Consider the following 288,358-nt stretch of genomic DNA (forward strand, 5'->3'; position numbering starts at 1 on the left):
TGTTGCATTATCTCAGAGGCACATCGGGATATGGATTTTGGTACAAACAGGAGGATGAGGTGAAGCTATGTGACTTCACGGATGCAGATTGGGCAGGGAGCCCAACGGACAGAAAGAGCACATCTGGAGGGATCTTTAGTATCGGGTCGACAGCAATTTCTTGGTACAGCAGGAAGCAGAGATCCGTGGCACTCAGTTTAGCAGAGGCCGAGTATATGGCAGCAAGTTTAGCTGCATGCGAGGCTATATGGATGAGGAAGATCCTGGTCGGGTTGTTCGGTTCTCACTTGGAGCTTACAGTGATTTATTGTGACAACCAGAGTTGCATCAAAATCTCGGCTAATCCAGTATTTCATGATAGATCCAAGAACATTGACATCAGATACCATCATATCAGAGATTGTGTGCAGCGGAGAGTCATGTTACTTTCATATATTCCAACGGAGGATCAGGATGCTCATATCTTGACGAAGGCGCTGACCAGGAGCAAATTCGAATACCACCGAGGCAAGATAGGGGTTGCAAATAATCCATATCTTGTTGAGAGGGAGTGTTGAGAATGCAACAAGATGACGGAACTTAGTGGAAAGGAGTCGCCTTCACTAAGTGGGCCCACAAGCTATTTTTGGCGCAAAGTCTATTTTTAGACTATGTCTATTTTTAGACATGTGGATCATGGTCTATGAGTTGCAGGATGCTATTTGTGGATGATTGGTCATGTTGGTAAAAATAGATGTACTTCTATTTTTAGGCATATGGGCGAAGTCTATTTTTAGACTGCCAAGCTAAAAATAGAAAAGTCGAATATTATTAGCTCTTAATAATATTTGGACTATAAACATTATCTTATCCTCTTGGAGCACTTCAGTTCGAGCTACGGATGTGGCACATGCAGCTGTCAGAAGGAAATACGCTTTTCTTATGAGTCAGTTGAGCTATTGCATGGTGGACTTCAGTTAGAACTCAAGTGATTGAGTTTGGTGGAGTTGATGGAGTTGTGTTCAGTTTGACTTGGTTGAACTAGTTGTATTTAGTTTAACTGCAAATACACTAGTGATGAGTGATGTGAATTAATTATTAATTAATTCACTAATTATTAACTCATAAAGCAACTAAAGAATACATCAGTTAACTCAGTGCATGGATAGTTCATTGGAGACAGGTGTTAGAGGTGAGTGAAAGGGCAAGACAGCTGTCAGTTGTGACTATAGTTGTGCATGAGATTTGTACATGCATTGATGGAGATTGCCAATGAGGATTGTGCAGTACAAACCAAGTAAAAACGAGCTTGGAAATTAATTATACTCACTTTGGATTGCGCAGTGGTGGCAGGCAAACAGTGGAGGAGATTTGAGGCATCAGATCTGAGCTAGTTTGTGTGTAACAGGTGGAGATAGTAATGAGTACTTGCGAGGAGTATTGTACTATGTATTGTTACATGTTCTCTATCATTATAATATACAGATAGTGTAGGGTTTTCAGCTGTAAGCTTTCCTCGGGTTACATATTATGTTAATGTGCGCATGCGATTGATGTTTCATTGTTTTTAATTCCGCAAAATTGATGATCAACGTAGAGGATGTTATGTATTATGCATGCATTCCGCAATAGTGTATAATCAGGATAATATCTGTGAATAAGTGTCATATTATTCAAAATTTCTACAGATAGTTGTTCTTGCTTCAAGTTGATTAGATAGTTTGAAAACAGAAAAAGATCCACAAAAAGGGCTACCAAGCATGCCTTGATCTCCTTTCTCCCTCCTTGGGACCATGAATTGAGACCAAGGCACTCTTGTTGCCACAAAAACATTGTTTTTGCTTTCCAATGCAATTGCTAGTGTTAGATTTCGAGTTGGAGAAGTTGATATCAGTTGTGTTTACATGCTTAGATCTGTTCTTGCTCAGTTTCCATAGCTTTCTTGCATAACTTCCTGTCCATAAAGTTTTGTTCAGCACTTTTCTGGTTTTTAGGTCAGAATTAGGTCAAAAATAGGTAAAACTCTATTTTCTTAGTTTTTGCTTGGGTCAGTTTTGAAAAGAAGTGTGCAGAACACCTATAAGACACTCCAGCCTATCCTTCCTCCATCATACAACCTGCTCCAGTCCCTCTCTCAAGATTTCCTTCACTCATTCGCCATACTTTCCCAAACTGCCCTAATTTCTACATTTTTGTGCAAAATTGCTTCCTTGACCTTTGAACAAATCCAACCATCTCCTTCACTCTTGATCTTCATTTACAAGGTCCTAGACCCCTTAACATCTCTATCCATCCTTCATTTCCACTTTCCCACCGTTTTTCCACCTTCAACCCTCTAAAAACCACTTTCGGCCTCTTCCTGTAGAACTTCCTGTAGATCCCCTGCAGCCTCCTGTAGAAGTTCATGCGAGCGATTTTTCGAAGTCTGATCGCAGTGGAAATCTCTAGAAGGGTACCAGGGACTCCTTAGGTCCTCTCCACACCTTCCCAACCTCTTGCAAATGCCCACTCCATTTCCTTTTGCCATTAAACCTCTGCATAATCACAAATAGTTAAAACACAAGCATAATAATTCTGCATAAAATCACTCAAAAGTACAAAAAGATGATTTTTCCATATTTTCCTTCAGAAGTAGCTTGAATACATGCATTTCACCTTTTCAATAGTTAATGGCATCCATTTCAGTAATTTCCATCTCTTTTCTTGCACTGGTAGGGTTAGTGGGTGAAACTAGGGTTTGCTAGGGTTTGTGTTTCCTTTCAACTTTCATCTTCTTTCTCCAAGTAGACTAGCTTCTCTTGAGTTAGCCTTCTTCCATCACAGTTAAAAGCTTCTTCTGAGAACTCATAGAAGTTGGCTTAAGCTCCTAGCGAACTTGTGTCAGTTGATCAAGTGACAGCCTGCAGTAAGAGCTAGTACTTGTGCATATAGCACTGTCACTTCCAAGTTTGTTACGAACTATCGGGTTGATAAAAGTAAAGTAGGGAGTCACGGGAGTTGCAGCATCATTGCTGCAATACTAGAGCTCACCAACCCTCTTCCTAAATATTTCCCTATTCCACATTTTTAAGGAAGTTTTTGGCGAAATGGTCGTATTCATGGCATAATTTCCACTTGAAGGGCAACTGGTCGTAGTCAACTTGTTGGATGAAGGACCAGTTGTGTAGATTTAATTGCATTGCTTCCAGTAATCTCTTCTCCAAGTCAAACTCTACATAAATTCGGGTAAATGCATACATCAATGCCTTTTGTTTTTCTTTATTAATATATCTTCCTAGCACAACCTCAATGAATTTGAAGGTCCCATCATTCCAATAATGGAGGGGGAGGTGGGACAACTTCACCTAGATAAGAATTATTGAAGGTATATCATTTTCCATATTAAAATTGGGGTTCCATAGATCCAAATACATGCCCTAGGCAACCATGAAAGAAGGGACGCTTTTGAATACGAGGTCTCGATCCTCTTTATTTTCAAAGAGGAAAGAGAAGAACCCTCAAACACAGAAGGAAGGGGAAACCTACCCTTTAATGAGTGGCTTCTGGTTACGATCCACCCACTGATTTAAAGTTCTTTGGGATGGCCAGATCCCCATGAACTAGTCAATAAGACCCTTTTCTACTAGGAGCAAGGCCATACTGTTGGAACGTTTAGTGCAAACCTAAATTTTGGGGACTGAATCCATTTTTTTGATGAAATAAGAGAGCTTGGTTTTGTGGGTGCGTTTGGAATGCTTAATCCAGTGATAGAAGAGGAAGCACCCCACATGTGCAACTATTAGGATGACTTACACAAACTCAAAAATCGCATTTACAACAAATCACAAAATTCTCTCCACTATATTAATATTCGATTTTCATATCCTATATGCGTTTTAATTAAATCAACCCATATATATTATGTGGTAAAAAATAATCATCATTAAATACAATGTGAAATTACTTCACATCTACCATATCTCTTAGATAATAACATTGTCATACAGTGATCTCCTTAAATTCTACAAAACAATATGAAAAAATTCCATATGATTATGATATAGTAACATCACTATATACCTCCCAATACAACGACATACACCACATAGTAAAATTTACACAACTTACCTCACATTTAAGCACATTTATCATATAATTAAATTGATGGATAAAAGCATTAAAAAACTACCGACACAAAAGAAAATTGGAATCTCATTCCTATCGCTTTAATAGTGGAAGGCTAATTTTTGTGTGTGGTCTAATCATTTTTGGCAGGTTTAATAAATTATTGTACCTCGATTCCTGGACACCAGCACAATCAAGCGTTTTTTGAACTTATAATAAATAAAAATGGGTGGGAGATGTATCTATTCTCACATTATTTGGTCTGAATAATTGTTTGCTGATTGGTGGAGGATAAAGTACATAGCGAATATGTAACCAAAAAACGAACAAACTCTGAACGTCGCATCACAACACATTCAAGGAATGATATCTTAATCCACATGGTCCCCATTAAATATAATATATAATAACTTTTAACTACAGTTTAGAGGATGGTAATAAGCAATGGCATAAAGTCTTTGCTTTTATATATAAAATTAAAAAATCCTTACATTTTACATTAAAATAAGCCATAATCCATTACCATGTCAAAAATTCAAGTAGGTTAATGCTATATTAAAATGAACAATGATCCCATGTCCCATTCAACAATTACAAATATATAAAACTATAATAAAAATTGATTATATATTATTTTATATATAACGTTTGTTTGGTTTAAAAAAAAAAATTATAACAATGAATGCAAACAGGGCATATATATATATATTTATCTATTTATATATAAAAATTGTTAAATCAGGAAGTTTTTGGTATTATAAATCGATAGGTTGTGTTTGGTAAAATTATGATATTAAATTAGTATTATTTATTTATTTTAAATTTAATTTCAATGGTGATAAAGTTTTTTATAGTTTTGTAGTTAATCAAGAATAAGGAGATTCACTATCTGTTGTTATTTATAAATGTGGGTTGACTTGTCACTATCATGGAAACCTACATTATTTGAAATGATTTGTTAGTATTTTATAAGTTGGTGGACTTTCACTCTTACAAGATATCTTTAAGTCTACAAGTCAAGAAAAATAAGCTTATAGCTGAGCTAAGGTAATTTTAGGTCTTAATCTAGGACCAAAAGACATTTTCAATCTAGATTGTATATGTAAGGAAGCCAATATCTCTTTAGTTATCATGGAAGCTACTTTTAATGAAGTCATGTACTTTTTAGTAATATATAATCTTAGTCCAATACATAAAGCCATACACTATCTCTAATTGAAATTATATATATATATACATATATATTATTATAATTTATTTTTTATAGGCTTAGTTTAATCCTTCTGCATTTTAGTTTTTTTGAGATGGTATAATTTTTTAATATTTAAAATGCATTTTTAAATGCATAAATGAATTCAAATCTTTAAAAACCTCTAAAATATTTAACTTACACAAATTTCACACTCAAATTTGTGGGTTCAATAAATCCTTGCAAAATTTCAAACAAACTTGATCAAAAAATTTACTTAAAAAAGACCCAAACCTAAAATTTTACATTACAATTTTTTCAAAACACTAAATAATTATGATTTATCTAACAACATAGTTAATGAAACCAAAATAAATTATTGAGCTAGAGACGCTCTACAACGTAGTATAGGGAAGTTGTTGTAGTTGTTCTAAATGAGTAGAAATATTTAAATAACCACTCAATATGGAAGATATGCTATATTATCCATAAAATAAATCATTAAATCAAATAATAATAATAATAATAATATAGATATAATTAAAAATAATAATAATAAATGGATTTAATTCAATTTGTTATATTATAACTTTGTTTTTATTGATAAGATATCATAATATGCATACCACATTAAAATAAATTTAAATAATAATGATTATTTTAGAACATATAATTGATAAACATATAAAAACTTCATAAATTTAATTAACACACATCCAATTAACTATATAAATTAAAATAATAATTCATATTCATAATCAATATATTTCAAAATTTCATATTTAAATTTAATTAATATGCATATAAAAATTTAATATTCACATTTTTTTTTCAAAATTATTTATTAATCTATTTGTGTATCATCAATATCACATTAAAAAATTAAATTAAAAAACTATAAAACATCTCAAATTAAATTAAAATATGTTAAATAAAATTACCACGTATACATGTAACTATATATATTATTAGAGTTTTTTTTAAACAGAACGAGTATTTTTATATTCAAAATATGGATTTACATGGCCATGACCATTTTTACAATATCACAACAAAACTTGTGTCAAATTGAACATCTATTCCCAAATCCCAGTACATCCATAATATAACATATTCCCTCTACATGCCTTAAAAACTATAATAAAACACTAAAATTTCCCATAAACCCGAAAAAAAAAGACCCATTATCAAAACATATCGACAGTGCATGAATAAATATTATCTAAAGTTGGACTTCCCCACTTCCTTGTTATCCTCCTTTCCTCGGTTGTTAGGCCCTGCTCCTACATCCCCTTCTCCACTTTTTTGTAGTTGAGTTACAACCTCCTCAGGCAACCCTGCAATAATTTCTTTCACCTCACTGAATATGTTATTGTTGATCAACTCTGAGTTGGAGGTCAGCAGGTCGATCTCCATTTTCACTATCTTCCTCTCCAGCAATACCTCCACACTTTCAAACTTCGCATTGATGCACTCAACATTTGTTGCACAATCCCTTTCCAGTAATTCGACATGGGGATGATGAGATCTAGCCTACTCATGTGTAATTTAAACAAAAACTATGTGACCCTCTTCCAATGGGCCAAGTCCTCCTCATGGGATTGCTTATCCAGTGCCTTCTTCGATTCCATGGCAGTATCCTTCCAAACCACACTACTATCTAACCTACGCTCCAAACTTGCTACGACATATGATGCAGGAGGAGTATGCATGTCCTTAAATACACCAAATCCTTCTTGATTTTCATTCTCCTCAACTAATGTCATGATTTCCTGGAGATATTCAATCCGCAGACCCATTAAATATGCATTTTGTCCAATGGATCTACCAAAACACCCTTGTGGCCAATTCACCAGATAATGAGACGTTGTCCATTGCTTCACCTGCAATTCACCAGAGAAATACACAGTCCTTTTTCCTCCATGAGATGACATTTTCTTTTTTTTTGTCCATTGGCTTGGTTAATTTCCTATATATGCCTTGTGAGGTGATGGCCTTGTGATCTAGGAGGATGCCATGCATTGATAGCTCACAGTACTCTGTCCATCTGTCCTAGTTTCCAATTATGTTAACTTGCATCATCTCTTCATCAATAGATACGAGGAGGGCATTAAATTCTCCACTGGTCAACATTCTCTTATGGGATGGGTTGGTGGCCTATGTCCCTCCCACCAAGCTCACACCTGCCTTCGCCCAAATCCATGCCACGATTCGATAGCTCGTTGACGGCCTTTTCGAGGTTCTGGAGGATATGATAAAGTTCAAATTGTTCAAATTTTTCTAGACGATATTCTATTCTTGCAACAATAGTAGACTTTGTGTCATGCTTATGAGCATTGGAAGATGAGAACATTCTTATAACTAATAGGGAGTCCCCTACCACTTTAATTTTCTTTACTCCGAGGGATATTGCTAAGTCTAATCCTTTCCACAAGGCTAGCAGTTTCGCTTTATTGTTAGTTGCCACTCCTAGTCCCCATGCATAACTTATCTCAACTTGTTCATAAGGACAACAAAGTACCCCTCTCGCTCATCCCATCCCTATGTATTATTAGAATTTTAATAGAATAAAAAATAAGATTATATATATACATATGTGTGTGTGTGTGAAATTTATAAATATTATTATTAAGAACCAACATAGATCCATATTAATTTTAGATTTACCAAATATTGAGAGGAATCAAATTTATGGAGGAGCAAACCTTTCTTCAAAATTTCCAATCAAAAAAAGGTTTACATCTTGAGAAAATTAATCTTGAGGAGCAAACTTTTCCTCAAATTTTCCACTCATAAAAAGGTTTGCATCTTGAGAAATTTAATCCCTATATGTTGGTAAATCCAAAGTTGAGATGAATCTATAGTGATATACTATATATTTAAAAAAAAACCATTTCTTTATATATACCCTAAACAATAAGATCAATTGGGGTTATCTCAGGTGGTTGGGTAGAATGATTGTTATCTTCCCCACATAGGATTTCTTGCGAGTGACATGACGATGGGAAATATTGTTGTAATGGCTATGCCCTCAGGCCGAGAGGCAGAGGATGATTTCCCTTAAAAAATATACACTAAAAAATATCATTAATATAATTTTGATATTTTTATGTTACTATGATAATCTCATAATGTGCTTGCAAAGATCTTGTATTACCCTTCAAGGCTAAGCCATAACCTTCACATATAAATTCCCTACTATTTAAAACAATGGTAAAGTATTTTTATCCTTGTCATTCATTCATATATATCTATATATATCTATATATATCTATATATATATATATATATATATATATATATATATATATAATTGAGGTTATTTTGGGTGGTTGGGCCAAATGGTTGTCATCTTTCCAACCAACCAAAATAACAACCATTAGGCCCAACCACCAAAAATAACCCCAATTCGCTAATATATATATGTGTGTGTGTGTGGGTGTGAATTATGGTTATTTTGGCGGGTTGGGCTAAATGATTGTTATTTTCCCAACTCAGGTTCAAATCCCCACTAGTAACATGATGAACTATAATTCCTTGTTAATTATTATTGTAATGACTTTGTGCCTATGAATATTACCTTGTAAACTCTTAAGTGAGTATGCATGTGGGCTAGCTTGGTACCAACAACCTCACTCTAGCCCTCGAGCTGAGAGGGAGGAGGTTGATTTCTTTCCTCAGAAAAAAAATATATTAATTATTTTATTTAATAATTTTAATTGAATAATATACATAATACTTTTTATTTATATATTTTTTGTAAATCAAAGTGGTATTGCCTCAAAAATAAGATTACAACATAACTATCATCAAAGTTCAAAACATTAAAGTCCTTAATATGCCACAATGGAAACTAGATTTTTTGACTGGTAATCTATAAGCAGAAATACCAAAATTAATATCTCTAGTTCGAATCTCAACAAACATTGTCTGATGTTGCGCTACAGAGAAAAACAAAACAACAATAGAAATAAATAACATAAAGTCAACTATCAATAGAAGTTACGGGAGCAGGATCCTGAGTGCTGGTACTAGTGGCTGGAGCAGAAGACTTGAGCTCACATTGAAGGTGTCTTTCCAGATGCACCAAATGAGCATCCAAACTAGCTTAGCAAGTATAATGATATCGTTGCACATGACTAATCTCATTCAGGGATGAGATGGTTTCATTCTAGTCTTCATGCTTCTCCTTCAAGACACGTCCCATTTTTTTTCATATGCCAACGAAGGGTGATGGAATTCAAATATTGCTTTTGTCTTACCCTGATGTGTCTATGGTCAAGAACCTAGTTGGACACCTCTTCCAAAATCTCTAGATTAGAATATGCTTGACAATCATTTGAGGTCCAGATTTCCAGCTAATGAATTTCTCCTAGTTGTCTTGCGAAGTGGCAGAATGGAATATTGCAATTGCTGCCTAGGCTTGGGCTTGGGCATGTAGCCAGCTTTGTGGACCTCGACCATCACTGCCCTTGCCACCTCTGCCCTATGGTTGCACATGCAATTCCTGGGCATTATGAATCAAAGGATACAGAGACAAACAAAATTGATGGTAACCCCCAAAGCAGACAAGATAGCGGGCAAAGAGGACAAGGCTAAGGCGAAGCCACACTCCTACCATAGGAAAATACACTACAGGGCTAGAGGGAACTCGACAGGGAAATTCACCTTCGCACCATAAGAGCCCAAGGAATAGGACATAGAAAAATTTTAGGGGGGATTCAAACATCAGCCAAGCACCATGTAAAAACAAACAAGATAGAACAAAAAATAGGGATAGATAGGAGGAGCAATGCCCAAATAGGGTAGTTCGAGGATGTTTGAGCATATGAGGAGGTAGGCATTGCACACAAATAAGAATTACCAATTGAATTCCCCTCTTGAGCTAGATTGAATTGTTGAAAGACATCGTCTGAATGTGTTGGAATCAACATCACAGTCCAAATCATAGTCCAAGGCCTTCAACGAGCCACTATAATTCCACATAGCTAAGAGAGTTTTGGTTTTCTTATAGACTCAGATCACCACTCTTACTTCCCTGGAAGCCAACAATTCAATTACATAGAAAAACCATAAAGCCCATAACTGCTCAACAATAAAATCACTGAGAACTACCCAACTAACTTGAGGTTGGAGTGCACGCAATCTCTATAGTAGAGGGTGGTGACTAGGCTAGGCCACTTGTGCTTTGGAGCCACAGGCTGATGATCCCAAAGCAACAAAAAACAATATGTCATGTCATTGTTTCACAAAGTTACCCCTTGACTCTGAGCTGGGCCTAACTGAATACCAAAACAAAGATCCCACCAGTGAAGGGAAGAATAACCAGGGCCAGCATATATATTCACCTTCCATAGAACAATACTTAGAGCAAACAAGCATATGGAGAATGTTCATAATAAAGGTCGAAGTTAATACTGCATATATTCACATGAGACGGGAAGGCAACGCCACACCCTATTAAATGCTTAAGGAAGTGGGAGGGTGGTGGACACCCTCAACATTCTTTTCTACCTGACACGTCGTGTCACCCCAATTGGAAAAAAATTATTTAAATATAAATTCAAATAAATTTATAATTTTTTTTATTTAAACATTAATTACAAAAATTAATAAATAAATTAATAAATTTTTATGATATTTATTTTGAATAAAAAAATAAATTATAATTAAATATTGTTTTTTAATATTATATATGATTTAGAGAATAGGGATTTTATCCAAGCTTAAAATCCAATTCATAAGAGTTTTAGTTATGATTAAGTTAGGGGAGATTAGATTCGGAGACGAAACCATAAAATTTAATTTGCAATTATTTTTAAAATATTTTTATCAATAACTTATATAATATTATATTTTATTTAATATACAATATTTTTTTCAACATTATATATATATATATATATATATATATATAGATATTTATGAAAATTGATATAATGTGTTAAATTATTTTTGAAAATTATAAAGTTTAAATATCTGACTCACATATTTTTTGAAATTATATATATATATATATATATTTATTTTAAGCTTCGGCGGGACCCTCTCATTCTACAACCTCTCATTTAGAGCAAACAAGCATATGGAGAATGTTCATAATAAAGGTCGAAGTTAATACTGCATATATTCACATGAGACGGGAAGGCAACGCCACACCCTATTAAATGCTTAAGGAAGTGGGAGGGTGGTGGACACCCTCAACATTCTTTTCTACCTGACACGTCACCCCAATTGGAAAAAAATTATTTAAATATAAATTCAAATAAATTTATAATTTTTTTTATTTAAACATTAATTACAAAAATTAATAAATAAATTAATAAATTTTTATGATATTTATTTTGAATAAAAAAATAAATTATAATTAAATATTGTTTTTTAATATTATATATGATTTAGAGAATAGGGATTTTATCCAAGCTTAAAATCCAATTCATAAGAGTTTTAGTTATGATTAAGTTAGGGGAGATTAGATTCGGAGACGAAACCATAAAATTTAATTTGTAATTATTTTTAAAATATTTTTATCAATAACTTATATAATATTATATTTTATTTAATATACAATATTTTTTTCAACATTATATATATATATATATATATATATATATATATATATATATATATATATATATAGATATTTATGAAAATTGATATAATGTGTTAAATTATTTTTGAAAATTATAAAGTTTAAATATCTGACTCACATATTTTTTGAAATTATATATATATATATATATATTTATTTTAAGCTTCGGCGGGACCCTCTCATTCTACAACCTCTCATTTAGAGCAAACAAGCATATGGAGAATGTTCATAATAAAGGTCGAAGTTAATACTGCATATATTCACATGAGACGGGAAGGCAACGCCACACCCTATTAAATGCTTAAGGAAGTGGGAGGGTGGTGGACACCCTCAACATTCTTTTCTACCTGACACGTCACCCCAATTGGAAAAAAATTATTTAAATATAAATTCAAATAAATTTATAATTTTTTTTATTTAAACATTAATTACAAAAATTAATAAATAAATTAATAAATTTTTATGATATTTATTTTGAATAAAAAAATAAATTATAATTAAATATTGTTTTTTAATATTATATATGATTTAGAGAATAGGGATTTTATCCAAGCTTAAAATCCAATTCATAAGAGTTTTAGTTATGATTAAGTTAGGGGAGATTAGATTCGGAGACGAAACCATAAAATTTAATTTGTAATTATTTTTAAAATATTTTTATCAATAACTTATATAATATTATATTTTATTTAATATACAATATTTTTTTCAACATTATATATATATATATATATATATATATATATATAGATATTTATGAAAATTGATATAATGTGTTAAATTATTTTTGAAAATTATAAAGTTTAAATATCTGACTCACATATTTTTTGAAATTATATATATATATATATATATATATATATATATATATATTTATTTTAAGCTTCGGCCGGACCCTCTCATTCTACAACCTCTCATTTAGAGCAAACAAGCATATGGAGAATGTTCATAATAAAGGTCGAAGTTAATACTGCATATATTCACATGAGACGGGAAGGCAACGCCACACCCTATTAAATGCTTAAGGAAGTGGGAGGGTGGTGGACACCCTCAACATTCTTTTCTACCTGACACGTCACCCCAATTGGAAAAAAATTATTTAAATATAAATTCAAATAAATTTATAATTTTTTTTATTTAAACATTAATTACAAAAATTAATAAATAAATTAATAAATTTTTATGATATTTATTTTGAATAAAAAAATAAATTATAATTAAATATTGTTTTTTAATATTATATATGATTTAGAGAATAGGGATTTTATCCAAGCTTAAAATCCAATTCATAAGAGTTTTAGTTATGATTAAGTTAGGGGAGATTAGATTCGGAGACGAAACCATAAAATTTAATTTGTAATTATTTTTAAAATATTTTTATCAATAACTTATATAATATTATATTTTATTTAATATACAATATTTTTTTCAACATTATATATATATATATATAGATATTTATGAAAATTGATATAATGTGTTAAATTATTTTTGAAAATTATAAAGTTTAAATATCTGACTCACATATTTTTTGAAATTATATATATATATTTATTTTAAGCTTCGGCGGGACCCTCTCATTCTACAACCTCTCATTTTTACAACCTCTGCAGGATTCGAACTTGGCTGGGCGGGGTGAAAGCCATCCGCCCCAACCATTACAACATGCACGTCATGTGCTTTTTTGAAATTATATTAAGTCGTATTGAAAATTAATTAAAATGCATAGTATATTTTTTTTGTTTATTTAGAGAATATTTTATTTTTATTTTAAAAGGATACGTGACAACTCCAAATTGAGGATGGACATATCTACACGTCGCCTTTACACTGACCTGTAATTAATTAAAATGCATAGTATATTTTTTTTGTTTTTTTTTGTTTATTTAGAGAATATTTTATTTTTATTTTAAAAGGATACGTGACAACTCCAAATTGAGGATGGACATATCTACACATCGCCTTTACACTGACCTGTAAAATGAACCTCTCGACTAAAAATTTAAAAGCTATTTTTCTAAAATATTAAAAAATAAATTAATAACTTAATACAAACATATTTTATAACAATGAAAATTCACTTTTTATAAATTATTAATAAAATATTAATTTAGATTATGATAGATTATTAATAAAATATTCATTTAGATTATGATAGATTATTAATAAAGTATTTATTTAGATGATTAATAAGTTATCACATGTTGGGTGGTTTTCTTTTGAATACTTTGTTGCAGTGGTAGTCAATGTGGTTGAGAAGGACATTTCTACATATTACATTTTCACTAAACTCAATTTTGAAAATGTTTTTCTTCCAAATTTATTTAATATAAACTTGTAATTTTTTTATTAAACAAAAGAGTAGAATTTTTAGTATATTATATTATATTAATATAAAACGGTAGTTAATAATAAATAAAGTTGATAATGTAATCACATAATCTAAGTAATGTATCTAATTTATTTAATTAGATTTAATCACTTTATTGTATTAATGATGCACGGCTCTTAAAAATTCATATTTTTTAAGAGAAAAATCTGTTTTTATTTTATTTATATATATTATTGTTATTATTTTTAATTCATATATTTTGACAAATACTCTGTTTTTATTATTATTATTTATTTATTTATTATTATTATTTTAAGAGAAAAATCTGTTTTTATTATTATTTATATTTATTATTGTTATTATTTTTAATTCATATATTTTGGCAAATAATCTGTTTTTATTATTATTTTTATTTATTTATTATTATTTTTATTTTTATTTGATATACAAATTTTAACTCTTCCTTTTTAACATATTTCAGATATTTATAAAAATACTTCATAGCCTACTTTCTTTTCATTACTTTTTATACCGTTACCCTCACAATTTATGCCCCACTCTTACTTTTTACTATTTCCTGGTTTTCATACAGCGGAATGTTGATTCTTAAATTACTTGTCTATTAAAATTATGTATATATCACTTCTGGTTTTCACATAGCAGAATGTTCGTTCATAATTTTACTCCTCTCAAAATTATGTATATGCTACTGTGGTATTCATATAGCAGAATGTTTGTTCTTAATTTACTTTTATTTCTTAAATTATGTATATACTACTGTGGATTTCTTTTAGCAAAAAACAGGGGCTGGTATTCTCGTAAACTATTTTTAGTCTCAATACCTATCATTCCATTTTCTTTGATTTAATACCGTACTCGAACCTGCACCGCAAGACAGTATCATTGCCATCCTAAGTTTCAGTTAAGTATCTCTCAGTTCTGTCGCTATTATATTCATTTTTTTTCTTCCTGTTTTACTGCGCCTTCAAAGTCAATATTCACCGACGCGTCGTGTCAGACGTGCTCTTTAACTGTAGTCCACTTCTCCTTACTAATTCGACGTCACAAGATCGAGACTCGGAACTTGGAAGCACTAAATTTAGCTACTTACCGCGGAGTCCCACTTCTTGACCAGATAGTGAAGGTCAAAAGAAAATTGGCGTTTTAACCTTATTAAAGGCTCTGTAAATTTTGGCGTTTATGCGACAAATCACCGTAATTTCTTCGCAGTACTTGCATTCCATGACGTTAGCCGTTGCATATTTTGAGGTCGGGATTGCATTGCACAGAATTAAGTGTGATGTCCGAAGATCGATTGTACTGTAATAATGCTGAGCTGTAGACGTTGCAGTCGAGATATACACGTTGTATATATTATTGCCTTCCTTTTTGGCATATTTTAATCTTTCTCAAAAGAGGAATCCAGTTTCCATTTCTGTGTACATTAAATATTCTTTTTCTTTTCAAGGTTGAGTTTAAAGATTAAACTTTCCTGTAATCGGTGCAGGTTTGGCACCGATTTTAGCGTTTCTGAGCTTGAAGATTCATATTTCTGCTGGATATATACAGACGGGCAGGTATTTGTGGAATCAAGTTCTGTACCTTTTTTTTTATTGCATCTGTTTGGAGTGTTTTGGATCCCTGTGTTGTTGAAATTCAAGTAGCTTACAGTAGTACTCTGACACCTATGGTTGAGTTAACCTAGGGAGTTAACTGTATGATTTGCTGTGTGAAGGCTTTTATGTTGAAGTGAATTACATCCTTATTTATCCGATTGTGTTCAGAAAAGTGTCTTAACAAGGGAAAATTTTAAGTTTTTTGTTGCAAATTGTAGAAGCCATGGCGGATCTTCGTAATACTCAAAATGTTAACTTTAAAGACTTGCCAACATTTTACAAAATCTTCTATTATACTGAAAATGTTAGCTTCAAATATTTCACAGAATTTTTGTAACATCTTGTACAAAGCTGAAATTGCTGTTTTGAGGATTTGGACACAATTTTCCAGAATACTCATTCTATCACAATCCAACCAAAGTTAAGTAATCTGCACAGTAATAAAAATAAGATCTCACAGATTCATTAACCCTCTGACATGCTCAATGCCCTAATTAAGATCCAGTAGTCAATGTAATGTTGAAAGAAATCCTCAAGTCCGAATATGCCACTTTTATTCGAGTAATCGACAATGCATCGCAAAGAGTATAATTGCAAGGAATCGCCATTGTCCTCTTTGCGATGCAACTAGAGTCAAACCGGGAGCCTGCGTATTGAATCACCAACCGAATTAATCAAGTTCCAAGCCGCCGAGATGAGAGCTTAGCATGATCATGTTCAAACCAAGAAATGTAATTTTTGTGAAAAAAATGTCAAGGAATAGAAGCAGTAAATCCATCTTCACAAAATTTCGCTTGTTAATGGTTCTGAATGCTCCTTACTTTAGAGTGAATCACTTGAGTAGCGTTGTATAGATTCTGGAATGAGCAGACGCTCGGAAAGAAGGCCAAATTTGCAATATTACCTTGTTTTGAGTACCACTATAAGGGCCATTAAAATGCATGTAAACCGTATTTGTTTTTCCTGTTTATAAAAGGTACTTATTTTATTTTAAATCATTTTCCCAGTGCGGATATACTTTTTCAGATATCTTTGGATCAATGTACGTTTGAGATAATTATTCACCACTATCTTGATGACGTGTATAAGAAGTAGAAAATGAGGTCTGGATAAAGAGTTAGAGAATTTTACAAGTGAGATGAGTTTCTTTTGAGGTTAGTATTCCCCAACCTATGGAAAAAGGCTTTTCAAAGATACCAAGGCTATGGGAAAACATGTGGAAATTGAAAGTGAGCAAGAATCAGCAGGAAAGGATTGCTTTGGTGTCCTTCCCTATATGTTGTATGTACTATGGATACAGGTAAAGGAGGAGGATTGCAAGAGGGATGTGGATTTATTTGATAAAAGGAAATTGACAGTAAGCAACGATGAGCAGGAGCAGGAATGAATTGCACTGTTGTCCTTCACTAGCATTTTGTGCGGGTACAGCTAAGGATAAGAATTTTGGAAGAGGGATCTGCATGCATTTGAGACTATATTTGGTAACTGATTTATCATTTTTCTGAATTGTTTTTTCAAGACTCTAAAACTTCCATTACGTGGTCATATCTTTTCCTTACCTTCTTGCATCACAAACCCATAAAGAAGGCCAAATTTTCAATATTACCTTGTTTTGAATACCACTATAAGGGCCATTAAAATGCATGTTAACCGTATTTGTTTTTCCTGTTTATAGAAGGTACTTATTTTATTTTAAATCATTTTCCCAGTGCGGATATACTTTTTCAGATATCTTTGGATCAATGTACGTTTGAGATAATTATTCACCACTATCTTGATGACGTGTATAAGAAGTAGAAACTGAGGTCTGGGTAAAGAGTTAGAGAATTTTACAAGTGAGATGAGTTTCTTATGAGGTTAGTATTCCAAGGCCATGGGAAAACATGTGGAAATTGAAAGTGAGCAAGAATCAGCAGGAAAGGATTGCTTTGGTGTCCTTCCCTATATGTTGTATGTACTATGGATACAGGTAAAGGAGGAGGATTGCAAGAGGGATGTGGATTTATTTGATAAAAGGAAATTGACAGTAAGCAACGATGAGCAGGAGCAGGAATGAATTGCACTGGTGTCCTTCACTAGCATTTTGTGCGGGTACAGCTAAGGATAAGAATTTTGGAAGAGGGATCTGCATGCATTTGAGACTATATTTGGTAACTGATTTATCATTTTTCTGAATTGTTTTTTCAAGACTCTAAAACTTCCATTACGTGGTCATATCTTTTCCTTACCTTTTTGCATCACAAACCCATAAAGCAGCAGAAGATCCATCTGGAATCACTAAATTAACCAGAGTAAATCTCTCACAAGTTCCTATTTTGAAACAGCCAAAATTTACATCAATACGAATCTAATTATGCTCTGTTGTGCTCGGGCAAAATTTTAAGCTTCAAATTATTGAAAAAGAATCAAGAATGTGAACGATGCAGGATATCATATTTCAGAGAAAAAACTGTTAAAATATTTCTAAGTCTCATACACAGCAAACGGATCTGACAACTTTGAGTTTTGACCATGGTCCAAGTTAGCTCTGTCACTTAAATTAGCAGCAGAACCTGGAGTTTACAGCTAATAGGTACAAAATGAATATTTGAGAGATCTCTAAAAACTCCTGTCAATATAAACGGTCAAGTTCCGTTGTCTTACATAATAGAAATCCTTATGCTGTTACCGGTTATATGTAATGGTCTCAAGAGACTTTGTTCTTTTCCTGTTTGGAAAGTTTTCAGAGGATTAGTTTGAGATGGAGGTTACACTTGCGCAAACAATTATCTATCTATAACTGTAGGGTGAAATTCACTCTTATTGTGTGAGTTTAAGAAACAAATTTAAGGCAGAAGAAAATTTCTATTTGACCATTTAATTTTGTGAGACAATTGATCCATAAATTTAAGGACCTGTTGTTTCTCATTACCATGTTGGAGATTTTGTTTAGAAATAATATATGTCCACAGATTTCCAAAATGATTAAGTGCATCTATGTATATTTTGAACTACTGCATCTTCATGGAGTCACTCTGAGCACCACAATTATCTGAAATGGTTTGTTATCACGACTAGGATTTTTGATGTTCTTTCCTTCATGACAGGTTTTAAATTTTTGGTCACTGGTAATCGAACGTCCATGCCATGGGTGGGTCACGAAAGTGGTTCAAGGCACTGGTTGGTTTTAAAAAATCAACAAAAGCACCTCTATCAGAAGAACAAGATTATGTGAGTTAAGATTGCATTTTCTTCTTAAAGTCCAGTAAGATTTTGAAAGTAATCCTTGAGTGCAAAATAGGTGACATTACTTGAAATTTGGTTTATATGGTACGGCCTGGTGCAAACGTATTGCGTTAAATTTTTTAATTGCCTTCATTTCTCTTTGATGAAAGTAATTCATGGTATTTCTCTCCATATAAATCCTTGATTCGAGTCTTCTAATATGTCCAAATAAGAGGTTGATTGAAGTTTATACTAACTAGCACCTTTTAAAGCCCTAAATCTTTCCATGTTATACTTCTCTTTATAGGGAAACTGTTAATTGTGTAGCAAAACTGAGAATTTGTAGCCAATACAGCATACTGTGCAACATCACAGCCTTTTAAAATTTTTCTCTGGAAAAAATATTAATATGCTGGTAAAAGATGGATCCAAAATCACATCTTTAATGGAACTACAGGAGGCTTAGCCTCAACCATTTGAACTTCTGACCGCTGCACCAATGCTGTTACATGTACTAAGAAAGAGCCAAAATGCAAAGGCAGCTAGCCTTATACATCCTATACAAAATCAGTTGATGAAAATAACACAAAAGACATATAGAGAGGTTATCTGTGAAAGTTCCCATCCTTTTCAGGTCTGTGGTCTTCCTTCCCTCCACCAATATCTGTTCGGAATTTTCCTTGCTCACCCCCCACTATTTGCCAACCTCCTCTTGTCAAGCCAAATACTTTGGCTTTTATCTCAGATGTTTTACTGGTCTCCTGCCAATTTGCAATGTTGAAGACTTGTACTAGGCTGAAGGACAGTAAATGCTCAGTATACAGGGACACTGTACGTTAAGTTCTGGAGATATCATGTCTTTGGTAGATTATGTTCAACTATTATATGAATGGAATATGAATAACATGAACTTCATGGTTGAAATTGAACTTTTGAAGGAGAAAGTATTACTGTGATGCAGAAGTAGCAAAATCTGCACATCAAAAGGAGGAAAAGAAAGAAATGCATTCAGATAAGTTTATAAGAAGTCATTTCTGTAAATAACTGGAAATAAATAGAGTTAAGATTCTGCAGATATCAAGTGCGCAAAATGGTCTGACAAATAGGGTTGAATCTGCAGGGATACACAAATTATATAATAAAGCACGCTAGAAAAAGTATGTAAGATATAAAAAGGGAGTTTAGTTGATTCAAGCCATGTGAAGATTATTTTAGATCTTCAAGCAAGCAAATATTAAGATCTTTAAATATAGTTAATGGAAGATGGTACAAGTAGACACATAAAAAGCGTTGCAACTTTCAAGTTAAGCAGGTCCTCAATTTATTTCAAGTTATATAGAGTAAAATTATTATACTTTCATAATATCTGAATCTACTATGGTTCAAATTTCTCAAGCATCTTTTCAAGGAATAATGAAAAATGCAGTGTTCGACTATCTTACTCTTGGGGCTCAATGTGTCAAATTTTGAAGGAAGAACAAAAAATCATCTTGCTAGTGCAACAATAGAATGAAACACTGCACTACCATGCAATTAGCCCAACCACCACTAGAAGAAAGGATTGAGGGAGTGTAGTCACCGCTTGGTTGTTGAGCAATGTTATCGGAACCGAACCGGTCATTGAACAGGAAAACCTTGTCGACCGGGAACTCGTCGGAACTGGACCGGAACCGGAACCGGAAAAAAACAAGAAAAAAAACCGGTTTACCAAAAACATATAAATATTCATATTTTAAAGAAAAAACACATATATTCATGTGTGTTAAAATTGGCAACTAGGGCAAAACTCCATGTGAGTCATCTTATTCATGGCTGATAAGATGTTTATTAGATTCCTCTCGTCGAGAAGTGTAGGATTGATATAAAGATCATCCGATTCCGATAAATATTCATGGAGATATGAATTTATTTTGATTATGGAATTATTATCAAGCTGACCTACAACTCATGTAAGCTCAAAAGCCCAACAGTCGCATCTATTCAAACATCAACAGTTGTGTATAAATACAAGAGGACTTTTCCTCATTTGCACTCACTCATCTCATCACATCTCTCTATCTCTACTGCGCAGAAAAGACTCTCTTCTCTACTGCGTAGAAAAGGGTCTCTCCCTCACACATGTGAAGTCGGAAGCTGCTGAAATTGAAGCTGCAACTGCAGAAGTAAAGTTTGACCTGCGTGGACTAGAAGATCTTCTCATCTGAACTGCGGGGAGGTTTATCTAAACCTCCTCTGAAAGCCGCAAATTTTGGTGGTGGAATCAAGTCAATCCGACAGACGGTTTGCAAGATATCGACTGCCCTAGTTTGAAGGAAGCTGCTGAAATTGAAGCTGCAACTGCAGAAGTAAAGTTTGACCTGCGTGGACTAGAAGATCTCCTCATCTGAATTGCGCAGTAGGTTCATCTGAACCTCCTCTGGAAGCCGCAACTTTTGGTGGTGGAATCAAGCTGATCTGACGGTCGGTTTGTGAGATATCGTCTGCCCTAGTTTGATGATGAAGCCGCTAATGCTGATGCTGCTGATCTAGGGTTTGTTACTGCTGATATAAATCAGATTTATTGTACCATTTCTCTCAGCTGAATTATTGAAGATAAAAGAAGATTTGTTCAAAGGGTTTCCCCACACATTGTGGGGTTTGTCCCTGGCTAGCCGCCACATCTTGTGTCTCTTGTCTTGGCTTGTTTTCTATCGATCGTTTAATGTTCTATCTGCACTTTACTTTATGTACATGTGATTGCTAATCTGTGGAATATAATAAGAAAAAGAAGTAAATTGTTATAAGCATAGAACATACCATAACTTAACAATGTGCATCCATATGAATCCAAGCCATTTATATACAAATATGCAAAAATTCTCATTTATATAGCAAGTAATAGTGCATATAACCAAAATAGCACTTAGTGCAAAACATCGTTGAACCAAAAATGTCACAAACATCAAGAAGCAGGGTCTAAAAGGCCTTGATAGTCCAAAATAACATGATAGATCATAGTATTATACTACAACCTACAATACTACAAGCTACAACTACAGAAAATCAATGATCAAATCATCAATCATCATCAAAATCATCATCTGATTCCTGATCATCCTCCTCATCCTCATTTGAAGAATGAGTAGCATCCAAGTCTGCAATGGGATTATGGCTTGATTCCCCTGGCCCTGACGCTGCTAATGGTGCTTCTGATATATCTGCCTTTGCATCTTGTGGAGGTGGGTCCAAGTCCAACCAAGAAAGGTCTTCATTGTTAAATGATAGTGCTTGACTCTCCACAACCCATTCTGATGTTGGATCAAAGTCAGCTAAGACAATGTTGCTTGATTCAAGGGTTTTATTCAGCGATTGGTTGCGCCTCAACCTAAGGTTGTATTGAACAAAAACCATGTCATTCAACCGCTTTTGCTCCAAACGGTTCCTCTTCTTAGTGTGTATACGCTCAAACACACTCCAATTCCGCTCACACCTTGAAGCACTACATGTCTTGCTCAAAATTCGAATTGCAATTTTTTGCAATTGAGGGCATTCACTACCAAATTGTTGCCACCAATAGGCTGCAAAAAGGGTGGAAGGAAAAAAAGTATTAGCAAATGAATTTGAAAGTAAATTATTAATATAAGAATTTGCAAATTTTGACAGTTCTTACCTGGGGGACTCTTTGTTCTATTTCTTATAGCCATAGAAATTCCAAATGTACCAATACTCTCACTGAAATTCAAGAGCTTGTTATGAATTTGATCTTGAGTCTTGGAATCTGGGACCATGCGCTCAATGAATTTATAAAATCTCCCTAAAACCTCCCCATCAGCCTCAAATTTGTAGTGTAATGGTACCTTCAAAATTCAGAACACAAAAACATATTCATCAATTCAACAAAACTAAAAGTTAAAAGTTAAAACTTATAACTTATAAGCAATGAGCATTGAAATCCAAAATTACATACCTTGGATTTAAGTAATAGCCGACTGCATGTAAAGGTCTATGGAGTTGTTTGTTCCATCTTTCATCAATGATTATCCATAGAGGAATGTACTTTTGTCTTTTATCCCCATATGCTGCCTTTATTTGTTCCTTGGCCTGATCCATGGCCTCATAAACAAACCCCATGGTAGGTTTATCGCTATCCACCATTCGCAAAACTCTGACAAGACGCTCATTAAATAGCACAATCTCCTCTGCCTTTGACCCAAAATCTTTTGTCAACTACTTCGTCAACCATCTGTTTCTCTTCAACCTTTTTGCTCCACTAAGATGAATTCCATTCATCACATGAAAACATCTTCCTCAAGTTCGATTTTTGTTGAACAAGAGATTGCAACGAAGGAAGTTGGTTGCAAATCGTATGATGGCTAATCGAACAAGCTCTTTACCCCCTGTGTGCTTTCTCATAAGGTTCAAAACCCATGAGTGGTTGTCGATGTACCTAGCTATGGATTTTGCATCTTCCACACACTTCTTCACCGCCAATATCCTCATTTTGAAAAGTGGCCCCCTGATATCAGAAAGATAGGGCCTTTGAAGCCTTCTCCACATGAAGCTATAACATCAATCATGGGTTGATAATATGCAAAATTAGTAGCATTAAAAGATATGTTTGCATCATACCACCATCTAGCAATGTATTGACATGCAACCTCCTTCTCTATCTTCTTCCATTTAGCATCAAGGGTTGATTGAGAACTAGGGGTGGTGCTGAGCACAAAGGAGGAGTCAATCCTTTTATGGGCTGCTGTCAAACTTAAGGAGATTTCTTCTTGAGAAGAAGTTTGCTGAAAGAGAAAAGGTTTTTGGGAAGAAGACAACTCCTCAGTCTTTTGAAGAAGCTGTGTTCCTTGCATAGAAAGAGAAGAATCACGCACAAGATTCTTCTAAAGGAAGAGGTGGATGAAGAGGAGGAAGGAAGAATTTTAGAGGCAGGGGGGAGGACATTTCCAAGGAGAAAGTTCTGATTTTCATTGCATACGATGCAATAGAGATGGACATGATGCTTCCACATGTAAGTTGCCTTGGGACAGAATTGAGCAGAAAAAAATGAAGAAAAGGGTAAAACACCTAGTAAAAGGAAAGGAGAAGCACCCGAGTCCGCTCGTTATGTTGTGGCACATTACAACATTGGAGTAACTAAAGACTTATTCAATGCTTCACTCGCTTCATGGAAAGATGCTTGTTTGCTTGATTCAGGAGCAACATGCCACATGAATTTCAGAAGAGAGCTCTTTGAAAAATTCACTGATAATGTTGATGGAGCAGTCTACTTTGCATACAAGTCAAAACTCAAGCTATCGGGGCTTCGCACCATTAGGCTCAAACCCCCTGGACTTCCAGACTTTCTTCTACGTGATGTTCTATATCTCTCGAAGTTGAGGAGAAACTTGTGTCCACATCCGCCATCAAGGACACTCCATTCATATATTTGATGGTAAGGTTGATGTCAGGAAAGCACTAGATCACTCACTTGTCATGACTGGGATAGAAGAAGAAAGACTACTGAAGCTGCAAGGAACCTCTGCTCGTGCACAAAACTTTTTATATAGTTCTCACTATGATGAAGGTACACTTCCATCAAGTCTTTTATGGCATGCGAGATCTGGACACTTGAACTATGACAACCTTCGTTTGTTGAAGAAAAATGGTGTTACTGGTTTGCCTACAATTCTTAAGAAACTTAAGCAATGTGATGCTTGTATCTTAGGAAAGCACAACAAACAATGTTTTCATGATTCTCATTCCAGAGTACATAGAAAACTTGAACTCATTAATTTTGATTTATGTGGCCCAATGGCCGTTCCTTCTGCAAATGGTAATAAATATATGATGGCATTTATTGATGACTACACCAAAATGTGCTGGGTTTATATATTGAAGAACAAATCTAAAGCTTTTGAAACATTCAAGAACTTTCATGCATGGATTGAAAATGATGCACAATCTCATATTGGCTCTATTTGTATTGATAATGGAAAAGAATATACTTCAAAAGAATTTGAAAACTATCTTCGCCAGCATGGGATCAAACATCAAACAACTGTGCCTTATAATCCCCAACAGAACGGAGTAGGTGAAAGAATGAACGTGACAATCTTAAATATGGTGCATTCAGTGATGTTTTCAAGAATGTTAAGCTGATGTTTTGGGTTGATGCAGTTCTATATGATGTGTATATAAAGAATAGGTGTCCATCTCATGCTATTAAAAACAAGTCTCCCCATAAAATGTGGTATAGTCACATTCCTTCGGTGAGGCATCTTAGGGCTTTTGGTTCCACCTATTATGCCTTGATACCTAAGGAATAAAGAAACAAACTCGGTGCAAGGAGTCACAAATGTATCTTCTTGGGGTACTCAAATACCTCCAAAGCATACTGTCTCTATGATGAAGTGAATAAGAAGTTTATAATATCTAGAGATGTGATATTTCTTGAGTCTTCCAAGACTGACAATGTTGTTGAGCGACAACTTGATCGCTTGGATAGATTTGGAGTCTAGACATACAAAGTTTTTTCAAGAGTTTGATAATGAGATTCCACATCTTGAAGGGGTGATCCCTATTTGGATCAATCTGTGGAATCTTCTTCTGAAGCACTCTCTCCCCCACATGAAGTGTGAAAATTCCAAAACTCGAAATCTCTACTGTAGTAAACCGATGTTACTTCTCCTACTTGTTAAACCATGCAAGTTATTTACGGTGTTCTACTGTAAATATCGAAGTAAATACAACTGCTGCCTTCACTTAATTAAATTATATGCAAAAACAAGAAACTGAACAGGAAAGAGATACAACACATATCTACACAGTTATTTTTGGACAAATGTCCCCATAAAACCCAATGCGGGAAAACCAATGCAGCAACTGAGGGTTTATTATTAAGCAACAATAATTTCTGAGTATAATTCGTTGGATGCCCAATTGGCTATCTAATACAGAGAAATATTGGATAAAACAAGTAGTGAGATGCTCTCACCCTGTCACTGGAAGAATATGACCTTGATCTCGCTGGAAAGAGACTCTGCATCCCTTCTGCATCAGCCTCTGTGCAGACGTGAGTCAACCCTACACAGTCTCTACGTCAACTCTATGCAGTCTCTGCGTCACCTCTACTGGGGATTGTGCTCCTCTTCCTTCTGATCTTCTACTACCCATAAACTTCGATTTCCAGCCTCCCGATCTCACACCCCGATTCCGGACTTCTGAAACTTGAATTCCTCAGCAAGAAATTCGATTTCCCTCTAGGCTCTACGCTACCACTACGTTAGCACTGCGTAGGCCAACGTAAGCCTCTCTCTGGACATCATTTTGTCCTCTCTACCTTGTACTCTCTGGCCTAGGAAAAGACTCCTCACCAGATACTATCCCTGCCCCTCTTTGCAAAAGATCATTATCGAAAATCTCTCTCGACAACTACTCTGCTTCAAAAAATCGAACTTCTAATCTCTCCTCTATGTGTGCTCCAAGTGCCCCTCAAGCCTCTTCTTATATCTTTCTGTTGGACAACCAATGACCCAGATTAACTTCTAATCAATGGCTTATATCATTTTGGCTTGATCCTCGTCTTCTTCTAGAAGTTACACCCATAGTTTAGATTAATACCCATTAATTATTTTAATCTCCAAAGTTTAGACTTAGGGTCCCATTAAAAATAATTATTTATTTTAATTAAACTGTCTCTGGGTGGAATTTCCCAATACGATTTATGGGTATTGGAGAATGCATGTGTCTAAGCCTCCCTACAAAGTTTGAGACTTAAAGCACATCCGATGCTACCAAAAATCAACACTCCCTCTTAGCGAGGAATGTGCTCTAGTAATGCAACCTGTTGAAGCATCACTCTAACTCTAAAACATCTCCCCCTGCGCTGCTGATGTCTGACATTGTTGCCCACCAACTACTATGTAAATGTTGCATCTGTACTGCTGCTGACCCTGCCACTGTTAACAATGCATCTATACTACAACTTCCTCTCAATTCTGCATCTGTACTGCTGCTGACCCTGCCACTGTTAACACTGCATCTATACTACAACTTCCTCTCAATTCTGCATCCGTACTACAACTCCCTCTCAATTCTGCGTTCGTGCTGCTGCTGGCACTGCCACTGCCAACTACATCTGCACTGCAAGCTTCTCTAACTGTTGCTGCTACTGCATCAACAACGGAAAAGTATCCCAAATTACTGAACTGGTGTTCAGTATGATGTATCTCATTGCTGGAGTCTGACTGCTGTTAGTCTCTATGCCGACCCTTTGAAGCCTTTGCGCTGCTGCTGACCTCTCCTCTGTGCCATCTGCACTGCTTCCAATTTTGCTCTGCACTGCTCAGTCTCTGGTGCTACTAGCCTCTACAACTGTCACTTCGACACTCCTTTGCACCAATTGACACTGGTCCATCCTGCTACTTCTGATCTAGGCTCCCGTAGCAAGGAATTGATCTGAGAGGTGGGCTCCTCAAGGATCCTTCCCATCTATAGCTCTTTCGAACTACAACTCTAAATCAGCCCACCTCCCTCCTGGAGGTATCTCGGCTGTCATGGCAAACTCATCCTCCTCGATCTTCACGGCTGCAACCTTCGGATCATGCTTCTCATCTTTGTCCTTCTTCCTGAGAGGACACTGTGTTGCGTAGTGTCCGAATTCATCACACTTGAAGCATTTGATCTTTGAAAAATATTTCTTCTTCCTTTGTTGCTCCTGCTGCCCCTTGGATGCGAGGGATGCATTCTCTTTCTCCTCCTTGGACTTCAACCCACAACTGTTGCCTCCGTCAAGTTTGCACTTGACCAAGTCCCTCCTCAACTCCTCTTGCTTAAGAGATGGCCACATCTCATCCCAGTTTGGCAAAGTCACCCTGCCCAGGATACTCTGGACAAAGATTTGCCACTCCTTAGATACTGAATTTATGGCTAGTATTACCATCTCGGAACCTTGAGGTGTTGACCCCATAGCTGCCAATTCATCTCGGGTCTCTTGAAGCTTTGCAAGGAACGGATCAATGCGTTCCCCCTTCTTCATCTGCATAGATCTCATCTTCTGCTCCAAGTATATCTTCCGTTGCTCGGAAGATCCTTGATACAGCGTCAACAATGCATCCCACATCTCCTTGGCAGTGTTTCTGCCAGCGATATGATAGAATATATGATCCTTGACTGCGTCGAGGATCATTCTTTTTGTCTTCGCTCCCTTGTACTTCTTGAGTTGATTTGGATCTATGGGCTCAGCTACCATGCTGTCGACGTAGACTTTCAGAAAGTGCTCATCTAGAAGGCATGACATCCTTGCCTTCCAGATCACATAGTTGGATGCCCCATCCAACCTGTCCTGATCTCTCAATCCACTGACTGCCATCTCTGCCAAATAAAAAAAGTCGAATAGCCTCCTCTCTCCTCTGCGCTGTTGCTGGGCTAGCCTACGCACTCCCTGCTGGAGTCAATAGATCTGTTGCCCCTTGCTGCTGCTCAGTTGATGAGAATTCAGACTCGTTGGCTGGAATTCCTCTGAGGAAGAATACCCTCAATCGCGTCTCTCTCTTCCCTCTGACGTCTTTCTGCCTAGCAATTGCCTGCAAAAAACCGCGTCCCACTGGAAAATCCCTCTTCGCTGAAGCTTCTGCTGCGCTGCTCCCTTTGCTGCTGACAGATTTCGATTTGGAAATCTTACCTCTCTGTCAACTCACTCAAAGAGAGATTTACCACGAAAATCTAGCCCTCCTGGCCTGAACTACGCAAACCCTTTGGGGATTCAAATTGCTGCCTCTACAGGAATTTTGAATTCCTTCCTTCCTTCAACGTTGGGTCTTCCAGCTCTGCTCTTCTTGCTTCAATTGCAGCTTTGATACCATATGAAAATTCCGAAACCCGGAATCCCTACTACAGTAAACTGATGTTACTTCTCCTACTTGTTAACCCATGCAAGTTATTTACGGTGTTCTACTGTAAATATTGAAGTAAATACAATTGTAGCCTTCACTTAATGAAATTATATGCGGAAACAAGAAACTGAACAGGAAAGAGATACAACACACATCTACACAGTTATTTTTGGACAAATGTCCCCGGAAAAACCCAATGCGGGAAAACCAGTGGAGCAGCTGAGGTTTTATTATTAAACAATAGTAATTTCTGAGTACATTTCGTTGGATGCCCAACTGGCTATCCGATACAGAGAAATACTGGACAAAACAAGTAGTGAGATGCTCTCACCTTATCACTGGAAGAATCTGACCCTGATCTCGCTGGAAAGAGGCTCTGTGTCAGCCTCTGCGTAGAACTGCGTCAACCCTACGCAGTCTTTGCGTCACCTCTGCTGGGGATTGCACCGCTCTTCCTTTTGATCCTCTACTGCCCAAAAACTTCAATTTCCAGCCTCCCAGTCTCACACCCCGACTCCCAGCTTCTGAAACTCGATTTTCTCAGCAGGAAATTCAATCTCCCTCTAGGATTTGCACTGCCACTGTGTCAGCACTGCGTGGGCCAGCCTCAGCCTCTCTTTGGACGTCGTTCTGTCTTCTTTGCCTTGTACTCTCTGACCAAGGAAAAGACTCCTCACCAGATACTATCCCTGCTCCTCTCTGCAAAAGATCACATCGAAAATCTCTCCAGCAGTTGCTTTGCTTCAAAAAATCGAACTTTTGATCTCTCCTCTGTCTGTGCTCCAAGTGCCCCTCAATCCTCTTCTTATATCTTTTTGTTGGGCAACCAACGACCTAGATTAACTTCTAATCAATGGCTTGTATCATTTTGGCTTGATCCTCGTCTTCTTCTAGAAGTTACACCCACAGTTTAGATTAATACCCATTAATTATTTTAATTTCTTAAGTTTAGACTTAGGGTCCCATTAAAAATAATTAATTATTTTAATAAAACTGTCTCCTGGTGGAATTTCCCAAAACGATTTTTGGGTATTGGAGAATGCATGTGTCTAAGCCTTCCTGCAAATTTTGAGACTTAGAGCACATCCGATTCTACCAGAAATCAACATGAAGCTCCAACCACTAATCAAGATGACACTTTGAGTGATGTGATTGATAGAATTGGGAGGCTAAATCTTGATTCAACCCCATCTCAGTCAATTGAGAAACCTGGGCCATCTCAGAAAGGTCCTCCAAAATGGCTGACAAAGACACTTGAAAGTGTTTGTCTTGATGAGGTTGGAAAGACAGGAACAAGAAGCTCAACCAAACAAATTGGAGGTGATGTAGACGATCCTGATTCACCTGTTGATATGGATGTTTCTTATGATTATTGACTAAATTTGTCTACAAATTTCGAACTAAATTCTTTCAAAGAAGACGGTTCTCATCATGAATGGAAAGAAGTGATGCAGAAAGAATATGATGCTTTGATAAAGAATGGCACCTGGAAGCTAGTTGATCCTCCATTGGGAACCAAACCAATAGGTTGCAAGTGGGTCTTTAAGAACAAGAATAAGGCAGATGGCTCACTTCACAAGCACAAAGCCAGGCTTGTGGCAAAAGGTTTTGCACAAAAGGAAGGGTTCGATTATAAGAAGACCTTTTCCCCCACAACAAAATGGGCTACCATTCAGACACTCTTTGCCTTGGCAACTCAGAACGATCGGAAAGTCCATCAAATGGATGTAAAAAATGCTTTCTTGAATGAAGATCTAAAATAGAATCTTTTATGTCCCAACCAAAAGGATTTGTTGTGAAGGGTTAGGAACACAAAGTTTGCAAGCTTGTAAAATCCTTGTGTGGCCTCAATCAAGCACTGTAATCCTAGTATGTGAAATTGACTGAGCATCTTCAGAAACTCAATTTCAAACATTGTGATCTTGGTGATGCAACTTTGTTTTTCAAGAAAGTTGGCAAAACAGTTGCATACCTTGTGGTGTATGTAGATGATCTTCTGATGACAAAGAACAATGAGAACTACATTGCATCCATAAAGAAAGAACTAAGGAAAGGTTTTGAAATGACAGATTTGGGCTATGTTCACTACTATCTTGGTATTGAAGTAACCCAACAATTGAAGTTTATATTCATCTCTCAGAAGAAATACATTGTGTTAGTGTCAGTCAGTTCTTCCTGTCACCAGTGATCAAATATGCTTTTACCAAGTTTTGTTAGGAGTCTCAAAGTCAAATTTTATCATGTCACTAGGTTTTCAGAATAAAATTTGGTCACTGGTTAGTGTGTCTAGGGTTATTTCCACTCTCTCAAGAATTTCACATGCTGGTCACTTTCATCACTCAGCTAAGTGTATCATCATTAAGAGACTATCATCATCATGTCAGTCATCACCATCATGATTTCATTCAGTTGAGTGTCTCCATTAGGTCATTAGGGTTTCAAGGTCACTAAAACTGTCATTACATGCATAAAATCCAGCAAATGAGGAGTGGTACAAGTCTCTTCAATGAATTTTGATTTCAAATGTAATTTTGTGTTTTTATATGTAATAAGTACTTCATAGTTCCAAAGGCTGTAGTTTAGAGTTCCAAAAAGACCCAATGTCTCAAGAAAGCCAATAAAGTTACCAAGTTTCAAATTTCAAAGGTCATAAAGTGTCAAGGTTCCAAATTCAAGTTTAAAAGGGTAAGATGAGTTGTTTTTAACTCATTTGCACTCTTAAAATTTCAAGCATCTCTCAGTCATCATCGTGCAGGAGAAAACTTTGTGAAAATTGAGGGTTTTGTTGCATTTTGAGAGAAATGCGACCTTTCTGTGGAGAAATGCGACCCTTTTAGGAGAAATGCGACCTTTCTGTAGAGAAGTGCGACCCTTCTGGAGACAGCTTGGGAGAATGAGTTTTTGGAAGACTTCCCATGGGTCATTTTCAAAAGTTCAAGATGTTCTAGAAACTAGACAGACAAGGCTAGTTTACCGTTCTTTCATATTTCAATTTTGACTTCAAGAAGGCACCTAAAAATGGCCTCAAACTTGGCGCGACCCTTCTGGTTCTGGCGCAACCCTTCTGGAGACACCTTGGGAGAATGAGTTTTTGGAGGCCTTCCCATGGGTCATTTTCAAAAATTCAAGATGTTCTGGAAACTAGACAGACAAGGCTAGTTTACCGTTCTTTTAGGTTTCAATTTTGACTTCAGGAAGATACCTAAAATTGGCCTCAAACTTGGCTCTATGCTTCTGCAATTTTCTGAGATTTTAATTAAAATTTTCACTGTGTAATTTTTCAAAGTTTCTAGTTTGACTTTTGTAAAAGTCAAAAGTTGAAAGTGGATGAATGTAAATGGTCAAATGTAAATGTAAATGGGTTACTATATGGGTAAATAGGTGTCTTATCCTCCATTTAATGCTTTGGATAAATATCTTGTGATAGTTAGATAAAATAGGAAATGGTTGAGTAACCTCCCTAGTATGTAGCAGTGATCAGATAGGTGCATGTATTTGATTTTCTTTATTGGCAATTCGACCTCCTAAGGAGGATTTCGACTTCAAAGCCTATATGAGGCCTTTTGTAATAATTTTCAAGGGTTGGATGCAGTGGAGTTAAGCCTTGAAAGCTAGTTTAATTGAAAATTTGGCAAGAACTATAGACAGAGTTTGCAACTATTATAGTGGGATTCCTGTGGTATGTGTTTTAGCATTGTTTTTCCTTCTGTGATCATAAGTTTGAATGTATTGTATCTTTAATTTCCATTTCCATGTTTCATGTGCTTGTTTCTTAAGATAATAAACAAAATTCATTCATGTAATGCTCTGTTTTGGAGAAGCTTTCACATTATTGTTCATTTTTCTTCTGATATAAACGAATTCATGAGACTCATGCTTGTTTAGAGGCCCTACTTGTCTCCCATATACACAATGACAACCCTACAGTGCTAAAGTGTGTGCCTACCTTCCCCATTACATCTCTGCAAATCTGATTCTCAAAGCCTAGACCTAGCTCCCTAGACCTAAGCCATCATCCATGAAACAATCAAAATCAATCAAACCCTGATCTAAACATATCTAGCCTAAAATCCTTTATATCTCAGTCATCTTTTCACTGTAATTCCATAGTGAGAGCCCTCTCTGGTTTGGTAGGGCAAGCTACCAAACTAAAATCTTGGTCTGTGGTTACCTCCGTCAATTCCTCTTAGCCTGGGACATTGTGGGGGATAACATTTTGGCGCCGTTGCCGGGGAAACGAGAGATCATATCTTCCCTGGGAAAGAATGACAAAGATCAGATCTGATTGCTGATGGTGAACAGTGATCAGACACATATGAAGGCTGAACCATTCACCTGGCGACTCCCATTTGATCCGAAGACTCCACTGGTAGCAGGATCCAGAAATCGAAATGAGTTCTCAATCCAGAAGGTATGCTCCTATGCATCGAGATCATGTTCCAGGCTTTCCAAATCATATGCCTCAGGTAGATTGGCAAACATACTTGCCAAAATTCAGAGATGGAAAAGGTGATGATGCTACACTTCATTTAATAAGATTTCATATGCATGTGCGTAAGCTGAGGATTAATTTTCATGAAGATTGTTTAATGAAGATGTTCATGGTCACATTAGAAGAAAGAGCACGGTTTTGGTATGAAAGCTTGCCTCTTTCTTGTATCTATTCTCTCAAGGATTTTCACTCAGTATTTTTTGAGAAGTATAGAGAAGCCTATCCTTCTTTGCTTTTGATTGAGGATTGCTGTGATAATTTTGAAAATTTTATTTAAGAGCTGGAAAGTGCTTATGGCGATGAAGAGTTTATGGATGATGATCTCTTGGATGCTTTGAATGAAAACCCTTTCCACCACCATGTTAAGATCATGGATTCTACCTTGGATGACAGTGAAATTGAGCAGAATTCTCCAATAGATGACAGTGATCTTCTATCATCTAAATAGGTGATAATTTGCAGCAGTCATGCCTTTCTTTTAGTGCATGAGATACATATGATAATGGCCATTCAGCTAACCTCCACTCCTTGATGAAGATTCTTCTTAATTGGTTTGCGTTAAGATTCCTGACAGTCATCATTCATCCATTGAGTTCGAAATTAATGAGCAGCAGGTTTGTTTCCTAGAACTTAATGATCAACCTGTTCAGCAGATTTTAAATCAGCAAGGAAAAGAAGAAATAGATAGTCAAATGCTTTATGTTTCTTCTGAGGAACTAATGGATAAAAGGCAGATTTTAGATCCTTTTAATCAATCTTATTCTCAAGAGCACGAGAATGCAGCCCAAGACGATGGAATTAAAAGGGTATGTGATATAGAATTACATCTTGTTGTGCCAGTTGTGGAAGAATATTTTGAAAGTAATCTTTTCCAAATAATTGATGAATCTGTTGCTCTAGAAACTTTCAATCCAGATTTACATGAAGAGACATTCATACATGTAGCTTCAGATTTTGAGGATGTTAGATTTCAAATTGACCATCATGAGTTACAGGAAAGCAGTGAAAAAGAACAAGTTGTTTTAGAGCCTCTTGTAGATGATGATTTTCCTCCAAGATTAGAAAATGAAGAGTCTGTTGAAGAAGAGCAGTTTGTCCCGGATCCTATGGATGTGTACATTTTTGCTATTGATACTATGGCTGCCTCAAACATAGATTTTCAAGAACAAATTTCCCTTTCTCTTGATGCGAATGAAAAACTTGATGAACATATTTTCTTCTTTCTTCCTGACAAAAATTTTGCATTGAAAAATGAGGGGTGTTCTTGTATTTCTGCTAACTTTCAAGACATGGTAATGTTCCCGATTATTGAAGACCCTATTGCAAATTTGTTGCAGCCATCTAGAGAGATGAATTTGATTGTATTTATGGATCATGTACACATGTTCAGTGCACACTTGGAGTGACCTTTCTTTTGTTTTTTTTGCTTGCTCATGGAAAGTGTGAGCAGGATTCAAGTAAGTAGCCATTTGCTGGATTAGTTACATTGGAGGGATCATTACACATGATTGTTTATATCTATCTTCAGCAGGTGGGCGGTTGATATCCCGATGGTCTGCTGCCATAAGTAAGTTCAGTGAGTTTGTTTTGTTTATTGTTTGTCAAAGTTAGTTAGTCAGTCATTTTTCAATTTGAGTTTAGTCTTTGCAGTGACTCCATTGCCCAATGAACAAGGCTACTAGGTCTACGGTGTTCTTGACACCTCCAAGGCGCTGCCATCCCTAGTTGGAGCCAATTTTAGTGTCAGACAATTCTTCCTATCACCAATGATCAAATATGCTTTTACCAAGTTTTGTTAGGAGTCTCAAAGTCAAATTTTATCATGTCACTAGGTTTTCAGAATAAAATTTGGTCAATGGTTAGTGTGTCTAGGGTGATTTTCACTTTCTCAAGAATTTCACATGCCGGTCACTTTCATCACTCAGCTAAGTGTATCATCATTAAGAGACTATCATCATCATGTCAGTCATCACCATCATGATTTCATTTAGTTGAGTGTCTCCATTAGGTCATAGGGGTCCAAGGTCACTAAAACTCTCATTTCATGCATAAAATTCGGCAAATGAGGAGTGGTACAAGTCTCTTAATGAATTTTGATTTCAAATGTAATTTTATGTTTTTATATGTAATAAGTACTTCAAAGTTCCAAAGACTGCATTTCAGAGTTCCAAAAAGACCCAATGTCTCAAGAAAGCCAATAAAGTTACCAAGTTTCAAATTTCAAAGGTTATAAAGTGTCAAGGTTCCAAATTCAAGTTTAAAAGGGTAAGATGAGTTGTTTTTAACTCATTTGCACTCTTAAAATTTCAAACATCTCCCAGTCATAATCGTGTAGGAGAAAACTCTGTGAAAATTGAGGGTTTTGTTGGATTTTGAGAGAAATGTGATCTTCTTGTGGAGAAATGCGACCTTTCTGTAGAGAAGTGCTGCCCTTCTGGTTCTGGTGCGACCCTTCTGGAGACACCTTGGGAGAATGAGTTTTTGGAGGCCTTCCCATGGGTCATTTTCAAAAATTCAAGATGTTCTGGAAACTAGATAGACAAGGATAGTTTACCGTTCTTTTAGATTTCAATTTTGACTTCAGGAAGGCACCTAAAAATGGCCTCAAACTTGGCGTGACCCTTCTGGAAACACCTTGGGAGAATGAGTTTTTGGAGGCCCTCCCATGGGTCATTTAAAAAAATTCAAGATGTTCTGGATACTAGACAGACAAGGCTAGTTTATTGTTCTTTCAGATTTCAATTTTGACTTCAGGAAGACACCTAAAATGGCCTCAAACTTGGCGCTACACTTTTGCAATTTTCTGAGATTTTAATTAAAATTTTCATTGTGTAATTTTTCAGAGTTTCTAGTTTGACTTTTGTAAAAGTCAAAAGGTGAAAGTGGATGAATGTAAATGGTCAAATGTAAATGTAAATGGGTTACTATATGGGTAAATAGGTGTCTTATCCTCCATTTAATGCTTTGGATAAATATCTTGTGATAGTTAGATAAAAGAGGAAATGGTTGAGTAACCTCCCTAGTATGTAGCAATGATCAGATAGGTGCATGTATTTGACTTTCTTTGCTGGCAATTCGACCTCCTAGGGAGGATTTCAACTTCAGAGCCTATATGAGGCCTTTTGTAATCATTTTCAAGGGTTGGATGCAGTGGAATTAAGCCTTGAATGCTAGTGTAATTGAAAATTTGGCAAGAACTAATAGACAAAGTTTGTAGCTATTATAGTGGGATTCCTGTGGTATGTGTTTTAGCAGTGTTTTTCCTTTTGTGATCATAAGTTTGAATGTATTGTATCTTTCATTTCCATTTCCATGTTTCATGTGCTTGTTTCCTAAGATAATAAACATAATTCATTCATGTAATGCTCTGTTTTGGAGAAGCTTTCACATTATTGTTCATTTTTCTTCTGATATAAACGAATTCATGAGACTCATGCTCGTTTAGAAACCCTACCTATCTCCCATATACACAATGACAACCATAAAGTGCTAAAGTGTGTGCCTACCTTGCCCCATTACATCTCTGCAAATTTGATTCTCAAAGCCTAGACCTAGCTCCCTAGACCTAAGCCATCATCCAACAAACAATCAAAATCAAATCAAACCCTGATCTAAACATATCTAGCCTAAAATACTTTATATCTCAGTCATCTTTTGACTGTAATTTCATAGAGAGAGCCCTCTTTGGTTTGGTAGGGCTAGTTACCAAACTAAAAGCTTGGTCTGTGGTTACCTCCGTCGATTCCTCTCAGCCTGGGACATTGTGGGGGATAACACATTGGAGATATGTTGAACAGGTTTGGCATGGCTGAGTGCAATCCTTTGATTACTCCAATGGAACAAAACTTAAAGCTCACAACCATTGAAGGAAAAGAATTTGAGGATGCAACAAAGTACAAACAACTAATAGGAAGTCTCAATTACCTGACTACTACTACACCAGACATTTCATTTGCTGTTGGAATCCTCTTTAGGTTTATGCAAAAGCCCTGTGAGGGTCATTGGTCTGCTGCAAGAAGAGTTCTAAAGTACTTGAAGGGAACTCAAGACTTTGGACTCAAGTATACATAGGTGGGTGACTTTAGCTTGATTGGATACTCTGATTCAAATTTCGATGGAGATAAAGAAATTGGGGTATCTACTTCAGGTTATGTTATGAGTCTTGGATCAGGAGCTGTCTCCTGGAGGTCACACAAACAATCAGTTCCAACAGATTCCACAACTGAGGCAGAATATGTCGCAGTAGCTTAAGCGACAAAAGAAATTGTGTGGCTCAGGAAAATTCTAGAAGATTTACAGGAGAAACAAGTACATTCAACTCCTCTTTTGATTGACAACAATTCTGCAATAAAGTTGGCCACGAATCCAAAGTTCCATGTTCGAACAAAGCACATCAATACAATATACCATCTAATTCGACATCATGTTGAGGCCAAAACAATCCACCTATAATATTGTTCCACAAATGAGCAGATTGTAGATATCTTCACCAAAGTGCTTGGAAGGGAAAAGTTAGAAAGATTTAGAATGATGTTTGGACTCACCAACATCCCTTCAGATTAAGGGGGGGAGTGTTGACACCTAATCTTTGGGATTAGGAAATCCTATGTAAATATTGTAAACAGAGAAATAAAGGAATTGGGAAGACGAAGAGACATTAGGAGATGAAACCCAATAGTCTCCCTCTCCTTGTATATATTCATATCCTCTTTTAATGTAAAACTACAATTCATTCTTGGAGTTACTCCTGGCTTGACACAAAGAAATGATGAGTGGCCCCTCTATCCACCAACCTGTGAAAATTCGAGAATCCTCACACGAATCAACTACTGCAGCAACTAATTAAACTTCTATCTCTTAATTACTGAAACAAATTATTTATTGTTTCCCACAGTAAATATCGAAGATAATACAACTGTAGCCTTCACTTAATTAATTAATTTGCCCAAAACAAGAACAGAACAATAGAGAAAAAATCCACATAAGTGACACAATATTTTTTGGACAAATGTCCCTGGAAAAACCCAATGCGGGAAAACCGATGCAACAACTTTGAGGGTTTTTATTATTATGTAGTAGTTTCTGAATACAACTCTGGATGCCCTTCTGGAATCCAGTTACAAAGAAAATAAACTAAAAGAAAAACTTAGTGAGATTACCTCACTCTACCGAGCAATTTCGGTTGTTCCGGCAGCTGAACCAATTGTCCCTGATTATCTCTGCACTGGCCTTGCATAGGCCCTGCGTCAGCCTCAATAGGCTTTGCGTCAGCCCACCTAGGAAACGTCTGCCCTCTAGAGCAGTTTCCAGCACTCATGGCTCAGAAATCTTAGCTCCTCGGCATATTTCAAATTTCTGCACTGGAAGACTATGCTGCTTTTGCATGAGCCCTTCTGGCTCTGCGTTAGCTCTGCGTGGGCCCTTCTGGCTCTACGTTAGTTCTGCATGGGCCCTTTTGGCCTAGTGTCAACCCCTGTTGGGTCGACGCTGCTTCCTCCTAGTGTCTCTCTGCCTCTCTGCTGCTGATCTTGGGTCCTAGAGAAGACACTCTAACCCAACTATCCCTGCTCCTCACTGTAAAAGCTCACTATCGAAATTCTCCCGGCAAATCCTCTCCTCTGCTTTAGAAAAATGAACTTCTGAACTCTTTGTGTATCTTCCAAGTGACCCTCAAGCCTCCTTAAATGATCTCCTCGTTGACATTCAATGACCTAGATTAGAAGCTAATCAATGGCTAAGATCATTTTTGCTTGATCCTCATCTTCTTTTAAAAATTTACACCCACAGTTAGATTAATACCCATTAATTATTTTAATTTCCTAAGTATAGACTTAGGTTCCCATTAAAAATAATTAATTATTTTATTAAAACTGTATCCAGGTGGAATTTCCCAAAACGGTTTCTTAGTTCTTTGGAATACATGTGCTCAAGCCTTCTTGCAAAATTTGAGGCTTAGAGCACATCCAATGCTAGCAGAAATCAACACTTCCTCTTAGCAAGGAATGTGTTCAAGTAATGCCCCTCCCAGAAACATCAACCTGACTTCATAACATCGTCCTCTGCGCTACCGATGTCTAACACGCTGTCCACCAACTACTGCATTGTTGCTGCAACTATACTACTGCTGACATTGGCACTGTCAACACTACATCTGTACTACAATTCCCTCTCAAGTGCTGCATCTGTACTGCTGCTAGCACTGCCACTGCTAACACTTCATCTGCACTGCAACTGAAAAACATCCCAAAATCTGAACAAGTGTTCAGCATAGATGCATCTCGATGTTGAAGATCTGACTGTTGCTAGTCCCACATTATCCCTCTGAAGCCATTGCGCTGCTGCTGCTACTGCACTGTGCCTCCCTGCACTACTGCAACTCTGCACTACGCTGCTCAGACTTCGTGTTCTAGCCACTGCAACTGTCTCTTCGACACTCCTCGACACCATCCAACACTAGTCCATCCTACTACCTCTGATCTGGGCTCCCGTAGAAAGGAATTGATCCAAGAGGTGGGCTCCTCAAGGATCCTACCCATCTGTAGCTCTTTCGAACTACAGCTCCAAATCAGCCCACCTCCCTCTTGGAGGTATCTCGACTGTCATGGCGAACTCCTCCTCTTCGATCTTCGCGGGCGCAACCTTCGGATCGTGTTTCTCATCTTTGTCCTTCTTCCTGAGAGGACACTGTGTAGCGTAGTGACCCATTTCACCACACCTGAAACACTTGATCTTTGAGATGTCCTTCTTATGTCTCCACTTCTCTTGCTGTCCCTTGAATGCAAGGGCTACATTCTCCTCCTCCTCCTTGGGCTTCGACCCACTGCTGCTGCTTCCGTCAAGTTTAACCTTGACTAAGTCTCTCCTCAACTCCTCTTGTTTTAGAGCTGCCCACATCTCATCCCAATTCGGCAAAGCTGCTCTGCCCAGGATACTCTGGACAAAGACTTGCCACTCATCTGAGACAGAATTGAGGGCCAGTCTAACCAACTCTGAATCTTGAGGTGTATGCCCCACAACAGACAATTCATCACGGGTCTCCTGAAGCTTCGTGAGGAATGGATCCACACGCTCCCCCTTTTGCATCTGAGCAGATCTCAGCTTCTGTTCAAGGTACATCTTCCGCTGCTTGGAAGATCCCTAATATAATGTAGACAATGTGTCCCACATCTCCTTAGCAGTCCCTCTGCTAGCGATGTGATAGACTTTGTCGAGGATCATTCTTTTTGCCTTCGCCATCTCAATCTTGTATTTCTTCAACGGATCTGCATTTGCAGGGACAACCACTGCATCGTCAACGTATGTCTTGAGGGCATGCTCATCTAGAAGGAACGACATTCTTGCCTTCCAGATGACGTAGTTGGATGCCCCATCCAACCTGTCCTGATCCCTCAAGCCACTAGTTGCCATTTCTGCCACAAGAATTGTCGAATGACCTCCTCTCTCCTCTGCGCAACACTAGACTGGCCTACGCACTCCCTGCTAGAGCTTGTAGATCTGCCTCTCTTCATTGTTGCTCAGCAAGTGAGAATTCAGACTCCTTGGCTGGAAGTCCTCTGAGAAGAAATTCCCTCAACCGTGCTCCTTCCTTCTCCTTTGACGTCTTTCTGCCCAGCAAAACGACATGCAGAAAAGGCCGTGTCCCACCAACTCTCCTCACGCTGAGGCTTTTGCGCTGCTCCCTCTGCTTCGACAAAAACTCGATCTGGAAGCCCTTCTCTCCGTCAACTCACTCAGAGAGAGACTGCCTCGAAATTTCAGCCCTTCGACTAGAACTGCGGAAAGCCTCTGGGGTTTCGAACTGTTGCCTCCTGCAGCTTTTTCGAACTCCCTTTTCTGGTCAACGTAGGGTCTTTGGTACTATTCTTTATTGCTTCACCTGCAATGCTATAATACCATGTAAAAATTCGAGAATCCTCACTCGAATCAACCACTGCAGCAACTGATTAAACTTCTCCTATCTGTTAATCACTGAAACAAGTTATTTACTGTTTCCTACAGCAGATATCGAAGCTAATACAACTACAACCTTCACTTAATTAATTAATTTGCCCAAAAGAAAAATAGAACAACAGAGAAAAAATCCACACAAGTGACACAGTGTTTTTTGGACAAATGTCCCCAGAAAAACCCAATGCAGGAAAATTGGTGCAGTAGCTTCGAGGGTTTTTATTATTATGTAGTAGTTTCTGAATACAACTCTCTATTCCCTTTTGACAATCCAGTTACAGAGAAAATAAACTGGCAGAAAAACTTAGTGAGATTACCTCACTATACATAGCAATTCTGGCTGTTCCGGCAGCTTAACCAATTGTCCCCAGCTATCTCTGCGCTGGCCTTGTGTAGGCCCTGCGTCAGCCTCAACAGGCTCTGTGTCAGCCCAACTAGGAAACATCTGCCCTCTGGAGTAGTTTCCAGCCCTCCTGGCTTAGAAATCTCAGCTCCCCGACAGATTTCGAATTTCTGCACTGGAAGACTGCGCTGCTTCTGCGTGAGCCCTTCTGGCTTTGCGTCAACTCTGTGTGGGCCCTTCTGGCCCAACGTCAACCCCTCCTAGGTATGCGCTGCCTCCTCTTGGTGTTTCTTTGCCTCTCTGCTACTGATCCTAGGTCCTGGAGAAGATACTCCAACCCAACTATCCCTGCCCCTCACTGCAAAAGCTCACTATCGAAATTCTCCCCACAGCTCCTCTGCTCTGCTTCAGAAAATCGAACTTTTGAACCTAAGTTGCACCGAAACAGATACGGGAACGGATACAGATACGGGGTTTGAAATGGATATGACAAATTTTCAATATATCAGGATACGATACTGCAAGGAAACGGCGTGCATATATATATATATATATATATATATTACCATTCATCTTTTAGAATCTAGAATCTATATCTAAAAATGCATAGTCATAGTCATCGTCATGAATTCAACATAAACAAATCATCATCATCAATTCAGCATAAACATTGTCATCATCATTAGTGATTATTATAACATTCAACATATTATCATCATCATTAATAATGTAATCAGAAATGCTACAACCTTTGTACTTTCGGCTCCAACTCCTTCAAAGAACGTGTCATGCACGGCAGATGATATCTATCTTCCTTGCATGACAGTTAAAGGGCCCATGGGATCATTGGCATATTCCATCAAGACCTATTTGAACATTTCAATCTTCTCAATGTCAGCTTGGTCTCATGACTATATGCAGGCACAAGATTGGCTAGAGAAGATTTGTTATATTGGAGGGATTTATGAAATCAAGAGCAAAATCAATGACAATTAACAAAACCTTAACCAAAATGAAAATTAATCAATCAAATAGATCTCTTTACGAAGACATTCACCAAACCCTTTTATTTGCATTTTTGAAAATCTATTTTTTTCTTAGTTAAGAATCCTTTGATAAATATATGGAGTGTCGTTGTTTCTAAAGATTTAGAAAAGACTTTATGACACTCTGTTTATATGTGAGTTTATTTGCAAATCTGATTTCTTCATTTTTATTATTTATTTATGGCTATACAAATTTTCAAGCTTTTTAACATTTTAAGGGTGGATTCTGATCACAATTTTCGTGGATCCATTTCTGGAAATCCAGAAACGGATCCAAAAAAATTTAAATCCCTTGGAAACGTATCCAATTCCAAATCTAAAGTCTTCGATTTTTTGAAACGGCACAAAAACGTTTTTACAGCGTTTCGGACAAGAATCGTATCCGTTTATGTATCAGAAACGGGGATCCGCGTTTCCTGAAAAATCTTCAGGAGTTTCTGGTAACTTAGTTTTGAACTCTCTGTGTGTCTTACAAGTGACCCTCAAGCCTCCTTAAATAGTCTTCTTGTTGACATTCAACGACTCAGATTAGAAGCTAATCAATGGCTAAGATCATTTCTGCTTGATCCTCGTCTTTATCTAGAAGCTACACCCACAGTTAGATTAATACCCATTAATTATTTTAATTTCCTAAGTTTAGACTTAAGGTCCTATTAAAATAACTAATTATTTTAATAAAACTGCCTTCGGGTGGAATTTCCCAAAACGCTTTATGGGTTCTTTGGAATACATGTGCCCAAGCCTTCCTGCAAAATTTGAGGCTTAGAGCACATCCGATGCTACCAAAAATCAACACAACCAACTATCCCACAAATATGGGGGAGAAGAACTAGTGAGAGCAAAGATAATAATATATTCAGATTGATTTCAAACATTACTTTCATGCCTGGAGTATCTTGATTTCTTTTGAGGACGATGATCTTCTTCATGATCACTTGGAGCTCTCTTCTTCTTCTTTCATCTCTTCCATTGCGATCATTCCTTCGGTCATCAATCATCAAACTTGTTATTGTTGCTTCTAGTGTTGTAGCGTGGACCTTTGTTCTTCTCAGGGTAATCTCGAGCATAATGACCTTTCTTGTTGTTGAGAAATCTAAAGGCAATGATTAGAGTGATTTCTCTTTCTTTGATAACTGCTTGTGATGTCTTTTTACTTATCTTACTTATTAGCTTCACTTATTATTATTATGTTTGTGTATCATCAAACAACTATAAAAAACAAGAAGAACAAGAACACATAATATAGGCTGCAAGCCAGGGCCAAAACATCTCCACTTGAGAGGAAAACTCACAAATCTCTTCTCTTTCTTATAGATTCTTCAATTGACGAATTCCAAGACCTTTGGACCAAGGCCAGTATCCTCCAAGACCAAGTCCAACCTTTCCGGATGATGTGCTTTCCTTGTCTAAGTAAAACCCAGTAAAATCTCTTCTAGTAGCACAACTTTGACCTCTAGTTGCAAAATTTCAGCCTCCACTGCAGATCTGAAATTTTTGGCCCTCTTGCAGTTCTTGTTGCCACACGTGTGAGCTTCTTTTAGCTTGCTAGGACCTCCTTAGACATTCACTTGGCTTTTTCTAACTTTTGGAGCTTGATGATGGCTTCTTGTGACCTTCACTTGACCTTCTTGCCTTATTTTCTTCAAGATCGAACTTGTACAGGAAAACACTAGATCTGCTGCAAAAACCCTAGCCTTCCTTTGCACGTGTGAGAGAAAATTAGCCTAAAAACAAGTTTTCTTTGTGCTCTTCCTTCTTCGCTGCCTTCTTCCTCTTCTTCCTTCGCTTGAATGAGTGAGAGATGAATGTGCTCCAAGGAGGTCGAGTTTCCTCCTTTATATAGGCTTCTCAAAGGTGGACGTGGCTCCTCAAATTAGGCCAACTTGCCAGCTTCCAGGCCAACTTGATCTTGGAAGGTATTTTGACACTTTTAAGGACGAAAATAATTTTCTTTACAAGTTACAATGTGCTCGAATGACGCTTTTAACTTCTTGACCTAGGACAAACCTTAGAAGCACTCAATGGGTGCTTGACCTATAAAATAAAAGACCTTGAGCATGAAAACTATGCTCCAAAAATAATAATAATAATTCTTTCATTTTACAATTTACAAGAATCAAAAGTACATTTCATATTTATGAAGACTGAACCTAGTTACACATTTTTCAACACTTGTGACAATTGTGACATTCAATGTGAGATGATTCTCTATCATTCGTTTGCTTTGAGCTTCAAGGAGGAGGCTTCCTTGAATTTTATGGACCTTCTTTTCCTTTCTTCTTCTTGTTTTGAGTGACGAATGCAATAGGCTCTCCTTCTTCATGCTTTTGAATCTTGCCTCTTGATATCATCCTTGATTTTTCTTGAGTGAGCATTCCAACAATCTCATCAAATGACAGGAAGGTATTGTTGTTGCTTATGGAAATAATGAAGGTTTCCCAAATGGAACAGAAAACTCTAAGGGTTACAATCACCAATTACCTATTAGGCACAGTGTCCCCAACTCTTTGCAATTGATCTCTAAGACAAGATATCCTCATAATGTAGGATTACGCAAATTCTCCTTTATTCATCTTCATATCTTTGAGTTGATCTTTCAAGGAGAGGATTTCATTCAAATTGTCGACTTCATACATGCCAACTATCATATCATATATGTCCTTAAACTTCCTCAAATTTCCATCATATGCAAGTAAATTATCTTGTAAACCATCAACGATAATTTGCTTTGCTTTTAACTCACCTTTCTTATGCTTGTTCTTGGGAGCAGCGAAAGCATTCTCCAAAGGCTTAGGTACTTCTTGAAGGAATTCCAAAACATCGTTGTTATCAACTATGATCTCCAACCTGATTTTCCATGCAGCAAAGTTAGATGAGTCACCCAACTTCTCATGTTCCTTGAAGAAAGAGGAAGACATCTTGACTTGATTAGATAGGCTCCTTCAACTTTCCAAAGATGATTGCTTCAATTCTTGTCTCCTTTTGGGCTTGTCCTTCACCTTAGCTCTGATACCATGTTAAATTTCAGATTGCTCTATGCTATTTCAATTACTTTAGCCCAATTCAATTCTTCAATTAGCAATCTTTCATCAATAATTAATATTTCCAATCATCAACAATAATTGAAGATAAAACAATAAATGCAATGACAAAGGAGACAATCAACACATCAACAAGAGACACCAGATTTTCGATCAATGACTAGGGAAAAACCCACTACGGGGAAAACCCTTTGTAATTATTCTTCTATTAGATTGTCATAAAATGTTCAGTAGAGAGTACAATGAGCCCAATACAAAATCATCTAGCAAAATTAACCCAACAACATTCAGAAATATGTTCCCAGCATCAATCTAGATCAGAGACAACTTTTCCTGTCTGCAGTCAACTGTGGCCAACTGCGTTCAAATGTCAATTTGCAATCCTAGAGCCCTACCACATGGAGGAAGAGTTGTGCATGCAGTTGTGAGCTTCTTGCCTGCGATTATAGTGAAAATTTTCCTTTGTCAAGCTTGTGATTGGAAACCAAAACCCTAACACGTGTGAGCTTTAGACGCTACAATCTAGGACCTGCACGAACCAATTTCCTCGACCCAGCCTCAGACCTATGCAAACCAATCAATGAAGAAGAGAAGAAGAAGATGCTTGGTGATGTCCAAATGAGCTTGAGGTCACTTGTATTTGGCGACTTCCAAGGGTGTCCATTTTCCTGTTAGGGTCGACTTGTCATTTTGTGCACATTTGGGGTTTTCTTCAAAAATACACTTTCCCTTGTCCAAATTGAGCGCTTCAATAGTCAAGTTTGGTCCTCTCGAAAAGAAGAATCTTGTCCCATGGTTGGAATTTCTCACTGAGCTGCCAAATTAACAAAATTTACATCTTTCAAAAGTTGCAATGGGACTTTGACTCAAAATAAATTTTCTTTGACTCAAGCATTTATAAATATGCTTTACAATGATAAATATCGTTACATCAAGTGACCAAAAATACATTATTAAGAACCGCCATAGTTACAAATTCAACACATTCGAGTGTAATCATCAATAAAATTCATCATATATTTATTTCCATTAGAAGGAGGAATATGCAGAGGGGCACATAAATTAGAATGTATAAATCCAAGTTTTCTACATACTCTGGAAGTGGAATAATGAAAAGGTTGTTTGCTATGCTTTCCAAGTATACAAGCATCACATTTCTTCAATTTCCTAGGAATAGTCGGAAAACCAAAAACACTATTCTTTTTCGATAAGTGAAGGTTTTCGTAATTAATATATCAAATCTAACATGCCATAGAAGACTAGATGGCAATGTACCTTCATCATGATGAGAAATGTATGCATAATTTTGTGTATGAGCAAATGTTCCTTTCAGCTTCAACAATCTTTCATCCTCCACTCTAGTCATGACAACCATGTTGTCAGATGCTTTTCCTTATTTCTACTTTGCCATAAAAAATATGAAAAAAGTTGCCTTGTTGGCGAATGTGAACAAGGGAGAACATATTTCTTTGCAGTTTTGGAAGGTAAAGTACATCATGTAGAAGAAAATATGGAAATGCAGGTAGTTTAATCTTTGATGGGGCAAGGGCCCGAGGGCTTCAGACTTGTTTTATCTACAAAATACATTGTTCCATCTACATTGTCATTGAAGTTTTCAAAGAAGACTCTCAGGAAGGTCATATGGCATGTTGCACATGTATCAAGAAACCATGTATCTTTCCAAGATGCAAATGGAAGTTAGAAACAAATCTTCAGTTACTCCATTATTGCAATGAGCAACAATATAATGAGCAGCTTTAGGTGCTTTACCTTTAGTTGGATTTGGTGTTTTACCTGTGTATTATTTCTGGTTTTGATTGCCTTTGATTCTCCCCCAAGGGATTCTGCATGTTGATGCATCATGTCTATCTCTGCTGCAACGAATCTGGGGAAGATTAGGTCTTTCTCCTTGATGGTGTTTACCCCCTACCTCTGAAATTCTTTCTTCCACATCCTCTTATGTTGCAACTTCCTTTAGGAGAATCATGTGATTGGTTCTTCCCTTTCTAAGCAAGGCACATTGCTTATTCAGGGCACTGAGTTGCTGTCTTCGTCTTCCCGAAAGATTTCTCTCATTCTACAAACTTCTCCACTAGAGAGTCAAAAGTAATGGACTTGAGTTGTTCACTAGCTTGTAGGGATTCAAGATAATTATAGTATGTAGGGTAGAGGGCCTTGACGAAGGTTGTGAGAGAAATGTCCATTTTAACTTTGATGGCATCTACATCATGCATGATGGCTCTAATTTCAGAGGCTAGAGCTAGGGGCTTGTCATCTTTCAACTCAAGTTTGAAGAATTTGACCATCAGTTGGAAAAGCTCTAATTCAGAGTGAGAGTCATACAAATATTTCAACTTCATTAGTGCACCATTAAAATTTGTAATGGAAGCTAAATGATGACTCATCTCTTCACTTACAGAAGCAACAGTCAGGGCATATGCTTTGTTGTTCTTGTTCTCCCAAAAGTCAGGGCATATACTTTCTTGTTCTTGTTCTCCCAAATGGATATTTCCTTACTTGATGTGGTCTTGGTAGGTGTGTTGTCCTCTTCCCCTTCACAGATGACTTTCCACAAGTCATTAAAAATTAGGGTGTTCCTGATCTTTTTGGACCACTCTCAGTTATTGTCCTTGCTATTCATCACTATGCTGACGATGGCAATGAGAGAGTGCATCTTCATTAGTAATATCCCCTTGTAATCTCAAAGTGGTTCATAGAAGTGATGTAATTCTTACAACTTACTAAAAACATCAATGATCACAAAGACAATGACTTTCAACATTGTTTCCAAGAAAATATCAACAAATTTAACAAAATGATATTTAACATATATGCAGGAACAAATAGCAACAAAAATGTCGCAACTATCCTTTGGAGAAGGTGTCTTGGGTCCTCGTTTCCACTAATAGAAGAAAAAATATTTCTCTATAAGAAACACCCACAAGCCTAGGCTAGATGAATTGTGTTATTAGGCTTGTTATTGCTCAAACTAGCAAGGGTCCTAGGAGGGGATCCTATAGAGCAACTACTAGGTCAAGGGGCAACAATGGAGTGATAGCCCATTTTCACCCCAGCTAAGGCTTCCTACTGTTTAGGGACTTTCACCAATGGGAGGAGACCCGGTATAAGAGGAATCACATTGCTGAATAGATCAATGACCAAATAAGGAGTGATTCCTTAAGGCTATTCACAAGAGAGGCTTAGACAAATGGCTTACTTGCTTAAGAAGCAAGGTGATAGGCTCTCTAGGAAGGGCTAAGGGGATTCTCGAGTTTAGGTTTAAGGAATATGCTTTGACAAGAAGGTTCCTAGACTCAAGGATCCCAATGAAGGAATGGTTTCCAAGTAGTCCTTGTGGAATTTGAGTTGTAGATTTGTGGGACCACAAAGAAGCCAAGTGGACCCAAGCCAAGTCAAGGGTATGGAGTTGATCACCAATTGAGGGGCTTGACCTACTTGGGGAGGAGATTAGGATCAAGGGGGTAATTTTATTTGAGATTTGAATGCAATGATCCCAATGAGGACACTAACCCAAAATCAACCTAGGGCAAGAGTTGGTCTTGTGGCTAGGGCTTGCTATATCTCAGGATTCCGTTGTCGGAATTGGTTGAAATTTGGAGGACCTCTAGAGATAACCCCAGCGCAATAGTGGACCAAAATTCAAGGGTTTTGAATGGCTAGAATGAATTTCGCTTGATTCCCTAGGCGACCCTCTAGCGTTAGGCCTAGAATTTGGAAAAGTGAAGAGAGGTGAATTTGACCACCAGAGGGATACGAGGATCAGTTCCTTATTGCTTGGGCTTAATGGAGTCAAGTTACACAGATCGAAATTTTCGTGAGCTAAGGAGCCCAAATTGATCTTTGCTAGCCTCTCCAAGGGCAACAACTAGGTCAATAGGGATTTATACTTCAAATTTGCGAAAGAGACAAAGTTTTGAGGTCTTCAACCCAAGAGGTGATCCAGACTTATGCAGGAACGCAACAACATATAGATATAAACAAAAACACAGAGATGCAACAGAAATAAAACTTCATTTCATTAATATCAAAGAACTTAAATATGCTTACATACAAAATGGAAATAAACTAACTCGGGCGATGTTAGCTTATATCTGAGAAGAGATGTGGCAGCTGCATGCCTCTGAACTGTGTTACAATGAGGCTCAAGGGCCTTTTTATTATTGAACAACAAAGGAAAACCCTAAACAACCAAAACCCTAACCCTAGGAGATGAAACACCAAGAGTTTGTGGACTCAGTTGGGGTTAGTTGGACAACCAACTTCCTAGTCGTAACTTGGTCATATGATCTTCGTTTGGTGCGTACAATACCTCGTTGGAAAAATCTCTCCGAGTAATACAATATTTGTTGCGAACCTCAAAAAAACGTCGTTTTAAGGGGTCAAAACAGATCTCGAAGTTCATGACTCAAAAAACTGCTAAAAATACTAAATGTTGCTATAATCAAGGAAACAGACGAAACTTATTGAAGGTCTAGGTGGAATAGGCGGGTGGCCACCAATATCCACTTGGATCTATCCTCCACCCTTACGAAGCAATGGTCCCCATTGCGTGTATAGCCCCCATGAGGTGGGGAAATTTCTGTTGAATCTGGTCCCTGGTGAACCACTTGCCCTTGTGAAGGAGTTGGCCTACTTTGACAACTTCATATAGCTGGATCCTCTGCTGGCGAGTGTTCTTGATCTGTGTGTTCGTGATCCTGTCAGTTGTGGCTTGCTCGATGCAGCATGGTTGAGCTATGTTGGTGTTAGTTGCTCAACAATGTCGGATGTGTCCAACAATGGAGGAAAGTATGGTCGCAGCCGGTCCACATTGAATACTAGGTGCAAACAAAGGAATGGTGGAATGCTGAGCTCGAAGGCATTGCCCCCTGTAGCCTTGGTGATGGTGTACAACCCATATCGGTGTGGGCGAAGCTTGCAATGGGGCCTAGTGAAGCGCTCCTTCTGCAAATGTAACCAAACTTTGTCGCCCACCTGGAACTTGTGTGGCCTTTGATGCTGATCATGATGTTGCTTGTACTTAATATTGGCTCTGTCCAATATGTCATGGACCTGCTGGCAAATGTGTTGAATGCGCTCAATGAAGCTGTTAGCCCGATCAACTTCAGATTGGACATGAGCCGAATCTGCTTGAGTAGCTGCAAATGGTATGGCCACTTCGATGGGACATAGTGGCTGGAATCCCAACCCCACTTGAAAGGGGCTGTGGCCAGTTGAGCTATGGAGAGCTCTGTTGTAGCTGTGCTAGACATAAGGGAGGCTTTCATTCCATGTGCGTGGATGATTCGAGTTGTACATGCGCAAAATATGCACGATCATCTTGTTGATGGCTCTGTTTGGCCATTAGTTTGGGGGTGGAAGGCCGTGGATTGAGTGAGCTTGGTATCCAACATCGACCAGAGGCTTGACCCTATCTGATAGCGATTTGCCTAATTTCATCGTTCTCCAGAACAGAGTGTTAGTAGATCAGTCCGTTGGGTAGCAGCGCGCTCGGGGTCAGATCGATGCAGTGTTTGACCTGACAGCGTAGGGGTACCCTTGTGGGTGAGGTGAAGATGTTCTTGTACTCTCCCACGACCTTGTCCATCTGTTGCTGCCGTGCGGAGGAGCCCTATCTGGAGGCTGTGGATGTGGCCACAGTCTTCTTCCTTCCCTGAGGGCGAATCATAAGGAAGACAAATTTCCCAGTTTGGGAAATGATCTTACTGCATTGCTTCGCAAAGATCAAAAAGATGGTAGTAGGAGGTGCTACCTCCGGTATCTTGTATAACTTATTGCCTAAAGAATAATGACATCGCGAAGCCTCGACTCATACACATCATGACGCTTCCACAAGTATTGTTGGCTTAATAATACATCACAAACTTCAAGAGGAGCAACATCATACAATACCTCATATGTGAAGGGCTTGATGCTGTAGGGAAGGCGACACTATTGACTGACGCAGAGATCTCGCCCTTGGTGAAGCCACCCGATGGTGTACGACTGCGGGTGTGGTGTGGTCGGTAGGCCCAACTGCTTCACGACCTCTGCTGAAATGAGGTTCTTTTGGCTTCTACTGTCTACAATGAACTGTAGCGGAGAATCCTTCACCCACATTTGTGAGTGGAAGAACTGCTCCCCCTCCTTTGGATCTTCGAGCCCAATCTTTTGGATCTTAGTGGTGGCAATGCTGGCACTAGGCTCTGCATCAATAATTTGCTTCCCTTTGTCATTCCCCTTGTCGGTTTCTGACTTAGAGTCAGAACATTCATCTGATTCGGAAGCCTTAAGCTTAGCCACTAGTGACTGCTTGGCTCGACACTCACTTGTGTTGTGAGTGGGGCTCTTATGGAATTCACACCATTTCCCTGTGTCTTTCTTTGTTTTCGTGGTGTTGTTCTTTGCTTGCGGCTTCGGTGGGTTGTCTTGGGACACCCCGCCTTGGATTTGTCCTTTGTTCTTCGATTTGTGGGTGCCTTTCCCTTGCTTCGGATTCGCAGATCCAAAGTCTCGCTTTTTTTTGTTTAAATTTCTGCTCAATCTTGACAGCATATCGATAGGCGGTGCCAAGCGAGGAGATGCCCAGGAACTCCATCTTGTCCTGGATGTACTTGTGTAAACAAACATGACACTTGCGTACCAAATGCCACTTAGAATCCTTGATACGCATCTTCGTGCGAAGGGTATGAAAAATATTTGTGAACTCTGCCACATCTTGGTCCCTTCCCTGCCGTGGCATGGTCCAATTTATGTATTTATCTTCATAGCTCCCGAAAGGGTAATATTGTTCCTCGATGGCATCTCGAAAAGAATTCCAAGTGGGTGCGGCTGAAAACAGCGGGGATTCCCTCTCATCCTTTTGTTCACAGTAGGTTTCCCACCAATCCTTGACATGGGGGGTAGCTTTGAGGAGTGCAAAAGTAATCTTTTCCCAATTGGAAAAATCATGAACTGAAAAATATCCTTCCAACAGATTTAACCATCTATCTACAATGTCTGCATCTATCTGCCCTTCAAATATGAAAATGTCAAAGTTAACTTGTACCTTAAAAGGAGTGGCGCCTCTAGAGTGGTTGTTGGATGAAGATGCGTCCCCTGTGGGTAGCTACCGAAAGATATTGGCAAAGTTATCCATCATCGCATTCTTCTGTAACTCGAGGGCTTCCTCAAGCAATATTTTGAAAGGATCTCTTCCTCTCATCTTTCTTTTCTTCCGCCATGGGAGGCTGTTAGGGTTTGCAAGGCTGGTCTTGCAAAGGTTTAACCAGTTCGAGCCCTAACTCCTTATACTCTGACCTCATTGGGGACATGTAAAGAAAAACAAAGAAAGATCAGACCGCTTTGATACCACTGATCCGGTCTTATGCAGGAACGAAACAACGTACAGATATAAACATCAACATAGAGATGCAACAAAAATAAAACTTCATTTCATTAGTATCAAAGAATTGAAATATGCTTACATACAGAATGGAAATAAACTAGCTCGGGCGATGGTAGCTTATCTCTGAGAAGAGATGTGGCGGCTCCTTGCCTCTGAACCATGTTACAATGAGGCTCAAGGGCTTTTTTATTATCGAGCAACAAAGGAAAACCCTAAACAACCCAAACCCTAACCCCAGGAGATGAAGCACCAAGCGTTTTTGGGCCTTGTTGGGGTTAGTTGGGTAGCGAACTTCTCGGGGTCGTAATTTGGTCATATGATTTTCGTTTGGTGCGTACGATACCTCGTTGGAAAGATCTCTCCAAGTACTACATGATTTATTGTAGGCCCTTGCCTATGGCTATGGGCCTACTGCGAACCTTAAGAAAACGCCGTTTAGGGGGTCAAAACAACTCCGGAATTTCAGGACCCGAAAAATTGCTAAAAATAGTAAATGTTGCTATAATCAAGGAAACAGACGAAATCGACTGAAGGTCTTGGTGGAATAGTCGGGTGGCCACTAATATCCACCTGGATCAAGAGGTGCCTCTAGGAACATTCACCCACTCCCTTTAAGGTCAACGCATGCATTTTATCACTTATTCAAGGTCCAAAATAATTTTGCATTACATGAGAGAGAGAGAGAGTATATCCATTCATCAATTTCGCATTAGAATGAAGCTCCAAAGACAATAGCGAAAATCCAGACATCATAGTGCATCAAGAAGCTCCAATAAATAATCCCAACAAAAAGTGCGAAAATCTCTCAAGAGATACTAATCCAATCCAAGTGATGATGAGAGAAATGAATCACCTCTCATCTATTAATACCATCTCTAATGAGTTTGATTTTCCTAATTGGCATAATTAAGCCCCAAATAATAAAATATTGTGCAATACTAACATCCCTTGGTGACAAGCCCACCAAGATAACTCAATAACATAAAAATAAGCCTCTCAAGAGGGCATAATGATCAATAAAATGAGTCGTTGGGCCTTTGAGGAGGCCTAATGAAGTCCAAAGTGTGCCATGGTGAGAAAATGGACTCCAAACATAGTGGACAAGGGGTTGGCCCCTTGTTTTCCAAGCAAGTCATTGTGGTGCTCCCAAGTGGGTGTGGTGGCACAAGGACATCCTCATGGATCTCCAAGTAGATCGAAAATGCTTGTAATCTACAAAGGCTAGGATGATGACATAATCCCTCCCTTTGTCTCCTGTAGTGAGACACATCCTTATTTAGACAAGTCACAAGGGGTTGGCCCCTTGTTTTCCAAACAAGTCATTGTGGTGCTCCCAAGTGGGTGTGGTGGCACAAGGACATCCTCATGGGTCTCCAAGTAGATCGAAAATGCTTGTAATCTGCAAAGGCTAGGATGATGACATAATCCCTCCCTTTGTCTCATGCAGTGAGACACATCTTTATCTAGACCCTAGGACATCTACCAAGTGTATGGCGCAAGTGTGGAGCCGATTGGGCATGGTGAACCAGGCGCATGACCCTAATCCAAAAGGTGGAATACGAGCAATCAATGAGTGGTGTTGGGGAGCCATGAAGTACTCTCTACTATGGTGGAGGCCCATGGCTCTTAACGTTCACCCTACGAGTGTTAATGTGGGGATCCTGTATAGGGAGACCAAGCCCCAAATGGAGACCCACCTGTAGTGTTGCATAAGATACAATGTGTCCCCTTGCCCTCTAATACAACAAATCATTAGAATAATCAATTAAAAGAGCTTACAAGTCATGGAATCAATGGGGCACTTCATGGTGGCATGCCCTTCCATAGCGGGCTTTGGCATGTACAAGTGTCTCCAAACTCAATAAGGGGGTTAATCAAGGACTCTATTCAGTGATTTCAACCTTTAAAGGGGGTGACATGTCCATGATACATCCATTAGGTGGCAGGTGGCAAATGATATAGTGATGGAACATAGTGGGGGTTAGGGAAATGATCCAAGCCACATGCCATGGTACAAGGGTAGCTATAATAAAGGAAGCCCACACCTGGGAATATGAGTGTAGGAGGGAGTGAATCGTGGTTCATGAGTTATCCCGTCCTTTGTTTTTCTCCACCCTTCTTCATATGCCTTTTGCCTTTGATTGATTTTTCTTCATCACCGCTCGGGGCTCCATGGGATGAGAGCTTGATGTGTATGATATAGCAATGGAAACCCCTTTTGAAGTGGGGCAAATCATTGCCCACCAGGGGTTTGGGACGATATCATGGGTTCCTTAATGTGGAGGGGGCTCATCTAAGGCCCATAGGAACCAAGGTTATGGCCATCAATAAGGGGTAGAGCTCATGTTTTGCTTTTGCCCACGTGCAAAAATTGTATGTCCCGACCATCTTTTGCATTTTGTGGTACATTTCCTGTTGAGAGGCCTAATTATGCTTTTTCTTTTCTTTTTAGTTGCATCAACCTCCGAGGCATTGTTCTAGGGCTGACCCAAGGTGTGGACAAGGGGAGGGGGAGGCTAACCCTAAGTTGATCTAGTGGACACATGTGGACCTGAATGGGAAAAGAGATGAATGGGGCTAAAATGAGTGGAGGGGAGTGATGTATATGGTGTCGGGAAGCGAGACCACACAACTAGAATAAGGATTTCCCATGTAGTGCCAACCCTAAAGCTAACGACCAATAAAGGAGATCCCATGGGACTAGAATACAAGGCTAACCACCAAATCGGGTAGAGGAGACAAGAGCGCAAACCTAGCTCACTCTTTCCACCAATCGCCCCCCCCAATCCATGCCCAAAAGTCTCCATGATAAATAAGGACAATTAACTATACCATTGAAAAGCCATACCTTCAGGGTTAGGAGGCCCACCTTCAAACAAACGATCATAACAGATGGGCGAGAGACCACATGGCCGACTCAGGTGGTGGAGATAATGGCACATCGAGTTATCTGGTGGCTGCAAGGGGCTACTGGCTTCTGACTGAGGACCATCTAGGAGAATTTTTTTCCTATGCATACTACCCACAGGTGGTGGGTAACATCTGGCTCCAACTGGGACATGAGGTCTTAGAATATTGCACGAACGTACTCAAACGGTAGGTCATAAGAACACCAACAATCTCTTTGGACTGCAAACCTGTTACTTGCACATATCAAAGACCAAGCAAGCATACTACCCACAGGTGGTGGGTAACATCTGGCTCCAACTGGGACATGAGGTCTTAGAAGATTGCACGAACGTACTCAAACGATAGGTCATAAGAACACAAACAATCTCTTTGGACTGCAAACCTGTTACTTGCACATATCAAAGACCAAGCAAACAAGGCAACATGCTTTTGTGGTGTCTTATGATCACCCATGCTTAATATTAGGCCATAAAATCAACCAAAAAAACAAAATTTATGCAATTTTAATCTAAATGCAACTAATCTATCATGAAAATATCATATGATGATAGTAGCTATGCAAAAATGAGTATGCAATGCATCCTACCTAATGCAATGCAATGTTTTTAGTAAGTTGTAAAATGTAGCTAGGTTCGGTCTTCATAAGGACATGTAATTGTGGCTTTTGTAAATGATGTAATGAAGAAAATGAAATTATTATTGTAAGGCTTGCTTCATGGGTTTCATGAGCAAGTCATTTTATTTTGGATGGCTCCCATTGAGAGCCTTAGGATTTGTCAAAGAGTCAATGTCATGTCAAATGTAATCTAGTAAAATAGCCCTCCAACGACTAGCACATAGTCCTCTTCCTATGTCGGCCTCAAGATGAATAAAGGAACTCATGTCGGCTCACTCAAGAAGACACACCTATTCGAAGTATCATGTCGACTTATTAATATGCACCAACAACTATAAATAGCAACCTCAGCCCAGTCCACAAAGATAAAATTTCGGTCATATCTCTATGAAGTTTTCAGTGGCAACAAAAGTTCAAATTTCACATATCTATGAGAATTCGCAAGAACAAAAGTTCGGATTATCCTCTGCATTCGGATGGGCAGTCACAGTATATAGTTCGGATGATAGTGCAGAAGAAAGTTCGAGGAAGGTACAACAATGAAGAAGTGAGGAGTTGATCTCAGTCAACAGAATTTAGATCTCTCTCTCTCTGTATTTCGGATGGGCAGTGACACATGAGATAACAGTTTGGAATAACAAAGTGTTGAAGGGAAATCGGATCCCTCTAAAGAGGCAACAAAGCTTGGATCACAGTGACAATAATCTATGAAGTGGATATAATCACAATATAGATGTTACCTTACAGTACCTCTGTCTCGGTGTTATATCAAGTGCAGTAAGGTATTTTTGATGACATGATAGTTCGTTGTCATGAGAAGAGATGATCTCAGTTTATGCTATGAAGAAGGTCGAAGTGGAAGAGAAGACGAGAAGATGGAAAAAGGACGTGTGTCTTGGTCTTGGTATTTGTCAATTGGAATCTCTATAAGAAGAATTTATGTGGGTTTTCCTCTCAAAGAGAGAGGTTTTGGCCCTGGCTCATAGCCTACATGCCGTCTCTCTTGTCTATTTATGTTTATGCATTGGTTACTGTTTGATGAAGAAGAACACTAATAATCTAACATGAAGAAGATCCTAATCTAAACAAGTAAAAAACATTCACAAACAATCACTAATGGAAGAGAAATCACCTAATGCTAATGCCCTAGATTTCTCAACAAAACATGAGGTCATAAGAACACCAACAATCGCTTGGGACCGCAGACCCGTTACTTGCACATATCAAAGACCAAGCACACAGGGCAACATGTTTTTGCGGTGTCTTATGATCACCCATACTTAGTATTAGGCCATAAAATCAACAAAAAACAAAATTTATGCATTTTAATCTAAATGTAGCTAATCTATCATGAAAATATCATATGATGATAGTAGCTATGCAAAAATTAGTATGCAATGCATCCTACCCTACCATGCACATTACATTATGCAAATGTTAAGTGTAATAATATAGCCAATGTAAAAAACACATTATTAAATTAATATAAAAACATTTTCCCTTATGAAACATCATGATGCAAGGGACCCAAATATCAATTTTCCCATTGCAAGATTTGCTTGATGAATGGTAAGGGTGGGGGGCGGGAACATTTGAGGACCATGCATCAAGGGTCATGGACGAGGAGGGAAGATAAGAATCCAACTCGTGTAACCTTTCTTGCAACGAGCATATGGAAAACTCAAGAACCAAGCTCATAAATTTCCAATGAATAGCAAGCTTGGGCATATCCTCCTCATGGCATGAAGGATAGAAGGATCATGCACATCCATAATCACATCATCTTGATTATCGAGGAAGGAACAAGGTGGACCACAATCATCATATCTCGGGAAGAACCATAACCCCCTTTTAGGCATTGGGAAGGCTCCTCAATTTCATGGCTCCCAAGAGATTCATCAAGAGGGGAATCAAACTCCTCATGATCATTGGGTTGAGAGTCATCATCTTGAAACATATAAAATAGGCCTCTCCAATGATCCATTTATCGACATGCAATTTTTTATAAGATTCTAGATTTGGAGTCGCCAGGGTGAACTTGAAATGCCTTGAGAGATGCTTGCTTCACCCTACAAGCATTGATTTTGAAGTTTAATGAAGAACTAGGGCTTTGTTCTTCGAATGGAGTCGCCATGAATGATATATCAATATTGTCATATGAGGAACCAGACAGGCGTCTCGTGTCCCCAACAATGACACCAAAAATGTTACTGCTCAAACTAACATGGGTCTTAGGAGGGGATACTATAGAGCAACTACTAGGCCAAGAGGCAACAATGGAGCAATAGCCCACTGTCACCTCAACTAAGGCTCCCTGATCTTTACGGACTTTCACCGATGGGAGGAGACCTAATATAAGAGGAATCACAATGATGAATAAATCAATGATCGGATCATAGTTTTCAAAACCGGTCGGTCTGAACCAGAAACAGGTCAAACTGACCGGTTCATTAGCCTTGGCCATCAAACCGGTTGAAAAACTCGGTTTTCTGAGAGGCACTCCATTTTTTTGGTTTGTCTGGCCACAAATCGGTTGGTTTATGAAGGAATCGATTGGTTTTCCTATAAACTAGCCGGTTTATTGCCAGACCAGCTACGAACCCCATATAATGCAATTTTGTGAGTTTTGATGTGTTTTGAGGGAAATTTGGGGTTGTTTCCCTCCAAAACAACCCCTCTAGGAAAAGCATGCCACCCCTCTCATTTGCCTCACACATATCAACCCTAGCAACACTAGCTATCAATGGTAATGTTAAATTCTTAAAGTAAAAGTGACAATTTCCTTTATTTTTCATTTTCATATTTTTATTTAAGTTTTTAACATTACCATGAAATGAATTTAGATGTTTGAGAGTGGTTTCGACCTCATTGGATTTCATATGGAGAAACTAGAATTTTAGAGTTCACTCAAAATTCAATAGACTTAATGGTTTTCAAGATTTCATGGTTTGGAGGTTTGCAATGTTTCCATTTGATTTTATCATGCATGAGGGTATGAGATTGGCATTTGTTCAAGAGCATGAAGCCCTTTAAGAACCTTGATGTTGGTGGCATTGATTTTTGAACTTTGTTGATGTTGGTGGTACTGATTGTTGAAGTCCTCTACCATGGCCTTAACAAGAATGTACCCTTCACTCCAATGAAAATAATTGATTAGGGATGCTAAGCTTTATCTACCACATTATAAGGCCGAGGAGATGAACCCTTCACTCAAACAAAAATCACTAGTTAGGCATGTTAAATTTTTTTTATTTCTATCATATTATAAGGTTTAGCAATCCAAGTCTGAAGACTTTGAGCGAGATGATGTTTATGTATTTCTTGCGGATGATCCCATTTTTAGTAGTGCTGAATCAATGATGAGTTTCATGAGTGATCATGTTTATCAATGATTTGTAGTTTTTATGTCTATTTCTGCTGCTACTACTACCACTACTGCTAAGGTTGCAAAGGAGTTTTAGGAGTCCTTAAACACTCCACCAAATTATTTATGTAGTTTATGTTGATGATCCCTCGTCTAGTAGTGGTGATGAGTTTGATCATGATGAGTAGTGATCATGTTGATCACTGATATGTATACTTTTAGTAGGCCAATGACCTCATAGCTTATAACATTGTTTTTGGACCATAGAGGCCATTTAGAGCCTCATTAATTATGTATTTTGTTGCTGATATGTATTACACTCTGTGCCAATTTGAGATATTCACCTTTACCTGGTATATAAATGAGAAAAATTTGCATATTTTATCTCTATTGGTTTGGAATCATGGTTTTAAATCTTAAAAATAGTTGTTGTTGTTGTTTTTTTTTTTATTCAATAAAAATTAATTATTTCATGTATTTTTTTAAAGACCGTTTCATTGAGATCTGACTAGTCCCAGTTTGACCGGTTCCGTTTGAAACTCAGTTTGATAGGTGGATTGGTCCGGTCACCAGTTTCAGTTTTTAAAACTATGGATCGGATAAGGAGTGATTCTTAAAGCCTATTCAGAAGAGAGGCTTAGACAAATAGCTTACTTTCTTAAGAAGCAAGGTGATAGGCTCTCTAGGAAGGGCTAAGGGGATTCTTGAGTTTAGTTTTAAGGAATATGCTTTGAAAAGAAGGTTCCTAGATTCGAGGATCCCAATGAAGGAATGGCTTCCAAGTAATCCTTGTGGAATTTAAGATGTAGATTTGTGGGACCACAAAGAAGCCAAGTGGACCCAAGCCAGGTCAAGGGTATGGAGTTGATCACCAATTGAGGGGATTGACCTACTTGGGGAGGAGAATAGGATCAAAGGGGTAATTTTCCTTGAGATTTGAATGTAATGATCCCAATGAGGACACTAACCCAAAATCAACCTAGGGCAAGGGTTGGTCTTGTGGCTAGGGCCTGCTATATCTCGGGATTCCATCGTTGGAATTGGTTGAAATTTGGAGGACCTATAGAGATAACCCTAGCGCAGTAGTGGACCAAAATTCAAGGGTTTTGAATGGCTTGAATGAATTTTGCATGATTCCGTCGGTGACCCTCTAGGGTTAGGCCTAGAATTTTGAAAAGTGAAAAGAGGTGAATTTGACCACCAAAGGGATATGGGGATCAGTGCCTTATTGCTTGGGCTTAATGGAGTCAAGATACATATAGATCGAGAATTTTCATGAGCTAGGGAGCCCAAATTGATCTTTGCTAGCCTTTCCAAGGGAAACAACTAGGTCAATAGGGATTTATACTTCAAATTTGCGAAAGAGACAGTTTTGAGGTCTTCAACCCAAGAGGTGATTCGAACTTATGCAGGAACGCAATAACATATAGATATAAATAAAAACACATAGATGCAACAGAAATAAAACTTCATTTCATTAATATCAAAGAACTTCATTTCATTAATATCAAAGAACTGAAAGATGCTTACATACAGAATGGAAATAAAATAGCTCAGTTGATGGTGGCTTATCTCGAGGAAGAGATGTGGCAGCTACATGCCTCTGAACTATGTTACAATGGGGCTCAAGGGCCTTCTTATTATTGAACAACAAAGGAAAACCCTAAACAACTAAAACCCTAACCCCAGGAGATGAAATGCTAAGATTTTGTGGGCTCTGTTGGGGTCAGTTGGGTAGCTAACTTCCCCACTCCTTTTAAGATCAACGCATGCATTTAATCACTTATTCAAGGTCCAAAAAGAATTTCGCATCACATTTCACCCATACAAGAATAATCATAACAAGAAACTGCATTTGATAAGTAAGATAACATGAATAACATCCAAATTTCGACTTACATGTGAGAGAGAGAGTATATCCATTCATCAATTTCGCATTAGAAAGAAGCTCTGAAGACAATAGTGAAAATCCAAACATTAGTGCATCAAGAAAGCTCCAAAAAGTAATCCTCGCAAAAAGTGCGAAAATCTCTCAAGAGATACTAATCCAATCCAAGTGATGATGAGAGAAATGAATCACCTCTCATCTATTTATACCTTCTCTAATGAGTTTGATTTACCTAATTGGCATAATTAAGCCCCAAATAATAAAATAATGTGCAATACTAACATCCCTTGGTGACAATCCCACCAAGGTAGCTCAATAACATAAAAATGAGCTTCTCAAAATGTTATAATGATCAATAAAATGAGTCGTTGGGCTTTGAGCAGGCCTAATGAAGTCCAAAGTGTGCCATGGTGAGAAAATGGACTCCAGACATAGTGGACAAGGGGTGGCCCCTTGTTTTCCAAGCAAGTTACTGTGGTGCTCCCAAGTGGGTGTGGGGGCACAAGGACATCCTCATGGGTCTCCAAGTGGATAGAAAATGCTTGTAAACCATCTGCAAAGGCTAGGATGATGACATAAGCTCTCCCTTTGTCTCCTGCAATGAGACACATCCTCATCTGGACCCTGGAACATCTGCCAAGTGCATGGTGCAAGTGTGGAGCCGATTGGGCATGGTGAACCAGGTGCATCATCTTCATCAAAAAAGTGGAACACGAGCAATCAATGAGCGATGCTGAGGAGCCATGAAGTACTCTCTGCTATGGTGGAGGCATATGGCTCTCAATGCTCACCCTACGAGTGCCAATGTGGCCCTCTAGAGGGCTAGGACCCCATATAGGGAGACCAAGCTCCAAATGGAGACCCACCTGTAATCCTGCATAAGATACAATGCATCCCCTTCCCTCCAATACAACAAATCATTAGAATAATCAAGTAAAAGAGCTTACAAGTCATGGAATCAATGGAGCACTTCATGGTGGCATGCCATTCCATAGCGGGCTTTGGCATGTACAAGTGTCTCCAAACTCAATAAGAGGGTTAATCAAGGACCCTATTAGGTGGTTTCAAGTTTCAACCTTTAAAGGGGATGATATGTCCATGGTACATCCATCAGGTGGCAAGTGAAAAATGATATAGTGATGGAACAGAGTGGGGGTCAGGGGAATGATCCAAGCCACATGCCATGGTACAAGGGTAGCTATAATCAGGGAAGCCCACAACTGGGAATATGAGTGTAGGAGGGGGCAAATTGTAGTTCATGAGTTGCCCTGGCCTTTGTTTTTTTCCACCCTTCTTCATATGACTTTTGCCTTCTATTGATTTTTCTTCATAACTGGTCGAGGCTCCAGGGGATGACAGCATGATGTGTAAGATATAGCAGTGGATACCCACTTTTGAAGTGGGGCAACTCATTGCCTACCAGGGGTTTGGGACTATCATGGGTTCCTTAATGTGGAGGGGGCTCATCTAAGGCCCATAGGAACTAGGGTGATGGTCATCAATAAAGGGGTAGAGCTCATGTTTGGCTTTTGGTCACGTGCTAAATTTGTATGTCTCGGCCATTTTTTTGCATTTTGTGGTACATTTCCTGTTGAGAGTGGCCAAATTATGCTTTTCTTTTCTCTGTAGCTGCATCAACCTCTGGGGCATCGTTCAAGTGTTAAAAATATGCAACTACGGTCAAATTCCACTTTGGACAACTCACTTGATGGAGATGATGATTGCATTGAATTCCTCTTTTCGAGAGGACCAAAATTGACCTAAAGATCACTCAAATCAGATAAGGGAAAGTGTACTTATGAAGAAAATCCCACATGTGCATATTTGATAAGGTCGGCCTTAAAGCAAAGTGGACAACCATGAACGGCTATACATACAAGTGCCCTCTACCTCATTTAGACACAATGATGAGACACTCTTCTGTCTTGATTTTGGCTTGCACAGGTCTGAGGCTCGTTTGCGGAAGATCAATTTCGCTCTGAGGTGAAATTGCCAGGTCCGAAGGTCACATTTCAGATCTAGGGTTTTGGGCCACAGTTGCAGGCACAACATAGAAGGATATCGACTACAATTGCTCTCTCAGAGGCTCATGCATGTGACTGGAGCCTTCCAGTCGCATGGACAACTCACTGTGCATGCGACTGGGAGTTAGGGTTTCTGCAGTCCAGATCTGACCCCAGTCGCTCGCTTGCCAAGCTTAAGGGAGCGACTGGGCAGCCATAGTCGCTCGCATATCTCCTCCTCTGTGCGACTAGGATCTAAAAGATGAAATCTCAGTCTTCCAAAGATTTCGCTCAGTGATTGCAGGATTCGATAGTTGACTGCAGATAGTGACAGTTCATTACAGACTTCAGAATCAGATTTTTGAGTATATACATTGTTGGGTTCATTTCATGGATGTTGTAGTTGTTTTGTTGGTTAGTTGCATAGATGAAGATATGGATCATTGTACTCTCTTTTGCTGAATCATTTGATGACAATCTACTAAGAAGAATAATTTGAAAGGGTTTTCCCCATAGTGGGTTTTTCCCTAGTCTGTGACCAATCCTGGTGTCTTTATGTGTGAATGCTTTTCTTCTATTGTTCCTTTAAGTGGACGACTAAAAATTGTTGGAAAATGTAACTTGTTTTGGTCTTCATAATTGTCATTGTACTCATGTCATTATGTATATCTTAGGTAACAAGAAAAAGAAGAAAGAAAAAATATTATTTTCAAGAATAGGTTTCAATGTTTCATGCTTCGTTTGATTGATCAACTAGGTTAAGCATGTTCTTCATGCTTCTAGGGTTTGTCATGTCATAAGAATAATTGTCACGAGTCAAGAGAGTCAATATTATTTGTATAAGACCCATTTGGGCAAATTGTAACATGTAAAAGAATTTCTTTGAGTCTAAGAAAGTCAAGAAGACCTCCAAGACCAAGTTGGCCCAAGCCAAGAACAAGTCGGCCTAGAAAAGGCCTATTTGACCACATGTGAAGGGTATATAAAGGAGATGAAATCGATTCATTTGGAGACACTTCTTTAGTTTGATCTCTATAAGAAGAAGGAAGGAAATCAGCAAATAGGACAAGGAAGAAAGTCAAAGTCAAGGAGAAAAGAAGGCAAGATTAGAAAGAAGAAAATATGCCCTAGAAGATCTTACACGTGCGAAAATTTAAGAATTACAGGAGGCTGAAATTGTAGACCCTATTACAGGACCAAAATTCTGTTGCAGGGAGGCCGAAACTTCTGTTGTAGGTGTCAAAGTCTAAGGTTTGACTATCTTTGAAAGAGTTTGACTACATTGACTTGAGGAGAGTTTTGTCTTGTTGAAAAATCTTGGAAAAAGGGCTGACTTGGTGCTTGGAAATTTGACTTTGGTCTTTGGGTCTTGGTTTTCTCATTTGATATGATTCTATAAGAAGAGAAGAGATTCTTTTGGGTTGTCCCCTGGCTGGAGCCTACTTCTTGTGTCTATTGTCTTTATTAATTGTTTAATGAAAGAATCTAATAAAGAATGATAAGAAGCTAACTAAAGTTCACAAGCAATTATTAAGGAAAAGGAGAATTGTTTAAATAATTGCCCTACTAGATTCTCAAACATGGTATCAGAGCTAAGGTGAAGAGAAGGCAGCTTGGAGATCATCTTGTTGGCATAAGACAAGGTTGCTTGTCAAAAGTAATCATTTTCTAAGGACACAAGGAAGGGCATCATCATCTTAAGAAGGATGAAGCTCTCAGTGAAGGCTCTTTGTTTTTGAAGGAACATCATGAAGGAAGTTTGCTCTATATTCAAAGACTATTGATCTCTCTTTCTCTTGGAAGGCTCGTTGGAAGACATCTTTGTAGGAAGCATCTTACAAAGCCAAGGAAAACATGGAAGCATCAAGGATATTGGGTGCATAATCTACTATTTGAAGTAGCTTGAAGACACTATTGTTGAAGGCATTCTAGAAGTCATCACTTGAAGGACATCTTTGAAGTCTCTTGAAGATTCTTGAAGGCATCATCAAGAACGACACTTGTTTGACAAAATAAGTACCATATTGTTCTCCATGTCTCAATATACAAATCAAATGACTTTGTTTTGCAAGGAAGGAAACAAACTCATTGTATTAACAAATTTTCTAGCATGGAAGAAGACGATTGATTTGATACTCACAAAAAATGAAGTCGTGGAATATGTTCTTGGTGAAATTAGTCAACCAGACAAATAGAAGACTCAAGGATTAGCAAGATATAAGAAGGGAGAGGTGAGGGCACAAAGGATTCTTATTGAATCCATAAAGAATCATCTCATTCCCTTTGTTGCTGATTTGAGTTCATCTAAAGCTATCTATGATTGGTTGGTTAAATGGTACTCTATAAGTACATTAGGATAGAAAATATCCTTGAGGAATCAACTATAAAGAATAAGGATTTCAAAGGATGAAGATATGTCCTCATATATTATGAGGATCTCACAATTAAGGGACTAGTTGCAAGTACTTGGGGAAGGCTGTTAGTTTTTGTAGCATCGAAGGTGTTCTAGTCTCGAAGCTTTGTGGACAGGCTAAAACACAGGTGTTCTCCATAACCAAGAAATCGTTTCTGGATATTCCACCTAGAAGTGTCTCAACCAATGTTGCACGAAGCGGGGACGAAGTGGGGATGTTTTTTGGAAACGGGGACGCGGAAGCGTCATTTTCCAAAAATTTAGGAAGCGAAGCGTCTGCGATATATATATATATATATATATATATATATATATATATATTTATATTTTTTTGCATTTATACTCAAAACAAACATCCCAAATACCAAATTAGTTGTAGAAGACATGAAAACATGCATATTTTTGCATAAATCAAGATAGATATAACATCCATTGTACATTAATGATTAATTATTCGAGCATCAACCATTTAGATGCATCAACCATCTAGAATCTAGATTCTTCTCCTCTTGTCTAGCCTTTTCCTCTACCTCGATTGTCTAGGGATATTAGTCAACATTGCCCAATTTTGATCAAACTACCTAATTCAAGACTTAAAATATGGTAGAAAAAGCTTAACATGCTTGATCGATGATTTTGACTTGATTGAAAGGTAATTTTTTGCTAAGGGTGTGCCACGCGACAAAGGAGTTCAACAATTAACACCACCAACACTAGGGTACATATAGGGCTTGGTGCTCTTGATTAAATGCTAATCGCATACCTTCATACTTGATATAATCTAATGAAATGCCACAATCCCATTGATCCTGAATTCGTGAAAACTGTTAAGTCTGCTGAATTTTGAATAGGATATGAAATTCTATTTTCTCCATATGAAGTCCAATGAGGCTGGAACCACTCTCAAACATCCTGAGTCATTTCATGGTAATGTTAAAAATTTAAGTAAAAGACTGAAAATGAAAAATAAAGGAGAATGTCACTTTTACTTTAAGAATTTAACATTACCATGAGGGAGCATCTACTATATTTATATTTTTTTTGCCTTCATTCCTCACCCTAACCCAAGGTGGATCCACCCCCAACAAGCAAACTCACCTAAAATTAAAAAAAAAAATTGAAAAAAAAACGATTTTCTAAACAGCGCGAAGCTTTTTCGGAATCGTACGGAAGCGCCAGACTTCCGACGCCCAAAGCACCGTACGAAGCGCGCTTCGGAGGCCTGGAAGCGACGCTTCCGTACCATGCTTCTGAATTTCCAGGAAGCGGCAAAAAATTCGGAAGCGGTGCTTCCGAATTTCGGAAACGCGCTTTCGACCAAGCTTCCTAGGCGCTTCCGTACGGGACGCGCTTCGGGGCTTGGAACCAGGGGGGGCGCTTCGTGCAACATTGGTCTCAACTAGATTATTAGCCTATTTTTTAATATTTCCTAAGTCTAAACTTAGGAAAAGGCATTAATTAATCATTATTAATTGAGAAAGGTGTGAATCATCTAGAAACTCACACGGATCGATCCAGAAATGATATTAGCGATCGATTATGTTTTAATCTTGGTCGTTGGAGTCCCAACTAGAGATTATAAGAGGAGGTTGGTGGGTAGATGGAGAACACACACTTGAAATCAATTTCCTTGGGCAGTTTGATCCTCCAGAGAGCAGCAACGATTGCTGGAAGAGTTCGAGCCAAAGAAAGAAGTAGAGATAAAGAGGTTCAGGGATAGTGAGTTTGGATGAAGAGATTCCAGTTCCAGAGAGTAGCTTGCAGAGAGGCAGAAATAGCCACAGAGAGGTTGATGTAGGGGTTGCGCAAAAGTCTCTAGAGGCAATTTGATTTTGCTGGAGAGAAGTTGAGTTTCAATTCCAGAGGCCAGAAAGATTTTCCAGAGTGTTAGAGAGAGTTTCTTAGTAAGTAGCAGACAGGACGGCTTGAGGAGCAACTGTTTCATGCAGAGCGTGGAAGGGATTGCGCTAGGGTGACGCAGGCCTGCGCAGAAGTTGTTTGGATGACTCACTTGGAGCTTGTAGCCAGAGCCTGGATTGCTTGTGGGGTGAGGAAAATTCCTCACTATATTTTTTGCCAATATTTTTCTCTGTAGGATTGCCAGATTTAGGCATCGAGTTGTACTCAAAATTTCTCACTATTGCTTAATAATAAAAACCCTCAGTTGCAAAATTCCAGTTTATCTTCCGCAAAATTTAATTTGGTGAAATTTGCAATTGTGAATTATTTGTTGTTTGTGTGGGCAAATAAAATGTTAATTAATTTATAGTTAGAAGAATAATTTCTAGTTGTTGCAATAGTTGAAATTTTCACATGGTATCAGAGAAAGGTTGATCGGATCAGTAGCTCACAAACATAGAGGGAGAAATTCACTATTCGGAGAGAGCAACAACACAATTTCTCTAGGGTTTGTGCAGAGCCTAGCTAGGTAGTGCGAGTGGCAGAGCAAAAGTTCGATTTCCAGTTGTTGAGTGGCAAGAAAAGTTCAAATTGCTCAATGGAAAACTACAATAGGAAGAGGTAGAACTGGAAAGAAGTTTCAGAGAGTAGTGCAGCAAAATCATTGAATAGATTTGAGCGGAAGTGGAAGAGAAAAGTGCACACACAGAGGGAGGAATTTCCATACTTTTCTAGAGGGTTTCCAGTTCCAGTTTTCTGGAGGAGATCCATAATTTTCCAGTTGCAGAAGGCAGTGCGAATTTGCTAGAAGCAGCCAGTTCGATTTGCTGGGGTTTTAGTTCGTGTGCCAATTTTCTGCAGGACATTCAGAAAGGCTGAGCGAGTAGTCCTAGAAAGTAGCTGAAGGCAGAGCGAAGTAGATAGAGAAATTCTGCACATTCCACGAGAGTGTGAGTTTCAAAATAGATAGATGAGCAGGAAAATAGGAGGAGATTCTAGGTTTTTTTTCCAGTTTTTGAGTTTTGCAGCCTTGCAAAGATGGCCATACAAGATTTCCAGAGGAGGCCGTGCGAGTTAGCTAGAATGCATATCTAGGTAGCAGATTGACTTCTAGTTGCCAGAGATAGGTGCCGAAGGAAGTATGAGTTATCCAGTGCGAGTAGCAAAGTGAAGGGTCCCAATCAGGGACTAGACTTGAAAGGAGATAGTTGGGCACCAGATCTAGGAGGAGTATGAGACTCTAGTTTGAAATATGGGTAGGGTCCATTGAGGTGTCTTCCTCATGGATCATTACCTTACCACAAAGGCCCACAGTATTCATTAGTAGGATGGATTAGTTTCAGTGATGCAGGCAGATTCCAGAGTGACAGTTGTAGACTAGTTGCAGTCAGGTGCTGAGGAGCGCAGATGCAGTGTTGACAACAGAGCAGGTGGTTCAGTGCAAAGTCAACAACAACGCAGATTCTTCAGTGGACAATGCATAAGATAGTAGCAGTGAGATGCTCAGGAGACAGATGCAGCACAAAGAGAGTTGATTTAGTATTTCAGATGCTTCTTAGTTGCAGTAGTTGTAGTTGCAGCAACAACAAATGAGAGGGAGTTGCAGTGTAGATGCGAAGTTGGTAGCCGTATAGCAGTGTCAGCAGCAACACAAATGCAACATCAAAGTTGCATAGTGATTGGTGGGAAGTGGTAGGTAGTCACAGTGGCTAGACATACACAATGTGATAGAGGGTGATACAGAGACATGGTGTTGTAGCAGTAGTGTAGCACTAGAACACCTTCCTCGCTAAGAGGGAGTGTTAGTTTTTGTAGCATCAGAGGTGTTCTAGTCTCAAACTTTGTGTAGAGTCTAAAACGCAAGAGTTCTCCATAACCCATAAATCGTTTCTAGAAATTCCACCTAGAAGTGTCTCAATTAGATTACTATTTTTATATATTTCCTAAGTCTAAACTTAGCAAAAGGGGTTAATTTAATTAATCAGTATTGAGTCCCAACTAGAGATTATAAGAGGAGGTTGATGGGTAGATGGAGAACACACACTTGAGATTGATTTCCTTGGGCAGTTCGATCCTCAGAGAGTAGCAACAGTTGCCTGAAGAGTTCGAGGCAAAGAAGGAAGCAAAGACAGAGAGGGGCAGGGACAGTGAGTACGGAGGAAGAGATTCCAGTTCCAGAGATTAACTTGTAGAGAGGCAGAAATATCCATGGAGAGGCTGATGTATGGGCTGCGCAGAAGTCTCTAGAGGCAATTCGATTTTGCTGGGGAGAAGCTGAGTTTTAGTTCCAAAGGTCGGAAAGATTTTCTAGAGTGTTGGAGAGACAATTTCTCAATCAGCAACAAATAGGAAAGCTTAACGAGCAGCTGTTTCAGGAAGAGCGTGAAAGGGATTGCGCTAGGGTGACGTAGGCATACGCAGAAACTGTTTGGACAACTCACTTGGAGTTGGCAGTGAGAGCCAGATTGCTTGTGGGGTGGTGAAAATTCCTCACTAGATTTTTTCTAGTATTTTTCTCTGTAGGATTGCCAGATTTCGGCATCTAGTTTTCCTTAGAACTTCTCACTGCTGCTTAATAATAAAAACCCTCAACTGTTGCACTGGTTTTCCCAAGTTAGGTTTTTCTAAGGACTTCTGTCCAAAAATAACTGTCAAGTTTTTGTGTATTCGTTGTTTGTGTGGGAAAATAAGCTGTTAATTAATTTACAGTTAGAACAACAATTTCCAGTTGTTGCAATAGTTGAAATTTTCACAAGTCATTTTCGATTCAGAAATGACTACTTTTGTACTAGATTCTTTGCCACCTGAATGGAGTAGTTTTGCAACTAGTGTCTAATCAAGAAAAGGTACTACTCCCTTTGATGAACTTTGGGCTCAATGTATCTTGGAAGAAACAAGGATAAAGGCAAAGGATGACACCAAATCAAATGAAAAGTCTCAAGCCTTTGTTGTAAAATACAAGAAGAAGAAAGGGAAGTTTGGGAAGTCCAAAGGAAAACAAGATATGTCTAAAATACAATGCTATGGGTGCAATGCATATGGACATTTTAAAAGGGATTGTCCAAATAATCCCCGAAACAAGAAAAACAACAAAATGAAGGAAAGAAGTCAGGCTCATATAGTTGAAGAAAAGGAAGAACATGAGAAGAAGAAACTGAAAGGAGAAGATCCCAAGGATCTATACTATTCAAGGAAGCTCCATCTCTATTAGGTTCATTTGTAGTTTATCTTTCTTTTAGTAGAAAGTAACAGCTAAAGTAGCATGCATCATCGCATTCACTAGAAGAGTCTTTATTTTTATGGAGAATGGCATCATAGAAGGAAGCATACGATGGTAGAAGATTTAGAGTCTACATGATCAATTTGCCTTAGATGAAGTCATCTAGCTAGCAAGAATGAGTAGAATGGGATCATCTTGCACATCATAGTTCATCCAAGCACTTTCTAACACAATGTTTGAGGAACTCATCTTGCAAGAAGGATCACTAGAATCCTCCAATAAGAACCATTGTTTAAGGAAGGTTCTTGGAAGAAGCATTATGGCACGATAAGTATATTCCACTTAGTGTGGAATAAATAGTCTTGAAGGATGAAGGGATGCAAATGGTCAAGTTGTAATATGAAAGGCATAATTGAAGTCTTTCTCCTCTTGAAGAAGGAATCTTATCTTCGACAAGGATAGAAGCAAGCTCATTCAAAGGTCAGAACAACTAGATGGTTATATGGAAGAAAAGGTATGCATGTTGTTAGTAACTTTTCTCTAGAAGGTAGAATTCATGTCTACAAAAATCTTGCAGAAAGAGTTGGTCATAAACACAAGCATGAGAAGTCTTCCATGTGGTTACTCGATGCTTAAGAAGTTGGTATGATTTGGAATGGCTAAAGATCAAGACTCTTCCACAAGAAAGCATGATTTAGAAATGATAATATTGATCAACATAACATATGGTCTCTTGACAAAAGAAAGAGAATTGATAATGATAACTCCAAGGAAGAAAATATTGCAATTTGCTCCATGGACACATTGATCAAAAGCATGGAGAAGGATTCTTGTTCAATATGAAGTTAGACCATGTAGAAAGATGTTGATCTCAAAGGAAACAAGAAAGCAGAGTTTGATGTTATGACAAGAGGCCATCATGTTGAGGTATGTAGAATATTGATGTTGGCTATTTGGTTAATGCATGGTTTTTCTACCCGGAAGGATATTGTAGAAATACATAATGGCAGTTCAGGCAAGTGTATCTACAACTATTTGTTTTTGAACTCAATTCAATAAATACATGGATTGAGTGGATGGATTTAGTAATCCTTGGAGGATCATGAGGTCAAGATGTCTACATCATCTTGGGATTGAAAGGTAGCAGTACAAAAAGGTAACTTGATTTTTATGTTTCGATGACAATGAAGATGACTTTCATGATTATAAGGAGAAATGACTAGCTTTATTTTGATTGGCACAATATAATGCCTTTGTTGATGATGATAAGAAGAAAGTGATATGAAAGGTTGATGGCCCGAATCTTGTCATAGATTTGGCTCCATATGATGAGATGCAAAAGGAAGGAGGATCCATGCAGCTATTTGAAGATCTCCATGAATAACTAATAGTTGATGTATTGATGAAGACACACTAAAGAGATAACTTCCCAAATTGAAAGGAAGTTAGGAATCTCCTCTATGCTTAAGAGGGAGTAAGAAGTCTCCTTAGATGTTGAAGAAGGAGCAAAGGATCTATTCCCTAATCAAGAGGGAATGAGGATCTCCTCTCTGGTTGAGAGGGAGTGATGTTAGACATCATATTCTCCATGTGTCATGCACTAGACCAGGACTAATAGTCGTAAGTCTTAGTGAAGGCACTAGGAAGGAGAATGGAGGATTGGATAAGCATCTGAGATTGATACTCCTTGAGGATATAAAATCCAAGATAGGAAGTAGACTGACACTCTTTGAGGATTGGACAGGTATCCAAGACAAGAGTGGTCGAAGAGGACCAATGTTCTTTGAGGATAGGTAATCCAAGATAAGAATAATTCCTAAAAGGACATACCTAGTGAACATTCGGATGGGGTATGTGCTTGAAAGGTAGTTTGTGTCTCACGTAAAGCTTCTCAGCATCATGCTCTAAAATAAAATGAGCTTGTCAGTTAAAGGCCTTACTATGATGACAACCCTGGTTATGATGTTGATGCTTAAAAGATGGCCTATCAATCTGATTCGTCTTATGAGAGGTTAGAACTCTTCAGTTTGAGAATATCCTTGTACCTATTGTACAATTATGAATACCTCCCTAGTTAAGAGGGAGTTTTGGAAAATGTAACGAGTTTCGGTCTTCATAATTGCAATTGTACTCATGCCATTATGTATATCTTCTATAACAAGCAAAAGAAGAAAGAAAACTTATTATTTTCAAGCTTGGGTTTCATGGTTCTTTCGATTGGTCAACTAGGTTAAGCATGTTCTTCATGCTTCTAGGGTTTTTCATGTCATAAGAATAATTGTCATGAGTCAAGAGAGTCAATATTATTTGTATATGACCCATTTGGGTAAATTGTAACATGTAAAATTTTTTATTTCAGTCTAAGAAAGTCAAGAAGACCTTCAAGACCAAGTTGGCCCAAGTCAAGAACAAGTCGGCCTAGAAAAGGCCTATTCGACCACATGTGAAGGGTATATAAAGGAGATGAATTTGATTCATTTGGAGACACTTCTTTAGTTTGATCTCTACAAGAAGAAGGAAACCATCGAATAGGACAAGGAAGAAAGTCAAAAGTCGAGGAGAAAAGAAGGCAAGGTTAAAACGAAGAAAATCTTTCTTAGAAGATCTCACATGTGCGGAAATTTCAGGATTGCAAGAGGCCACAATGTTAGACCCTATTACAAGACTGAAATTCTATTGCACGAAGCCGAAACTTTTGTTGCAGGGGACAAAGTCTAAGGTTTGACTATCTTTAAAAGAGTTTGACTACATTGACTTGAGGAGACTTTTGTCTTATTGAAAAGCTTGGAAGAAAGGCTGACTTGGTGCTTGGAGGAAGTCTGACTTTAGTCTTTAGGTCTGGGTTTTCTCATTTGATCTTATTTTATAAGAAGAGAAGATATTCTTTTGGGTTTTCTCCTTGGAGGGGTTTTGCCCTGGCTTGGAGCCTACTTCTTGCGTTTATTGTTTATGCTCTTCATAATTGTTTGATGAAAGAATCTAATAAAGAACAATAAGAAGCTAATTAAAGTTCACAAGCAATTATTAAGGAAAAGGAGAATTGTTTAAATAGATGCCGTACTAGATTCTCCAACGAAAATTAATCCCCGACCATTGGATATTTGAGTGTAGATTTTAACTACATAGCTCAAAGTTTCCCTGGTTAGAGGCAAGCTGATTCTAGGGTTACGACAAAATACACTATTATGCAGAGAAGATATTAGGTCGTAAGAGGCACCTGTACATAGAAGTCTGCAAGGAGGCGTTAGATTTGCAGGAGTAAGGGTTTCCTACAAGTGAAATAGATGGGGTATTGAGTGTTAGGCAAAGAAACAATTGATGGTAGCCAAGACAAGAAATGCTCAACCCAAAAGTGAAGTTTTGACGAGTAGAGATGGCATAATTGATGGGTAGAGGAACATTCCAAACATTGAGTGGATGGCTGAAAGGAGTTATAGAAAACCAACCTCACTGTGATACCATGTCAAAGGTAATTGCCAAGTGTGAATTTCATTAATGAGCGATCAAACTTATACAAAGAAATGACCCTTCGTTTCATTACCCAAGGATCGTTTCATCTTCCTAATTATTCATGTATAATTTTATTCTAGGAAAAAAATCCCAAAGGATTATGTCCAACATTAAGCAAAGGTAGGATTTCTAGAACATAAAAAAATGAATAGCCCATATCCATGATAAACCCTTCACAACCTATCCTTTCCAAAAGAGGGGGACAATTCACTTCATTTTTTTCAAGACTTGAACCATTAGTTTTTTCAATAAAATCTTCCAAATTAAACCCTTCATAATGTCCAAGTCTACCAATTTTTTTCACTGTCATAGTCAGTATCATAAATGGGATCCGCTTCATAGTAAAATCAACTTGTGTCCCACTTGTGGTATTCAATGTGGAAAGGTCATCAATGTTTCCAACATCAAGGCCATCACGTTCTTCATGGAATGCAGGAAAACTTATTCATCTATCTTCAAAGTCAACCCTTTCAAAATTATCAAAGGATGGATCATAAAACTCAAAATTTTGAAAGGGGGTATAACTCATGAAGCCATCATCTTTATGTATATTTGGAAACTTACACTCCGTTAGTTCTCATCAAAATGATTTTTATTAATGGATCGCTAAGGTTGTTCTAAATGATAGGTAAACCATGGATCCTTCTAATTAAAAAAAATAAAAATTAGTCAATTAATTAAACTAAAATAATTAATAATAACCAAAATTAACATTTGATTAATATATATATATATATATATATTTAGATTCTTAGGTTAAATAAAAATAAGAAGAAAAAAATAGAAATAAAATTAATTTTAATAAAATAAAATAAAACTAATTAAAAAAAATAAAAAAATAAAAACTTCATTACATTATATAAAAATAAACTTACAATTAATAAACTAGGTAAAACAATTGGAATAATTAAAGCTAAATAATCTGAATTAAATAATTAATAAACTAAACTAAAATTATTATAATAATAAAATAATAATAATAATAATAAATAAAAATAATAATAAAAATAAAAAGAATTCATATATATATATATATATATATATATATATATAAGGGTCGGCTTCTTTATAAAAATTTAGGGATCTAGGTTTATTTATACTCAGGTCGAAAGCCTTTTCTCTCAAAGAACTATCATTCATATTCTATCAAATTTAGTCCTGATGATGGACCCCCTTTGGGGTTTGAAACGTCGACAGAATGAACACAATACTGTGGATAATCCGGATCATGCTACTCCAAAAAACTACCACAGAAGCTTAAAATCTAACACAACTCTTCCCTTTCCAAATTATTAAAGGATGCATCAAAAAGTTCAAAATTTCATAAAGGGGTATAAGTTACCGAGTCATTATTTTCATGTGGGGTGGAAGTAAAGATTTGGTTGTTCTTATCATTGACATTTTTTTCTAACTTCATCTTCAAATTCCTTGCTGGATTCATGAAGTATTTATTGTTCCTCTTCATCCATGTATCTTCGTCATGAAGTGATTCTTCTTTAATATTCTCATTAAATGATTTATCTTCTTTTATTTTCAATGGGATTGTAAGGTGATTCCCGTTCTTCAAAAATATCATAAGAAGATACTTCATCTAGGTTCCCTTCATACTCTTGATTTTCAACGTTAGACAAAGTAAATATTTCCTCAATCTCATGATCCTCAATGATTTCAATAAATTCATCCCCTTCATCTTCTTGTGAGGCCACCACATATTCTTTAAAGGCATTTGCATCAACTGGAAGGGGAGGACCTTGTAATATTCCTACTAGGAAATTAACAGTGAATAATAGAACTATGAACAAGGAACAACAACGCAAGACTAAAAACCTAAGCACATAAATCAATACACCAATAAAATAGGGTAAGATAACTGTGCCATTTTATTAATTATGAGAATATGAGTACATAGGAATGGGTAGGAACAATGGAATTTGGGCTTGCCAAGCAAGTTGTGTTAGTGTCTATGAGCCACTAGTGATCAAATGTACTCTTTCCATGTGGTTGATAGGGTCTTAGGTCAAATTGTTATATTTTCAAATAAAATTTGACATCTTTTTGTTGTCAAATGATCAGTGGTTCTTGTCTAGGTTAGTGCTACTTTGTTAATTTTAGGATAACAATGGTATGTTATATGCTTAGAGCAATTTTACTTCAATTTTCTTTATTGGCCCAATATCGTATTCAGTATAGCAATCACATCAACATTATAGTAAAATGCATATAGAACATAAACAATAACAGTAGAAGACAAGCCAACACAAGAGGACACAAGATATGGCACCAGCCAAGGACAAACCCCAATGTGGGGAAACCCTTGATCAATTGTTCTTATAATTCTTCAAAAGTTTAGCAGAGAGAGTACAATTTACAATATTCACTTGCCCAAACTGTTCAGTCAAAACAACGGAAATAGAAAGCCCTAACCAGAAAGTCAATGTTGGTCAACAAGGCTGAAATTGACCTCCAAAACAGCTCGGTCAACCTTGATCAACTTGGCTTCCAACAACAAGATAATGCAGCCCAAAACAGTTTGAAAATAACCAGTCAAATCTGGTCAACAATAGTCAATGCAACAACCTAAATTAGGGCAATCAACGCAAGGGTCAAACTGCCTTGGTTTTTGTGCCCAGAACAACGGCCTGCCCAAATAGAAGTCTCCCTCACAAAACCGAAGTCAACAGGATCAACGCTGGTCATAGTTAGCCTCCTAAAATTTCAGTCAAATCTGGTCAACGCAACAACTAGAAAAGACAGTCTTCCTTTCGCACGTGTGGAGAGAGAGAGGCCCAGAAATCTGTACCCAATCAATATGAGAGAGAGAAAGATGAATGAGATGAGATGCCAAAATGAGGAGGCACCTTGTATTTATATGCAACATTGAATGCTGGATGATGCTAATTTGATCGCTAGTCGACCTTGACAATTTGTCCATAATCAAAATAAATTCATAACTTCATTTGTACATGTCAGAATGGGATGATATTTAGATCAATCCTACACCTTTCGGAAAGAGAAATCCAAGAAAAATATCAACTGCCTCATAAGAGTTGTCCAAGGTGATATTTGGCCCTAGTTGCCAAATTTAACACTCCCTCTCAACTAGGGAGAACATCACCTGCCAAACTGTCTGACAATCGGTACCATCCTTGTCATTGCACTGTTTTGCTCTACTGAACCATGAAGAAAGAAGAAATGATCAAGATATCATACCATTCTCCATTGACCCGAAATCAGTCTCCAACAACAAAGAGTGTGTCATACCACTCTTAACTGACCCGTAGTCAGTTTCCATTAATCCCAGATCAATATCAACATCCTAGCATAGGGAGTATGGTAGTACACGATGTGTCCATCAGTAGTACTATGGCCTCTATCCTCCTTTCCCTACTCATTGGCCAGATGAGAGGTACTTTCCATGAGTCTCCGACTGCATGGGTAGGATGTGCTGGCAGGAGAAGGTGAACCACTCATCCTGCTCATATGCCATAGGAGAAGGTGAACCACTCAACCTATGCACATGTCATCATGGAGTATCACAGGGGAAGGTGAACCACTTACCCTGTACATTGCGCACCACTAGGGGAAGGTGAACCACTCACCCTATGGCCGCTCATCGCTCCAAGAAGTACCCCAAACCCCCTGGAGCTCCCAGAGCTCAACATCCATCTCATATGGGACCCTCATAAGAGGGTCTCTCCATGACTCCAAGTCATTCATGAAAGGTTAAGAATTTGACCTTCCCCAAGGGCTTCGTAAGAATATCGGTGACCTGATCATTAGTCCCAATGTGTTTGAGCCGTATTGCTTCTCGTTGTACCATATCTCAGATAAAGTGGTACCTCATATCAATATGCTTGGAGCGGTCATGAAACACGAGATTCTCAGAAAGACGAATCCGACTCTGGTTGTCATAGAGGATCACGATGGTATCCAACACATGTCCAAACAGCTCACTAAAGAGCTTCCTCAACCAAACAACTTCACTGGAGGCCAAACTAGCAGCAATATATTTAGCCTTAGCGGTGCTCAAGGCAACCAACTTCTGCTTCCTGCTTATCCAGGATATCGAAGCAAAACCTAGAAAGAAGCAACATCCAAATGTTCTTTTACGATCCACCACACTGCCAGCCCAGTCTGCATCAGAGTAACCATGGAGCCTCACATTCCCGACAGTGTATCTCAATCCATAAGTGATTGTGCCCCGAAGATATCTCAAGAGATTCTTGGCAGCAATCCAATGTATGTGATGAGGCTCGACCATAAACTGACTCAATGTATTCACTGCAAAACATATGTTCGGACGGGAGTTCACCAAGAACATCAGGGCCCCCACGAGTTGACGATACTCAGAAGGATTTCCCAAATCGGGCCCAGCAACACTTCCGCATAACTTCTTGAAGTTAAGTTCCATCAGAGTAGTCACGGACTTGCAGTGCACCATCCCAAATCTTTCAAGTATCTTCACAATATATCTTCTTTGAGAAAGGAAAATCTCACTTAGCTTTTGCTAGATCTCCAACCCTAGGAAGTAATGCATCATTCCTAGGTCCTTCATCTCAAATTCGGAAGCCAATTCCCTCTTACATTGATGAATAAGAGGGTTTTCACCTGTCAGAAAGAGATCATCCACATAGAGCACCAAGATGAGAGGTCTATCATTCTCAACCTTAAAGTAAACATTTGGATAAGTTTCACTTCTTGTAAATCCCAACTTCATTAGATAACTATCGATCCTCTCATACCAAGCTCGGGGTGCTTGCTTCAACGCATAGAGTGCTTCAACGCATAGAGGGCTTGCTTCAACCCATAGAGGGCTTTCTTCAACCTGCATACATGTGTTTGACGATCTTGAACTTCAAACCCCTTAGGTTGTTCTACATAGACTTCCTCCTTAAGTGAACCATGCAAGAAGGCAGTCTTGACATCCATCTGGTGTAGATTCCATCCTTGCGAGGCAGCAAGGGCAATAATCGAACGGATGGTGGTGTAGCGAGCACGGTGCAAATATCTCATCATAATCTACACCTTCCTTTTGAGAGAATCCTCGAGCAAAGAATCTGGCCTTGAACTTTTCAGCACTTCCATCAACTCCATGCTTGATTTTGTAGAGCCATTTCTAGGTGACAATGGATTTGTCCTTGGGTCTAGGAACCACATCCCAGACATCATTCTTCATAATCGACTCATACTCTTCGTTCATTGCATCCTTCCAAACTTGGTGTTTGAAAGCTTCCTCGATGTGCAGGGCTCAGAGTGAACAATGGTGCTCATTGCAGTTAAGTACCCTTGGTACCTATTTGGCTTCTTGCTTTCACGAAATGTCCCCCTCAGTGCAACATGTCTCTCGGCATCTTCGAGAGTCTCCCTAAGCCATGAGGGTCTCCTTTTTGAGAAGGAGGGCTCATGAGAGGGTGGATCAATGGGATCCATTGGTTTTTCAGCATCGGGCATCGACTCATCCTGCGGTTCTCCCTGCTTTCCTGAATTTGCTTCTTTGTCCTTCCTTGGAAGAGGAAGGTTACTAATCTTCCCAAGGGCAACATCCTTATCGAAGGTGACATCATGACTTATCTTCACTTCTCTTTGACCAGACACATAGATTCTATATGCCTTCCCATAAATGTTCCTTTTTTCCTAGAAGCATCCAATTTGCTTCTCTTTTCTTTCGGCACATGAAAATATACGAGACTACCAAAGATTCTAAAGTGAGAAACATCAGGTTTCTTACCGGTGAAAACTTCCTCGGGAGTTTTGGAGTCCAACGCTTGATGAGCGCATCTATTTTGAACATACACGGTGATGTTTGCAACTTTGGCCCATAAGAACTTCGGAAGGCTTTGATCATGAAGCATGGCACGAGTGGCTTCTATGATAGAACAGTTCTTCCTTTTAGCAACACCATTTTGCTCAGGAGTATATGCGGTAGTAGTCTCCCTCTTAATGCCAGCTTCCCTGAAATAGTCATTGAATTCATTTGAATCATACTCGATTCCATTATCGGTCCTCAATATTTTGATCTTCTTCCCTGTTTGATTTTCCAACAAGGCTTTGAAGGCACGGAACCATGATAATATTTCGTCCTTCTTCTTCAAGAAATATATCCAAGTTTTGCAAGAGAAGTCATCCACAAAGACAACATAATATAAATATCCTCCTAATGATGTCACAGGCAACATACCAACTAGATCAGAATGAACCAATTGCAAAATGTTTGTGGTCTTGCTATCACTTGAGGGGAATGGTCCCCTTGTATAATTCTCCCACGGCACATCCCTGACATACACCTTCATGCTCTATTTTGAATTCGGGCATACTTATAACCATCTTCCTTGGATCGCGTAGAGCCTTATAGTGAAGATGAGCAAACCTCCAGTGCCATAGTTTGGATTGAAGATATGTGTTGCAAGACATGGCTCCCAGTGGACTTCCTCCAACTTGATATAAACTGTCAACCTTGAATCCAGGAGTAAATGCTTTTTTGAAATTTCTTTTCCACACATGTACCTTTCCATCAATGAATGCCACCTTGAATCCTTTGTCTTCCGTCGCAGAGATAGACACTAGATTCTTCTTTAGATCAAGTACTCATAGTACTTCTTGAAGATGAACGGTGTTACCTTGATTCAATTGAAGGGTAACATTCCCAACTCCCTTCACGGGATAGGTGGCATTGTCTCCAAGGATAATTTCCAAATTTGTATCCTTCTCTATTAGATTTGAAAGAGCTTCCTTGTACCCGGTCAAGTGCCTTGAGGCACCACTGTCAATCAACCAATTTCCCAAAGTATCCGGAGGAGAGATAGTAGAGAGGGCAAATATAAGATAAAATTCCTTTTGCTTAGAATTTACAACATTAGACTTGTTGTCGCGCAAAGTGTCTAGGCAGCGCGACGACGCTTAGAGTAAGGGATGTCACTCTCGATCCTTACTCACTCCGTTTAGACTCTCTCCTAGACAAGTCAAGGGGGGTAGTCCCTAAGGTAAATGGATGAGAAAGCCTGTGGATCACGGGCTCTAGGAGATTTTAATGATGGACAACCTGATGAATCTAAATGAATCTCGATTAATTCAGATGAATAGATTAAATGCTAATGTAACCAAGACATGACCACAAGATATAAATAATTATAGACCAGTGCCTTTAATATTTGAATTAACCATCAACTAAATAAAACAAGTTATCTAGAACGATTTTCAATATGTGACGAATAATGACAATCATGAATAATCAATATAAATGCCCAAAACTGTATCACGCAAGATATTCTAGATTTAAAATGATTTTCATCAACTGCCTAGATCTAGGATTAATTAACCTCTTCCAACAGTCAATATGATTTATCGCACCTTGACCATAGAAGAATCATAAAATTTAAGATCTAGCATTTAACATCAGAAACACCAAAGGACTTTAATTTAGGCAATAAACATTAATGAAGTAAAACAAATCAACGGGTAAAAAAAATTTGAAATTTTTAATGGGCCATAGGCCACATTAAAAATTTTAATGTTTAAGCGAAAACCCCTTAATTTATTTCATTTTAAATCCTTAGTCCCAAATTTAAAAAAATTTAGAATATTTTTTTTTTTAAAGAATTTTAAATGTTTTTAGATTTTTAGATTTTTTAAATTTTAAATTTTTTAAAGTTCTTTTTTTTTAGGATTTTTTAATTTTTTTTAGATTTTTTAAAGATTTTAAAATGAATTTAAATGCTTTAGATTTTTTTTAGTTTTTATTTTATTTTTAGGATTTTATATTTTTTAAATTGTATTTTAGATTTTTAAATGTAAAATTGAAATAAAAAATAAAGAAAAAACTAAATCAAAACTATTTATTTTTATTTTTTGTTTGTTAAAGTCTTAATGAGATCTAACTTAAGCTAAAATTTAATGAAATTAAAAAATACATACACCCTAGCTAAAACTAAACCAAACTAAAACAAATGCATATCTCACAATGAAATTGAATGTATGTTTGTGGTTTTGCAGCTGCAGGTAGGACAACGGAAAGGGTGAGACGTGAGGGTGGATCGCAATAGCAAGAGGTGAAGCGCTGGAGGGTTAGCACGCAAGTTTTAGAGGAGGCTGTGTGAGGGTTCTGAGTAGTGTCTACGCAGATGAGGAATGCGACGGGAAGCAAATAGAGCTGTGGGTTAGGGAGCTATAGCAGTGTAGGAGGGATGGCAGCACACTGGAGCTAAAGGCTTGGTGATGGAAGAAGGAGCTGCGTAGGGAGGTTATGGAGCGTTGAAGAAGCCACGATGGGGAATGAAAGATACAACAGAAGATAGCGAGCAAGTATGGCTGCAGAGGGTAGGAAGCAAGGTTCGACAGCAGAGGGAGAATGAGCAACGGATTAGCAGATGATGGCTGGCTTATGGAAAGAAGACAACGTTTTTATTTTTTATTTTTTATTTTTATTTTTATTTTGTTTGCAGGTTTAGGGTGAGAGCAGAACGGGCAGAGGATAGAGGGCTAGCAAATGGGACTGCATGAGGGTTAGCAGATTTGGGAAACGCAGGTCAACAGACATCGATGATAGGCAGCGTATAGATGCAGAAAATTGATGGCAGAAGGGAGTATGTAGATTAGGAAAGAAAACTCGGATTGCAGGCAGAAATGGTAGCAACGAATTTGATGCCAGAGGATGAGAAAGTACAGGGTTTGGTGGCAACAAGGGTCTTGTAAAAAAAAACCGAAATTGCACAGTAAACCCCAAAAACCAGGCATCCAATCAATCCGCAAAATGGTGGCCTAGAACTTCCACCAGAACCTCTAAATTTTTTTTCTAGAAATCTTAATTAAATTTTTAAATCGCTCTGCTTTAGATTTCTGAATGAAACCCTCACGAAAAATTCCAAATCTGAAAATAAATTTAAACCCTTGGATTGTGAAATCTGGATATGATCCCTGCTAGAATGACACTAATGGACCCTCAGAGATCCGGATCTTACCCTCCAGGGCCTAGATCTAGACTCTGCACAACTTTTAGCTTCAGATCTGTAGCTACAGGACAACAAGAAACACCCAAACGATATGTACAATGACCCAAAAAACTAAAACCGAAAAAAACCCAAGTCAAAAAACTAAAAAAAAGTACAGATCTATGTGCATAAATAGTAGATCTATTAGATCTAGGGAGTCTGAGTCTGACTCCGCTTCCAGATTTGATGATCTGAGTCCCTCAACAGGCAGATTTAACGATTTAGCACAGAAAAATTAAATTTTTTGAATTTTTAAAGAAGGTACCGAGCTCGAAACCCTTCATGCATCACCCATAAAAAAATATCTAATGATAAGCCCGGGATCAAATTTAAGTTGGGCTCTTTAGAAAACACGGATCAAGAGTTGGCTGGTTCAACCGAGAACTTCCCTGAACACCCGATGATCTAAAAATCAAGACTTTCCTGCAAAACTCAATTTAACCATCAACATAGAATGATAAAACGATAATAAAATTCAAATTTAATAGAGATGCTTGCTATTATATTCAAAACTTAAATTATCATTCAAACCCCAGCGATTGAGAAAGATACCTGTACTCAAATCACTCTTTAGAAAGCTACATCAATGGCTAAAAGGAAATTTGTACTTGAAAATAACACATCTTATAGTATTTCCACGAAGAGTAACACCAGCAGAAATTAACCCCAAAGTCTTTCTTTATTGTTTATAAAAAGATTACAAGAGAGATTTTCGCTTATTACACGATCCAGAGATCGGATCCAGCTGATTGACAAATGACCTCCTAGTTAAAGATAAATCCTCCAACGGCTAGTTCGAATGATCCTTGTCAAAACAATCTCTACCGTTGATGAGGATCAAAATTTCTTTTAATCTCATCCATCGAAATTTTAAAAATTGAGGAAATTTCGAATTTTTCAATTAAATGCATTTTAATTAATTCAAAAATTAAAATTTTCAATTAATTTCCTCAAAATTTTGACTTTGACTTAACTCCAGGGACCAAAGGCATAAAATTTAGCAAAATAATCAATTAACCTTAGTCCTTGGACCTCTTAAAATTTAATTTTTAAAGGACCCACGAATTTTGCGTTTGGAAAATTTAAATTCACTTAGGACCTAGAATTAATCAAATTTCTGGCTTAGGATTTTAATTTATTTTGGCTAGAAAATTTAATTAATTAACCTATGAGAGGACAAATTATTTTTTCTAACCTTCAAGACACTTTACATCATGATTTTTACATTTTTTACATCTCAAGGGGAAAAACCCATTTACAAAAGACCCTCACAAACTACCCAGTTCTGCGACACAAATATAATTTAGCAGATCAAACAATTTGTAATAAAATAACCTAACCAAATAGTTAGGATTATTCCCAAATCACTTTTACATAGACTCGATCTAGAACACTAGGACTCCCCTAAGATCCCAATGACAAAATCCATTCCAGCTTTGGGGTAAGGCTGAAGGAAAACTCTGTCGACCATCCGAGAATGGATCGGTGAGACAAAAAACCTCTCGGAATGTAGATCGTCACCAGAAAAGTAGGTTTACCTAGGTGATTACATACACGACATGGATTTGCTGAGATTATTTACATTATACACATGCAGACTGGATTTACATTGTAAGATGATCCTCAGGCTGATGATGATAGCTGGATGGTAGGAACACATCGATCAGGCGCTATTCCTTTTGCAAAAAAAGGGGTGTACTGCTATGGGTCGTTGACACATAGTGGTCAACATTTGGCTCTACTTGGGGACACGTTGCTGCACTGGAGGAATGTGAGGATCCAGAATCTGCATCCACGCAACACACAACAAAACATAAGTAGCGTCCATCTAGAAATCATCATGTAACATTAAGCACAGGAAAGATATAAGCTATTCATTTATTAACTATTCTAACAACTTGAAAAACCAAATCTAACTACAAAATGAAATACTGAAATAACAAGGCATAAGGTTAGAAATACAATGCAAAGATGCCCCATGGCATCAAATGCGTTCAATATAGTGCATATTGAGCATTTGCTTGCTTTCAGGCAAATCTTTCAACTATTTCTCGGATGTGCCATGTCCAATTCTGCATACGGTAGGACTTTTTCCTATCCGAAAATCAAGCTGTTCGCGGCCATTTGATGCATCAAATCGCTTTCTCATTCTCTTTCTCTTGCAGGGTGTATCACTGATGACATGGAACATTCTGCTTCAAAACTCTCAGATGAAGTATGTAAGATATGCATGACATGTCTCTCTTCCTTCTGCATCTGCTCTGTCGAGAATGATGGATTAGTCTCACAAGTGTCATAAGTTATAACTTGATCTTCTATGACTGGTGGATTAACCATGTGAGCGTCAACCTGATTCTTATCAATTTCAATTTTATCTGGGTCACCTTCAATTAGCCACTTTTCAATGGAACAAAGGACCTCATAATAAGATGGAGCTTGTTGCAGCAGATAGGGAGACTTATGATCTGTTGACGTTTCCTTGTTTCTTTCATCCTCTGACTGATGTTGAAGTTTTTGTACCTGTATTGTTATGGCATCCATCTGGTTAGAGCATTCAACCTTCATAGCACTGACCTCCCTGGCATGGTTTTCCTCCATGGTCAATAATTTTTTCTGAAGACATATCTGACCAACTTCCACATCTTTTATTACTTTTTCATTCTTTTCTTTCATGCCCATGAAACAATTTTGCATATAGTTTATCTCTTTTTTATGATTTGCTTGCATGGTAACCAACTGATTATTATAATCGAATCTCATGATGGTTATTTCTTCATCCATAGTTAATAAGTTGCTTTGCATAGAATTAATTTCTTTGCCATGATTAGCTTTCATGGTTTCCATTTCCTTCTGCATGTCGCTCACGTGATCAGAATGTTTAATTTTCATGATTTCCATCTCCTTATCACGTTTTTCCAGGTGGGTGTATAAAGTTATCATATCCTTGACGTAATCAGTTACAAATTTTTCTTGATTAAGCTCCATATTTTTTACCAGCCGCATTAGTTCTTCTATAATTTGCTTATGATTTTCCCTTTCATTGTCGACACTGATTTGACAACTTGTATCTGCTTTTCCACTATCATGGATTTGATCTACAACGGTACAAGTGGATAGCACATTCTGATATGGAGAATTGTCTTGAAATCTTTCATCGACAGCTCGATCCTTCACAAGATCACTTTCATTTTGTTGCATAATTTTAGGGCCACAAGGCGAGCTATCTTGATAACCATATCTGTCTTTAAAAGCATTGACGATGTTTTGTAAAGAAGCGAAAGAATCTTCAGGACAATTATTAAACCAATTCAAAGCATCACCCTCTAAAGACAAGGCAAATAGACGCATTTTGACATGTTCATGATCATATTGGGGAGAACGACAATATCTGAGTATCGTATGAGTAAACCTGCATAGATGCTTTCTAACATCGACTGAATCACCACCCGAGAACAAAGACAATTTATGAATGGCCACTTCCGGAATGTCATGGAGAACATCAGTAAAATGACACAGGGTAAATGAATCGTCCATGATGACTTGCCTGAAGGAATAATGAGGGACCAAATGGATGCTAGAGAGAGACCTCTACTCAAGAAAATCAAGAGATCCACAAGAAGCGAGCTTCTAGTAGAAATTCTTGTAGAAAATGAAAGAAATGGAGTCGCCACTTGAACATGAATCTAATTCTAGGATCCAAAAGGCAACAAACAACCGGATATAAGGGGGGGCCTCTTGTCTGAGAAATAATAAATGGAAGAAGTGGAGTCGCCACCCAAACAAGAAACGAACCGAAATGTCCAGGTGCTAAAGGTGCAAATGAAACGATTAATGAGATGACGAAAGATAGGGCGATGAAAAGATCAAATGACGCCAGGAAATGTTGTGTCGCTTGACAGGCTAATGAATGGCGGAAAAGATGAGATGTGCCAAGGAGTGTTGACTTTGCTGGCTAAAATGAATGATAGAAAGATGAATGTCGTGAGGACCAAGGACAAAAAAACTCTATCCCCGGCAGCGGCGACAAAAATGTTGTTGCGCAAAGTGTCTAGGCAGCGCGACAACGCTCAGAGTAAGGGCTGTCACTCTCGATCCTTACTCACTCCGTTTAGACTCTCTCCTAGACAAGTCAAGGGGGGTAGTCCCTAAGGTAAATGGATGGGAAAGCTTGTGGATCACAAACTCTAGGAGATTTTAATGATGGACAACCTGATGAATCTAAATGAATCTCGATTAATCTAGATAAATAGATTAAACGCTAATGTAACCAAAACACGACCACAAGATATAAATAATTATAGACCCGTGCCTTTAATATTTGAATTAACCATCAACTAAATAAAACAAGTTATCCAGAACGATTTTCAATATGTGACGAATAATGACAATCATGAATAATCAATATAAATGTCCAAAACTGTATCGCACAAGATATTGTAGATTTAAAATGATTTTCATCAATTGCCTAGATCTAGGATTAATTAACTCTTCCAACAGTCAATATGATTTATTGCACCTTGGCCATAGAAGAATCATAAAACTTAAGATTTAGCATTTAACATCAGAAACACCAAAGGACTTTAATTTAGGCAATAAACATTAATGAAGTAAAACAAATCAACGGGTAAAAAAAAGTCGAAATTTTTAATGGGCCATAGGCCACATTAAAAATTTTAATGTTTAAGCGAAAACCCCTTAATTTATTTCATTTTAAATCCTTAGTCCCAAATTTAAAAATTTTTAGATTTTTTTTTTAAGATTTTTAAATGTTTAGGATTTTAAAAGTTTTTAGATTTTTTAAATTTTTAAAGATTTTTTTTTTTAGAAATTTAAATCAAAAATAAAAAAAAGGTAAAAAATCGAATGTCAAAAGAATTTTTATATATCTTTTCATTTTTTGAAATATTTTAGGATTTTTTAATTTTTTTATAGATTTTTTAAAGATTTTTAAATGAATTTAAATGCTTTAGATTTAAAAAAAACACTAAATCGAAACTATTCATTTTTATTTTTTATTTGTTAAAGTCTTAATGAGATCTAACTTAAGTTAAAATTTAATGAAATTAAAAAATACATACACCCTAGCTAAAACTAAACCAAACTAAAACAAACGCATATCTCACAATGAAATCGAATGTATGTTTGTGGTTTTGCAGCTGTAGGTAGAACGACGGAAAGGGTGAGACGTGAGGGTGGATCGCAACAGCAAGAGGTGAAGCGCTGGAGGGTTAGCACGCAAGTTTTGGAGGAGGCTGCATGAGGGTGCTGAGTAGTGGCTACATAGATGAGGAATGCGGCGGGAAGCAAATAGAGCTGCAGGTTAGGGAGCTGTAGCAGCGTAGGAGGGATGGCAGCACGCTGGAGGTAAAGGCTTGGTGATGGAGGAAGGAGCTGCATAGAGAGGTTATGGAGCGTTGAAGAAGCCACAATGGGGAATGAAGGATATAGCAGAAGATAGCAAGCAAGTATGGCGGCAGAGGGCAGGAAGCAAGGTCTGACGGTAGAGGGAGAATGAGCAGCGGATTAGCAAATGATGGCTAGCCTATGGAAAGAAGACAATGTTTTTATTTTTTATTTTGTTTGCATGTTTAGGGTGAGAGCAGAACGCGCAGAGGATAGAGGGCTAGCAAATGGGACTGCATGAGGGTTAGTATATTTGGGAAACGGAGGTCAGCAGACAGCGATGATAGGCAGCGTATAGATGTAGAAAATTGATGGCAGAAGGGAGGATGCAAATTGGGAAAGAAAACTCGGATTGCAGGTAGAAATGGCAGCAACGAATTTGATGCCAGAGGATGAGAAAGTACAGGGTTTGGTTGCAGCGAGGGTCTTGTAAAAAAAAGTTGCACAGTAAACCCCAAAAACCAGGCAGCCAATCAATCTGCAAAATGGTGGCCCAAAACTTCCACCAGAACCTCTAAATTTTTTTCTAGAAATCTTAATTAAATTTTTAAATCGCTCTGCTTCAGATTTCTGAATGAAACCCTCACAAAAAATTCCAGATCTGAAAATAAATTTAAACCCTTGGCTGTGAAATCTGGACATGATCCCTGCCAGAATGACGCTAATGGACCCTCAGAGATCTGGATCTTACCCTCTAGGGCCTAGGTCTGGACTCTGCACAGGTTTCAGCTTCAGATCTGCAGCTACAGGACAACAAGAAACACCCAAACGATATATACAGTGACCCAAAAAACTAAAATCGAGAAAAACTCAATTCAGAAAACTAAAAAAAAGTACATATCTATGTGCATAAATAGCAGATCTATCAGATCTAGGGAGTGTGAGTTCGACTCCGCTCCCAGATCTGATGATCTAAGGCCCTCAACAGTCGATCTAATGATTTAGCACAGAAAAATTAAATTTTTTGAATTTTTAAAGGAGGTATTGAGCTCGAAACCCTTCATGCATCACCCATAAAAAATATCTTATGATAAGCCCGGGATCAAATTTAAGTTGGGCTCTTCAGAAAACACGGATCGGGAGTTGGCTGGTTCAACCGAGAACTTCCCCGAACACTCAATGATCTAAAAATCAAGACTTTCCTGCAAAACTCAATTTAACCATCAACATAGAGCGAGAAAACGATAATAAAATTCAAATTTAATAGAGATACCTGCTATTATATTCAAAACTTAAATTATCATTCAAACCCCAATGACTGAGCAAGATACCTGTACTCAAATCACTCTTTAGAAAGCTACATCAATGACTAAAAAGAAATCCGTACATGAAAATAACACATCTTATAGTATTTCCACGAAGAGTAACACCAACAGAAATTGACCACAAAGTCTTTCTTTGTTGCTCATAAAAAGATTACAAGAGAGCTTTTTGCTTAGTACACGATCCAAAGATCGGATCCAACTGACTGACAAATGACCTCCTATTTAAAGATAAATCCTCCAATAGCTAGTTCGAGTGATCCTTGTCAAAGCAATCTCGACTGTTGATGAGGATCAAAATTTCTTTTAATCTCATCCATCGAAATTTTAAATATTGAGGAAATTTCGAATTTTTCAATTAAATGCATTTTAATTAATTCAAAAATTAAATTTTTGAATTAATTTCCTCAAAATTTTGACTTTGACTTAACCCCAGGGACCAAAGGCATAAAATTTAGCAAAATAATCAATTAACCTTAGTCCCTGGACCTCTTAAAATTTAATTTTTTAAAGGACCCACGAATTTTGCCTTTGGAAAATTTAAATTCACTTAGGACCTAGAATTAATCAAATTTATGGCTTAGGATTTTAATTAATTTTGGCCAGAAAATTTAATTAATTAACCTATGAGGGGATAAATTATTTTTCTAACCCTCAAGACACTTTACATCATGATTTTTACATTTTTTACATTTCAAGGGGAAAAACCCATTTACAAAAGACCCTCACAGACTACCCAGTTCTGCGACACAAATATAATCTAGCAGATCAAACAATTTGGAATAAAATAACCTAACCAAATAGTTAGGATTATTCCCAAATCACTTTTACATAGACTTGATCTAGAACACTAGGACTCCCCTAAGATTCCAGTGACAAAATCCATTCCGGCTTTGGGGTAAGGCTGAAGGAAAACTCTGCCGAACATCCGAGAATGGATTGGTGAGACAAAAAACCTCCCGGAATGTAGATCGTCACCAGAAAAGTAGGTTTACCTAGGTGATTACATACACGACACGGATCTGCTGAGATTATTTACATTATACACATACAGACTGGGTTGACATTGTAAGATGATCCTCAGGCTGATGATGATAGTTGGATGGCAGGAACACATCGATCAGGCGCTATTCCTTTTGCGAAAAAAGGGGTGTACTGCTATGGGTCATTGAAACGTAGTGGTCAATAAGACTCATCATACCTGGAGTTTCTTGTTCTTTTAGAAGCTCGATCATTTCCATGTTGAGTAGCGGAAGCATTCCTTTTCTGTTTGTTGTTGAACCTACCATTCCTTTGATTGTTGTTGTTGCCCCTGGAATGATTGTGATCATCATCATGAGATGTGTCCCTTCTATTTGGACACTCCCTGGCATAGTGACCAAACTTGTTGCAAACGAAGCATCTTCCCTTCCTTCCATTTCTAAATCCTGATCTTCCTTGACTTTCCTTCTTTGAACCTACATTGTTCTTCCTCTTGGCATGAGTGAAGAATTCAGTAGGATTATTCCTATTCAAAGGCATCTCCAATTCCATCATCGTTGTTTCTTCTTGAGAACATCTAGTCAACAATTCTTCAAAACTTGGAATTCTGTTGTTATTGAGAATAGTAGTGTTGAACACATGCCATTCGAGAGGAAGACCTCCAAGGGCAATCAGAGTGAGCTCCCTGTCAACAATATCTTCACCAATCGAAAGATTTCATTTTTTATATCAGTAATCCTCATGAAGTAGGATTGAATATCCTCACCTTTTCCCTTCTTTATATCCTTTAGCTTGTTCTTGAGGAAAAGAATTTGATTTGCATTGCTAGATTTGAACATGCCAACCAACCTGTCATATATCTCCTTTGATGTATTCAAATCAGAGATGTAAGCAACTAAGTGCTTATGAATAGAATCCCGGATGATCTTCTTGGCTTTGACTTCACCCTTCTTGTACTTTTTCTTAGCAGCAACTGGTGCATTTGAAAGAGGTTATGGAATCTTTCCCACATAATCTATAACATGTTGCTCTTCTAAAGTCAAATCAAGAGACATCTTCCATGCATGATAATCAGACTTATCAAGAAGCTTATCATCAGACTTGAAGTAGGATGTGGAGGCCATTGAGACTTGATTTTGATCAGTGATTTCTCCTCTTAGTGATTGCTCTTCACTCTTGCTTGGGCTTTGTCTTCACCTCAACTTTGATACCATGTTAATTTTAAGATAACAATGGTATGTTATATGCTTAGAGCAATTTTACTTCAATTTTCTTTATTAGCCCAATATCATATTCAGTATAGCAATCACATCAACATGATAGTAAAATGTAGATAGAACATAAACAATAACAGTAGAAGACAAGCCAACACAAGAGGACACAATATATGGCACTAGCTAGGGACAAACCCCAATGTGGGGAACCCTTGATCAATTCTTCTTATAATTCTTCAAAAGTTCAGCAGAGAGAGAGTACAATTTACAATATTCACTTGCCCAAACTGACTAGTGAAAACAACAGAAATAGAAAGCCTTAACTAGAAAGTCAATGTTGGTCAATAGGGCTGAAATTGACCTCCAAAACAGCTCGGTCAACCTTGGTCAACTCGACCTCCATCAGCAAGATAATGCAGCCCAAAAGAGTCCGAAAATAACCAGTCAAATCTGGTCAACAAAAGTCAACGCAACAACCTAAATTAGGGCAGTCAACGCAGGGGTCAAACTGCCTTGGTTTTTGTGCCCAGAACAACGGCCTGCCCAAACAGAAGTCTCCCTCACAAAACTGAATTCAAATAGGATCAACGTTGGTCATAGTCAGCCTCTTGAAATTTCAGTCAAATTTAGTCAATGTAGCAATTAGAAAAGATAGTCTTCCTTTCGCACATGTGGAGAGAGAGAGAGGCCCAGAAATCCGTACCCAATAAAGATGAGAGAGAGAAATATGAATAAGATGAGATGCCAAAATGAGGAGAAGGCACCTTGTATTTATATGCAACATTGAAGGCTGGAAGAGGCTAATTTGATGGCTGGCCGACCTTGACAATTTGTCCATAATCAAAATAAATTCATAACTTCATTTGTACATGTCAGAATGGGATGATCTGTAGATCAATCCTACGCTTCTCGAAAAGAGGAATCCAAGAAAAATATCAGCTGCCTCAAAAGAGTTGTCCAAAGTGTTGTTTGGACCTCGTTGCCAAATTTAACATACTCCCTTCACTTACTCATGATCATCATCAATCATCATGCTCATGTCATCATCTAGGTGTCCTAGGTCATCAAAATAGTTAATGTGTCATCATATAGGTTATGGTCTAGGATTTCACTTGATTGTCATCATTATGTCAGTGATCAAAATCAAATAAGGGAGTCATGTCCATCATTTGGGTCACCATCATGGATGTATAGCAGCAAGATGAAGACACACAGGTACATCTTGAGAGGACTACCACCAAGGCTATGGCAAAGAAAGGACAACAAGCAGAAAAGCCATCTTCATCTCAAACCCTAGACACCATTGATGACACTATAGCAATTGAGTTTGAGAAAGACAAGGAATATTGGCTTGAGAAGGTCAATGAGCACCTGGAGATGCTCCTGAAGAAGGCCAACAGAGACACCAAGCTTCAGAGACACATGGCAAGGTACTACTTCAACAGGAATCAAATTTGCAAAATTAGGGTTAGGAATATGAAAAAGAAGCTAAAGAAAACCCTAATCAAGCTAAAGAAGAGAGAAAACTTTGATTTGTTTGTTGATTCATCATTGATTGTCTAATCCATCACACAGAAAGCAAAAGAAACAAGTTTCAAAGAATTTTGGGCAATTTTTGAATTTTTGACAATTTGGCAATTCATGATGCACAAAAGCGCAGCGAGCTCACGCTGCGCTTCTTCTCAGAGCCTCCAAATGATAAAATTTTTGCATGGATGGATAGATATGGGTTAGTACATTGCATATATACACTTGGTTTTCCATGTCACTTCACAGGTTGCAAGGAAAAGCTAAAAAACTACCTAAAAAATATGTTTCTGCCACCTTTTTGGACCCCTCACTACGCTTTTGGAGTAGTCTTGGGAGATTGAAATTTTAAGTGTCTTGGAGTAGGTGTTTGCAGTGCTCGATGATTCTATTGTGTAGTAGACATCATAAGCTTTCCAACCATACCACTTTCAGCCCAAAACTCCTCTGGGAAGGCCTCTAAATACTCTCTCAAAGAGCATGCTACACTTCTGCAATTTTCGGTGCGCTTTTAGTGACCAAATTCAAACTTGGATTCTGAAGAAAGGGGAAATTATTTTTGAAAACTAGGAGGTTTTTGCTCATAACATACCTGAAAACAAAAAAATCTCTCAGTTTTTGAATATACTTTATGGTTTGGGATATATTCAATCATCTTAGAGGCCTATTTTTTCAGAAAATAAAACACTCTGTTTTTCATGTTTTAGTCATGATTTTGTGGCACGAATTCCGAGAAAATGAAAATGAATTTTCAAAAACTGAGAGAGGTTATTCTAAAAAACAACCTTATCTACAAAAAGCTTTTTTAGTTTTGTAACAGGTGTTATGGTCAAAGAGATACCAGTTCATCTTTGACCCCTATTTTTCGCTGCGCTTTTAGGAGTACTTTTTGGAGAATGAAGTTTAAGATGGCTTGGAGGTGAATTTTTGTTGGTTTAAAGGTTCTAAGGTCTACTAGACATCCAAGGCTATCTACACCAATACTTAGATCAGCTTGAAGATGAATAAAAATGATCCAAAATGGCTTCACAAGAAGTACGTTGCGCTTCTGCTACGCTTCTGTGGAAGAGGCAAAATTTTGAGTTTTTTGAGTCAAGGTCAACTTTTGATGATGTAATTTGACCTCCAAGGTGTTTTTTATGATGTAATTAATTTTAATAGAACAGGTAAATTTCAAATTTGATGTAGATTCATGCTCATTAATGCTTGTAAAGTCAAATTGATGTAGATTCATGCTCATTAATGCTTGCGAAGTCAAAGTTAATCAACTTAATCTAAACAGGGAAATAGTTTCTAACTTCCATAGTTTTAGGTTTGGTTAGAGAGATTGATGTAATCAGTTCCTAGGTTGATGGATTCGACCCCTGAGAGGAGGAAATGTGGTTTTTGGTCTATATGTAGCTTGATCTAAGTCATAGAGAGGGTTGGATGCTTGTGAGTCAAAGGCTTTGAAGCTAGTGTACACCATCACTTTTGCAGGAGTAATACAGGCAGTTTGCAGCTATTATCTTGGGATTCCTGTGGTATGATTTTGTGACAGTGTTTCTTCTTTGTTTTATCATCAGTATGAATGTTATGTCTCCTTACTTCCATCTTAATGCTTTCATGTGATCATCTTAGTAGTCTTCAAGCAGAATTCATATGTTTATGCTCTGTTTTGATGAGATTTTCATGTTTATGTTTAATTTCCTTTGATAAATGAATTCATAACTCATATGCTCATTTTGATCCTTCACATTTTCAACCCTATACCACAATGACAACTCCAATATGTCACTGAACATACCTACCTTGCCCCATTATATCTCTACAACTGATCTTTTGAAACCCTGACCTAGTTTCCTAGACCTATTGACCCTGCTCCAGCAAACCCTAAATTCAGACCTATTGAGCTTTGAATATCTAGCCTAAGATCTATCTTCCTCTCCAGTCACTCATTGGTTGTGAGATCATAGAGAGAGCCCTCTCTGATTTGGTAGGGCTAGCTACCAAATCAAAAGTTGGTTTGAGGTTACCTCCGTCGGTCTCCTTTCTTAGCCTTAGGACATTGTGGAGTGCTAACATTTTTGGTGACCATACTGGGGAAGCGAACAATTTCATATTCCCCGGGAAAGATCATCAAAGTTTAGATCTGATTTGCTGATGGTGGATAGCGGTCAGACACATATGAAGGCTGAACCATTCACCTGGCGACTCCAACTTGATCCAAAGACTCCATTGGCATCAGGATCCAGAAATTGAGATGAGTTCTATATCCAGAAGGTATGCTCCTTTAAAACGAGATCACATTCCAGGTTTTCTGAACCACATGCCTTGTGTAGATTGGCAGACTTATTTTCCGAAGTTCAAAGATGAGAAAGGAGATGATGCTGCTCTACATCTCGTTAAATTTCACATGCATGCATGCAAGTTGAGGGCTCAAATTGTTGAAGATTATATGATGAAGGTGTTCATGGCAACCTTAGAAGGAAAAGCACGATCTTGGTATGAAGGTCTTCCATCTGCTAGTATTTATTCTCCTAAAGATTTTCATTCAACATTTTTTGAAAAATATAGAGAATCTCATGCTTCTTTGTTGTTGGTTGAGGATTGTTGTGAACATTTTGACGTTTCATTCAAAATCTAGAGAATTCTTATGGTGATGAAGAGTTCATGGATGAAGAGATCCTGGAGGCTTTGTATGAGAACCCTTTCCATCACCAAGAAGAACAAGTGTCTTCTCCCTTGGATGAAAGTGAAACTGAGCAGGATCTCAATGATGACATTAAACAACCTGTAGACATTTCAGAAGAACAAGGGAACGTTCAACCCTGTTTTAATGAAGAACCGGTGCTTGTGTATGATAGTCATGTTCCATCCTATGAGTTTGATGAATCTTTGTAGCAGACTTGTCAGCCTTTTGATGAGAGGTATGAAGATAGTCATTCACTTGTTGTTTCAGATTGTTCTTTCTCTGGGTTTTTATTTCAAGATCAGGTTTGTGAAGACCAAGATGAGGTTTTTGATGAAATGCATGAACAAGGATCTCTAGGCATTCACTACTCATATGTCTCTCCAACTCATCCATTTTCTGAAGCACTATTTCAAGGGCAATTTTGAATTGGCATGTGTGGAGGTTCCAGACAATGTAATTATGGCAAAAAATAATCATCAAATATTGCAAGCAGAGTATGAAGAAGAGAGCAACGATAAAGAAGAGGTTGTTTTAGAGTCTCTTGCACATGATGATCTTCCTCCAGGTTCAGAAAATGAAGAGTCTGTTGAAGAAGAGAAGTTTGTCACGGATCCTATGGATGTGCACATTTTTGCTATTGATAATATGACTGCCTCAAACACAGATTTTCAAGAACAAATTTCCCTTTCTCCTAATGCAAATGAAAAACTTCATGAACATATTTTCTTCTTTCATTGTGACAAAATTTTTGCATTGGAAAATGAAGGGTGTCCTTGTATTTTTGTTGACTTTCAAGACATGGTAATGTTCCAGATTATTGAAGACCTTATTGCCAATTTGTTGCAACCATCTGGGAAGATGAATTTTCTTGTATTTATGGATCATGAGCACATGTTCAGTGGACGCTTGGAGTTGCCTATCTTTTGTTTTTTCTGCCTGCTCAAGGAAAGTACAAGTAGGATTCAAGTAAGTAGCCATTTGTTGGATTGGTTACACTAGAGGGATCATATTACATGATTGTATATATATATATTTAGCAGGTGGTGGTTATCATCAAGATTTGACGCCCGAGGTGAAGGCCCTAAGAATCCGATGGTCTGTTGCCATGTGTAAGTCAAGTCAATTTTTGTTTTTCTTAGTTTAGTCAGTCAGTCATTTCAGTGTCGTGTTTGGGTCTTTTTATTTATTTTTGACTCCATTGCCCAATGGATGAGGCTACCTGGTCTATGGTGTTCTTGACACCTCTTAAAGGAGTTGCCATCCCTAGTTGGAGCCGATGTTAGTGTCTATGAGTCACCAATGATCAAATGTACTCTTTCCATGTGGTTGATAGGGTCTTAGGTCAAATTGTTATATTTTCAAATAAAATTTGACATCTTTTTGTTTTCAAATGATCAATGGTTTCTGTCTAGGTTAGTGCTACTCCCTTCACTTACTCATGATCATTATCAATCATCATGCTCATGTCATCATCTAGGTGTCCTAGGTCATCAAAATAGTTAATGTGTCATCATATAGGTTATGGTCTAGGATTTCACTTGATTGTCATCATTATGTCAGTGATCAAAATCAAATAAGGGAGTCATGTCCATCATTTGGGTCACCATCATGGATGTAGAGCAGCAAGATGAATACACACAGGTACATCTTGAGAGGACTACCACCAGGGCTATGGCAAAGAAAGGATAGCAAGCAGAAAAACCATCTTCATCTCAAACCTTAGACACCATTGATGACACTATAGCAGCTGAGTCTGAGAAAGACAAGGAATATTGGCTTGAGAAGGTCAATGAGCACTTGGAATATTGGCTTGAGAAGGTCAATGAGCACCTGGAGATGCTCCTGAAAAAGGCCAACAAAGACACCAAGCTTCAGAGACACATGGCAAGGTACTACTTCATCAGGAATCAAATTTGCAAAATTAGGGTTAGGAATATGAAAAAGAAGCTAAAGAAAACCCTATTCAAGATAAAAGAAGAGAGAGAACCTTGATTTTCTTGTTGATGCATCATTTATTGTCTAATCCGTCACTCAGAAAGCAAAAGAAACAAGTTTCGAAGAATTTTGGGCAAATTTTGAATTTTTGACAATTTGGCAATTCATTATGCACAAAAGCGCAACGATCTCACATTGCGCTTCTTCTTAGAGCCTCCAAATGATAGAATTTTTGCATGGATGGATAGATATGGGTTAGTACTTTGCATATATACACTTGGTTTTCCGTGTCACTTCACAGGTTGCAAGGAAAAGCTAAAAAACTACCTAAAAAACATGTTTCTGCCACCTTTTTGGACCCCTCGTTGCGCTTCTGGAGTAGTCTTGGGAGATTGAATTTTTAGGTGTCTTGGAGAAGGTGTTTGCAGTTATTGATGATTCTGTTGTGTAGTAGACATCATAAGCTTTCCAACCATACCACTTGCAGCCCAAAACTCATCTGGGAAGGCCTCCAAACACCCTCTCAAAGATCATGTTGCACTTCTGCAATTTTCGCTGCGCTTTTAGCGACCAACTTCAAACTTTTATTCTAAACAAATGGGAAATTATTTTTGAAAATTGGAGGAGGTTTTGGCTCATAACATACCTAAAAACAAAAATATCTCTCAGTTTTTGAATATACTTTATAGTTTGGGATATATTCAATTGTCTTAGAGGTCTATTTTTTTTTTTCAGAAAATAAAACACTCTGTTTTTCCTGTTTTAGTCATGATTTCGTGGCACGAATTCCGAGAAAATGAAAATGAATTTCCTAAAAATGAGAGAGGTTATGCTCCAAAACAACCTTTTCTACAAAAAGATCTGCCAATTTTGTAATAGGTGTTATGGTCAAAGAGATATCAGTTCATCTTTGACCCTTATTTTTCGTTGTGCTTCTGGGAGTACTTTTGGGAGAGTGAAGTTTAAGATGGCTTGGAGTTGAATTTTTGCTGGTTTAAAGGTTCTAAGGTCTACTATACATCCAGGGCTATCTACACGAATCCTCATATCAGCTTGAAGATGCATAAAAATGATCCAAAATGGCTTCACAACAAGTACGCCGCACTTTTGTGGAAGAGGCAGAATTTAGAGTTTTTTGAGTCAAAGTCAACTTTTGATGATGTAATTTGACCTCCAAGGTATTTTTATGATGTAATTAATTGTAATAGAATTGGTAAATGTTAAATTGATGTAGATTCATGCTCATTAATGCTTGTAAAGTCAAAGTGAATCAACTAAGTCTAAACAGGGAATTAGTTTCTAACTTCCCTAGTTTTAGGTTTGGTTAGAGAAATTGATGTAATCAGTTCCTAGGTTGATGGATTCGACCCCTAAGAGGGGGAATGTGGTTTTTGGTCTATATGTAACCTGATCTAAGTCATAGAGAGGGTTGGATGCTTGTGAGTCAAAGGCTTTGAAGCTAGTGTACACCATCACTTTTGCAGGAGTAATATAGGCAGTTTGTAGCTATTATCTTGGGATTCCTGTGGTATGATTTTGTGACAATGTTTCTTCTTTGTTTTATCATCAGTATGAATGTTATGTCTCCTTACTTCCATATTAATGCTTTCATGTGATCATCTCAGCAGTCTTCAAGCAGAATTCATATGTTTATGCTCCGTTTTGATGATATTTTCATGTTTATGTTTAATTTCCTCTGATAAATGAATTCATAACTCATATGCTGATTTTGATCCTTCACATTTTCAACCCTATACCACAATGACAACTCCAATATGTCACTGGTCATACCTACCTTGCCCCATTGTATCTCTGCAACTAATCTTTGGAAACCCTGACCTAGTTTCCTAGACCTATTGACCTTGCTCCATCAAACCCTAAATTTAGACCTACTGAGCTTTGAATATCTAGCCTAAGATCTGTATTCCTCTCGAGTCACTCATTGGCTGTGAGATCATAGAGAGATCCCTCTCTGATTTGGTAGGGATAGCTACCAGATACAAACTTGGTTTGAGGTTACCTCCGTCGGTCTCCTTTCTCAGCCTTGGGACACTGTGGAGTGCTAACACTATGCAAAAGCCAGGTGAAAACTCACCGACCCAAATGCTAGAATGGCTCCAAACTGATAATGCTCATTGCCCATAAAATATGCTATCGACTGCCAAATGGAACTGGAAGGTTTGCTCTGAGTACTTCTTGGAATGCTCTGAAACTTTAGCGCCAGACGTCTCTCCCAAAACCCAAAAAAACCAGGAAATGGTTTGGGCTAGTTTCGGGTGACTAGGAAGCCCTCCAAAAGTACGAATGGTGTTTGTGGCTTACTATACATACTATTGAAGGAATTCTGCTGCTAAATACCCCAAATGCTTCACTGAAAATGCCTCCAAGCCACACTACAAAATTATCCTTGGAAACCCACTTTCTCCAGCCCTTGGCTGTCCTTGAAGCAACACTTCTTCATGTTGAAGAATGAAGGGCAATGATATATGTTAGGATTCTTCACTTCTTGATAACAATTTGTGAAGCACTTTTACAATTATCTTAGCTTGATCTTCTTCTTATTATTAGTGTGTGTTTCATCAAACTGCTACCAAAAACATAAAGACAAGAACACAGATGTTGGCTCTCTGCCAGGGCCAAAACCTCTCTCTCTTAGAGAGGAAAACCCTTCGGTAAGTTTCTTTTATTGAAGCTTCTTATTGATCATTGCCAAACCCTAGACCCTTGACTAGGATGTCCTCCAAGCATAAGTCAAGTCCTTCCTCTTTTCTGCACTTGGTTCCCCGGCACATAGACTTCCTCCTTCTGGCACTTTGCTCCCTAGCACTTCATCCTCCTTTGTTTCTTGTCTAGAGATAGACCTTCCTTGAGTGAGCCTTCTAGATGAGATGTTCCTCTTCTATCCTTTGCTCAAGTAGACTTCTTATTTTGTTGACCAAACGAGATCCTTCTTGAGGTATGGGTGTATGACTGTAATGCTGTTCTGCTGCCCTAGTTTTCCCATGTGTGGAGGGTACCCTTAGTGAATTAGGGTCCTTTCACCTTCGCTAGAGAGAGAGACTTCTTCACTTGACTTGGGAGGCCTTGTAGGCCTAATATCTAGCCCAAACACTAACGAATCTTGCACTGAAATGCTACTGCTGTTATATCCACAATCTGCCCTCTTCTACCTTGCACGTGTGACTATTTTCTGCCCTAGAAACAATCCCTTTACTTCGTTTTGACTTCCTTCCTTCCTCGCTTTGCTTGGAGACCCTTAGACTTGTCTTTTTGTTCACTTTCCTTGGCTGTACTTCTTCGCTGATTTCAGAGGAGAGTTGCTTGACGTTATAGTGGAGTGGACAACCTCTATATATAGAGGACTCTCCCTCCTTTTAGGCCGACATTCTATCTTTAGGCCGACATGAATTTATTCCATTGTTTTGCTTCATTTGGAGGAAGTTGCTGCATGGAGAGGACTTGGACTTTGCTTGGAGTTATTCCTTTGACTCTTATACAATTTTATACATAGTGTAACATGCCCTCTAAGGGTCTTACTTAGATACATTGACTTTTGACTTCCTAGAAGCACTTAAACATGTGCTTGACCTACTTCAATGAGCAAAACAAACTCATTGACATATATTATAAAAATAATATTTCTTTTTTTGAATAAATGCAAATATCAAAAGTACATTTATGAAGACTGAACCTAGTTACATTTCCTTCAACACTTCTACCCTTGTGCAGTCTTTTCCCAGTAAACTCTGCGCACTGCCAGAATTAGTGAAATTTGGCTCTCAATCACTAGCCCAACTTTAGCCCTGCAAAGGACACCAAAACTCTAGCACCAAACTAATAAATCCTCTTGCAATTAACTAGTTCTCCTAACCCACAATAGCTAACCAAGAATGATGCTGCTCTAACTCCTCTGTGCCCAGGAAGTACACACCTCTGGAAAATATACTACAATGTGGCTCAATGGAAGCCCTGAATGGACTCCCCAAAACCTAGCTAGGGAGACACTCAAAGTTCTCTGCAACCGGGGTGGACTTTCGCTTGAAATTCCTGTGCTCAACAACACTTCTATCCCTTGCGCTGAACAACTCCAAGAGAGGTCAAATTTCTGAGTTTGATGGTCAAAATGATGCCTCCAAAATTCCTCTCTTTTGCCTCAAGTACTCTAGATCCATGCGTACCCCTTGGTGGCCCCCACGATCTACTAACTTGCCTCCTTTTTCCTTGAGGGTTTAATTGCCCCTCTTGGGTGGCCCCCACCTTCTACTAAGAAATCGATTTTTCCCTTTTCGCCTAAGTCCAAAAATTGCAAAGTGTGCCTCCAACACCAAAATTGCAAAAATGGGCCATACTTAGTAAAATTTATGAAATTGGGGATATCACAGTCCTCCCTGCCAAAATTTGCTTGTCCTCAACCAACTGTAATTCTGAGTGCTGTAATACTTGTTCACCCTCCCAAGTCGCATCCTCCTTAGGTAAGTCCCTTTGTTTGGACAAGAACTCCTTGATGACCCTATTCCTAAGCTTCTTCTCTCTCACCTCTAAAATGGTTTCAAGAACTAGTACTAGATGTCCTTCCTCATTCCAAGGTGGCAACTCTGCATAGGCTGATACGCTATCCCGATGTCTTCTTCAAGCACGACACATGGAAAACATTATGCACCTTTCTCCTTGCCTTAAGTACTCTAGCCCCATGCATACCCCTTGGTGCCCCACACGATCCACTAACTTGCCTCCTTTTTCCTTGAGGGTCGAATTGCTTCTCTTGGGTGGCCCCCGCCTTCCACTAAGAAATCAATTTTTCCCTTTTCTCCTAAGTCCAAATATGCCAAAATGTGCCTCCAACACCAAAATTGCAAAAATTGGCCATACTTAGTAAAATTTATGAAATTGGGAATATCACAGACCCCAATGCTTGAAGAAGACCTTAAATAAATATGCGCAAGAAGATATTGTCTTAATATTGCTACTGTGCTTCACCCAAGCTTTTTCCTTTATCTCCATAGAAAATACAAACAACTTGATAAGGATATCCTCATGAGTCATGAGTTACCATGCCTTCAATACCACCAAACTTGGAAGATCTTCTCTTCATTCTGGAGGATATTTATTAGCATATCCAACAATTACTTCTAGATTAAAACAAGGAAAAAGCTCATGAAATATCAAGGTGCTGTTGAAATTTCTAAGTATTACCTGTTAGAAATTTTATCTGTATTCTCTGGTTTATTTCTCCTACTTGTTAATTATGAACAAGTTATTTAAACATATAAATACTGAAATAAACACAATACAGTCTCAACCATCTATAGATCAACAACTGAAAGAAATAGCAAACACACAAGTGACACCGTTATTTTTCGACAACTCGTCCCTGGAAAAACCCAACTTGGGAAAACTGGTGCAACAATTCTCAAGGTTATATTATTATGTAGTCTTTTTTAGTACAACTGGGTGCCAAACTGGCTCACCCGACAGAGAAAATAATCTGACAGTAATACCTCTCTATTCGGAAGCAGATATTCGGAAAGTCTGCCCTACGAAACCCTCTCCAGCACAGTTTGAAGCCCAACGTTAGCCCATCTGGCCTCTGTGTCAGCTCGAAACCCTCTGCGTTAGCCCTCTGAGGCACTGTGTAGCCTCTATGGCCCTCTGCGTCACTCCTGTAGCCTCAGCGTGGATGACGTAGGCCCTTCTGGCCTCTGTGCAGTCCGTTCTGCCTCTGTGTGGCTCCCTCTGGCTCAACGTCTGCCTCTCTTTGCTTCTGTGCTTATCTCTTGGCACTATCTCTGCCTCTTTGTCTCGTACTCACTACCCCTCGCTGCAACTGATCACTGATTTGATTTCTCTTAGCAAACCTTGCTCTAGAAAATCGAATTACTGATCACTCTGGTGTATTCTCCAATTGACCCTCAAGCCTCCTCTTATACTTTTCCTGTTGGTCCTTCAACGACTAAGATTACCTCTCTAATCAATAGATAAGATTAAATTTGGCTTGATCCATGTCTTTTAGAACCTTCTATCCCAGTTTTATATTAATACCCATTAATATTTTATTTTTCCTAAGTTTAGACTTAGGAACTCCATTAAAAATATTAATTATTTTAATATCTCCTAAACCGGGTAGACTCTGCCCAAACCATTTCTGGGTCTTGGAGATCTCATGTGCTTTAGCCTCTCCACGAATTTTCATGGCTAGAGCACATCCGATGCTACTCCAATTCAACACTCCCTCTTAGCGAGGACTGTGCTCTAGTAATACTCCACACTGAGCATTACTCTGATTATACGGCATCGGTACCTGTGCTGATGCTAGGCCTCCCCGCCCAACATCCTCTGTACTGCTGCATCTTGTACTGCTGCCCATGGCCTTGCCACTGCCACTGCTGCATCCGTACGGCAGCTCCCTCTACATCCGTGCTGCTGCTGGTCCTTTCTCCCAACACTGCATCTGCACTGCAACCCCCTCTCATCATGCTGCATCGTGCTATTGCCAACTGCTACTGCACTGCAACTCAGTTATTGAGAAGTAAGTAACTGATCCACCCAACTACTGACATCCCTGTCAGGCTAGAAACACTCCTGATGCTGAAGCTCTCTTTGCCGCTATCTCGTGCTCCCTCTATTGCCTCTGTGCTGCTATAACAACTCCCTGCCTCTCGCACCGCTACAAACCTCTCTGCGCCATCCTGCACTGCTGCAACCTCCTTTATGCCTCTCACATTGCTGCCATCCTCTCTGTGCTGCCCGAAACTACTGCACTGTAGCACTCTCTACCACGTCATCCTCATCTGTTTCTACTGACATCCGCCATCCTGCTACTTCTCACTTCGGGGCTCCCGTAGCTAGGTATAATCCAAGAGTTTAGGTACCTCAAGGATCTTGCCTCTCATCGCCTGTAGTCTTCTTGACTACAGCTTGATGTCTCCCCACCTCTTCTCTAGAGGTACATGAGCACTCATGGCACAATCTTCATCCTCCTCTACCTCCTTTTCCGCCTTTGCTGGTGCTGCCTTGGAGTCAGATGCCTCTCCCTTATTCTTCTTCCTCAGACACTGGTTCGCATAATGCCCCAGTTCCCCACAGTTGAAGCACTTTATCTTGGAGAGGTCCTTTTTCTTCCTCTTCTCCTGCTTCCCCGCAGATGCCAGAGCTGCATCCTCTTCCTCCTATTTCTTAATCCAGACTCCTTTGCTGCTACTTCTCGTCTTGGACAACCGTCTGATCTCTTCTTGGCGAAGAGCTGCCCACAATTCATCCCAATCTAGAAGATTTGTGCTGCCCAGAATACTTTGGACAAATGTCTCCCACTCCTCAGAGACTGCATTTAGGGTGTTCCTCACCATCAACTCCTGATCCGGCGTGGTCCCTATGGAAGTCAGTTGGTCTCGGATCTCCTTCAATCTTCCGACCAAGTGATCTATTTGCTCTCCCTTCTGCATCTGGTATGACCATAGCTGATTCTCTAGTAACATCTTCCTCTACACGGAAGTATGCTGTTACAACGTCTTTAAGGCGTCCCACATTTCCTTTGCCGTCTCCTTCTCGGCAATATGTTGGACCACATGATCCTTGACCCCATCAAGGATTATGCATTTCGCCTTGGCCATTGCTTCCTCGTACTTTTCATTGTCATCTGGGTCAACTGTTATAGCCATTGTTCTCAAGGCGAAGGCCTTAATGCGATGTTTATCTAGAATGGATAGGATCCTGGCCTTCCAGACAAAAAAGTTGGATGCCCCGTCCAGCCTGTCCTGATCCCTCAGTCCATTCATGGCCATCTCTCTGCTCTTCCTTTCGACTCCTCCGAGTCTCTACTTCCCTTTGGAAGTTCTCTGTTAGACTCCCTCCGAGTCTCGATTTCCCTCCTGGAAATCCGCCTGCCAACCGTCGAGTCGCACCTCTCTGATATCCTATGTACCCGCAACACTGATTTGGATTTCTTGGCTAGAAATCCGCCTAGGTAGCGACTCCCTCAACCTTGGTTTTGCCCTGTTAGGTACTGTTCTGTCTCAGCAACAACAACACCCCACCAGCTTCACTCCCCTCAATCTGCTCACAGCTTCCTATGCCTCAACAACTAAAGGACTTAGCCTCTAGGCTCTGCACAATCCCGACTCTTGCTGAAATGCTCCCCTAGCCAACTGCGTCAACCCTCCTGGTCTCTGCGTGGCTCTTCGTGAGCCTTTTCTTCCCTCCTTAGCCTCTGCGTTGGCCTCTCTCTGGCCCGAACTGATGACGCAGTCCCTCTGCGTCAACCCTTCTCTGCCGCTTTCTGCAAGGAACAACTTCTGTCACTCGGGACAGTTGTTTCTACTGCAAATGCTCTGCTTCAGCTGGTGCCTTCAGCTCTCCTGTGATCTGCAACGCTCTGATACCATGTTGAAATTTCTAAGTATTACCTGTTAGAAATTTTATCTGTATTCTCTGGTTTATTTCTCCTACTTGTTAATTATGAACAAGTTATTTAAACATATAAATACTGAAATAAACACAATACAGTCTCAACCATCTACAGATCAACAACTGAAAGAAATAAAAAACACACAAGTGACACCATTATTTTTGGACAACTCATCCCCTGAAAAACCCAACTTGGGAAAACAGGTGCAACAATTTTGAGGGTTATATTATTATGCAGTCTTTCTGAGTACAATTGGGTGCCAAATTGGCTCATACGACAGAGAAAATAATCCAACAGTAATACCTCTCTATTCGGAAGCAGATATTCAGAAAATCTGCCCCATGAAACCCTCTTCGGCACAATCTGGAGCCCAGTGTTAGCCTACCTGGCCTTTGCGTTAACCCGAAACCCTCTGCGTCAACCCTCTTAGGCACTGTGCAGCCTCTACGGCCCTCTGTGTCACTCCTACAGCCTCTGCGTGGATGATGCAGGACCTTCTGGCCTCTACGCAGTCCCTTCTGCCTCTGTGTGGCTCCCTCTGGCTCAGCGTCTGCCTCTCTCTGCTTCTGCGTTGGTCTCGGGACACTATCTCTGCCTCTCTGTCTTTTACTCACTGCCCCTTGCTGCAATTGATCACTGATTCGATTTCTCTTAGCAAACCTTGTTCTAGAAAATCGAATGACTAATCACTCTGGTTTATTCTCCAACTGACCCTTAAGCCTCCTCTTATACTTTTCTTGTTGGTCCTTCAACGACCGAGATTACATCTCTAATCAACGGCTAAGATTAGATTGGGCTTGATCCATGTCTTTTAGAACCTTCTAGCCCAATTTTATATTAATACCCATTAATATTTTATTTTTCCTAAGTTTAGACTTAGGAACTCCATGAAAAATATTAATTATTTTAATATCTCCTAAATCGGGTAGAATCTGCCTAAACCATTTCTGGGTCTTGGATATATCACGTGCTTTAGCCTCTCCACCAATTTTCATGGCTAGAGCACATCTGATGCTACCCCAAGTCAACAGGTTCCATATTTCCCACAACTTGGATTTGAAAACCAAATTGGCAAAATTGGAGTTGTTAAGGTGAATACTCATTTCTAACATAATACTGCTTGCTTTACCTTACAAGCAACAAGCCTTTATAATATACAAAGGAAATGGGCTTATTTCCCTTGATGGAGTTGTCATATTAGTAAACTAAATAAATCTTTGAATCCTACTCATCAAAGTGTTTGAAGAAAAACTTCTAATACCAAAGGAATGGACTTTATCCCTGATAATGTTGCCAAAATGTTACCTCACAAACTTTCACCTAGGAGAAGTCATAACCTCAACGAGAGAGCCTAGAGGCAACTCTCAAGCAAGCCACTCACTGTCACCTTGGTGGACTTGCCCCATATTTCGAACTATAGAAAAGAGGTATGTTAGTCTAGGGGGGAATCCCTAAAGGCCAATCAGGCTAAATTCATTGTAAAAGTGTTAGTGTTGATTAGCTTAGATTGATTTATGGAAGAAAGCAGTCAAATATCTAGATTGCCCTTTAATGTAAGTGATTAAGCATTAAAATTACTTGATTATTTCGAATAACACAAATGTCCAAATGAATTATGAGTCAGCCATAAACCTGTGTTTTCGAATCCTGGAAATAGATGAAGTTAATGTGAATGGAAGTTACTCTCCTTGTAAAGTGTGTTGGTCATGCCCTATTAAACGAAATCACATAAAGAGGGAAGGCTAATATTCTTATGTTATAACTTATCACTAATATGGATTGGAAAGGTTACACTTTGTGAAGTCGAAGGATCAAAGCCCCATCCACCCAACTTGGTTCTCCCCCAGTCAAACTAATTAGTGACATTATGTGTCATTAATTACCACCTTCATGTCTTAGGCTTCGTAAAGTCCTTAGTGTTTGCAATCACTTATCTTAATTAGAGGAGTTTTAAATGATTTCATAATATTTACATGACCCTTTGCTTAGACAGATTACAGGATAATGAAATATTTGCAATATGCTTAAAGCCATTCCTTGCTTAATTAGGCATTGCACTTTACTTCCATCTTAGACAATCAGGATGTTCTCGTGGTATCTTTCCAATTACAAAATATAGGATTCTGGCACAATTTATTTTAAAGAGGCACAAGTTATATGCCGTATATGCTTAGGAATTTTACTTGTTTATGGTAAGGGAACATATTATGGCCCTGGGCATCTCATGTATTATATATACTTTAGTGTCTCATCCATATTATACACAATAATATGAGATTCTATTTAAACCGTTGTGATAAAGACCATGCTCATTCAATTTGCAAAGAAATTGGCATGTTTGATTTGCAGAGGAAATGGTCGTTTCCTATTTCATATGTATAGGAAATTGATGGTTCTTCTGATTTCAGAGTTAATAGTTGGGTTAATATTTTTCTTCTTAAGATATTTAAAAAAAACACTTAATTTTAGGTTGCTCGTGTAGTCAACCATATTGATTGACTGCTTCTGAACTTTAAAAATTTAAATGTACACTGAATTGAATCTTCTTGTATTTACGGGCATGGAGTTTGTAGGTTGGGGGATGAGGGAAGTTTATTTAAGATAGAAGGATAAAGTTGAAGCCTTACAGCTAATAGCATCAGGGTATGTACAACGGGACAATCGTACTTTTGATCTCAGCTTGATGTTAATGGCCTGCATTGCGAGCCATTATTGGTAAATTTCCCCTCTATTCAAGGCCCTGAATACTATGTTACCCGGCACTTCCCTTGCCTGTGTTTCCTTTCTCTAAAACATTTTAAAAATTGCAACTCACCAGAAGCTTGCAGGAGGCTCCAAGAAATGTTTCAAGTCTTAAGTGATGTCTCTCAATCCAAGACATGGACTTTCCTAAAATCAAGGCACTTTCTAAGGAAAATTGTTTTTTTCCATTTTCTTTGGAGGTGGGTGCTTCTATGTGTGTGTTTATCATTGAAAATTATGATTTAGGAAACTTCAGATATTAGTTATAGATAACGTAACATCAATGCCAAGACATTGTGATGATGTTGCATTTTGCCTGAGGCTATTCTCCTTTACCCATGGCAGGCAGATGTCCCATTCTAACCCTTAGTCTGTGGTGGTCTAGGTATTTGCAGCCCTAGCACTTCTGGGGTCAGTGAGATCATTGGTGGTTGCATATATTCATGGAAGTTGGCAAGCGAATGGGAATCTTTTATAACTAGGCACATGCTTGAGAGTAACATAACTAAGTTTTAGTTGACTATAAAATTTAAACAAAATGACTTCAACCATTTTGTTTTGACCTACTTGATGGCTACACAATGCTATTACCGTTGTGCTTATGATACCTATGCAAGTCTGACATTTACAAGTTAATTACTGAGTACCATTGAAATTGGTCAAGCATAAAAATAATTTCTGTACAGAATTGAGTGGACATGAATGCCAGTGTTTAATCTTTAAACTGACAATTCGTGCTAGCTTGGATCTTCATTTCTTATATTTTGTTACTGATATATTGATTTCACTGATACATTGCGCTTGGTGATTATATATTAAGATGCCATTTTATGCATTGTCTGTTGCAGAAAAATAAATTCACTGATGAGCCAAAGTTACAGCAACCACCAAAGCATTCAGTTGGGGAAAATGGAACGTCTATGGATTTGGAAAATGTGAAAGATAAGGCTGACATTGTTTCATTGCCAAATGTTACTATAGAGTCAAATGCACCTTCTACCAGTGGCCTGGCTGTTGTTGAAAATACTGCAGGATCTGTACAACAGGAGTCTACAAGACAGGAGTCTGCTGCTATTTGCATTCAAACTGCTTTTCGTGGCTTTTTGGTATGATTGTGCATCATTTTGATGAAAATAAGCCTCAAATAGGTGGCAAGTTTGAAGGATGTTAATAGTCAATAGTTCATGGATAGATATTTTATTTTATTTGCTAAGAGTGTAGCTAGCTTTGTGGAGTAGTTAGAAGATTTTATATAGTAAATAATATGTTGCACGAGTTTCTAGAACACAGTGATGGAAGGGAACATGTGAATGGGTGCCAAAACGGCTGGAAGCTCCCCTCAAATTTCCAGAGAACAACAGAAGATTATATTAAAAAATTAGAAAAGTCCAAAAATAAACAGTAAGACCTAGGAATTAAAAAAAGTTAACTTAACCATGATACATACTAATGCCATTCATGATTTCATAACAATAAGGAGTTACTCAAATGATAATTAAGCTATTTGTTTATAAAAATGAGCAGGTACATTTCAAAATGGAAAAATGCCCAAAACAGTTCTCAAGTAGTACTGAGTTTGTCATCAATTATGATTCAAATTTTGTGCTTGGAGGTGAGTTTGCCAATGTTGTGATGTTCACTTGAACAATGGTATTCTTTCATTGAATGCTCAATTATACCCAAAAGATTGGGAAACTTCTGTCTTGTATTTACACCGGATGTATCTTTTAGTCCCGTTGACCTATAATCTACTCTTGTGGTCACCCGAGGACATTATTAAAATTATCTTATCTATCTGTTGTAGTTGTCCATAAAGCAGTGTTCACAAATATTGTTGAACCAATCATTGTCCACTCTTGTAACAAATTGTAACAATGATTCGTTAAGGGAACATTGGACATGTTGGAAACCTCTGTGGAATGATAGGACTTACTCATCAACATGCAATAACTTATGGGGAACATTCCATAAACTGCTCTGGATCTGTTGGGGAATGTTGGGAATGTACCCAATGTTCCTGATGGCATTCTTGCCAAAGGAAGGTCCCGTCCCCAAGTTCCTTGGAATTGGGTAACCCCAGGGATATGTTCCCTAGATGTAATGTCCCCATTTTCAGTTTCCCTTATGCTGCGGTTATGATGGATTTCCAGGGTTGGTGACAACTTTGTCATGGGAGTGAGATTTTGTTATCAGCGGGCCTTGAGGTTTTTGGAGGAGTTTTATGTGGTTCGACGGAGATTGCTCGCAACATTTCTTCATTAGGGTTAGTTTCGCACAACTTATTCCTGGTTCTGCTGCATTCTGACAATTCCCGTAGTCGTTTAGTATCTTATTACAAATTTCTCTTTTTTTGACAAGTTCTTGTGATGTTCCTTACATTAATTATTCATTATTATTATTAATTTCTCTTCATCATCAAGATAATGTCAAACAAGAAGATCATGAGCACAGCAAGAACACAAGATGTAGGCACAAGGCCAGGGCAAAACCCCTATAAAGGGGGAAAACCCAGTCAAATATTTCTCTAGTAGATTCAGATCAATTTTGAGACAAACTTGACCCTTTGACCAAAGACATAGGATGCCTCCATCCTCCACTCAGTCCTCAACTAAAATCTTGTTTCTTTTTTTTTGCAACTTCTGCAATTTTGTCCTTGCATCCCCAATCCCTGTAACTGGCTTCAGAATCATATGTGTGACAAAAAACATCATGATTTTGCTTCTCTTTAGCATGACAAACATTTCCTTTTGTCTTCGCTTGGAAATTTCCTTCTTGTCTAGGCTTTTGCATTCCTTCCTGTCTCAACTCAAATTGTAGATCGAAACTTGTTATACTTGCTCCACAATAGGTCGAATGCACTTGGGTATTTATAGTTGTTCGAAACTCTAGTATGAGGCTGACTTGTCAACTTCATTGAGGCCGACTTGTAGATTAGGAACTTGACTTTGGAGGAGGAGGAGAATATACATAAAATATTTTTTCTCTTTGACTCAAGGATCCCAAGAAGGGTCTAGAATATAAATAATGACAATGACTCAAGATATAATCCTAGAAGCCTACAATGGAGGCTTTAACCTATTGACCATTGACCCAAGCATGAAACCCATGCTTTAATAAGTCAATCTTTCTTTAATAAAAATTTCTTTTTCTTTTTCTATTACATCATGACTCAAATACAATTATGAAAATTGACACTAGTTACATTTTTCAACATAAACACCTTAGTGTAATAGCTCGAGGAACTAGAATGAAGAGATATATAGGATGGGATGGTGAAAGCCTAAAAGTGACTTTCAGTGGCTAGAGAGATCATAGAAGCAGATTTACCATTTTCTTATATTAAAAGTGACTTTAATTAGTCACTCAATTAATTAAAAAGGGGAAAATGCTTAATTGAAGAAAAGGGCCAAAAGGGGAAAAAGTGACTTAAATAAAATAAAATAAAAGTCACTTAAATTAATTATAGGAAGGAATCTTCTAGAATGGAAATAAAATAATAAAATAAATTATTTCTAGAGTGTTGGAGAGGGATCCATTTGATCTTTAAAAGGAAGGGAAGCAAACCATTTGGGACATCTTGGTTGGTTTGTATTTTTTGATTGGTGAGGTTTGGAGAACCAATTTCTGAGCTTCAGTAGCCCTAGGATGAAAACCCTTGGGTGATTTGGTGAGAGTGGACAACAACCCATCTCATCCCTTGGTGAATTCATTCAAAATTCACAGGAGTGCTTATTAGTTGCAGTTTTAGATCGGAGGTCAGATCTAGTGTTGCAGTAGATATAATTGAGGCTAGATCTAGTTTGTTGCAACTCAGAGAGTTGTATCTAGCATTCTTCCATTATTTGTATGCGCATATAACTTCATATTTATATTAATATAAATAAGCTGAGATTTGCTACATTTGTCTCATATTGTAATTGCCGTGTTTAATATTAATTTTTCTGGAGTTATAGTAATTATTAATTTCTGAATTTTCATGTTGGCGATTTCTCTGGTATAAATTGATACATTTTCATGGTATTTTTGGATTAAATATATGGCATAACTTTATTTTTTGAAGAAAATTTCACGTAATATAACGCAAATAATTAAAACAGGATATTACACTTGAAGCGAAGAGAAATTTCCATGCTACACCGAGGAAATTCTATCTTCTTAGCGTTCAAATGATGGCCTTAAAATGAATGGGTATGTAAATGGGATGTGTTGTCGCACAGAATGTCTAGGCATTGCGACAACGACTCAGATCGGGGGTTGTCACCTTGATCCCCAATCTCTTCATTTAAGCTGTCTCCCAACAGTAGACTAAGGGGGTGGACCCTACGGAAATGGAATGAAGGAGGACTAGTTGGGAACCAACCAGTCCGGGAGACACAGTTGAGCGACCCAATACTTGTTTAGATCTAGCAAGACTTAAATGATTCGATTTAGACAATTGATACCAGTGCCTTGTAGAGTCAACTATCTTGCTAAGAAATTTAGGACCAAGTACAGGATGGACAACTGCTGCTACGGAAAATGTTATGATAATGAAAAGAGATGCAAGATACGATTAACAAGAGATGAGTGAGTAGTCTTGAGGTAAGATCGTTTAAGACTCAAGAACTTAGTATTGACTAACTTTATGACAAGAGTACTTAATGAAATAAAGAGACAATCTTATACAAGACAAAGTGTCAAATTTTAAAGTGCCAACAAGATATACAAGATAACCGAGATGCAGTTGCTCGCTTATAAGATATATGCTTTCAAGGGTGAACTGCCTATGTCCAAAGGAAAGATTACCATCCACAATTAATGACAATAATGGCGATAAGAAAAATTATTTACTTAGGGCAATAGAGGCAATGATCTCTTAAAGGCAATGTAAGATACCAATGTCAATTATGAGATGGCCAATGAGTACAATTTGGATTTCCAACAAAGATGCCAATATGCTCATATCCAATTCAACAAGCTATTATGCAATCAATGTCAAATGAACTACTTAATGTAATCTTTAGATTATAAAACTAACAAGAAACAAAGATTTAGAGTTATAACAATGTTCTTGTAAAACCCAAAAGACAAATGACGAAAGCAATATACTTCGGTCAATATATTTCTTACCCAATGTAGACAAATTATTTAGAGTACTTGAAATCACTTTGGCATTCAGATCTTGAGAATTTAGGACGACAACAAAATAATTATATTTTAGTGAATTTCTTTTGATGGAAAGGAGCCAAATCAGTGCCCAAAATCACTATTTGCCAACAATGTACTTCTTATCCAACATGCTAAATTTTCTTAGGGCGACATTGTTCTTGTTATGATAGTTGCATTTCATCATTAAAACATTAAGTTCACCCCATATCATCATTGCATTATTCAGATCTACACCATTATATATCATCATATGCAATTACATAGAAGAAACAACATCACCAACATCATCAATGCAACGAAACATAAAAGGAACAATAGAAGAAAAACATGCACACATATAGAAACACCAAGATTGGTCCAAGACCAGAGCAAAACCCACTATGGGGAAAACCCTTGCAAATCTTCTTCTTCTTAGATCGTCATCAAATGATGCAAAAAAAGAGAGTACAATGATCCATAACTTTGTCTATGTAGCAAAACAATAATGATATCAATGAAACAGATATAATCATGCTAGGAATCAGTACCCCCATAGTGATGGCTGTAATGTGCTATCACAAACTGATGTCAACTATTGTATACTGTTGTCACTGTGTCGAACACTGTTGTCACTGTCAATGAGCCCAATACATATGTTTGCAGTGGGAACTAACAAATCAGATTTACAGATCTGTGTAACAGTAGAGAGAAACCCAAATCTACCATATCACTAAAGTCAATTGAAGTCAAGATGTCAAACCCTAGATCTGAACTCAGGTCGCTCTCATCGAAGCTGTTTGTGTGCGACCAAAACTCCCTGGTCGCTCTCAGGAAGCCTTTATGCGAGCGACTGTGGCGCAATACACTTAAAACCTAGAGTCACTTCCTTACTGTTGCTTTGCGAGTGATCGAGATGTCCTGGTTGCTCTCAGGACCACTCTGTGCGAGCGACCGGGGACCAAAACCTCTAGATCTGCCTCTTAAGCCATAGTTGCTCCCATAAGCCTCTGTTCCAGCGTCCAAGGGTCTACGGTCACTCTCATAGGCTTGTGTGCCAGCAACTAGGGACCAGAATGCCCTGTTCTGTGCCAGCGACTGAGATCTAGAAGACCCTAACCCAGAGCAAACCTTTCGCTTGTGATTTCGGACCCTTGAGCGAACTCCTTCTGTCGAACCTGTGCGAACCAAGACAAAAGAGAAGAGAAAATGTGTCCAAGTGATCTTGAAATCTCTTCTATTTATAGGTTTTCCTGAGGGTTCACTTGGGGTTAAGACTGACCCAAGCAGTTACTCATGTGGTTAGGGCCGACCCATTCCAGAATACATGTATGAATTAAATAATTGATGACTCAACTTCCTCCTAAGCAAATTGGGTGATCTTTAGCTCGATTTTTGTCCTCTCAAAAAGAGGAATCTAATGCAATCGTCATCTTGGCCCTTTGAGCTGTCCAAGGTGGAATTTTACCTCAGTTGCAAAAATTAGCACAACACAAATATTGAAACCCACTTGCACACTCAGATTTGAAGCAACAGAAAAGCACTTATGTTTCAACAAACGAGTATGTTCAGAACAATAATGAGGAATAAGCTAGTGACAAACAAGCTTGATGATAATAATGCTTTTAATACCGAGTCTTCAAAACAATCTTGAAATTATCACTCCTTTATAGCCTAGATTAGAAGCAAGCAGACAACAAAGAAGTCTTTAGATTAATGATTGTTAAATTTCCACGACCTTGGGTCTAGGTTAGAGTCTTAAAATCACAGACGCTACCAAACCAAGAATCTCAACCATAAACTACTTTGCACAACGGAATAAAATAGTAGTGAATCACACATGCACAAAATATATACAACTTTTTAATTTTTCAGCCCAACTTTTTTATATTAATCCAACTGATATAATACAATAGTTTAGGGCTCCCGTACGAGGGTTAATGGCCCTCATACATCCAGTATTACAAGATACAAAACTGGGACTTGGTGTCAGTCCATCGACAACCAATCTATCCTCAACAAGATACTATGGCCATCTAGCTGTCGCATGCTCCCTTAGCTCCTCTCGGTCATACCCTATACCTGCCTGGTCCTGCGGTTCTCGATCTGCAGCTCCTGCCTCTATCAATGCTCCAAGTCCATCTGGCCACTGAATCTCGGCTATCCAATCTGCTCTCTAGTTGTGCCTTCGTCCATCAAGGCCACAACACATCGAGACTCCTATTGAGTTGTTCACAACTCCACTTGTGAACAAATCTCGATCTTCCCATTGCTGCTCCGTAGCTACTTAGGGACTTCAACCCACTATGGTTTTCCTGCACTGCGTTGATGAAGACCAACATAGGGCACGGAGGGTTGCTGCCTATCACTGAAAGATGTCCATCTCCTACAATGAACACGGGCTAGGAGGACTGCCCATCTTCTGCTGTAGATGTCCTTCTCCACACACAAGTCTCAAGCTCCACAACTGCTCCTCTGGTTCATCAACCCTTGAGCTCAACAACTGCCTCTCTTGCAACTACCTTTGTCCATCAAGGTGTTGCTCACTGGGCTCCAACTTGGACACTATCATGTTGTCCTCCAGCAAACCATAAGTGCCCAATCTTGTCCACACTTGGTCTTCTCTCACGCTGCTCTCCAATAGTTCATGAGTGAACATGCCCACGATATAGCATCTACACTTAGTTAGGGCATCCCCACTCTTGAGAGACCCTTACACATGGTTGCCCACAGACTTCACCAATCCGCCCTTTGCTCTGCAATAGAGGAGCTATTGCACAAATCTGGGCACATCAATGTGTTCTTGCCTAGGTCGCCATCAATCCATCATACATGGGTCCCTTTGCAACACACCTTGCTTCTTTCCTCTTGCCTTCCGATTTGATGTGCCTGTTGTCACCTTGGCTGCTTGGTAGGCCTACCAACAATCCACGTGGGCTCCTCCAAACAACTCCTAAGGTCTACTCAAGCTGCCCATCAAATGATCCATGCAAAAGTCAACACTTTGACCCAATAGTCGACAAACTCTCGCTCCAATTTTGTTGTCCAATCACTGTGGAAACTATCACTAGTCTAGGGCATCTAATCATGAGATCTGCCCTCTCCTCATTAACTTCCACAGGCTGCCCTATCATGATCCAAATCTGATCCTAAACTAGGATCCAACACCCCTCCAAAACACTGTTGAACTGGTGTTTGCCTCTGTGTTTGTGACAGCCCTGGTTAGGGCACACGCTGTTGCCCTAAACCCTTATGACAATCCACAAACCAACCCTCAAGGGGCTGTGACATTCCTTGGGAAGCCTCCTCCTTTCCCATGCTTCATTCTAGAGGGGTTAGTCCACCTTGACAACCCTCTACGCAGCTCCGGCTGTGTGCTAAGGCCTGCGGCCTAGCACAGCAGCACTAAATCATAAGACAATCCCTTACGCATGCCCAAACACACCTCTTTCTCTAGCATTTTGTCCCTCTAGCTCTTTGGTTTTCACTGCTCAGTAACTTGGCCCTTGAGTAGCAACTCAAAGTTGTCTTGAGCTCTAAGACAGTCCCTTAAACAGTCCGCACTCTAGCCCAGTACTTCGGCCTCCAAATAGTCTTGTCTCACGCTGCTTCTCAACCTCCAACAGTTTTGTCCCCATGCTGTCTTGACCCTTTCCTTGCTGCGGCTAGCCTCCGAATTTCAGAGCTCTTCCTTGGAGGAATGTCACACCAAATGGATGCTCAAACAATACCATATCACCCTCCTTTTATAGCCTAAGGAGGGGCTTCACCGAATTAATGAAGAGACCCTTCTATTAAGCTTATTTACACCAAGCTGACATGACTTGACAACCAACAATTAATTAGTCAACTTCAAAATTCATTTCTCTCTAACGACAACTCAGAATCGGATGATTTGCGTTGCGTTGGAATCGTATCGCCAAGCACTGTCATCCTCATCCATCACATGTCGATTTCTCATCACGGTTTTGGCCCAAATCACGATGGGTGCAAAACCCCATGCTTGGGTTCTAAGCCCACAAGTCTACTTGTGGCGCATTGACCTCCAACCCTTGAACATTAGGGCTTGGAGTACCTCCCAAGCTACACAAAAATCAACAATGATGACATCAGTCCTCGAAATCAATGAGATTACTAGCAATGCATAGACCCAGAAATGCAAATGATTTCTTAGTAAGACATGTTGTTTGTTGATTACTTATTATGCCACTGTATTAAGTATTTTATTTACCAATGGACTGTTGTAAGCTTCAACTCAAGAAACCACTACTAATCAAAAGATGAGCTTGTAAACTCAGAAAATACCACTGTTATGGGAATCTTACCTTGCTGTGGGTAGGCAGTGAGTAAATGAAGAGTTTAGAAGGCAAGAACTCAAAAATCTGCCCAGAATTTCTTCAAGCTTCAACACTCCTGCAACCACTACAAACTATGCAAGAATTAATGAAATAATAATCCAGAAGTTGAATTTTTGACCAAACTGAAGTGGAAATGATTGCTTGAAGGCTCGAGAGAAGGATGCGTTAAGGAAATTAGGGATAACGTTGAGGTATGGAGGGAGTGTTGAGACTTTGAAAGGGCCTAGAGGCCACACTAAGGGAGGAGCGAAGGAGGGTTTTGAAGGCTAATAGAGGGACTAGAGGAGGTATGACAGTGGCAACAAGGAGAGGCCTTGCGGCAGACCTGGGGAGAGAAGGGAAAACAAGGCCGAGGGTTGTAGGGAAGGAGGGGAAAGGAGGAAAAATGGTGAGCAAAGGCTGCGGTGAGCCTACAGAGGAGAATAGACTACAATGCAGGGGAAATTGAGGGCAACGCAACCCAGAAAAGGGATTGCGTCAAGGTTAAGAGAGGCAGCGGAGGCCTGGGAGAAGCTATGGAGAAGGGAATGAGGGCTATCGCAAGCCTTAAAAAAATTAAAATTTTGCCCAAAAAAATTTGAATTCTGAATTGAGATATTTCTGCCTTCAATCATTCTCCAATAATTATCAAAACCGCAGATCTGAATGCTTCAATGAAATATCTACTCATTTTTTAACGCTGCAAATAAAGTTTGAGCCCAAATCTTGCCCTCCAGGGTCTAGATCTAGGTCATATCTGAATATCTCCTTGGCTGATTTCTCAGATCTATTTCTGTACAAGTGAAAGGAGAAAAGCCCAAGACCCAATACATACAAAAATAGAGAAAATCCCAAAAACCCGAGTGTTAGAAATTAAAAATTATGTTACAAAATTTCATATCTATACAAGTAGACTATAGATCTATGCAAATAATCTATAGATCTATCAGATCCGAAGAGTATGAGTCAGACTCCGCTCCCAGATCTATAGATCTAAGGATCTTTCTAGCCAGATCTAGCTATTTAGCACAATTTTTAAGAGATAAATAATTTTAAAAGAGGTACTAGCCTAGAAAACCCTCCAAGAGAAGCTTCGCTAGATAAATCCTGGGTTTCAATCAAGAAAGCTCTTTAGATCTTATGCCTTGCGAGTTGGTTGGTCCAACCGAGGACTTCCCCAAACGCCTAATTTTTTAAAGTATGAGTGATTTTTGCAATCACTAGATCAAATTGTCAGATCGATAGAGATATAAAATAACAATATTATCTTCAAGAATTAGAGATACCTGCTAATTCAATCAAATTAAAATTGCTACCTTAGATCCAATAAACTATGCAAGATACCCATGCAATAGATTATTCCACGAGAGCTATTAATCGACAATTTATAAATAATATTCAACAGAACATTAAAAACAATATTACCATAAAATACAGGAGAGGAACACTGCCATCAATAAAACCCCAGAGACTTTGCGTTGTTATTATTCCAGAAATATTATAAGAGAGCTTCAAGAGCTAGTGCACGATCTAAAAGATCGGATGATTTGAATGACAATTGACCTCTAATTTATAGATTAATTCTCCAATGGCTAGTTGGATTGATCCCTGTTAAAGTAATCCCGATTGTTGAAAAAACATTAATTATCTTTTAATCTCCTCCATCGATATTCTTTTATTTTTGAGGAAATTCGAACTTTTCATTTAATTGAATTTTAATCAACTCAAAATAATTATTTTGAATTGATTTCCTCAAAAAGTTGACTTTGACTTAACTACCAAAGCCCAAGGGTCCAAAATATATTGAAATTTTCAATATTCCCTCGGTCGAGGACCTCCAAAAATTAATTTAGGAGATTAAAAGATAATTAATGTTTTTTCAACAATCGGGATTACTTTAACAGGGATCAATCCAACTAGCCGTTTCAGATCTGAATATCTCCTTGGCTGATTTCTCAGATCTATTTCTGTACAAGTGAAAGGAGAAAAGCCCAAGACCCAATACATACAAAAATAGAGAAAATCCCAAAAACCCGAGTGTTAGAAATAAAAAATTATGTTACAAAATTTCATATCTATACAAGTAGACTATAGATCTATGCAAATAATCTATAGATCTATCAGATCCGAAGATTATGAGTCAGACTCCGCTCCCAGATCTATAGATCTAAGGATCTTTCTAGCCAGATCTAACTATTTAGCACAATTTTTAAGAGATAAATAATTTTAAAAGAGGTACTAGCCTAGAAAACCCTCCAAGAGAAGCTTCGTTAGATAAATCCTGGGTTTCAATCAAGAAAGCTCTTTAGATCTTATGCCTTGCGAGTTGGTTGGTCCAACCGAGGACTTCCCCAAACGCCCAATTTTTTAAAGTATGAATGATTTTTGCAAACACTAGATCAAATTGTCAGATCGATAGAGATATAAAATAACAATATAATCTTCAAGAATTAGAGATACCTGCTAATTCAATCAAATTAAAATTGCTACCTTAGATCCAATAAACTAAGCAAGATACCTATGCAATAGATTATTCCACGAGAGCTATTAATCGACAATTTATAAATAATATTCAACAGAACATTAAAAACAATATTACCATAAAATACAGGAGAGGAACACTGCCATCAATAAAACCCCAAAGACTTTGCGTTGTTATTATTCCAGAAATATTATAAGAGAGCTTTAAGAGCTAGTGCACGATCTAAAAGATCGGATGATTTGAATGACAATTGACCTCTAATTTATTGATTAATTCTCCAACGGCTAGTTGGATTGATCCCTGTTAAAGTAATCCCGATTGTTGAAAAAACATTAATTATCTTTTAATCTCCTCCATCGATATTCTTTTATTTTTGAGGAAATTCGAACTTTTCATTTAATTGAATTTTAATCAACTCAAAATAATTATTTTGAATTGATTTCCTCAAAAAGTTGACTTTGACTTAACTACCAAAGCCCAAGGGTCCAAAATATATTGAAATTTTCAATATTCCCTCGGTCGAGGACCTCCAAAAATTAATTTCTTTGAGATTCACGAATTTTTTAATTTGGAGAATAATTTTTTCCTAGGACTTAAAATTAATTAAATTTTTGGCTTAGGATTTTAATTTATTTTTGCCAAGAAATTTAATTACTTGACTCATAAGGGGATTAATAATTTTTCCAACCCTCAAATAATTTAGCTATGGTGTCTAAATATGAGGGACCATGCACTAAAATATTTCTTACATCAAGATATTATAATTTAATACATGAAGGGGGAACACCCATTCGTTATAGACCCTCAGTTATTTTAACCAATTTTGTGACTCAAATATGATCTAGTAGACCAAGTGATTTGTAACAAAATAATTTAGCCAATTAGTTAAAATTATTCCCAAATCACTTTACAGAAGATTCGATTAGAACACTAGGACTTAACTAAGATCTGGACGTCAAAATCCACCCTAGCTTTGGGGTGAGGTTGGAGGGAAAACTCTACTGATCATCCGTGTTTAGAAACACACATTAATTGGTGAGACAAAAAAACCTCCTAGGATAGAAATTGTCACCAAAAATGTAGGCTTACGTAGGTTATTACATACATAGACGATCTTACTAGGATTATTTACATTATAAACATGTAGAATGGGTTTACAAAAAAAATCAAAATGATGACTGATAATGATGATGAAATCTGGATGATCTCACTGCTCGAGCATGATGGAATATTCTAACGAAAATGTATACTTCTATAGGGTAGTTGATGCGGAGTGGTCAACAGGATGATTTAAGTAGATAATATTGCAAGATCATTGATTGCATATTGGGATGTAATATATACCCCTTCTGCTGGACTCCTTGTCAAGTTGCTCTAATGTGAATTTTGGTTTAAGATGAGTTATTGAAGCTAGTAGCTCACGTTAGGGAAGGGTGCTCCTTCAAGTCTTAGATACATGATAACATACTGGCATTCTTACACCTGAATGCTTTGTGGATGTACATGAAAATAAGAACATCTTCCTCATGGACAAGAAATGTAGCAGTTCTATGTTTTGGCTTTGAGATCATTATGATATACAATGAAAATGTGGTGGAAGGTGAAGAACATATACTGCCGAAATTTTATGTCAATGTAAAGTTTAAACTTATGTATCACTAAATAAATTACCAGATGCACTAGTGCTGGAGCTTCTACATGCATCCCAATAGGTTTAATAAACTAATGCCATCATTATGCTTCTTTATGTAAGCCTTTAGACTTGCTCTGATATAGATGTTAGATTTGTCTGTTATAATCAATTTTCTAGAACATCTCATTGCAATAGGATGTTATAACTAAGATCCAAGACCACAGATCCAAAATCTTGATTACAAATAAGTCTATATTTGATGGTCCACTAAACCAAGAATGTTTGAAAAAGAGGAAAAAGTAGTATACAACTTCTACATGCATCCCAATAGGTTTAATAAACTAATGCCATCATTATGCTTCTTTATGTAAGCGTTTAGACTTGCTCTGATATAGATGTTAGCATTGTCTGTTATAAACAATTTTCAGTGAATAGGGTTGTCCAGGTTGCAACTGATGTTTAGATGATGAGCAGGATAAGTGAGAACATCCCTTTGGCATTCATTACAAGGTAGAGATCAATGGATATAATAATATATTAAAGGAATTCCTTTGGCATATACAGAGTTATTGCTTTCCCTGTTGCAGTTAATTGCCTTGTGGCCTTTCCATCTCTTGATGTAGTACTCGTGTTGATTGGAGGAGCTAACTTTGTGAGCACAAAGGTTTTGCTTGCCCCCCCTTGAAAATTTATATTTCACTTAACATTTCCATGGGTCCTTATCTCATCAACTCAATAGAATACCCTTGGAGTTTAGTGGTAGTTACATATTGCAAGAGGTAGTTTGATTCCATGCATCTTGTTTTTTCTTGCTGGAGCACTTGTCATGTTTTGGGGCAAGGAAAAAGGTGTGGAGGATCACTAATGGCTTGATGGAGGGTGTTTTGGGATTGCATTGATGGATGATATGAACAACAAGGGAGCCATAGGAGATGAATTCACTACTTCAGGAGATGTTGAGGGCATGATTTATGGTGATATGAAGGTCAAGCACAACCTAAGGAGATGGACATCCTACCTTATTTGGGCTCTAAAGCATGACATGTGGTACATGTTACTACACATTCTAGCAGGGGTCCTAGGAGGGGTTCCAAAGAGGCAACTACTAGCCCAAGTGGCAACAATGGAGCAATAGCCCACTGCCACCTCAACTAAAGCTCCCTGCTCTTTATGGACTTTCACTGATGCGAGGAGTTCTGTTATGAGGGAAATCACTAAGAGTAATATATCAATGGTGTGGAGGTAGTAATTTCAAGATCCTATTCAAAGGAGAGACTATAATGATACGGGGTGCTTGCTTTAGAAGCAAGATGTGTGGCTCTCCAAGAAGGGCTAAAGAGAAACTTAGACCTAGGGTTGAGGAGTGCTTCTTGATATAAAGTGCCCTAGACCTAAGAATCCTAAGAGAATAAGGTTCTCTAAGCAATCCTTGTGAAATTGGAGTGACAAGGATGCGAGACCACAAAGAAACCCTAGTGGACCCAAACAAGGTCAAGGGTCTTGGGTGAAACTCCAAACAAAGGTCTTGACCAAGTGAGGGAGAAGAAAAGGATCAAAGAGATTAGATTTGACTTGATATTTTAATGCAATGATCCTTAATGAAGCTGCTAACCAAAGAGAAACTAGGGAGAATGGTTCTTGGCTAGGGCTCGACAAAACTTGAGATTCAACAGTTGGAATGGCTTCAAAATTGGAGGACCTCTCAAGGACCCACCATCGCAGCTCTAGACCAAATTTCATCAAGTTTGGATGGCTACAATTAATTTCGTGTCATGCCCTAGGAGATACTAGGGTTAAGGCTTAAAAAAATGGAGGGGGGTGTAAATATTTTCGTTTAGGTGATCATCAAGGATTAGACCAATGCCTAGTCTATTGGGAGAATGGAATCAATGAGATTTTGATATTTAGAGTTTCTTTTACCCAATCAAGGAGCTCCCATGCAACTTTGCCAAGCCCTAAAGGCAACAATTAGGTTACAAGGAAAATTTATACATCTTGATGCTGCAATTGATGACTTATCAAGGCAATTATGAGGATCATATACCCCTAGGATCATTCATTCACAATACCAAGCACGAAACATATGAAAAACCCTCACAAAACCAAGATTCAACAAATTCACATTTCCCATTAGGGCAACAACTCCAGCTTCATTAGTGAAAATTTCATACATTATACATGTGACATGAAATAGAGAACTAAATCATGAAAATGACACTTACAAGTATAGTGAATATATCCAATCATCAAGAGAGACAATAATCGAAGCTCCCAGACCAAGAGAAGATTTCCAAATATCAAAATGCATCAAAGATATCCAATTCATCCTCCAATAGCTATAGTGAAATTCTCAAGAAGAGATAAAAATCCAAATCCAAGTGATGATGAGAGAAGAATGAGCCTCTCATCAATTTATATCATCCTCTAAGGGTTCGATTTGCCCTATTAGGCCTAATGATGCCCCAACTAATAAAATAATGTGTAAGAATAATATTACTTGGTAAGAAGCCCACCAAGATAATCCATAATAAAACAATAAGCCTCTTAAGAGGGAAAAATGATAGATACAATAGGTCGAAGGGCCATTAAAGAGGCCTAGTGGAGTCCAATATATGCTAAAGTGAATGGATGGGCTCCAAACATAGTGATGAATGGGGTGGACCCTTGGTATCCAAGCAAATGACCTGTGGTGCTCCCAAGTGGCTATGGGAGCACAAAACATCCTCATGGGTCTCCAAGTGGATCGAATAAGCCTGTATCCCATCTATAAGGGTTGGGACAATGATCCAAGCCCTCTGTTTGCCTCCCATGGTGAGACACATCCTCATCTAGGCCCTCGATCAATTGCCAAGCGTGTGGTGCAAGAGTGTTCCCGGTGGGGCAAGGCGGTCCATGTGCATCATCATTGTCAAATAAATAGAACACGAGCAAACAATGAGTGGGATTGAAAGATCCCATGATGTGGCAATCTGATCTCTGCCATAGTGGAGGCTTATGGCTCTCAACACTCACCCTACAACTGTCAATATAACCGAGGGCTTAGACCCCGTATAGGGAGACCAAACCCCAGATGAAGATCCACCTACAATCCTATATAAGATCTAATGTGTCTCCTCACCTTCCAGTACAACAAATCATTAGTGTATTTGAGTAAATGAGCTTACAAATCATGGAACCAATTGGACCCTTCATAATGGCATGCGCTTCCATAATGGGCTTTAGAGTGTTTAGAGTGTACAGGTGTCTCCAAGTTTGAAAAGAAGGTTAACCAAGGACCCTATTATGTGTTTTCAACCTCTAAGGGAGTGGCAGGTCCATGTTACATTTGTCATATGGTAGGTGTCATGTGATATAATGATGGAACAAAGTGGGGCATCAAGGGAAGGCTCCTTGCCACATGCCATGGTATAAGGGTTCCTCTAATGAGGGAGGTCCACACTGGCGTGTATGAATGTAAGAGGGAACAATCGTGGTATATGAGTTACCTTGACCTTTGTTTTTCCACCCTTCATATGCCTTTTGCGTTTTATTGGTTTTTCTTTTATAACTGCTTGGGACTCCATGGGATGAGAGCATGATGTGAATGATATAATAGTGAATACCCCCTTAAGGTTGGGCAGTTTATCGCCCATGAGGGGTTTGGACAATCATGGCTTCCTTAATGATGCAAGGGGGTCATTATGAGGGGCCCTAGGAACTAGGGGTTGGGACAATCATGTTGATTTTGGGTAGAACTGGATGTGCTCTAGCTCCAAAATTTTGTGGAGGGGCTAGAATACATGAGATCTCCAGAACCCATAAATTGTTTGGAGAAATTCCAACTGGATGAGGAGTTATTAAAATAATTAATCTTTTTAATGGGTTCCTAAGTCTAAACTTAGGAAAATAAAAATATTGATGTGTATTAATAAGAATATGGGTGAGAAAGTTCTAAGTGACGAGGAACAAGTCTGTTTTAATCTTAGCCGTTGATTCATCAACAGGAAAAGTATAAGAAGAGGCTTGAGAGTCAGTTGGAGAGACACTTGAGAGATCAGTCAGTTCGATTTTTCTGGGGTGAGGTTCACTGAGAAAATCGAACAAGTGATTTGTTGCAGCAGAGGGGCAGGGATAATTGAGGTTGGAGGATCTTCTCGGGACCTCGAATACACAACAGAGAGAGGTAGCGTAGACCCAGGGAGGTTGACGTTGGGCTAGGAGGGCCCACGCATTGCTTAACGCAGTGCCAGCGCAGGGGTAGAGCCGCCCTCTAGCAGAAGTCTGAATTCAGCTAGGGAGCAGTAGGATCAACTGAGAAGGTTGACGTCAGAGCTCCAGGAGGCACAAGAGGCAACGCAGTGCTGACGCAGTGTCCCAGTGTGCTCCACGCAGGCCCACGCAGCTACTGCGAAGGGGCAACGCAGTTGTAGCCAGGGACAGTCAGTCTAGTTGCTGAAACGGAGAGATTTTGCCGGGTGAAGTGAGGTAATCTGACTTAGGTTTCTGCCAGTATATTGATATCTTTGTAATTGGATAGCCGAGAGGGCATCTAGAGTTGTATTCAGAACTACTGCTTAATAATAGAAAACCCTCATATATGCTGCACTGGTTTTCCCGAATTGGGTTTTTCCGGGGACAGTTGTCCAAAAATAACGGTGTCCCTTGTGTTGTCTCAGTTTATTTCAGTTGTTGATCTGTATATTTGTGAAGGCTGCAATTGTGTTTACTTCGATGTTTATGTTATTAAATAACTTGTTAATGTAAAGAACAAGTAGGAGATAGTAAACCAGATATTGCAGTAGGGGTTTTTGATGTGTTAGATTCAGAAATTTTCACATGGTATCAAAGCGATTGTAGATCAAGGAGGACTGAAGACACCAACCAAAGAAATCTGAGGATTTGCAGCAGAGAAGCAGCTGTCCCGAGAGACAACGTTGCTCCAGAGTTGAAAAGGCAAGAGGAGGAGTGACGCAGTGCAAAGAGGGTGACGTAGAGGCTCACACAGAGCCTGCATGAGCATTCTGAGTCAGGAGAAGGGCTAGCGCAGAGGCAGAGAGGGGAAGAATAGGCTCACGCAGAGCCACACCATCCTTCTCAGCCAGGAAGGATTGGCACAGGAAGGAAGGATCTGTGATTGCGCAAAGCCTGAAGGCCTGGTGCTAAGGGAGTTGTGCAGATTATGATTTGAGGAGCTGGTGGGACGCTGGTTCTGTCAGTACAGAACAATGTCGAAGGAGATGGAACCAAGGTAGAGGGAAGCACTACCTCAACGGATTTCTAGCCAAGAAATCTAGATCCGAGTTGCAGCAGCAAAGGGGGATTGGAGAGGAGTAATTGGACAGTTGGCAGGAGGATTTCCAAGAGGGAAGTTGAGACTTAGAGGGATTCTAGAAGAGGAGCAGAGATGGTAGTGAATGGATTGAGGGATCAAGACAGATTGGACGAGGCTTCCAATTTTTTCATCTGGAAGGCCAAGATCTTGAGAATCCTGGATAAACATTGCATCAAGGACTATGCCTTGAGAACTGTAGCTGTCCTAGTTGACCCTGATGCAAATGAGAAGTATGAGGAGGCCCAAGCGAAGGCGAAGTGCATGATTCTAGACGGGGTCAAGGATCATGTCATACCACATATTGCTAAGAAGAACACAGGAAGGGAGATGTGGCAGACCCTGACCACCTTATACCAGGGCTCTTCCGTGCAGTGGAAGATGTTATTGGAAAATCAATTGAGGTCATACCAAATGCAGAAAGGAGAGGAGATAGATCACTTTCTTCTGAGGTTACAAGGGATTTGAGACCAGCTTACTTCCATGGGGTCTACACTGGATCCAGAGTTCATGGTCAGGACTGCCCTGAATGCAGTCACTGAGGAGTGGGAGACATTTGTCTAAAGCATCTTGGGCAGAGCGACTCTCCCCAGTTTGGAGGAGATGTGGGCAGCTCTTTGACGAGAAGAGCTCGGGAGATTGACCAAGACAGGGAGTAGAGACAAGGGGGCTTGAATCAAGAAAGAGGAGGAGGATGTGGCTCTGGAATCTATGGGACAACAAGGGGGTTCAAAAGAGGAAGAAGAAGGACATCTCCAAGGTCAAGTTCTTCAATTGTGGGGAGCTAGAGCCTAGGACATTATGCATCTCAGTGCCCTAGGAAGAAACTCAAGGGAGAAGCTTCTGACTCTAAGGAAGCTCCAAAAAAGGTGGAGAAGGATGTTGAGACTGATGACAATTGTGCCATGAGTGCTCATGCACCTCTAGAGAAGAGGTGGGGAGACATAGAGTTGTAGTCGAGAGGACTACATGTAGGGGCAGGATCCTTTAAGTACCCAAACTCTTGGATCACATCTAGCTATGGGAGCCCTTAATGATAGTAGCATGATGATAGGTGTCGGGTGGAGCAAAGTGTGGTGGAGCGGCAAGGTAGGACTAGAGTGCAGAAGTTTGTAGCAACGCAGTAGAGGTTGCAGCAGTGCGAGAGGCACAAAGGTGTTTGCAGCAGTGCGGTGGCAGCGGAGGGAGCACAAGATAGCAACAAAAGTAGCTTCAGCATCACAAGGCATCCATATTGACCATCATGTCAGTTTTTGGGTGAAGTTTCAGTTGCTTACTTCTCAACAACTGAGTTGCAGTGCAGCAGTTAGCAATGGCAGTGCTATGGGCAACATGAGGCAACATTTTGATAGGGAGTTGTAGTACAGATGTAGCAGTGGCAGTGGCAGAGTCATGGGTAGTAGTACATGAAGCAGCAGTGCAGTGGATGAAGGGCATCAGGCCGAGCATCAACAGCACAGAGGACCGATGCAGTGGATCAGTGTGGTACTTATGTTGGGAAGTATTACTAGAGCACATTCCTCGCTAAGAGGGAGTGTTGATTTTGGGTAGCATCGGATGTCCTCTAGCTCCGAAATTTTGTGGAGGGGCTAGAATACATGAGATCTCGAGAACCCATAAATCATTTGGAGAAATTCCACACGGATGAGGAGTTATTAAAATAATTAATATTTTTAATGGTTTCCTAAGTCTAAACTTAGGAAAATAAAAATATTAATGGGTATTAATAAGAATATGGGTGAGAAAGTTCTAAGTGACGAGGATCAAGTCTGTTTTAATCTTAGCCGTTGATTAAGGACTTAATCTCGGTTGTTGATTCATCAACAGGAAAAGTATAAGAAGGGGCTTGAGGTTTAGTTGGAGAGACACTTGAGAGATCAGTCAGTTCGATTTTTCTGGGGCGAGGTTTGTTGGGAAAATCGAACAAGTGATCTGTTGCAGCAGAGGGGAAGGGATAGTTGAGGTTGGAGGATCTTCTCCGGGACCTTGAATACACAACAGAGAGAGGCAGCGTAGACCCAGGGAGGTTGACGCTGGGCCAAGAGGGCCCATGCATTGCTTGATGCAGTGCCAGCGTAGGGGTAGAGCCACCCTCCAGTGGAAGTCTGAATTTAGCCAGGAAGCAGCAGGATCAGTCGAGAAGGCTGACGTCAGAGCTCCAGGAGGCAGAGGAGGCAACACAGTGCTGACATAGTCTAGCAGTGTGCTCCACGCAGGCCCATACAGCTACTACGAAGGGGCAGTGCAGTTGTAGCCGGGGACAGTACTCCCAGTTGCAAGAACGGAGAGATTTTGCCGGGTGAAGTGAGGTAATCAAACTTAGGTTTTTGCCAGTATATTTTTATCTCTATAATTGGATAGCCGAGAGGGCATCCAGAGTTGTATTCAGAACTACTGCTTAATAATAAAAAACCCTCATATATGCTGCACTGGTTTTCCCGAATTGGGTATTTTTGGGGACGATTGTCCAAAAATAACGGTGTCCCTTGTGTTGTCTCAGTTTATTTCAGTTGTTGATCTGTATATTTGTGAAGGTTTCAATTTTGTTTACTTCGATGTTTATGTTATTAAATAACTTGTTAATGTAAAGAACAAGTAGGAGATAGTAAACCAAATATTGCAGTAGGGGTTTCTGATGTGTTAGATTCAGAAATTTTTCACAAATCATGGGTTCCTTAATGATGCAGGGGGGCCAATATGAGGGGCCCTAGGAACGAGGGTGATGGCCTTGATGACAGGGGTAGAGATCATGATGGGTTTTTCCCACGTGCTAAATTTGTATGTCCCGACCATCTTTTGCATTTTGTGGTACATTTCCTGTTGAGAGTGGTCAAATTATTCTTTTTATTTTCTTTTTAGCTGCATCAACCTCTAGGGCATCGTTCCATGCCTGAACCAAAGCGTGGTCAAGAGGGGGGGGACTAACTCCTTGTGGACCTAATCAACAAATGTGGACCCAAATGGGAAATATGTAAAAAGGGGTTATAATGAGCGGAGGGGAGTGATGCATGTGGTGTCGGGAAGCGGGACCACATACCCTAAATCGAGATTTCCCATGTAGTGGAACTCTTAATGTTAGTAGCAGATAAAGGTGATCCCATAGGACTAGTATACGAGGTTAACTACCAAATTAGACAAGGGGACAAGAGTACAAACCAATCCCATTCTTTCCGCCAAATCTCCCCGCTAATCCATGTCCAGGAGTGTCCATGATAAGTAAGCAAATATACCCAACTACATAATGAAAAGTCATACCTTCAGGGTTGGAAGGCCCAACTTTAAACATATGATGATAACAGATGGAGGAGGAATCATAATGGTTGGATCAGGGGGCAGAGATGGTGGCACATCAAACTATCGAGTGGTTGCAAGGGGTTTTTGGCTGTGGGTTGAGGACCATTTAGGAGAAACATTTCTCCTATGGTCACTCATGGGTGGTGGGTAAAATCTGGCTCCAACTGGGACATGATCTCTCAGAAGAGTGTACAAATGCACTCGAACGGGGAGGTCATGAGAACACCAACAATCGCTTGGAACCGTAGACTTGTTACCTGCACATTCAAAGACTGAACACATGGGGCAACATGTTTTTGTAGTGTCTTATGATCACCCATGCTTAACATTAGGCCATAAAACTCGACAGGAAATACAAAAATATTTCTAAATGCAATTCTAATCTAAATACACTTGATCTAGCATGAGAACATAATATGATAATGTTAGCTATGCAAAAATCAATATGCAATGCATCCTACTCTAACATGCATGGCTACATTTTGTAAATGCTAAGTATAGTCATACAACCAATGCAACGAACATATGAGTAAGTCAATATAGAAACACTTTCCCTCATGAACCGTTATGAGGCAGGGGACCCAAACATTATGTTTCCCATTGCAAGATTTGCTTGATGAATGGTAAGGGTGGGGGCTGGGTATATTTGAGGACCATGCATCAAGGATCATGGACGAAGACGGAAAGGAGGAATTCAACTTGTGAAACCTGTATTGCAATAATAATATGGAGTATTCAACAACAAAGGTCATAAATTTTCTACGAATAGCAAGATCGGGCATATCCTCCTCATGGCATAAAGAGATAGATTTCTCAAGCACATCCACAATCTCATTATCTTGATTATCAAGGAAGGAAGAAGGTGGACTACAATCATCATATCATGGGAAGAACCAAAACCCCTTTTAGGGCATTGTGAAGGCTCCTCAATCTTATGGCTCCCTAGAGATCCAATAAGAGGGGTATCAAACTCCCCTTGGCTATCATGATCATTAGATTGACAATTATCATCTTGAAACATATAAGATATGCTTCTCCAATGATCCATTTATGCAAATCTTCCTAAGATCTTAGATATGGAGTCGCCAAGGTGAACTAGAAGTGCCTTGAGAGATGCTTTCTTCACCCTAAAAGCATTGACTTTAGAGTTCAGTGAAGAACTAGGGCTTCTTTCTTCCAATGGAGTTGCCAAGAATGATATGTCACTATTGTCATATGGGGAAAAGGACACACATCTCATGCCCTCGGCAACGACGCCCAAAAATGTTACTGCTCAATCTAGTAGGGGTCCTAGGAGGGGTTCCAAAGCGGCAATTACTATACCAAGTGGCAAGAATGGAGCAATAGCCCATTGTCACCTCAACTAAGCTCCCTGCTCTTTATGCACTTTCACCGATGGGAGGAGTCCTGGTATGAGGGAAATCACTTAGAGTAATATATCAATGGCGTGGAGGTAGTGATTTCAAGAGCCTATTCAAAGGAGAGACTCTAATGATAGTGTGAAAATTCGGAAACCTCGAATCCTATTGCAACTACTGATTAAGTTTCTTCTATTTGTTAAATAACTTGAACAAATTATTTACTGCATCCTATGGTAAATATTGAAACTAATACACTGCAACCTTCACAAATACAATACTGCAGAAGAAAAATAATGCTAGAAGAATAGATGCACACACACACAAATAACACTGTTATTTTTTGGACCAATGTCCCTGGAAAAACCCAACTTGGGAAAACCGGTGCAACAGTTGAGGGTTTTAGGATTATGCAGTAGTAAATTTGAGTAGAAATCTATGGATGCTCAATGTAGCAATCCATACAAAGAATTGACTGACAGAAGTCTAGTGAGAAAAATCTCACTCTCACTAGTGATCCGAGAGTGACCTTGGCTCATGATGAGTTGCTCTATGCTGCCTTTGCGCAGTGACTGCGTCAGCCTACGCAGTTCTGCGTCACACAACTCAGACCAATGTCTCTCTCGCTAACTGATCAATCGCTGTCTGGGAAATGGACTCTCTTGGCCTTCGGGCTCCCACTCCGGCTTTTGGCACTGAATCACTGCTTCTCTCCAGCAAAATATGACTTCCCCTCTGAAGCACTGCGCTGCCTCTCTGCTCTGCATTGCCTCTTTGTGGACTCACTGCCTCTCTGCTATGCACTCTTTGGACTGGAAAATCTTCCTCCCAGCCTTACTATCCCTGCCCCTCTTTCACTGCTTCAATCTTACTGAATCACCTTCGGCAACTCACAACTACTACTCTGGAAATCGATTTCCTAGCAAAATCAAATTTTTGGTGGCTCCAAGTGTGTTCTCCAACCCCCATCGAATTTCTTCCTATAATCTCTCGTTGAGACATCAACGACTAAGATTAAATCATAATCGATGGCTAAGATTAACTAGAACTCATTCCATGTCTTCTTTTAGAATATTCTCACCATGACTTGATTAATACCCTTTAATTAATTAGATTTCCTAAGTTTAGACTTAGGAACTATTAAAAAAAGATTAATTATTTTAATTAAGTCGTAGTTAGGTGGCATTTCTAGAAACGATTTTTGGGTTTTGGAGAATACATGTATTCTAGCCTCTCCACCAAATTTCGTGGCTAGAAAACATCCGATGCTACAAAAACTAACACTCCCTCTTAGCGAGGAATGTGTTCTAGCGCTAAAACCCATTGAAGCAACACCTTGTCTCTGCACCATCTCCTGTCACGCTACTGATGTTTGGCTACTCTGCCCATGACTACTGCGCAAATCTGATATGAGATGCATCTATGCTGCTACTGACCCTTTTAAACTGTTGTCAACATTGCATCTGCACTGTGACTCCCTCTTCATCTATTGTTGTTGCAACTGCAGCTAAAAAGCATCCAAAATATTGAATCAACTGTCATCAGTATGATGCATTTGTCACCCGAGTCTTGACCGCTGCTAGACTCTGCGTTGTCACTAAAGCCTCTACGCTGCTGCTAAATCTACTCTATGCCAAATGCACTGCTGCCAACTCTGCACTGCGCTGCCTAGTATCTGACCTGCTACTAGCTATTGTATTTGTCACTCTAGCACCTGACTGCACCAACTTCCACTGATCCATCCTCCTACTACATGCTATGGGCTCCTGTAGTAAGGTATTGATTCATGAGGTGGACCTCCTCAAGAATCCTGCCCATCTGTAGCTATCTGGGGCTACAAAATCAAATCACCCCACCTTACTCCTGGAGGTATCTCGGTGATCATGGCAAACTCTTCCTCCAATCTGGAGGACAACCTGTCGGTCTTTGCGGGTGCAACCTGCTAATCCTGCTTCTCCTCCTTGTCCTTCTTCTTGAGAGGACATTGAGTGCTGTAGTAGCCAAGCTCACCACATCTGAAGCACTTGACCATGGAAACATCCTTCTTTCTCCTGTGCTACTCCTGTTGCCCCTTTGATGCGAGGGCCATATCTTCCTCTTCCTTTACTTGCTTCGTCCCACTGCTACTATTGGTGCCAGTGATGGTGGTCTTCACCAAACCTCGCCTCATCTCCTCCCGCTACAGATCAACCCACATACGATCCCAATTTGACAACTTTTCTCTGCCTAGTATACTCTGGACGAAGACCTGCCATTCTTTGGAAATGTTGCTTAGAGCAAACCGCACCAATTTTGTAGGCTGAGGCGCTGACACTACTGCAAATAGCTGGTCTCGGATATCCTGAAGCCTAGTAAGGAAGGCATCTATGCGCTCCCCTTTCTGTATCCTTGTGCATCTCAACTTCTCCTCAAGATAAATCTTCTGCTGCTCAGAAGATCCCTCATATAGCGTAGCAAGTGCCTCCCACATTTGCTAGGCAACATCTTTGCCAGCGATGTGAGACACCACGTGATCTTGAACACCATCGAGAATCAACCTCTTTGCTTTCGTCATCTCCTTCTTGTAGGTCTTCAGGAGATCTGCATCTGCGAGTACAACTACCACACTATCGATGTAAGCTTTGAGATCATACTCATCTAGAAGATAAAAAATTCTTGCCTTCTAGATCAGAGAGTTGGAGGCTCCCTCCAATCGATCCCGATCTCTCAACCTTGCTGATGCCATCTCTGCAAAAATTTCGAATTCCTCCTCTTCTCCTCTACACAGCTGCTGACTAGCTCTACGCACTCCCTAATGGAGTGGGCAAATCTGCTCACAACTACTGCTACTATGCTAGGAAAATTCGAACTTCTGGGCTAGAAGTCCCCTGAGAAAAGAATGACCTCATTGTGTGCTCTTCCTTCCTCCTGACGCTATTTTGCACTAGCAAACTGCTGCAAAATAACTGCATCCTAGCTGAAGATCTGCTCTACAAGGAAAATAATGCGTAACCCTCTGCCTCTGGTAAGCATTGATTTGGAAATCTAATTTCTCTGTTGACTCTCTCAGGGAAATAATTTTTCCTCAAAACTGACCATCCTGGCCCAAGGATTGCGCTGCCTCTTGTGGGTTTCAAATTGTTTCCTCTATAGAGATTCAAAATTCCTCCTTCCTTCTGCTACTGAGCTCTCCGACTTACGATTTGTGCTCTGATACCATGTGAAAATTGGGAAATCTCGAATCCTACTGCAGCAACTGATTAAGTTTATTCTATTTGTTAAATAACTTGAACAAATTATTTACTGCATCCTATGGTAAATATCGAAATTAATACACTGCAGCCTTCACAAATACAATACTGTGGAAGAAAAATAATGTTGGAAGAATAGATGCGCACACACACAAATAACACTGTTAGTTTTGGACCAATGTCCATGGAAAAACCCAGATTGGGAAAACTGATGGAACAACTGAGGGTTTTATTATTATGCAGTAGTAAACCTGAGTACAAATCTATGGATGCTCAAATCTAGCAATCCATACAAAGAAATGACTGACAAAATTCTAGTGAGAAAAATCTCACTTTCACCAGTGATCCGACACTGACCTTGGCTCATGATGAGCTGCTCTCTTTTGCCTCTACGCAGTCCCTGCGTCATCCTATGTAGTTCTGCGTCACATAACTTAGACCGGCGTCTCTCTCACTAACTGATCAATTGTTATCTGGGAAATGGACTCTCCTGGCCTCCGGGCTCCCACTCTGGCTTCTGGCACTGAATCACTGCGAAACTCTCCGTCTCTTTGCTATGCACTCACCGGATTGGAAAATCTTCCTTCCGACCTTACTACCCCTGCCCCTTTCTCACTGCTTCGATCTTACTGAATCATGTCCGATAACTCATACTTGCTACTCTGGAAATCGATTTCCCAACAAAATTGAATTTCTGGTGGCTCCAAGTGTGTTCTCCAACCCCCATCAAATTTCTTCTTATAATCTCTCGTTGAGACATCAACGGCCAAGTTTAAAGCATAATCGATGGCTAAGATTAACTAGAACTCGATCCATGTCTTCTTCTAGAAGATTACCAACATGACTTAATTAATACCCTTTAATTAATTAGATTTTCTAAGTTTAGACTTAGGAACTAATAAAAAAAGATTAATTATTTTAACTAAGTCGTCTCTAGGTGGAATTTCTAGAAACGATTTCTGGGTTTTGGAGAATACATGTATTCTAGCCTCTCCACCAAATTTCGTGGCTATAACACATCCAATGCTGCAAAAAATAACAGATACGGGTTGCTTGCTTTAGAAGCAAGATGTGTGGCTCTCCAAGAAGGGCTAAAGGGAAACCTAGACCTAGCATTGAGGAGTGCCTCTTGATATAAAGTGCCTTAGACCTAAGAATCCTAAGAGAATAGGTTTCTCTAAGAAATCCTTGTGAAATTGGAGTGACAAAGATGCAGGACCACAAAGAAACCTTAGTGGACCCAAACAAGGTCAAGGGTTTAAGGTGAAACTCCAAACAAAGGTCTTGACCAAGTGAGGGAGAAGGAAAGGATCAAAGAGATTAGATTTGACTTGAGATTTTAATGCAATGATCCTTAATGAAGCCACTAACCAAAGTAAAAGTAGGGAGAATGGTTCTTGAGCTAGCTGCTAGGGCTTGGCGAAACTTGAGATTCAACCATTGGAATGGATTCAAAATTGGAGGACCTCTGAAGGACCCACTAGCACAACTCTAGACCAAATTTCATTAAGTTTGGATGGCTACAATTGATTTCGTGCGATGCCTTAGGAGATACTAGGGTTAGGGCTTTTAAAAAAAGGAGAGAGGTGAAAAGATTTCGTTTAGGTGATGGTCAAGGATTAGATCAATGCCTAGTCTATTGGGAGAATGGAGTCAATGAGATTTCAATGTTTAGAGTTTCTTTTACCCAATTAAGGAGTTCCCTAGCAACTACGCCTAACCTTAAAGGAACCAATTAGGAAACAGGGAAAATTTATAATTCTTGATGCTGCAATTGATGAGTTATCAAGGAAATTATGAGGATCATATACCCCTAGGAACAATCATTCACTTTACCAAGCATGAAACATTTGAAAAACCCTCACAAAATCAAGATTCAACAAATTCGCATTTCCCATTAGGGCAACAACTCCAACTTCATGAGCGAACATTTCATGCATTCTACATGTGACATGAAATAGAGAACTAAATCATGAAAATGGCACTTACAAGTATAGCGAATATATGCACTCATCAATAGAGACAAAATCGAAGCTCCAAGAGCAAGAGAGGGTTTCCAAATATATCAAAATGCATCAAAGATATCAAATTTGTCCTCCAAAAGATATAGTGAACACTGAAGCTCTCAAGAAGAGATAAATATCCAAAAACAAGTGACGATGAGAGAAGAATGAACCTCTCATCAATTTATATCATCCTCTAAGGGTTCAATTTTCCATATTAGGCCTATTGATGCCCCAACTAATAAAATAATGTGCAAAAATAACATTATTTGGTGACAAGCCCACCAAGATAGCTCCATAATACAACAATAAACCTGTTAAGAGGGCAAAATGATAGGTACAATAGGCCAAAGGGCCATTAAAGAGGCCTAGTGGAGTCCAATTTGAAAATTCCTGGACTCGAAGGAACCTTTACTGTGTTGAAGAATCTAGGGCAAATGGGATTAAAGTGATTCTTCTAGATTTTATAACAATTTGTGAAGTGCTTTTGCAATTTATCTTAGCTTGATCTTCTTCTTATTATTAGTGTGTGTGTTTGCTTCATCAAACTGCTACCAAAACAAAGAGACAAGAATACAAGATGTTTGGCATTTTTCCAGGGCCAAAACCTCTCCCTCTTGGAGAGGAAAACCCGCACAAAATTCTTCTTATTGAGATTCAATTGACGAATACCAAGACCTGGACCCTTGACCTATTAAGCCACTCCAAGACCAAGACACCAATCCTCTTTTTGACATTGTTGAGATCATCATCATCACTGTTACTATACAGAGTTCAATTTCATCACTGAGGCTATTGCAACTGTACCTTCACCGAGATCATAGTTGTGCCTTCTCTGAGATTATTGATGTACCATCACTGAGACAACCTAAATCTTTATACTGAAGCTGCACCAAAATCTTTCATTATAATGATGACTTCATAATTATATCTTCATGAAATCATTCTGCCGAGATTATGACTGCATTCAGAATATGAGACAGAGTGTGTTTCTGTGGGATCACCGAGATCCTTGTCATCACACTTATGCCTTGACTTTTCCTAAAGAGTATGTAGGGTGTGTACCGAGACCATGTCTTCATCTTGAGACAGAGACTATGATTTGTATGTATCATGACTTCTTTTAGTATGCCGAGACTGTGATCATGAGGTGGCTGAGACACAGAAACACTATTACTGTAATTACCCATCCGAATTATCCTCTTGTAGTGCGGATCACAGAGAGCATACCCTTCCGAAGATTGCAGAGGATCCTTACTCCTGTAATGCGGATCCTTGACTTGTAGCTACTATCTGAAACTTCAGAGGAATGTGTGTTCTATTCTTCTTCTTTTGCATAAACCCTAGTTGCATATTTATAGTGGTTAGCCTAAGTATTTGAGCCGACATGAAAATGTGAACGGTTGTGACTTCTTATTGAGCCGCCATGGCTGTGCTAGATAATTCATGATTGTTCTTAATAATTCATTTTGCTTGCTGCTTTCTTCAAGGGGATGGTGCTTGTCTTGGAGGGTTTTGATCTAGACACTAGGTTGACTTATTTACATTACATATAAGCTCAAGAAGAGCATGAGATTGACTCTTTGACTTTCCTAATAAATGAGCAAGAAACTCATTCTTTTAATTCACAAAAAATAATATTTCTTTTCTTGACAAGTACAAAGATCAAAATTACATTTGTAAATTCCGAACCTAGTTCCTCTTTCTTCAAAACACTGTAGCAAATCTGAATCTACTTCACCTACTTGATTTTTAAATTACATTCATCAAGTTATTCTTCTGAATACTGAAGCAAATTACTTTTGCAACCTACACTAATTAAATATTTGATCTCATGAAACATAACACAAAGCAAAGAACAAGATATATAGGACACACTTATTTTTGGACACAATAGTCCCCGAAAAAACCCAATGCGGGAAAATAGGTGCAACAGTTTTGAGGGTTTATTGTTATGCAGGAGAAATATCTGAATACAAATCTAGGATGCTCAGCTAGCAATCCTTTATAGAGAAAATAATGACGGAAAATCTGAGTGAGTTTTACCTCACTTCACTCGGCAGAATTTTTGCTGTTTTGGCACAAGACTGGCTAGCTTTGACTATTTCTATGTCACCTCTTTTGCCCTCTAGGTTAGCTTTCCCGACTGTTCCGGTAGTGACAGTTCCGACTATTCTCGGCAGTTCTGGCTTTTGCCCTCTGCGTTAGCTTTGCTGGCTGTTCCAGCAGTTCCCAACAGTTCCGACTTCTACCCTTTGCGTCAGCTTTCCCGGTTGTTCCGGCAGTTCTCGATAGTTCCGACTGTACCTGGCAGTTTCGCTTCTGCGTGACAAACAACTATTCTGCTCTGCTGGCTCTCTCTGCCTCTCTGTTTGTATTCTCCCAAAATTCCTTCTCCCAGATTCTCACTGCCCCTTTGCTGCAAAATGATCACTTAATTCGAAATCCTTAGCAAACCCTACCCTAGGAATCAAATTCTTGATCAATTCGTCCTCTTCGTGTGTGTTTCCAAATAAACCCCAAGCCTCCATTTTATACTTTTCCTGTTGAGTCTTCAACGGCCGAGATTAAGTCTCTAATCAATAGATAAGATTAAAAAATAACTTGATTCGCCTTCTAGATCATTCTCACCCATATTTTGATTAATACCCATTAATATTTTAATTTTCCTAAGTTTAGACTTAGGAACCTCATTAAAAATATTAATTATTTTAATAAAATAAAATCCGAGTGGAATTTCACCAAACGGTATCTGGGTTCTTTAGAACTGATGTGCCTTAGCCTCTCCACCAATTCTCAAGGCTAGATTACTTCCGATGCTACCAAAAACTAACACTCCCTTTTAGCGAGGAAAGTGCTCTAGTAACAATGCCCAACTGCATGTTGCTCTGCTTCTAAAGCATCTCCCCTTCCGCACTATTGCTGCCACCAACATTGTGTTGTTGCTGCTACTGTGCGACTACCCATGACACTGCCACTACCACTGTTGCATCTGTACTACAACTCCCTCTCAATCGTTGCATCTGCTATGCTGCTAGCACTGCCACTGCTAACACTGCATTCGTACTGCAACTCAGTTGCTGAGAGAAGCAACTGAAAAACATCCAAAATTAGTTGAACTTAATTGTTTTCAACATAATACAATGAATGTTGGAATCTAATTGCTGTTGATTCTAACCCTTTGAATCTTCTGCACTGTTGTTGACTCTTGCACTGTGCCAACTGCACTGCTGCCAACCTTGCTCTGCGCTGATCAGTCTCTGGTCCCAAGCTACTGCATTTGCCCTCCAAACAATCCACTGCATCATCTGACACTAAGTCCATCTTAATACTGTTGAATCTTGGGTTCATGTAGCAAGGAATTGATCCAGGAGGTGCACTCCTCAAGGATCCTGCCCACATGCAGTCCTCTCGACTACAGCTCAATATTGCCGCATCTCCCTCCTGGAGATGCATGGGCACTCATGGCATACTCTTCCTCGTCAATATTCGCAGCTGCAACCTTAGGATCATGCATCTCATCCTTATCCTTTTGCTTCAAAGGACATTGAGAGGCAAAGTGACCCAACCCGCCACATCTGGAACATTTCACCTTCGAAATGTCCTTCCGCTTTTGCTTTTGTTGTCCCTTTGATGCTAGAGCTGCGTTTTCCTCCTTCTCCTTTGTCTTTGAGCCACTCCCACTGTTGCCACTAAGCTTGACCTTCACTAGGTCCCTCCTTAACTCCTCTTGTTGAAGAGTCGCCCACATCTCCTCCCATGAAGGTAGTTTTTCTCTGCCCAATGTGCTTTGGACGAAAACTAGCCATTCATCTAAGACTCCATTCATGGCTATCCTCACCATTGTGGTTGGCTGAGTGGACCCCACTGCAGCAAGCTGGTCTCTAGTGTTCTAAAGACGTTGAAGATAGAGGTTCACCCCTTCTCCCTTCTGCATCAAAGTCCACTGCAACTTCTGCTCCAAATACATCTTCCACTGTTTGGAAGAGCCTTCATACAGAGAAGACAAGGTTTCCCACATCTCTCGGGCTGTATCCTTGCCCTGCAAGTGTGAAACCACATGATCTCGAACTCCATCGAGAATGAGCCTCTTTGCCTTCCCCTGGTCGGCATTGTACTTCTTCTTTTGATCGTTGTTAGTGGGAACAACACAACACTTTTGATGCAGGCATCGAGATCATATTCCTCCAGAACAACTAAGATTCTGGTCTTCCATATGACATAGTTAGAGGCTACGTCCAACCTGTCCTGATCTCTAAGCCCATGCAATGCCATCTCACCCAACTATCGAACTGACTCCTCTAGCCACTGCTTAGCACTGCTCAATTGCTCAGCAAGTGAGAAATTCAAACTTTCTAGCGGAAATTTCTATGAGGAGAAAATTTCCCTTCTATGTGTCTTTGCTCTTTTCTGACGATTTCTGCCCCGACAGAAACTGCGCCCTTCAAGCACTGCATTGAGGCTCTGCGTCACTGCCTCTGACTCTGCAAACTCACGAACTGGAAATCGTACCACTACCTCTTTGTCGTCTCACTCAGAGAGAGATTTCCTCGAATTTGCTTCCCGACAAGGACTGTGCAATCCCTTCAAGGGGATTCGAATTGCTACCAAGTGCAACTTTCGGCCTCATTGTTCAACATTGGATCTGCTCTTCCTATTTCAAAATCAATCCTTTAATACCATGTGAAAATTCCTACACTGAAGGAACCACTATTGCAACAAATCTGAATCTACTTCACCTACTTGATTGTTTATTATCAAGTTATTCTTCTGAATACTGAAGCAAATTACTTATGCAGCCTACACTAATTAAATATTTGATCTCATGAAATAGAAAACAGAGAAAAGAACAAGATACATAGGACACACTTATTTTTGGACACAATAGTCCCTGGAAAAACCCAATATGGGAAAACCGGTGCAGTAGCTCTGAGGGTTTATTAATATGCAGGAGAAATATCTAAATGCAAATCTAGGATGCTGATCTAGCAATCCTTTACAGAGAAAATATTGACGGAAAATCTTAGTGAGTTTTACCTCACTTCACCTGACAGAATTCCGGCTAATTCGGCACAAGATTGGCTAACCCCAATTATTTATGTGCTGGCCTTTCGTAAGCCCTGTGTCAGCCTTTCAGGCTCTGCGTCAACTCCTCTACCCTCTGTGTCAGCTGTCTCGACTGTTCCGTCTGTTCCTGACAGTTCCAGCTTCTGCGTGACAGGCAACTTTCGCCTATGCGTAGTCCTTTCTGGCTCTGCGTCAAGGCTGCGTGGGCCCAGACTGGCCTAGCGTTAGCTCTCCCGGTTATTGCGTTGCCTCTCTGCAAGCTCTCTTCGCCTCTCTGTCAGTATTCTCCTGAAAGTCCTTCTCCCGGATTCTCACTACCCCCTTGCTGTTGAATGATCACTTAGTTCAAATTTCTCAGCTTCCTAGCCCCAGAAATCGAACTCTAGATCAATTCGTTCTCTCCGTGTGTGTTTCCAAATGAACTCCAAGCCTCCATTTTATACTTTTCCTGTTGAGTCTTCAACGACTGAGATTAAGTCTCTAATCAATGACTAAGATTAAAACATGACTTGATCTGCCTTCTAGATCATTCTCACCCATATTTTGATTAATACCCATTAATATTTTAATTTCCCTAATTTTAGACTTAGGAACTCCATTGAAAATATTAATTATTTTAATAAAATACAATCCGGGTGGAATTTCACCAAACGGTTTTTGGGTTCTTTATAACTCATGTGCCTTAGCCTCTCCACCAATTTTCAAGGCTAGAGCACTTCCAATGCTACCAAAAACTGACAGTAGGAAGATTATTGTGAGACGAGATGTGAATTTTTGAGAGGAGAAATCCTTTAGGAGATCTCGCGAGTTGCCAATAGTTGATCAGAGTGAGCTAGCTGAAGCTCCAAAGGATGAACAAAGATCTCAGGCTCAGGGCACTAGTATGAGTACAATGATGAGTATAGGTGTAGGTATAGGTGCAAAGGAGAGTTCACAATAGGTGGAGCAGCATCAACATGAAAAGGAGCATGATGCTCCACCCACCACCAGTGGGAGAAGAAATAGAGAGGTGCCTTAGACATTGAGAGATGCACAAGAGTTAGTGGGAGCTCCTCGAGTGAGCACCAGGGACAAGAGACTGCTAGTAAGGTATTCAGGGTATAAGGCGTTGATGAGCGCGTTAATTGACAGTGAGCCTTCCAGTTATCAGGAGGCTGCACAACATCAGGTGTGGCAAGATGCGATGGTGGAGTATAACTCCATCATGTTGAACGATGTGTTGGAGGTTGTACCTAGACCATTTGATCGGACAGTGGTTCTTGTTGGATCTACAAGATCAAACACACTAATGATGGTAGTGTGGAGAAGTACAAGGCTAGGTTCGTGGCCAAGGGTTTTGCTCAGAAGGAGGGCATAGAATATGAGGATACTTTCACTCCAATGGCTAGATACACTTCAATTAGGGTTGTGACCTCTCTAGCAGCACAAATGCAGATTCATCAGATGGATGTCAAGACAACTTTTTTGAATACAGTAATAGAAGAAGTGTACATCAAACAACCAAAAGGATTTTAGATGTAAGGGAGGGATACTCTTGTATGCAGGTGGAAGAGAGCGCTATATGAACTCAAGAAAGCTCCCAGAGCATGGTATGGTGGGATCGATAGTTACTTGCAGCATATGGGTTTCGTGAAGAGTGGAATGGACTTGAACCTCTACTATTTTATGGTAGGAGGTGAGCCTCTCATTCTCGTATTATACATGGATGATATATTTTTGACAGGGTCACCAAGGCTCATAGAGGACTACAAGAGGGACTTGGCAATAGGGTTCAAGATGAAGGATTTGGGGTTGATGCATTATTTTCTAGGTCTGGAGGTATGGTAGACATATGGGGAGATCTTCCTTGGTCAATGGAGATATGCTATGAAATCTAGAAGCAATTTAGGATGCTAGACTATAGACCCATGTCTACTCCTATGATTATGAAATTTTTACGATTGCAATAACTGAAATTTAATCTTCTATCTACTAGATATTATATGTTTTTAGAATTTTAATTCAACCAATAACGATTAATTCACTACTGCAATCTTCACAAAATTTAATTGAGGAACTGAGAAAATAATGCACACACATAAAATTGGACACCAAGATTTTTGGACAATAGTCCCTGGAAAAACCCCAATGTGGGGAAAACTAGTGTAGCAAATGAGGGTTTATATTATTAATTCTTCAACAATTTAAGAGTAGAATGATCTGCTTGCTTGATACTAGAAAAGCTCCAACAAATAATAATCTCCATTGCAAAATAGTTTGGAGATACAAAGTCTCCTTTGCAAATCGATTTGGCCTCTCCCAAGCAACTCGCACTTTTCCTGGCTATTCACACCGTCTGCTCTGGAAAATTTGTACAACCTCTGGAAATCACTTCCTGCATGTCAAATTGCCTCCAACATTGTTCTTGGCCCACTCACTCTGCCTCCAGGTGTAGATCCAACATTGGCTCACTAAAACGAGCTCCTTAGTCACTTGCACTGTCTAATTGGCAACTCGCACTACCAATTTTTGCCTCCTCCTACAAATAAAATTGGCCTCTTTTCTAGTCACTGAAACATTATAAAATCTATGGAAATCCTCTTCGAAAATCTCTTCCCAAATCTCTGCTGAAACCCTTGCTATAGATGTTTCCCTCTGCTTAAACTACGCCCTTGTTTATTCACTGCAACTGGGTAAGTCGAACTGCTTAAGTGTGTCTCTCCAACATCATTGATTTGCTCTTATGAGCTCTCGTTGAGCAATCAACGACCATGATCTTGTTAAATTATGCAACTAGGGTCAAATTCCACTTTGGACAATTCAATTGATGTAGATGATGATTGCGTTGAGTTCCTCTTTTCGTGACGACCAAAATTGACCTAAATATCATCAAATTTGAACAAGGGAAAGTGTACTTGTGAAGAAAAGCCCATATATGCACATTTGGACAGGTCAGCCCTAATGGTAAATTGGTCACCCTTGGAAGCCTATAAATACAAGTGACCTCAAGCTCATTTGGACATCACCAAGCATCTTCTTCTTCTCTTCTTCATTGATTGGTTCGCATAGGTCTGAGGCTAGGACGACAAAAGAAGTTTGCAAAGGTTTGAAATTACAGGGGCCGAGGCTCGTATATGTTTTTAGGGTTTTGGGTTACAGTCGCTGGCTCGTCATAGGACAAATCCGACCACAATCGCTAGCTTGCAGGCTCAAGGAAGCGACTGGAAGCCTTCAGTCGCTCGCATAGCTACTCCTCAATGCGGTCGGGAAGTTTGACTGAGATTTGACCATTGACCACTGTTAACTGCAGACAAGAAAAGTTGTCTCTGATATAATTTGATGCTGGAAGCATATTTCTGAATGTTATTGGGTTGTTTTGCCGGATGACATTTTATTGGGCTCATTGTACTCTCTGCTGAACATTTTATGACAATCTAATAGAAGAATAATTTCAAAGGGTTTTCCCCCTTGTGGGGTTTTTCCCTGGTCTTTGACCAAACTTGGTGTCTCTTGTTGATGTGTTGATTGTCTTCTTTGTCATTGCATTTATTGTTCTATCTTCATTCACTGTTGATGAATGGAAAGAATAAGTGTTATTGGAAATATTGTAAAGTGAAGTATTGAATTGGGCTAAAGTACTTGATACAACATAGAACAATCGTAAAATTTAATAGATCTAATCACAATCAATGCCTAAGATCATCTTGACTCCATCAAGTGATTTTCCTGGAAGTCTCTAGAGCAAAAGCAATTTTCCTCAATTAATTCAATTTAATTAACCAATTTTCCTAAGTTAGACTTGGGGGAATTTTAATAATTGGTCAATTAATCTAAATGAGGTGTTTTCTTGTCAAACCTTTTCTCGATATTGGAGAAAATGTGTTCCCTAGCCTCAAAGACTCCATAGAGACTAGAACACCTGTCCATTGCTACCAAAAACTAACAATGATTACCAATTGGAGGAATATAGATGCGTCAGAGCAAGATCTAGTGGAACCCACCTTGTATAGACAACTTATTGGCTCTCTAATGTACCTGGTCAACACAAGGCCAGACATTTGCTTTGCTGTCAACAATCGGTTAATTCATGGTTGAACCTAAGAGGGTACATTGGACAACATTGAAACATGTGCTGTGATATCTACGAGGTACAATTGACTATGGCTTGAGGTTTACTCGAGGTGACGGTGTTAGGTTGATGGGGTATACAGATGCAGACTAGGTAGGTAGTGCAGTGGATCAGAAAATCATTTTAGGGTGTTCTTCAGTATTTGGATCAGGGGTTGTCTCTTGATACAACAGGAAGCAAAAGTCCCTAGCACTTAGTTCTGGAGAAGAAAAATACATGGCAATGAGCATGCTTACATGTGAGGCTATATGGCTTCCGAAGCTACTAGTGGCACTATTTGGTCAGAGGCTGGAGTCGACTAGTATCTACTATGATAATTAGAGTTGCATCAAGTTGTATGAGAATCCAGTGTTTTATGATAGGTCGAAGCACATCAACATTAGATACCACTTCATCAAGGATTGTGTGTAACGTGGATCAGTTCAACTACAATATATTTCCACAGATCAACAGGTTGCAAATATTCTGATGAAGGCCTTGGGTAAAGAAAAGTTTGTTTTCTTCAGGGACAAGTCGAGAGTAGTAGAGAATACCTTCCTTGTTAAGAGGGAGTGTTAGTTTTTGTAGCTCAGTAGGTGTTCAGTCTTAGATGGTGCCTATGAGGCTAGAAGCACAAGTGAATTAATTATCTCCAATACCTCGAAAAAGATTCCAAGTGAAATTGTCTTAATTAAATTATTTAGCTAGTTTTAATTATTTTCCTAAGTCTAACTAAGGGAAATGGGTTAGTTAATCGGGAACAATTGAGACAAACCGATTTTGCTCTAGAGACTTCTAGAAAAGTAATTTTTAGAAGTCGATATGATCTTAGCCATTGATTGGAGTTAGATAGTGGTCATTGATCCGTTAATGAAAGATTATAAAAGGAAGTTGATGGGATCTTTGGAGATCATTTGATGCAATAACAACATGGGAGACACCAATAGTGGGGTTTTAGCAGAAGAGGTTGAGCAAAATTTTTTTGGAGAAATTATTCACAATGTTTCTAGTTTTCGAGAGAAGGAAAGAGGTTGAATTATTCTACAGAAGGACGAATGAATAGGTAGTGTGAGTAGCCATTGTATCAATTGCGTCTTTCCAGAGGTTCATTTCAGTGGCTCGTTGTTGGTATAGTTCCCCAGAGGCAATGTGAGTTGGTTTAGCGAGTTGTTGGAGGAAGTGTTTATTCTCGAGATTGATTTCCAGAGATAGTGTGAGTTTCTAGAGGCCAGTTTGTATTTTTCCAGATAGGTAGTGCAAGTTGTAGGAGGAAGTGTGAATTACCTAGGAAAGGCCGACTTTGTTTGCAAAGGGAAACTCTTGATTTCCCAGTTTGATTTGGTCAGTGGAAGTGGAGAAAATAATTTGCCGAAGCTTTGCCAGTGTTAGGCAAGTAGTTTATATAATCCTTGATTTGCTGAATAAATAATAAAATCCCTCATTTGCAAAACTAGTTTTCCCTTTGGGGTTTTTCCAGGAACAATTTGTCCAAAAATATCGGTGTCAAATATTTATGTGTGTGATAATTTCTTAGTTCTTGTGATTATTTATTTGTGAAATTGCAATTGTGTATTATTCAGTATTTGTCTAAGTAATTTACAAAAGACAATTAATTTGCAAAGAATTAAGATTGATAACAAATAATTGTAATAGAATTCTCATGGCTAGGAATTTGCACCAAGCCCTAGCTTGGCCTCTTGGCCTTAAAGGGGCGAATTAGGTGCTAATGCTTATGGGGAAGTGACATTTCCTTAGTCCACCCTTCAATCAATAGGTTTTATGTGAACAATGATGGTAATAGAGGGGAGAAAAATCCATGGCCAAGTGTCATGGTCAAAGGGACCAACATGGTGAGGATACACATCCTGGGTGTATAGATGTGAGGAGGGAGCAATCGTGGATGCATGAGTTACCAACCCGACCTTTGTTTTTCCACCCCTTTTGTACACCTTTTACTTTTTCTTGATTTTTATTTGTATTACTGCTCGTAGCTCAAAGGGTTAGAGCTTTCTTTGTATGATGTATAGCAGTTGTATTACCCCTCAATGATGAGGCAGTTCATTGCCCATCAAGGTTGAGACATGCAAGGGTTCCTTTCATGATGTATAGGAGCAATATGGTGCTCAGGAACCGGTTGCTGGCCCTAAGCAGTGAGGTAGAGCTTATGCTAGGTTTTTGCCCACATGCTAATATGTATATCCTTTCCATCTTTCGTATTTTAACATTCTTTCTTTTATTTTTCTTGTGGCCAATATATGTTTTTTCCTTTTCTTTTAGCTGCATCAACCTCCCAGGGCCAAGTTCTGGGCCCTACCCAAGTATGAGGATGTATGGGTGCCAAATCCCAGAGAACCAATGGTCAGTTGAACCTGAAGAATGGAGGTGGAACTTAGGGCTTGTAATGTAAGATGAAAAGTGGTAAGTATGGAATGGGGATATATGGAACACACTATCTCAATTAGGGCTTCCCTAGTAGTGCCCATCCTATACCCATCGAGCCATTAGGGGAGGTCCCACTAGACTAGGTTCGAAGATTAAACCCCTATTTAAGGTGAGGGAACAAGATCACAATCAAAATGCCTCCTCCTTCTAGGTCACTCCATAATCCATGCCAAAAGCCCAAAGTACAAACAAGCATAAGCACTTGATTGCAAAATGAATAAAGTAACTTGTTGTACCCCGTCCGATTTTCCTAAAATTGTTGTATCACAGAGGGTTTTTGCTTCATTAGCTTAAAAATGAGCATTTTTGGTTCATGAGGATTTTTGGTTCAGATGAGGACTATTGTATTTGGAGCATTGGCTAAAGAGAAAACGAAGGAGAAAGAAAAAGAGGGCAAAGCACAAGAGGCAATGGAATGTGGGCCTCCCCGGGGTATAAAGTTTAAAAGGTTAAACAACAATTACTTATCGGGCGGATCCCTGTCCATCCCAGAGAAGCTTTGGTGTAGTAACAAGCATGACAATTAAGCTAGTGTTTGCCCCGAGAAAGTCAGAGTCAACAAAGTGCGTTTCGTAGATCAATGGCTACGATGGATTCCGGGGGGGTCGAGCCTTGTCTTCAAGCTCGCCCAAGCACCCCGCCGGAGGAAGATAGATGGGCTTGCCACCTGTCAGGTTAGCGTGGTGACTACATCAGTAGTTGGGACCACCGCCAGGCGAGCGTGAAACAATTCAATACACCACCTTTCCCCCTTGCTCTCCATCCAATTCGACTTTGCCACATGTCTCCATGTCACCTCTTCCTTTTCCCGCCTATCAACCCCTACAATTGACCGTTGCAATTCAAATTTGTATATTTCAAATTTTTTTTGTTTCTTGCTGCTTTGCCTATTCACAACTTCTTTTGCCGATTGTCAACCTACGTAGGACCTCGGTGCTCCCACAATGTTTGATCCCCTCCTGTTACCAGATAATCTATAGATCCTTTTTCCTTACAAAAATTTTCATCATGGTTAAATTGAAGAAAGACTCACCCAAAACCCCAAAATCACAACAGTGGAAACCCTCGAGCCACACTGAACCCTTCATGGACACGAAGGGGGAAATTCACGATTCCTTTTGCCCTCTAAACCTATCAGACCTTTGCTTTGACTTCTATAGCCGCTAACTAGACAAGGAAGACCTATTTCGAGTTGTTGAATCAGGACTGTACCACTTAGTTACCCTGAATGTATACCCTTTCCCAGAGTTCGTGTCCTGGCTTATGGCCACCTTCATCAAAGAGAAAAATTGTTGTATTTCATCCACTGGGGAGAAAATTCTGGAGGTCACTCCAAAATTGATACAAAATGCCTTTATTTATCCTAAATCCCCAAATTTGGAGAAATTTACAGAGACTACACTCTTCTATGACTACAATGGGCTCTCAGCTGGAGAGAAACAAGTCTTTCTCCAACTAATTCTGGCCCCAAATGCACAATTACCTACCAACTTACAAAACCTTTCCCATCTCCTTGTTTTTAGAGTCTGTGCAACCCATTTTGTCTGTTATCCTATTTTTGTTTGGTGAGGATGAGACAACAAATGTCTCCAAGGCAGCCTTAGGGCTCTTACACAAGATGATGAAACCAGATATTATCCTTGACATTCCCTCTTTTCTGGCTGAGGCTATCAAGTTCCAGTGTAACCAATATTACCTAGCCTCCTACTTCAGATACTACTCCATATTGGTTTATCTGTTCCTTTACACTCATGTGGAGGAATTTGATTACCTAGGCCTCAACATTGTAGACTCCCATAAGAAAAGGAAGTCTGTGGTTGACTGGGATAGTTCCCTTAAGAAGAAACCCAATAATGAGGGATTTTCACACTCTATTTCTACTTTCATGGCCACTACTTATAAAATTATAAACAAAGTCTCCCCTCCTAAAGTCTTACCCCAACAGAGACAGATTCTTCAACTCAACAATGATGCTAGGGTGAGTGACTAGTAATTGTTAGAAGACTACACCGAAATCATTGTATATGAGCCTGAATTGCCTCCTTACCAGCTGCATGTATTTATGCCCATGAGAATTTTTGCTTTGGAGTTCATCAGGCAGAGCCTAAATACGGACCAAATCCATTTTGTCCCTGCCAAGCTTCCCATGACTATAGGTCCCTTTTTTATGAACTCCAAACAAGCTTTCTAGCAGGTTCAAATTATGTTAAAGGAATTGAGCTTCGAAATAGGAGAGGTGTGGCATTATGATCCTTATGCTATTATTTCTAGGGGAAGGAAAGAGATTAATGCCTCTGCCTATGAACATGAATATAAACTAGAATTAGAATGGAAGGCTAATCTTGATTCATGGCCCATCAATATAGAGATGGAAGTCGAGACACCAAGCACAAAGGAAAAATCTCAGAAGAGTATTGATGAGGCAGTAGATGCCGTGATGGAGGTTGCATCCTCGACCAAGAAAGCAATGCTCCAGAAGCAGACAGAGGAGGAGATTGAGGTCAAATTGACCAAGAAGAGCCTAGAGTCTAGATCAACCAGGCTTCCAGGTGCAATTAGAGGATCCCCAACAAGCTGCCACCTCCAGTTCAATTGAGGTAGCAATCCTAGGTTCAATTGGAAGCACATCAGTAGCAGGGCCTAAATGGGGGGTGTTGTCGCACAGAATGTCACGACAACGCTCAGACCGGGGGCTGTCACCCTAATCCCCGATCTCTCCATTTAAGCCTGTCTCCCGCAGCTACGGGGGGTAGACCCTATGGGATAATGGATGACCAACTGGGGACCAGTTGGGTTGGGAGACACGAGGGGCAACAAGCACTTAATTGATTTTATTAAGTTAATAGACCAATGCCTTATGAAATAAATGATTAAACGATTATTTATCAAATGCTATAGAAATATGAACTCATTAACAATCTTTTACCATCAAACAACTCAAACAAAGATGAACTTTTACCAAATGTGAGATAATCAATAAACGCTCAATGGTTTAACAATACTCTAGCAATTAAAATTTCGAAAAGATTAAATGCTTTAAACAACCACGTAATTTTAAATGCTAACCAGAGATCAGATTCATATAGCTAATCTTTAAATGATCTTCTAAGCGTATTTAACCACATGAAAATGATAAATATTAGTCTCACATCAAAATTTTAGCCTCAGCTGGAAAAGATATATTGCAAACACAACAAATCCTTGAGCCAACACTGAATCCGGCAAGATATTTCCAAATTTTTTTTTTTTATTTTTTATTTTTTATTTTTTATTTTTTATTTTTAAGTTAAATGAAAAACTGATAACTCAAATCCTAAATCTAAATCTAAAAAATAAAGTAAAAATCTAAAACCTAAAAAAAAAAACTTAAAAGGGACTCTTTTTTTTAATTTTTTTATATTTTTTAAAGTTCACAAAAAAAGTCTACAATCTAAATCAAGCTAAAATCTAATTTAAATTAAAAGAAAACTTTTTATTTTTTTATAATTTTATAAAATTTTTTTATTTTTGATTTATATATCTTTTATGATTTTTTTTTTTTTAAATTTTAAACTCAAACTGAAACAAAACCTAAAAAAATAAAAAATAAATTTAATCTAAAACTAACCTAATCTATAGAAAGTAAAGGAACCTTTTTTTTTATGCTTTTTGATATATATATATATATATATATATTTTTATATTTTTTATATTTTTTTTTTATTTTTTTATTCTAAAACTTTGAAATCATTTAAACTAAACTAAGCTAATTCTATCAAAAGTAAAAAGGTCTAAATCTAAAACTATATTAAATGAAATCTAACTAAAAATTTCCTTAGTTGAATATATAAAGAATTAAATCAAAATTTAAGAATCTAACCCTAACTAACACCACTTCAGAACTAACGTAAATGAAATATATACATTAAAAAAAAAAATTGAAACATCTAATCCTTAAAACCCAAAACGTATCAAAAGTTTGGCAATTAAAAAAAAAATGAAATTCGAAATATTTTGAATTTCTATTGTGTTTTGCAGGTTTGGACGTGTGATTGCAGCGATGGGCTCGAGCGATGAAGAATGAAGGCCAAAGTGTGTATGGAGTTGCGGCTGCGAATGAGGAGCTGTGTGGGGAGGGGAGACTGCACGCAGGGAGCTGAAAGAATGACTGCGCAAATAAAGAAGCAACAAGGGTCGCGTGAGGAAAGAAGGGAAGTGAGGGTTGTTTTTGGCAAGTATGGCAGGGGCAGCACGCCAGTTGGACGCAGAGAGGGTGGATGCAATTGCAACAGAAATGACGAAGAGGAACGCGATAGCTATGGGCTGCGTACAGGCAGAGGTGGATGCGCGGAATGAGGATTTGGACGGAGGATGGGCGTGGGTATGGCCCAGGTTTGGACAGGCAGTTTGATGGTGGCGGTGAAGGAGTATGACGCAACAAAAAAGAAGAGATCAATACGCAAATGAGCAATGGAGCAGCGTTGGAGCTGTATGAGCAAAGGGCCACGTTTAAAAAAAAAAAAATGACTGCGTGAGGAAGCTGAGGGGAAGTTGCTGCGTAGAGGGACTGGCAGCAACGCAAAGAATGGCCAGCGTTGAAGGCTACGTTGAGGAGGAGCTGAGCAAAAATAGCAATGCTGAAACTTGGCACAATCCAGGAGCCTCCAAAAAAAAAAATTTCGAAAAATTCTCCTGCGGAAATGAAACCCCAGCAAGCAGATAGCTGACCCTCTTCAGAAAACCTGTTGAAGATTATCTCTGCAAAATTTTCAAAAAAAAGCCTGAACCTGCAACCTGAAGACAATGGAAACAAACAGTCAGAACCTGAAAATGCAAAAAATAAATGAAACCCTAAAAACCCTAAAAAAAACCAGCTAAATAATTATAGTATTTACAGATTAATGACTCTAAGTAGCCAGATTTGTCAATAATCCACAATAATATTTTCAGAATTTTAAACTTAATGTGAGATACGAAAGAAAACCCTGCATGCATTCATAAAAATTTTCAGATGATAAGCCCAGGATTAAAACTGGTTGGGCTCTTGCAGAAAACACAATCAGGGAGTTGGCTGGTTCAGCCGAGAACTTCCCTGAACGCCCGGTAATCTAAAAAAAGGATTCCCTGCACAACCTATAATCAACCATTAACATAGAGGGAGAAAACAATAGTGGAATTCAGATCAAATGGAGATACCTGCCATTATATTTCATAAATCTAAACTATCATTCAAACCCCAGAGATTAGACAAGATACCTGTGCCTAAATCAATCCTCATCAAGCTATTATCAATGGCTGAAAATAAAATTATGCAGAAAAATAAATCATCTTACAGCATTTCCAGAAGAGTAACACTAGCAAGATTTTCAACCCCAAAGTCTTTCTTTATTGCACAAAAAATGACTACAAGAGAGCTTTCTTTAGCACCAGACTCTCAGATCAAATCTGATCTCAAATGACCCCTAGCACCCTATTTAAAAGAAAAATTCCCAACGGCTAATTCGAGTGATCCATGTCAAAATGATCTCGACCGTCGATGAGGATCAAGATATCTTTTAATTTCATCCATCGAATTTTTAAATGCATTTTAATATATTAAAAATTGAAATTATGCATTAATTTACTCAAAAAATTTGATTTATTATTATATTTTATTATTATTATTATTATTTTTTGATTTATTATTATATTTTATTATTATTATTATTTTTTGATTTATTATTATATTTTATTATTATTATTATTTTTTTAATTATTTTTAAAATTTAAAATTTTATTATTATTTTTATTTATTTATTTATTTTTAATTTTATATATATTTTTTTAATTATTTATATCTTTTATTTATTTTTATTGTTTTTTTTTTTTCAATTTTCAATTTTTATTTTTTAAATGGATCCTCGAACATAGCCTTTGGGAAAATCACCTAGGACCTAGGACTTAGGACTTATGAGGGGATTAAAACATTTTCTAACCCTCAAGACACTTTACATCATGAATTTTACAATTTTACATCTCAAGGGGGAAAACCCATTCGACATAGACCCTCATAGACCACCCAGTTCTGCGACCATATATAATCTAGCAGATCAACGCACTAGGATTCCCCTAAGATTTTAATTCATTCTGGCTTTGGGGTTAGCTTGAAGGAAAACTTTGCCGATCATGGATCGGTGAGACAAAAAACCTTCCGGAACGTAGATTATCACTAGAAAATTAGGTCCACATAGGCAATTTACATACATGACTTAGATTTGCTAAGATTATCTACAATTTACACATGCAGACTGGGTTTACAACATAACATGATTGGGCTGATGATGACAGTCGAATGGCACAGACACGTCGATCAAGCGCTATCCCTTTTGCGAAAAAAGGGGGTGTACTGCTATTGGAAGTTGACACGTAGTGGTCAACATCTGGCTCCACTTGGGGACACGTTGCTGCACTACAGGAATGTGAGAATCCAAAATCTGCATCCACGCAACACACAACAAAACATAAATAGCGTCCATCCAAAAATCATCATATAACATTAAGCATAGGAAAGATATAAGCTCTTCATTTATTAACTATCTAGTAACATGAAAAGTAAATCTAATCCTAAAACAGAAATGAAAATGCTGAAAAAACAAGAAGTAGGGTTAGAAATACAAAGGATGCCCTATGGCATCAAATGTGTTCAATATAGTGTATACTGAGCATTTGCCTGCTTTCAGGCAAATCTGTCGGCTGCTTGTCGGATGTGGCATGTCCAATTCTGCATATGGTAGGACTTTTTCCTATCCGAAAATCAAGCTGCTCGCGGCCGTCTAATGCATCAAATCTTCTTCTCGTTCTCTTTCTTTTGCGTTTTTTCTTTGTGGCAGGCTGTATCACTGATGACGTGGAACTTTCTGCTTCAAAGCTCTCAGATGAAGTATGTAAGATGTGCGTGACATGTCTTTCTTCATCCTACATCTGCCCTGTCAAGGATGATGGACCAATCTCATAGGTGCCATGAGTTATAACTTGATCTTCTATGGCCGGTGGATTAACCATGTGAGCATCAACCTTATTATTAATTTCCCTTTTATCTAGGTCACCTTCAATTATCCACTTTTCAATGGGACAAAGGACCTCATAATAAGATGGAGCTTGTTGCAACCTATGTCACACGGTTCGAGTTCGAGTTCGAGTTCGACAACGATTAAGTTCGATTCGAGTTCGAATTTTCTGATCAGGTTCGAATGAGGTTCGGCATTAGGTTCGACTATACATATTTTTCAATATATATATATATATATTTATATATATATCTATATATGACAAAATAATAGAAAATTCAAAATCAATCCATAAACACATGAACACAAATTCTTATTAGTAAACATACATCAATAATGTAATCATTCTAACATCTAGTTAAATGTAAACATACACAATAGTAGTTTGCAAAAAGAAATGACATAATTTTCAGTCTTCAAAATTTAAATGAATGTCAAATACTAGTAATCTTTTAAAAAATCACATAATCAAAACATGATCAGAATTTAAACATACACATCATTGTAGGACATCTTCAAATTTCAAAATTTTAAACATCATCAAAGTCATAATATCATCAAAGTCATCAACACATGGAATTCCATCATTTGGCTCATCATCATCAATGCTAATATAATAAGGAAGTCATAAAGACCATTGCCAAATAGTTATAATCCATAAAATTGTTCTAGGAAATTCAAAAAACATAGATAGTCTATACTTATGGCCTACTAGACTCTAGTATGATCAAAAAGCTCTCAATCATCATGTGCATATGGCATAGTAAAGGCACTAGAATGGTGATCATCAAAGTCATCAATAGATGGAATTCCAACATTTGGATCATCTAGTGAATCACCATCAGTGCTAATATCATCTTCTTCTGGCTCTAAATCAGCATCAAACCATGGCTCGTAGGAACTAGATGCATCTTTGCCACACTACTCAAGGCCAACTTCAAATTACTGCGAACATAAACAAGGTCTTCCAACCTTGTAGACAATAATTTGTTTCTTTTCTTGGACTGGATATGGTTAAAGCTACTCCAGTTCCTTTCACAAGCAGAGGCACTTGATCCCTGGCTCAAAATACGAACTGCAAAACGTTGCAATTCAGGAGTCTCTGATCCATAAAACTGCCACCATCTCCATGGAGGAATATTAGGCCTATCTTGTACTGCACTAGACCTTGCAAATATTCCCTCTTCCAACCTGTATGCTCGGAGCTGCTCTCTAATTCTCCTGCATTCTTCTTGATCAGGGACCAACCATTCAACTGCATCATAAAGGCCATTCATGACTTCTGCATCATTTGTTCTTTCTATCCCAAAGAGTCTAGGATCCAAATAACAAGCTGCTGCATGTAAAGGACTATGCAACATCTTCCATCTTTCATCAATCATCTCTCATATTGCAATGTACTCATTTTCCTCATTATTAAAAGATTTTGCAATGGCTTCTTTAGCACGATCCATGCCCTCATAAACAAAACCCATGGAAGGGGTATCACTATCAACCATGCGAAGCATATCAACAATTGGTTCACATACTTTTAAGACCTTCTGAGCATTGTCCCAAAAAGCATTCCCTAAAATCACCTGTTCCAACTCCTTTCCTTTAGCTTCCTTTGAAAGATGAGACTTTTCCCACTCATTGTTGCAAAAAACACCTCTTATACTCCCTTTTTCTTCAACTAACCTTTTGATAGTAATATAATATGTGGCAAACTTGGTGTCACAAGGCCTGAGCAACTCTCTAGATGCATTATTCCTGTACAAGCTCAATGTGAGTTGATGGTTAAATATGAAGTGAGAAATTTGTTTCCCCCTCCGAACTGTCTCGTTAATCCATGGAAACTTTGCCAAGTCATGTAACAATAAGTCAAGACAATGGGCAACACAAGGTGTCCAATATATTTTTCTGTATTTATCCATGACCATTTTTCCTGCTCCAACACAATTTGAAGCACTATCTGTTATAACTTGGACCACATTTTCTTCTCCAACCTCAAGAATAGCTTCCTATAAAATCTTGAAAATAAATTCAGAGGTCTTCTTATTCCCTGATGCATCAACTACTTTCAAAAAAAGTACCCCTTTAGGGCAAGAAACCAACACATTAATAAGAGGTCTATGATTCATATCTGACTAGCCATTTGATAAAATTGTGCACCCTGTTTCCTTCCAAGAGTCTCTGATCTATTTGTAACTCTTTCTTTTGACCTCTTCAAAATAGTGGTCCTTATGGTCTCAGAACTAGGAGGGAGATATCCTTTACCAAAACCTGCCATCATCTTACATGCGTTGATGAAGTAAGGGCTTCTTGCCACATTAAATGGAATTGCACATTCAAAAAACATATCACCTACAGCATCATCAACTTCTTGTTTCTGCATGGGCTTCCAAAGAGTATTTAATGTGGCTGTCCCACTTGATTTACTGATCTTTCACTGAGATGAACTCCCAACACCAACCGTGCTTGAAGAAAGTGCAGATAATGAATTGTAATTCATTGCAATTTCTGTTTGAACACGTTGTCTTTTGTTTTCATTCACTTTCTTAGCCTTTTGTATATTGTCATAATCTTTCTGAAGTGTCTCCTTGAGCTCTGCAGACACATTCTTGCAACCTTCAACGCCACCTCCTTTGCTATTAGTGACAGACAGTAAGTGGTCCATGACTCTAGTTAAAGATCCAAAAAATTCATTATTACATAACTTACATTTCAAATGCCTCCCATGAGGCCCGTCCAATTTCTCCACATATTTCCATCCTTCTGCCGTTGACTTTGGAGGTGCCATGACAAATATGTCTGCATTTGTGTTGGCAATGGCATATTAAAATTCAAATTTAAATAAATGATAAAATAATTAAATTCAAATATAAATAAAACTTGATATCTTGATTAAAAAGTAAGAAGTAAAAAAAATCTATTGAATCACACCTATTGAGTCACAAATTATGAAATAATGATTTCTAATGCATGTCAAAAGGCTGTGACCTCTAGTTGTTTGTGTTGAGGCAGCAAAGGGGTTAGGACTTTTTAATATTCTCCAAAGGCTACAGCCTAGTATGATCTCATTTGTACACAACCCTAATTCCTGCCATCTGTATGAGTGGGGTTCTTGAAACTTTCAACTTGAAGCCTTGAAAGTTGAAGGGAATAAAATTATAGAACTAATTTATAATCAAAGAAAATACTCTACAGATTGTGTGACATTTAGAAAATGAAAGGTTTCTGGTATAATGTAACATCTGCAGCATGCTCTATGGGCCATCCAGAAAGCAGGGCATCAAAACAATGCTATCATAAACATGTCAAGGCTGAACATAATAAAATAGGCATTTAAATAACCTCCCATTGATCATCCAGTAATAACATTGCAATGGATGTAAATATTGAAAATAGGCAGTAAAACTTAAAAGACAGTCATGTTCAGCTGCCAATACTGTCTAGTGACTTTTCAACGAGAAAACTACGCATGTGATATATAATACTTGTATATAAACATGTCAAACCCATAAGTGAAGACGTATCCAACAAACAAACAAGGGGTTAATGAGCTGAGGTATAAAACCAAATCCATTAGACAACATTTTCTTAAACAAAGATAAAGCTCTGAAAACAAATGTTGCTGGTGTATCCAATGCATTTTGTATAGAAGTTGAAATTAAATTTGTTTTCAACTTTGCATATGTTGATGAATTTGAATCAGACTAAAATTTAGAATTCAAGTTTGTGACACAAGCAGAACAATGTACTCTAATACATGCAAGCAAAAAAGTATAAAGAATTCAAACATAATGAATTGTCATATGAAAAGAAGTAAAATACAATTTTATCAGCTCCATACTCAATACAAGGAAGAAAACTCTTAAAGAAAAATTCAGTCACAGAGATATCCAGAACACACATCTTCCATAGATGTCCGTGAATTAATACAACTTGAACTCCAAACCAAGTTTATATTCAACCATGGAGTCTCCAAAACATCTAAAACCATCTCTACTGCTGTAAGGCTGGTTTTGAGTTGCCAAGATTCTAGGAGCTTGCTCATGTCATAAAATTCCAGATGGAATATATATTTGAAGCCCCTGACCAAAGTTCTTAGAAGGGAGTACTCCATTAAACGAACATATTTTGACTTGTTGACCATCTTTGAAGGTCTGAAACATGGAAATAGCACAAGGATAGAGGACTGCTCCACCTTTCGAGCATTATGAAGCATAAATGATAAAATAATGAAATTCAAATATAAATAAAACTTGATATCTTGATTAAAAGGTAAGAAGTAAAAAAAATCTATTGAATCACGCCTATTGACACATGACCCGTGATAAAAATATATATATATATATATTAATATTCATAGATGAACTATGAGTCAGGACTCGGGAGTCAGAGCCTATCAACAACATGCAATAGAGATACAAGGAAAACTGTAGACTTCTTAGAAGCCATCCCTATCAGACAAAAAAGAGGGTCAATTAATTCACTTTTTATTTTGAGTGTGGACACTTACAGCACACTTTGACAAAATCTGTTTTTCATAAATGTTTGCAGGAAACACTTTCTGAGTTCCAAACTTCCGTCACCCGTGGATTAATTGAAGGCAAACTTATAGGTCTCTAGCGTATTGACTTGGACTTAAGTGGAGCATAGGGGCCAATTAATCAGGTGTATTGAGAGAGACTAATGTCTGTATTGGCAGAGGAGCTAAAAAATCGGGGATTAGTATTGAGAGAGACTAATGCCCTCACAGGCCTGAGCTGTCCTTATTGAATCGACTCTACTGGAGCATAAGGGTGACTCATAAGGACATAATACAGAGCTCCTACATAACATTTATATTGTTAGAAATTGGCTTCTACAACGCTAAAAATGGGAACCCGCTCTTTTCAGTCAAAACCGCAGAACGCAGCATCTTGAAGATAAGCATCAAACGTATATTTAAAGAAAACAGTAAAACATATCTCAATAATAGGGGATTACGATTTCCGTCAAAAGTACTGAAGACCGAAAAGCTATATATTAACATTTTAATGTTATGGAGGGATGTCATTTATAGCGATACTGGAAAAAGTTAAGTTCATGTCTCTGTGGACCGGAGAGGAAGCGAGATGAAGGTGGATAAATCAAGCTGACAGCAGTAGTTGCAGTCTGGGTGACGAATCTGGGGGATTGCTTATGGCAGAGAAGTGAAGTATAGTGACGCTGACGCCGTAGATATTGACTATTTGTGGCAATAAACGAAGAAAAAGGTTGGAATAAAGACGAATTCTACGCAGGATTTCTTTATATATGAAATGCAGTGATCCTAGGCAGCAATGGGCCAGCATATGCGGTACTGTGTACATACCTGTGTGAGGTTGTGTCAACGCCGAAGGCTAACGCTGGAAGGTGTCGGTAATGGGCACTGGGGCAGCAACTACAACTGCAAGACCACGTCATGACTCACAATCCCGGCACTGGGCAAGCCGCAGCAAGACCACACTCACAGAATCACGATTCACAGTCACGACTCACAGCAATGACAAATCAAACCTGAAACCACTCGACAGCTTGTGCCAAATGCCTCCAACACCGTGGTTTATAAAGAAAATCTTGGCGGGAAGCGATGAATAAAACCAGTTTGTGACCCAAGGTTTTCTCATAAACAGGTAACTAAAACCGCCAAAAAAAAACCATTGAACCTAAAAAAAAACCCTTGAAATTCGCGTTAATTCGTTCAGGTTCGATTTTTAGGTTCGATTTTTCAGGTTCGAATTTTTCAGGTTTGTTCAAGTTCGTTTAGGTTCGAACGGGTTTGGGTTCGTTCAGGTTCGCCTTGAGGTTCGACTTTCAGGTTCGGCGAACCTGAACGAATTTAAAAAAAAAATTTCAGGTTCGGCGAATTTCGAACCTGAAGCTTCAGGTTCGCCGAACACTGTGACATAGGTTGCAACAGATAAGGAGGCTCTTGATCTATTGACGTTCCCTGGTTTCTTTCATCCTTTGACCATTGTTGAAATTTTTGAACCTGTATTTTAATGGCATCTATCTGACTAGAGTGTTCAACCTTCATAGCACTGATTTCCCTGCCATGGTCTTCTTCCATGGTCAATAACTTATTCTGAAGACATATCTGATTAGCTTCCATATCTTTTATTACTTTATCGTCCTTTTCCTTTATGGTCATCAAGCAATACTGCATAGAGTTTATCTCTTCCTTATGATTTGCTTGCATGGCAGCCAACTGATTATTATGATCGAACGTCATGATAGTCATTTCTTCATCCATTGTTAATAACTTGTTTTGCATAGAATTAATTTCCCTATCATGATCAGAGTTCATGGTCGTCATATTTTCCTCTAAGCCCGAAACTTGCTTTTCATAAAACTAATTTATGTGTCATGATTAGTTTTCATGGCCTCAATTTCCTTAGCATGTTGATTTTGCATGATCTCCATCTCCCTATTACGTTTTTCTAGGTGGGTGCATAAAGTTCTCACATCATTGGCGTAATTAGTTTGATTTATCTCCATATTTCTTACCAACAGCATTAGTTCTTGTATAATTTGCTTTTGATCTTCTTTTTCATTGTCATTTGTCCCTACTTTTCCACTATCATGGATTTGATCTGCAATGGTACAGGTGGATGGCACATTTTGATATGAAGAATTGTCTTGGAATCTTTCACCAATAGCTGAACCTTTCATAAGATTACTTTCATTCTGTTGCACAATTTTAGGGGCACAAGACGAGCTATCTAGATCACCATATCTATCTTTAAAAGCATTGACAATGTCTTGTAAAGAAGTGAAAGAATCCTTAGGATAATCGTTAAACCAATTCAAAGCATCACCCTCTAAAGAAAAGACAAAAAGACGCATTTTGACATCTTCATGATTATACTGAGGGGGTCTACAATATATGATCATTATACGAGTAAACAAGCCTAGATGTATTTTAACAGTGACTGAATCACCACTTGAGAACAAAGGTAATTTAGAAATGGCCACTTCCGGAATATCATGGAGATCATCAGTAAAATGACATGGTTTAAACAAATAATCCATGATGAATAACGAGGGACCAAATGGATGATAGAAAGAGATCTCTGTTCAAGAAAATCAAGAGATAAAAAAATTGGAGTTGCCACTTGAACAATGAATCTAATTCTAGGATTCAAAAAGCAACAAACAAGTTGATATGAGAGAGGCTTCTTTGTCTGGGAGAAATAAGTGAAAAGAAATGGAGTCACCACCCAGACAAGAAATGAACCGAAGAGTAGGTACCGATATGACGAAAGATAAGATCCAAATGATGCCAAAAAAATTGAATCTGCCAACTCAAATGAGAGATGAGAAAAATGAAAGAATGATGAGAAATGAGAAGATAAATGTCGTTGAAACGCCGAGAATAAAATGTCCCTAGCAACGACGCCAAAAAATGTTGGCGTTGCCGGCTCAAACGAATGATAGAAAGATGAACGATGAATGATAAAAAGTCGTTGAAACACCGAGAATAAAGTATCCCCGACGACGGCGCCATAAAGAAAGCTCTCTTGTAGTCATTTTTTGTGCAATAAAGAAAGACTTTGGGGTTGAAAATCTTGCTGGTGCTATTCTTCTGGAAATGCTGTAAGATGATTTATTTTTCTGCATAATTTTATTTTCAGCCATTGATAATAGCTTGATGAGGATTGATTTAGGCACAGGTATCTTGTCTAATCTCTGGGGTTTGAATGATAGTTTAGATTTCTGAAATATAATGGCAGGTATCTCCATTTGATCTGAATTCCACTATTGTTTTCTCCCTCTATGTTAATGGTTGATTATAGGCTGTGCAGGGAATCCTTTTTTTACATTACCAGGCGTTCGGGGAAGTTCTCGATTGAACCAGCCAACTCCCAGATTGCGTTTTCTGCAAGAGCCCAGCCAGTTTTAATCCTGGGCTTATCATCTGAAATTTTTTATGAGTGCATGCAGGGTTTTCTTTAGTATCTCACATTAAGTTTAAAATTCTGAAAAATATTATTGTGGATTATTGACAAATCTGGCTGCTTAGGGTCATTAATCTGTAAATACTATAATTATTTAGCTGGTATTTTTTAGGGTTTTTAGGGTTTCATTTATTTTTTGCATTTTCAGGTTCTAGCTGTTTGTTTCCATTGTCTTCAGGTTGCAGGTTCAGGGTTTTTTTTGAAAATTTTGGAGAGATAATCTTCAATAGGTTTTCTGAAGAGGGTTAGCTATCTGCTTGCTGGGGTTTCATTTCCGCAGGAGAATTTTTCGGATTTTTTTTTTTGGGAGGCTCCTGGATTGTGCCAAGTTTCAGCATTGCTATTTTTGCTCAGCTCCTCCTCAACACAGCCTTCAACGCTGGCCATTCTTTGCGTTGCTGCCAGTCCCTCTACGCAGCAACTTCCCCTCAGCTTCCTCACACAGTCATTTAAAAAAAAAAAAAACGTGGCCCTTTGCTCATACAGCTCCAACGCTGCTCCATTGCTCATTTGCGTATTGATCTCCTCTTTTTTGCTGTGTCATACTCCTTCAGCTCCACCATTGAACTGCGTGTCCAAACCTGGGCCATACCCATGCCCATCCTCCATCCAAATCCTCATTCTGCGCATCCACCTCTGCTTGTACGCGGCCCATACCTATCGCGTTCCTCTTCGTCATTTCTGCTGCAATTGCATCCACCCTCTCTGCGTCCAACTGGCGTGCTGCCCCTGCCATACCTGCCAAAAACAACCCGCACTTCCCTTCTTTCCTCACGTGACCCTTGTTGCTTCTCTATTTGCGCAGTCGTTCTTTCAGCTCCTTGCGTGCAGTCTCCCCTCCCCAGCAGCTCCTCGTTCGCGGCCGCAGCTCCATACGCAATTCTACCTTCATTCTTCATCGCTCGAGCCCATCGCTGCAATCTCACATCCAAACCTGCAAAACACAATAGAAATTCAAAATATTTCAATTTTCATTTTTTTTAATTGCCAAACTTTTGATACGTTTTGGGTTTTAAGGATTAGATGTTTTTTTTTTTTTTTTTTTTTTTTTTTAATGTATATATTTCATTTACGTTAGTTCTGAAGTGGTGTTAGTTAGGGATAGATTCTTAAATTTTGATTTAATTCTTTATATATTCAACTAAGGAAATTTTTAGTTAGATTTCATTTAATATAGTTTTAGATTTAGACCTTTTTACTTTTGATAGAATTAGCTTAGTTTAGTTTAAATGATTTCAAAGTTTTAGAATAAAAAAAAAAAAATCTAAAAAATATAAAAATCATAAATATATATCTATATATATATATATATAAAAGCATAAAAAAAAGGTTCCTTTACTTTCTATAGATTAGGTTAGTTTTAGATTAAATTTTATTTTTTATTTTTTTAGGTTTTGTTTCAGTTTGAGTTTAAAATTAAAAAAAAAAATCATAAAAAATATATAAATCAAAAATAAAAAAAATTTATAAAATTATAAAAAAATAAAAAGTTTTCTTTTAATTTAAATTAGATTTTAGCTTGATTTAGATTGTAGACTTTTTTTGTGAACTTTAAAAAATATAAAAAAATTTAAAAAAAGAGTCCCTTTTAAGTTTTTTTTTTAGGTTTTAGATTTTTACTTTATTTTTTAGATTTAGATTTAGGATTTGAGTTATCAGTTTTTCATTTAACTTAAAAAATAAAAATAAAAATAAAAATAAAAAAATTTGGAAATATCTTGCTGGATTCAGTGTTGGCTCAAGGATTTGTTGTGTTTGCAATATATCTTTTCTGCTGAGGCTAAAATTTTGATGTGGGACTAATATTTATCATTTTCATGTGGTTAAATACGCTTAGAAGATCATTTAAAGATTAGCTATATGAATCTGATCTCTCGTTAGCATTTAAAATTACGTGGTTGTTTAAAGCATTTAATCTTTTCGAAATTTTAATTGTTGGAGTATTGTTAAACCATTGAGCGTTTATTGATTATCTCACATTTGGTAAAAGTTAATCTTTGTTTGAGTTGTTTGATGGTAAACGATTGTTAATGAGTTCATATTTCTGCAGCATTTGATAAATAATCGTTTAATCATTTATTTCACAAGGCACTGGTCTATTAACTTAATAAAATCAATTAAGTGCTTGTTGCCCCTCGTGTCTCCCAACCCAACTGGTCCCCAGTTGGTCATCCATTATCCCATAGGGTCTACCCCCCTTAGCCGCGGGAGACAGGCTTAAACGGAGAGATCGGGGATTAGGGTGACAGCCCCCGGTTTGAGCGTTGTTGTGACATTCTGTGCGACAACAGGGGGAAGGGCAACTAACATAGGAGAGGAATAATAAATCCAGGGATGATTAGCTAGCCTCCCATTCAGTGCCATATTAGACTAGACTTTTTGCTGCCATGGACCTGGAAAGAAATCAGATGAAATTTTCCTTGTATCACCCTTCAGTGCAGTCCCTCCCCTCTGGGCTGTAGTTCAAGATAGTGGACTTGTCTTTGGACATGACTAGTGTCCCCTTGCAGGATAAAATCTATTTACACACGCAGGCAAGGGAGATGCTTAATAGAGAGTTAAGCAAAGGAGCCTTGACCATTAGCAAGGCCAAGAAGTTGTTGGAAAAGGTAGCTACTAAAATAAAGTAGGAGAAAGCCAACTCAAGAGTCCTCCATCTCCAAAATGAAGGCTACAAGGAGCTAATTATCAAACTGGGGGTGGATCCAAGTGATAAGGCTGCCATAGATGCTATCATCAAAGGCTCACAGTCAGAAATACAGTCATTGAGGCAACAACTTAAAATGCCTGTTGAGAACATGTACAAACCAAAGAGTTGGCTCAGGTGGAAAATGAGAAGGAAATCCTAGCAAAGGAATTGATAGAAATAAATAATGAGGTGGTAGCCCTCAAACTGAAGGTATCAGAGTTGCAACAAAAGATTGATTCTCACATTTGCACTGTGGTTGTGCCAAACAACCCACAAAACCCCACCAAGTAGTTGACCAAGGCTCTCATAGATCTGCAACTATTAGAAAGCGAGCTTAAGAAGATTCAGATTGACCTAGACAACACTAAGTACATGTTGGAAAACAAGGAGAAACAACTCAAGTCCACCCAGGCAAGTGTGGATCATATTAACAAGTATCAGGTGGCACAAGATGAGATCAAAGAATTGAAGAATAGGTTGAAGGGAAACATGTCCCTTGTGGAAACTAAGCAGCTAATTTGGGATGAAATTATTTCTGAAATGAAAAAAATATGGGAGCACGTGAACCTAGTTGTTGAACAAAAGGATGTAGTCAAGAGTGTTGAAGTCTTCATCCTGTTACCCAGGAATGAAGATATTAAAAATGCCAAAATTGCAGAGAAGTTTTTCAAATATCTCAATGAGAAATCAGCTAGTGAACTTAGAGCCATGGACATCAGTGATAGGACAGGGGTGGTTATGGAAATTACCAAAGTAATCTAGAAAGAAGTGTTGAAGTTTCTAAGTCTACTAGTTAGAAACCCTCCATGCACTTTACTGATTTATTCCTACCTACTTGTGTTGTTACTTAACAAGTTATTTACCATGTAAATACTGAAAATAAACACTAGTGCAGGATCAACATATTACAAATCATCAACTGAAGGAAACAAAAATAAGCACACAAAATCACACCGTTATTTTTGGACCAATGTCCCCGGAAAAACCCAATGCGAGAAAACCAGTGCAACTATCTGAGGGTTTTATTATTAAGCAGTTTCAGAATACAATCTAGGTGCCAAATCCAGCTTACCCAACAGAGAATGCCCTTGGCAGTAGTACCTCTCAGTCTGAGACAGATGTCTTGGCTGAAACCCCGGATAAACCCTCCGACAGCTCCTCAGCTCCAATTTGCCCCAGAAACCCCAACGTCTGCCTCTCTGGACTGCGTTAGCCTCTCTCTGCCAAGCGCTGGCCCCGCGTCACCCTGAATAGGCCCGCGTTAGCCTCAAGAGGCCATGCGTTAGCCTTTTGGCCCTCTGCGTCAGCTACGCTGGCCTCTCTAAAGCACTGCGTAGCTCTTGGCTGCCTCTGTGTGGCCTTGCATGAGCCCTGGCTGCTACTGCGTCACTCTCTCTGGCTCCTGCGCTGATCTCTCAGAACTATCTCTGCCTCTCTGTCTCTCTGTACTCATTGCCCCTCAGCTGCAACTCTGATCACTGATTCTATCTCTCTTAGCAAACCCCGCTCTAGAGAATAGAATGACTGATCATCTGGTGTAATCTCCAAGCGACCCTCTTATACTTTTCTCGTTGACATATCAACGACCGAGATTAAGTCCCTAATCAATGGCTAAGATTAGATCTGGCTTGATCCATGACTTTTGGACCATTCTAACACAATTTTATATTAATTCACATTAATATTTTATTTTTTCTAACTTTAGACTTAGGAACTCCATTAAAAATATTAATTATTTTAATATCTCCCAAACTGTTTAGAATTTGCCCAAACCCTTTCTGCGTATTGGAGATCTCATGTGCCCCAACCTCTCCACCAAATTTCGTGGCTAGAGCACATCTGATGCTACCACAAATCAATACTCCCTCTTAGCGAGGAGTGTGCTTTAGTAATACTCCTCACTGAGTATCACCCTGATCATCCGGCATCGGTCTCTGTGTTGATGCTAGGCCTGTTGCCCATCATCCTGTGCACTACCGCATCCTATACTACTATCCATGTCTCTGCCACTGCTACTGCTGCATCTGCACTGCATCTTCTCTCATCATGTTGCATCGTGCTACTGCACTGCAACTCAATTACTGAGAAGTAAGTAACTGATCCACCCAACTTCTGACATCCCTATCAGGCTAGAAACACTCTCGATGCTGAAGCTCCCTCTGCTACTGACAAGTGCTCTCTCTACTGACCTCTGCGGTGTTGCAACAACCCCTGCATCTCGCACCATTGCACACCTCTCTATGCCATCCTGCACTGGTGCAACACTCCTGTGCCTCTCGCATTGTTGCAACCTGCTAGCCTCGCGCTATCTGGGGACTCCTGCACTGTAGCACTCTCTACCGCTTCATCTGCATCCGTCTCTACCCACATCTGCCAGTCCTGCTACTCCTCTTCGGGGCTCCTATAGCAAGGTATAATCCAAGAGGTTGGGTACCTCGAGGATCCTACCCCTCATCACCTGTAGTCCGTCTGACTACAGCTCGATGTCTCCCCACTTCCGCTCAAGTGGTGCGTGTGCACTCATGGCACAGTCATCGTCTTTCTGTACTTCCTTCTTTGCCCTTGCTGGCGCTGCCTTAGTCTCGGAAGACTCTCTCTTACTCTTCTTCCTTGGACACTGGGTCGCATAATGATCCAACTCCCCACAGTGGAAGCACTTGATCTTGGAGAGATCCTTCTTCTTCCGTTTTTCTTACTTACCCTCAGATGCTAGGGAAACATCTTCCTCCTCCTCCTTTTTGACTATGATCCCCTTACTACTGCTTCCCGCTTTGGTCTACCGTTTGATCTCTTCTTGGCGAAGAGCTGCTCACATCTCCTACCAAGGTGGAAGGGTCCTTCTGCCCCGCATACTCTGGAAAAATACCTCCCAGTCTTTTGAGAGTGCATTCAGGGTTGTGCTCACCATCAATTCATGATTCGGCGTGGCTCTTATGGAATTCAACTGATCTTGGATCTCATTCAGTCCTCCGAGGAAGGTGTCGATCGGTTCTCCCTTCTTCATCTGATATGACCTCATCTGATTTTCTAGTAACATCCTTCTCTGCACAGAAGTATGCTAGTACAATTTCTTTAGGGCCTCATACATCTCATTTGTTGTTTCCTTCTCGGCAATGTGTGGTACTACATGGTCCTTGACCTCGTCAAGGATGATGCTCTTGGCCCTCGCCATTGTCTCCTCATACTTGTCGTTATCAATTGGGTCAACTGGGATCACTATCGTCCTCAAGTCGAAGTGCTTGACACGATTTTTGTCAAGTACGGATAAGATTTTGGCCTTCCAGACTGCGAAGTTTGAGGCTCTGTCTAGTCTGTCTTGGTCTCTTACTCCGTGTAGTGCCATGTTGCTCTTCTACTTCCCTCATGAAAGTTCTCGATGTGACTCCCTTTGAGTCTCGATTTCCCTCTTGGAAATCCTTTTGCGGATGTCGAGAAGCTCCCTACTCTGATCGTCTGTGCAACTACACCATTGATCCGGATTTCTCGGCTAGAAATCCTCGGTAACAAATCCCTCCTCCTTGGCCTTGCCCTGTTAGGTACTGTTCTGACTACAGTACCCCACCAGCTCCACTCTACAACTTTCCCACAGCTTCCTAAACCCCAACAACCTGAAGGTGAGAGCTCCTAGGCTCTGCGCAATCCCGACACCAGCAATTCGGCCTCCTCAGCCCACTGCATTAGCCCTCCTAGATTTTGCGTGGCTCTGCATGAGCCTCCCTTTGCCTCCCTTAGCCTCGGCGCTGCCTCTTCCTAGCTCACTCGGGACAACTGTTTTCTTCTGCTATTGCTCCACTCGACTAATTTCCTCAATTCCCCTGTGATCTGCAACCTCCCTCTGATACCATGTTGAAGTTTCTAAGTCTACTAGTTAGAAACCCTCCATGCACTTTACTGATTTATTCCTACCTACTTGTTTTGTTATTTAAGAAGTTATTTACCATGTAAATACTGAAAATAAACACTAGTGCATGCTCAACATATTACAGATCATCAACTGAAGGAAACAGAAACAAGCACACAAAATGACACCGTTATTTTTGGGCCAATGTCCCCGGAAAAACCCAATGCGGGAAAACCGACACAGCTATCTGAGGGTTTTCTTATTAAGCAGTTTCAAAATACAATCTGGGTGCCAAATCCGACTTACCCAACAGAGAATGCCCTTGGTAGTAGTACCTCTCAGTGTGAGACAAATGTCTCAACTGAAACCTCGGATAAACCCTCGGACAACTCCTTAGCTCCAATCTACCCCAGAAACCTTAGCGTCTGCCTCTTTGGACTGCGTCAGCCTCTCTGCGCAGCGTTGGCCTTGCGTCACCCTGAATAGGCCTGCGTCAGCTTCAGGAGGCCCTGCGTCAGCCTTTTGGCTGTTTGCGTCAGCTACCCTAGCCTCTCTGAAGCACTACGCAGCTCCTGGTTGCCTCTGTGTGGCCCTTTGTGAGCCCTGACTGCTACTGCGTCACTCTCTCTAGCTCCTGCGCTGATCTCCTGGCACTATCTCTACTTGTTAAAATTGGCAACTAGGGCAAAACTTCATGTGGGTCATCTTATTCATGGCTGATAATATGTTCATTAGATTCCTCTCGTCGAGAGGTGTAGGATTGATATAAAGATCATTCGATTCCGATAAGTATTCATGGAGATATGAATTTATTTTGATTATGGAATTATTATCAAGCTGACCTACAACTCATGTAGGCTCAGAAGCCCAACAATCGCATCTATTCAAACACCAACATTGTGTATAAATATAAGGGGACTTTTCCTCATGTGGACTCACTCATCTCATCACATCTCTCTCTCTATTGCGCAAAAAAGAGTCTCTTCTCTACTGCACAGAAAAGGGTCTCTCCCTCACACATGTGAAGCCGGAAGTTGCTGAAACTGAAGCTGCAATTGCAGAAGTAAAGTTTGACTTGCGTGGACTAGAAGATCTCCTCATCTGAACTGCGTTGTAGGTTCATTTGAACCTCCTCTGAAAGCCGCAACTTTTGGTCGTGGAATTAAGTCAATCTGACAGACGGTTTGCAAGATATCGACTGCCCTAGTTTGAAGGAAGCTGCTGAAACTGAAGCTGCAACTGCAGAAGTGAAGTTTGACCTGTGTGGACTAGAAGATCTCCTCATCTGAACTGCGTTGTAGGTTCATCTGAACCTCCTTTGAAAGCCGCAACTTTTGGTGGTGGAATCAAGTCGATTTGACAGTCGGTTTGTGAGATATCGTTTGCCCTAGTTTGATGATGAAGCCGCTAATGCTGATGCTGTTGATCTAGGGTTTGCCACTGCTGATATAAATCAGATTTATTGTACTATTTCTCTTTGCTGAATTATTGAAGATAAAAGAAGATTTGATCAAAGGGTTTCCCCACACATTGTGGGGTTTGTCCCTGGCTAGCCACCACATCTTGTGTCTCTTGTCTTGGCTTGTTTTCTATCGTTTAATGTTCTATCTGCACTTTCCTTTATGTACATGTGATTGCTAATCTGTGGAATATAATAAGAAAAAGAAGTAAACTGTTATAAGCATAGAACATACCATAACTTAACATGGAATCAGAGTTGAGGTGAAGACAAAGCTCGAGCAAGAGCAAGAGCAATCACCGAAGAGAAGATTGGCAAGGCTATCCTAAAAGAACGATGGGGTCCTCAACACTCTTTCCTGCTGAAGACAAGCTCCGTGAGAAAGCTGACTATCACGAATGGAAGATGTCTATCGATCTAACCCTTGAGGATCAAGGAGTGTTGGATCATGTGAGAGGCAATATTATTGAGCCTCCATCAAATGCACCTCCTGCTGCGAGGAACAAATGGAAGAACGGAGAAGTTAAAGTGAAGAAGATCATCCGGGACTCTATCGACAAGCACTTGGTAGCCTACATCTCTGAACTGGACACTTCCAAGGAAATCTACGATATACTGGTGAGTTTATTTAAAGTTAATGATGCAAATCAAGTTTTGTTTCTTAGAAATAAGCTGAGGGAAATCAAGAAGGGTAAAGATGAGAGTATGCAATCTTACTTCTTAAGAATCATCGAGATTAAGAACGATCTCCTATCTATTGGGGAGACTATTACTGATAGAGAAATGGCACTCACGACTCTTGGAGGATTACCATCCGAATGGTACGTGTTCAAGACTACTCTTCTGAACAATAATGTAATTCTTGGTTTCGAGGAATTAATGGCTAGATGCATTCAAGAAGAAACAAGGGTAGAAGAGTAAGAAATGCCCTTGCCTAAAGGTCCTCCTGCTGCTTTTTCTTCTCATGCTAAGAAAAGAAATAATTCCAGGTCTAAATAAAAAAGAAAGGCTGGACCTAAGGGTGGAAGAAAAGGACGATGTTACATTTGCAATAAAGCAGGTCACTATGCAAGGGAATGCCCTGATATAAAGGACTCCCACCGTGACGATGATCAAAATCCCTCTCATGGTAATCGAAGGAATGGAAAATTCAATAACAAAGGTAAAAGGAATGTTGGAAATCAAGGAAGAGGGCAATCATTCAAGAAGGCTAGAAATTCCAGGTATGAATCTAACACTGTTGACAATAAGCAGGCTGAATATTATCTACCAGCTGCTACATCTACCTCCGCTCCTCGGACTCAAGGGGAATTTGGCTCATTGATAGTGGTGCTTCAAGACACTTCATTGGTTACAAAGAAGTACTCCATAATTTGGTAGAGAAAGAAACTAACCTGGAAATTGTCCTTGGAGATGAAATGAAATACCCTGTGAAAGGTGTAGGCAATGTTTCTCTCAAATTGAGTCAAGGTAATACGATCCACTTACAAGATGTATTATATGTACCTGATCTCGAAAAGAACCTGGTATCCATCTTGACAATGGAAGACAAAGGCTACAAGGTAACCTTCAGCGATGGCAAGGTACGTATATGGAAAAATAATGTTAAAGATGCTTTCACTCTTGGGTTTCGAGTTGATTCTTTATATCAGGTCGGTGGAAGTCCGCTAGGTGTCATGTCTTGTGACACAACTCTTCAGTCCGAATTTTGGCATTGAAGGTTTGCCCACCTTCATTACAAAGCTCTACCTGATGTAAGACAGATGGTAACAGGGATGCCCGAATTCCAAGTAGAGAAAGAAGGTGTATGTCCAGGATGTGCCGAAGGAAAGCTCAAAAGGGGACCATTCCCCTCAAGCCAAAGCAAAACCTCCGATATATTACAGTTGGTTCACTCAGGCATATCTGAGGCTGGCATTAAGAGGGAGACTGCTACACCACATACTCCTGACCAGAATGGTGTGGTGGAAAGGAAGAATTGTACGATTGTGGAAGTTGTCTTTATGGGTAGATGATGTAACAATGCCTGATTTGGAGGAACCCATGGATCCTATTTATCCACCTGAGCCTTCCTCTTCTAAGAAGAGGCCTTCATGGCTTAGGGGGATACTTGATGATGCTGAAGGACATGCTGCACCCCGAGGAACCTTCCGTCAAAGTAAGAAACCTAACAGGTATCAGGGATACCTGACCATCATGAGCACGATCATACAAAATGAGCCTTCATCATTCTCAGATGCCATCAAGCATCAAGTATGGAAGGATGCTATGACCATTATGGAGAATGATGTCTAGGAAGTAGTTCCCAAACCCTAGGACAAGACAATTGTTACTTCAAAATGGCTTTACAAGATAAAGCTGCAGCAGATGGAAGTACATAATAGTATAAGGCTCGTTTTGTTGCTTGTGGTTTCTCCCAGAAGGAAGGTATAGACTATGATGTGATATTTGCACCTGTTGCCAGATATACGACCATTTGCTTGATCATAGCCCTTGTGGCTTCACAAGGATGGAACCTACATCAGATGGATGTCAAGACCGCGTTCTTGTACGGTTCGATCAAAGAAGAGGTCTATGTGGAGCAACCCGAAGGATTTGAGATTTATGATCGAAATCTCATGTATGAAGAAGGCTCTCTATGGGCTGAAGCAAGCACCCCGAGCATGGTATGAGAGGATCGATAGCTACTTGATGAAGCTAGTATTCACTAGGTGTGAAGCCGATCCTAACCTTTACGTTAAGGTTGAAGATGACAAGCCTCTCATATTGGTGTTGTATGTGGATGACCTCTTTCTAACAGGTGCATACCCTCTCATTCACAAATGTAAGAGGGAGTTGGCTTCTGAATTTGAAATGAAGAACCAAGGATTTGAAGTGTGGCAGAAGCCAAGGGAAATTTTCCTATCTCGAGGAAAATATGTGGTGAAGATTCTGAAAAGATTTGGTATGGTGGACTACAAGCCTGTGACTACCTCGAGGATCTTAACTTTCAAAAGTTATATGGTAGTGATGTCAGACCAGATTTGGGAAATGCCTCTGAGTTTCAAAAGCTCATTCGTGTTGATGTTCTTGGTGAACCTTCGTCCGAACATATGTTTTGCAGTTAGCATTGTGAGCTCATATTTGGTTGAGCCTCACTAGATTGGTGCCAAGAATATTCTGAGATGTCTTCAGGACACAATCTCTCATGGATTGAGATACACTGCCAGAAATATGAAATTGCATGATTATTCGAATGCTGATTAGGCAGATAGTGTGGAGGATCACTGGAGCACTTTTAGTGTTGTTTCTCTTTGGATTCTACTTCGATATAATGGATGAGCAGGAAGCAGAAGTTGGTTGCCATAATCACCACCGAGACCAGATACATATCTACGAGTATGAGCTCGTATGAAGCTGCCTGGTTGAGCTCTTTAGTGAGCTGTTTGAACACATACCACTGTGATTCTCTGTAACAACCAGAGGTGGGATTCGATTATTGAGGAATCCCGTATTCGTCGATTGCTCCAGCAGATAGACATCATCTGGGATATGGTAAGTTGATGAGCAAGGAGGCTCCATCGCATTAAGATGATGTGCAAGTCGATATACCTTGTCAAAGCCCCGAGGAAAGATCTAATCTGTGATTTTCCCAAACGACTTGGAGTCGTCAAGAAACCCTTGTACAAGGGTCCTGCATGTTGCATACATTGAGCTCTGGGAGATTTGAGGGCTTGCGGTTCTTACTGGAACAACATACGACCACAGGGTGACTCACCCTCCCCTGGTGGTGCGCACTGGAACAAGATGATTTGCTCTCTTGTGGGACAAGATGATTCACTCTCTTGTGGAACAGGATGATTTGCTCTCCTGTGTAGTAGGATGATTAGTTCTCCTGTGAGGCCTGGATTGATGTGTTCTCCATGGCGATTGTAGCAGGATTGATGTGTTCTCTTGTGAGGCTTGGATTGATGTGTTCTCCATGGCGATTGTAGCAGGATTGATGTGTTCTCCTGTGAGGCCTGGATTGATGTGTTCTCCATGGTGATTGTAGCAAGATTGATGTGTTCTCCTGTGAGGACAGGATTGATTAGTTCTCTTGTTGAGGCATCCTACCCATGCAGTCTGGGACTCATGGGAAGTACCTCTCATCTGATCAATGAGCAGGGAAATGAAGTTAGGGACCATAGTAGTACCGATGGATGCATCATTGTATCTACCGTACTCCCTACGCTATGATGACCTCCATTGATCTGGGATCAATGATACTGGTCTGGGACCAGTGGTAGGAGTTGTAACATACTATGACACTGACTTCGGGTCAGTTGAGACTGGTCTGGGACCAATGGTACATACTCCGAGACTGACTTCGTGTCAGTGCAGTACTGGTCTGGGACCAGTGAGAGTGGTACATACTATGACGCTGACTTTGGGTCGGTTGAGATTGGTCTGGGACTAGTGGTACACTCTCTGAGACTGCGATACTGGTTTGGGACCAGTGGTAGGAGTGGTACTTACTATGAAGCTGACTTTGGGTCGGTTGAGATTGGTCTGGGACCAGTGGTACGCACTCTGAGATTGACTTTGAGTCAGTGGAGGATGATACTGGTCTGGTATCAATGGAGTTGTAGTCACTATGACGCTGACTTCGGGTTGGTTGAGACTGGTCTGGGGCTAGTGGTACATACTCTGACACTGACTATAAGTCAGTATGATACATCCTCGATCATTTCTTATTCTTCATAATTCGGACAAAAGCAGAGCAGAACAGAACAGAGCAGAGCAATGTATAATAGAGCAGAGTGATACAAATCAGTACAGGGGAGAACAAGACAAAGCAGAATAGGCAGAATAGAGCAGAGCAGGGCAAGGGTCAGGCTGTACAGGGCAGTGCATTTGATGGATGAATAGTAACGACCAATAGACAGATTGCAGATGAAGTTCTCCCCAGTTGAGAGGGAGTGTTAAAATTGGAAACTAGGGCAAAACTTCATGTGGGTCATCTTATTCATGGCTGATAATATGTTCATTAGATTCCCCTCGTCAAGAGGTGTAGGATTGATATAAGGATCATCCGATTCCGATAAGTATTCATGGAGATATGAATTTATTTCTATTATGGAATTATTATCGAGCTGACCTACAACTCATGTAGGCTCAGAAGCCCAACAGTCGCATCTATTCAAACACCAACATCGTGTATAAATATAAGAGGACTTTTCTTCATTTGGACTCACTCATCTCATCACATCTCTCTCTCTCTCTCTCTCTACTGCACAGAAAAGAGTCTCTTATCTACTGCGTAGAAAAAGGTCTCTCCCTCACACATGTGAAGCTGGAAGCTGCAACTGCAAAAGTAAAGTTAGACTTGCGTGGACTAGAAGATCTCCTCATCTGAACTGCGTTGTAGGTTCATCTGAACCTCCTCTGAAAGCCACAATTTTTGGTGGTGGAATCAAGTCAATTCGATAGACGGTTTGCAAGATATCGACTGCCCTAGTTTGAAGGAAGTTGCTGAAACTGAAGCTGCAACTTCAGAAGTGAAGTTTGACCTGCGTGGACTAGAAGTTTTCCTCATTTGAACTGCGCCGTAGGTTCATCTGAACCTCCTCTGAAAACTGCAACTTTTGGTGGTGGAATCAAGCCGGTCCGACGGTCGGTTTGTGAGATATCGTTTGCCCTAGTTTGATGATGAAGTCGCTAATGCTGATGCTGCTGATCTAGGGTTTGCTATTGCTGATATAAATCAAATTTATTGTACTATTTCTCTCTGCTGAATTATTGAAGATAAAAGAAGATTTGATCAAAGGGTTTCCCCACACATTGTGGGGTTTGTCCCTGGCTAGCCGCCACATCTTGTGTCTCTTGTCTTGGCTTGTTTTCTGTTGATCGTTTAATGTTCTATCTGCACTTTACTTTATGTACATGTGATTGCTAATCTGTGGAATATAACAAGAAAAAGAAGTAAACTGTTATAAGTATACAACATACCATAACTTAACACTACCTCTTTGTCTCTCTGTACTCACTGCCCCTCAACTACAACTCCGATCACTGATTCTATCTCTCTTTGCAAACCACGCTCTAGAGAATAGAATGACTGATCATCTGGTGTAATCTCCATGTGACCCTCAAGCCCCCTCTTATACTTTTCTCGTTGATATACCAACGACCGAGATTAAGTCCCTTATCAACGACTAAGATTAGATCTAGCTTGATCCATGACTTTTGGACCATTCTAACACAATTTTATATTAATTCACATTAATATTTTATTTTTCCTAAGTTTAGACTTGGGAACTCCATTAAAAATATTAATTATTTTAATATCATCCAATCTGTTTAGAATCTTCCCAAACCCTTTCTGGGTATTGGAGATCTCATGTGCCACAACCTCTCCACCAAATTTCGTGGCTAGAGCACATCCGATGCTACCCCAAATCAACAAGAAGCATTAAGGGCCAAAGATGAGGAGTGTTTGCATGATCTATCACAATTGGTCGCTTCATTCAATTCAAATTTTGATTAAAGGACCCAGATAGGGTTGCCTAGCTGTTGGGACCTCTAAGGGAACATACTCCCATGGGAGCAGTATGAGCAACTGCTAGTAGAAGCCAAGAGTAAAGTGGATTCCTCTCATGAGAAGATTGCCACTCTCAAGGGAAGGACTATAGTGAATTATCTATAGAGGGATTTCCAGCTACTCTGGTTGGTGAAGACTTTGTTCACTGCCCAACCCAATTACACCGAGCTCACAAATCTAAAGATAGCATATGACACTTTATTTCGTGCTCCTGCACCAGATCAATTACATTGGCAGAAATGTGATCAATTTGTTAACCCACCACGAATCCGAACAATGGAACCCGGGTCCACCTTAAGAGATCAAGCAAGCCAACAATGAAGATTTTTCTGATTTGGAAATCATGACATACTGATGTCATTTTGCAATTTTGTAAATATTTTATTTTCAAGAAGGAATCAAGTCTGTTATGTAATAATTAGGACAACTGGACTAGCTGCATGCTTGAATAGCTGATTAGTTTAGACAACTGTAGCATTTCTAGATATTTTTGTAAGTTGTTCTTGTTTTGGTTCTCCCTATAAAAGGGATGAAGAACTCATTAGTAAGGGTTCGGTTTTCCATTTTAGAGGCTGTAATTTCTGCAAGTTTTACAAGGTTTGAAACTTATGAGATGCATGTTGTTCTTGAAGATTAATGAATATGTTTTGGTGATTCCAAGCAATGATATGTGGAGTATGTTCTTTCCTATTAGAAATCATGTAATTGTAGCTGTTGGAACTCAGTCTTGTATGTTAGATTTACTTGTGTTATGTTATGACAAATGGTACTTGTAATATGTGAGATTGAAGGCCTTAAAATGCGCTCCATGGTTTCTGAACTTGTTCCCTTTGTCTCTTCATAATTCTACTGGAATTTAATGTACAAGATTCTATCACTAGCCCTTTGCATTGAATTTCTCTCTTGCATTCTTTCTTTCACCTATACTGCAACAATTAAAGAAACTTCACTCTCTATGTGTAGGCCACCATAACTGAACATTAAGTCTTTGGAATGAAATACTTTTAATGTATAAGATGTGATTTGCCTCTGAGTAAGGTAATTGAACCAAATTTAAATCATTTTACATTTAACTCTTGAGTAGCACCGATTTATCTTCAAGAGACACTAAGATGTCCTAGGCACTGACATTCTTCTCAACCCGGAGGTTGTCTCTAGGAGCTACAACATGTTCTGGCGCCATTGCTGGGGAACGAATTAGATATATTTCCTTGCATATGATTTTAGGCATTCCTTTGTATGGTGAGCGAAGGAAGTGTGGGTTGAGACTTCTCACCTAGCAGAGTTCTTAGACTATAACCCTAGCTTTTAGAAGGCCTCATACTCATTCAGATACTTCTCAGCAGAAAAATCCTCTAGTCTTTGACCCAAAAAGAATTATCTCCAAGAGAATTTGGAGAGAAATAACCCCAAGAACTCGAGATCTTGTTTTCTTTGCCCCAAAGACCTCAACTTCTAGCTCTCAGAAAGCTCAGATAAACTCCCTTGACACCTCATTTAGGGAGTTGGACTTCTCAGAAGAGTGTTTTCCCCCATCTGATTTTTATTTTCCAGAACCAAAGACTGAAGAAGTTTCTATCAGTTATGATCCTTTTACATTTCATACTTTCCTAGAAGTTGAAGAAGTCAAAGATATTCTCATTACTAGTCCATCTCAAACCCCCATAGTTATTTCACACCAAATCTTATCTAGTGTTGTTCATCCAACCCCTCACCCAGGCCCTGCAACAAATCTTTTTCAACCTCCCTTACAAAATATGGTTGTCCTTGGCTTTTTACTCAACATATATGCTCCTTTGAATCTACAACAACCTATGAATGCAATGCCCCAATACTATCTTAAATTCCTGCCTAGATTCACAGGGGAAGATAATGTCACCGAAAAACATATTGAGATCTTTTGTGCATTTGCAAAAAACTTGAATGTAGAACATCTAGATGTAGTCCTGAGGCTATTTGTTCAGTCTTTAGATGGGGAGGCTAGAAAATGGTTCAAGACCTTGCCAAACAACTCAATCAACACTTGGGAGGAATTGGAGAACGTCTTTATACAGAAACGGGTGGAGAAAAAAGATCATGGATACTTTTTGATTGGATTTAATGCAATAAAGAAAAGACACAATGAAGATGTCACATAATTTATCAAATGATTTATTAACCATCCACAAGTAGCAACTACGGTGGTGTTTGTTGGAGCCTTTGAGTCAGATTTTGGGTTTATCCTTAGAGAGGAAATCCCTCACACTAGACCAGATCCAGACTGATGCTTTGGAAGTAGAAGCAAACATTGCATCTGCAGGGAAGTTGAAGGGAAAGGGAGAACATAGTGATAGGAGAAGAGGAAAAGAGGAAGCCATCTCCTCTGGTCAAGCAAGGGATGCTCATGAGAATAAGCTGGATGAGATGAATAAGTTGATTAGAAACCTCTCAAACAAGTTGGTGAAGCTAGAGTTGGAGAACAAAAATCCTCCTCAATAGATACAACAAGGCCCCAACAGAAACTTCAATCCCTAATATAGGAGACCTCCTTTGCAACTATTGCAAAGAGAAAGAAAAGACCAGTAAGATCAAATACAACCTCCCTTGTATATAGAATATTATCTTGAGGAAGGTATTGAAGATGCTCTTGAGGTTCAGGAGAATCAATACTAAACTCTCTCAGAAGAAGAAAATGAAACAAAATCACAGGGAAGAGAGGAAGATGATTCGGATGTCCCCTTGGACAAAGAAGAGATAGATGCTTACTGTAAGCAATTTGTTGATTTCATGCAAGTAGAACTGCATAGGAGATATGATTTGAGGTCTAGAAAAGATCTCGGACACAAGACCAAAATGAGGAACATGTCCAACCTGCCACCTCCAAACAAACTGATAAGGGGAAAAAACTTGCCAGATCTGATCTACCAACCAAAGGAGAAACCTCCTACCCCATTCATTCTAAGCCTGAATCTGCAAATACAGAGCAAATACCAATACAAACCAAGCCAGTGCACCAAGAAAATAAAGAGACAATTGAGCCAGCGAAGGTGGATAGGAATGCCTCTACCTTCAGTTTACAAAAGGAGTTAGAGAAGGTGAAGATATTTGTTCCTTTGACTGAATTGCTAAAACAACCTATGTACAAAAGACAAATCTTTGATTTCATGGATGTTTCTCATGTTACCTCATCACAAGATAGTTTAAATTTGCAGGAAGAAAGGCCTGTGGTCATGTTTGGCCCACATGTGGAGGAGCAAGACCCTTCCACACCTCCATTCTATGTTACATTAGTGATTCATGATTTATTGTTGCATAATTGTATGCTTGATTCAGGGGCTTCTCATAATCTTATGCCTTTGACTATCATGGAACAATTAGGCTTGCAAATAACAAAGCCATATAAGGACTTGTATTCCTTTGATTCCAAAAGAGTGAAATGCCTTGGGATGATCAAGGATTTAGTGGTTAATCTGGCTCAAATCCCTGTGAAGAGTGTGGTAATGGATATTGTGGTTGCAGACATTCCTGCAAGATTTGGTATGCTTCTCTCCAGATCATGGGGAATGAAGCTTGGAGGATCCATTAAACTAGACCTTACATATGCCACTATTCCAGTGTTTGGTGGAGAAGAACGCAAGCTGTACAGAGAATCCATATTTGTAAAAAATGTCACTGGGTCAGATAATTCAAACAAATCTACAGTATACTAAGTTGCACTGAAACAGATACAGCAAAGGATACAGATACGGGGTTTGAAATAGATACGACAAATTTTCAAAAAATCTGGATACAATATGGCATGAAACAACACACACACACACACACACACACACACACACACACACATATAAAACAAAATAAGAATTTCATATTACCATTCATTTTTTAGAATCTAGATTATATCTAAAAATACATAATCAATTATCATCTATCATCATCATCAATTCAGCATAAACATTGTTATCATCATTAATGATTATTATAATATTCATGATTCAACATATCATCAAGTTTCTGTTTCAAATTTCCATCATCAACATGACAAGTTACAACATCATCACCAAAATTAATAATGCATACTAGACAGTACAAAGTACAGAATGAATTATGACTAGCAGTATACTATCATTATTCATAATTCATATGGTTGTTCAAAAGTTTAAAAGTGAAAACACCATCATAAATTACATTTACATATCATCAAATATGTCTTCATTCTTGTCATTAAGAAGTTCCACATGCTCTCCAGAAGTGGGAACATTGTTGCCATGTCCACTTGAAGATCCACCTATTGGTGACTCCACATCAAACAAAGTCATATAAGACATGGCATTCAATGTCATATCCAAGTCAGTCAACTTTGGTTCCATATCTCATAGTTTGGCAGCGCCAAATTTGTATTCGTCTCTATTGTGTGACAGAGGGTGAAGGTTTGAATGAACATACATTAGTTCTCCAGCCTTCTTAGATCCCAATTTATTTTGCTTCACCGAATGGATGAAGCCATATGTACTCCAATTCCTTTCTGTTGAAGAGGAACTAGCAACCTGTGACAAGATCCTGATGGCCAATTTTTCGATATGTGGAAGTTCCCCACCATAGTAGTTCCACCATTCAATTGGACTCATTGCCCTCTTGTCCCGCATACAATCAATATCAGAACCCCAACCCTCTGATCCCACAAAATGAGCAAACTCTGCACGAATCCAAAGCCCAATTTTAGGATCTACAAAAAGCTTTCTAAAATCCTTTTTAAATCCTTGTAAGACTTCTAGGTATTTGTTTGGTGCGGTTCTTTCTGGATCACTTAGCAATTCTGCAGCATAATATTTTGGATTCACTGCATAGGCCAAAAGGTGCAATGGGGTGGTCATCTTGTTCCACCTTTTGGTCAATATATCTTTTACTTCTTTGTAAAAGAATTCATCTGGGTCATTTTCCTTGGCATTTATAACCACCCTTATCTTCTCTATCATGGAATCGATGCCTTCATACACCCCTCCAAAATTAGGCATATCTGTGTCAAACATACAGAGAAAATCCACAATCGGCTTGATAAATGCCAAGAGGTACTCCACCTTATCCCACCCTTTATCATCAACAACCAACTTTTTCACTGCTTGTGCTCTATCCGAGTGGGATTGCCTCCATTGATTCCAAACAGAACTACATACCATTGGTTGTAATGCATCTTTCACCTGCATAAGCCTTGTTAAGACTATGATGTGAGAAGCAAATCAAGTCTCGACAACCTGCAGGTACCAAATTGCCAATGTTTCAATAAATTAAAAATCATAATTTGATTGAATAACCATTATGATTCATGAATCATGACATTTCAAAATCCAATTTACATATTTGAATTTAGAGTCATAGAAATTAGAACTTATGAAATAAACTTTAAAGTTTAGGTACTTTAAGGAGCTCCAACTTCGCAAATTCCTTGTAGATGCCTTGGGACATGTGGTGGTTTGTGATGAATGCTTGAATTTCTTTTGCCTCTTCAAAAATAACACGAATCCATTCAATTTGCTTCCCCATCTTGCTCAACATGAGGTTCAATGAATGTACAACACAAGGGGTCCAAAAGATGTGCTGATAGTTGCCATCAATAATTAGGCCTGCTGCTCTACACACCGTTGCATTATCAGTTATTACCTAGACAACATTTTATGGCCCCACCAATTTAATTGCTTCAATCAAGATGTCAGTAATGAATTGAGAATCTTTCATCTGCCCCTCACAATCCATTGCCTTCAAAAACATTGCCCCCTTTGGGCTCTGAGCAATCACATTGATCAAAGGCCTATTCCTTTGATCTTTCCATCCATTAGAAATGATGGACACCCTTGAAATGCGCCATGAATTACGAATGGGGCTTAATTTAGCCTCCAAATCTAACTTTTCAACACTCAACATTGTGGTGTGGACCTTCTCATATCCAGGGCTCTTGAACCCTTTTGGGGCTTCATTCACTGCTTTTATCATCTTTGCCTAGTAAGGAGATCACACAAGGTTAAAGGGAAGGCCATTTGCATAAATGCATTGACCTATAGCTGCAATTATCGTCTCTCGAGCATCATTATTAAAACTCCTTTCAAGCGGTCCCAAATTAGACCGCTTTGAACCAACAATTCCATGAGAATGAAGTGGAGGCTTTGATGAAGATGCTCCCAACCTTGTTGGGTGTTTTAATTGAGAGGCAGGATTTGCCTCATTTGCTTTAGCATCTGCCTCGTCTTGTTCTTTCTGATATTTTGCAAGTTTTGCCTTGCTTAAACCATTTCCATCTATCCCATTCTCTTTAGGTGGGCCACTGCATATTTGAACCCCATTGCTTTTCAACCCAAGTAAATGTCCTTTAACCTGTGTGTATGATCCCTTATACTCCTTTTTACACTCACTGCAAACCCATGCTAATGATCCCCCTCAGATCTTCCCAACAATAGTTACATATTACCAAAGTGGTGACTTTGGATCAACTTTAGGGGCAGATTCAACTTCATGTTCCGCTTCCTCACCCTCACGAATGGCTGAACTTGAAGTTTCCATGAATGATGAGGATGATGTAAATGAAATTGCAAAATAAAATTGGGAAATATGTATTTCAAAACAAGTTACAAACTTACAAGCCTTGAAAAAGAACAATCATTATGAAAAGTTAAAATTTTGGTAAGATGCTCCAATAAAAAATTCACAAGAGGTCTTAAGACCCATTCTGTCAAGTCCCTTGGGGTTACCAGTCACCTCTGCAGCTGGTGGTTGGATTGCCATCCATCCATAAATTCCAGGGAAGATGGGAGAGGTGTCATGTGAGTTTATATCTTCAAAAAAAAATTTATAGTTCCCTAATCTACTTCTTCCTATCCCACTATATTGAGGCATTGCATCACCATGTGATCAACTAAACAATAAATTATTCTCTCTACATATTGTAATTTGCATCATTGAATAATAAAGTAATCAAGCATTGAGAAGATGTCTTTCAATTTTAAGCATTTATGAGTGGAAATGATTCCATAAAATTTAAGAAATCTAATAAAGAGAGCTAGCAAAGTTACAAGACTTGTCAGCGTCACCCAGAACCCCTAGTTCTATCTAGCCCAACCACTAAAACAGGTTGGTTAAGCTCAGACTACATTTGAGTCTTAGACAAATGGACTTACTTAGAGGGGTCATGAAAATCCCAACCAGTTTTTAAAAACTTGCCAATGCCTGAACAATGAAAAGCCCACTGAAGTTTGAATGCTAAAAACGTTAAAGCCCAGCATCTCCAGTTTCAGAAACAATGGAAACATCAAAAGCAAAGAAAAAATCAGAAATATAAGGAGAAATTGGAGATATTTGCTGCATTTAGAAAATTAGAAGTGGTCTGTTTTTTTATAGAATTTTAATTTTTAAATGGCCTTTTGTAATGGCTGCTTGATAGTGGACACATGTATTTTTTATTCTTAGGCTTGTCGCTTATCCCGTTGATTAAATCATAATGCAAGAGGTGCAGAGGGATTTTAATTTAGAATAACAAAGAAAACTATTTGACAAGCTAAGCTCAAGCTGTAACATCGAACGGTAGTCCAGAAGATGAAAAGTGGAAACCAAGCGATGTCCATTGTCGTCATAACAGATACGATTTTAACTTTTAAGTTTTATGAGTTTCTAACCTTCTCCAACGGACTAGCGACGACCCCTCAAACAACAATCTCCAAGCTCAAAGACTCCTTCAGGCTTCAATGCGTGGCGATGACTCCTCAAGCTCAAGACTCCTCTAGGCTCCAATGCAATGCAGCAATGATCGTCTGACGTGAAGAAGGAAACAAAAGTTAATGTCAAATGAATGAATAACATGTTAAAAGGTGAATAGTGAGGAGTTAAAACCCTAAAGGCTGGCCGTTGAAGTTTAAAGTTTAAACATCGAATATTTTGATGTGTTCTCGATGACCAATAGCGTGATCCGTTTTCAGAAGTCTAGATACGGATCACGATTTTATCGGATCTGTATCTGGATTTCTGGAAACGGTCCAAAAACTGCCAAAAAAACCCAAAATGTGGGAGAAAACAGGTTTGCAGTTTTTGAAATATCTAAAATGCCATCAATACGTTTTACGTACGTATCTGTACCGTTTTGTACCAGAATCCGTTTTTGATTCGACGAACGACGTTTCCAGCGCTTTACCTAGGTGTTTCCGTACTTTTTTATTTGCATTATGTGCTAACAAGATATTTCAGTAGATTTGATTGATTGATTCAACTGGATTTTTCAACCAATTGAAAAACTTCACTTGGGGTTAAATGACCTAAGCCCACATAATAGTCAGTCAGAGAAATGATCCTCTAATTTCCAATTATCTTTCTAGCTTAAATTACAATTTCTTGAAAAGAAGCTACTCCAATCACTTTTGAGAAAGCTTGCTTCAAATTGTGTAAATCTAATCAACATGATCTCTTCATGTCTTTGTGTAAAGCTTTTGGGTTCAACGAGTTCTATGACTCTCTTTGCTAGTCTTCGATTCTTCCATTAACATTGTGATTGCCAAGATGGAATCACCTTGGACTTGAAAATTTGTGATCCCTTCGTCTACACGTCACAAGGCCTTGTATTAGAGCTTAAGAGTTTACCTTCATAACTTTAAGCCTCTCCTAATCCTTTGATAGGCACTGAGATCATCCAACATTCCTTCTTATCAATTGCCCCATTTCCGCCAGCTCTTATAGGATATGTCTTAAGATGTTGCGGCCCTACGAAGCCTTGTTGAGGTCTTCTAAGGTAGTTAAGTGTTTATGAAGCCTAGAGGGTTGTCATGTCGATGATCATTAAAGGAGTTCTTAGCGTTAGTGGTTTTTAATACTCTTACTGGGAGGATTTTGGCTGGCCTTTATGCCATTAATGTTCACTGTGTTAGGTTGGTAGCAACGGACATGATTTCTAGTCTCTATGGTGTCTAAGAGGCTAAGGAATACGAGATCTCCAAGACATATAAAAGGTTTTGCAAGAAAATCCTTAGAAACACCTCAATTAGATTAATTGACCAATAATAAAATATGTTAATTAAATCAGATTAATTGAGGGAGGTCGATTTTTCTCTAGAGACTTTCGGAAAAGTGATTTGATGGAGTCAAGCTGATCATAGCCATCGATTGAGATGTGATCATGGTTGTTGGTTTCCCAACAAAAGATTACATGAGCAAGTTGATGGGGGTTTGGAGAAGTAATGGAAGAGTGTTGAGCAGTTGCAGTCAATGTTGCACAACTCGTACTCGTATAAGACTCGTCACGGCATCGACTCGTCGACTCGTATAAGACTCGGGAACGACCCTTATAAGACCCATATAAGACTAGTCAAAATACAAAAAAAACTTAAAATGTGGTAAATTTTAAGCACAAAAAAGAAACTGATGACAATTCCAATCCTTATAAGTTATAAAAACCACCATATATGCAATAATTCATAACATCATCTCATATCTATAAAAGTGCAACATAACATATTCAATTTTTGTAAGCAAAACATTTAGATACTGAATAAGAAAAGGACCCATGATTCCATAATTAAAATAAAAAATGTCAGCAAGTTCAAAATTCAAATACATATGTCATAAATGATAAATGATTGTCTCATAACAATCTTGAGTCTCATCATTCATGGACGACCATGCCTAAAATAAGCCCTCGTGGAGCTAGTGGTAACATGGAAAGACTAAAGCAACTGTGAGGTAGGTGTATTTGGAGTCTCCATTTGAGATGGCAAACTAGAGAGATCCTCAGTCTCTAAATCAAGCCAACTCAAATCAGGGGCCTTCTCCTCCACAACCCTTTGTAACACTCAAATGTTGAAGGTTACTGTCAAGTATAAAGGGCATATTGTTAGGCACATGTAGATGATAGGGCTTATCCTCTTTCGGACATTAACTTTTATCTAATCAAAAATAAATTTTGAAATAATTGAGTAACCAATGAAGTGTAAGAGGGTAATCTTTTACTCCCATCAAAGATCTCAAATTTGAATTTTGACCATTATTCTAATAAAATTTCACTTCAATCAGATTTTTGAACCTTGCTATATTTCCTCAGAGAAAAGAGTTCTTACCCAATTAAACAATTGAGTTCTTACTCAATTAAACAATTTGAAGTTTATGCTTCAAAATTAAAAAACAATTTCAATCAGCATGAAACTAAATCTCCTTTTACTATTATCCCTAAACTATAAATTCTATATACTTTTAAATAACATTTAACATCTTATCTGTTTAATTGATAACTCACTCCTCAAACTAATAACTTAGACCTAAAATTCTCACCCTTGCCCTCAAGGAAAACAATAAATTTAAAAATTCAAATGAATAAGATTGGTGCTGCCTTCTGTGTGAATCCTTTCTTTAACACTTTAACAAACGCAGACAAATATATTTGGCCTGAAAAAATGTGTCACCTGAAAACCCAAGTAAAAGTATCCAGTAAACTATAGTACACTGTAGTAGGGACAACAATACTTAAATTCAATAGGGAAGGCCGAATAGTATAATGGAAAAACAAACAAAAAGATCTATTTGGGATCGAATTTAGAACTGATTTTCTTGACTGCTTTGTGGCTGATCTGAAAAGCTTTGGTCAACACACCCTCCGGAACAGGAGGATTCGATCCAAACAAGGAGACTGAAAGCACCTGGGCTCCAGGTAGTTGGCTGTTGAATGCAGTGATGGCCACAGCGGGGGAAGGCCCAATGTTTTGCTGAAAATGCACCAAACCCCTCGGAAAAACAAACACATCTCCTTTCTCTAACTTCTGAGAGAACAAAGTATTATTGGTACTGATGAAACCAACGATAATGGTTCCCTCTATCACACACACAATCTCTGTAGCATGGGGATGGACATGAGGAGGGTTAACGCCACTGGGAGCGAATTCCACGTGGTTCATTGATATTCCTAGCGTGTTAACACCCGAAACTTTTTCTACATTCGTAGGAGTAATTCGAATTTTTGGATAGTTTGGGGGGTTTTGATGCCCGAAGGGTCTTATAGGGGTTTAATAGGCTACCCGTGGGTTTGCTTGATGCGGGTAGCTGGGTCTTGTACCAAATCTGCAGGGTAAGGGTAAATACCGCGGGTTCTATGCGGTTCATCCGTCCTAGCTTATGACCCGTTCTTACCCGCGGGTACCCGCGAGTTTCATAAGGGTGGTGCTTCATTGGTTGCAGTGATTCAACAAGGGTGCAATTGAAGCTAGGGAGACATCGATTAGTGAGGTTTCAGCAGAGATTTGGGAGCAAGATTCCAGAGGAGATTTCGTCATATTTTTCCAGTGTCTTAGTGATAGGAAGAGGAGGCCGAATCAGCTAGTGCGAGTAGCCAGTTTGACAGTGCGAGTGGCAGAGGAGCTTGTTTCAGTGAGCCAAAGTCAGATCTATCATCTAGAGGTAGAGCGAGTGGGCCTAGAGTAGTGCTGGAGGCAAAACGACTTGCAGGGAAGGGTTTCTAGTAGTTGTACGAACTTTCCAGAGAAATAGTGCACATTTCTAGTCAGGAAGTGCAAGTTGCCTAGGAGAGGCCAGATCTAGTTGCAGAGGGAGACTTTGAGTGTTCAGTATATTTTCGCAGTGAAGATTAGTATTTGTCGGAACTTTGCTAGTGAGAGGCAAGCAAATCATTGTACTGCTATATCGCTGAAGAATTATTAATAATATAAAACCTCCTTTGCTGCATTGGTTTTCCCTTCGGGGTTTTACGAAGGACGATTTTCCAAAACTATTGGTGTTAAAATTATTGTGTGTGTGCATTATTTGCTCAGTTCCAATATTTTATATTCCGCAACGTATTTTATTTGTGAAGAATTGTAGTGTGAGTTATTCTATATTTTCTGTGAATAATTAACAGAAGACAGATAAATTACATAAGTTAGGAGAATAATTTCCAGTTGCTGCGATTAGTGGAAATTCACACACTGCTTGGCAGGGAAAGGCAAGTTGTTTATGTTATTGTTGGACCTGTTGCAACAAAATCTAGTGGGTTTGGTGCAAAGCCTCATTTGATGGGGCCAAACCGCCAAACCTTATGGCAACAAGAGAAAAGGTTTCCATTGTCACCTCAACATTTCTCCTAATATTTAGTGGTATTCAACCACAAGAAAAGCTTCCATAGAACACTTGAAGGATATTTTAATACTATGGCTCAAGGTGATGATTAAGAGGTCTATAATATTGGAGAGAGTACTGGCAAGGCCTAAAAGGTCTAGATGTTCTATACTAAGGTTCAAATACTCTATGCCTAGACCAAAGATAAGGCTGCTATAAGTTAGGGTTTGATTGATATGCAATAATAAGGTGCACAGTGTCATATGGTAGCTAAGGAAAATGCCTTCCAATGATAATCAACAACAAAGGAACAATGGCCTTTTAATAGAGACCAGGGTTAGGTTAGGAAATTGATTTCTATTGCTCTTAGGTATGCGTAAACAATAAAAGAAAGATGACACGAGCCCAAAATTAGGAAGATTAACCATGCACTAAGCTAGATTTTTCCTTTATATGATTTATAGATGTAATTCCTAATTATAAGCCTCACATTAGAGAAATTTTGAGGTCTAAAATGGGCCTCCTAAGGAATATTATAAAATAATAGTGGAAATAATAAAATAAGATTAGATTACATCATCAAATTTTGGAGGGAAAAAAGAAAAAACTATTTTTTCAACTTGTATTTTCAACGTATCTCTCTGCATTTTAACTCAAATTTCGAGCGAGAGCACTCATTGGATGCAAAATTTAATTCCTCATCCAAGAAGTACTCATGTTGCATACTTTCGATGGACCCTGCTACATGAAAAACGTGATTGCAATCACGTTTTTTTATATATTTCTCATTTTCCGTGTAGCAGGGTCCATCAAAAGTATGCAACATGGGTAATCCTTGGATGAGGAATTAAATCTTGCATTCAATGAGTGCTCTCGCTTGAAATTTGAGTAAAACCATAGGGAGATAAGTTGAAAATATGAGTTGGAAAAATTCAATTTTTATTTTTTTACTCCAAAAATGGTGAATCATCCCCCATGGTTGATATCATCATCTTGAATCCTATTGGTTTTTGTAAAGTTGCTTTTGGTTGTACATTTTTTATTTGAGGCCCATTTTAGACCTCAAAATTTCTCTAATGAACATCCAACCAAAATTCACTTTTATGCATAAATTTACCCTAGAAACCCTAGCAGCTAACCTTAGATGTCTAAGAATGGGAGAAAGAAGATGACGTTAATGAAAGTTGTGGATGATCAACACATCAGTGATTAGTACCTTATCCGACAAGGTTTTAGTGGAGTCTTTTAGGGCTAAATTTCAAGGGAAATACTTTGATGGAGTAAGGTGGGATGGCTAGAGCATCAACTTTCAAAACCCTAACTATTATTTTTGTGATGGGAGAAATTAAATATGGGGAATGCACATTCAAAGTTTCCCTGTAGGCCTCTAGGAGAACAATGTAGAAATTTCTTGTAGATTCAAACTACATATTGTAATATGCTAAAACAATTGACTTGAATCTACTCTACTCATCAGTGGAAACAATTAAACAATTGATGAAATCACGAAGCATATAAGAGAAAAAATTCAATCACACAAAACACAATGATTTTCTGGGGAAAGCCATAGCTAAAAACCCATGCTATATGTGTATTGCATTAATAAAAAAATATGAGAAGATTACAATGCTTTGCTGAAGCCCGAGCAACCTCGGCACTATCTCTATCTATATCACTGCTTCCCAGACAAGTTCAAGCCAATACTTAGCCAAATTCTTGCTTGCCCAAGTCCCTATTTCCTTGTACACACAAGCTCCACACGCAAACGTGTGCTTCCTATTGCTTGGTCTCACCAACTCGTGCTCACGAAAACAATGATTAAACTTGTGCCTTCATTCCTCCTTTTAAACGCAATTCGAATGGTTAAAATTAGTGAGTTTTTAAATTAAAGAATGATTTATTTTAGGCCTTCTTCTGACTGAATGCACCATCGGTTTAATTTAGATAATTTTACAACTGATTGTACACTGTCCTTGAACTCCAATCTCAACTGGGTCTTTTTTTGATCTGACATGCATGAGTTAGTTATGAGTGAATCTTCAGTTTACTGGTTGATCACTACCCCATTACTAGACCTCCCACTAATTCCTCCATCAATTGGAACTAGTTTCATTGACTTTAACTCAGTTAGACTAAATTAAATAATTACAACTCAAAATAAACTCAACTAGTGCTCCTAATTGTAGGAAACACTCTACATGACTCTAGTTAGACGCTCAACTCGAATTAACGGAGCTAACTAAGTCAAATTAACTTAGTTAACTATTACAAGTTGTCATGAGATGTGGAATTACAATTTAATTCAAGGACAAATTAAATTAAGATATTTTTCTTGATGCCATTTTTAACATTTTTTGTTGCTATTTTCAACACTCCCTCTCAACAAGAAAAGAATTCAACTCTATCCCGATCCGGTACCTTTGGAATGTTCTACATGCAACTCATGTTGTTGTTGTTGTTGCTACTGCAACATTTGCAACTGAAAAAATCCAAATAAAATAAACTAAATCAATTGTGTCAACAACTGTCTACCGGGAAAAAAATTGTCTTGTTGCTGACTCTGCCACTGAGCCTCTTGCTCTGCTGCAACATTGCTTTGCACTACTCAGTGTCTGGCTGACTCTGATCCTCCTGCTAATGAACACTGTGGCCCCCCGTACACCTCAATGGATCCTGCCCAATTTCTGAAACTCTTGGACTAAGGTTTCATATCGCCCTACCTCACACCTGGAGGTATGGTTGCATGAGCTCGCTCTACCCACTTGGCTCGAAATTTCCCCCTACTGGAGGTTTCTACTTGAGTGGATGTCTCCACTCTGTCTCCTCTCTGCTTCTCCAATTGTGGCTGCTCCACAACTTGCTGAGGCTACATCTTGAGAGGTAATTCATGCTCCCTCTCAACCATCAAGTCTCTAACCTTTGCCTTGCTCCTCAAGGCTTTGCATGCATGAGCTAAATCTGATCTACTCATACTGCTGCTGCTACTGCTCTATTGCTTCTTCTTCATTGCTATTGCAATTACTGTAATAATGAGTCTAATCTCCCCATATCCTCAAGTACTAGCTTCCATAGGGCTTCTCCCTCTGAAACTAGATTCCCTCTGAGTCTCGACCTCCCTATGGGAAATCTCTCTGCTCCTCATTTTACCAATATCAATGATCACAACTCCTTTTTGTGTCATTAAACATTGGTTCATTGATCTACCCACTAGCATCCTACTAGCTCCATTAAGAAATCTGCACATAGGGTCTTCTGGATTTGCCTTGAACTAGAGCTCCATCAATATGCAAGGATGACTTTGAATTCTTCTCTTCTAGTGTGATTTCAGCTCTCATACCATGTAGAAATTCCTTGTAGATTCAAACTGCAGATTGTAATATGCTAAAACAGTTGACTTGAATCTCCTCTACTCATCAATGGAAACAATTAAATGATTGATGAAATCACGAAGCATTTAACAGAAAGAATTCTATCACATATAACACAATGTTTTTTTGGGGAAAGCCATAGCTAAAAACCCCTACTATTTGTATATTGCATTAATTAAAAAATATGAAAAAATTACAATGCTTTGCTCAAGCCCAAGCAACCTCTACACTATCTCTATCTATCTCACTGCTTCCCAGACAAGCTCAAGCCAATACTTAGTCAAATTCTTGCTTGCCTAAGTCCCTATTTCCTTCCACACACAAGCTCCATGCACAAACTTGTGCTTCCTATTTCTTGGTCTCACCAACTTGTGCTCACCAAAACAATGATTAAACTTGTGCCTTCATTCCTCCTTTTAAAGGCAGTTCGAATGGTTAAAATTAGTGAGTTTTCTAATTAAGGAATGATTTATTTTAGGCCTTCTTTTGACTGCATGCACCATCGATCTAATTTAGATGATTTTACAATTGATAGTACACTGTCCCTGAACTCCAATCTCAACTGGGTCTTTCTCTGATCTGACATGCATGAGTTAATTATGAGTGAATCTTTAGTTTACTGGTTGATCAATGCAAGTTACACCCCACTACTACAGGTTACACCCCACTACTAGACCTTCCACTGTTTCCTCCATCAGCGGGAACTAGTTTAACTGACTTTAACTCAATTAGATTGAATTAAATAATTAGAACTCAAAATAATCTCAATTAGTGCTCCTAATTGTAGGAGACACTCTACATGACTCTAGTTAGATCCTCAACTCAAATTAACTGAGCTAACTAAGTCAAATTAACTTAGTTAACTATTACAAGGTGTCGTGAGATGTGGAATTACAATTTAATTCAAGGACAAATTAAATTAATATTTTTTTCTTAGATGTTATTTTTAACATTTCTTGTTGCTATTTTCAACAAACAATTTTGTGTGCTATAATCTAGCAAGATTTCAACAATAATTTAGCATTTAGTCATGGCATAAATGGAAACCCTATTTCATATATTCAATATGCAAAATATCAACGATAAAGCATTAAACTTACAAAATCCTTCAAAAAAGAACTTCTTTCATTCTCAGGATAACATTTCCATGCAAAAGATCCACTCCACAAGAAAATCACACCATAAAAGATCACATTTTAGCGAAAAAGACTAATTTGCACTCACTTTTGAGAGGAGAATAGAATGTGTGATGATGGAAAATTGAAATGAAGGGAGTCTCTATTTATATGATACTTGTCACCCTCATTTTTACAATAATACAAACCCCTAATTACAAGTTGACTTTAAGTGTTCCATAAGAGAGAGGTTACAAGCCAACCTCATAGCTCAAAAACATAACAAAAGGTGTCAAAATGCTCACATGTGTGGGAGAAAATGCCTCCTCCATTATGACATCATCCTCCAAACGAGCTCTAAATTCCACAAGTATGTGTCAAATGGGCTAATGAATGCTACATACTCTAAGGAGTAGCTCCATGTCCCTAGGAATGCCTCCAAAATACCTCCAAAAAAAGATGTGATCACCATGGTGCCCAACGTCACCCTCTAGAAGGAAAGATTGGTGACGTGGCACTCTTATACTCAAGTGTTAGGGATAAAAGGTGATGTGCAAGCCATTCATTGTCATCACAAGGATAAGAATCATCATCTGGGCTTTAGAACAATCAATGCCCATCAAACAATGTCAAGGCCACCTTGGGGCATCCTGGGTCCATTGGGCACATCATAAATATCTCAAACACCAAGCTTTAGGGGCTCATTTTTTCAGCATCTAGGGGTACCTCAGAGTGTCATGTACCATGTGGAATCATCAAGTAACCCGACACTCCACTCTAGGTGGGCAACATTGTATCAACAAGGTCATATTTTCTCTTTGGGATGTGTAAAATGCCCTCTGGTATGTTGTTCGATAGAGTGATAATCATGTCTCCAGCCTTTGTTGTTGCAATAATGCTACCTGGAAAAATCCTCTGAAGATCAAGTGAGAATCACCAATCATTAGGGACAATAACCATAAATGCATCATAGTGAACACTACCTAATGTTGGGGCAACAATAATACTTCACATAAATCCCACCTTCACATGTCTAACTTGATCAAGTCCCGTAAATAGGTTACTTCCTTATGTTAGGAATGGTTAGATGGATAACTCTATTAGGTGTTTCCAACCCCCATGAGGAAGTGACATGTTCCAAGTTAGCCCATCAATTCATAGGTGTGAGAATGGTGGTAGTGGAGTGGAAATGACTTTAGGGAAAGATGCCATAACGAAGTGACCAACTAATGGGGGTCTAACATCCGAAGTGTTTTTATGTAAGGAGGGAGCAATCATGGAGGCACGAGTTACCCTTTTCCTCAACCTGCTTTTTTCACTCCCCTAGTGCAACTTTTCTTTATGATTTGATTTGATTTGGGTGCATAGCTTAGGAACTCAAGCTTGTTTTTTGAGATTTGGCATTTAATACCCCTTAATGATGAGCTAGTCTATCACTCATCGGGTTGGGACAATGCAAGAGTTCTTTTTAATAGATGAAGCATCATGTGCTCAAGGAACTGGGTGATGACTAATGAGGGTGGTAGAGATCATGATATGCTTTTTCCCACACGCTAATCAAATGTCCCAACCATCTTTTGCATTTTGTCTTTTTCTTGCATTGTGTTGGAATTTCTAAGTCTAACCCGTTAGAAACCCTTCATGTACTTTCTGATTTATTCCTACCTACTTGTTCTGTTAATTAACAAGTTATTTACCATGTAAATATTGGAAATAAATACAAGTGCATGCTCAACACATTACAGATCATCAACTGAAGGAAACAGAAACAAGCACATAAGTGACACTGTTGTTTTTGGACTAATGTCCCCGGGAAAACCCAATGCGGTAAAACCAGTGCAGGTATCTGAGGGTTTGATTTATTAAGAAGTTTCAGAATACAATTTGGGTGCCAAATCCGGCTCACCCAACAGAGAAAAATCTCGGCAGTAGTACCTCCCTACTCGGAAACAGATATTCTGGCTGAAACCCCGGATAAACACTCCAACAGCTCCACAACTCCAATCTGCCCCATGAAACTCGAGCGTCAGCCTCTCTCTGGCCCAACATTAGCCCAATGTCACTCCGGCTTAGCCTGCGTCAGCCTCTGGAGGCACTACATCAGCCCTCTGGCCCTCTGCGTCACTCACGCTGGTCCTCTGAGGCACTGCGTAGCTCCTGGCTGCCTCTGTGTGAGCCCTGGCTGGCTCTACGTGAACCCTTGGCTGCTTCTGCGTCCCTCTCTCCAGCTACTGCACTGATCCTCCCGGTGCTATCTCCGCCTCTCTGCTTCTGTATTCACTGCCCCTCAGCTGCAAATCTGATCACTCTCTCAACTCTCTTAGCAAAACCAGCCCCAGAAAGTCGAAATCTTGATCTCTTGGTGTGTTCTCCAAGTGACCCTCAAGACTCCTCTTATACTTTTCTCGTTGACAAATCAACGGCCGAGATTAGGTCCCTAATCAATGGCTAAGATTAGATATGGCTTGATCCATGACTTTTGGACCATTCTAACACAGTTTTATATTAATTCACATTAATATTTAATTTCCCTAAATTTAGAGTTAGGGACTCCATTAAAAATATTAATTATTTTAATATCTTCTAAACTGTTTAGAATCTGCCCAAACCCTTTCTGGGTATTGGAGATGTCATGTGCCTTAGCCTCTCCACAAATTTTCGTGGCTAGAGCACATCCGATGCTACCCCTAATCAACACTCCCTCTTAGCGAGGACTATGCACTAGTAATACTCCTCATTGAGCATCACTCTGATCATTTGGCATCGGTCCCTGTGCTGATACTAGGCCTGCTACCCAACATCCTCTGCACTGCAGCATCCTGTATTACTACCCATAGCCATGCCACTACCAATGCTGCATCCGTACTGCAACTCCCTCTGCATCCGTGCTGCTGCCCATGGCCCTGCCACTGCCATTGCTACATCTGCACTGCAACCCCTCTCATCATGCTGCCCATAGCACTACCACTACTAACTGCTACACTGCAACTCAGTTACTGAGAAGTAAGTAACTGATCTGCCAACTCTGACATCTCCGTCAGGCTAGAAACACTCTTGATGTTGAAGGTCCCTCTGTCACTGACAAATGCTCCCTCTCTGACCTTTGCGTTGCTGCAACAACTCCATGCATCTCGCACCGTTGCACACCTCTTTGCACCATCTTGCACTGGTGCAACACTCCCATGCCTCTCGCGCTGTTGCAGCCTTCTAGCCTCGCATTGTCCTGGGAATCGTGCACTGTAGCTCCTTGTTCCATCCGCATCTGTCTCTACTGACATCGCTAGTACTGCTACTCCTCTTCGGGGCTCCCATAGCAAGGTCTAATCCAAGACGCTGGGTACCTTGAGGATCCTGCCCCTCATCACCTGTAGTCCGTCTGACTACAGCTCAATGTCTCCCCACTTCTTCTGAAGTGGCACATGAGCACTCATGGCACAATCATCATCTATCTCCACTTCCTTCTCTGCCCTTGCTGGCATTGCCTTTGTCTCGGAGGCCTTTCCCTTACTCTTCTTCCTTAGACATTGGGTTGCATAATGACCCAGCTCCCCACAGTGGAAGCATTTGACCTTGGAGAGGTCCTTCTTCTTCTGTTTCTCTTGCTTTCCCTTAGATGCTAGGGAAACATCTTCCTCCTCCTCCTTGATTTTGATCCCCTTGCCGCTGCTTCCCGCCTTGCTCAGCCTTCTGATCTCTTCTTGGTGAAGAGCAACCCACATTTCCTCCCAATCTGGAAGGGTCACCCTACCCAATATGCTCTGGACAAACACCTCCCACTCTTCTGAGACTGCGTTTAGGGTTGTTCTCACCATCAATTTTGGATCTGGCGTTGCCACTATGGAAGTCAATTGATCCCGGATCTCCTTTAATCGACCGAGGAATGGGTCGATCTGTTCTCCCTTCTTCATCTGGTATGATTGCAACTAATTTTCTAGTAGTATCTTCCTCTGCACGGAAGTATGCTAATACAACTTGGTCAGGGCCTCCCACATCTCCTGTGCTGTGTTCTTCTCGGCAATATGTGGTACTATATGATCCTTGATCCCGTCAAGGATGATACTCTTAGCCAGTGTTTTAAAAACCGGCCGTTTCGAAACCGAAACGGCCGAGTTGATCCGAGTTGCAGCTGGAGGGAGTGACCCGGCCTTGGAAACGGTCCAGTTGGCCGAGTCACCCATGACTCGGCCGAGTCATGGGTGACTCGGCCAACCCGGCCGGTTCCGATATGACTCGGCCGAGTCACAAGGGAACGGCCAGGCACACGTAAACCACATTAAAATATTCATTTTTTGGGGATTTTTGAATTGTTTAATGATTGTTATGGATTCCAAACTGTTATAATAATATGCTAAATGTTTTTTGGGGTCCATTTCCCCCTCCCAAACCCTATTTAACACACCCAAATGCTCTCATTCACTCACAGCAGTCTTATGCATTTGAGTGAGAGTCTTCTTTGAGAATTAGTGAGCAGTTCTTGAGCTTGTTTTGGAGCAGCAGTGAGGAGTCTTGGAGGAGCATTGTAGCTGGAGTGAGGAGCTTCTTGGGCAGCCATTTGGAGCAGCATTGAGGAGTTGATTCTTGGAGCAAGCTTGAGGAGGCAGTTTGTGCCTGGAGGTATTTTTTTCCACCTCTATAAATCTGTTTTTGCTTAGTAAATTTTAGGTGCATATCAAGAAAGCTTAGAGAGTGTTTTTTGTCAAATAAATGAACATTGAATCAATGTTGTTTTTTTTTTTTCATTTTCAGATTGTTTTCCTAGTCAAAAAATGGCACCTAGAGCAAGAGATCCTGCTTGGGCATATGTTGAAATGGTTGATAGTCAAATGCATTGCAAATTTTGCCATAGGAAAATTAAGGAAGGTCCTGGGGGCATTAATAGGCTGAAACAACACTTGGCAGGGATTAGAGGCCAAATTACCCCATGTACCTCACCAGAAATTGGGGAGATTAGAAAGAATTTGTTGGCAAGCTTTGAGAAATTTAAAGAAGATAAGGCTAGGCAAAAAGAGATACAGGCTGAAATTGGGAGGAAGAGGGAGATACAAAAAATGATGGCTACCAACCCCCACTATGATTTTGAGGGTTCTTCCTCTATCCCTCAAACTGAGGCATCCAACCCTTTCTGATATGTTCCTCCCTCTTTTGGTTCTGTTCAAGAGAAGGGAAAGGGTAGAATGAATTTGAAAAAGGGTGATGTAACTATCAAAAGTTATTTCACTCCCTCCTCTCCATCAGATGCACATGGTCCTGAAGTTAGTAAAGGTCAAATTCATCCCACTTTAGATGACCATTGGAAGAAAGAATTGAGGGAGACTGCTTGTGAGTGCATAGTTAGATGGTGGTATGATGCTGATATCCCCTTTAATGCTGCTCGTTCACCATATTATGAGCCTATGTTTGATGCCATACATGCTGCTGGAAAAGGCTTCAAAGGCCCTACTATGCATGAGCTAAGGGGGTTTCGTTTGCAGAAAGAAATTCAATCCATTAATGAGTATTTGCAAGAGTTCAGGGACTCATGGGCAAGAACAAGGTGTACCATCATGTCAGATGGATGGACTGATCAAAGAAACCATACCATCATAAACTTTCTTGTCTTCTGCCCACAAGGAACCATGTTTTTAAAATCAGTTGATGCATCTGATAAGGTAAAAGATGACCACTTGTTGTTTCAGCTATTGGATCAGGTTGTTCAGGAGGTGGGGGTGGCTAATGTTGTTCAAATCATCACAGATAATGCCTCTAACTATGTTCTTGCTGGTAAACTGTTAGAGGAAAAACACAAGACCATCTTTTGGACCCCATGCGCTGCACATTGCATAGACCTCATGCTTGAGGATATTGGAAAATTAGATTGGGTCAAAAACACTGTAGATCATGCCAAAAGCATAACAAAATTTATCTACAATCATACACTGGTTTTGAGTCTCATGAGGAAACACACTGGAGGCAAGGATATTATTAGGCCTGCCATCACTAGATTTGCTACACATTTTTTGACATTGCAATCTATGCTTTCCCAACATAGAAACTTGCAAAAGATGTTTTCCAGTGATGAATGGAATCAAAGCAATTGGTCTAACAAACCAGAAGGCAAAGAATTGAAAAGGAAAGTCCATGAAGAAACTTTTTGGAGAAAGGCAGCAGAGATTGTGAAGCTTGTTGAGCCACTAGTTAAGGTGTTGCGGTTCGTGGATGGGGAAAGGTTGGCTATGGGCTTCATTTATGAGGCTATGGATCAAGCAAAGGAGCAAATAAAGACAGCATACAAGGATAGAGTGGCAAAGTATGGGCCCATTTGGGCAATCATTGATGAAAGATGGAACAATCAACTCCATCGCCCTATACATGCAGCTGGGTGTTTTTTGAACCCACGATATCATTATAAAGCTAAGGAGTCAGGAGCTTTGAGGGGGGAGGTCAGAGATGGACTGGTTGATTGCATTGAATGCATGATCCCATTGGAGTTTGATCAGTTGGAGATACATCGACAGGTCACATCCTTTAGCAATGCATCAGGTACCTTTGGGAAGAACCTAACAAAGATTGCAAGAGAAGCAGATGAGCCAGGTAAACAAAAATTTCAATTTTCAATTTCTTAATGGTTTTACTTTTTTTATTAAAGTTTGTTAAATCATTTATAATTTGAAAGTTAGATATAATTTGTAATTTTGTTGAGCTTCAGCCTTCATCTAACTCATAATTCATTACACTCCTATGTTTTTTGCAGCACAATGGCGGGAGGCCTTTGGTGGCCAGTGCCCTGAATTGCAAAGGTTTGCAATTCGTATATTGAGTCAAACTTGCAGTGCATCTGGGTGTGAGTGCAATTGGTCTGTCTTTGAGAGGATTCACACAAAGAAGAGAAACCGTTTGGATCAAAAACGGTTGAATGATCTAGTTTATGTCCAATACAACCTTCGGCTTAGACGAAACCAATTGCTGAACAAAAGACCTGATTCAGATCCCATTGTGTTGGAAGACATTGATCCAACATCAGATTGGGTAGTGGAGAGTCGTCCACCAGAGTTTGATCCTGATGAGGATCTTGATGTAGATATAGATATGGATACATCAGTTGAACTTGAACATGTTGTTCAACTTCAGCCTGTTCAGTTGAATGCAGATCCCAATCCACCAGCCTCAGTCTCACAGCCAACAAGGAGTAGGACTCCAGTTGTAGGTGCTTCCTCTGCTCAGCCATGACAGAAGCGCAGCCGCATATCTACTCTATCTCAGCTTGCATCTGCTGCATAGCCTGCTAGTGGTACTGGTACCACTTCTATAGTTGCAGTTGGAGACGATGATGATGAGGAGGAGCCATGGGGCCCCTTGTCTGACTCTGATGATGATGATCTAGAGATTGGTCGAGATGATCTTGGCTCCTCTGGCAGTAGCTACTAGCCAGTAGTAGTGTAGCTGCTAGCAGTGCTGCAGTAGTACTAGTATTGGAGTCTGGTCACCATCACAGTTTACTTTTGTTGTAGAGGCCATTTCTAGCCTCCTTGGTTATTTGTATTTTGTTTTGAGTCTTTGATCATGTATGACAGTTGACTATGTATTGCCATTGGGTACCATTTTGATATAGTTGATTGGTTCATGAGCCTACTTTGATCATATGTTGTCTTCCATCTATATTATAATGCTATGTGTTTGGATTCTGGAAACATGAATGAAAATCTTTAAAATTATGTTTAAAATATTTAAAATTATGTTTTTTAATAAAAAAAATAAATATTTAATGTATTTTTTACAACGACCGAGTCATTGAAATCGAGCCGGCCGAGTCATTACCGTTTCGGAGTCGGAGTCGGAGTCGATCCTCGGCCGAGTCGGAGTCGGAGTCAGAGTCTTAAAACATTGCTCTTAGCCCTCGCCATTGCATTCTCGTACCTGTCGTTATTAATCGGGTCAACTAGGATAGCTATCGTCCTCAAGGCGAAGTGCTTGACATGATTCATGCCTAGTACGGTTAAGATTCTGGCCTTCCAGACTACGAAGTTTGAGGCTCCGTCCAGTCTGTCTTGGTCTCTTACTCCGTGTAGTGCCATTTCGCTGCTCCTCTACTTCCCTCCTGGAAGTTCTTGGTATGACTCCTCTGAGCCTTGATTTCCCTCCTAGAAACCCTTTTGCCAATGTCGAGATGCCCCTCTCCAATCGTCTGTGCAACTGCAACACTGATCTAGATTCCTTGGCTAGAAATCCACCTCGGAAACAACTCCCTCTACGTTGGTCTTGCCCTGTTAGGTACTGTTCTGACTACAGTACCCACCAGCTCCACTCTGCAACTTACCCACAACCTCCTAAACCCCAACAAACTGAAGATTAGAGCTCCTAGGCTCTGCGCAATCCCAACACCGACAAATCAGCCTCCTCAGCCAACTGCATCAGCCCTCCTGGCCTCAACATGAGCCTGCATTTCCCTCCCTTAGCCTCTGCATTGCCTCTTCCTAGCTCAATCTTGATGACGCAGGCACTGCATCACCCCTTCCTTGCTGCTACTCTGCTAGGAACAACTTCTGTCACTCGGGACAACTGTTTTGTGCTGCTGCTGCTTTGTTCGGCTGATGTCCTTAGTTCCCCTGTGATCAACAACCATACTCTGATACCATGTTGGAATTTCTAAGTCTAACCCATTAGAAACCCTTCATGTACTTTCTGATTTATTCCTACCTACTCGTTCTATTAATTAACAAGCTATTTACCATGTAAATACTAGAAATAAATACAAGTGCATGTTCAACACATTACAGATCATCAACTGAAGGAAATAGAAACAAGCACACAAATGACACCGTTGTTTTTTGACTAATGTCCTCGGAAAAACCCAATGCGGGAAAACCGGTGCAACTATACGAGGGTTTGATTTATTAAGCAGTTTTAGAATACAATCTCGGTGCCAAATCTGGCTCACCCAACAGATAAAAATCTCGTCAGTAGTACCTCTCTACTCGGAAATAGATATTCCGGCTAAAACCCCGGATAAACACTCCGACAGCTCCACAGCTCCAATCTGCCCCACGAAACCCCAACGTCAGCCTCTAGGCACTGCGTCAGTCTCTGGCCCAGCGTTAGCTCAGCGTCACTTTGGCTTGGCCTGCGTCAGCCTCTGGAGGCACTGTGTCAGTGCTCTGGCCCTTTGCGTCACCCACGCTGGCCCTCTAAGGCACTATGTCAGCCCTCTGGCCCTTTGCGTCACTCACGCTGGCCCTCTAAGGCACTGCGCAACGCTTGGCTGCGTTTGCGTGAGCCCTGGATGGCTCTGCGTGAACCCTTGGTTGCTTTTGCGTCCCTCTCTTTGGCTACTGTGCTGATCCTCCCGGTGCTATCTTTGACTCTCTGCTTCTGTATTCACTGCCCCTTAGCTGCAACTCTGATTACTCTCTCAACTTTCTCAGCAAACCCAACCCTAGAAGGTCGAAATCTTGATCTCTTGGTGCGTTCTCCAAGTGACCCTCAAGCCTCCTTTTATACTTTTCTCGTTGACAAATCAACGGCCGAGATTAAGTCCCTAATCAACTGCTAAGATTAGATCTGGCTTGATCCATGACTTTTGGACCATTCTAACACAGTTTTATATTAATTCACATTAATATTTTAATTTCCCTAAGTTTAGACTTAGGGACTCCATTAAAAATATTAATTATTTTAATTTTTCCCAAACTATTTAGAATCTGCCCAAACCCTTTCTGGATATTGGAGAGGTCATGTTCCTTAGCCTCTCCACCAAATTTCGTGGCTAGAGCACATTCAATGCTACCCCAAATCAACATTGTGGCTTTCTTAGTACCTATTAATGGATGACCCACCTTCCTTCAAGAAGGAATGCCAAATGGGAGAGAGTGATCTGACCGGAGCAAGAGGTGGATGATCTTGACATCATGTTATGTGTTGATCAAATAGGGATCTGGCTGTCCAAGGAGGAGAAAAGTTTTTTCCTATGGGTTACCCACTTTTGGGTGGGTAACAAGACCATTAGAGCTGTTTTATGTTTTTGAATTATTCATAGCCAAAGGTTCTCAATTAATGGGATGGACATTTCTTCTGAAGGGAAGTGTGTTTTGGCAATAATGTTAATGACCTTACTACTTGGGCAAACCATTTACTATAACTTAAATATCTAGATTAATAGATAATTTTTTAAAATAAATTTTATTGCAGTGAAAACCAAGAAAACCAAGAAATTTGTATCAATTGCCATTTCAGTGAGCTAAACAACTGCGATGAATTTCTACTGGCCAACTCTCAATCAATAAAACTTTAAAAGCAACAAAAGTAAATATCCTAAGTATTTTTTTTTCGTGTGTTTTGTCTTTGGAAATATGTAATAATCTTTCAGAAGTTGTGCTTTTTATTTCAGTATCCCAATTGCAGCTTTTAGCTCAAAGCCATCTACATTTTTTGAATTGACTCATGACCTTAGCTCAAGGCCATCTACATTTTTTGAATTGACTCATGACCTTCGCTCAAGGCCATCTACATTTTTTGAATTGATTCACCCTAGCTTGAACTTAAAATGTTGTGTTTTCTGTGGTATTTATTTCTTTGAGAATTGGGCGACAGTTTTTTGATCCAAAAGCGGATTATTCGTGCTCCCCTCCCCACTTCTCTAAAACTTTCTAATTTCTAATTAATAGTCTTGTGGAATTCACATATTGATGTTATATTATTATCCTGTCATCCAATCTTCAACATACAACTTTTGACTGTTTTGGCTTTGCACTACCATAATAAGAGGCGGGAACTTCTGTTTGATGGATCTATTTGTAGTCCTGCACAGTGTAAAGTACACATCCTTTTAAATGCATATATTTGTTATTTAGGTGAGGATGATGCAGTAAGCTGTAATTCTGTTTGCTCTCACGCTTCAAGCCGGATGCATTTGATCGTGTGAGAATATTGTCAGTGCAACTCCAAATGTCACTCTTTTGATGGAACAGTGTGTATAGGAACTCTAGACTTCAAAGGATGATACATATGTTTGCCAATCTGGCCTGTTGTTTCCTAGACTAATAAAATCAATAACCTTTTATTTGCAGTTTTAGGATGTGAAAAGTTTTTTGTGTTTCATGATTTTCAACACAAGATCGTGTGGTCTTTTCAAGTAACCGAGTCCTACCTAATTTTGATTCATTCATTATTCTTGTTATGATTCTTTTAATTTAATAGTGCATTAAATTATTGTATACATACCAGGCTAGGAAAGCTCTTCGTGCTTTGAAAGGGTTGGTGAGACTTCAGGCACTTGTCCGAGGCCAGGCAGTTAGGAAGCAAGCAGCTATCACTTTACGTTGCATGCAAGCCTTAGTAAGAGTTCAGGCTCGAGTTCGAGCCCGCCGAGAAAGCATGGTAATGGAAAATCACATTATGCAGCAAAAGTTTGATGATCAGCTCAGACTGGAAGCGCAATCCCAGAACTCTGAGGTAATTTTTGAAATATGTAGCGTTTCAGAATTTCTCTTAATACATGGAACACAGAAGAGCGTGAGTTTTAACCATCGTCTCGTCAGATCTAGTTGGGCCATTGCGGCTGAAATTGAAAATCATGATGTGGAAGTTGTTATGGAATATGCAATACAGGTAGGTTGGTGTGACAGCTTAGGGTCCGTGGAAGAAGTAGAGAATAAGATGCGGCAGAGGCAAGAGGCTGCCACCAAGCGTGAAAGGGCCTTGTCATATGCTTACTATCATCAAGTATGCTTCAAAAACAAGCTCATGAATATTCTGTAGTTTCAGTTATGCTCTGATTACCATGCAAATTTCTTTTTATTTTCATGAATTGTTTCCAGTCAATAAGAAAAAGGATTTAATCTGAGATTTTTTGCTGAAAACACATATTTTATTGTGACTGCAGTGGCGAGCAAGCTCAAGAACCAACTCTGATCAGCGGCTAGTAAGTGAACCAGATAAAAGTAATTTGGGTTGGAACTGGCTAGAACGCTGGATGGCAGCCCATCCATGGGAGAATCAAATACTTCCCAACCAAGGTAGGATGGATAGTTTGGAGAGTATCTGTTCCAATAGCCTTGAGCAGGCTTTTGATGCAACACCCTCCCATCCCCATGCTAGGACTCCCTCTCATCCCCATGCCAGGACTCGCTCCTTTGGTAACGTAAAGGAATGTTCAAATGCAGTGGACACTCAAGCTAAGAGGAGGCTTTCTATGCCCAGCCCTGAAAAGCCAACAACCTATCAGAAGAGTCATAAGCCACAACAGAAGATTACCCAAGGTGTTGAAGCAAGCAAACCATCATTTAGAAACTCAGATCAACGAACCACCAAACATAGGCACACGAAATCAGTGTCCCAAAAAGCCAAAATTGAAGGAACAGTTATTGCAGATAACGAAAACAACTAGCGAGCTTCTTAAGTTAAATGAACCATATAAAATCCCCAAATAAGCCCAGCAAGAGTTATTGGAAGAATATGTCCATGATATAGATAATAAGCTATATAGGCAAATGGACGTTCTAAGTTTATGTTTCTCCATTCCTGGTTATTATACTGGTAAATCTTAATGATACCCTTTCATCCAAAGTCAGTTTCAGAGCTGGATTAGAAGTCTGAAGAAATATTTATGCATGCTATTTGCATTAGAAAAATATCGTTGGTGGAACGTTGACGAATTATTGTATGAAGGAATTCTCAATTGTTTGTCTGTAGCGTCTGCTGCTAATATGGAATGTAGTATTTCATGTTTGAGTAAAAATTAATGGAATAAAATTATTACCATTACTTTAAATAAATAAATTCTCATGTCTAGTATTGCTTTTTGTTCAGCTTTACTGCTGCAGAATTAAGTCTTCCACTCCCCGAGCTTTCTAGGGCTTCCTAAAATGAAGATACATTAAGGATATAGAATTGAACCAACCTCAGCCTTTATGCCAGTAAATTGTGAGTTTCCTATTTACAAGGGCAATATTGTATGCAAAGTTTTAGGATCCGGGGCCATGGTAGATCCGGTTTGCCTCAAAATTACTAAGTGCTAAACTCACTGGAAACCTGGTTGAATGAAAAACACACATATTTAAACCATTAAACATTAAATAAGTAGAGTTTGCTTTCTTTTATATATATATATATATAAACCATTAAACCTTTACTAAGTAGAGTATAAAGTTTGCTCCTTTATGCAGGTAAAAGTGTAAATAGCAACATACTTTCAAGAGAATTAATTTTTCCAGTGTAATCCAATGAGAGAATTAATTTAAATATTTAAATATTGAGATTTTAGTAAAAAAATATTTCAGTGTAATCCAATGATGAAGAATTTGAAGTTTGTTTTTACAATTTCAAGTTTGAAGTTTGTTTGTTTAAGTAAAGGATTTCAATGAACATTATCATTTAGTAAAAAATTTTGTTTAAGTAAAGGATTTCAATGAACATTATCATTTAGTAAAAAATTTCAATAATCATTCTCATTTAATGCGTTAAATTAGTACAATCACTTAATATTGGTTGATGAACCTATATAGATATGCAGGAAAAAATATATCTATTTATCTATTTCATTTTTTTTAATAGATATGCATTTTATTTTATTTTTTACAAATTAATATACACTCATGATCCATTTTACAAATCAATATGTTATTTATTATTTGATAACAATTATAATAATCTCATAATCATAAACAAGAAAATGTGAAAAGGTAATAGATTTATTTTCATACATCATTATATATAAACAAGGAAATGTAAAAAGGAAAATAGATTCATAAATGATATAAACATCTATGTAGGGATGCAAAGAAGTTAATATTGATAATTCCATCCATTGATGTACAAGAGACAATAAGAATATGTTGACATCTTTGATTCATGATTATTGAAATTTGGGATTAAAAGAGAGATCATTCTGTCACCATTCAATAGGGGAATGTTTATCGACATAATTAATTTGCACCATTAGACAATATATATGTTTTAGTAAGAGTATAACAATTCTCAATGCAAATAACCTAGAAGAAAAGGGTACAAGGTCTTGTTTTGCACATATATATTAAAATGCTTGAAAACACTCTAATTTCTATATTCTCAATTTGGGTTCCGACAATTCAACTCCATCATTATATATCCTGAAATTGGGATCCCACTTCAACTTTTTTGTTGAATTTAAGTTAATGGCAGTAAAATATAAGTACATGTAAATATCAACATTATCGTGAAGAAATATTGTGTTTTTTTGGAAGGAATGTTCAATATCAGTGTCAAAGATAACTTTAACTTAATGCTAAAAGTTGAAACACTTCCAAGGTGGAGATCCGTTTGAGTTTTTTTATGCTAGTTTAAGAACTCCACAAGACCAATTTTTTCCAAACTAGCCCATTGAAAGCCAAACAACATTTCGATAGCAATAAAACTTGTGAATTTGTCTTTGGTAACTCTAGTATAAGTTATACTATGAAAAATATTATTTTGTAAGTGGCATTCAAACAATCTTAAGATTTTATGATTTGATGGTTCTTCTCATGCTATAATTTGTTCTTGAAATTTTAAAGGTTTAATTTTTGATACTAATATTTTAATGTTATGAGACATAAACACTATATATTTCCAAACATTAAAGAGTTTTTAAAATCATTCAAGAACATTACCATCAATCTCAATGGACAAAATATTTATAATAGCAACACAACACAAAGGCTTCAATTTAAAATAATAATAATAATCTCTTTTCAAAGGGTCACAAGGCACATTGCAAAAAATTAGAAGTAAAATAAGTTAGAAAACCAAATCAATTTGAGATGAGTTTGAATGAAATTATTAATATATCCTTTCTGAAAACTTGAATTCATCTCTTTGATCAAAATATGAATGATATATTATAAAACTAAATATTAGAACCACTGCTTATGTTGTACTTTTTGGATATAAATTTATTTATAAAAATAATAAAAGGAGTATAGGAATGACTCTTCGATTGTAATTGAAAATATATAACAAAAAATAATAATTAATATATATCAAATTGGATATCTAAAACAAGTAAAATTATTATAAAAACAAATTTGCAAAAGCCAATCTTCCCAACACTACTTCATTGTTATTTAGAGAGACTTGGTGTTATGATTTCAGGTTTTGGTGGAGGGTGGGAAAACCTTGTAATCACTCCATTTTGGTTTTAAATAATGCATATTTCAATGTGGTGTTAATACTAAGTTCTAGTGCAAATTCAATAAATGTATTAAAGTTAATATTAGAAAGTCTTTGAGTAAAATTGCATAGTTCCTTTAAGATGACTTGGAAGTTGGATGTTGTAGAACTAAATTGCCTAATTGCTCTCTCCTTTCACTTCACCTTGTAATCACTCCATTTTGGTTTTAAATAATGCATATTTCAATGTGGTGTTAATACTAAGTTCTAGTGCAAATTCAATAAATGTATTAAAGTTAATATTAGAAAGTCTTTGAGTAAAATTGCATAGTTCCTTTAAGATGACTTGGAACCATAGATACAAACATTATGAAGAATCTAGTTGGATGTTGTAGAACTAAATTGCCTAATTGCTCTCTCCTTTCACTTCATGTTTCCATTCATTAAGAAGGATTTTCTCCCTTTCACTTCATGTTGCCATAGCTTAAAATGGATGTCCTCTATAGCAAACCATGTAGAAGAATTGCAAAAATGAAATCCTTGCATACACTTATAGAGATCACCTTGAGCAAACTACTAATATAAAAGAATATAAAATGCTACTTGGATGAGTCACAAGTCAAGTTAGTTATAGCTTGTACTTTTTGTGAATATTTTGGATAATATTGACGTCAATGCTTAATATAATTTGGTGATTATCATGATCAAAGATGGAGTCCCTACCTAACATGTAGACTTGTGACTAGGAGGCTGTAATGGGTGAAACTTTTATTTAATTAAAAATGTCTTTTTCAACTATTATTATAAACAATAATTTTTATATTAGGTATTCTTTAAATTATAAAAATGGACAAGTAGTCACCACAATCAAAAGAAAATTTTAGGTTAAAGCTACTAGTTTCCCAATATGCATATTCAACCCATAATGTACATTTCATGCAATATGATTCCATCCCTTAACAATGAGTAAGGACAATAGGTTCAAAGTGGACTATGTCATACATCAATGCCAATTATGTGTTTAGTTTGGTATTCATTGATTCCACTTTACCCTTGGTTGACAATGACAAGTTAATGTTTCCAGTTTTAGGAGTGAGACTACTGATGTTGATAATTTATCTTATAGTGACACATTTATATAGATCATTGTGAGTTCCTTTTTCTCTCTTTAATGACATGTTATATTAGTGTATTGGGCTTTTAGGCCACAACAAATCTTCATAGTTTTATTAATTTTAGGCATGAGTCAACCTAACTTAAGGGTCATGTGATGTCCCATAATTATTTGTAAGTAGTTTTTCATCAAACAACTTATCAATAATTTTCAATCTATGTTAGAGAAATTATATAGCTTATTTTCGTGGATTATTTTGAGGCATTTTTTTGTTACTTTACCATATGAAAACTATAGTATAACTAGATGAAATATATAGTAAACTATAGATATTAAATATAGTTAATGAACAATCATGAATATTCATCTCCTTTTAAAATACTTGTCTTATAATAATATATGTACAAATAAGACAATTTTGCAACTTGTATCACATCACTTATGAATTATTTAATATAATTTTTATAAAATAATGTATTTCTATGACAAAGTCCCTTCACATGGTACTAGAGTATGTGTGACTTCAAGAAACCATCCATTGCACTTATAACCTCGTTTAGATCATAGAAAAAGTTGTATCAAAGCATCATGATTTGTTTCCATGTATAGACTAGCTCATTAAAAGAGAAAAAAAAAACCTTAATTCATGATAAACTTACATATGCTTAACAAAGTCCAACATATTTCTATATCCAAAGCCAACATTCTCGGTAATGCAGATCTTAACTAAAAGTAAGACATATTAGCATAATATTTATAGATAATTAAAAAGGTCAAGAATAACTAAATGAACTTAATCATGGAATGAAGGAATAGGACAAGAATATTGATATGTTTGGGGATGAATTAAGTGTTATGAGCATGGGAAAAGAAAAGTGAGTAGTCCCAACACTCACACATTGTTTCACCAACTATATTACTCAACCAAATTGGGTTATCCTAACGTTATCATGAAAAAAATGAAAATTGATGTGTTGAAGTTTGTAATGGGTATAATAGAAAAGATACACAATGGATAGATAAAATTGAGTGTAATTTTGAGATATATTAGTTGTAATATGATGAAGAGACAAATAGTTGTGTCTATGCACCTAAAAGGTTCACCAGATAACTACTTCCCATGGTTGCGCTCAATGTCCCTGGGATTAACAAGAGATTGGTATGTATTCAAAAATATATATTTTGAAAAGATTAGAAGATATACGTAAAAATGAAATTCTCTAAAGTCACTCTATCACAACAATTTAGTATGGTTGGGGAGTTCTTTTGTGAAATGTTTCCCACCAAAAGTAGGTACACCTAGGAAAGATTAGCTCCTATTCATCATCTTCCAGCTGACAGATAGCAACCCCTAAGAGCCACCTTGTAGCTAATGTGATGGGTCGTTTTATCTCTGCTCCCTGCATCAATTTTATGTTTCCTCACTCATCTGTTGAGATCATATGCCTGAAGGTGGGCAATCTGACCCAAAATGTATTTTTTTCATTGTACAATAATGTGTTTATGCTTTTTTTCATTTGGACATTTTGGGCATGGATTATCGGGCAACTTGGAAGAAGGGTGTTGGCCGTGGTTTTGTCCCTCACCTTAAATGGGGGATTAATCTTCAATCCTAGTCCCATGGGATCTCCCTTATTGGCCTATGGCTTTAGGAAGGGCACTATTTGGGAAACCTTGATTTTGGTAGTGGTCTCACTTTCCTGCTCCACATTCTCCACTCCCCTTCACACATTACAAGCCCCATTTCACCATTTTCATTCTCTAGTTCTACATGACCACTAGGTCCACAGGGCACTGACACACCCCCTCCCCTTGTCCACATATCTAGGTTGGCCTGGAAACGTTTCCCCGAAGGTTGATGCAACTAAAAGAAAGTTAAAATCATATCATGGCTACAAGCAAGAAACAAAAGAAAAAGAAAATTGGAAAATTCAAAAGATGGTTAGAACATTTAATACAACATGTGGGAAAAAGCCAAACATGAGCTCTACCCCTTATCATTATGGTCATCACCTCGGTTCCTAGGGCCTATGAGTGCCCCTCACATCATTAAAGGAACCCATGCATGTCCCAACCTCTGGTGGGCAATGAACTGCCCCACCTTAAGGGGGTAATAATTGTTTTACATCATTCACATCATGCTCTCATTTCCTGGAGCTTCAACAATGACACATTGATATAAAGTAGTGTGAGTTCCTTTTTCTCTCTTTAATGACATGTTAAATTGGTGTATTGGGCTTTTAGGCCACAACAACTCTTCATAGTTTTATTGATTTTAGGCATGAGTCAACCTAGCTTAAGGGTCATGTGATGTCCCATAATGATTTGTAAGTAGTTTTTCATCAAACAGCTTATCACTGATTTTCCATTTATGTCAGAGCAATTCATGGGGGCTTCACTCAATGAACCTCTGACATATAACGTGCATTCGTGGCATACTAAATAATACCCCTAATTCGACTACATATTGGAAAATACCTCTAAAATCACATTATTTCATCCCTTACCAATACGAAACCAATACACCTTCCCAATTTAAAAAACCCTTACTTTCAGTTGATATTGTAGGTATCCATTTTTTCATTAACATCTTTTACACCCCTTTATATTATTTCATTAACTTTGAGCCCCATTTTCTATACCTGCCAATATAAAAACCCTTTACCCCCTAATTTATGTTCAATATATTATGTCGTTTTTTCCTCAATATATATCCCTTAATACGAACCCACATGTTATGGTATTTCTCCCCTAGTGAAGCCCCCCTGGAGCAATTATATAACTTATTTTCATGGATTATTGTAATATCCCTAGTGAAAATTCCATGTAATAAAAGTAAATAAAGGTAAAATAATAAGCACCGTTGATGGGACACTTATTCCAAGCTAAATGTTGGGCAAAATCCTAGTTATGGGGATCATTTGTGATTGTTTATGGCTAAGGAAATGGCTAAGGCTTTGGAAAGGCGAAATGGCATCTTTGGCACATTTATTTATGAAAATAATGGAAATTGGGAGAAAAGGGAGGTGAAAGGTCAAAGGTTGCATGAGGAGGAAAATAATGAAAAATGAAGAAAATAGAGGTCTCATTCATAAAAAGGATTCAGAGGATCAGTTAGTAACCTTTTTCCATTTCAATGTTGGAGCTCTCTTGTATTCTTTCTCTCATACTCTTAGAGACTAAGATTTTTCTTGGAGCACTCTTGGAGGGTGTGTCATACTTGGATTTTTGGAGCAAGAAGGAAAAGGAAGAGTAGGAAAGCGCAATAAGACATCAGGATCAGCAACTACATTAGATTTGTTTGTAGGTACCAAGTTGCATGTATGTTTCCTTCACTAGTTTTGGCATGCATGACATATGCATGTGGGTTGTTGGCTGTGATCTGTCATTGGTATGGAGGATGGTTGGGATTGACAATGGATTACATAGCCTTGCCATTTCCTGGATATCCATGGTGATTGTGGGTTTATTTACTTTTTATTTTTTTGGTTAGTTCTCATGTTTTCCTTAGCTTGAGTTATTAGTCTCGTAGCCTTGGTTGGACAAATGCTCTAGAGCCCTGAAACAACTTGGGTTGAGTTACTAGTCTCGTATCTTGGGTTGGAAAAACGCTCTGGAGCCCTTTGTGTGTTGAGTTACTAGTCTCGTAGCCTTAGTTTGAAAAATGATCTGGAGCCCTGTAAAAGTTGTGGGTTGAGTTACTAGTCCCGTAGTTGGGTTGGAAAAACACTCTAGAGCCCTGGATGCCAGGGATAGAGACTAATCTAATGATTGTTCTGTGATGTTCGACCGCGAGGTGGAATCACTGTTTGATGGGTTGAGGTGGATGGCTTCTGGAAGCCCTGCATGGTTTTTGATTGATGTGTTCTATGAGATCCCATATTCATGATTGGAATATGGCACGAGGGTGAATGGCTGAAAAGAGATTTGGCTTATCCATTCTATGGTTGGGTGGAACGTGGAAGTCACATCCCAGCTTTGGATTTTGCATAATTAATGAAAGGTTAATTCTCCTTGTATTTCTATGAGAATTTTGATGGATTGTATGTGGTCTATATGGTTGTACTTTCATGATTATTTATGTTGTTATTATGTTGGTTATGTATTATTTTTATGACAACAACCATGTATGGCTCTCCTCATGTTTTTACTTGTAATTGAATGATCAATGTATCTATGACCTAATGGATGGAATGGCAGTTGATATATTGAGGCATTAATAGTTCTTAGCGATTCTCAGCTAAGTATGAGACCCCTATGCTCAAAACTGTTAATTAAACTTGTAGATTACGCATTTGCAATATGTTTGATGAAATGTCGGTCATGGCTAGTAGGGGTACAGTCAAGGTCTTGAACAAGTATTTGATTTAGTACTATCATTTCCATGTTATTTTACTTTTCTTAAGACACAGTTCAATTCTGGGGAGTGACCTGGTCTCTGGGCTTGAAAAAGTGGCTCAAATCCCAGAGTTGTTGGCATAACACTGACAATTTTGGTCTCTGGTCGCTGGCAGGAAAGCCTATGAGAGTGACTTTGAGTTGCTGGTCGCACTCATTCTTATAGCATGGGAGTGACTGAGCCTTAAATCGTCCAAAATCTCAGTGGGACCCAAAGGCAAGTTGTTTAAAGTATTGGATTGGTTCCTGAGGGTCCTGTAGCTGATGATTAATGTCTATATGGCGTGTTTTTATTAGTTCCACTTCCTTAATGTGACTTAGGAGGCCGAATCATATCATAGTGGCCTCTCATTGCATGTTTACCTTGATTAGATGGTTTCTTGGGTAGATGTGGGAGGAGGGTTACAGAGTGGTATCAGAGCATGGTTCACCCCTCAGACTGGATGGGCTATGTGTTGGTCATGCATGCATGTTAGTTGCATGTGTGTCTTTGACACTTGCATTCCATGTTCTTGTTGCACTTGCATGATGTTGTTCATGGTTGTAGTGATGTCATCATGTGAAATTTGAGGTGTTATTCTGGAATGCATCGTTGTGGGTGTAAAATTGGTTACATGTCTGTTATAAACATTTTTGGGTACTGCAACCCCAATCATACATGTCCATAAACCAAGGGCTCCTAAGTCCCTAAAAGTGTTGCTTCACACCCTAAAGGAACAAGGTCAGCTGATTACATCATCTCCCAGAAGTTCTCCACAGAAAACTGCTCAGAACTGGTCAAAGCTGGACCATACAGACTACCCAGTGCAGAGGGCGCGATGCATCTCACCTGCCCAGTGTAAAGGGTGTGATGCATACTAGAAAGCCCTTCTGTAGGGTGCGATGGGCAAGAGTAGACAAATGGATGAGATAGTTTGCAAGGTGGATCGTCATGGAATCTTCTAGAAACTTCTCCTGTGACACTTGCCTCTCTGAATTCGCCCAGGGATGAGTAAGAGATCATCAATCTCCAAGTGGAATCAAGAACTATCAGAGAAAGGACACTAATCAAAATCCCAGAAGCTGACTCACCCCCTGCAATCATCTATATATGGATCCCTCATCCCAGAGATCCAGAGGCTGGAATTTTGCATCTTGTAAGGAAGTGTTGTTGGTTTCTTGGTGGAACATCATAGTGTTGGGTGATCTAAGCTTTTCATGAGGTGAAGAAGGGCTTTCATGCTGGGAGGATGATGCTGAGTCAGAACAATTGGTTGTAATCCTCTTTGCTACTCTTGATATTAATAAAGCTATTCAAGTTTTCCTCCACATTCTTGTATGTTTGATGATATATGCATTTGTGTGGTCAATATATATCTGGTCCTATATTGTTTATGATTGTAGATCTCTGTTCTTCGATAGTATTATGCTGCTTTGATTCCACAGGTGCTCTTTGAAGCTAGGTAGACGAAAGAAAGACGACAAGGATTTGTCAGAAGGGAGAGGAACCAATCAAGGAACCAAGCGCAAGACTGAGGTTGGTGTCCTTCATTCCCCTCTTATCTACTTCTCATAAAGGAAAGCGAAAGTAGTTTTAGTTTGTTTATTTCTAAGATAGCTACTAGTGTTAGTGGGACTAGCAGCTCCGACTGGACACTAGATTTCCCGATAAAAAAATGGCGACTCCACTGGGGAGATAATAGATTGTTTTCTTGTCTATATTTGTTTGTTTTATAAACTTACAGACGGAGCCTGAAGTTAAGCCAGCTAGCCTTCGAACTGCATTTGCTATGCAAGTGCAAAGTAGATCAATGTTGCTTCAGTCTATCTCCAGGTTTTGTTTATAAACTGAACAATCGATTTGCAAACCTTCTAATTGCCCTAGTGGTGGCTCTAGTAACCTCATTAGATCAACCCCTGTGATTTATATTTACTGAACATCACTTGCTCGGCCTAAATCCCTGAACTAAGCTGCAAACTGTGACCCGGAACCAAGTTGAAGTCTCATCCCTGGACCATCGCACTTTCTCCTCTTGGGAATCTGGATGCATCGCACCTCCCGTGTGCAGTAGGTGTGTTGCATCGCACCTTCCCTATGTTGCAGGTGTGCTGATCAGACAAGACCTCTTCTGCTCTCAGATTTTGGTTTCTGTGTTCACTCTCTTCAGCTTTATTCAGGAGTTTTGCTGTTTGTGATTAGTATTCTACTGTAGAAACTCCCTTCCTTTCCATCATTCCGCCTCCATTGTGCAAATAACTGTGAATGTTTTTTATGTATTGTGCGCCATTTTCAGTTCTCTTTTACAAAGAAGTAGCATAATCAAACTGTCGTCTCTTGATTTGAAAGTGTCGCAAGTGTCGTTTTCAGTCAAAGAAAAAAATTCTACTGTTCTTGATGGTCGATTATACAGTTACTCTTGTATTTGATTTGAATCAGTAGTTTTTCAAGTGTCGAAAGCAGTTTTCAATTCAAAATAGCAAAGTGTCATCATTATCTTCCTTTTGTTTTTGAAGAGAAATTTGTTAGTATTGTCGCTTTGAAAAGATAATTCAGATTTGTACTTAGCATTCTTCTTGTCATTCACACATTAAGAAAGCTGAAAATAAATACATGCATGTGCATTTGAATTTAGACTGTTTGTTGGTTTCATTTAGGACAATGCATCTAGTGTGTGCTCTTTGCTCTATGTTGAAAGAATATCATCTCTCTTTCTTTAGTAGCTAGGATTTTCATTGCAAAAAGAAGATTAAACGATTGTTTATCATCTTAGATTGCATTTTAGGAATTGTATATCTACATCATGCAGTGAACCTGAAAGGAAAATTTCTTAAGAAAGATCAACTGTAAAATAAATTCAATGAACATAAAAACGCTTTGGAACCTAACGCACAACATCTAGAAGTCTAGGCTAGAGACGTATTCCGGTGTCGTAAAGCCTGGTAACTGTCGCTTTCACTATTGGTTGGGTGATTCCTCCTCTTTGAGACGACAAGTGCCAGTACGGACTTGTGCTCCCACGTACTGTTGAGTATATATTGGGAGACCACAATAGGCTATATCCTTTATCCATAGGAAGTCGTGTCTACTGCCCTATCGATCGTAATGCACTGAACACAACATTCGGGAAGATTGACTGCCGTACCGTAAAAAGTATTCTGCAGTTTTGCGATTGGTTTGGTAATCCCTCTGTCTAGATTTCAAGAGTAGTCTCTTTCATTCCTTTTCATATTCCTTAAAGGAAAAGGTCCATCTGAGCACTTGTCACTTCAGGCTCATTAAAAATTGAAGGCGACTAGAGTCATCTTTTATTTTTTCTCAACTCTTAAAAATTGAAAAAAAAGTTGTGTCAAAGCATCTAAAATTTATTTTAATCGGAATAATATCACCATTCCCGCGTTGGTCTTAGGTTGAGAAAAATGGAGTCCACCAACCAAGGATTTCCCCTTGGAGGAAATCCTAGTCCTTTCTCCTCGTGGGGAGATGTTGGTGCACCTCATATGGCCACATTGTCACTTCCAGGATTGACGATTGGCTTGCCAATATGGATCTTCTCGACCTCCGTCGTTCAGAACACCGTGATTCTTGAACAATTGAGTCAGCAACTGGATGATACGAAAGTTATCCCCCAACCTTCTACTTCATCCGATTCTCCCTCTCCTCCTTCCTCTTCGCTTGATAAAGCTGGTAAAGCCAAAAGTCAAGTAACTAAGAAGGAGAAGAAGGGGAAGGAGAAGATAGAGAAGAAGAAGAAGGAGCCAAAGGCAAAAAGGGGTAACCGGGCATCGTCTAGTGAAAATCCGCACACTGCACCATCCAATCCTAAATATCCATGTGTGATTTGCAAAGGAGACCACTATCATCGAGATTGTCCTTGCATCCCTTGGATCTTAAGGGACTGGTCTCCTCGTTTGCACAATCCGGTGTCATCAACCTCTGAAGATCATGTTGAAAGTACACCATCAACTAGTGAAAGTGAAGCATTTGGACAGAAAAGGAAATGTAAATTTCCTTGTAAACTGTGTGAAGGCGATCACGTCGTCCACCGTTGTCCCTTCCTAGACGAAGCTAAAAGAGTTTTGGATAACCGTCCGGCTTCACCGCTACGGCTTCCTCCTGGATATAAGAAACTCTTGCCGAGTCCGTCACTAGTTGAAAATCCGACCGACACGCCATTGTGGTCGGTCGAAGCATCTGTCATTGAAGATAAATCTTCTGAATCCATACTAGACGAAAGTCAAATGGTTTAGGCGACAATCGACCCGGTGTTGTCTTCGGAAGGTCCATCTTCAGATGATACAATCACCGAAGAGAATGAGAACGACACCGTTTAAATTCTTTTCGTAAACACAGACTCCGATGAACATGGGGGAAATATACCCGTTCCTTTACCACAGGAAGGAGGTTTGTCAGAGTCATATCCGGCCGTCTATTCGGTCCCACCTCAAAGCAACCTAGTCATTTCCTTCGATTGGAATCTACTAGGCAGACCCCGTTTATAGGCTAATATACCATTCCGAATCATTGTACAAGCTTACAAAATGATCATGGTCGGTACCATCATAGATGAAGGGGCTTCTGTGAGTATCCTTTCCTCAACTGCCTGGGAAGCGCTTGGTTCGCCATCGCTTCTACCTGAGATGAGAAATTTGACAAGCTTCGACAAAGGAACCAGTCGACCATTAGGGATCCTTCCCAACGTGCCCATAACGTTGAGAAGGAAAACTATTTATATGAACGTAATGGTAGTCCAAGGACCTCTAGATTATAATCTACTCCTTGGGCACGACTATATTTATAACATGGGGGCCATTGTCTCCTCACTCTTTAGAGTAATGTGTTTTCCACATGAAGGCCAAGTGGTCAAGCTCGTAGACCAGCTTTCATTCCCTGGCTCACACATAGCTAATAGTCAAATGCCATCCCTAAATGGTATTTTCACTCAAGCAATGTCCCATCAATCTCCGGTCCGTCCACCTGAAGAGCGCGAGTATTCGGAAGGACATGACTAAAGCCCAGGGGGCATGCACCCTGGTCTATTTCGGCAGGAAAACCTTGGGTATAGGGTAAGTTTCCGTGAAGGATTTAAGACTAGTCTGACACCCGTCCGTATAGGAAGAGGGAGTTAAACTGGGATAAGGTTCTTTCATCAAGGTTAGGTGATTGGAGCCTGTTTCTAGATGGACTAAGCTGAGGAAGTGTTTCTGTTTGCTGTGTGGATGGAAACTATCTCGCGAATGCGAGAACTTCTAAATGGTAACCTGGGAACTTTACTTCACTATACCTGGGGGCATGCAAACCTTTTTTCCTGAAAGTAAAGAGCGACCATTTATTTTCTTAGTTTGTTGTTTCTCAACCCTTTAAACTCGTAGGATTGGTCGCTCCTAGCTTGCATAATGAAAGGATCCGGAGCAAAGTTTCGAATGGTGCAAGCTCCTTAAAAATTGAACCTATCGATGAGACATCCTTATTATACGACTGGCACGAGAAGTTTTTATGCGAAGTTCAAGCTCGTTAAAAATTAAACCTTAGTAATGGGAAAATATTTCCCCCAAAGTTTAAGCTCATTAAAAAATGAACCAATCCCCGGTAAATAACCATTGTGAATGCATTATCATTAGCTTTTGAGCCCTGGTTGTGTTCTTACCATCACCTCCACTCTGTTTTAGCCGATCATTCACCTCCATTTGATTGTTTACCCCTTTTGAGGAACAGCTGCGACGAGTGATCCTGTTAGCCATCCTTGTGACACTACCGTGATTGGAAAATTCCAAACCTTACCTGGAATCAGCTAGTACCTGAAATTATCACTCGTTCCTCAAAAGACGAGTCCCCTTTAAGCTCTTTTCATCTGACTCGTAAAATATGAAAAGATTTCCGAGCAATTGGCCTCTCCAGCTTGTTAAAGCTACCAGAAGTGCTATCCCTCCTCTAGATTTTAATCTTTTTGGACTTGAGGGATTATTACACAAAAAGATCGAGTGCTTGTTTTGTTTGGCTCGTTAAAATTACCGAAAATTCATCCCTTTCGTATTATTTTATACTTTTTCGGACTTAAGGGATTATATGACGAAAAATGATTATTGGAGTTTCCTTTGCGTCCCTTTCAGACTCTCAAAAATTGAAAAGGACTGAGTTATCTTTGTTGTTAAACTCGTTAAAACCGAATAGCGACAAACTTGTCCATACAGACAAGAACGAGTTTCACTGTCGCTAGGCTCGTTAAAACATAGCGATGGGTTTGCCCGAAGGGAAAATTATAGAACAAGCATATGTTATCCTCCTCAAGCTACACAAAAATAAAGAGGTACTGGTCAGCAATGACTGGGGAAAAATTGGGAAGAAAACTTGAAGAAACTTTATTGGTAGCAAGTCACTCTTGAACATGACACTTTCACTCCGCATCCGAGTCGGGTTGAGTTATTCCATTCACCGGTCATATCACCATTGGTCCATCACACCATCCATATTTGGGGTTAATGCTACCAATCCATGTCAGTGTCGCTGGTATTGTAAGGGCCTGATTCCTATTATTAGAGCCTCAATCTATTATACACTAACAAATCTATTTTCCTGCTGATTTAAAAGTAATAAAATGAGCTTACTGACCTTCTTACATAGCTTTAAACATTTAGCATCTTATCATTTTATCATAAGCAACATAAATTAAGGTGAGCATTCCATTGATATCAACTTAATAAGAGTAGTCCATGGAAAAATATCTGTTCCGGTGGTTGATGATGATACCTTTGTCTTATAGCTCCAGCTGAACGCTCCTTATCACCGACCCAACCGGATTTGCCTCCCAGCCAACTAGGAAAAAAATTCCTAGCCCAGGAAACCTCCACAGGTTCCCTAGCCCTCCGTGCCCAAGTCCAACCAGATATAGTGTGTCCTCAAGAAGAATGTGCAAAACTAGATAATGATACTTTCCTCCTCTCAAACCCAAGAAACCTCCACAGGTTTCCAAGGTCTCCCCAAAATCATAATAGGGCCAAACAATCGCAACCAACCCCCACAATTCAAGCAAGACTCCCCCCCCCTTTTCTTCCTTCCCCCTTCCCTTTTTATACCCTATTTCCTCAACCACCTCTCATTAATGTCATTAACTTCTCATCCATCCTTAGTTGACTTCTCTTCTCCCAAGTAAGCTAGTAGTACATTTGGAATTGTGACATGAATATAAAATTGAGAATTTAATGGGAAAGGATCATGTCTTCTCCCAAGTAAATCTGAAAAGTACATTTGGGAATGTGAAGTGTAATTACATGGAGAGGACCATGTCTTCTCCTTAGTAAATGTGATGGTACATTGGTGAATGTGAAATGAATAAATATATATTGATAATAAGATGGAGAGGACTATGTCTTCTCCCAAGTAAATGTGAGGGTACATTGGGGAATGTGAAATGTACTTACATGGAGAGGACCATGTCTTCTCCTTAGTAAATGTGAGGGTACATTGGGGAATGTGAAATGAATAAATATATATTGATGATAAGATGGAGAGGACTATGTCTTCTCCCAAGTAAATGTGAGGGTACATTGGGGAATGTGAAATGAATACATATATTTTGAATAATGGAAGGAGACCATATCCTACATAATATTCAATTTGAGAAGGTAAGTGGGGAATTTGAATAATGGAAATCATAAATTTATATTAGACCAATATTTCTCAATATTTTCAGATAATGTAAATATTAACAAAATTTGTAGGATAAGATTTAAGTGGGGCATTACATACACCCCTCCTTCAGAAAACTTCGTCCCGAAGTTAGAATGAAAAGATACAAGGAGTTTGAAAGCATAGCAAACCAGAGAGAGTTATAACATTAAAATTCGATAAGTCATACAATGACATTACTTCCCATCAAGAGTCTCCAACTGATCTATATCTTCCTATCCACCCTGGCCTACTTCCGTTCCCACCCTATCCGTCCTTTGCTGCTTTATCAGTGGCAACGACCATACTAACCACTGATAAAACCGACATGGTGGAAGCGTCGAATACATCGACCTAAATTCCCCAGCAGGCAACTGGCAATCGTCATCACACGTCTAGGGGGAGCGTTCAGCTGTCCTCCCCACGATTCCAGGTTTCGGAGGATACACAGTGGGAAACACCTCCACCCCTCCTTCAGAGCACGAACCACACTACAGAGCTGGTTGGACTTGTCATCGAATAATCCAGTCAGGTCGTCTTACTACCTGTCATTTTCATTTTACTCATGTCATAGGAGTGCATATCAAGTAGATACCAAATGTAATAGAACAATGTACATCATACCTTTCCTCATTGGTCGTCTCGACCTTCCCCAATGGAATAGTAGATCTTGGTTATCATACGGTTCTTTCCAACCTGTAGTTTAGTTCTCATCCATGCATATATACAACCACAAAATAGATATAGATACATGATCTTAAACATCATGTTTATTAAGCCCAGTGTCCACGTGTCAATTTTTGTTGTTCATACTGGAAATAAATCTTACATCAGATAAATCATAATTTCACTAAGTCATTGATTAGATAAATCATATCTATATAAGCCTATACGATGCAACAATAACTTTGACAAGTCATGCACTAGATAAATTGTAACCAAGTAAGTCATACATTTGGTCATACATCCAACATTTCCATCATCAATACCAAATCCATCAATTGATTTTCATGTGTCCAACCAGATGTATATAATGTTCATAAATAACAACATGGAACTGCAAAAGAGAACCTCAACATAGGTGGCTATCTATGTTAAAATGGGCATCATAAACACTCATGTGACATCCTTGTGGAACCCCTCAATAACAATTAGAGTTGAAACAGATTCAACTGTCCATCATGGAAAATAGCATTTGAACCTGTATATGCTATAAGGTGGTACCAAAACCAAAATAGCAAGCAACATATTAGTGCACTATCAATTCCACTAGGAGGTGCTAGTATAAGTTTTATGCATATAATTCCTTTAAAACCTTAGTGAATATAAAAGTCCCGCTCTTCCAATTTGATGGTTTTTTTTTTTTTTTTTTTTCATCTTCCGACCCATTTAGTTAACTTTGAAAATAAAAGACTCCAAACTTCAGAAACTGTTTCCCAACATGATTTTCATACTTTATTTTTTTCTTGTAAATTGAGAGGAATGTCCTCTAAATGTCAAAAGGTTCAAATTTATTATATATTTAATCATTGTTTACTAGTACTAAAACAATCTCATGATATATATTGCAGCTCACAATATGATCAGACAAATGAGAAATAATTAAATGAACGGAATAATTGCCTTTGCCCTGTTGCTATTAGTATTTCCCCTCTAAATGGCATCGCATTTCTAAAGATGCCTACTCCTTTCATAAGTGGCCAGTCACCACAAAAGTTGCAAAGAAAGTTGAGGGTCCTTTTATCCAAAACTAGAGACACATTATTTTTCACGACATTTTTATTCAACACTAGAAAAAGTGTATCCTAATATTTTCACTAGTCTTTTATTGACTAAATAAGCTTCCATTCTAAAATCCCAAATTCTCTACGAATTGATCTTCTCATTTAATTTAAGATCATTAAAAACAACTGTCAGAGTAAGCCTTACACAAGCCCATAGTATTCAATCTATATTTTCACTAGAAAATTCTACCCCACTAGACCATCTTTGTCAGGCCTCCATCTGTTATGCACCATGCAATAATTGTTGGTATCCTCTTTTCCTCAACCTTAGGTTACATCATGTCAACCCATTTTTCTTTGGATTGTTTGCTTGCTGGTTTTATTGTTTTTCTCTCTTACCTGTACCTATTCATTATTAACTAATTTCTTGATTACTTTCTAGATTTCTTCGTCTTAGTAAACAAACAACATGACAAAGCATACTTAGTTACAAGACTATGCTTAATATGTATGGATTAGAAGCAACCATTACATTGAATCTCACCATGCTAGATTGATGCATTCTAGTGAAAATCGATTTTTGGAGAAGTTCAATTCAATTAAGAACACTTTAACCAATTAACCATGCCTTAAAAGAACTATCAAATGGTAAGGATAGTACTGGATCACTTAGGGAAAACTCTTGGCATGTTTTGGGCTTCGTAGTAACTCAAACCACTCTATACTATATCCCTATGTTTAAAGTAGAGGGTATTTAAATGACACATGCTAGTCAACAGAAGTCATAAGCATTACAACCATAAACTAAATTTCTATAATTAGGTCTTCGTTGTGACATTGTCACTATATTGTAGATCTGGTGTCTCCATTTATAGGTTCCAAGAAGCTTAACAACCTCATCTACTTATAGGTTCCAAGAAGCTTAACAACCTCATCTGCTTATTTCTATAGTCATTCATCTATAGAAAGCATGCAATGTTTAAAATTTGTACAAAGATAAAGCTTATAATGGCCTTGGTGGGCTTAATGGTTAAGAACATGTATTTCCTTGTAAGAGGTCATAGATTCAAATCTAGAGGGAAGTAGAAAAGGTAAACCTCCACAGACTTTAGTAGTCAAATCACTGCAAGGAGGTGGATCACTTGTCCCATAAACAAGGGGTCTCATAAACCAATTTCGTGTCCGGCTTGGCCATGACCTATTATTATTATTATTATTATTCAAAGGGAGACTCTAGCTCTATTTGTAAAATTTATTGACGCATGCATAACATCAACATAGAACCAACTTGTAGTAGAAGTATGTTGAAGATCTGTTTTAATATAAAGCCTCTTTCTCACTTTTGAAGCCATGAAGGTACGAGGGAAACAATCTTCAAATGTAATGATGCTGGGATAATCACAAAGGACTCCTAGCTTCTTTGGAGATGAGCCTAAGCGCGTTGGGTCAACAAGTCATGCTATATATGGGAGCCTTTAACTGTAAAGAAGCTGGAAAAAATACGAAAGACTCCCTAACTTCTTTGAAGATTGGCCTTAGACGATTGGGTCAATATAACATACCATATACAGGAGACTCCTTGGATCCGAAGATGTGTCCAAGCCTAGGTGATATCCCTTAACTGTAGTCGTCTTAGTCTAGCCAACAAAAGACCAAATTATTTTCATGACATGAAGACAGTTAATCACTTGAAGATGGTTGTTTGGAGAACAACTTGAAGATAAATATAATCTTGTAAGGATATTGTCACCGTGCAAGAACTGTCAAATGATGAGATTAATTAACTGGAAGACAACTGCTCCCATGGTGATGGAGGTTTGAACTAGAATTTGCCAAAACAATCAATAAAAATCAATAGTATTCAAAATTGCAAGAATGCGAGCTAGCTCCTATAGATAGCAACACTTAACAGAGTCCAGTAGAAATTTAACTACTTTTAGCTCCAGTTTCCTTAGACCTAGAAAATCATAACTAGCTACTAGATTCTTAAGTGATAATATATGACTGGAGATGCTAGAAAGTCTTCTTCCCTAAACATCAAATCCAAGTTGTTTAATGGCTGCAAACCCCTGAACCCTTCCTAATATACCAACTCTGCCAGCTGCCCATTGACTTTTTTTTTTTTTTTTTTTTCTCTTCTTGGATTCTAAATTGAACAAGGGATACTCTAGCCTGCCAACTGTTACAAAAAACTTCCTAATTCAGCAAATTAAACTTGAATTCTCTCTTTAATACCTCCAAAATCAAGGAACTTCCGAGACTTTCCTACTCAATACAGATCTGAAAGACTCACATCAAGTGTTTCAGATGCAAAAAAAATCACAGAGTGGAATTATTTTTCAGTTTCTGAATATACTGAGAAAGTTTTATTTGTCTATTAAGCTGCCATTCATTCACCCATTGTGGTTTCAGCTGGGTTGGGAGAAGGAAATCTAGCTTTTGTGGTGCCTATGGATCCTTGTTTCGGTTAACAAATAAGGAAAATATCCTTCTGTAGTTTAGAAAGGAGGGTTGTTTAGTTTTATTGCTAATCAAGTCAAGGCAAGCAGTAGTATTACATGTCAAAATTATGAAGTATCTACTGTGCATACTCAAATTTATATGCTCAAAGAAAATTCTATATTTCCCATAAATTTAAATAAATAACTATTTGATAAAAAGAAAACATATAAATAAAAGGACAAAAGGGAATTTCTGGATGACAATTGAAATATTTGTGGATGGCTTTATATAATAAATCATGACTAGAACGAGTAGAACAAGGAAAAATCCCAACAAGTTCTCCGAATTTTCTTGGATTTAATCTAGCATCCTTAGCAAGATCCGAGCAAGATATACATCCTAGAGGTTCCCATAATAAAAGAATTCTGAAAACTATGAGTTGTTGCTTATATTCTTCAGATCACAATCCTCAAGTTTGACAGATTGCTAATGCATGAAAGTGGAAACTATTCACTTCATACTTTCTACCTCAGCATCAAAACCAGATCCATTTTATGTATTTGACATTGGCAACAAAAAGTATTGAATGGTTGCGTTCCTCAATTGAGAGGCAATTCTAGCTTCCAATAGAGTTTTGTATTCGCTACAGAGCTCGTAGCCTAAAGATTTGTGAAGAAAAGAAAAAGGAAAATCAAGAGGTATAGAAGATGTTTCCACAAGAAGCAGTCTAATAACACATTCTGTAACTTTTTAGGCTTTCATTTTTCTCTGGTGTTCCATTTATATAATCTACAATTTGCTGTCTTTTCTCGATAATAATCCATTTGGTACCATATTGAACTATTACTTACCTATTGTCTGGCTAGCTGCACCCATTTTCCTTTTTTTTCCTCTGAAAAAAAAACAATTCCCTGCAGCCAGCCGATCCCAGAACTCATATGCTCACGTGGTGCTTCTTTTACGCTCTTGAAATGATCCCATGGCACTCCCCAGATGCTTCTAAGATGGTCTAGTAGTGCTCCTTGGTTTCTCTTGCCATTCATGTTCCATAGTCCACTCTTACCCCTCATTTTGAATGAAGCTTTGCTTGTTATTTTGATCACACACACACTACTGATTTTGATCACAAAGCAGGTTTACAGGATGATAAAGCTTTGGGTGGCCTAGGGACATATACGTGTGCTTGATTGGAGAAGTGTGTTTGATGATGTTGATGCTTTGGTGGTTCCTCCATGTTGATGTGGATAGATGGCTCATGTGATGAGCTTTGATGCTATAGTGTATTATTGATGATGTGACGTGCTCCTAGACATCGTGATGTTTACATTGATCACTTGACCTGGTTTGTCCTAGCACCTTGGGGCTTGTTTCTTGAGTACCCACAGATTGAATGAAGTTGGTGGACTACAATTAACTGAACTCATAGTAATATCTTCTTACACTCAGGAGATAAAGAATATATGCATTTCATGCAGAAGGGAAAGCAGGAAAATGGGAACAAATTAGGCTGGCAATTCGTTTCCTTTCTGATTTAGTACTTAATTTGATATTTGTGCAATGCATGTGTGCAGAGAGAGAAACAGATATTACAATGAAATCAATTCATGAAGATTTCCAAGCTCTTTTGGCATAGGGCCAGATAAATTAGTTAGTGCAAAGGACCTGAATCAATGAATGTTGTTGGACATCAGTCATGCAAATTGTCTGCAGATGAAATCTGTTTCCTAGTAGTAATAGTTGATGATTTCAAGTATTATGACCTACAAAATTTTTTTACCAGATGGAGATAACCTCATTTTTATTCATTAGCCGAGCTGCTTATGAAGAAAGAATGAGAAGTTCTGTAGAATTTTAGAATATCATTAATTTTAAAGAACATGGAATAGAAAGGGAATGATCTTACAAGTACTACATCTGTGATGAGGTTACCAATGAAGGCAAGAAGGGAGAACATAACACAATGTTATTAAAATATGAATTATGGGCACAGAAGGTGATGAATTTTATATTGCACTGGTAAACCATGGACCTGTCAGCAGATCTTAAATCCTAACCCGACTAGCACATTGCATTTTAAGACTATTTATCTTTTCTACTTTTATCAACTAGCATATGCATATATATATTTCTTTTTTTTTTGTGGAAGAGGATACAACCATGAGTTTTGCTTGCAAAATTGTTGCTGAAATTGACCTTGTTGATTAAGACGTTACAAACATTACAAATTACATTGATAAAGAAATCCTTGATTTGGTACTTGATTGGAAAGCAAGGGTAGCAATAGATGATGACCACTCTTTCTATGGGCATAACAATTCCACTTACAAAACAAGTGAAACTTGATGGTGGAATTATAGCGATCACCTCTTTAGTATCTCTTCTTAGGGTTCTTTGATGGAATACCCAAGGTCTCACAACTATGTTGACAAGAAGTCAGACATAATGCCTTTTACTTGAGTTGAATGTGTAGCCATGCACTTGAGTTGAATGTGTAGCCATGCATGATTGCTTTGAAGGAGTGACATTGGAAGTTGACGCAAACAGATTTTTCTTCATATGTGGAAGAGAAATCTTGTACAATTTCAATCAAATAATTAGATGTCCTTCATCATGATTGGGTCAATGGAGAGGATCTAGTTTCATCCAGATCTTTAATGTCACATGGTTCAAGGGATAACAATTTGAATATTCTTGATCACGTCTAATATCCTGGAGCACTGATAACACAGAGTATGTATTTCCATGAAAACCTGCAAATCCTCTAGAAAAGATAGGATATGAAGATAAATTTGGGGAACACCAAAAATATATATATATATATACTTCCAAATTCCAAACGCAGACAATGGATTTACTCCCCTACAAACCTGCAATGTTGCCATTATTCTCCCAAATGTTTCAGAGGGTACAAGAAAACCGAAACCTATTGTTTGTGTTAATCCAGTGAACTCCGTTCATTTTGGAACCTCGTACATGTTGGCACCACCTTAAACATATATCAGAAGGAATAATAGACACTAAATAAGGATTTCTTCGGTTGCAACTCTCATTTTCTCGTAGTTGTTTTTGTAAGTCTATTTTAAGTTTCTGAATATTACATGGATGATGATGTTTGACTACTACAGCTTGTAACTTTCCTTTATTGCTGAGGTGATTTGCTTATTTTGCAACTTCACTTTCTCCTAGTGGTTTATCAATCTGTTTCGAGCTTCTAAACCTTGCACAATGATAGATTTTCACTAGTTTAGCTCAGTTATTCTTCACTACGCCAGGGCATACAGTCAGAAGGTACAGAATCAGATCCGTACAGCAGTAGCAGGAAGTACACATTTAAGGAAGGCTCTTACAGCAGCAGCTCTGGCAACAGTTTTCCAAGGTGCTTTTGGAAATACGACAATGGTCCCAAGTGCGTATCAGGCTATCAGCAGCTCAGTTTTTGAACAAAATCAGCTGCGAATAATCAAATATGAAGATTGAGACCCTCGCATAAAAACCTTGTTAGCAGGATATAGATACAGATGTAGCCACTGATATGGATTGGGTAAATTTTTAGAAATTTTGGATACTATACCTCTGGATTAAATACACATATCTTCTTGAAGTTGCCTGAGTACAAGGACAGATCTGAGGTATTCTCTGTCCTGCTGGTGAGCAGTTAATAACTTTTCCTGTTGTTGATGATCTGTTCTCAATCTGGAGCATACCCACAGTTCTGTTGAAGGAACCATACATGGTCTGGGCATCTTTTCTAAAACAGTTGGTACAGTAGTGAGCGGGGAAAAGAGGGAGGATCTAGTTGCTGAGAAATCAAACTTTTCAGATTGACTTTGTATAATGTGGAAGATTAGTCAGCTAGGCTGCATAATGCATTGCTTGGGTATACCTTTTGGAGTTGACGTGCTTTCAAGGGCTGTGTGGTACTGGTCCTAAACTAATTATGCGAGAAATCTTATGTCATCAGATGAGGAATATGGATATATGTATAGGCTTCTATATACTTCCCTCTATGTTTGTTTAATTTTCAGTACTTAGTGATAAACTGAATGCCAGTAGCTTAGAGAAGAAGTTCAGCTAATAGAGATCAGAAACTTGGTAGATTGCGTTTATGGTTAGCTGATAAGGCCCTGTGATACTGGTCCTACACTAATTTGAAAGAAAACTTACATCATCCGATGAGGATTATGTATATACCTATCAACTTCTATGCTCTTCTCTTTCTATTTGTTTAATTTTTGGTACGTAGTGATTTAACGCTGCTTCTGCACTGAGTCACCATACATGGTTGAATCGTCAAAATATATTCAAAATGGCAGCATTTCTTTTTATGTTCGATACATAATTTAACTCCTGGGGTATTCACTTGGAGGGCCTCCTCCCTTTATGATGTTAGAAATGAAATTGCAATTCAGTTTATATATTGAACCCTTATTCATATAGCTCTATACAAGCTCCAGCACAGTAAAAAGCTGCAGATATTGAAGGACCCCAATTCAAATTCTTGGAATATTGACACCTGTTATTTAAAATTTTTGGTCCCAACTGCATTTTATTGAGTCCAGCGTTTTGCATTTTTGGTCCCATTTGCATTTTATTGAGTCCAGCGTTTTGCATTACAAGTGAACATCCGACTCTTTCTGGAAATTATAGAACCATCATCATAAGGCATGCGATGGGAAGATTAATTGTCATAATACTAGATAGAATCTAGAGTCTGGACACATGTTTCACAATTTGTCAGACAGTGCGGGCATTAAGATGTTCAGGCAGGTTTTGATCAATGTTTTTTTTTTTTTAAAACTGTAAATATCTTCACCATCAAGATCATTCTTTAATAGGCCAGACAGCAACAACAAAAAAAGCCAGCTGCTGCTCTGAGAACTTGAGGAAGGTTTTCAACTCAGTTCATAAACACCTTATTGTGGTTATACTGATAATCTATAGGATAGATAAGATAACAATCTATAAGACAGTTACTGGTCATATCTGCAACTAACTTTTCTAGTTTGTGAATTGCCTTCCGGTCACTCTTACTGGCTAGTCCATAACAGTTGCTTCAAGTCACCGTTTTTATGTTCGTGCAAACCTCCTGAGTTATACCAACACTACATATAACCTTGTTTTCAAGGACATATCTAACAAGGACATACACATGGTTAGTGTATACGTTTGAAATAGAATTTCTATAAAGGCCAATCTATCTAGATGAGACTCAAAGGTATCCAATCCCATGACAAGTATTAGATCTATATTCAACGAACAAAAACATAGCACAAACAGTGTTGGACAACAACTGAATTCTCAAAGAGCAACCATCCAATAACAGATGAACTAATACACCAGGATGGTGAAACTGAGTGCATCTTAGAATGGACCACATTCTCATCACTGTCTCACTGCATTTAGAACAATAAAATGGCATAATCAAGAGCTGACAGCAGTGGGTCAGGACCTAAAATAACTCATTATGGCGATATGTCCCAGTCCATAATACAGGAAAGCCCATGTCTAAAATGTATTGCGACCAGTCTGCATTCATGTCAGTTGAACACATAGTCAAGCTAACCAAGTGCTGGAAAGTTTGACCGCTCTTGAGTGACTGTAATTTGACTTTAACAGAAGAGCTACTCTATATTTGCTATGTGAAACCGTAAAATCGATTATCCACTTATATGATGCTTCGGATCTCATAGGTGGTTCAGAATTCGGATCTCTTAAATGCTTGAAAACTTTCTTAAATGATGAGACCCTTCGTTAACTTTGTCAATGCCCTGGAGTTTGGTCACACATAAATGTGCACAAAATTCTGAGCTCAGAAGCTTTGATTCTCTTCAAGGGTAAAAACAGACCTCATCTATTGTGTCCAGAACTGCGCTCTCCTTACCAGGATATTCGATCATCTTTGGGCTTTAGAACTGGCCCCTCGGTTTTCTAAAACAGGGTTTTATATGATCTTTATCTTGATCCACAAAACTGCAGCCTAATCACTGTTTGCAGAAGTCCCGAGAACTGCAAGCTTCTTCATCTAGGAGCTCGGTCTAGATTTTTTATTTATTTCTATAATATTATTTATTCTGTCAGGAATTTTACAGGCACATTTAAGTTGAAGCAAAACACTAGAGCTGTCATATCCCTAGGCACTAAGCCATTGGACTGCTGTTGAAACATTTTGACATTCTAATTTTCTGGATTTTCAACTATTTAATAAGAAATTTGATTATGGAATAGCTATTTAGTGGGTTTTGGGTCCAGATTTTGAACCAAAGCTCTGATACCATGTGTAAGGGCCTGATTCCTATTATTAGAGCCTCAATCTATTATACACTAACAGATCTATTTTCCTGCTGATTTAAAAGTAATAAAATGAGCTTACTGACCTTCTTACATAGCTTTAAACATTTAGCATCTTATCATTTTATCATAAGCAACATAAATTAAGGTGAGCATTCCATTGATATCAACTTAACAAGAGTAGCCCATGGAAAAATACATGTTCCGATGGTTGATGATGATACATTTGTCTTATAGCTCCAGCTGAACGCTCCTTATCACCGACCCAACCGGATTTGCCTCCCAGCCAACTAGGAAACAAATTCCTAGCCCAGGAAACCTCCACAGGTTCCCTATCCCTCCGTGCCCAAGTCCAACCAGATATAGTGTGTCCTCAAGAAGAATGTGCAAAACTAGATAATGATACTTTCCTCCTCTCAAACCCAAGAAACCTCCACAGGTTTCCAAGGTCTCCCCAAAATCATAACAAGGCCAAACAATCACAACCAACCCCCACAATTCAAGCAAGACTCCCCCCCCCCCCTTTTCTTCCTTCCCCCTTCCCTTTTTATACCCTCTTTCCTCAACCACCTCTCATTAATGTCATTAACTTCTCATCCATCCTTAGTTGACTTCTCTTCTTCCAAGTAAGCTAGTAGTACATTTGGAATTGTGACATGAATATAAAATTGAGAATTTAATGGGAAAGGATCATGTCTTCTCCCAAGTAAATCTGAAAAGTACATTTGGGAATGTGAAGTGTAATTACATGGAAAGGACCATGTCTTCTCCTTAGTAAATGTGAGGGTACATTGGGGAATGTGAAATGAATAAATATATATTGATGATAAGATGGAGAGGACTATGTCTTCTCCCAAGTAAATGTGAGGGTACATTGGGGAATGTGAAATGTACTTACACGGAGAGGACCATGTCTTCTCTTTAGTAAATGTGAGGGTACATTGGGGAATGTGAAATGAATAAATATATATTGATGATAAGATGGAGAGGACTATGTCTTCTCCCAAGTAAATGTGAGGGTACATTGGGGAATGTGAAATGAATACATATATTTTGAAATAATGGAAGGAGACCATATCCTACATAATATTCAATTTGAGAAGGTAAGTGGGGAATTTGAATAATGGAAATCATAAATTTATATTAGATCAATATTTCTCAATATTTTCAGATAATGTAAATATTAACAAAATTTGTAGGATAAGATTTAAGTGGGGCATTACAAGTATGTTCAAGAGAAGTCACTCAAAGAATTCACTTGTGTCTCATCCGCTGCAATACATTCACACTCCATTCTTTCATGACCACCACCCTAAAACCTGTATCATCAGATCATTTTCACCTCCAAAATCATTTACTCCGTTCCATGTCGTAGATGTGGGATTCATTAAGGCCCTCCTACGATGGGTCGCTTCTTGTCGATGTCAGCTCATTATCCAAGAAGTCGACTTAGGAACAAACCTTTCAGTACTTTGAAGCTTGAATGCCTCAATGGCAAGTTTCTCACTTCCGGCAACAGGTTTACATCAATGGCCTTCGACCGAAAGATTTTGCATGGTGTTCGACGCCAAGTACCTTTTCACACCACGTGAATTGTACTGTAGTACCTTGAGGGTCATCATCATTATTGGTGATTCCTCTCGCGCCTGTTAACAACTTACATCATTGGCTGGTAATCAGGCAATTTCTTCCCATGTTCGACTCCAGAACATCTTTCGCATGGATTGGCTTGTACTCTGAGTGAAGATTGGACGAGCTTGAAGACCCCGGATCTAGTTTCATCCATCCGGGCTGTGATATATTCAGGAAAATAAAGACGTCAAATGTACATCATTGCTGCACAGATGATCATTCGAATCAAAGGATGATGAATCTATCAGAATCATCAGTCTTCCACATAGACAGTTGTCTGTCTTATGTACATGAAAATGAATTTATAAAGCTGAGCATGGGAATGCCCGCCTCAGATAGATCATGAAAAATATTATGAAGATAATGTATTGTATTGTATCTTATTACAAGTCGCCTTCCAGCTCGAAAAAACTTCAGATCCTCATGATAAAGCATTTCACTCGACATCAAAAGATTAACGACCTCATGCTTTAGGGGGCAACTGTTATAGACATTTTTAGGCATTGCAACCCCAATCATACATGTCCATAAACCAAGGGCTCCTAAGTCCCTAAAAGTGTTGCTTCACACCCTAAAGGAACAAGGTCAGCTGATTACATCATCTCCCAGAAGTTCTCCACAGAAAACTGCTCAGAACTGGTCAAAACTGGACCATACAGACTGCCGAGTGCAGATGGTGTGATGCATCTCACCTGCCCAATGTAAAGGGTGTGATTCATACTAGAAAGCCCATCTGTAAGGTGTGATGGGCGAGAGTAGACATGGAAAAGACAGTTTGCAAGGTGGATCGTCATGGAATCTTCCAGAAACTTCTCCTGTGACACTTGCCTCTCTGAATTCTCCCAGGGATGAGTAAGAGATCATCAATCTCTAAGTGGAATCAAGAACTATCAGAGAGAGGACACTAATAAAAATCCAAAAGCTAACTCACCCCCCTGGAATAATCTAGATATGGATCCCTCATCCCAGAGATCCAGAGGCTGGAATTTTGCATCTTGTAAGGAAGTGTTGTTGGTCTCTTGGTGGAACATCATAGATTCATAGTGTTGGGTGATCTAAGCTTTTCATGAGGTGAAGAAGGGCTTTCATGCTGGGAGGATGACGCTGGGTCAGAACAATTGATTGTAATCCTCTTTTCTATTCTTGATATTAATAAAGCTATTCAAGTTTTCCTCCGTATTCTTGTACGTTTGATGATATATGCATTTGTGTGGTCAATATATATCTGGTCCTATATTGTTTATGATTGTAGATCTCTGTTCTTTGATAGTATTATGCTGCTTTGATTCCATAGGTGCTCTTTGAAGCTGGGTAGACGAAAGAAAAGCGGCAAGGATTTGTCAGAAGGGAGAGGAACCAAGCAAGGAACCAAGTGCAAGACTGAGGTTGGTGTCCTTCATTCCCCTCTTATCTACTTCTCATAAAGGAAAGTGAAAGTAGTTTTAGTTTGTTTGTTTATAAGATAGCTACCAGTGTTAGTGGGACTAGCAGCTCTGAGTGGACACTAGATTTCCCGATAACAATGTCGATTTATGTTGCTTACATGTATTGTTGTAGTATCCTCGGTTACATTCTTGCATGTTTGGTTACATTCTTGTATGCTTAGTTGCATGTATCATTATTGCATGTTTGATTTCAAGAATTATTCATTCACGCTTGATCATGCATGTTTATGCATATGTGTGGATGGTTATGCATCATGGATGCATGCTCATGTTTGCATGTGGTCAAGTGTATAGTGATGTAATGATGGTGGTTGTCATGCATGAGGTCATGGTGTGTGTTGTTTTTGAGGTCGTGTATTGATGACTGGACCTTAGCTAGAATGACGGTTGCATGGTCAAATGCTTATGTTTTATGTTTCTAGATGTTGTCATGATTATGTTATACATGTATCACACTGATTTGTTGATCTTGCAGACAAGATATCCTCCCCGAGCTATACTAAGGTACGTTGGTTTATTGTGATTTGGTTTCGTTGACATGATACACCTTGCAAGAAGAAATATTAAATGGCTAGCAAGATGGTTGACTACAAAGACTCTCCCTATGAATCCGAAGAGCAATATGGTGTTGGGAACTCTTTCGACTTGGCAGTGACAATATGAAGCTTAAAGGAAGAGATAAGGAGATGTAAGGCAGATAATGACAGAATCATACAAGCACATGAAAAGTTAGCAGAGGTAAATGAAGTCATACTCTTGATCTTGTTAGAGTTTCAACGAAAGGGATCGCTTCGGGTCAACGATAAGAAGGAGGATAGAACTAATGGGTCATATGGTAGTATATTGCATGGTGGTTACAGATTAGTTTGAGATGAAACAATCAGAGATGGCAGATTTTTGGACACTCTAGATAGGAGAAGGGGTAGGCAAATGTATGACTCTAGTTCTGATTCATATAAGCACTATGGTGGTCACTGGTATCATCCTTACAGAAGGAGTGATAAGGGGTATTTTCTAGATGATTTTAAGAAAGAAAAGCCACCTTCTTTTGATGGAGAGGTAAATAAATCGCAATATGCAGAGGCATGGTTGATAGGCATGAAAAAGTTCTTCAGATTGCATGACTATTCAGAGAACATGAAAGCTAGAGTGGATAGATTTAGTCTCAAAGGAAAAGCATACATTTGATGGGAAGATGTGAAGAATGTCAGAGGTATAAATGAGGAATATTTGACTTGGAGTGAGTTTTAGCGGCTATTCAAGAAGAAGTATTTGTCGGAAAGATACTTTGATGATAGGGCGAAAGAACCCTATGAGCTAAAGATGGGATCCATGAGAGATAATGAGTACACTAGTAGATTCTTGGAGTTGCTGAGGTATGTGCCTTACCTCAAGGAGGATATGGCTAAGATTTAGAGATTCGTTAGTGGGTTACCAGTTGCATTCAAAGATAGGATTGAGTTCGACAAGCCTAGATCATTAGAGGAGGCTATCTGAAAATTGAAGCATTGCTATGAAAAATCAAAGCGCTAAATTGAGATGAAGCCAGATTGGAGAGGTATTGCAAAGAGAAAAGGAAAATGGGACAAGAAGCGAGTACAACCACATGACACAGGTAAAAAGGAGAATGTTGCACCACTTAAGAGGTTCAATGCATCAGATAGAGGACAAGGAAACATGTCTGAGGAGTAGAATAAAGAGCCCATGAAATATTGGACTTGTGGAGGAGATCATCACAGGAGGGATTGTCCACTGTACGAATGGTAGACCTAAGATATATAGTGCAAAGGAGGCACATAATGTTGGAGAAGTTGGTTACAGTATTTCATGTATCTATGCAGCCTTGGATAAGAAAGATGCAGAGCATCAGGCATCTATCATTGAGATGGACGATAAGTTTTGTCATCAATTTATTTCTATTTTGATTGATCCTAGATCTAATTATAGCCATGTTAGTCCTGACTTGGTGGATAAGTGTCGTTTGACTAAGGAATTTCATGCAGAGTCTTGGTTAGTGCAACTGGCTACAAGTACGAAGAAACGAGTTCATCATTGGGTAAGAGCTTGTGAATTTGACTTGAATGGTATGCCTACTGCAACACATTTGAATTTATTACCATTGGATTCATAGAATATGTTGTTGGGCATGGACTGGTTGTATCTTCATAGAACCAAGGTAGATTGTTATGAAAAATCCATTTAGTGTGTTGATGACAATGGAGAACCAAGAGACGTACAGGGAAAGAAGAAAGCTACATCAGTTAGGATGGTGATTGCTATGCAAGCAAAGTGTACTCGTAGGAAAGGGTGTAAGTTATTTGTAGAGCACATTTCTAGTGATAAAGGCAAGGAAGTTGAGGATGCATATGTGTTGAGAAGGTACCCAGTTTTACAATAGTTCAAGGATGTATTTGCTAAGGACATTACAGAGTTTCCACCTCACAAAAAGGTAGAATTTCCTATTGAGTTAGTGCCAGGGGTAGCTCCAGCATCAAAAGCACCTTACAAGATGAGCACACCCTAGTTAGTTGAGTTAAAGCTGCCGTTGAAGGAAATGTTGGACAAGGGATACATTAGGCCAAGTTTATCACCATGGGGCACACTGATCTTGTTTGTGAAGAAGAATTATGGTACTCTCAGATTATGCATTGATTACATGTAGTTGAACAAAGTGACCATCAAGAACAGGTACCCTTTTCCGAGGATTGATGACATTTTCGATCAGCTGAAGGGAGCAACAGCGTTATCAAAGATTGATTCAAGATTCAGATACCATTAGGTACGCATCAAAGAGGAGGAAATTTACAAGACTTCGTTCAGGACAAATTAATGGAATTATGAGTTCATTATTCTTCCATTTGGCTTAACTAATGCTCCAACTACATTTATGTGTTTGATGAATAGTGTGTTGCGTCGATATTTGGATAAGCTTGTTATTGTGCTCATTGATGATATACTGGTATATTCTAAAAATAAGGAAGAGAATACCGAACATTTAGTAGTAGTGTTGAGGTTGTTGAGAGAGCGTTAGTTGTATGCTGAGCTCAACAAGTGTAGTTACTTTCAGATTGAGTTAGATTACTTGGGGCATGTTGTTTGCAAGTAGGGAATTGTGGTAGATCTTGAGAAGATAAGGGTCATCATGGAGTGGGTAGCTCCTAAGAGTGTGGATGAGGTGAGATCTTTCATGGGTTTAGCAGGCTACTATAGGAGGTTCATCAGGAATTTCTCGCATATTTCTTATCCTATCACATCATTGCAAAGGAAAGGTAAGAAGTTCGAATGGACTGAGGAGTGTGAGGCTAGCTTTGAACAAATTAAGCAGTTGTTGATGCATGCACCAGTACTACAAATTTCAGGTCTGGACAAAAAGTTTGTGGTATGCACAAATTCTTGCAAGAGAGGGCTTGGTGGAGACCTTATGCAAGATGGATAGGTAGTATGCTATGAGTCCTGGAAACTAAACGAGCACGAGCATAACTACCTGACACATGATTTGGAGTTAGCAGTGATCATACATTCATTGAATATGTTGAGATGCTATCTTCTTGGCAGGAGATTTATACTTATGAGTGATCACATTGGGTTGAAGTATTTGTTTGACCAACAGAATCTGAATGCCAGGTAGACTGAATGGTTGGCCACGATCAACGAGTTTGATTTTGAGATCAGATACATCAAAGGTAAAGAGAATAGGGTGGCACATGCTCTCATTAGATAGGTACGTGTACATCACTTGGAAGCTATGAGCTCATATGGGATCAAATTATAGGATAGGATCTTGCAGGCAAGTCAATAGGATGTCAGGTATATGGAGATTGTGCATAGATTGCAACAGGATGTTGGTACATGTACATGTGCAGGTATAGGTACATGTAGTGGTACAGGTACAGTCGACAGTACAGGTACAGGTACAGGTACATGTGTAGGTGCACAGGGTATGGATTATTGTCTTAGATCAGATGGGTAGGTTAGGTTCTGAGATATGATATATGTACCTAATAACAGTGAGCTCAAGAAGGTGATCTTGAGGGAGTTTCCTGCAAAACCTTATTCAGGTCACCTAGGTTATCAAAAGACATTAATTGTAGTGAATAAATTTTATTATTGAATGAATTTAAAGAGCGATGTAGCAGAGTTTGTGGCAAGGTGTTTCGATTTTCAACGAGTGAAATCATAGGGTAGACATCCAGGTGGACTGCTAAAGCCGATCGCGATTCTAGAGTGGAAATGGGAGGTCATTTCCATGGACTTTATCATAGGGTTGCCAAAGATAATGAGACATTATGATTCCATTATGGTCATTGTGGACAAATTGACAAAGGTTTCACACTTCATTACGATTAATTCTACATTCTCAGCTAGTGATGTAGTGTAGGTATTCATCAGAGATGTGGTCAAATTGCATGGTGTTCCGAAGAAGATTGAGTTAGACAGGGATGCAAGGTTCACTTCCAAGTTTTGGAAGGAGTTATTTGCAGGTTTGGGCACAGAGTTGGCCTTCAGCACAGCTTATCATCTGTAGACAGATGGACAAACAGAGAGGGTCAACAGAATATTAGACGACATGTTGAGGATGTATGTGATGCATCAGTAAAGGAAGTGGGAAGAGTATCTCCTTTTGGTAGAGTTTCATACAACAAAAATTATCATGAGTCATTGAGGATGAGTCCTTTTGAGGCATTGTATGGGCAGAGTTGTAACACTCCTATTAGTTGGAGTGATCTGGTTAGCAGGGTATTGATTGGACCAAATATGTTGGCAAACATGGAACAAGAAATGCAAGTGATCAAGAAGAATCTAAAGGCAGCAAAGGATATGCATAAGAGTTATGCAGATAGGAACATGTCGTTAAAGGAATTTTGGGTTGGGGAACATGTGTAATTGTGCATCAAACCTAAGAAAAACCCCTTGTGGATTGGATCAGGTGCCAAGCTGGCACCATAGTTTTGTGGACCCTTCAGTATCATTGAGAGGATTGGGTCAATAGCCTATCAACTTGCACTGCCTCCAACAGTGAAAGTCCATGATGTTTTCCATGTATCTTTTCTTAAGAAGTATGTTAAGGATGTTGAGCATGTGATTGACTGGTCTGTATTGAATGTGGAACTGGATGGAGAATTCTAGTTGAAGCCTTTGTGTATATTGCAGAAAAAGGTGCTCATGCTCCAAAACTGAGCAATCGAGCAGGTTAAAGTGAGATGAAAGAACTTTGGGCCTGATGAAGTGACATGGGAGATGGCAGATCATATGTAGGCTATGTATCGTTCCTTGTTTTTTGGTTGAGGCAAAGCAACGTCGATATGGTGGTTTGGTATATGCTTTGATATGGTGTTTTGGTATATGCTTAGATATGGTGTTTTGGTATATGCTTAGATATGGTGTTTGATATATGTTTTGATATATATATATGATGTGGTATATGTTTTGGTATGTATTTTTGGTTATGTTTCTATATGTACATATGTATATGGATTTAAATACCACCATTAGCTATGTTATAAAGCTCCACTATGCATTATGGGTGTCATGTTATTATGATTATGTTGTCATGTTATTATGCTATCGTGTGGTTATGTTATCATGATTTTTTAATGTCATGTGGGTTGGCACTCAACATGATGATCATTGTAAATACTGTAATGAGCTTTGTTCTAAAGCTCCACTATGCGGTATGTTGTTATGATGTCATGTTATTATGTTGTTATGTTGGTTACTTCTCAATAGGTTGATCATTGTAAATACTGCATCGAGCTAACTTATAAAGCTCCATCGACAATATATTTTTCTTACAATAGTTTTGTGGTTATAGGTGTTGTTGAACACCGAGGATGTGTTCCCCCAAGGGGGAGGGTTCTATAACAACCTTGGTGAAAATTCCATGTAATAAAAGTAAATAAAGGCAAAATAATAACCACCGTTGATGGGACACCTATACCAAGCTGAATGTTGGGTAGAATCCTAGTGATGGGGATCACTTGTGATTGTTTATGGCTAAGGAAATTGGCAAAGGCAATGGCTAAGGGTTTGGAAAGGAAAAATGACATTTTTGGCACATGTATTTATGAGAATAATGGAAATTAGGAGAAAAGGGAGGTGAAAGGCCACAAGTTGCATGTTAGGAGGAAAATGAAGGGAAATAATGGAAAATGAAGATAATAGAGGCCTCATTCATAAAAAGGCTTTAGAGGATCAGTTGGTAACCTTTTGTCAGTTCAATGTTGGAGCTCTCTTCTATTCTCTTTCTCATACTCTTTGAGACTTAGAGTTTTCTTGGAGTACTCTTGGAGGGTATGATATACTTGGATTTTTGGAGAAAGAAGGCAAAGGAAGAGCATGAAAGTGCAAGAAGGCATTAGGATCAACAACTACATTAGATTTGTTTGCAGGCACCGAGTTGCGTGTATGTTTCCTTCACTAGTTTTCACATGCATGACATATGCATGTGGGTTGTTGGTTGTGATCTTTCATTGGCATGGAGGATGGATGGGATTGACAGTGGATTGCCTATCCTTGTCGTTTCCTAGATAGCCATGGTGATTGTGGGTTTATTTCCTTTTTATGTTTTTGGTTGGTTCTCATGTTTTCGCTTGGGTTGAGTTATTAGTCCCCTAGCCTTGGTTAGACAAACTCTATGGAGCCTTGGAACAAATTGGGTTAAGTTACTAGTCCCATAGCCTGGGTTTGACAAATGCTCTAGAGCCCTTGGTGGGTTGAGTTACTAGTCCTGTAGCCTTGGTTGGACAAATGCTCTAGAGCCCAATAAAAGATGTGGGTTGAGTTACTAGTCCTGTAGCTAGCTTGGACAAACGATTTGGAGCCCTGGATGGTTGGGATAAAGACCGATTTGATGATTGTTTTGTGATGTCTGACCAAGAGGTGGAATCACTATTTGATGGGTTGAGGTGGATGGCCTCTGGAAACCCTGGATGGTTTTTGATTGATTTTTTCTATGAGATCCCACATTCATGCTTGGAATATGGCATGTGGGTGAATGGCTGAAGAGAGTTTTGGCTCAACCATTCTATGGTCAAGTGGAACGTGGAAGTCCCATCTCGGGTTTGGATTTTGTATCATTAATGAAAGGTTATTTCTCCTTGTATTTCTGTGAGAATTTTGATATATTGCATCTGGTCTATATGGTTGTACTTTCATGAGTATTTTTTTTGCTATTATGTTGGTTATATATGTACTTTATGACACCAACCATGTATGGCTCTCCTCATGTTTTTACTTGTAATTGAATGATCAATGTATCTATGACCTAATGGATGGAATGACAGTTGATATGTTGAGGCATCAAGAGTTCTTAGCGATTCTTAGCTAAGTATGAGACCCCTATGCTTAGAATTGTTAATTACACCTATATATTACACATTTGCAATATGTTTGATGAAATGCTGGTTGTTGGCACTATGACACAGGTTTCGCTCGATGAAATAAGTGTTGTCCTTGATGGAAATTCACTCAAGTAGCAGATCACAAGTTCAGGCTCTCAGAATGGTAGAAAATGGCAGGTTCGCAGGTTCCTGCTCACAAAGCTGCGGTCATCGGCAGGTTCCGCAGGTGCGCAGAACAAAAGGTGCGGACATGCTCATGTGTGTGCTGAACAAAAAGTGCGGCTGTAAAGTTCACAAACTTTCATGCAAAGAAAATCGCGTGCACGTGAAATCTTATGGTTAGTCCATGGTATTTGTTCGACGATTTTGATCTTATGGTTTTGGTCTGTGGTTTTGCTTCTAAAGTATTGAACCCAGGTTTTTGGTCCCTTGTATTGGGTTTCTATGGTTTTGGTCCATTGTTTGTGTGAGGACTTGTCTATAAAAAGGAAAGGATATCTTTTGGCTGAGCACTCATGTGTTGAATATCTTAAGAAGAGCAAGACCTGAAATTCTAGTGATCGGTTGTTGAGTGATAGCTGGATCTGAATCAAGGAGAAACTTGAGAATTACAAGACGGATCTATTGATGGGTCGAGATCTCTTTGGCGCATGATCAGATCTGTAAATTTGTTAGTCTGGGGTACACTTGAAGTCTGGAAAGATATATATACCCGTAGGACTGCAGGTGCGACATGGTGCAGGTGCGGAGAACCGCAGGGCAGACAAGGCGCAGGTGCGGGGAACCGCAAGCCAGTCAAGGCGCAGGTGTAGAGACACGCAGGCCTGTCAAGGAACAGGTGCGGAGGTTCGCAGGTTTTGCAGACCTCAGGTGCGAAGTTCGCAGGACAGACATAATGTGGGCGCGGAGACCTGCAGATTCGACACAGATAAGGCGCAGATGTGCACAGGTTACTGTTGGTGAAGTTGCGGACCTTTTCTAGAAATATTGTTTAGATGCTTTTGCTTATTACTGCAGTATTCAGGGTTCTGAATTGTTTATTGGTACTATGTTCTGAGAAGTTATTGATTCAGTAGTTTCACAAGGAAGTTGGTTAATTGCAGATCTATTTGATGTTTGATTGATATTCATGGATCTAGTTTGAAAATTCATGAAACATGGTCCTTGAGGAAAAAGAGAAGGTTGTAGCGTTCTGAAGGTTGAAGCCTGCATGCTGGTATAAGACTACACCAGTATAGAATCATTGTAAAAAGAAGTTTCTAATTGAAAGAAGATAGAGACATATTGCAGCAGGTGGTTTTCACCCACATTGGGTTTCAACCTTATATCTTGTGTTCTTTGGTGTGACTGTTTTCTCTATTCTTGTTTACTGTTATATGGTTCTGACACACAGATTAATAATCCACATCTGAAGAATATATTAAATTATTAGTCTGGAAGGTATAGGCAAGTTTCATTAGTAATATCTACAAATATTTGTATAAATTGAAAAGAGTTTGATAATACTAATTCACCCCCCGTCTCAGTATTATTTTCAACAATTGGAATCAGAGCAGTTCCTTCAGGAAAAGCTTGATCGCTCGAAGGAAGATCTATCATCATGAGCAACTACGAGAAAGAAGCATCTATCAGGCCACCGATTTTTGATGGGAGCAACTTTGTCTATTGGAAGTTAAGAATCACTGCTTATCTTCAATCTCTTGGTACATAAGTTTGGGATATTGTGGAAACAGGATACACATTTCCATCAACAACTCCTAGAGATGCAGTTGGTAAGAAGCAGTATGAAACAAATGCAAAGGTTGTCAATACTCTATTAGGAAGTCTATCTCAATCAGAATTTGTCAAAGTGATGCAGCTCAAAAGCGCAAAAGAAATATGGGACATGATCGTTCTAAGATATGAAGGAGATGAACAGGTAAAATGAATAAAATTACAAACTCTTAGAATTCAATATGAAAGTCTCAGAATGCATAATGATGAAAGTGTGGCTAGCTATTTCCTACATATAGATGAGATCGTAAATTGTATGAAAAACTTGGGTGAAGAAATAAAAGAAGTGGTTTTGGTTGAAAAGGTTCTAAGATCTTTATCTCCTATGTTTGATTCAAAAGTTTCTGCCATAGAAGAAAAGCAGAATCTACAGAGCCTTACCATGTCATAGCTGCATGGAATTCTAATGGCTTACGAAATGAGAAAAGGAGGACCATCAGACAGAAGAGAAGCTGCATTCAAGACTTCAGGAAAAGGAGATTACTATGAGTCAGAAGATGAGGAAGAATCAAATTTTGGCAAGAACCTCCAACGGGGATCTAGAAGATTCAGAGGTAAGCTGCCTTTCAAATTCTTTGCTTGTGGAAGAGTCAGTCATTATGCTGCAAAATGTCCTCATAAAGATAAACTAGACAAAGGTAAGGAACCGGTTAGATGGAACAGAAAACAGAATGTAAATAAGAAGAGCTATTACACTCATGAAGAAAACGATGGATTGTCAAATAGTGATGAAGAAGAACCAGGTAATGATGATAGAATTTTGATGGCTTTTGAAGATGATGCTTTCTTGGATGCTACAAATGAAGAAGGGATTTATGAAGAAATCTCTAAACTTAAAGTTAGTTTAGAGGAAAAGAATATGATTATAGATACTCTAACGTTCCAACTTGCTGAAAAAGATAAACACAATGAAGAGTTAGAATGTGAAATTGTGGGACTTAGAAAAGAAATTGAGAAAACAAAAGTCCTTAATCTCAGATTTGCTAAAGGATCTGAAACTCTAGATGAGATGATCAAAGTGCAGCGTTCTCCTCTAATCAAGATAGCTCTCGAATATTCCGAAGAAGCATCTCAAGCACAGAAGCCATCCGCCTCCAAAAGTTATCTTGTTGCAGCAAGGAGAAGTGAACAAGTGGACAATCGACAACAAAAGAAAAATGCAGATCAGCAAGTAAATCGGGGGCAATTTACTTCAAGAATGAACAGAAGCCTCAACAGATCACAGGTAAATCATTCTCAATTTGGCTCAAGAATAGATGGAAACTATAATCATATGGGTGGTAGATTTTATAATCGCAGGAACTTCTTCAATGGCCAATGTTTCTCTTGTCATAAATTTGGTCATAAAGCTTCTCAATGTGTTGCCCACAAGACCATCATGACTAGGGAAGCTCAAAAACAAAGGAGTATGACAGGAATCATGAAAAGAACCTACAATAACTTCTCTACTCTTGAAAATGAAATAGAATGCTCTATATGTAACAACTTCGGTCATGAAGATTCTAAATGTAGGAGCAGGTTTCGGCAAGCAACTTAGAAGGAGCAAGTTTCATTGAGTTCCAAAATATGGAAAAAGAAAGAAGTGCAACCGGAAAGATGTGGGATATCCTTATATGTAGAAGGACAAGAAAATCAATGGTACATCGATAGTGGCTGCTCGAAACATATGACAGGTGATAGAGAGAAACTTCAGTCATATAGTGCCTTAGAAAAAGAAAAGAAGGTCTCATTTGGAAACGACACCCCTGCATACATAAAAGGTAAAGGCTCTGTTCGTTTGAAAGAAAAGGTCAAGGCTGGAAATGTTATGTATGTTGATGGCTTAAAGCATAATCTATTGAGTGTCAGTTAGATGTGTGATCAAGGAACAAAGGTAATATTTCGATCAAATGGATGTATTGCTCGTGAGCTTGATACAGGAAAAACAGTGATCATAGGCATTAGAACTCCAAATAACTTATACGTACTCAAGGGAGGACAACAACAATGCTATTTAAGCAAGAATGATGAACACTGGCTATGGCACAAAAGACCGGGGCATCTTAGCTTCTCTCAGATAAGGAAAGCATGCAAATATCAGGCAGTTCGGGATCTTCATGATATCAGAATTCCAGAAAATACAATATGAAAATCATGTCAAATTGGTAAGAAAACCAGAACTAATTTCCTTGAGAAGGAAGGATCAGCTAGCAGGCCACTTGAACTTGTCCACACTGATATATGTGGTCCAACTAGGAAGAGGTCACCTCGAGGAGAAGAGTATTTCATATTGTTCATTGACGATTTTTCAAGAATGTGTTGGATAGGACTCATGAAGTATAAAGATGAAGCTTTCAAAAAGTTCAAGTCATTCAAAGCTTTGGTTGAAAACCAATCAGATCATAGAATCAAATGCCTCAGATCTGATCGAGGAGGGGAATTTACCTCAGATGAATTTTTCAATTTTTTTGAAGAACATGGAATAAGAAGGGAATTTTCTGCTGCAAGGACTCCTCAGCAGAATGGAGTTGTGGAAAGGATGAACAGAACAGTTCAACAAATGGCTCGTGCTATGCTTGATGAGTTTGGAACTCCTGCAACCTTCTGGAGTGAAGCTACATTTGCCATTGTTACTATTCTCAACAAGGCAAACGTCCAGGTAAACAACCCTCAGACTCCTCATGAACTTTGGTACAGTAAGACTCCCACGGTAAAATACTTCAAAATTTTTGGAAGCAAATGCTACATTAAAAGGACTAATGAAAATCTTGGCAAGTTTGAACCTAGAGCAGATGAAGGCATCTTACTTGGTTACTCTCCCCACAGCAAAGCCTACAAATGTTATAATAAAAGACTTGGTAAAATTGTTGAAAGCATTGATGTGGTGGTTGATGAAGAAGGAAACACTCCTAGGCAGGTAAAATCTGAAGATTTCGAAGATGGCGAAGACTATCCGTCAACATCAAATCAGATTCATGATGAAGAAGAATCCCATGAGGAACCAGAAGAATAGATAAGGATAGAAGAAAAGACTCCATCCAGATACGTTCAGAAGAATCATCCAGAATCTAAAATTTTGGGGCAGAAAGAGGCAGGTGTATAAACAAGGAGAACCATTTCAGAAGCTTCAAGTTATCTAGCATTGCTCTCCTCCACTGGACCACAAAATGGAAGAGAGGCTTGCAAAGATGAATTCTGGGTCAAGGCCATGGAGGAAGAACTCGAGCAGATTGAAAAGAATAATACTTGGGAGTTGGTTCCTAGACCAAAAGATAAGAATGTCATAGGGACAAAATGGATCTTCAAAAATAAGCTGAATGAAAATGCGGATGTGGCTAGAAACAAGGCAAGACTTGTTTGTAAAGGGTATGCGCAACAAGAAGGCATAGACTTTGAAGAAACATTTGCACCAGTTGCCAGACTTGAGGCTATAAGGATGTTCCTTGCTTTGTCTAGCTTTCAGAAGTTCAAAGTATTTCAAATGGATGTGAAGTCTTCTTTCCTGAATGGAGACTTGGAGGAAGAAGTATATATTGAACAACCAAATGGGTTTATTCTTGGAAATGATCCAAAACTTGTATGCAGACTCAAAAAGGCTCTCTATGGCCTTAAACAAGCTCCTAGGGCATGGTATTATCGGTTGGATAAGTACCTCCATCAACAAGGATTTATAAAAGGATCAACTGATAGCAATCTATATATGAAGGTTGATGATGAAAAATTGCTAATACTTGTTGTGTATGTTGATGATATCATCTTTGGCAGCAACGAAGAAGACATGAGTCAAAATTTTGCCTTGGTCATGCAAAAGGAGTTTGAAATGTCCATGCTTGGTGAGCTCACATATTTCCTTGGTTTAAAAATCCAACAAAACAAAGACAATATTTTTCTATCACAAACCAAGTATCTCAAGCAGATCTTAAAGAAATATGGAATGGAGGATTCGAAACTAGTGTGTACCCCTATGGTGACAAGATGCAGTCTCAGCGCAAATGACGAATCGGCAGCAGCACATCAACCAACCTATAGATCTATTATTGGTAGTCTTCTCTATCTAACAGGTACCCGACTAGACATTATGCATGCAGTGGGCATAGTTGGAAGGTTTCAGGCAAATCCAAAAGAAACTCATCTTCAGGCAGTTAAGAGAATTTTCAAGTATCTTCAAGGAACTCAAAACTATGGCTTATGGAATCCTAGAGGTACAAACCTCACACTTCATGCATACATAGATGCGGATTGGGTAGGAAGCATGGATGACAGGAAAAGCACTAGTGGTGGTGCATTCTTCATGGGTCCTAGATTAGTATCTTGGTTCAACAAGAAACAAATCTCTATTGCATTATCTACAGCTGAAGCAGAATATGTAGCTGCTACATCTTGCTGCACACAACTCCTTTGGATGATGCAAACATTGCAAGACATGCAAATCACTTGTACTCCACCTATTTCCATCTTCTGTGATAATACAAGTGTAATCAATATTTCAAAGAATCTTGTCATGCATTCAAAGACTAAACACATACCAATCAAGTATCACTTTCTTCGGGAACAAGTGCTTGAACAAAAGGTCAAATTGGAGCATGTTCCCTCTAAGGAACAAGTTGTTGATATTCTCACCAAACCACTACCCAGGGATACTTTTGAATATCTCAGACAAAAGATGGGGGTAGTTGATGCATCATCTTGTTGTTGAATCTTTTCTGTTTCAAAGTTTGTTGGTTGTACGCGAGTTTCATATGGGGTATACGTGTACATATGCTGGTTTATGTGGGTACAGTCGACTTGAAGAAGAGCAAGGATGAAGATTCCGATATGGGTCTGTCAGAGACAATCTGGCACAGGTTCAGGGGGAGCATATATTCTTCTAATAATGCATTGTTGGCATTATCATAGAAGATCTTGGTTCAATTCTTCGGTTGTCTTGATTTCAGGAGGAGAAAGTGAAAAATGAGAACATGAATACTGATATGAATAGTGCTTGACAGATGTTGCTGATATTTTGTCTCTATCTTTCTTTTGTCAAGATCTTGCCTATTTCTCAGGGGGAGCTTGGATAGCATAGTAGAGCTGAGACTTCAACATGCATTCGGGGGGAGCATAACCCTTTGCCCTTGATGTCAAAGGAGGAGGAAAGACCTTGAGTGACTTTGGGTTGCCATCAAGTCCAAAGGGGGAGATTGTTGGAATTATGACACAGGTTTCGCTCGATGAAATAAGTGTTGTCCTTGATAGCAATTCACTCAAGTAGCAGATCACAAGTTCAGGCTCTTAGAATGGTAGAAAATGGCAGGTTCGCAGGTTCTTGCTCACAAATCTGTGGTCATCGACAGGTTCCGCAGGTGCACAGAACAAAAGGTGCGGACATGTTCGCGGGTGTGCCGAACAAAAAGTGCGGCCGTAAAGTTCACAAACTTTCATGTAGAGAAAATCGCGCGCACGTGGGAAATATTATGGTTATTCCATGGTATTTGTCCGACGATTTTGATCTTATGGTTTTGGTCCGTGGTTTTGCTTCTAAAGTATTGAACCCAGGTTTTTGGTCCCTTGTATTGGGTTTCTATGGTTTGGGTCCATGGTTTGTGCGAGGACTTGTCTATAAAAAGGAAAGGAGATATTTTGGCTGAGCACTCATGTGTTGAATATCTTAAGAAGAGCAAGACCTGAAATTCTGGTGATCGATTGTTGAGTGATAGCTGGATCTGAATCAAGGAGAAACCTAAGCATTACAAGACGAATCTACTGATGGGTCGAGATCTCCTTGGCGCATGATCAGATTTGTAAATTTGTTAGTCTGGGTATACTTGAAGTTTGGAAAAATATATATACCCGTAGGACTGCAGGTGCGACATGGTGCAGGTGTGGAGAGCCGCAGGGTAGACAAGGCACAGGTGCGGGGAACCGCAGGCCAGTCAAGGCGCAGGTGCGGAGACTCGCAGGCCTGTCAAGGCATAGGTGCGGAGGTTCGCAGGTTTTGTAAACCTCAGGTGCGAAGTTCGTAGGACAGACACAGTGTGGGCACGAAGACCCACAGATTCGACACAGATAAGGCACAGATGTGCACAGGTTACTGTTGGTGAAGTTGCGGACCTTTTCTTGAAATATTGTTTAGATGCTTTTGCTTATTACTGTAGCATTCAGGGTTCTGAATATTTTACTAGTGCTGTGTTTTGAGAAGTTATTGATTCAGTAGTTGCACAAGGAAGTTGGTTAATTGCAAATCTATTTGATGTTTGATTGATATTCATGGATCTAGTCTGAAAATTCATGAAATGTGGTCCTTGAGGAAAAAGAGAAGGTTGTAGCCTTCTGCAGGTTGAAGCCTGCGTGCTGGTATAAGACTGCACCAGTATAGAATCATTGTAAAAGGAAGTTTCTAATTGAAAGAAGATAGAGACATATTGCAATAGGTGGTTTTAACCCACATTGGGTTTCCACCTTATATCTCGTGTTCTTTGGTGTGACTGTTTGCTCTATTCTTGTTTACTGTTATATGGTTCTGACACACAGATTAATAATCCACATTTGAAGAATATATTAGATTATTATTCTGGAAGGTATACACAAGTTTCATTAGTAAGATCTACAAATATTTGTATAAATTGAAAAGAGTTTGATAATACTGATTCACCCCCCCCTCTCAGTATTATTTTCAACACTGGTCATGTCTAGTAGGGGTCCAGTTAAGGTATTAAACAAGTATTTTCTTTAGTGCTGCCATTTCCATGTTATTTTACTGATCTGAAGAGATGGTTCAATTCTGGGTAGTGAATTGGGCTTTTGGCCTGAAAAAGTGGCTCAAATCTCGGAGTTGCTGACATATCATTGATAATTTTGGTCTCTGGTCACTGGAAGACAAGCTTGTGAGACTGACTTGCTGGTCACACTCATGCCTATAGCATGGGAGCGATTGAGACATAAATCGCTCAAAAGCTTAGTGGGAGTCCAAGGCAAGTTGTCTAAATTATTTGATTGGTTCGTGAGGGTCCTATAGCTAATGATTAATGTCTGTATGGTGTGTTTCCATCGGTTCCACTTCTTTAATGTGACTTAGGAGGTTGAATCATATCATAGTAGCCTCTCGTTGCATGTTTACCCTGGCTGGTCGGTTGCTTGGGTAGATGTGGGAGGAGGGTGGTACAATTATTATGAAGCATTTTTTGTTACTTTACCATAGGAAAACTACAGTATAACTAGATAAAATATATAGTAAACTATAGATATTAAACATAATTAATGAACCATCATAAATAAGCATCTCCTTTTAAAAGACTTGTCTTATAATGATATATGTAAAAATAAGACAATATTGCAATTTGTATCACATCACTTATGAATTATTTAATACAACTTTTATCTATGAAAAAGTCCCTTCACATGGTACTAGAACATGTGACTTCAATGGAGATATCCATTGCACGTATAATGTCATTTAGATTGTGGAACAAGTTGTGTCGAAGAATCATGATTTGTTTTCATGTAGAGGCTAGCTCATTAAAAGGGGAAAAAAAACCTTTAATTCATGATAAACTCATACATGCTTAACAAAGTACAACATATTTATACTTCCAAATCCAAGACACCCACTAATGTAGAGCTTAACTAAAAGTAAGACATATTAGCATCCAAATAGGTGAGATTAAAAAGGTCAAGAAACAACTAATGAACTTAATCATGGAATGAAGGAATAGGACAATAATATTTATATGTTTAGGGATGAATTAGGTGTTATGAGCACAAGAAAAGGAAAGTGAGTAGTCCCAACACCCATACATTGTTTCACCAACTATATTACTCAACCAACTTCAGTTATCCTAACGTCATCATGAAAAAAATGAAAATTGGCGTGTTGAAGTATCTAATGTGTGTAATATAAAAGATACAAGATTGATAAATAAAAATAAGTGTAATTTTGAGATATATTAGTTGTTAGATAACAAAGAGAAATAGTTATGTGTCTATGCACCTAGAAGGTTCAACATATAACTACTTCCCATGATGAGCTCAATGTCCCTGTGATTAGCAAGATATTGGTATGTATTGAAAATATATTTTTTAAAAGATTAGAAGATATAGCTGAAAATAGAATTATTTAAACTCGCTCTATTACAACAATTTAGTATGGTTGGGGAATTATTTTGTGAACTGCATGTACTAGTGAGATGTATAATAGACCTATGAGATGATTGCATATATAAGGCCCCTATAATACTAATGTAGCCCCCATATTGCTTTGTTTCTCCCCATAGAAACACACTATTGTTATCGTTGAGCCCTTACATTATTATTGTTATGTAAGCCCAAATTATATTTTGACCCTTTAAACTCCTAGATATATCAAGGAGGTCTTATCATTTGAATCATCCAAGAATTGTTCATTTATGTCATGTAAAGGGAGGTTTCCCCATCGAAGTGGTTTATTATCTAGTCGTTGATCTATTTCTTCTTATGTTTATGTGTTATTTTGATATTGTTACATAGCATTTGGTATTAGAGCTCTTGGTTATAGGGTTTCACTGCTTCAAACTTGGCATTGTGGACTTTTCACTATAACTTTTTTTGTGAAAATTTTGACTGTGAAATTGTTACCACGTGGAGACGAAATCTTGATGGATATCTAGTTACAATTTAAGAGCTCGGTTCACTATATTTTTGGAGATATGGTCCAAGGAAGTTAGGGTTTTTGTATACTCTAGAATTCAATTTCAAACAAGTGTCCGAGGGAAAATCATCATAAATTTATCCTCAAGCATCATATTTGAATTCCGTAAAAGTGACTGAAAACAGACATATTGTAGTTTTGTGGGTACGATTTTCAGGGTTGAAGGTTGATATAGTGAGATGTGGCATCACATACAAGTTCACTCTATTGAACTAGTCTATAATCAATATCGTGGGAGATTTGGCATAACTTTATCTTGAAGAATCCAATCTCGGTATGACTTATGGCATTGGAAATAAGAAATGGAGAGATACTTTAGGACATAATTTCAGAGCTTGGGAGGCCAAAATAACAGATATCCAACAATTTCAAGGTCAGCAAGATCGATAACTCAAAATCAAGCTCTTAAAAGGTGTTTATTTTTAAATTTGCATAAATTTCATTTAAAAAATTAGTTTGAAGTGATTAAAAGGGAATAGTGAAGCATAGAAATCATTAACTGGTTCCAAAATGCATCCCAAAAAAAATTTTGCACCCATTAAACCCTCAAAAATATCTACTATGACACACGAAGATGAAGAAGAAATTCTCCATGATATATCAAAAATACCAGATCAAGTGTAACAAAGCGTAACCAAAGATGAACTGCAAGCGATGATGAATGGTTTAAAAAAGACATAAAAGGGGAGATGGGAGGTTTAAAAGGAGACAAAAAATTAAACATAAAAGGGGACATGGAAGATTTAAAAGAATACATGGAAGGTTTGACAAAGTTGGTACAAGAAATGCTTTCTAGTGGTGACAAGGTATTTCATGAAACTCACAATAAGAACAAAAGGAATGTGAATTATTATTTTAGATACTCTAAATTTGGGTTGAAGTGCTGGGAATAATACTGGGAGGGGGGGGGGGGGGGTTGGATCAGTATTAGTCAAATCAATAATTTTTTCTTTTCATACTCTAATTTATATACGCTACTTCAATGAAGTTAACTCGCGTGTACACACAACTGTCTTTAATGAAACCAACGTATATCCAGTGAGCTTATGATTAAGTTAATTCATCATATGTTAATCTTTCATCAGTGCACCGATACTTTATTAACCTTATAAACAATAACCATGTGCAGTAATAAAAAAATAAACCATCACACATAATAAACACATATGAACACCAAGATTTAAGGTGGAAACCCAGTGCGGGACAAAAACCACCTGCTGTTGTCTTCTTTTAAAAAACCTGTTTACAATCTTGTACTGGTGCAGACTCATACCAGTATGTAGGCACCCACCTGGAGAAGGCTACAACCTTTTCTCGTTCTCCAGCTTCTACTGGAAGGGAGCTGTTGCACTATGAACTATCATCTATGTGAGTTTCCATCAAGGACAACTTCTGTATCATAATGCCAACAATCTCCCCCTTTGGACTTGATGGCAACCACAACACCAAGATACTCTCCCCCTTTGAAATCAAGGGCAAAGGGTGGACCAAGATATTTTCCCTCTTTTATATTCATTATGCTCTCCATGCTCCCCCTGAGTACATTCAGAGTCTGCATAGATATGATTCAAAAGAATAACATGACTCTATAACTCAACTAAGTGATTATGACCTCCTTAATTACTCATACATACATCAATCTCTCAACCAAGTGGGGATACACCAAATTTGACTCATCCACCCAACCAAGTGGGGGTATACCAAATGTTTATACATGACTAAAATAGCAATTATTACATCATCCTTCCCAAGCATAGTGGGGTTACAAATTAGGTCTTTTCCTAACCTTTACATCAAATGATATACATGAAATTTATAACAAGGACCAACAATATAAGCAATACCATGATAGTCATCAGCAACTATCATACACCATATATGATCTGCACCATCAACATCTATCAATAACATCAAGATCAACAGCCTGTATATGTCCATCATCAAAAGATTCACCTGAATCAAACAACTATGTGGATCAAGAAATATAATTATCATCATGTACCATGGTCTTTTAATATAATGCCAACAATGCATTATTAGAAACATATGCTCCCCCTGAACTTGTGCCAACTGTTCACTATCAGATCGGATCATTGCATTTGTTAGTAAGGATCATCAAGCCATCATCATCAACCAGTTATTCATCAAATTATTAACATATTATGAGGGCCAAAAACACTTCCACATATCATCAACAGACTGTAACCATCATCAATCAAAATAGAATAGATAATTGATAATTGACTGAACTATATCAGATCCTTTTTACTGAGTCCGTCCTACTACTTTTTCTTCAAACTACCATATACGCAACTGTGTAGCTTCTAACTTGCGTATATACATGACTTGTCTTCATGATAACTGCGTATGAGAATTGGAATTATGAAGTTTCATACTTTCAGCTCCCCTTGAGTTTGTTATGTCTGTATGCTGTGCTATGCCACATCTTTCTGACTGTACTTCCTTCTTCTTCCATATCTTCGAGTGTGATGATGTTTTCTCCTTTTGGGATGGTGCCCGAAATTTTCTCCTGCATTTCTTTTCTATATGTCCAAACTTGATACATGCATAACATCTTACATGTTTCATATTCCTTCTATAATAGTCCATGGCTTTGTGAACAAACATATTGAAAGAAAAAAATATCCCTTAAAGTACCTGGAAGCTGATGATCTTTCTGTGTGATGGTCTTGAACCATTCTACTTGTGCATCTCATTGCAACATGTCCAAAATTATGACATCTAAAACATTCAACTTTATTCATCAAAGGAAATAACCGACTACCACTTCCATAGTTAGGAGTAAATGATTTTCTTTGAAGACTTTCTTTCCTTGGTTGTTGATGGGGTTGACCTATTATCTCCTTGTTGATCATTTCAGAATTTGCATTAGAGTTCCTTGCCTCATCTTGTGAGTTAGATTCACCTTCAACAGTTTCATGAAAACCAAGACCAATTTTGATGGTAGGAGACCTTTGACTACTAAGAATATTATCCAAAATATTAGTACTATCTTGAAATCACAAGAGTTTATCCTTTTCTTCTAATTTAACTTTTCAGATATTTACCTCAACTTGATATTGCTCTTCCTTTTCCAGATATTGCTTTTTCATGATTTCTTCAACCTTTCTTCCTTCTTCCACTTGTTTCCTTAATTTGGGAATCTCATTTTCTTGTTCTTCATCCGCTTGGGGTAGTTCTTCATTCTGCTTGTTTGAATTGTCAGGATCTTCTTTTAGAGAGATGATCTTAGCTTCAATACTTTCATAGTAACTGGATCTATCTTTAAGCCTCTTGATTGTTGTACTCTTTTCATTTATTTCATTTCTTAATGATGTCACTTCATCCTGCAGCTTTTGACATTGGTCTTCCTTTTCCTTGTACTGCTTCTTTACTTTGTTTCCTTCCTCCAACTGAGATTTTAATCTGGTAACTTCTTCTCTGAAGGCACAATCCCTTTTGTTAAATAGATCTTGTTGATCTCTGATTTTATCTGCGAGCCTTTTAACTTTTGCCTCTATGTTTATTTCACGATCACTTTCAATATCTTCAATCTTGCATGAACAAAGAAAAGTATCACTAGAAGACCAAGAATTTGTACCTGATACTTCTTTTGCTTGTTCATCTTCAATCTGAGGTGATTCTGAATCTAAATAATTTCTTCCACCTAACAACCAATTGTCTCTCCTGCTATCACTATTCCTTTGAGATGTATTCTTTTTCTGAGGCACTTTCTTCTTTAGCTTCTTTCCCATTATTTCTACGAATCTCCTTCAAGCGATCAATCTTCTGCCAAAGGACCTTCTCTGATACCAACTGTTGGGAATAATACTAAGATGGGGGGGGGGTGAATAAGTATTAGTCAAATCAATAAATTTTTCTTTTCATACTCTGATTTATATACACTACTTCAATGAAGGTAACTAGTGTGTACACGCAACTGTCTTTAATGCAACCAACGTATATCTAGTGAGCTTATGATTAAGTTAATTCATCATAAGTTAATCTTTCATCAATGCATCAATACTTTATTAACCTTATAAATAGTAACCATGTGCATTAATAACAAAATAAACCATCACACATAAGAAACACACATGAACACCAATATTTAAGGTGGAACAATGCGAGACAAAAACCACCTACTACTGTCTTCTTTTAAAAAAATTGTTTACAATATTGTATTGGTGCAGACTCATACTAGTACGCTGGCACCCACCTGCAAAGGGCTGCAACCTTCTCTTGTTCTCTAGCTTCTACTGGAAGGGAGATACAACCCCATAGCTCTTGTACTAGCCGATTTGTTTACTAGTACGCAGGCACCGACCTACAGAAGGCTCCAACCTTCACTCGTTTTCCAAATACTATTGGAAGGGAACTCCAACCCCCTGGATCTTGTACTAGCTGGTCCATTTACTAGTACGTAAGCGCTGACCTACGAAAGGCTCCAATCTTCACTTGTTTTCCAGCTACTACTGGAAGGGAGCTCCAACCCCCTGGCTCTTGTACTGGCCGATATGTTTACCAGTACGTAGGCACCAACCTATAGAAGGTTACGAACTTCTCTCTTCCTCTAGGGACCACGTTTCATAAATTTTCAGACTAGGTACTCCTGGAACACAGCACCACAATCTGAAGGCCATGTTTCATCCAATTTTCATACTAGACCCATCAGTAACATTGAAGCTCAAAATCAATCACCACTGCAATACAACCAGCGAATACATCTGCATCAACCAATCACTGAAACTCAATCATCAATCTCTGAATCAACCACAATTGAATCAATCAACCATTGAAAACCCATCATCACTGAAGCAAATCACAATCAATCAATCTGAACATTCTGAACGCTATCACCAGAACACAAAGTAGAGCCCATAACTCCGTATCAACAACCAGAACCTACTGCAACTTCAAACATCATATTTCATAATGTATATGCTACTTGGATGTGATGAACTAATGTGTATACACGCTTTTACCAAAGAGAACTAGTGTATAAATTTGCAAACACTAACTTAAAACTTCACAGCTATTCCAAACTTCAGTCATACCCAGATCATAACATTTACAGAATAAAACATGCGTTAGTATTCAGATCTAGACTATCCATGATAAAACCACATAATGATAATTCATTTAAGGTATTATGATCCTGATCCATCATTAGATCTCATCCCTCATCAACCACTAAGGTTCATCCTTAGCTCAGATCAAGCAAAGCACTAGAAACCCATAACATGCATATTTTCCTTTGATCTCACTCTTCATAAGATATTCATTCCTTGCACACTTATCCCTTTGATCTTCTCCTCCTTATATAGTTTTAGGTATTTCTCAATACCTCAAACTAAAACCACTTAGGACCAATACCTTAGACCAAATACCTTAGACCAATACCTCAGACCAAATACCTCGGACCAATACCTCGGACCAAATACCTCAGACCAAAACCTTGATTTTTCATTCCATACACGATTTTTCTTATGTGAAAGTGCGTGCATATGTATATGCTACTTTTGTTCTGTTAACCCACGTGTATACGCTGCTTGGACAAGGTGAACCAGTGTATACTTCTTAAACCACTCTCTGATCTGTAATCCTTTGCTATTAACCTGTTGTACTGTGAATTGTCATCTATGTGATTTTCCATCAAGGACAACTTCTGTATCATAATGCCAACATGAAGACCAACCATATTCTAAAGATCAATATGAGGAAGTTTGATGGAAAGGATCCAGTAATATGGATACTACATATGGAGTAGTTCTTTGATATACACGATATGAAACACACATAAAAGGTATTCATTACATGTTTATATTTAGAACACAATCAGTTTGTGTGGTATTGACATATTTGTTCTCATAAATACCTTATCACATGGATAGTTTACAGAGGAATTGATAGCACATTATGAGGATATAAATAACAATACCTCTTTAGCCAATTAATAAATATAAAACAAAAGGGTTTAGTTGGGGAGCACATTGAGGACTTCTAAATATTGAATATCAAGGTAACCGATATTCCAAAGGAACATTTGATTGATGTCTTCATAGGAAATTTAAAGGATAACATCCAACATGAGGTTCGCCTTTGGCAACCTAAGTAATTGGAGAATGCATTTAGGGTGGACATAAAAGTTGAAAGTAAAATTATGGCAACAAGGAGGTCTACCACACACAAATATAAAGATGGAAGTGTTGCATCTCCTAGTATCCCACAACTTACAAGGTTGACACCACAAAAACTAGAGGAAAAAAGAGAAAAAGGGCTTTGTTACAGTTGTGATAGAAAATATACTAAAGGTCATAAGTGTGCTAAGAAGAAATGATTTTACATATATTGTGAAGAGGAGGAAGAAAAGGAAAAAGGGACATCAAAAGAAGAAGATATACACTAAGAACCAACCCCGGGGGTTGAAAAAGAAGAAATGAATCTGACCATTTCTTGTAATGCATTGGCAAGAATTACCACTAAAACTCTCAATATAGAAGGATATATTAAGAAGAAAAAAGGTAATAGTGCTGAATGATTCAGGTAGTACCCATAATTTTATTCGTTGTAAGATAGACAAAGATTTGAATTGATTTCTATATCCAAGACCAGAGTGTTAAGTGATGGTTGCAAATGGAGGAACTATAAATTGCTCAGGGAAGTGCCATAATATCAATCTAACAAATGGGGAATATGTATTGAATAACCCAATGATTTTTATTCTAATGGGTGGTTCTCATATTGTATTAGGAGTCCAATGGTTACAATCCTTGGGGATGATATCTTTTAATTTTCAAGAACTTTTCTTGATTTTTTTTGGGAAAGAAAGGAGATTGAATTAAGGGCTATCGTGGGGAAACCTGAGAAAATAATCAAATCTAATGGAATGACAATTCTTTTTTGGAAATAATACTTAGAGGGGGGTGAATCAATATTATCTAATCAATAATTTTTATTTTCTCAAACAAATTTATATACGCTACTTCTGTAAAGTGAACTAGCGTGTACAAGCAACTATGATTAGAGAAACCAATATACACCCAAAAGATTTTGATTTAGAAAATTTATCATGTGTTGATCTTTAACTAGTGCATCAGTAACTTATTAAAAAGAGTAGTAAAAACAGAATAAACCATCACACATAAGCAACACACATGAACACCAAGATTTAAGGTGGAAACCCAATGTGGGTGAAAACCAGCCACTACTATCGTCTTTATCTTCTTTTAATAATAAGGAAATTTGTTTACAATCTTGTATTGGTGTAGACTCATACTAGTACGCAGACATCCACCTGTAGAAGGCTATAACCTTCTCTCATTCTCTAGCTTCTACTTGAAGGGAGCTGCAACCCCCTAGCCAATGTGATTACTAGTACATAGGCACCAGCCTACAGAAGGCTACAACCTTATCTCTTCCTCCAGGGACCACGTTTCATAAATTTTCAAACTGGATGCTCCTGGTACACAACAATACATATGAAGGCCTCATTTCATCAAATTTTCATATTGGACCCTTTAGGAACTTTGAAACTCAAATTGCATCAACCAACAATCAGTTAATCCGAACAATCAGATCACTGTCACCAGAATGCTGTGTTGAACCCATACACCTGCATCATCATTCTGAACTAGTTGCAACATCAAAAAACATGCATCAGAATGTATATGCTAATTTACTAAACCCAACCTGCGTGTATATGCTACTTCCTGTAATCAAACCTGCATATACCTTCAAGACTACTGAAACATAAAATTTCTGAATCAAGTCTGTACCAACTATTAGTATGCTGACCATATCCTGTCTATTTACAGAGCTTTACACAGGCAGTAGCAGAGATCACCCTTCTCACTTATTCAATCAATCAAACAGATACCAAACTCCTTATGCATTCAGTTTTACATTCAGATCTAAGAAGAATTCGTTGACAGACAACAGTAAAACAACAAAATTGATTAGATAGATCTGTTAGATCTGAAGAAGAGGATTTTCTTTTGTATACGCTATTTTGAAGTGTAGAACCTGTGTGTACACGCGCTTTTATAGAGATGAACCAATGTACATATATGAAAATATTAACTCATAAGTTCGCTGCACTTCCAGACTTCAAACAAACCCAGATCACGATATTTAAAGAATAAAACAGGGGTACATAATCAGATCTAGCCCAACCAATATCATATTATTCAATAATAAGTCATTTCAGGTCTCATGATCCTGATCCAACATTGAACTCAAGGTGCGCAAAGTATTACAGATAAAATAAAAAACACAGCCCCTGGAACATAAAATATACTTCATATAGAAGTATTCCTTAGAAACCCATACACTTGCACACCTGGCCTTATGATCTTCTCCTCCTTATATAATTTTAGGCCCTTTTTCAATACCTTGGACCAAAATCACTTTGGAAAAAATACATCAGACTAAATACCTAGGGTCAATACTTCAGACCAAATACCTTGGTTTTCCAGCATGTACGCTCTTTTCCTCCTGTGGGAGTGTGTGTATACGTATATGCTGTTTTTGTTCTATGGACCAACGTATACTTCTTAAACTACTTTTCATCATCCTTTTCCTTTACCTTCTTTATTCTAATCAGAAGACCTTAGTTCCATCTTCCTGTTCTTCTGTACCACTGCCCTGTTACCTACGAATATACCTGTTGTACTATGAGTTGCCTTTTACCAAAACTGAATTGACCTATGAGTGAGTTGCCATCAAGAACAACACTTGTATCATAATGCCAACAATATCCCCCTTCGGACTTGATGGCAACCATGAAGGTGTTGATTACTGCAAGCTGTAGAAATTGTTAGAGATAACATGCAACACCAAAATACTCTCCCCCTTTGACATCAAGCGAAAAGGGTGAACCAAGAAACTTTCCTCCTTTGATATACATTATGCTGTCCATGCTCCCCCTGAGTACATGCCGAGTCTGCAAAGATATGATTCAAAAGAATAACATGTCTATAACTTAACTAAGTGAGTGTGATCTCCTTATGACCAATGACTCATACATACATCAATCACCCAACCAACTGGGGATATACCAAATGTTTATACATGATAGAAATACAACAAATATTACATCATCCATCCCATGCAAAATGGGGGTACAAATTACATCATGTGTCCAATAGGACTCATTCAAATATATAAAAGTCATATCACACCCTAGACCTTTACATGATTTAAACGAAAAATGATATAAATATATGAAGCCATAGTTGGACTTAACAACCATAATGGCAACAATGCAGAATGCGTGTGAAGGCTAATGCTCCCCCTGAACTTGTGCTACCTGGGCATTGTCAACAAGTCATTCATCAAGGCATTTTTTTCATCCAGATAAAAATCAATGAGCAAATAATATTGTCAGACTGTAATCATCAACATCAGACAAAGCACCCAGTTTGATCCACTATTTTTCTATCAGAAAAACATATATGCTCCTTCAGCCACAGAAACCTGTGTGTATGTGCGACTAAACTTCATGAAACCTGCGTATAATAACCTTCCTTTGAAAAACTGGATTTAACAGTAGGATGACGCAACAACTACTCCCAACTTTTGTCTGAGATATTCAAATTTTTCTCTGGGTAGTGATTTAGTGAATATATCAGCAACCTGTTCTTTGGAGGGAACATACTCCAATTTGACCTTTTGTTCAAGCACTTGCTCTCATAGAAAATGGTACTTGATGGGTATGTGCTTGGTCTTGGAGTGCATGACTAGATTTTTTGAAATACTGATGGTACTTGTATTATCACATAGAATGGAGATGGGTGGAGTACATGTGAACTAAATGGCTTTCAATGTTTGCATCATCCAAAGTAGTTGTGTGCAACAAGATGCAACAACTACATATTCTGATTCAGCTGTAGATAAGGCAATCGAAATTTGTTTCTTTTTGAACCATGACACTAACTGAGAACCCATATAGAATGCACCTCCACTAGTGCTCTTTCGATCATCGACACTTCCTGCCCAATTTGCATTTGTATATGCATGAAGAGTAAGGTTTGTATCTTTAGGATACCATAATCCAAAGTCCTGAGTTTCTTGAAGATATTTGAATATTCTTTTGACTGCCTGGAGATGTGATTCCTTTGGATTTTCTTGGAACCTTCCAAAAATTCCTATTGCATGCATGACATCAAGTATGGTAGCTGTTAGATAAAGCAGACTTCCAATCATAGATCTGCTGGTTGGTTGGTTTACTATTGGCAATTCATCATTAGAGTTGAGACTGTATCCTGTTACAATTGGAGTACATACTGGTTTAGAATATTCCATTACATACTTCTTCAAGATCTGCTTGAGATATTTGGTTTGTGAAATAAAGATGCCATCTTTTGTTTGCTGAACTTGTAGACCAAGAAAATAAGTAAGTTCACCAAGTAAGGACATTTCAAATTCTTGCTACATTACTGAAGAAAAATTCTGACTCACAGATTCTTCACTGCTACCAAAAATGATATCATCAACACAAACAACAATAATTAGCAATTTATCATTTTCAATCTTTGTGTATAAATTGATATCTGCAAAACCTTTTGTAAAACCTTGTTGTTGTAGATATTTTTCAAGATGGTAATACCATGCCCTTGGAGCCTATTTCAGACTGTAGAGAGATTTTTTGAGCTTGCATATGAGTTTTGCATCATTTCCAAGAATGAATCCTTCTGGATATTCAATATAAACTTCTTCTTCTAAATCTCCATTAAGGAAGGCTGATTTTACATCCATTTGATATACTTTGAATTTTCGAAAACTAGAAAGAGCAAGAAACATTCTTATGTCTTCAAGTCTGGCAACAGGTGCAAAATTTTCTTCAAAATATATACCTTCTTGTTGAGCATACCCTTTACAAACAAGTCTTGCCCTGTTTCTAATAACTTCTCCATTTTCATTCAGCTTGTTCTTAAATATCCATTTTGTTCCTATAATATTTTTATCATGAGGTCTAGGAACTAATTCCCAAGTATCATTCTTTTCAGTTTGGTCAAGTTCTTCATCCATGGCCTTGACCCAACATTCATCTTTGTAGGCTTCATTTACATTTATAGGTTTGGTGGAGGATAGTAATTCTAGATAGCTTGAGGTCCCTGTAAGAGTTCTTCTTGTCTATATACCAACCCCCTTTTCTCCTAGAATATGAGATTCTGGATGATTCTTCTAAACATACCTGGATGGAGTCTTTTCCCTGTCTGTTGTATCTTCTTCTTCAGGTGCTTCATTGGTTTCTTCTTCTATATCATTTTTATTTGATGCGGGAAATAATTCCCCAACTTCCTCACTTTCATAATTCTCTGTTGATTTCATCTGTTCCGGATTTCTCCATGCTTCATCAACAACAACATAAATACTTTCAACAATTTTTCGAAGTCTTTTATTATAACATTTTTACCCTTTACTTCTGGAAGAATAACCAAGAAGAATACCTTCGTTTGCTCTAGGTTCAAACTTACCAAGGTTTTCATCAGTCCTTTTGATAAAACATTTGCTTCCAAAAACTCTAAAGTGTTTTATAGTAGGAGGCTTACCATATCAAAGTTCATGTGGAGTTTGATTGCTATTTACCCGAACATTCGCTTTGTTGAGAATAGTCACGACAGCAAATGCAGCTTCACCCCAAAAGGTTGCAAGAGTTCCAAATTCATTTAGAATAGCTTGAGCCATTTGTTGAACTATTCTATTCATCCTTTCTACCACACCATTTTTCTGAGGAGTTATTGTGGTGGAGAATTGCCTTTTTATTCTGCGTTGTTCACAAAAGTCAAAGAATTCATCTGACATGAATTCTCCCCCTCGATTAGATCTGAGACATTTGATTTTTCGATCTGATTCATTTTCAACTAAAGCTTTGAAGGCTTTAAACTTTTCACATGCTTCATATTTATGTTTTAGAAGACCTATCCAACACATCCTGGAAAAATCATCAACAAACAAAATAAAGTATTCTTCTCCACGAGGTGACTTTTTCCTTGTTGGTCCACATAAATCAGTATGGATGAGTTCAAGAGGCTTACTTACTGACCCTTCCTTTTCAATGAAGTGAATTCTGGTTTTCTTACCGATCTGACATGGTTTGCATATGATATTTTTTGGGATGTTGATATCTGGAAGATCACAAACTGCCTTGAGCCTGCATGATTTTGTTATTTGAGAAAAGCTTAGATGTCCCAATATTCTATGCCATAGCTAGTTTCAATCTGTTTTTCTTAGATAAAATTGTTGTTGTCCTCCTTTGAGTATGTATAAGTTGTTTGGAGTTCTTGTACCTTTGATCACAGTCTTTCCTATATCAATTTCATGAACGACACATCCGTTTGATCGAAAGACCACTTCATTTCCTTGATCATACATTTGACTGAAACTCAATAGGTTATGCTTTAAACCATCTACATACATGACATTTCCAGCTTTAACCTTTTATTTCAAGAAAAAGGAACCTTTACCTTTAATGACAGCTAGAGTGTCATTTCCAAATGAGACATTCTTTTCCTTTTCTAAAGCATTATATGAATGAAGTTTCTCTTTATCACCTGTCATGTGTTTGGAGCATCCACTGTCGATGTACCATTGATTTTCTTGTCCTTTTGCATACAAAGCTATACCACATCTTTCTGATTGAGATTCCTTCCTTCTCCATATCTTTGGATTTAATGACATTTTCTCCTTTTGAAATGTTGGCTGAAATTTGCTCCTACATTCAAATTCTTCATGAACAAAGTTGTTACAAATCGAGCATTCTATTTCATTTTCAAGAGGAGAAAAGTTATTATAGGAACTTTTCTTGATTCTTGTTGCACTTCTTTGATTTCATGCTTCTCTAGTCATGATGGTTTTGTAAGCAACACATTGAGCAGCCTTGTGTCCAAAGTTATGACATGAAAAACATTGCCCATTAAAGAAGTTTATATGACCATAGAATCTTTTGACATTGTTTACTTGTTGGTTGTGGCTTCTACTGATATTCAACCTTGGAGTAAATTGAGTATGATTTACTTGATTAGCAGTTTTAGGCCTTTGTTGACAATTGACATACTTTTCACTCGTCTTTGTTGCATCAAGATAGCTTCTAGTGGAGGTTGACGACTTCTGTGATTGAGATGATTCTTCAGTATATCCAAGACCTGTCTTTATCAGAGGAGAACACTGAACTTTGATAATTTCATTTAAAGTTTCTAATCCTTTAGAAAATCTAAGATTGAGACATTTTGTCTTTTCAAGATCTTTTCTTAGACCCACAATTTCACATTCTAGATTTTCATTGTGCTTTTCTCTTTCAGCAAGTTGGTGTGTCAAAGTATCTATGATCATATTCTTTTCTTCTAAATAGATTTTGAGTTTAGTGATTTCTTCAAGAAAATCTTCCTCTTCTAATGCATCCAGAAAATCATCATTGTCATAGGCCATGAGAAGTCTATAATCTTGTTTAGTTTCATCTTCATCACTATTAGATAAACCATCAATATCTTCATGCATATAATAACTCCTTCTATTCACAACCTTTTTTCTATTTCCTTTTGCATATTCCTTCCCTTTTTCATATTTATCTTTATGAGGACATTTGGCAGCATAGTGACCAACTATACCACAAGCAAAGCATTTGAAAGGTAGCTTACCTCTGAATCTTCCAGAACCCTGTTGAAGCTTCTTGACAAAATTTACCTCATCTTCTTCTTCTGAAATGTGTCCTGATTCATGGTGCTCTTCCTTTTCTTTTCCTTTTGTTGATGCTTTAAATGTGGCTTCTCTCATATCTAATGGACCTCATTTTCTCATTTCAAAGACAATTAGGATTCCATGGAGTTGAGTCACTGTAATAGTTCGAAGAACCTTTTTTTCTTCTATGGCAACCACTTTTGACTCAAATTTAGAAGACACAGATCTCAAAATTTTCTTCACTAATGTAACTTTCTTTATCTCTTCACCCAGATTCTTCATACAATTAACAATCTCATCTATACGTAAGAAGTAACTAGCAACACTCTCATCACTATGCATCTTAAGAGTTTCATACGGAACTCTGAGAGTTTGAAGCTTAGCACGTTTTACTTGAGAGTCTCCTTTGTATCTTTGAATGATTTTGTCCCATATTTCTTTGGCTGTCTTGAGTTGCATGACTTTGACAAATTCTGATTCTAACAGACTTCCCAATAATGTACTGACAGCTTTGGCATTGGTTTCGTATAACTTCTTACCTACCGAGTTTGTAGGAATTGCTACTGGAAATTGATATCCTCCTTCTACAATTTCCCAAAAATCTTCTCCAAGCGATTGTAGATAAGATCTCATTCTTATTTTCCAATATACTAAGTTGATCTCATTGAAGATTGGTGGTCTGATGGATCCCATGCCTTCGTTATTATTCATCTTGAAAGATCTTCCTTCAAGCGATCAAGCTTCTTCAGGAGGACCTACTCTGATACCAATTGTTGGAAATAATACTGAGAGGGGGGTGAATAAGTATTATCTGATCAATAATTTTTCTTTTCTCAAACACATTTATATACGCTACTTCTATAAATTGAACTAGCGTGTACACACAACTATCATTAGAGAAACTATTGTACACCCAGAAAACTTGTGATTTAGACAATTTATCATGTGTTGATCTTTAACCATTGCATCAATAACTTATTAAACAGAGCATTAAAAACAGAATAAACCATCACACACAAGAAACACACATGAACACCAATATTTAAGGTGGAAACCCAATGTGGGTGAAAACCACTTGTTGCTATCATATTTGTCTTCTTTTAATAATAAGAAAATCTATTTACAATCTTGTATTGGTGCACACTCATACCAGTATGCAGACACCCACCTGCAGAAGGCTACAACCTTCTCTCCTTCTCCAGCTTCTACTAGAAGGGAGTTGCACCCCCTAGCTCTTGTACTAGCCAATGTGATTACTGGTATGTAGGCACCGACCTACAGAAGGCTACGACCTTCTTTCTTCCTCCAAGGACCACGTTTCATAAATTTTCAGACTAGATGCTCCTGGTACACCACAATACACATGAAGGCCTCATTTCATCAAATTTTCATATTGGACCCTTTAGGAACTTTGAAACTCAAACTGCATCAACCAACAATCAGTTAATCTGAACAATAAGATCATTGTCACTAGAACATTGTGCTGAACCCATAAACCTGCATCATCATTCAGAACTAGTTGCAACCTCAAAAAACATGCATCAGAATGTATACGCTACTTTACGGAACCCAACCTACATGTATATGCAACTTCCTGTAGTCAAACCTATGTATACCTTCAAGACTACTGAAACATAAAATTTCTGAATCAAGTTTGTACCAACTAGCAGTATGCTGACCATCTACTATCTATTTACAGAACTTTACATAGGAAGTAGCAGAGATCACCCTTATCACTTATTCAATCAATCAAACATATACCAAACTCCTTATGCATTCAGTTTTACATTCAAATTTAAGAAGACTTCATTGACAGACAACAGTAAAACAACAAAATTGATCATATAGATCAGTCAGATCTGAAGAAAAGGATTTTATCTTGTATATGCTATTTTGAAGAGTAGAACCTGCGTGTACACGTGCTTTTGTAGAGACGAACCAGCATACAGATCTGCAAATATTAACTCATAACTTCGCTACACTTTTGGACTTAAGACAAACCCAAATCATGTCATTTAAAGAATAAAATAGGTGTACATAATCAGATCTAGCCCAACCAATATCAGATCATTCAATAATAAGTAATTTTAGGTCTCATGATCCTGATCCAACATTGAATTCAAGGTGCACAAAGTATTTCAGATCAAATCACAAACATATCCCCTACAACATAAAATATACTCCAGATAGAAGTATTCCGTAGAAACCCATACACTTGCACACCCGGCCTTATGATCTTCTCCTCCTTATATAGCTTTAGGCCCTTTATCAATACCTTGAACCAAAACCACTTTGGACAAAATACCTCAGACTAAATACTTAGGGTCAATACTTCGGACTAAATACCTTGGCTTTCCAGCATGTATGCTCTTTTCCTCCTGTGGGAGTGTGTGTATACGTATACCCTCTTTTTGTTCTGTGGACCATCATATACTTCTTAAACTGCTTTCCATTAGCCTTTTCCTTTACCTTCTTTATTATGATCAGTAGACCTTAGTTCCATTTTCCTGTTCTTCTGTACCACTGCCTTGTTACCTTTGAATATACCTGTTGTACTATGAGTTTCCTATTACCAAAACTAAATTGACCTGTGAGTGAGTTTCCATCAACAAAAACACTTGTATCATAATGCCAACACTCTTTTGACGAAGGAACAAAGAGGGGCAATTGTACAATTATGATCACTAAATTTTCAAACATCCAAGTCATCCATTTTTCCAAATATCTAAAGAGTCCTTGAAAACATTCCAATATATTTGAGACTCCCAAAGGTCTCTCACCTAGATGCGATCATGATCATGTTATTCACTTGATTCCAAGAAGTGTTCCTCCAAAAGTCAGACCTTACAGATATCCCTATGCCTAGAAGAGTGAAATTGAATGTATGGTTGTAGAAATGCTAGAGGCAGGTATAATTCAATGATCCAAACTTAAACAGGAATGCAAAAACTTACAAATATAATCATAAACACAGAGATGCAACAGAAAAACACTTCATTTTATTAATAGAAAAATATTGAACTATGCTTACAAACAGAATGGAAACAAGATAGCTCGGGTAATGGTAGCTTATCTATGAGAAGAGATGTGGTGACAACATGCCTCTGGACTAAGTTACAATGAGGCTCAATGGCCTTTTATTATTGAAATATAAGAGAATACCCTAAACAACCAAAAACCTAACCCGAGGAGATGTAACACCAAGAGTTTATGGGCCCCGTTGGGGTTAGTTGGGCAACCAACTTCTTGGGGTCGTAACTTGGTCATATTATCTCCGTTTGACGTGTATGATACCTCGTTGGAAATATCTCTCCAAGGAATACAACTTCTAATGCAATTGATAAGATTTTTTTCCAAAAAAACGTCATTTAGGGCCTCAAAACAGCTTGAGAAGTTTAGGACCTGAAAAACTACCAAAAATAGTAACTTGTGCTACAGTTAAGAAAATAGATGAAACTAACTCGGGGGTCTAGGTGGAATAGGTGGGTGGCCACCAATATCCACCTGGATAATTCCTCCGCCCTTAGGATGCAGTGGTCCCCATTGCATGCAGATCCTCCATGAGGTGAGGAAATTTCTATTAAACCTGCTCCTTGATCAACCACTTGCCTTGGTTAAGGAGTTAGCCTGCTTTGACAACTCAATATAGATGTATCCTCTATTGTCGAGTGTTCTTGATCTGTGTGTCCATGATTTGATCAGTTGTGGCTAGTTACATGCACTTTGAGTTGAGCTGTATTGATGTGAGTTGTTCTATAATGTCAAATGTGTCCAACAATGGTGGAAAGTATGGCTGAAGGCAATCTACATTGGACACTGGATGTAGACCAAGGAATGGTGGGATGTTGAACTCGAAGGCATTGAAATTGATAGCCTTGGTGATGGTGTATGGCCCATATCAGAGTGGGTGAAGCTTGCGGTGGGGTCCAACAAGTCGCTTCTTCTGCAAATGAACCCAAAAATTGTCGCCGACTTGGAACTTGTGCGACAATCGATGCTGATCATGGCGTTGCTTGTACTTAGCATTGGCTTTGTCCAATATATCATGGACCTGTTGGTAGATGTGTTGAATGCACTTAATGAAGTTGTTAGCCCTTTCATCTTCAGACTACACGTGAGATGAATCCACCGAGTGGCTGCAAATGGTATGGCCACATCAATGGGGCGTAATGGCTGAAATCCCAACCATAACTGAAAGGGGTTGTGGCTAATTGAGCTATGGAGAGCTCTATTGTAGCTGTGTTGGACATAGGGGATACTTTCATCCCATGTGCGTGGATGCTTTGAGTTGTACATGTGCAGAATGTGTATGATCATCCTATTGAGAACCTCTGTTTGGCCATTAGTTTGGGGATGGAAAGTCATGGATTTAGTAAGTTTTGTATCCAGCTTCGACCAGAGAGTTGACCAAAATTCACTCAGGAATCTATTTTCCTGATTTGAGATAATGGGTTGTGGGATCCCAAAGTGTACGTACACTCGCTCAAAGAAGAGCTTAGCAGTGGCCTCTGCTGTGATACTCTTCTTGTAGTCCGCCATGATGGCCATATTAGAGAATTTGCCGATGACCATGAAAACACAATCATTGTCATTCTTAGTAGAAGGAAGGCCAGACATATAATCCATGGAGATAGATTCCCAAGGCCGACTAGGAGTAGGTAGAGGAGTATATAGGGCTTGCTTCTTGATGGTTGGTTTGGAAATGGTGCAGGCGGTGCAGTATCTAATGTACTTCCCAACATCCTGACGAAGTTTCGGCCAATAAAAATACTTCTACAATACCGAAACTATTTTCTCTAGTCTGAAATGTCCAGTGAGCTGACTGTAGTGTGCCTCCCAAATCATCTTGGCACGCTCACTTGAAGGAAAAAAAATGTGTCCTAGGTTGCATAATAGTGCATCCTGAAGGTGAAACTTTGGAACTTGATTCCTTTCCAGGAGTGTCTGGTATATGGTGCCGAATTCTGGGTTGCTCTTGTAAAGATACGACCACCCCGATGTCTCGTGCCAACTGGAGTCGAGCACAGTGATTAGCACCATGACTGGTGGTTAGCTAAGGAAATCAACGACATTATTGGTCCTTACCTTCTTATACTTAATTTTCAAATGGAACTATTGCAGATAGGAGGACTATTTCTGATGGTGATCATTCTGCAACTTCCTCCGTGTCTGTATGAACTATAGAGGTCGGTGGTTTGTGTGGATGACCATTTCCTTCCCTAGAATGTAATGCTTCCATTGACGACAAACTTGCACAATGGAATACATTTCTTTATCGTAAATGGGGTGCTTTCAGAATGTTTCTGAAAGTGTCTCACTATGGTAAGCCACTAGATGGCCATGTTGAGTAAGAACCACACCAATAACATAGTATGAGGCATATGTCTCAATCTCAAATGGTTGTTGCAGGTTTGGTAATGTGAGAATTGGTGTAGAATAGAGGCGATTCTTCAACTCTGAGAACGCTTGTTGTTAGGTTTCTGACCAAAAGAAATTTTCTTTCGCTCCGCCCTTGGTGACTTGACTTAAAGGCCAAATGATATGAGAGAACCCTAACGCGAACCTACCGTAGAAATTGGCAAGACCCAAAATGTTGCGGAGCTCTGTTAGAGTTGTTGGGGCTGGCCAATCCTGAATGACTTTTATCTTGGATGGGTCCACATGTACACCCTACTCATCAATGATGTACCCCAGATATTGAACCTGGGTCGGGCCAAAGGTGCATTTCTCCAAGTTAGCACACAACTTGTGTTGTCAAAGGGTTTGAAGGACCCGTTAATATGGTGGAGGTGCTCTTCCCAACTCTAGCTGAAGATCAAGATGTCATCTAAATACACCACCGCAAATGGATTGGTGAAGGGCCGCAAGATGTCATCGATCAGTATTTGGAAGGTTGCAGGGGCGTTCATCAATCCTAACGGCATGACCAACCATTTGAAAAGGCCCTCCTTGGATTTTAAGGCAATATTCCACACATCGGAGGGTTTGATGGACACCTGGTGATAACCTGACTTCAAGTCAATCTTGCTGAAATATTATACCCCCTTGAGCTGGTCTAGAAGGTCATGAATCCAAGGGATTGGGTACCTATTTCAGAAAGTGATCTTATTCAATGCCCGATAGTCAATACAGAGCCTCCAGGTCCCATCCTTCTTTTGTACCAACACAATCAGGCTCCCACAGGGTGATGAGATTGGCTTGATGTGACCTTTCTACATTAGTCCCTGAATCTACCTCTTGATCTCATCGTTCTTTAGAACAAAGTGTCGATAGATAGGTCCATTGGGAAGCGGCATGCCCGGGGTCATATTGATGGAATGCTTGACCTAACAATGCAAAGGTACCCCTGTGGGTGAGGCGAAAATATCCCTATACTCCTCCACGACCTTGTCCATCTGCTGCTGTTGTGTAGAGGAGCCCTGCCTGGAAGTTGTGGCCACAACCTTCTTCTTGCCTTGAGGGCGAATCATAAGGAAAACAAATTTCCTGGTCTAGAAAATGATCTTACATCATTGCTTTGCAATGATCAAAGAGATGGCGGTAGGCGGGTCTACCTCAGGTATCCTGTGTAACTTATTAGCCAAATTAATAATCACAAAGCGAGGTCTAGACTCATATACAACATGTCTCTTCCACAAGTATGGTTTTCCTAACAATACATTAGAAACTTCAAGAGGATCAATGTCACACAATACCTCATCCATGAAGGGCGTGATGTTGTAGGGAAGGTGACACTACTGGCTGACGTGAAGATCTCTTCCTTGGTGAAGCCACCTGATGGTGTACAACTGTGGATGTGTTGTAGTATTTAGGCCTAGCTGCTTCATGACTTCTACTGAAATGAGGTTATTTTGGCTCTCACTGTTGACAATGAATTGCACTGGAGAACCATTCACCCACATCTGAGAGTGGAAGAGGCGTTCCCCCTCTTCTGGATCTTCAGGCCCAATTTTCTAGATCTTTGTGGTGGCCACAGTGGCACTGGGCTCCACATCAATGATCTACTTCACTTTGTCAGTTCCCTTATTGGGTTTTGATTTAGAGTCGGAACTTGCGTCAGATTCAGAAGCCTCCGGCTCGGCCACTAGTGATTGCTTGGCTCAACACTCACTTGTATTGTGAATGGAGCTCTTATGGAACTCACACCATTTTCCTGTTTCCTTCTTCATTTTTGTGGTGTTGTTCTTTGCTTGTGGCTTCGACAGGCTTTCCTAGGTAGCCCTGCCTTGGCTTGGTCCCTTGTTTTGTGGTTTGGGGGCACCTTTTCCTTGCTTTGGATTCACATATCCAAAGTATTGTTTCATCTATTTAAACTTCTTCTCAATCTTTACAGCGTACCAATACGCCGTGTCGAGCAAGGAAATTTCTAGGAACTCCATCTCGTCCTAGATGTATTTGTGAAGACTACCATAGTACTTAAGCACCAAATGCCACTCAGTATCCTTGATACCTAGGTTCATGCGAAGGATATGGAAAGTCTTTGTGAACTCTGGCACATATTGGTCCGTTCCCTTCCGTAGCATGGTTCACTTTATGTATATATCTTCATAGCTCCTGACAGGGTAATATTGTTCCTTGATGGCATCTCAAAAAGAATTCCAAGTGGGTGCAGCTGAAAACAATGATGGTTCACTCTCTTCCTTTTGTTCACAGTAGGTTTCCCACCAGTCCTTAATGTGTGGGGTGGCTTTGACAAGTGCAAACGTAATATTTTCCTGATTAGAAAAGTTGTGAACTGAAAAATATCCTTCCAATAGATTTAACCATTTATCTACAATGTTTGCATCTATCAGGCCTTTGAATATGGGAATATTGAAATTAACTTGTACCTTAAAAGGAGTGGTGTCTCCAGAGTGGTTGCTGGATGAAGATGCATTGCCTGTGGGTAGCCATTGAAGGATCTGGGCAAAGTTATCCATCATCGTGTCCCTCTATTGCTCGAGTGCTTCCTCAAGCAACATTTTGAAAGGCTCTCCTACCCCCTCGTCTTTATTTTCTTCTTCCATGGGAGGTCATTGGGTTTTGCAAGGCTGATCTTGCAATGGTTCAACTAGATCGAGCCCTAATTCCTTATACCTTGACCTCGTTGGGGACATGTAAAGAAAAATATAGAAAGAGCAGACCACTCCGATACAACTGATCCAAATTTAAACATGAACACAACAAATTACAGATATAATCACAGAGATGCAATAGAAAATCACTTCATTTTGTTAATAAAAAAATATTGAACTGCGCTTACAAACATAATGGAAATAAGATAGCTTGGGTGATGATAGCTTATCTCTGAGAAGAGATGTGGCAGCTTCATGCCTTTGAACTGAGTTACAATGAGGCTCAAGGCCTTTTTATTATTGAACAATAAGAGAAAACCCTAAACAACCAAAACCCTAACCCGAGGAGATGTAACACCAAGAGTTTATGAGCCTCGTTGGGGTTAGTTGGGCAGCCAACTTCCTAGGGTTGTAACTTGGTCATATTATCTCGGTCTGATGCGTATGATACCTCGTTGGAAAGATCTCTCCAAGGACTACAACTACTAATGTGCTAAAATAGAAATTGCAGGGAAATTTTTCCAAAAATGTCATTTAGGGCCTCAAAACGGCTCCAGAAGTTCAAGACCCGAAAAACTGCCAAAAATAGTAAATTGTGCTACTATTAAGGAAATAGATGAAACTGACTCGGGGGTCTAGGTGGAATAGGCGGGTGTCCACTAATATCCACCTGGATCATTAAACCTAACCAAAGTTCTTTCTCTTGTCTAATAGTATTGGTGCACAAGAAGTGTTGGGTTGTGTTATATTCTTTCCACGTAGTTAATAGGGGGTTTATTTTGGTTTTGGACCATATGTTAGGTTGGGCGGACCCACCTATGGTTTTGTGCATGGTTTTTGGTCCATGGTATTGGACGCGATGGTTTTCGGTCCATGGTATTGGATGCTTCGGCATGTATAAATATGTATTGTAACATTGAAAGGAATATAATGAAAAATCAAGCTGGTAGTCCCAGTTTTGGGATCCAGGGAAAAATCTCTGTGCCTATGTGTTTTATGGGTTATGCTCTCGCATTTTTTATTTTCTTTGTTTAAGAATTCGTATGCAGGTAATTTCTGTACAGGGTTAAAACCTACATTTGGTATCAGAGTTGTTTTGGCTTCAAGGGGACGCCTTTGTTGCTGAGGGGTTTCGCTCGGGCCTGTGGTAGACCCTGTTCAGTGGGAGATCTGTGAGATCGATTCTGGTGGTGAAAGTAGATGGCGAGCAGTGGAAAGATAGAGATTCAGAAGTTCAATGGTCAGAATTTTGAGTTGTGGAAACTCAAGATGGAGGATCTGTTGGTGGATAAAGATCAGTGGATCGCGGTAGATCCGGGTACTAAACCATCGGGAGTGACCGATGAAGAATGGAAGAAGTTGGATCGGAAGGCAAAGAGCACAATACGATTGTGTGTCTCGGATTCAGTATTGCTGAATGTATCAGGGGAAGCTACGACAAAGGCTTTGTGGGTCAAGTTAGGGACTTTGTACCAATCTAAGTCTCTGGTGAATAAACTGTTCCTACGGAAAAAGCTGTATAACCTGAGGATGAAAGATGGAGACTCGGTGACAGAGCATCTGAATGCGTTTAATACTGTGGTAAGTCAGTTATTATCTGTTGATATTAAAATTTCAGATGAAGATAAGTGCATCAGTCTGTTGTGTTCTCTACCAGATTCGTGGGATAGTCTTGTTATTGCAATAGGTAGCAATGCAACTGCTTTGCAGTTTGATGAAATAGTCTCAGCCTTGCTGACGGAGGAGATGAGACGGAAAAATATGGACAACCAGAATGGTGATGCCTTGTCTGTACGAGGACGGTCCCAGAACAGAAACAAAAATAAGTCATCGAGTGGGAGATCTAAATCTAGAGGGAGATCTAAATCTCCAGGAAAACCTACAAAGGTGGTGTGCTAGAAATCCGGAAAGGAAGGGTACTTCAGAAGGGATTGTAAATCTAAAGCTCCTGATAAAGGAAAGGGATCTGATGATGCTCCTTCTGCAGAGGCGAAAACCACCTCAGATGAAGGTGGGGATGTGTACTTGGCTTCTTCAAGTACACATGTAGATCATGAGGCATGGTTGATTGACTCAGGTGCATCCTTTCACTTCACTCCCCATAGAGAGTGGTTCTGCGAGTATGAGAAATATGATGGTGGTGATGTCTTCTTAGGAGATGATAGGAAGGCTAGAATCATTGGTCGGGGAAAAGTAAAGTTGAAGTTGCAAGGTGGAAGGGTTAGAACACTTCCGGGTGTTCTACATATTCCTGCATTGGCCAGAAATCTGATTTCTGTAAGCAAGTTGGATGATGCAGGTGTAAAGATGGTGTTCAAGAAAGATACCTGCAAGATGGTTCGAGGAGCACTGATATTAATGCGGGGAGTTTGGATTGGAACTCTGTACAAGCTGCAAGGTAGCACTGTTGTTGATGGGTGCAATAGTTCTATGGTTCCTGAAAATGGTGTAGAGAATCTAGTGGTCTCTGGAGAGAAGACCATGTTGTGGCATCAAAGGCTTGGACATATTGGAGAGAAGGGCCTTCGAATACTTCATGGTAAAGGTATGGTAGAAGGTATGAATAATAGCTCTCCGGATTTTGATTTTTGTGAAAATTGTGTATATGGGAAGCAGAATCGGGTGAGTTTCCCCTCTGGTGGTAAGAGGACAAAACAGATATTAGAGCTTGTGCACAGTGATGTGTTTGGACCAGTGAAGGTTACATCACTGAGTAAGTCTATGTACTACGTATCATTCATAGATGACTTCTCAAGGAATACATGGATATATTTTCTTAAGAAGAAATCTGAAGTCTTTGACAGGTTTAAAGAATTTAAGGCTCTGGTGGAAAATCAGACAGAGAAGAAGATAAAGGTGCTAAGGACAGATAATGGTGGAGAATTTTGCAGCAAGGAATTTGAAGAATTTTGTAAGACGTGTGGTATAGCACGACATAAGACTACTCCACATACACCTCAGAAAAATGGAGTCGCAGAAAGAATGAACAAGACGTTGATGGAAAGGGCAAGAAGCATGCTCAGTGGTGCCGGGTTAGGACATGAATTCTGGGCAGAGGCGGTGGATGCTGCATGTTACCTGATCAACAGATCACCTTCATCAGCGTTGGAGGATAAGACTCCACAAGAAGTATGGACTGGTAAGAAAGCCTCTCTTTCACATCTAAGGGTATTTGGATGTGATGCATATGTACATGTTCCAAAGGAGAAACGAACCAATTTTGATAGTAAATCTGAAAAGTGCATCTTTATTGGGTATAAGGATGGTTTAAAGGGTTATAAGCTTTGGAACCCAGTCGCACAGAAGGTTGTGTATAACCGAGATGTGTTGTTCAGAGAGGTAAAAGATGTTATTCAACATGAAGTCCAACCAAAGGAACCTGAGAAGATAGAGTTTGAGCCAAAGGAGGAAGAATCAGACTCTGCAGCAGAGGAGGAATTAGAAGATGAAGAGCCACAAACTCCGGCTATGAGAAGATCAGTTCGAGAAAGAAGGCAGCCAGAAAGGTATAGTCCATCTGCTTTTAGTTCAAATTTTGCTTTCTCTGTTACTGATAATGATCCCAGAACTGTGAAGGAAGCAGTGGATTCAGAGGATGGAAAACTCTAGAAAGAGGCCATGGTCGATGACATGGCATCTTTGCACAAAAATGAGGCTTGGGATCTGGTGGAGTTGTCGGCTGGAAGGAAACCCATTGGCAGCAAATGGGTGTTCAAGAAGAAGACAAATGTAGAAGGAAAGGTGGAGAAATACAAAGCTCGGTTGGTAGCAAAAGGTTATTCCCAGGTGCCAGGAATTGATTTTGGTGATATTTTTTCTCCTGTTGCCAAGGTAACTTCTATTAGATTACTTTTATCTGTTGCTGCTGCTTTTGATTTTGAGGTAGAACAGATGGATGTGAAGACAACATTTCTTCACGGGGATTTGGAAGAGGAAATCTACATGAAGCAACCTGAAGGGTAAGAAAGAACTGGTATGCAAGTTAAAGAAGTCTTTGTATGGGTTAAAACAGTCACCAAGGATGTGGTATCAGAAATTTGATACATTTATACGGGGACTTGGCTTCACCAGAAGCAAATCAGATCATTGTGTGTATTTTAAATTAATTGGTGACCGTATTATTTATCTGGTCTTGTATGTGGATGATATGTTGCTGGTTGGAAATGACAAAGAAATTATCCAGGATTTGAAGACCTAATTGTCCTCCAAATTGCTGCAAACTATATTTTGGGCATGGAAATTAAAAGAGATCGGTCAAAGAGGAAGCTCTGGTTAAACCAAAGGAAGTATGTCGAGACAATACTCCAGAGGTTTAATATGCGGGATAGTAAACCGGTGAAGGTTCCTATTCCTGTAGGTGTGAGGTTATCTGCTGAACAGTGTCCCAAGACACAAGAAGAGGAAGAGGACATGTCCCGTGTTCCATATGCAAGTGCAGTGGGTAGCCTGATGTATGCAATGGTCTGTACTAGACCAGACATTGCACATGCAGTGGGAGTATTGAGTAGGTTTATTTCAAAACCTGGGAAGGAGCACTGGACAACAGTGAAGCGGGTTTTCAGGTATTTGTGTGGCACTAGTGATTATGGTTTGTGCTACCAAGGAAGACCAGGATTGGACAGAGTGTTGGATATTCATGGCTTTGTTGATGCAGACTGGGTTGGAGATCTGGATCAGAGAAGATCTACAAGTGGGTATGTGTTTAACCTATTTGGAGGTGCAGTCGGTTGGATGAGTAAGAAACAATCTGTAGTGGCACTATCAACTACAGAGGCAGAATACATGGCAGCCACTCATGCAAGCAAGGAAGCAGTTTGGTTGCAGAGATTGTGTTCAAGTATGGGGTTAGTACAGGGAGCTATAAGAATAGACTGTGACAACCAAAGTGCAATTTTCTTGGAAAAGAACCTTGCTTATCATTCAAAGACAAAGCACATTGATGTTCAGTATCACTTTGTGAGGGATATGATAGAAGACAGAAAGGTGTTGCTGGTAAAGGTGGACACTTTGAAGAATACTGCAGATGCATTGACAAAATATGTGAGCTCTGAGAAGTTCTCTTGGTGTAGAGAAGCAATGGGAATCTCAGGGCTGAAAAAATGACTAAGCTCTCCTGTGGCCCCCTGTGGAAAGAAAACAACAAGTGGAAGATTGTTGGGTTGTGTTATATTCTTTCCACGTAGTTAATAGGGGGTTTGAAGGGCACCCGTAACCCCACATATGGTTTTGGACCATATGTTAGGTTGGGCGGACCCACCTATGGTTTTGTGCATGTTTTTCACACATGTTTTTTGGACACGATGGTTTTCGGTCCATGGTATTGGATGCGATGGTTTTCGGTCCATGGTATTGGATGCTTCGGCATGTATAAATATGTATTGTAACATTGAAAGGAATATAATGAAAAATCAAGCTGGTAGTCCCAGTTTTGGGATCCAGGGAAAAATATTTGTGCATATGTGTTTTATGGGTTATGCTCTCGCATTGTTTATTTTCTTTGTTTAAGAATTCGTATGCAGGTAATTTCTGTACAGGGTTAAAACCTACAAGAAGGATGGATCATGGTGTATGTGTCTGGAATATAGAGAACTAAATAAGCTCACTATTAAAGATAAGTTTTCCATTCCTGTCATTGATGAATTGTTGGATGAACTACATGGAGAAATTACTTCAACAAGATGGATCTTCGCTCGGGATATCATCAAATTAGAATGAAGACATAAGACATTCTGAAAATAGCATTCAAAATTCATGAAGGTTATAATGAATTTTTGGTCATGCCTTTTGGCCTTACTAATGCCCTACCACACTTCAAGGTTTCATGTATTGCATTTTCAAACCCTTCCTTAGAAAATTTGTGTTATTAATTTTTTAATGATATACTAATCTACAAAAAGCCTTGGAAAAATCATGTTCAACATGTTGAAAAGGTGCTCAAACTATTGGAGTAAAATAAATTGTATGCAGAACCCTCCAAATGTTTTTTTGGGGTACAAGAAGTGGAATATTTGGGCCATATTGTATCTCATGAGGGTTTTAAGGTAGATCCTAACAAAATTAAAGCCATAAAGGAATGGAAAATCCCCACAAACTTAAAGCATATTTGAGGATTTCTCTGTTGACAGGGTATTATTGCAAGTTTGTTAAAAATTATGGGAAAATAGTAGCACCACTAACAACAATACTAAAAAAATATGATTTTTTTGGACTCCAAAAGAAACTATGTCCTTTGCACTTCTTAAAGAAGCAATGTGCCAAACTCTGGTCTTAGCTACATGAGACTTCAAAAAAACCTCAATTGTGGAATATCATGCCCCATGAAATGGAATCAGTGTTGTTTTAATGCAAGAAGGATACCCATTTCTTTTGAAAGTCATTCAATCAAGGGCAAGTATCTACACAAACCTATTTGTGAGAAGGAAATGTTCGGAATACTACATGCTCTGAAGAAATGGCACCCTTACCTAATGGGAAGACACTTCAAGATAAAAATAGATCATAATAGCCTTAAATAATTATTCGAACAAAGATGATCTTTTGAAGAGAAACAGAAATGGGTCACAAAGATGTTGGGTTGATAATTTGAAATCATCTACAAAAAAGGGAAGAAAAATGTTGTTGCAGATGCACTTTGAAGAAGGGTTGAGGATGTGGAAGCATTGCTGGACTTCATTTTTGTCTCTGCTCATACACTTTTCATACTACGTTTTGCCCTATTTTAAGCTACAGTTGAACTCTTTTCATGTCATTTTGACCTCCTTGTGCTTGGACTATACCAAATTCCCATCCAAGGTAAAAGCATTATAAATGGTGTTGTTTTAGCTATTTTGATGATCAATATTAGGTAGTTGAATGTGTGCTTGTTTTTTTACTAATCATTATGGGTGATAGATGTGAATATTTCTTTCACAGGACCCAGGACTTCTGCATCAAAAGAGAATTTTGCACTCAAAGAAGGAACTGTACTTAAGGCAACAATCCAGAATTACAGTCTAGGAAATTACACTTGAAGATTTGCACTTAAGGATGAGCAAGATGGTCAACATGACCTCATTGAATTAAATGAGGAAGATCCATGCTTCTTATGCATAGCCAGCTTTCAGCTTCCAAAACAGAATTCTGTCTTATCATTTAGATCTTGTCTAACAAACTGTTGGTTTCTAAGCCTTGATTAGAATGGGAATCAGATTGGAATCTACATGATTTGATTTTTTACAAATTGTAATATGTAAACTAGATTATAAATCCTATAGAAAACAATGTGGAAGGGGAGAGATACATGCATACATACTCAGGAATCTAAAATCTTTTGTTTTATTATTCTTCTACTGAGATTTATCAATGGAAATGATCTTTGCCTTGGTTCTGCGTTGAAGAAGAAGTTGTGATTGCAAGAACTTGTAAATAGTTGATATAGTTATATGACCCTCTTCATCTTACTGTAAGTTTCATATCCAGTAGTGGCAAGGGCCCACTACCATTGGGAAATTTAATCCTGTAACTAGTAGTTGATTTGTTGCTTTAAGTTTTAATTCATTTCTCTGAATTGTTTTGAAAATAATTTAAATCTAGTTTCCAGCATTTGAATGATTGTGTTAATTTTTTTCCAGAGCATATGAATCCATTTTGTTTATAGAGTAACGACATTCTAGAATTTTGGCATATCTTGCTTTGGTCTTTGAATGAGCTAGTTTTCATAAATATCCTCAGTTCTTTTCTTCTGATCTAAAATGCATTTCATAACCTCTGTATGATTCTTCCATCCCTTGTTTTATTACGCTGTCGTAGCTCTATTGGCATAATCCACCGTTGTGGGTAGGATGAGTCCGTGAGTGGTTCACATCTCCATGGAAGTTCTGTTACACAACATCTTTGCCCAATCGTGGGGATAACCCAAATCACAAGCCTGTATGCATGCCTTTTTGAGTGAATTACAAAACGATCATATAAATTCCTCCATAAAAGCCTGATTACAAATACTTATTTGAGCTCGAAGAACACTGAATGAATGCTGTGTGTAAGTTTTATGTAGTAAGAGAATTGGAATGCACAGTGTGGAGTATCGTCTGATCGATCTCATAATATCATTGAAATTTAACATAAAAAAATACCAGAACTTTCAATTTAACTTGGATTTATAATGATAATCTAATAATCCTTGGAATAATTGAGTTTCTAAGATAGTTAATTCCACTCTCTATTTTCCATTCATAACTTGCAAACAAAGCAGAGCATGTGTTAAGCATTAAAAATTGATTTCTAGAACAGAGTTGAAGAATAGTTAGTTACTGGAGGATTGTTTCTCTCTTTGATTGATTAGATCAGGTAGAAGATTACTTTTAGCTCAAATTTCTATTGTTTTGAAACAAAGTATAGGTTTGGAGTGACATAGGTTCACAAGTTTGAAGACAAGCTTTCATTGGTTTGATAAGAAGAGTTGGCATCTCATTTAGTTAGGCTTTCCTTTCATGATGGTTGAATGCAAGTTTATATGTTGTATTTTGTTAAGATAGGGTTTGATAGTAGATTGAAAGTTATTGTATTCTTTTAATTTCAGGCATAGGATTTAGATTTGTATGGTACTTAGTCAAACAAGCAAGGTGCTTGAAATAGGTTTTTAGTTGGAAATTCTTTCGAGTTGCGCCCAAGAGTGAAGCTTATCATACAGTCCTAAAGATTTAAAGTTATCTTTGAAAATTTTAGTTTCAAGTCTACTTGCCTTTAGAACATGCTTGAAGTAAATTAGAATTTGCAACCTTTCATTCAAAAGTAGCATAGGTAACAGAATTAGGGTTTTTAAGCATAAGTAACAAAATTAGGGTTTTTATGGGATTTGAGTTATTTGATAAAGTGTTTTAATTAGAAGTTCTTGCTTAGCATATATCTCGTGATTCGTAAATAAGATTGGGATTTCATTTAAGTATAATAGTTTTAAAGTACAGATTCATTAAGAGTTTCAAAGTCAAAATTTGATTATTGACTTTTCTTGCTAGAATTTGATGAATTGCATGCTAGATTCAACTAAATCATTTTATAAAGGAAACCATTAGAAATATGACCAAGAAATAAATTTAGAAAGAGTAGTACAAATATTGTTTACGAGCTCGGATTGACATATAGATGTAGGAGAATTAATACACCCATTAAATTTCCCAATGAGCATTGTTACATGTCATATCTATTATTCAACCTGACTGAATAAATGAAGCAAGGGATGAATAGAAGAATGACGAAGAAGTGCATACACTCATTCAAAAGTTGCTACAAGATCCCATTGCATCTGAAACATTTATTTGGAAAACGATTCACTATGGTACAAATATTGTTTATATCTATGTGAGAACTCCCAACTCAAACAAAAGGTTATTTTGGAATTGCACACCTCTCCTATATGAGGGCACTCAGGATTTTTAAAACTACTTACCACAAGGACAAGAAGGATTTTTTTGGAATGGCCTTAAATATGATATTTAGAATTTTGTGGAAGAATGTTTGGTCTACCAAAAAAATAAAGTTGATACAATTAAGACCACATTTCTTTTAAAACCATTAGCCATTCCAAGTCAGTGTTTGGAGAAGGTCTCAATGGATTTTATCACAGGTTTACCAAATTCTAAAGGAAAGAGTCTCATCATGGTGGTTATTGATAAATTTACCAAGTATTGACACCTTTGTGCATTATCTCATCCTTTCAAATCCAGTACAATTGCTACTGCTTTTGTGGAAACATTTCAAAAGCTACATGGAAAGATTATTGTAAGTGACAGAGATCCCATTTTCACTGGAAATTTTTGGACATAATTATTTTCTTGTCTTAGTACTTAATTAGCTAATAGCTCATCTTACCATCCTTAATATGATGGGAAAACTAAGATAGTGAACAAATGTTTGGAAGGATATCTTCGTTGCTTTGTATATGATAAACAAGCACAATGGGTCTAGTGATTACCTCTATCAGAATGGTGGTATAACACTTCCTTCCATATCGCAATAAAAATGACCCCATTTATGGTGCTTTATGGATATCATCCACTATCAATCACATGGTCTTTAGGAGACAATTCTAAGTTTCAAGTAGTGGAAGATCACATTGAGCATCAAAAAAAAGTTCTCAAACTTTTAAAAGATAACCTAACTTTGGTGCAAAATCGAATGAAAAAATGGGCAGATCAACATCACAATGAAAGAATTTTTGATGTGGGAAATTAGGTATTTTTACGACTACAACCATACAAACAAATGTCCCTCAAGAAAGCTAAGAAGGTGTTGATGGTGCTAGATACTTCCAACATATGGGGGGTCTCTCCAATGTGAAGTCCCAAATAGACTTAACACTATTTGGAGTAGGATCCCCATCTGGAGTATCGACCCAACCACCATAACTCTAAGGTTTGCCTTGGATGCAATGAATAACATAAGAGATTATACACATATCCTTTGAAATCCGCAATTAAGATGACACTCTGAAACACTAATTTCAATGTGTAAAGGGAGACTTTAACGAGAGGGGAGACAAGAATGAGTCACTAGAAGGAAATTAATAATACTATCCCAGGAGAGGCACACAAGAGC

General features: G+C 38.6%; 1 protein-coding gene across 2 annotated transcripts; it reads left to right on the top strand.

Moving 5' to 3' along the window:
• Positions 1–15,275: 15,275 nt before the first annotated feature.
• On the top strand, positions 15,276–209,279 carry LOC149175876 (protein IQ-DOMAIN 5-like). 2 transcript variants are annotated; one of them, XM_089419773.1, is made up of 7 exons: positions 15,276–15,563; positions 15,704–15,773; positions 18,899–19,022; positions 110,930–111,187; positions 207,714–207,941; positions 208,098–208,211; positions 208,372–209,279. In XM_089419773.1, the coding sequence occupies exons 3-7, from the start codon at positions 18,939–18,941 to the stop codon at positions 208,873–208,875; spliced, it is 1,188 nt and encodes a 395-aa protein (XP_089275899.1). In that variant the 5' UTR covers positions 15,276–15,563; positions 15,704–15,773; positions 18,899–18,938; the 3' UTR covers positions 208,876–209,279. The 2 variants fall into 2 exon arrangements, with proteins under 2 accessions (XP_089275899.1, XP_089275900.1); XM_089419774.1 differs by lacking the exon at positions 15,276–15,563 and having other exon boundaries at positions 15,604–15,773.
• Positions 209,280–288,358: the final 79,079 nt, after the last annotated feature.

This window comes from Pinus tabuliformis, chromosome 4_1 (assembly GCF_031772625.1).
Source record: "Pinus tabuliformis cultivar Carrire ecotype Pingquan chromosome 4_1, CPIR1, whole genome shotgun sequence".
NCBI lineage: Eukaryota > Viridiplantae > Streptophyta > Pinopsida > Pinales > Pinaceae > Pinus > Pinus tabuliformis.

What these genes read in the sequence shown, in the direction of transcription:
- LOC149175876 (XM_089419773.1), top strand. Translation starts at nt 18,939, where the DNA reads ATGGGTGGGTCACGAAAGTGGTTCAAGGCACTGGTTGGTTTTAAAAAA. An exon ending in CTGCTTTTCGTGGCTTTTTG is followed by an intron (nt 111,188 to 207,713) that starts GTATGATTGTGC and finishes TATACATACCAG; the next exon opens with GCTAGGAAAGCTCTTCGTGC. An exon ending in CATATGCTTACTATCATCAA is followed by an intron (nt 208,212 to 208,371) that starts GTATGCTTCAAA and finishes TTGTGACTGCAG; the next exon opens with TGGCGAGCAAGCTCAAGAAC.